The sequence below is a fragment of the Equus asinus genome, chromosome 7 (genome assembly GCF_041296235.1).
Source record: "Equus asinus isolate D_3611 breed Donkey chromosome 7, EquAss-T2T_v2, whole genome shotgun sequence".
Lineage (NCBI taxonomy): Eukaryota > Metazoa > Chordata > Mammalia > Perissodactyla > Equidae > Equus > Equus asinus.
In genome coordinates, this window is record NC_091796.1 from 17,915,629 (window position 1) to 18,190,920 (window position 275,292).

At 44.1% G+C, this 275,292-nt stretch overlaps 2 protein-coding genes, 1 long non-coding RNA gene and 1 pseudogene across 17 annotated transcripts; 2 read left to right on the top strand and 2 right to left on the bottom strand.

Moving 5' to 3' along the window:
• Nucleotides 1-11,783: 11,783 nt before the first annotated feature.
• On the bottom strand, nucleotides 11,784-76,558 carry LOC106842482 (O-acyltransferase like protein-like). Of its 2 annotated transcripts, XM_070512936.1 has the most exons (16): nucleotides 76,344-76,470; nucleotides 72,333-72,475; nucleotides 59,879-60,018; nucleotides 58,445-58,523; nucleotides 50,376-50,517; nucleotides 49,150-49,376; nucleotides 44,497-44,676; nucleotides 43,375-43,477; nucleotides 37,018-37,119; nucleotides 31,596-31,761; nucleotides 29,878-29,957; nucleotides 23,609-23,722; nucleotides 21,955-22,087; nucleotides 18,976-19,162; nucleotides 15,892-16,034; nucleotides 11,784-15,575 (listed from the first exon to the last, which is right to left on the bottom strand). In XM_070512936.1, the coding sequence occupies exons 2-16, from the start codon at nucleotides 72,349-72,351 to the stop codon at nucleotides 15,450-15,452; spliced, it is 1,941 nt and encodes a 646-aa protein (XP_070369037.1). In that variant the 5' UTR covers nucleotides 72,352-72,475; nucleotides 76,344-76,470; the 3' UTR covers nucleotides 11,784-15,449. The 2 variants fall into 2 exon arrangements, with proteins under 2 accessions (XP_070369037.1, XP_014714514.2); XM_014859028.3 differs by lacking the exon at nucleotides 72,333-72,475 and having other exon boundaries at nucleotides 76,344-76,558.
• An 8,976-nt stretch (nucleotides 76,559-85,534) lies between these two features.
• Nucleotides 85,535-193,535, bottom strand: ZNF532 (zinc finger protein 532). 14 transcript variants are annotated; one of them, XR_011504386.1, is made up of 13 exons: nucleotides 192,579-192,717; nucleotides 190,969-191,050; nucleotides 190,775-190,884; nucleotides 143,854-146,216; nucleotides 132,670-132,851; nucleotides 128,349-128,525; nucleotides 122,298-122,460; nucleotides 118,288-118,569; nucleotides 115,926-116,076; nucleotides 95,169-95,258; nucleotides 91,426-91,538; nucleotides 89,232-89,379; nucleotides 85,535-87,353 (listed from the first exon to the last, which is right to left on the bottom strand). XR_011504386.1 is itself a non-coding variant. In XM_044774801.2 (12 exons), the coding sequence occupies exons 4-12, from the start codon at nucleotides 146,197-146,199 to the stop codon at nucleotides 86,859-86,861; spliced, it is 3,996 nt and encodes a 1,331-aa protein (XP_044630736.1). In that variant the 5' UTR covers nucleotides 146,200-146,216; nucleotides 190,775-190,884; nucleotides 190,969-191,050; nucleotides 192,643-192,780; the 3' UTR covers nucleotides 85,535-86,858. The 14 variants fall into 14 exon arrangements, 12 of the variants coding, with proteins under 12 accessions (XP_044630736.1, XP_070369042.1, XP_044630735.1 ...); XM_044774801.2 differs by lacking the exon at nucleotides 115,926-116,076 and having other exon boundaries at nucleotides 192,643-192,780; XM_070512941.1 differs by lacking the exon at nucleotides 115,926-116,076 and having other exon boundaries at nucleotides 89,232-89,378; nucleotides 91,443-91,538.
• A 34,606-nt stretch (nucleotides 193,536-228,141) lies between these two features.
• LOC123286961 (uncharacterized) lies at nucleotides 228,142-246,579 on the top strand. Its single transcript, XR_011504847.1, has 3 exons — nucleotides 228,142-228,228; nucleotides 245,510-245,755; nucleotides 246,491-246,579. It is a non-coding gene; the product is annotated as an uncharacterized lncRNA (long non-coding RNA).
• An 18,284-nt stretch (nucleotides 246,580-264,863) lies between these two features.
• Nucleotides 264,864-271,369, top strand: LOC106842480 (inositol hexakisphosphate kinase 2 pseudogene; annotated as a pseudogene).
• The last annotated feature ends 3,923 nt before the right edge of the window (nucleotides 271,370-275,292 follow it).

The window sequence follows — 275,292 nt, forward strand, 5'->3', positions numbered from 1 at the left end:
CCTAACTACGGAACTCAATGTGAAGAGAAAGCAGAACAGGGAACCTAAGAAGCAGCAAAAGCAGAACGGGGAACCTAAGAAGAAGCAAGGGGTCCCTTGATTTGTAGCAGACTGAACTGATAAAACTGTTACACTCCCACCCTCCAATCAGATTCCACCAAGTTAGCATTTTGTATAACCACGCCCACTCCCAACTTGTTAAGTCTGTCCCCACTTCAACTTGAGAGACAGATTTGAGCTTTGCCTCCTTTCTCCTTGCTGGTCAGCCATGTAATAAAGCTGTTTCTTCTCTCATAAGCCAGTGCCATAATTTTGGCTTCTATGCATATCAGGCAGCAAGCCCTTCCTCTATAAAATAAGCACTTTACAGATGGGGAAACTGAGGCTCCACTCAAGTGGCTTGCTTAAAGATTTAAAATCAGGTCTTCTGACATCCAATTCTACTGCACCTCAAGGCATAGATTTTGTGGGGCTCAAACAAGACAGGCAAGTGGCTTGCTGGGTGAATTGAAAATTAATTTAAGATTATGAAACAGCACAAAACATGTGTATTAGAGAAGGAAATTCAAGGAGTGGAGAGAGCTGTAACACAGAAAAGAGCCAGGAGGGTAATGAGAGAAGAGAAAGGAGTAGAGATGGACAGAAGGGGCATAATGGTCACCAGAAGTGGCCCTGAAGTTCTCATTTTCCAGAAAAGGAAACTGAGGCATAAGAAAGTCACATGCACCTCCAGCAGCTGGAGCTGCAGAAATCTGGAAGGAATCACTTCATGCTGGAGAACTTTCTCCTTCTGGGGAGAGCTGCTGATCAACTACCTGCAATAGCTTCAGCCTCCCCAGCTCACCGTGGTGTTTTCGAGGCGGCCTTTGGAATCTTCCCACTGGTGCCCACAACGGCAGTCGGACAAGCAGGAGCAGTCGAGGGAGGAAAGCACACATCACACATCACAATATGTTCTCCTCTCTTTTGTTTTATTTTAATCCCTCTAGGAACTGAAGACAGATAACCTTTCATTAATCCAAAATCCCAATAAAAAGAAACTGTCTCTGAAAAGTACACAGTGTTTGGGAAGGCTTTAGTATTTAGCAGACTTTAAAGATTTTCATCAGCCCTCCAATTTCTCTGTGTGCTTTGGAGGCAGTGAGGGGAGTTATATTGGCTGCATGAAAGGTCACTACCATAGGGGTTGTTTTTAGCCAAATAAATTTGACACAGCAGGGTCGAAAGCTGTAGATAGACATTAAGTTGCTGATAACACCCTGCAGCACGTACAAGTATCATTTCTCACACACCCAGGGCAGGGTAGGTGAAGCTCTTTCACGCTACTTTTGCTTGAAATCTTTTTCTTTTCTGTTTAACCCTTTTCTATATTCTTGCTCTCATTTCCTCTATAACTTCCTCCAAGCTTCACCTGGCTATGCAACCACGAACATTTCCACAGAAATACTGCCTTCTTGTTCTCAAACCTGAGTATGTATCAGACTTTTCTGAAGGGCCTGTTGAAACACTGATTGCTGGGCCCCACCCCCAGTTTCTGACACAGGAATTCTGCAGTGGAAACTGAGAATTTGCATTTCTAACAAGTTCCCAGGTGACACTGCTGCTGGTGGTCTAGGGACCACACTGGAGAGAAGGACTTGCTTGGACAAACCTCCCTGGGCTCTGCCTTAGCCGGTACCCCCAGACCACTCTGTACTTTGTCTCACTGTGGTTCCAAGGAGACCTTCATCGTCCACGTAGCACTCCGTTCAAGACCAAGATGCACCAATGGAGCTTCAAGGAGGGACTGGGGAAGCCAGCTTTAGAGCCCGGCAATGTCTTGAGCATCTAGTCCCAGAAGGCACTCGGAGCTTTCCTCACTTCCAAAGGGGATGCGGGTTCCGTGGGTGTCCTTAGGTTTGTGATATTTCTGGGCTGGCTCCCATGGTCGGCTTTGATCAGTGGTCCTCAACCCCCAGAGCAGCCTGGAGCTGAGCAGTCTCCCAGCCATCATCCCACCCAGGAATGCCAGCACCCTCCAAAGGGATCTCCATCACCAAGGAGCCAGGATGGTCCCTTAGCTTGGTGGGTGGAGGGCAAGGGCACATCCAGGCATTGGTCTGATGGATTGGTATTAAAGATCTAGGAACTTCTGAGGTCTGTTGTAAAAGGCAGGCCTCAGCTTAACAGTTGAAAAATAAATGAATCATAAGGTTCATTTCAAGTTTTTCAGAAAGAAGGCAATGGAAATCACAGAAAAGATATAAGTTGTTTTCAGTTAAAAATAACAGGTATATTAGAAAGAACAGATGTATTTCCAAAAGGATTAAGTGGAAACCTTATTCGGGCAGTCCTCATGACATTCTAAATTTCCTAGTAGGCTGGCCATTTAAGAGGAAAGTATGAACACTCTGACTTTTCTCATTCACAGTTCAACAAGTCTACAGTTTTCCTAGGAAGCTTCCAGTGTGTTTCAACAAGGCAATGGGGCTCTGCCCTGGTCTTTCAGATGCTGCCCTCTTGTGGCCACCTGACCACATGCAGCTAAAGCTTTCTTGAGGATTCTGCACACCTATTTCTTCAAATCAAAGAGAGCAGAGCTGAGGAACTGACTTCTCTCACCCAAGGGGGATTGGTGATGGAAGTCGACCACAACACATATGTTTCCACAGGGCTGAAACTGTTGCTATGGTTCTTGCTTCATCAATGTTCTGCAAGCAGATGAGGTGAGAGAAATCATCAAGGCGGGTAATATTGATTTTTCTAGACTTCGTTAAGAAGAAATTTGGAAAGTAAGAAAGAAAACAGGTTTATGTATATGAATATGTATTTACATTATATGTATACATATACATATATGTGCTGTATGTGTGTAAGTACACGTATGGAGAGGGAGAGAGAGAGAGGGTTTATTTTGCTCCTCTGTTCTGTCCACATGATCAAGCAGGCCCTGGCTCCATGATGGCTGGGCTGTGAATTTGGATAGGTCACAAGCTTTCAGGGGCTCAGCTGCCCCACTGTAAAATGATGTCATTGAATAGACAATCTCTAAAGTCCCTTCCCATTATAAATTCTGATTCCACTTAAAACCGAACAAAATAGCGGAGAAACCCTTTCCATTGCTCATTCCACATGCCTGAGCTGGTACACAATGCCACGCCTTTCGTTCCTTCCTTCTTGCTTCTCTTTCCATGTTTTCTAACAAAGAATTCCGTATGTTGGCATTTTGGCTTATTTACGTGCTACCCTCTTTTTGCAATATTATATTATCAATATATTTTCAATGTTTTACTGTGAAAGTTTCATTTTTCTTTTTGAATCTTAGCAAAGGGTATTCCAGTTGTCTCGTCTCTGGTTTTTTTCCTTATTTTCATGCTCCCTTAGCACTTTCCCGTGTATCTCACCGTGCCCTTCGTGGTTGTAAGTGGTGAGCTCCTGCTCAGAAGCTATTGGTGTTGGGCTTCAGCACAGAGCTCCTCTCTTAGGAAGGATGTAAACCAGAGTCATTCGTGACTAATTTGCATAGCGACTCAGAGCAGTGATTTTCCAAAGCATGATCTGGGTGCCCCCCACCCCCCACAGAGTCCCTGAAAACCTTCCAGGGGACCCACAAGGTCAAAACTGTTTTCACAATAATTCTAAGACGTTAAATCCTTTTTTATCTTTTCATTCCCTCATGAGTCCAGAATCTACGTTGTGATGTGTGATATTGCAACAGCCTGAAAGGAGCAGCAGATCTCAGAAGCAGACAGCTTCTGCTAAGGCGAACGTTAAAGAGATTTGCAAAACTGTAACAACATTCTTTTCACTAATATTTTTGGTTTTGTAAAATATAGGTCTTTTTCATAAAAATATGTTATGTTAGCATGTAATAGATTTATCGTTGTTACGTTTCAGTGAATTAACAAATATTTTAATTTTTCAGTTTTAGTTTCTAACACAGTAAATATCAATGGCAGTAACCCACATAATAAACAGAGGCTCTATGGGATCCTAAATGATTTTGAAGGGGTCAAGAAGTCCTGAGATCAAAAGTTTGCGAACCTCTGACATGGAGGAACCGTGGGACTCTGGTTCCTGCAGCTGACTTGGCACATGTATCCTGGGCCCTGATTTACCGTGTGAGGGGAGATTTGGGGCAGTTATCAATCCACTGACCCAATTTAGAGAGTGGAGGCAGGAAGGTTAGGTTCAACTGCGCGAGCCAGGAGGATATTCTTAGGTTGCGGTAAAATTTCCGTGATCCCAGGAAAAATGAGGCTCCTTTGCATTGCATCTCTGCTGAGCCCAAAGAAGCTGAGGCCCCAGCGGAATGCGTGCCGCTGAGTGATGCTAAACAAGCTTGTTTCCTAGTGCGGCTGCAGAGATCAATGGTTGAAGGACACTAACCGAGCTGGTCCTTGCAGCAGCTGCGGGTTAGACACAGGGTATTGGCCTGAAACATCCCTCCCAGCGTCTCACTGCCCTACTGGAGAGTCTAGAAAGCCGAGTGTTCCATTTCTTAGACTTAGTTGCAGCTGGGATACTGTTATGGACTGAATAATGTTCCTGAAAGTTCATATGTTGAAGCCCCAAACCCCAATGTGATTATACTTAGAAATAGGGCCTTTAGGGGCCAGCCAGGTGGCTCAGCGGTTAAGTGCGCACCTTCTCCTTTGGCGGCCCAGGGTCCGCCAGTTCGGATCCTGGGTGCAGACATGGCACTGCTCATCCAGCCATGCGGTGGCAGGCGTCCACATATAAAGTAGGGGAAGATGGGCATGGATGTTAGCTCAGGGCTAGTCTTCCTCAGCAAAAAAAAAAAAAAGAGGAGGATTGGCAGATGTTAGCTCAGGGCTGATCTTCCTAAAAAAAAAGAAAGAAAGAAACAGGGCCTTTAGAGAGGTAGTTAAAGTTACATGAGGTCATAAGGGTGGGGCCCTAATCCAACAGGATTAACATCCTTATAAATAGAGGAAGAAAGACCCCAGATGTGTGTGCACAGAGAAGAGACCATGCCAGGACACAGAGAGAAGGCAGCCACCTGCAAGCCCAAAAGAGAGGCCTCAGGAAAAACCACACCTGCTTGAATTTCTAGCCTCCAGAGCTGTGAGAAAATAAATCTCTGTTACTGCATTGCATATTTGAAATTTGCTAAGAGAGCAGATCTTGAAAGTTCTCATCACAAGAAAAAGAAATTTTTGTAACTGTGTATGGTGATGGATGTTAACTAGACTTCCTGTGGTGATCATTTCACAATATATACAAATATCAAATCATTATATTGTACACCTAAAATGACGATGATGTTATATGTCAATTATATCTCAGTTTTGTCAAATAAATAAATAAATAGCGCCTGTGGTTTCAGGCCCCCGTCTGTGGTATTTGGTTACGGCAGCCCCAGCAGACTAACACAGGTAGTGACTGTGGTTTAGATTCTATCAAATAGGCGTATGTGTGGGATTTGGAAGGTGGAAGTGAGATAAACACAAATCCTCTGCTGCTTCTGTAGAATCTGCTGGAAAACATCTTGGATGTGTCTTGTTCTCCATGGCAGCTTGCTGGCTGTGCCTGTGTCTGATTGTATTGGCTTCCTGAGCATGGCAGATTCCTGATATACTGGCTTTCCCAACATGGTGACAGAAGCCTGGCTCTGGGGTTAGCAGCTGCGATGCTGACTTCCCATCTTGACAGGTAGCTTCCTGGTCACAGAAGAGACAGTAGCTCCCATGGTACTGAAGTGTGGCTTTCAGAACTGTTCCTGAAAGTTCTAGGCAAGAGAAGGCTCTCCAGGGATCTAGCTTTACCATTTGGCCCCTATCACCTAGTTGACCCAATGGTTCTCCAAGTGTCTGTGGCAGCTCAGGATGCTCTGTGGAGACCATGACAAGCCCTAAAAGGTCCCTGGGGTCATGGGTCAGAGCCAAGTTCTCTTTAGCTGTTAATCTTCTTCTTTTGTAAAATAGCCTCTGACTTACTACTGGACCCTGGTAAGACCGGATACCTGGCCATGGGACATTAGTGGCCCTGTGACTTAAGCTGTCCATCATGAATCATCTATTACCTAATCTAGCAAGCCATGAGGTTGGACGCATGTGGCCGTACTCCGTCATCAAGTGGAACTGGAATATATGAGCAGGTCCTGAAGTACAATTAAATTGCTGGAGCAGATGCTGCACTCTCTCAGTGCACCGCTTTCTGCCACATCACCACCTGCCCTCAGCCCTCAGCCACCACCTTATGGGTGGTTCCCTAGGACTAGCTGACCAAGAAGAAGTTGAATCTGGTTTACAGAAAGTTTCACACAATAATCTGAAACAAGGCAGAAGACTGATACAGCATTACAGCCCCACTCAGGGGCTACTCGGGGTAGTCCTGTAGGACAGAGAAATCCATGCAATGAGCAGAACTTTAAATTCCAGAAAGGAGAGAGGGTCAAAGATATGGATCTTCATTAATTCCTGAGCAGCAACTAACCATTTGGCTGGATGATTAGAAGCTTGGAAGGAGCGAGACTAGAGGAATTATTGACATGGTCTGGGGGAAAGTTATATAAAAAATCCTCTCCGAAGGAGCCCCAAGTGTGACAATAACTGTATCCCATGTTACTGTCACCAAAGATCCCATGACTGTCACCACTGCATGAGGCTCTTAATAATCAGGTGAGCAAGACGGCCCGTTCTTTGGATGTGAGCCATCTCTCCCTATGCAGCCAGCTTTTGCTGCTCCTGTTGCCCTGGGAGCAGACACGGTCGGTGGAGGTATCCGACGTGGCAGCCTCCTGATCCTAGTGGCTCCCTTCCCCTCTTCCCTCTCCATGTGTTGGGCACTGCTTTAATATCCTATACCCCAAGGAGCTTATTTTGGGACATCCAGCACTTAATGTCAATATCAATGTTTCTTAAAGTGTGGTCATCAGAATCACCTGCGTCTTCTTGCTAATAAGTAGGAATCGGGAAACTGATTTTTACTGAAATCTCCAGATAATTCTTACCTTCATTAAGTGTTTGGCAGTGTAGTCTTGAACAAAAGGAAAGTGCTTGAGGTTTCTCTCAACTAGAGTCTGCCCTCTTAGTTCAGTTTCCCAATCTTAGGACTTCCTCTTCCCTAGTACCTGGCCCCAGGATTAATCTCTTCTTAGGGGCAGTAGCCCCCCCTCCCCCCCCCACCCCCCCCCCGCCCCGCAAGGTGAAGCCTTAAATTTCAAGAGAACCACAGGCCAGGTGAGCATAGTCTCGATGCTCCTGTGAGAAATATTCACATCCAAGAACAGAGTGGGTCGTGCCCTGACAGCACGCTCTTTACCATCCCAGAATTCCTCATCACGGTGGAGAAGGCAGGCTGCCTGGAAAAAGAAGGCTGGAGATCATGTGCTTATCAGCCACTCCTCTCTGAAGAGGGGTTGAGATTTATGAGATCTTCAAAGGGGACCAACTCCTAGACTCCCAGCCAGAAGGCACAGCCTGGGAACAGAGAAGCTCTCCATGCAAATGCATTCGAAAGTCAAGAAAGCGTTCTCCTGTCCCCTCCAGTCTCAGCCAGCCATACGGCTCTTGGCAGCCACTCAAGCAGACGCTGCTGCTGGCATGCCAATCTGGTCCCTCTTGTCACCACCTTCCCACCTACTCCTCAATGAAGTCCTGCTGATGTTTGCTTAAACCTACACACACTCAATCTCTTTATCCTCTTCACTGTGGTCGTTACAACCTGCTTAATTCCTTTGTGCCAAATAGTAACTGACAAATCAGATTTCTGGAGCTGGGAATGGTTACTCCACCAACCGAATGTTTACATGTCAGGCCATGATGGAATATAATATTTTCAATCTTTAAAATTTAATTAATGACTAGCTAGTGTTTCTCCCACATTCCCAACAGCAGTCACTGAAACGTAGAATATCTAGGCCCTTCTCAGACTCCTACCCTTATACGTCCATTGTAGGGGTTTATAAAGTGAGATCGTGGGTTATGGTTGTCCTTCCAGCACAGAGATAGTAGGAGGGGATCTATTTAGAGTAAAAGAAGCTCCCTCATGGGACTTGGTTCTGTTGCCCATGTGGGATGCTCGTTTGCTCTGTGACTTGAAGCACATTTGTGTCGGGTTCATTCTCTGTAAAATAAGACATTTCCTAAGAAGGGGCTTCTCCCTCTCTCAGAGGGCTGGATGAGGCCGTGAGCCGCATTTGATGCCAGAGGAAAAGTGATCAGCTCTCTCTTCACAAGCCCATTCCTATTCCCAAGCATGGATCTGGAAACCACAGGGGGCCAACCTCTTCAAGAGTCGGCTATGGTTTCTGGCCCAGACCCATGAAGACCCTGAGCATGTTTGCAGAACCTGGAGGGAGTGCAGAGGGGCATCCTGCGGGATATGGGGAGACGGAGTGATGCCATGGAGAAAGCAGCACATTGAGAGGAGCTCTGGGTCCCCAGGTCTGGTTGTGAGACCCTTCCTTAAGCTTCCCAGGTCTTCATTTTCCTTCAAGTGTTGAAGAAACACAGAATTCCTCTCCGAATCCTCAAGGAGTGCAAACGTGCTAAGTCTTTCGCATCTTCAAAGCCCACATCACACTCCAGCCCCCAGCTCACTCTCCTCCCCCTCACAGCCAAACTTCTAGAAAAAGTTTTTCATAATATCCCTGCCTGATTAACCCAACTCATTCTGAAAGTTGCCAGAACATGGTGGCTAAAAGTGTGAGCTCTGGACTCAAATTGCTTGGGTTTATATCTTGGTGCCCCCACCTGGTTGTGGCCTTGGGCAAATGACTTCTCTCTGCGCCTCAGTTTCTTGATGTGAAAATGAAGATGAGAATAGTATTGACGTCAGAGTGATGTATTAGGTTTAAATGCCTTGGTTTCTGTAAAGTGCTTAGAACAGTAGATGGTATGTAATGAGCCCTCAATAAATATAGTTATTATTCTGTTTAAATCTCAATCTAAGGTTAGTTTCTCAGAAATTCCATCTCTGGCTTCCCACTTTGGGTCAGGCTTTCATAGTTTTCCCTTAAGTTGTAATTTGAGTTTTTTTGGTGTGGTTTATTATTACCCTCACCCAGGACACTGTAAGATCAAAGAGAGCAGGAATTGCATCTTGTTTGTCAACACTGTATTCCCAGTGCTTAGCACAGGCCTGGCACAGAGCAGGGGCAAGTCAACATGTGTTGAACATACAAAGGAATGAGCGAGTGGGTGTGTGAGTGCCCACCTGTGCCCGTGAATGATGGATGCTGCCTGCAAAGAGCCAGCCCCAGATCCCTGATGAACTCACTGTGGGAGAGATCTTTGACCAAAGGATACCTGGTGCCTTGAAAAACTGACTGTGGCTCTTAAAGGGAGCCCATTAGGGACCCCCTTCAGGCAGAAGAAAGCTCACTTTGAGCCAAGACTGTGCACGTCTTGGATAAGTTGCTATTTGCACATGAATGTCGTAAATTCAGACTCTGAGCTGTAGAACAAATCCTATCGTTCAGTGAGTCCAGTGGTTCAAAAACACAGTCACCATCAGAAACCTTAGGGAAGTTGTGAGAAAAGCACAGATTACTGAGTCCCGCCCAACCTGCAAATCCCCAGGAGTTTATGCTAGGAACTTGAATTTTTTAACAGCTCCTCATGTCATTTTGCTGCAAGCAACCTGCACGGACCAGCATTTGAGACCCTCTACTCTTGTCAAATTCTCTCATTTTATAGAGAAAGAAACAGAGGCATACTGGCACCATATCAGTAATGGTAGCATGATTGTTTTCATGAACAATGAAGTTAACCAGTAATTTGCTTGGGACCAGAAAATATGGTGTGCCTTTTGAAACAACACAAAATACAAATAATACATATTAGGGTTCACCAGCATGGAAGTGGGGCCTGGCAGCGCCTCCTCCCCTTCCTATTGTGGTTAGAGCAAATATTAGATTGTGTGACTGACTCAGTCATGCTTCTTCCGGTAGCTTGGCTGGAGCACATTTGCCGAGTTCAACATGGAATGAGCCGGTATAACCTGTGTAGGCGCCGACAGCCCCAGACACAAGGCTCAGTCCCTCCCACGCAAGTGCTTTGCACCTGAGTGTTCCAGGTTTGTGAGAACACAGCAATTATCACCATTGTTCTCTAACTCAGAGTGTCGCAACCTGGGCACTACTGACACTATGGGGACTTTCGACTTTTACTAGATAATTCTTTGATGGGCAGGGGGTAGCTATCCTGTGCACTGTAGGACGTTTAATAGCATCCATGGCTTCTACCCACTAAAGGACAACAAAAACATCTGCAGCCATTGCCAAATCTCCCCAGCAAGGGTAAAGTCACCACCCCACGCCCCAGCCCCGGCCCCCAATGAGCACTGCTCTAACCTTGCGAACCCACCTCACAAGGAACTTGGAGAACTTATAGCACGAGATCAGGAATTTTCACTGGGGCCTGCTTCCCCCACGGAGAAAATATAGAAGAATATTTCTCTGGATTTCATCAACAAGACCCAAAAAGCACAAACCAAAAGGAAAGGATTGATAATTTTGCCTACATTAAAATGTAAAACATTCGTATGGAAAACATCATACGCGAAGCTACCGCAGACTGGGAGAAAGTATTTGTAAGACAAATATTCCACAAAGGGTTAGTCTTCAGAATACACAAGGGACATCTCAGAATCAATAATAAAAAGACAAAGACTTCATAGAAGAATGGGCAGAGGATATGGTTGGCAGTCTATAAAGAGGAGACTCTAAGTGGCCAATACACATGTGAAAAAACCCCATCAGTAGACAAGGAGATGTAAATGGAAGTGATCAGATACTACCTTGCGCTCGCTCGTCGGGGATTTAACCATAAATTAACAGGTTGACAGTGCCAAGTGGTGGAGAGGGTCTTGAGTATAGTATCTACTCCCATACACCTCTAGTGGAGGTGTAAATTTGGAAAATCACGTTAGAAATTGTGGCGTTATCAGGTAAGGTTGAATACACATACACCATATCATCCTGCAGTTACTCTCCTGATCATATTCCCTGGAAACTAACTCCTCTCCATGAGGAAACACATACAGGGAGTGTGTTACAACCACGTCTGCAATCATGAAAAACTGGACACAAACCTAATGTCTACCCACCAACTGGCGAATGGATGAACGTTTAAGGCACACGTGCACTTCATAGAACACCGTTAGTATTAAAAATGAATGGGCTGGCTCGGCGGACTATTTAACGGGGAAAATCATATTTTGAAAGGATATTGCAGTATGGATCCAATTACATAGTGCTTAAAAACAAAGAAAGTACTATACACTATTTATAGACATATGCATGTTATTAGCAAAAATATAAAAACATGGATGAAACTAGGATAAGAGAAAAGAAGCAAAGGGGATTCAGGGAGGTCTACAATTGTGTTTACAATGGTTTATTTTTTTAAACAAACCAAAAAAAAGAATACATCCAAAGGAAAAATGTCAACCTATGTTTATTAAGGCTGATGGCTATGTGGGGTACCAATTGTTTCATTTTTTAGACTTGTTTGAATATTTGAAATATTTTATATTTTTAAACCTTAAACATTTAAAAATAAACACATCTGGAAAAGACAAAACTATAGGGATGGGAAACAGATGGTTGCTAAGGACTCAGGTGGGAATAGAGGTTGACTATAACGGAGCCCCAGAAATTTTGCGGGGTGATGGAATTCTTCTGTATGTTGCCTTGGGTGGTGGTTACACAACTATATGCATTTGTCAAAACCCACAGAAGTGTAAATTTTTAATAAAGTGAATTTTTTGTATGTAAATTATGCCTTAATAAAAAAAAAAGAAGAAAAAAAATCATCCAATAATGGTAGGACAACTCCAAATAACATCGTACTCTCACAAGACTGAAGGAGGTGAGGACAAGAAGGACTTTCTCATTGACGCCCACTGCTCCCTCCTTCGGTGAAGACAGTCTTTCCCAGAAGTCCCCAGAACACTTCTCCTTAGGTCTCATTGGTCGGAGCTGGGTCACATAACCACACTTGGACCAATCATTGGCAAAAGCACAGAGGATGCCAAAATTGGCTTACACCAAAAATGAGTCTTTCCCTCTGTCTAGGCATATTGATACTGGAACAACATTAGAATTTGTTTAGCAAGACAGGAGGGGACAGTAATGTGGGTAGGCCACCAAAAGCGGCTGCCTCTCAGCCAGTATAAGCCCATCACTGATTTAAATCCCACTTAGGGACTAAGAGCTAAAGTTCTAAACACTTCTCACCCTTCAAGTGCCCTGGGGCTTCACAACCTCAAGCTTCACCGGAAAGGTGCCTGGTTGGGCAGTTTGGGTGATAGATTCTTATAAAAATTGAGCATATCTGAGACCTCGTTGAGAGGGGCCTGCCCATCTGTATGAGCAGCTTCCTGAAACAGAACTCTTCTAAAGGAAGAAAGGGTTGATTCCATCACTATGTCAGCTGAAATTTATTTAACACCTACATGTGTCAGTCATGGTGGTAAGGGCTGGAGACATAGAGAACAGGACAAATGTAGAGGAGAAGCAATTGTCACTCAGGTCACCCTCCATGCCAGCACCCACAGACACAGTGCATCCAAGGGAGATGGACCTGTATTAGGATGAGGAAAATCTGCAAGAGCAGTTTCTATAAAAACACAATGAGCACCCAGCAGCACTGCATCAGAGCCTGGATGAGAAAGCACGGATGACACGAGTGGGGGCAGAGGGGATTTATCTCCGCGTGGCATTTGTAGAGACCATTTGTGCTCTGAATGGACACAGTGGCCCAAGTACCAAGCCAGCCCAGCCCACATCCTGCTCAAAGAAGTCACAGGAGGAGGAGGCACGCTCTGGAGGTGGAGTGGGCACGTGAGTGGGTGTAGGAGGCACTGAGCCCTGCCAGCAGCTCTCAGTAGCTCTGATGGCAGGGCAGAGGTGGGGCAGCTCCATAAAAAAGGAAATAGCAGAGTCCAGCCTTTCACAAAACAAGCAAGATATCCCTGGACTCTCCCAAGACCAGGCAGGAGGAATTTAAGGAGAGCTGGAGTTCCTTTAGATCCTCTGGGGATGATGCTCTACTGTTGATGTGACCTATTTTTATCCACAGGTTGGTACATGGGGATGAAACATGGACTTCAGGACTTAGGAACAATCAGAGGAGGCACCCATCAGTTGACGATTACTCTACTGTGATCCTGATGCCTTGACAAATTCATTTGACTTTATTATTATAGAAACTTCAAGCATATACAAAAATGAAGAACACAGTATAATGAGGCTTCGTGTACCATCACCCAAGCTTCAAAAATTATCACTACATGGCCAATCTTGTTTCATCTCTCCCACTTCCTCCTCATACTATTTTGAGGTAAATACCTGATTTTATATCATTTTTGTCCATAAATATTTCCGGATGCATCTAACAGATAAGGACTCTTAAAAAAAAAAGAAACATAACACACAATACCATTATCACTTAAAAAAATTAGTAAGTCCTTAATATCATCAAACCCAGGCAGTACTCAAATTTCCAATTGTCTCATAAATGTCATATACTTTTTTTTTTACACTTTGTTTCAGGATCCAAATACTGTCCACGCATTCTATAAATCTTAAACTTCTGGGAATTATGGTTGAAACAAAAGCCAGAACAAAATTGGACTTCTCTATCCCTATCTTATGTTTTATGAAATTGCAAAACTGGGGAGAGTATTTTTTTCCTTATTAAAAAAGTTTCAAAGGTTATGTTAGTAATTGGCAAGCTATTTCCAAGGCCCTCAGGTTTCTAGCCTCATAACCAGAAGCACTAGGCAATTTGACTGCCCAACAATGTTGGCAGGTGAGTTATTTCCCAGCGGGGTCCATCCGGATTGCAGTGTTCCTCCTGTAAGAGGCACCTGCCCTCGGGATCTCCTCTGAGGCCTAATTAAGTCAGAGTTCAGGTGCTGAATCAGCCACCAGGGGGCTCCCGAGGAACTCGAATTTCGGAGTTACCCAAAAAGCCAACTTGGTGCGTTTTATTATATACAGACTAATCACATTAGGTTGCATTCTGCCAGCAGAAGAGAACAGACCTCAGGCAATTGTGGCTTGTTGCCCAAGATTGGCAGGAAAAGGACACAGTGAGCTGTCAGTTGCCCTGTCAAAGGATTTTATATTTGCAGCTCCCCCCCCAACCCCTCAGTGGTCTTCCTTGCAGATCCACTTGAAGGCAAAGAGAGCATACTCACATGGGGAGAACTCCATGCTAAGATCTTTGGAACCCCCTGATTGTCAATAAACCCTTCAATTATTAAGTTCATAGAGCGTCATTAGAAGCATGTTAGACATATGCTTACGTCTAGGTGGGGATGGTTAACACGAAATTACACTCCCAGGAAGGAACACAAGCCTGAGAACCTGGACATCCAGATTCTCCATTTGGCCTTGCAAATCTCTCCCCATCGCTAGGCCTCACTGCTGGAAACTGAAGGAGTCGGGAGTGAAGCCACTCGCTAGGGTCTCTTCCTTCTCTGTTGGGAGTTTTGGTTGAGGGACTATTTTAGTTTGCCGGGGCTGCAGTAACAAAGAACCACAACTGGCTGGCTCGAAACAAGAGAAGCGTGTCACCTCACTGCTCTGGAGGCTAGAAGTCCTAAATCAAGCTGTCAGCAGGGCCGTGCTCTCTCTGAGGCTCTTGGGGAGAATCCTTCCTTGCTTCCTCTAGCTTCTGCTGTTTACCGGCAATCCTTGGTATTCTTTGGCTTGTAGATGGCCGTCTTCTCCCTGCGTGTCTTCCCTCTGTGCATATCTGTCTCTGTGGCCAGATTTCCCCTTTTTATAAGGACACAGTCATATTGGATTAGGGCCACACACAAACCCCCAACATTTTAACTTGATTACCTCTGTAAAGACCCTATCACCAAATAAGGTCACATCCCAAGATACTAGTGGGATTAGGACTTCATATCTTTTGGTGGGCTACAATTCAAACTATAACAGGGACCACGTCGTCGAAAAGATGATGTTTAGAAGGCTTGTAATGACAAACCCACGAAGTGTGCTCCCTAGCGGGTCCTACCACCCTGAGGGTCCAAGACACAATTACCAATCTACAAAGGTATCATAATAACACAGAAACAATTATGATATGGAAAACTACATACTGTGATTTTAACGAGGAAAATGAACATTGTAACCCAAATTACATTAAATTCACTACATTTGATGTTTTCCTATGATCATTAATATAGAATATAAATACAGGATAAGACCGAAAATATCCAGATTTTTTTTTCTAAAAAGGTACATCAGAGGGTCATTATTATGCTACTAAAAAGATTATCACAGAACTCTTTTTTATAGTAAACACTCAGAACTCTTTTATATACTAAACACGGAGAACTTGTCCATCTTAAACATTCACAGAATCAGATTCACCCCTTTTGAGGAACACAAGTGTTTGTTACCTACACGAGGCCACCCCAGCTTTGGCTCATCACCACCAACAAGGGGCCATCCATTCTTCCGGGCTTTACCTGACCATTCATGGCCCCACAGGCGTCGATCCCAGAAGGCACCCCTTCAGTTCCTGACATGGTTTCTCAATGAACAGCGTCAGGGCCAGCCCAGCGATGAAGGTCAGCAAACAGTGTCCAGAGAAAAGATAGAACTGGAGAGAAAGAGGGGCAGAGTGGACAGAATCTTACTACAAGACTCCTATTGTGTTTAGATCTTAAAATGTACCATCCTGGCTTTACGAAATGGATCTGTAAGATAAACATTAAACTAACATTAAACTAAACATTAAAAATAAAATAAAGATATCATCCTTTGCTGAAGCCCTCCCTCAAATAAAAGAAAGAATAGGCTCTTAATTTTCCAAAACAAAACCCAGGCTTCTAACAAAGCCAGTAGGTTGCTTCATTGTTCCAGAAAAGAACAAAGTGTGGGGCGACCCCAGAGTGGAGAGCTGGGGGCTGACTCACCATGTTGGTGTCGGTGTAGTGAATAAGCGTTTCCTGAAGTCCGTTGTAGAGGATGATGATGATGGGGTGCACCAGGTAGCAAGCGTAACTGATGCCAGCCAGGAAACTCCAGACATTGCAAGAAAGCAGCTGGTTTACCAGACCTGGAGGGAACAGGCACTGATTCATGGAGCCCCAAGCCCCTCTCTGAGGGTGTGAAGACATCGTGTCATCACCGATTCCTCTGTATGCTCTACCTAAGTCTGTGAACTTCTTTTAAGAAGGTCTTCATTCATTATAATTTTTGAGAGACTGTGCCCAAAAACACCATTATAGATGAAAAACTAAGAGGCGTGCAGCTGGAACCTCAGAATGTGGAATAATTATTTGGAATAAAAGTCTTTGCAGATGTAATTAAGGGAAAGAACTCAAGATGAGGTCATCCTGGATTAGGGTGGGCCATAAATCCAAAGACAAGTGTCCTTATAAGAGATAGACAAGAAGATAGAGACACAGAGGAGAGGGCCATGTGAAGATGGAGGCAGAAACTGGAGTGATGCACCTACCTACCAAGGGACGTCAAGGCTTCCAGAAGCCTCCGGGAGCTAGGAAAGAGGACAGAACAGATTCCCCGTCAGAGCTTCTAGAAGGACCTTGCCAACACCTTGATTTTGGATTTCTAGCCTCCAGAAATGACAGAATCAATTTCTATTGTTTTAAACCACAAAAAAAAAAAAAAGAAAAAATTTCTGTTTCTCCATCGCCCAGCCTCATCTCAAGTAGTGTATCATCTCAGTAGTGTATCATTGTTCGCTCAGTTGCTCAGGACAAAATCTTTGGCACCGTCCCATACTCCTTTCTTTTTCTCCCACCCCACAGAGTCCTGTCAATCTATCTTAAAAACGTATCTCAAATCAGATCATTCCTCACCACCTCCTTGGCTAACACCTTATCAAATCCTCCATCTCCTCCGTGGACCTCGATGGCATCTTCCAAAGGGATCTCTTGGTTTCTCTGCACTCACTCTTGCTGCCCTACGGTCCCCATGCAATATCCAGAGTAATCTTGTAAAGTCAAAATCAGATTATGTTACACAGCATTTAGAATAAAATCAAATTCTTCCCCATGCCCTTGATTCCTATCTCTCTTCCCCCTTGATCCTTGATTCCTCTCTCACTGGTCTTCTTGCTACTCCTCCCACCCACTAAGCTCATTCCAGTCTAGAGACCTTAGCCTTCCCTCTGCCTGGAATGCTTTTGTACCCCCTATTTGCAAATTCACACCTACTCCAGTTACCCTCGGATCACTGCTTTATTTTTATTCACTGTATTTATCTGCATCTGATATTATATTATAAATGTACTTACTTAACATGGCTCTGGATTCCTTTCCTATGGCTGCTCTAACAAGTTGCACCCACATGGTGCTTGAAACAAAAGAAGTTGATTCTCTCATCATTCTGGAGACCAGAAGTCCAAAATCAGAATCAGTGGCTGAAATAAAGGTGTTGGCACAATCACATTCTCTCTCGTGGCTCTAGGGGAAAACCCATTCCTTGTTAGCTTCTGGTAGCTTTCAGCATCCCTTGGTTTGTGGCCACATCACTCCAATCAACGCCAGCATTTTTAAATCTCTCTCTGCTCTGTCTTCATACCGCTGTCTCCTCTGTGTGGAGTCAAATCTCCCTCCGCCCCTCTCTTATAAGGATACATGTGATTGCATTTAAGGCCCCCCAACCTAGACAACCTCAAATAACCAGGTGGCAGGTATTAGGCAGGAATACCATGATGTTTGCCACCGCATCATAGGCGGCCTGTGCCAGGCGCGGGGAATAGTCGTTTATGTTCTGAGGCTCTGTCAACAGCTCAGGATCATTGTCACCAGGTGGGAGCGAGGTTAGGGTGTGGTCATGTGATCTAGCTGCCTATACATCCACGTATATCAGTCAGAGAGAATGCAGCCCATTTTCTCTTTAACATCATTTCTCCATATAACGGAATGCTTTTAAAATTAAAATATTAAAGGACAAATCCCTCATCATTATAGACCATACAATTCCAGAACAATTTGAATAATCAAACATCTGGGAGGTTCTATTGCACAGAAGCGAGGAGCGCAGGCTTTCAGCTTTGAACCTGGTCCTGGGTTCACCTTCTTGCCCCATCACTACCCAGCTGAGACCTTCACACGTTACTTTATCTCCAGCCACCGTTTTTCTCTTTGAGAAACAGAGCTAATTATCACTCTGCCTACAGGGGTGTGGCCAGGTTACCTGGGGTCAGACGAGTGAAATTCTCCACGGGGCCTGGCATGAGCATGTGCTCAGTCAGCACAAGTTGTGATGATCACTTTGTTATTTTCCTCCTTAAACGGTGACTTCCAACCCCCTTTGCTTTGGGTTCACAGGCCAGAGTTTAAGCTCATCCTCATTGCTTCCCTAGGATGTAAAATGGTCAGGCCCCCACTTGGCTGGTTTCATCACTTCAGGGCCTCTGGGCAGTGTGGGCCAGAACCTTTCTGGATGATTCCTGCCAGCTTTTCTCCTGTCATTTGTTGACACCTCAAGCACCCAGTTCTTACCTCATACCAAATATAGAGAAGAAAGGAAAAAAGTCAGGTGACTTGGATAGATGTTTCTAATATGGAGAAGACCACTTTCTTTCCATTTAAGACCATTTTCTGCTTGACTCCCCGCACATTGAAGTCGGGGTGCAACAGAAGTTTTCTAAGGGGATTTGGCAACTACTCAACCTCCACCCTCAGATGAAGAAACCGAGGCCCAGGGTGGGGGTGCCCAGAACTCTTGTCCCCGCCACTGGGACTTTTTTCTCACTACACGAGAATCCTGCCTGAGTTCTCTTCCAACTTCCAAACTAGCTTCATTGGAGAGGCTGTGTATCTTTCTTTCGGAACGTGCATTTATACAGAAGCCAGTGTAAAAATCGAAAACAGAATATGTGGGTGTTTCCCCCAAGAACGTAGACAAATTGATGTTTTTGAGTCAATATCAGTCATTCATCAGAAAATAAAAGCCCCTCTGTGTACACTGTGTTTTCCCATTTGTCGCCTTTAACGGACCAGTGGGTGAGCGCTCGAGCATCGTACCTCCATAGCCTTCCTGACAAGCAAATACGACCCAGCCCACAGCTGCCGCCCACAGGGTCCGGTGGAGTGCCTGGTAGGCAGCAGTGGCAGCTGAAGAGGTGGCCGAGGTGTCGTCCACTGTGTACGCCAGAGCAACCACTGCGAACAGGGTTGACAGGGAGCAAATCCACCCCAGCAGAGCCTGCACCTATGGGAAAAGGAAAGAAGAGGTCAAGGCTGTTTTGGCCAATGGTATTTACTCCCTTTTACACTGACTTACTTGTATGTTATTACTGTCCCTTTAGGTGTCTATTTGTAAACCTGAATGGGAGCCCAAATTTGACTAAAATGGAAAGTTCAGATTAGTGGTTATGAGGGATTAGAGTTGTGTGGGATGGGGGAGATAGGGTGTGTGACCGTAAAGATGTGGCACAGGGGAATCTTTGTAGTGACGGGGGAGTTCTGTACCTTGATTGTGATGGTGGTTACACAAATCTACACACAAAACTATATACACACACAAATGAGCGCACATAAAACTGTGGACCTAAGGTCTATGGATTGTGCCAATGTCAGTTTCTTGGTTGTGATAATGTACCATAATGACGTAATATGTTACCAGTGGGGGAACCTGGGTCAAGGGTACACAAGACCTCCTCTACTATTTTTGTCACTTGTGATGAATCTCGAATCAGTTTTAAATGAAAGTTAAAAGAAAAGGTAATGCCCTAACCCACTCCCACTACTCCTAACCTCCCATTCTGTTCCTTATCCAAATGAGGCTCCTTGACTGGTTCTGCCCCCCTCCCCCCAATAAATATGAGGGCTCCTGGTCCATAGCACCTACCTGGGCTGTACGTAGTCACCAGGGACATAAAATGGCGGCAGGAATGGGAGAATGGAGACGTTTCCAGCTCAAAGAACAGCCTCATGAGTTAAATTCTATTACTGGGCTCAGTTCAAGATTTTAGATCTTATGTCACCTTACTTGACCTTTTGAGACCCAGACCTATCTTCCAAGGATCTCTCTTGCTTCTCCGTTCCAGTTCTCAAGATGTTATCATGACACCTATGTTGAACCGAACTAGCATCTTATCATTCCACCATCTTGTCTCTAAAGAGAAGCTCTCCCCTCCTTGAGTCTGAGGTTTCTGCTCTAGGTTCTGGTTACAGGGGAGAAAAGGTATTTCCTGAGGGGTTCTCCTTGAGCCCCCTCTTTTAGCCTAGGATGTCCTTTACTCCTTTACTCATACTGCACACTGCCTATCTCATTCCTAACACGTGGCATTTGCCCCGGCTGCCTCCAGCTTAGACTCTTCCTTATTTTCTGGCTTCTAAAGGTTTGCATTTGGTCTGCCCACCCTTTCTTTATCGTTTCTCCAGCTCAGCTTGACTTGTGTTCCAGCTCCTTGCTCCCTGGTCCTGACCCAGCCCTCAGGGTGATTCCCAAATGCTCCATCTTCATCTTAAGTTTTCCCCTTTGCTGGCATCCATCTTCTCCCTGGGCACCCACGCAACCCGGACTACACTGAAGCACCTCTATAAGGCACTCTGTTGCCACTAAATCTACAACTGAGCTGTGCGTTTTCAGGGGACCTTCATAACGCCAACCTACAGAAAAAGTCACATAGCTCCTGCACATCCATTCCTTCCAAGTAAGCCCTAGCTCCTATTCCTGCCATGAGCAACACAAGATTCTCCAGGGACCAAGGCCTCTTCTCTGGAACGTCTAGGTGAGGTACCCACAAGACCTAGGCAAACCAAGGTAGGGCCTTAGCGCAAGGAAATTCCTGGCCCTTCTTCCATTGAGAAGAAAATTATCCTTCATTCATTCATTTATGGAGTGCCTTCAGTGAGTCAGGATTTCAGAACTGGGTGCTGGGGGTTCAGAGGTGAGGAAGACAGGTTCTGCCCTCAAAGTCTTGCGGGTAAATGGAAGCTACATGAAAAGGTTTTGCACAGTTCAAGGCCAAGGTAACGTATTCAATAGATTGCCCCGAGGGTGGATTTGAGCTCAACAAGACTGGAGGCCAGGAGCAAAGAAGTCCCCATGAGAGATGAGAAGAGCTACAACAAGGTCAGTTGGAGAAGCTAAGTAAGAAGATGGTAGGAGAAACAATCAACAGGGCTTGGTGGCTGATTGGATGGGGAGAACAGGTCAGTGAGGAGGAGGCACCCGAGATGAACTCAGGTTTCCTGCTTAAGTAATCAGGTTGGATGGTGAACCAGAATGATTGCCCACAAAGGAGCCAGGGAAAGAGCTGTGTGCTGTAGGCCTACTCGGAAGGCAAAGTAACAGCTTCTCTCCCTCTAGACACCACATGTTCTGATTCCCAGATGGAACCATCATATCTGACCAAGAATCTTGTCTATAGAAACCAAAGAGCTTATGCTGTTTAAAATCCAACCCAAGGGGCTGGCCCATTGGCCGAGTGGTTAAGTTCGCACGCTCCGCTGCAGGCGGCCCAGTGTTTCGTTGGTTCGAATCCTGGGCGTGGACATGGCACTGCTCATCAAACTACGCTGAGGCAGCGTCCCACATGCCACAACTAGAAGAATCCACAACGAAGAATATACAACTATGTACCGGGGAGCGTTAGGGAGAAAAAGGAAATAATAAAATCTTTAAAAAAAAAAATCCAACCCAAGTAACTAAGCCCTTCCAGAAGAGAGTCTTGCCATTGTAATCTCACTGGATGTGTTTTCCCACATCAGTGGTTTCCCTGGGTCTGTACCGAGGTTCCAGTGAGTGGGACCCCACTGGGTTCCAGGTCTGGAGCTTTCTTAGGGGAGCTCAGTGAGGAAAGCAGAGAATCAAGCTCTGGCAAGAAGTTAAGGGCCCTCTTACTCTTCAGTACCAACAGATATCGCTAACACACCACAGCACAATAAGGTACGCAGCAGTCTGACTCCTCTGTAGCTTCGGAAGAGCCTGGCCAGGTGGGCCACCCCAGTACTAAGCAGTCCCAGCCCTCACCGTGAGCAACAGGGAAAACTTACCTTGGTCTTGAGAATGTTTGCCTGGTGATTTTGGTGCATGAAAATGCTCAGAAAGAGGCCCACGAGGAATGGCCCACATCGGCAGTAGGGCTTAGAGTAGTACTCCAAGAAATATAACACAGCCACATTTTCACTGAAAAACACAAAGAAATAAGACAAAAGATTATGTTTGATCTGGACATGGAAAAGAGAATCTCTCAGATGTCCATTGGGGCAATCAGCAAATCCAAAGGAAAATTTGGGGTACATTTGTTCACTTCCTTAGTGAAGATCCATAGACAGTGACTGCACCGTCCTGCCTTAGGCCGCAGCTGTCTTGTTACAGTTCCAGATCCCCTTGGGTCCCTCCATCCTGGATCCCAAGGAAATTTGATGACTGTGTTCATTTTCAATAGCTGTTTCTGGCGGCTGGTATGTCAGGATCACTCTAAAACTGTGGTTCTCAGAAGCAAACCTTTTCTGAAAGAAGTGAACCTCTTCATAGAAGCTCTTATGAAATTTGGTTCCTTGGGCCACACCCCCAGGGATTCTGATTCAGTTGGTCCAAGACGTTGCTTGCTGGACCATCAGTGGGATGTCAAGCCTCCCCAGGTGGCTCTCATGTGCATCCAGAGTTAAGCACCACTGGGCTCGACAGGAGTGAGCTTCTCCTCGGTTACCTGGCCTTACCCTCAGCGGCCAATGACACGATGGGAAGGCATGATGCTCTCCTGGTCAAAAGGCCTGGGGTGTAGTCATTCATTCATTCATTTCATCCACTCACAGATACATATTGAGCACATGCACAAGGCATAGTTCTGGGCTATTTTATATCAGGAGGTCAGCAAAGGCTGCTCTGAGAAAGCGATGTTTGCACAGACATCTGAAGAAAGTGAAGGAGCAAGCCCTGCAAGCTCTAGACTCTAAAGGACAAGCATTCTAGACTAAGGGAACAGCAAGTGCAGAGGCCCTGAGGAGGGAGTGTGCTTGGTGTGCGGGGGTAAGGAGGCCAGTGTGGCTGGTCCAGAGTCAGCAAGCAGGGTAGTGATAGATGAGGTCAGACAGGGTTTCCACTGTGGGAGCAATGGGCAGAATTTGAGCAGATGATTGACCTGATCTGATTTTCATTGGCATCACTCTGACTGCTGTATTGAGAATAGATTGGCAGGTAGTCATGTCAGTTTTTCCTGTGTAGTACACAGGGTGGTTACAAGAAAGAATCGTTACCCATACTTCACTGGGGAGGCAAAACAGCACAGCGGTAAGGTCCTAGGTTCAACTCACACCATGCCACTTACCGGCTGTGTGACCTTGAAGCGGTAACCCCACCTTCCTCCCATTTCCAGGGTCTCTGTCCAAGGTTCCCAGCAGCAGTTTGCCACTGGAGGAGAAATACAATACAGCCACGTGGGGGCACCCCTTTCCTCTGAGAAGCATTTCAGCAGCGAGAAGACTCCCCCAGTGCAAGTTGAAAGGTTCAGAAGTTTAGAAACCAGAGTGCCAAGCCCAATCAACTTTCCCATCCAGGCAGGAGCACTTCCTACCCAGTTGTTCCACGAGCCGGTGCACACAGTGCAAACAGCCTGGTATTCATTCAGCTGCCCTCCCTGGGAGGTCCTGGCCATCCGGAGGGCAGGCGAGGGGCAGAACCAGGCAGGCTGGGAACCGCGGTTACCTTGCTTCTGACGGAGCTGCCACCGGAAGGTCATAAGCCAGTGTGAGCAGAGCAGTGGCGGTGAAGGACGCCAAGAACAGCACGGCCCCGAGGAGGACGAGGACATGTTTACTTCTGCAAAGAACAGAGGGCATTGACAGGGGCGCTCTTCAGTTTCCTGCACAGCAAAGTTGGTGGACACGAAAGGCTTGAAACCTTGGCAATCAGAGGTGCTTCCTGCGAGGCCCACCTTTGAGAGAGGCTGAGGTGGGGGCCGCTGTGGCCGAGTCGGGTGAGAGCTGGGCTGGGTTAGAGCTTGGTTAGCCTTGACACTTGACCATTTACTAGCTGTGTGACCCTGAGCAGGACCTGAGCAGAGATAGTAATGGCATCCTTGCCTCACCCTGAAGTTTACTGTGCAGCTCAAAATGAGACCATGCTTGGGAACGTCCCTTGTCACCTACAAAGCACTATGCAGACATGTGTCGTTGATTTAGGAGAGACATGCTTGTCAGGCAGGAGGGGACACAGGGTGGACACAGGCACCCATTCCAGGCACAGAGGAGAGGGTAGGGTAAGAGGAAAATCCAGGGGTCCCTCCCCCACCTAGATGCAGAGTCTGAGACAAATATCTGGGTGTGGATAGCTCATGTGGGGACAGGAATGAGGGATGGGGTGGTGGAACAGAGAAGCAGGGAAAGCCAATACAAGGATGCGCTATCAAGGTGGCCAGTGCTCAATTCTTCTAGAATGCTCTGTGGAGCCTTATGAAGTGCACCTGAAAACTGTCCTGGGGGATAAAAGAGGGAAGCATCTTCCTACTGTCTTCTATGCCCCATGGGTCAACTGCCACCCCACACAAATTGATTCCTCCATACTTTGGGACCATGCATGTCTAAGGACAGGAAGGTTCTTGAAGGGGTCCAAACTACAGTAGGTAGGACATCCTGGTGCAGGAAGTGAGATTTATGGACACAGAATCAGAGTGAGGCACTGTCTGGTTGTACCTACTTGGAATTGTGAGGGTTGGGACCGAGAGATCTGCGGTGGTATAGAAGAAATGTCAAACTCAGGCACAACCCTAAGCAGATAAGGCCTTTGACAATCCTATTCCACTGCTTGAAGTTGCTGTGTTTCTTCATGAGGATGCAGTACCACTCGGTTATCACTACAGTGATACAGGGAGCAAATGATTTTCATCCAGAGTGCCAATTCTAGTTTAGCATTAATGCTTGGAATGGAGGAGGAGTCTTAGCTCAGTGGTGCTGTGATTGATTAGTAATGTCTACCAGGAGTGGGACAGGGATGGTACGGTAATAATGCTGTGTATTTACCATACCGTTTGCCAAACCCACTAGCTCTGTCCTCGTTGAATACTGGCGTTCTACACAAGTGTGTTCTCTGAAGGAAAAAAGCCCTTCCTTCTATGCCTGCCTCCATTTGGAAGCTAAATGTAGTTGCATAGTCACGAGCTTGGGCAGTGCTGGCTTTTAGCTGAGGGCTTGAAACCAACTCGCATGACAGCCTCTAAGAAAGATGCTGACATTGGGGCCAAGGCTCCTCAGTCACAAGGACACTCAAGTCGGTTCCCAGCCAGGTCTAGAGAGGGGGAGCTACTAAGAACTCGTTGTCCTAGGTAGGTGGTAAACCATCCAGTCAGGCCATCCAATAAAAACCCACATCCACTCAAGTAAATATTTGTTTAACTACCTGGGGGACAAGAGCTAATCTGTGGCACCTCCCTTCAGGAGTCAGACAAGTCTCCACTAGCTAACCACTGCTACGACAAAACTCCTAAAGCTTCCCGACATAGACTGTTGTGGGCTCAATTGTGTCTCCCCAGATTCTAACCCCCAGAACATCAGAATGGGACTATTTGGAGACAGGGTCCTTAAAGAGAAAATGAGGGTGAAATGAAGTCCTTGTGGTGGGCCCTAATGAAATATGACTGATGTCCTTATAAGAAGAGAAGATTAGGACACAGACAGACACAGAGGGAAGACCCTGTGGGGACACAGGAAGAAGACGGCCATCTACAAGCCAGGGAGAGAGGCCTCAGGAGAAACCAACCCTGCCAACACCTTGATCTCAGACCTCCAGCCTCCAGAACTGTGAGGAAATAAGTTTCTGTTGTTTTAGCCCCCCAGTCTGTAGTACCTTGTTATGAGCAAACTGATACACAGAGGTAGCAAAACAACCAGACGGGGAGATAGTGAGCCACGCCCCTGCTTCCCTTCTGTTAGCCCTTTGTCCTCCTGAGCCCCCGAGCAGCTAGTCAGGACAAATGCCCTTGTGCTAAGGTGTTCCCTCAGCCCGCCCAGGTTGGCGGTTGTATTTCCTGGTTCTTTGAGGGAACTGCTCCCAGAACAATGGGATTGAGGAAAGGCCCAGAGCTTCAAGCATTGACCTCCACCCCTGTTCCCTCAAGAGTGATGGTTGCTCAGAAAGGCCCATTCGGGGATATAGCCCAAGAGGAGGAAGGAATAGCAAGTGTCTCCCTCTGGTCTGAAAAGACCGCAGCTGCCTCAAAGGCCTCTGTCAGCCCCCAGCGTCCTGACGGGGACTCCCCCCCACGATTTCTCTTGCCCTTTCTTCATTAAATACCTAGGCCTGCTGCAAATGCCACCTCGGAGGAAGCCTGCAGAGGCTGCCCTTCCTCCTCTCCTAGGGCTGCCTGGCCTGCTGAGGCTGCGCACCTCCCCCTCCTGTACCAGCAGGCACTTGCCGTGGCCTCCAGGGCCCTTTGAGTGGCCATAGCCCATCCCAGAGCCGAGGCCTCGTCCCCCGGAGAACTGGCCAGCCCGGCTCTGCTGGGCCCAGCTGCTCCCCGCCCCTGAGGGAGCTCTTAAGGTTCGACTGCCTTATGGGGAGGAAGAGTCCACCCCACTGGAGCCCCCAGGGGCCTGTGCGTGTCTCAGCTCCTGCTCAGCTCCAGCAGCAGGAGGGATGAGGGACCCAGGAGTGCTCCGGGTAATCAGCTCACTCCGTCTAAGAGGCTTGTGTGGGGTGGAAGGCTTGCAGAGCAACCCAAAGTCACCTTTATCTACTCTCAAGCTTCCTTGCCTGATTCCGTGTTAGAGGAGGGGAGGAGATCACACTAATTCCTGATTCCCACCACTCTCAGTGGCTTCATCCTGGGGCGATGTGAGTATAAATAAAGCAGACATAGAGGGTAGATCTTTCGATGAGAGGATGTTCAGAGCTTTTTTAAAATCTTGATTCCCCAAACAAATAACAATGTGATTCTCAGATCTTACCATTTCCATAGTCGATCTCATGTGTTTTTATCAGCTCTATTATGCTATCAAAAATCAGGGGCCGGCCCAATGGTACAGCAGTTAAGTTTGCACGTTCTGCTTTTTGGCGGCCCAGGGTTCGCCAGTTAGGATCCTGGGTGTGGACATGGCACCGCTTGGCAAGCCATGCTGTGGTAGGCATCCCACATATAAAGTAGAGGAAGATGGGCACGGATGTTAGCTCAGGGCCAGGCTTCCTCAGCAAAAAAAAGAGGACTGGCAGTAGTTAGCTCAGGGCTAATCTTCCTCAAAAAAAAAAAAAAAAACAGAGAGAGGAAAAAAATTCACACACACACATCCCCCACTCTGAGAAAAGAAGATATTAGATGAGGATGTCTTTGTTTCAGGAGAATGGGTAGAGGTGAACCTGGGCCTCACCCCTCCCGCCTTCCACAGTGTGCGTCTGTGTACAGTCACCCCTCACCCTCCCCCACAAGACTGGGCACTTGCTCATGGTCTGCACATCCCCCCAGCCTCTTCAGAGGAGATGGAATTGAGAAGTGTAAAGCAAGAAGTGTGTGGCCGAGGCTGAGCAAGAGGAATGCAAAACCTCCAATCTGGAAGCCTTCATTAAAATCTGCTCCACACCAATACCTTCTAGAAAGAGTGTTCAGAGAGGAAATCAAGGAAGGGGCCTAGTTGCAGAGACAAGGGGACCCTTTGTGGAACAGGGACAGTGCAGAGATGGTGAGAGGGCCACCCCCATGGGTCTAGCTGAGCAGAAGCTCACAATGGGTTCTCCAGCCGCCCCTCCCCTAATCTCTGCAGAGACTGGGAGGGGCTAGGGGCTGCCATGGCTGGGGGACAATGGCAATTACATGAAATCTCAAAGGACAGGTGACTGAGTTGCACGTGGTCACACATCACTGATGAGCAAGCACTGTGCTAGGTCCCATGTGTATGACCTCACTCCAGCCTCCAGCCCTGATGTGAAGTGTTATCATCTCCACTTTATAGACAACAAAAATGAGGATGAGAGTCCAGCAACTTAGCCTGGGTGCCGTAGCTAGTAATATACCAGTCAGGACTTGAACCCACGTCTTGAGTCAAATTCACTACACCAGCAAACCACCTCTTAGTGGTTAGCTGTGAAACAAATTTTTTATGGTTAGTCAGAAAATCTTTTACATTTGAATTTAGAAAGCTTTGTGTGTTTAAGATATGAATGTAAAAAAGCAGATGTGCCTCTTTTTAAATTGTTCAATTTTTTAGATTGTTAAAATTAGGATGCATTTCCCCTGACTAGGATTCTTGAATGTTTGCATGTGGCTAGAATGGGCAACATCACGGGCCAGCCTGAGATTTAAATGCCTGCCTTGCAAAGGGCATGAATAGGTACCAGGAAACAGCTGGGCAACATGCATTTGGAACTCAGCTCTGCTTCCTAGTAATCAAAGACTTACAAGTTAGATGCGGAAAATGAATGGTTTTTACATAACCAAACAACAAGGTTTGTGTTTTGTTTTGTTTTATTATTAATATTCCATATTGGCAATGGTGTAATTAGACAGCCAGAGGACTGAATATTGATACAATCTTTTTTTTTTTTTTGAGGAAGATTAGCCCTGAACTAACATCTGCCACCAATCCTTCTCTTCTTTTGCTGAGGAAGCTTGGCCCTGAGTTAACATCCGTGCCCATCTTCCTCTACTTTATATGTGGGACGTCTGCCACCGCATGGCTTGATAAGCAGTGTGTAGGTCCACACCCAGGATCCGAACTGGCGAACCCTGGGCCACCAAAGTGGAGCATGCAAACTTAACTGCTGCACCACTGGGCCGGCCCCTGGATACAATTTTTAAGGAAAGCAATTTGTCATTATGCTTCAAGAACCCAAAAGACATTCATGCCCTTTGACCCAGTAATTCCTCTTAAGGGTATGCATTCTAAAGAAATATCAGAGGTGGAGGCAAGTGATTATCACGAAAATGTTTATCAGGCTCTTATTTATAAAAACAAAAACTGGAAATAATCCAAGTATTTAACAGTAGGGGAAGTTTACTGTAAGTAAACTATAGTTCATTTAAGGAATGAAATGTTAAAATTATGTTTACTTTAAAAAAATAAAATAATGTTTACTTTAAAAAAATAAAATAATATAGGAAAATGCTTATGTCATAAAACTATTAAAAGAAAGATATTAAAGTGGACACGCAGAATCCTTTCGTGTATAAAAAGCTGTGCAGAAAAAGGATAAACACCAGATGTTAACAGCAAATTCACCTCTCCTTGAGTGATTCCCTTCTCTTCATCCTAATATTGTCCAATGTTTCTTAAATTGAACATGTATTTTAACAAAAAAAGAATAACAAATCTTTTAAAATATGGCGTGAATAATCCACAAACTATAAGTCTCTCTGTGAATTATTGAGGCCTTAAAGCTTTTCTAAAACTAACAAAAATTAAGGTGATGAATATCCAACTCAGGGAAGCAGCTACACTGATGTATTGCGCGGGGCGCTGTAAATCACTTCACTCTTTCCAGAAAGTAGCCCCACAATATGGGACAGGCACCACAAAACTGTTCCTACCCTTTGACCTAGTAATTCCACTTGGAAATATGTCTCCAAGGAAATAACTAAAAGGAAAAGTCATGTGTTCAAAGACATTCATTGTGGTGCCATTTGTAATCATAAAAAATTGGAAACAATCTAGACCAGCCATAAAAACAGCATATAAATTCTAAAGCTGACAAGTATGCAGGTCACGTCACTATGTGGAAGCGTTTATGAGAACATTTAAGTGGAAAAAGCTGAACACTACACATTACATACACGCTGATTATCACTCTGCCGAAACACATAGTGATTTGCGTCGGACGTAGATTGGAGGAGAATGGAGAAGAAGGTAAACATGGAAGACCCAGCGTCTGAACTCTTCTGAAAAGCACATTTCCTAAGTTTTGAAATCTGCTCTGTGCATAACTGGAGCAGTTTCTAAAAGTTTCGTGAAAGAGGCCACGTGGGGAGAAATATTTGTCCCAATCAGACTCACTTTCCGTAGATGAAGATGATCGCTGGTGTCGTGAGATGGAACTGAAAGTCACTGGCGAGGTACCACGTCCAGCCGTTGCACTGAAACGAGAGGAGCAAAGGTTACTTCTTTCCTTCCCTTACGGGGTCTGCTCCACATGGTCTCGCCTTCTGGGACCAGGAGGGAGAATTGAGTAGGCGGGTGGGGGGCATTTCCATGGGAAGAGAAAGGAGTTTTGAGTCACAGTTATTTCGGATACCTTCTCTCATCTAATGCTTGTAATGAGCCTGGATGGTAGGTATTATTACTGCCATTTTACAAACTGGAGATTCAAACAAGTTTTCTCTTTTTTTTTAAAAAAAAGACAATAATAGCTCATCTCCTTGGACAGTTGTGGGAACTAAACTCTCTCATGTTACACGAATAGAAGGAATAATTAATGTTACATGAGGTTGGAGCCACAAGAGTCGATGTTGTTCTCTCCTCCTCGCCTTGCCTCCCCCGTCAACTCCAGGAGGAGAGAATGTGTTCATTTAGAAGGGAGGCCTGGTGCCAGACAAGATTTTGATGGAAACCCCAGAGTTCCCACTCATGATTGACATGAGATCGTCTGGCCAAAGCCACACTGTCCCACAGTCTGTCCATGTTTGTGCGAAATGAGGCGGCTACCTGTATTTCTCCTTTAATGTGAGGAAATTCCTGGGGGCAACTCTCTCCAGTGCTTCAGAGGGAAAAGGTGCCTTGGTCTCCTCCCCAAACCCCATGGTCCAAGGGAGACCAGACTGACCCAACAGAAGCGACAGCTTTCCTCGTCCCAGTTACAGAGAAGTTCTCATGTTGGGGAAATTTGTGAGTACTCAAGGCTTGAGGGCCCTCACACCTCTGCTTTCAAGGATCTAAGCTGGGCTTTACCTCATAGAGACGAATGGCTGGTCTCCATATGGCTCAAGCCAGTCTGCATCCAGAAAACAGCCCAGACTATCCTCTGTGGGCCGCTGTCACAGACATGAGCCCACCTGAAGGCAGTTAGCCGGTGATGTACACCCTGTCAAAGCTGCCGGGCACCTGCGAAGGGAAGGTGGCTGCCTATTTGGTAAGTGGTTATGTGCAGGAATTAGGCACACTTTAGAGATTCTCTTTTCAGCTGCACTTCTGAGGCATACGCAAAATCAGCGATGTGATTTAATCACGTCTATTTCACTTTTATTCGCTCCAAGTTCATTGTGAGGACGTTAGGGCTTGAGGGAAGCCATGACAGACATAGAGCTTGTTGCTCCCAACCAACTCTGTCAGGTCTGGCTTGAAATTGCGCAGAATTCATTATGGTGAGCGGGTGGTGCAACGTTCCCTCCCATGACAGGCTCTCTGCGTGGAGGAGAAAGTGTCCTTTCCCCTGGGGGCGATATGGACTGGAATGGGCAGGAACTGTGATGGAGCAGGGTCAGCTGTGTCCAAGATGTGCACCTAGATGGTTGACCCCTCAGTGCCCACCACCCTGCTTCCTCCTTCTGCTTTTCCAAGCAACTGCTCCTGCCAAGACTAGTACGCACTCCATCACAAGAGGCTAGACTCCAGGCCCACAGCCCACCTTCCTACAGCATCACTATGACTCCAGAGAATAGACCCAAAGAAAGGGGTTCAGACTCAGGTTGGTCCCTGGAAAGTTCTCCAAACCACATGAAGTGGGACTCTGCCTCTGCACCCATCTGCCCTTTCACAGCCAACAACTTGGGACTCACCGCATTCTGAACCGACAGGAAATTATTTAGCAGCAGCAAATTTGTCCACCACGCTTGCCGGCAGTTATCCAGGTGGAACTTGGGCACTTCCCAGACGGGTCCCCAAGGAACAAGGGAGAACAATCCAACCAAGAGGCACACGGAATACAAGTGAAGAGGCTGCAACCTGGTGGGAAAGAGCCGGGTGAGAGAAGGTGACTCCACGGGGGTTCTGTTCAGACCCCTGGGTGGGCACACAGAGACGGGGGCTAAGATGCTCTAAAACAGATTGCACTGGGTGGGCAACCACCTCCCCACCCACACCTCAAACAGTCACACATCCGTGGGTTCAAAATCTTTTCTTGAGCACCTATCATGTGCTGACTACGATGCTGCTGATGCAAAACTACTGCTTTTCACTGAGGAAGTCATACAATTCGGCCACTGTACTGGGAGCTTTTTAGATATTTCTAAACCTCATAACACTCCTGTCGGGTAACTATTACCTCTGTTTTACTGATGAGGAAATTATAGCTCAGAGAATCTCAGGTGACTTGCCCAAGGTGGCCCAACCATATGGCAGAACAGAGATCGGACACCAGTTTGTTCTTTCCACATGGCCTCCCTAGATGAAAATATCTTTCCTCCCTTCCTCTTTCCATCTTTTCCTCTCTCCCTTCCTTGCTTTATTTTTTCCTTCCTTCCTTCATACCCTACCTCCTTCCAAGCAGGATCTGAAGCAGCTACAAAGATGATGCACAAGGCACAAGGTGTCTAGACCAGCGCTGTTCAAGAGAAATATAATTCGAGCCACATCTGCCATCTAGTTTACATTTTCTGGTAGCCATATTTTTAAAAGTCAAAAGAAATAAATACGAGTAATTTTAATAATATATTTTATCTAGCCCAATATAGCCAAAATATTATTTCAACAAGTAACCAACATAAAAAAAACATTAAGCTATTTTACATTGTTTTTTCTTTTACTAAGTCTTAGGTGTGTATTTTACACTTACAGCACATCTCAATGAGCCATGTGTGTCTGGTGGCTACCTATTGGACGTCGCTGGTCTAAAGTTTAGAAGTAAGGTTGTGGCAGGGAGGCGCACACACAGGAGTCTGGCATGGATTCTGGGTGAGCTGCAATCACAGCATTCTTTTAAAAGAGCAAATTTAAAAATTCAGGGTAGTGCAACCAGAGCAGAGCACGTGACCCAGCAGCACCTCCGAATATCTCAGTGGAGGTGTCAGGACCCAGTTGGTGGTGTGGCAGATGGGAAGGGCAGGTCTGTTAGAGGTGCCCTCTCCTAGCAGAGTCGTGGGTCAGCACCCAGCCTCTGGTCTGCACCCAGGACCCAGACCTGTTGGCCTCCTGTCATCCCCACAATAATAACATCAGTGGGCATGCAGGGAGCAGAGTTGGAATTGGTGATTAAAGTCAGAGAGAAAGGGCAGGGCTGACCATGCCAAGATGCAACTTCCCAGACCAGCTCAGGCAACAGCCACAGAGCCCTCTCTTGGTCCTGGTTCCTGCCAGATTCGCCGTCAGAACGAGCTGCCTACCAGCTGCTCCCACCAGCCTTAGGCTCCCACCTCCCTGGCCTCCCTTCCCACCATCTGTTGCCTCCCCCTCCCCAGAGAGAGGAAGTCATCCCCCTGCCCCCTTCAGAAGCAGAGCTCAGGTTAGACGCCCTCAGGAGAGAGTATGCGACAGGCAGCGTCCCCCACCTGTTATCCACAGGAGGCAGAGGCTGCTGTGTGGACCACACCCTGAGTAGCAAGGCTACATGGGAAAGAACAAGACACGTGAGTTCTAGTTTTGTCTACATTTTTCACGCTGAGAAAATCATACAACTTCTCTCTCCCCCCTGCTATGGAAAAGGGGGCCGATGATTGCTTAGGTTTTTCCAAGGAGGAGGATTCCTGCCTCTGAAGATTTTTTGAGAATGAGATCAATAAGAAAACAGTTTGAAACATTGAAAACATCATATAAATGTGCATGTGCTCCATTTTGTCCAAACCTCCAGTAGATTTAAAGTCAAAGTGGGTTTTCAAAGATTAGGAAGTACGATACTAGTCAGTGTCACAGAGGTGTGAGAAGCAGTGTTCTCACACTTGGTAGGTGGGAAGGGACATTGGAAAATGGCCATCAAAACATCAGATGCACTGAACCACCAATTCCACTTGTAGGAATTTACTCCACAAACATGCTCATACAGTTGCACAAAAATATACAGGTTAATATGTGATGGTCCACTCCCACACAGCACCACCCCAGGCAAGTTTAAAATCAGTGAGGTGGGTTCCTGCATGCTAATAGAGAAACACGCCAGCACTGAATCAGTAGGTGAAAGAAGCTACGTGCAAAATTGTACAGTATGTAGGATAATCCTATCCACGGGAAAAAAAGTGCTTATAAATACATGGAAAGTTTCTGCAAGAATTCACAAGAAACCGTTAGCAAAGATGCCCTTTGGGAAGTAAGACTGGAAGGGGGACCCTTAGTTTTAATATATAACTTTCTTTTACAGTTAGACATTTTTATCACAAGCTATAAAAAAATCTAATGTTTAAAATGTGGCTCCTAGTTGGACTAATCACAGCTTTAAGGGTCTGGAGCAACTACTCGCTCTGTTTTCCCCGGGATAATTTCTGTTCTGACTTACCTCTACAAGTCAGGTTTTTGCATTTTCTTATAACTTGCAATGGCTCCCAACTGCTCTTTGATCTCCTGCCCTGGCCCTCCTGCTCTTATGCTCTCTTCTCTGCCCTGCAGCCAGAGTGATTCTTGCAAAATGTAAATCAGACCACACCCCCTACTGGAACCTTCCAAAGGCTTCTTTCTTGTCTCAGGATGAAACGGAAAGTCCTCAAGGTAGCCCACAGGCCCTACACACCTGGGCCCTCGGTGCCCCCATCCCCACCTCTATGACCTCATTTCCTCTGCTCCCTGCATCCCTTGCTCCAGCCCTGCACCTTTGGGCTCTTTGAGGTTCTTCAAACACACCAACCATACTCCCTCCTCAGGACCTTTGCACGTGCTTCCCCCTGAGCAGACCCTCTTCCCCCACAGCATTTTCCTTGCTTAGAATATTCCTGTACTTCCTTCAAGGTTCTTGGTAAACATCACCATCCCTGACTACCATTCTAGAGGAAGACCCAGTCTTGCTTCCTTCTCCAAATTATCTCTTTGTGGCACTTATGGTTACTGACCTAATAGAAATTTATTTGCATATTTATTTGTTTCTTTCCACTTGGATGTAACCCTCCCATGCCCGAAGGCATGTGCATGGCTGATTAACAGCTGAATCCTCAGAGCTGAGGACAGTGCCTGGCACACAGTGGTCCCTTGACAAATACAGAAAGAGTGAGTGAACAAGTGGCCTTATTTCCAGTCCTCTTGGAGGTAAATAGGCAAGTAATAAGTCGTAACTGAGCCATAACAGTGAGTTTTGCTGGCATGAATGAGAATATCGAAATGACCAGGAGCATGGGTGCTTCTTCACTGGGTTTACCTTAAGGAGGGTGAGTTCAAACTATGGGTTGGTGATGCTTCCCGCCATTTTCAACATAGCTTTTGTCCCAGGTTGGACTCACTGTCTTCCAGGCTCCAGTGTGGCCTCTCCCAGAGCTCCCTATCTCAAGAATGTCACCACCATCTGCCACATCACTCAGGCTGGAAAATTCTATTTGCTCTGTCTCCATTCCCACCACCAATTGCCAGTCCAAATCCTGCTCTCCTGCCCAGATATTGCAATAATTTACTCACTGGGGTCCTCGCCTCCATCTCACCCTGTAAGGCCCCCCACCACCACCCCCAATGCACTTGCTGCTCTCACTCCTGCTTTATCTGCCTGGTCCTCAGTCCCCAGCTCCAGGATTTTTCCTGTGAAGCAAGTTTCCCAGGCGGAATTTGCCATGTCATTGGATCCCCCACCCCAAGCTCTAACTAACCCATCTTAGCGTTTATTACTAAGAACCCCTGGCCTGAATACCAGTCCGTTTCCTCCAGTAGACTTCAGAGCAGGACAGGCTACTTAACCCAGTGCCACCTACCCAAAAGCTATTGAAAGAATAGGCATTCTGTCCTTCCCAGGATGAGGGCTAGATTTAATAGAGCTTGCAAGAAACCACAAAGGCCGACGGTGAAAGGAAGTCAATAAAGGTCTATTCCATAGCTCACGGTCATTCTTAACCTATTTATAGGAAAAGTTAAAGGGTGCACGTAACAACAATAGTAACAATGATAACTTACACTTACTGAGAGCTTACTAGGTGTTAACGCATTTTTCTAAGTTCTTTACATACGTTATTTCATTTAATCTTCACAAGAGTCCAATGAAGTGAGTGCCGTTATTCTCCCCATTTTTGAGAAGAGAAAACTCAAGCACAGAAAGATTGAGACATTTATTCAAGGTCTCACAGCCGGTAAGTGATGAAGTCAGAATGCAAGCCCAGCAGACAAACTACAGAGTCAAATCTTACCCACTCCATTTTACTAGCCCAGAAGATTATTTCAACATTCTCTTTCCTCGTCATGACAGTGTCATGTAACAGGAGGGACATGGACCATGAGTAATGAAACCCGGGCTCCAGTCCAGCAATGAACCATGATTTAGAAAATGTGTGAATGGAAGCATCAGGTTGCGTGAGTTGAAGTTTCCTTTTCTCCCCCAACGTTGACTGTCTTATTACATCACTGCCACTCTGTTATCCCACTGATTCCATGTTCTTTCCCACTATTTCAGCCCTTCTGCTCCAACCAACCACACATTCACAAGAAGACGATCATACATCCTGCCTCCCTCTCAGCAGAACGACCATTGTCTCAAGCTTCAACTAGCCCCTCTCCTGGTTGTATCTTATTTTATTTTTATCATTACCATTAGTGCTTTTATTTATGGATCAATTAATACCCAATTACAGGAGCCATACAAAGTCTCCTCTTGACTATAGATTCCACGGGAATCCGTCAGTATGTTTATTGAAATCTGCTGCCCCTCTGATGAGGAATAAGGATATTTTTGGCAGTAAAAGAAACCAGTTTTCATGGTATTTGTCCTAAAAGAATTTGAACTACAGTCAAATTCTATAGTCAAAAAACTATATGTCGCTTAACGACAGGAATACATTCTGAGAAATGTGCCATTAGGCGACTTTGTCTTTGCACAAACATCACAGATGGGATAGCCTACTGTACCACCTTGGCTACATGGTACTAATCTCATGGGACCACCATCATATATGTGGTTCGTTACTGACCAAAACATTGTTATGCAGCACAAGACTTATATTAAACCAGCAAAAACCAACCGTATTTAAGGAAAACTTTTCTCTCAGTTTATTTTTCTTTGAAAATTCTTTCAAAAGAGGGTTAAAGACTGAAAACTAACAAATTATTACACAGCAGTAATGAATTGAGAAATTATATAAATAAACCTACCTTGTAAGGCGATTGAAATAGTATCTGAGTATGACATTAGCAGTTATTCCCTTGTCTGAATTCTGCTGCATCTTTAAAAATGACCTCGCACTTAACCAGCCGCTGAGGGAAAGAAAAGCATAGTCATAGGAATTACTTGTCGATGAGACAGTTCATTGGTTTGATTAATTCGGTTGTCTCTATCAAGATAGAATAAGTTACTTTACAGGAACAAAACGCCTCCAAGTCTTAAAACAACAATAGTGTTCTTCTGGCTCATGTTACTTGTTCACAGCCAGTCACCTTGGGGTCAACATTTTCCTCACTATGGGACCCAGGCTGATGGGGCAGCCACCATCTGAAAGTTCACCAGTGACCATGGCAGAGGACAAGACAGTTCTGGAGGGGCTCAAACCAGCAATTAAATGCTCTAGTCCAAAAGTGACACATGTAAAACTTTTAGCCTAAGAGTTTAAGGCTCTTGGCATAATGACAATACCAGGTACCACTCATTGGTCAGACCTAGTGATGTGGCCCACCCAACCACAGTGGGGCCAGGAAGCAGAATGTCACCAAGTGCCTGGAGGGAGGAGATCCAGAAATATTTGGTGAACAACACTAATAACTACCACATTAGTCTCTTGCAATAATAACATCAAGGCCTCCCATTTCGGTACTACCACTCATTTTCAAAGTACTTTCACTGATCCGATTGCTTTTGCTTCTCCAGCCATACCAAACAACTTTGCTATAAATATTCATTGAGTGAGTGATCAAATAGAGGAATAAACAACCCTACTAGGCAAAAGGGAAGATATTACCTAATAGGGGAACAAAGACTGTTATGTGGGTTGCCCAAGATCCCAGTTGGAATTCTTAACCAACATATCCTGATGACAAAGTCATTACCCAGAATGTTCAGCTAAAGAAACCGAGGATATGCCTTTGAGTTATAACTTGAGGGTAAGCGAATTTGTGAGTGTTTCCCAACCTTCTGACATTTATACCAATGACCCTTGTGGGTGTTTCCCTAAGGAACAAATGTATTTGCTATTGCAAAAGAAGGTTGTGCATGACGGGTGGGACTTGGAAGGGATCCAGGCCTGGGGGGGTAATGTCTTTATTCTCTGCCAGCTAGATTTTCTTTTAAAATGCAACAAGCTGGATTCACTATAATAGGAACAAAATTTATAGAGACGTGTGAAAGAGAGCCCTGAGATGTACAAGTAGGACAGCCAATACTGATCCCAGCCTCCTCTTAATTTCAGGAAAGAATGAAAGAGGGGACTGAGCAATCCTTTCTTTTCAGAGTGACTGGCTCCTCCTCTGCCAGCATGGTTGCTAAGCAAGGCCTGGGTCTCACTGTGTGTGGGCATGCACTGCCCAGCCTTTAAGTTCATAAAGACAGGACAAAGAGAAAGGCTGGCAGGAAGACAGGCCCAGAGCAATAGAACTAGTTCTAGGAGAGTAAGGAGATCCAGAGACCTGAGCAGACTGGGACAGAGTAAAATCCTGCAATAGAGAGGTATGAAGTTGCCCTGAGGGGAGGAAAAAGAATCCAGAACTGTCACCAGTGATAATCAGAGTCTTCAGTCTTACCCTGTAAGCATATTAGTGATGTAGGGGGGGAAGACATTTCCTCTACCCACTCTAGGTCCTTCTGGCTGGGCTATGAAGTATGAGACAGAATAACAGGAGAAAATTAAACAAAGCTTTATAACATGTATATATGGGAGAGACTCATGAAAAGTGAGCAACTCGCCAAAATGGTGGAGGTTCTCATTTTGAATACCATCTTCAGCTACAAAGGAGGATGTTGGGGGTGGGGGAGTTAGTTATGGGAGATTACCAGAAAAGCACAGTAAACAAGAGTAAGGTTATCATGCAGATTTAAGGCCTTGCCTTCTGCACTGATAAGAGTTTCTAGAGATAAGGTTATCCCCTGTTCTTCCTGGTACAGAGAGGGAGACACATTTACAGATGGAGATTTCCCTTACAAATGTAAATGTCTCAGGCTGCCCCGTGGCCCAGTGGTTAAGTTCTCGTGCTCTGCTTCAGCAGCCCAGGGTTTCACCAGTTGGGATCCTGGGCGTGGACATGGCACTGATCATCAGGCCATGCTGAGGCGGCATCCCACATGCCACAGCTAGAGGGACCCACAACTAAAAAATACACAACTATGTATCAGGGGGCTTTGGGGAGAAAAAGGAAAAATAAAATCTTTTAAAAAAATGCAAATGTCTCTTACAAAGGGTACCTTCTGCTTTTCAGAGGTTCTCTCATGTCTGCGGTTTTTAAAAGTAACCAGCCCAAAATAATCCTCATACCAAAGAGACATATCTTGGGGTGGCCAATTCCAATCCCTCACAGTGACACAGTGGTTAAGACATGGTTTCAGCATGAAACAAACATTATATTTAACTTCTGGCCATACTCTGAGCACCACTGATAAAAGACACAGTACTCCTCAGGCCCCAGATGGAGCCAGGTGTCAGGTATATGGTCTTGAGGATAAGGAGGGTGGCAAGGGGTGGGGGAGGGAGCGTGGCATTTGTCGTTTTCTTGGATGTCTGGAATTTCAACAGCCTTGGCCTGTTTTGTATGTCTCAGGGCCAACCCAACGGCTTCTCTGTTGTCTCAGATTCCCACTGATGGCCCAGGGATGGCCAGTGACCTTTCATGCCCTTCATTCTTCCCTCCAAGTGGCAATTCTCCAGCTTGCGTCTTGGCGTTGGTTCCAGCCAACCTGATCTGCCCTGGCTGGCCTCCCTCCAGGGCTTAGAGCTCTGCCAGTCAGTCCCATCCAGCATATGGTGCCTTTTTTGCCTTGTTCTTCCCAGTCCCCTTGCAGGGAACAGAGTTCTGGTCTTTGCTGTCCCATGGATGCACCTCCCCACTGTCCAGGGGGCCTCCCTGGACTTCACCTGCCTGGTTAGACCCCGCTATGCTCTCCTGGAAAGCCTGGTGCCCAGTGATTCCCAAATCACTTCTGGGTTTGCTGCCCATGATGGACGCTGCACCGTGCCTTCTGGGATACTCTCTGTTGTCACCTTGGCCACCTCCGAGGTAGCATGAGCTGCCACCCTAGTGGACAGGTCTCAGATCATTCTGTGCCCTACTTTTTCTGCATTACCCCAAGAAACTATGATGTCAGAATCATGCCAGAGTCTTGAGCTAGAACAATTAAAATAATTCTGACAGCTATTTATAGAGCAGTACTATATGCCAAGCATGGTTTTAAGCACTGGTGACAGCAAAACACACAACAGAAAAAGTCCTGCCTTACATTCCAGTGGAGACAGACAATAAATACATAAATAAAATGGCATCTATGGTACGTTGATAAAGAGGAAAAATAAATCAGGAAAAATGAAGTAGAGAGTGCTAGGTGGGTCCATTTTAAACAGGGAGGACAAGAAAGGCCTTGCTGTGAAGGTGACATTTGAGTGAAAACCTGAAGGAAAGGGAGCAAGCCACTGGGACATCAGGGAAGTAGGTGTTTCAGAAAATGGATGGTTCTTAGCATTCCCTTACTATTGCTCTGCCCAGCTTGGGAGCTGGTTCTCTCCTAATCCAGTGGTTCATACACTTTTGAATGGCATGGACTTGTAAAACTAAAAAAAAAATTGGGGCACTTATCAGCAGATTGCTCTGTCATTGTTTGCTGATGACAACCTCTCCAGCATCCATCAATTTGTTCCCTTCTCTTCAGTCGTTCCCAACATACTGTAAATATGTTCTTGACTCTCCTCTCTTTAAATGACCTCTCTCTAAGCCCCATAAACCATACAGCAACACTCCATTTCTTTTCTCCCTCAAACAGCAAAACATCTTAACAGAGCTGTCCACGGTCAGTGTCTACACCCTCCCACCTTTGCCCCACTCCAGTCAGGCTTCCATTTCTACTCCTCATGGCCGCTCTCATGACAGGGTCACCAGGATGCCTCCAGTTGCATATTCAACTCCCACAGCATTGAGCGTTGACAATGTTCTTCCTTCTTGAATTGCTTTCTTCTCTTAGCTCGCTGGTCCCCATGGTGTCTTGCTTATCCTCCCCCTTCACTGGTCACTCATTCTCAGACTCCTTTGCAAGCTCCTCCCCTTCTTCCCAGCCTCTAAAGGTTGGGACACCAGAGGTCCTAGGAGTCACTGCAGATCTGTCATTCCATTCTCCTCCCAGAGTGATCTGATTCAGCACTATGGCTTTAAATGCCGCCTGTATCCTAAGGACTCCAAAACTGGTGTCTCCAGCCTTGATATTTCTACTGAGCTCCAGGCTTACATAGCAAACTGCTTACCTAACATCTTTATGCGGATGTCTGAAAAGTTCCTTACTCTTAAATTGCCCCAAACAGAAAGCTCAGTTTTCCCCTCCAAATCCTGCTTCTTCTCTAATCTTTTCCATCTCAATGAATGCCATCACCATCCACTCAGTTATCAGAGTCAACCCCTAGAAGTCGTCCGTCCTCGACTCCTCTGTTTTTCTCACACTTCAATCCAACCCATCGACACGTCCTAACAAGTCCACCTCTGAAACATATCTTGAACATGTCCTTTTCTTTCTATCCCAGCCACCTCAGTCCAAGCCTTATCATTTCTCGTCTGAAATACGACAAAGTTCACCTGATTGATCTCCCTGCTTCTGTTTCTGTTCTTCTTAGATCTCTTATTAACATAGAGCCAGAGTGATCGTTTGAAAATGTTAGGTCATATCACTCTCCAAATTAAAGCAATCCAACAACTTCCCATCCGAGCAAGATTCATGGCCAGACTCTTCAGTATGGCCACAAGGCGCTACATGGTCCAGCCCTGCCTGTCTCTCTTGTCTCCATCTTCCCCGCTCTCCCCACCCTGCACTAGACTTCGGCCTTCTTCTGCTCCTTTAACAAGGCTCCCTTGCTCTTGCCTTAGCACTTTCGGGCTACTTCCTCCCTCTTTCTTGACCTGGGTTTTCCCATGGCTGGCTCCTTCTTGCCATTAAGGTCTCAGATCAAATAGCCCCTCATTCAGACAAGGCTCCTCTGACCTCATCGAAACAGCTTCTGGATCGCTCTCACAGCCTCTTGTTTAATTTCTTTCCTGATATTTATTACTATCAGATAATTTCTTGTTTATTCACTTATTGCTGGAAACACACACACACACACACACACACACACACACACAGACTCTAATAGAAGCACCATGAGAAATCCTTGTTTGTTTTACCCACTGCTGTATCCTTGGGGTCTAGAACAATGCCTGGCAAATAGACATTCAATGAATCATGATTGGATGGATGAATGCTTAGCATTTGATAAAAACATCACAATCACCATCTCCCTATAACAGAAGGGATATTTAGCCCAAAGAGGTAGAGGCAAGGCAGCCCAGTGGCTGGGAACATGGACCCTGGAGTCAGATTGCAGGGGTTTGGATTGTGGGCCCACAGGACTATCCCCTCAGTCTCCATTTCCTTATCTTTAAGATTGAGATTTAGCAGTCTATCCCTACAATGGAATATTACTCAGCCATAAAAAGGAATGAGCACCGATATGTGCTACAACATAGATGAACTTCAAAAATATCATGCTAAGTGGAAGAAGCCAGGCACAAAAAAACACGTGTTGTGTGATCCTTTTATGTGAAATATCTAGAACAGGTAAATCCACAGATACAGAAAGCAGATTTCCAGGAACTCGAGGGAGCGGGCACTGGGAAATACTGCTTAATGGGGATGAAGTTCCCCTTGGGGATGATGACAATGTTTCGGACTAGACAGAAGTGGTGGTTGCACAACATTGTGAAGGTACGAAATGCCACTGAATTGTTCACTTTAAGTGGTTAATTTTATTTCATGTGAATTTCACCTCAACAAAAAAGAAGAAAGAAAAAAATGGGAATTTGAACAAGAGCCCCTACTGTGTAGGGACATCGTGAGGATTAAGTGGGGTAATGCTGCAAAGTGTCTGACATTTATCACACAGTTAAGGAAGTTGATCTCTTAGTAGTTAATTTAAACAAACAGAGCTTTAGGAGACATCACATCATTTTCTCAATTTTTCACCTTTCCCTGGAGTGAGCGCTGGCAACTTTATCATGGATTTGCATCAGTCCATGAACCAGAATTTGAGAACCACTGAAACAAACAACTTTAATAAATAAAATCACCTTTCGTAAAGACCCATTTTAGAGAGCCATCCTAACTCATTTAATAAATTGGAGATAGAAAAGAGAGGAGCTGGTCACAGCAGCACTGTCCAGAGATGGACAGAAACAACATCCAGGGAAGAAAATGTATGCTGTTCAGTTTTTCTCACTAAAGTGAGAATGGCCACACACACACATCTCCCCAAACAAACAGCAACAAGCACAAGAGCAGAGAAGACACCTTATTACCTGATCAGGAAAAATGTGTCAACCCCCAGATAGAAAGGGCCACTCCGGGAATAAAGGTACAGTGGGTTTTTGAGCACTCTGGTTTTCCATTCAAGCACATTATCTGTAACAAACGTAAAAAGCAGCGTCTTTTTGTTTAATAGAAAAAAACCATGTCATTTAGCCTTTTAGAGAAAGCAAGGGGAATACCTTCAAGCTTCAGATGTCTTGGGAAGGTTTTACGAGTCTTGTAATTAACTTAAGAGGAGAAATTGGGTCGGGAATAAAAGATGGTGACCAAGGGGGCTTGCCTGGTGGCGCAGTGGTTAAGTGCACACATTCTGCCTTGGCGGCCCAGGGTTCGCCAGTTCGGATCCTGGGTGCAGACATGGCACTGCTTGGCAAGCCATGCTGTGGTAGGCGTCCCACATATAAAGTAGAGGAAGATGGGCACGGATGTTAGCTAAGGGCCAGTCTTCCTCAGCAAAAAGAGGGAGATTGTCAGCAGTTAGCTCAGGGCTAATCTTCCTCAAAAAATAAAAATAAAAAAGAGATGGTCACCAAGGTACTAAATCGTAACTAAGGCTTCGAGCTCCCTGTGCTCACAGTGGCCGCACCCCTCTTAGGGCTACAGCAGCATCACAAGTTCAGGGTCTAGTGACAATCTCCTGGGAAGTTCTTCAAACTGCCCTGGGCTGGCCCCCTGCCCCCAATTCTGATATGTATGTTTGGCCCCCGCTTAGAGAGTACCCCTGCTACCAATGAGAGTGCTCCAGGCATGTGGAACACTGATATAATACTAATGCAGAATGTTTATTTATGGTTGCCTGTTTATCCACGAGAAAAAAAAATGTTAGTTTCTGGCTTCATTAATTATGACGAGATTTTGACAATGATAATACTCAGGTACCACTATTCACCTGGTAACCAGGTGCCTGATGTATACCTAGGAGGAGGTAAAGCAGCCACTGGAGACTGGCCTGGAAAACTCACTCACGGGAGGTCATGGCTATGTCTCTAATGCAGAAGGAAGGCTGCTCGTGGGGATGCTGCAGCCTCCCGTCCTAGGGCCCGACACGATTCCCTCCCACGGAAGAGTCTCTCTTCCTTGACTGCTCGTAAAGGCTCATCGGTTCTCCGCACCCAGAGACAGCCACGCGGTCATCTGACTCGTGTGCCCCGACATGATCCAGAGGAGACTCAAGACTCGGATGCCATTCAGTGCCGAGCATGTGCCTCCTGGCATCCTTGTAGTCCAGATGGCCGGCACGTTCTTCTGCCAAGAAAAGCATCTCAGAGCACGGTCCACGGCTCCTAGAAATCCTGGGCAAGAGCAAAGGTGTTACTGTCCACCCTGAAAGCCACACCGATCCACATGCTGCCCCACAAACAGGAGCCAAAACACGCACACTGATGACCTTGGCTGTCACCGGACGCTCCCTCGCTGTGACCCTGGACTACTCAGCTCAGTTCTCATGGTCCCCTCCTCATCTTTGGACCTTTGGACTTGACCCCCTTCCCCTGTGAAGCTTGACTTTCCTTATCAGACTTGACCCGGGGTTGGTGCCTACACTGCCTTGCACAGAATACGCTGCCCAAGATCAGGCCCCCGCGATGTCAACCCCTACCCCCCGCCCTGTTTCTCCAAGGGTTGGGGGGAAGGGGAGCTTAGACATCTTTAAGAATCACATGCTCCATAAAGCCAGCATTTCACTTGAAATGGCATCCCTGCTGCTCTCCCAGGAAAGAACCACTTGCAAACAGCATCCCTATTGGCCAAGGCACAGGTGTGGAAACAGAGGGGCATGTGGCACAGCAGCCAAGGGTGCAGGCCTCAAAGTTAGATGCTCCTGGCTCTGAGTCTAGCTGTCATTATTAGCTCTGTGACCTCTGGCAAGTGAATTAACTTCTCTGTCCTAAATTTCCACATCTGCAAAATGGGAATCAAAGTAGATCTTATAATCTTGGGATTATTGTGAAGACCAAATGAGATAATGTCACAGCTACCACCATCACGATTTTAAGCCTTGTTGCTTTAGAAATAGTTAATCCCTTCTACTTAATTTATTCCCCTTAATTTTTTTAAATTTAACTCATCCTAGGAGCCAACTAAGTGCTGGAATTGTGACACGGGTGCCTCCCAAGCTCAAGCTGGCTCCAAGAGACTCATTATTTTCTCCTGAATGTAGCTTGGTGCCTTAAACATTGTGGGCACCAGAAGTGCTTGCAGAATTAAAACTTCTTTACAAGTGAGATCTGGCTTATAACCAAGCTCTGGAAATCCAAATCAATTTCTTAAATGGAAGAATGTAATGACCTCATATTTTGAGGTTGCAGCTGTAAATATGAGTTTTTCCATTGGAGTCGCTCTTGAATGGTCCTGCCTGAAGGCGAGAGGCTCACCCTTCCACTTAGAGGAATTCACTCCCCAGGAACTGGCTCTGCGATGGCACCATCAGCAGTGCTGGAACCACCAGGTGACCTGTGTCCTGGCTCCCCTCAGCATCCTGAGAAGCCAGGTAATGCCAGGGAGCGACCCAGGACCTGGGCTCTGCTGAGTTCCGCCAATTCCTTAACCTCTCAGAACTGTTTTCCTCCCTTCTAAACTGAGCGCAGTTTTTGGTGGGGTTCTTGTGAAGAGTGGAGAACAACGTTTGTCAACCATCAGGCCCCACGCCTAACTTGATGAGCAAGCACTGAATACATTTTGCTATCAGTATTATTTTTTTCCCATCTAAATTCTATTTGTGGATTAGCTTAACTCAGCTTATAAAATTGCCTGAAAACAACCGGTCTACAGAGAAGACAGCCTCTCTGAGTCCCGTTTCGCTCACTTGTAATTGGAAAGTATTATAAAGCACAGGGGCACAGGAGGATGGATGAAACAATGCATGTGGTCAGTGGTTCTCCTAGTGGGGGTTCAGAACCAGCAGCTTCAGCATCACCTGGGCACAGTCCAGGCCCCATCACAGACCTGCTGAATCAGAATCTGCGCTGTGACAAGCCCTCCAGGTGACTCCGACACTCACCAAAGTTTGAGAACCACTGGGTCTGACGGTGCCTTAAGCCACCTTGCAGCCCCTTTGGGTTCTCTCTGTTATGATTACTGTAAGCCCACCTTAAGCAACGGACCACCAAGAGCCCTGACCTCTGGGGCCTGAAATCCATAGCTACTAACTTCATGAAAATGTCCTCAAACATTAGCTCATATTTTCCCATCTAAAAGCAGAGGACGGCTCATGTTATGGGAAATCACTCTAAGCGAATGCAATGATTATTTGGAGGATAAAGAACCAGGAATTCAAAATATCCAACCTGGCTCTAAATTCTAGAAGACTCAGCGGTCTTGGGTTGGTTTGACTCACTGGGGAGTGTAAAAATGGAGAGGAAAAAATGCTGATTCTTGGGGTCTCTCCACCTGGATTTTTATGTCCAAACATTCAGGAACGTGATGTTTTACTCTGATTGGAATGAATACAAAGAAACTGCTACCGCAACAGAACATGGAAACCCCGATTTTGAGGCCACAGTTAAATGTGGCTGCTAAAAAGCTAACACACACACAGTGTTCGATCATAGAGTCTCATTTTGGGGGAAGAACCTAAAGTTTCGGTGACCAATTCCTGACACCATACCGGCTGTGCCTGCCCTAAATCCTGTGATCTGACCTCAAAGGGCAGGCCTCTGTGGGTTAGCCCTCTACCCGATGAAGCGGTGGTGAATCTGGGGGACCATATGCTCGCCCTCACCCTCAATCTGACAGGTAGAAGCTCGTAGCAGGTCCCTGGAATCCAGTTGACCTCAGCGAGGTCAGTGTAGCCCAAGCAAGTGGTCTTGGCTAATTAAAACCCCGACACTTTCCTCCCTCTCCTGGCTTAAGTGAAGAGAATGAGGAAAAGAGCAACAAATTAGGAGGAGGTAAATACATATTATCTCATTTAATTCCTTCAACAAATCCCATTCTATGTCCCCATTCTACGTATGTGGAAACTGAGATTTCTAGAAGTCAAACAGTATGACCAAGGGTAGAGATGGAAACCAAGGCAGGTTTGACTGGGGACCGCTAAGCATGTGCCATGCCCACTGTGGAACATTCTACACGGCCAGGGAGCAGAGAGAGTTCCTGAACCAAACCACATCATGTGAAAAATAATTGAGGGTTTCTGAGACAGGGGAGACCAGCAAAACTGTCCTCAGTATCTAATGAGCTGTAACAGAAACAAGAGAGTAGATTTACTTTTTGAGGACCCAGGGGGCAAAATCAGGGCCCATGGGTAGAAATTATCGGGCAGCAGGAACTGACTACAATCAGGCATCACTTAACAATGGGGATACCTTCTGAGAAATTCATCCTTAGGCGATTTCATCACTGTGCGAGCATCATAGAGTGTACAAACCTAGACGGTATAGCCTATGACATACCTAGGCTGTATGGTACTAATCTTATGGGACCACCATCGTATATGTGGTCCATCATTGACTGAACCATCGTTATGCGGCGCATGACTATCTTGTGTAGAAGCCTAACGATGAACACTTCCCATCACGATGGGCTCAAAGGGAGCCGCCAGGCTGGTAGATAGCTTCTGATTCGGGGAAGGGGGCTGCACAGAGACCTAAGCCTTCTCAGCTCTTGTATCATCTTTATACAAATATGTTTTTTGTTGTTTTTCTTGTTCTTGGGGCTTTTTGTTGGCATTGCTACTGTTTTTGTTTTTGCCTGAAGACTAAGACAGGATTTGATAAAATCATCACTATACTTTCCATTTTGGGTGTATTCCCTGAAGCTACTTTATCACATATCCATATTCTTCTGGTCCACTCATTGAAATTTTATTTTTATCCCTCTCACTGGAATAAGGGAAGGACAATTGTGTAGACCTAAAGAGCCTCTGCCAAAAATTATTCCACATTTTTTTTTTTTTTGAGGAAGATCAGCCGTGAGCTAACTGCTGCCAATCCTCCTCTTTTTTTGCTGAGGAAGACTGGCCCTGAGCTAACATCCGTGCCCATCTTCCTCTACTTTATATGTGGGATGCCTACCACAGCATGGCTTGCCAAGCAGTGCCATGTCCGCACCAGGGATTGGAACCCCGGCCGCCGAAGCAGAACGTGTGCACTTAACCACTGTGCCACCAGTCCAGCCCCTTCACATGTTTAAAGGTATTGGCATGACAAGACTATTCTTGTTTTAGAATACACATGTGTGTATATGTGTGTGTGTGTTCTCTTTGCCTTGCCGTATGGACAGGTGGAAATGAAGGTAATGCTCTTGATTTTTAACTAAAACACAACACAGTTTGACTCATTGCTATCCAGCCTCTCACTACACTATGCTGGGGTTCCGCCTCTTTCTGTGTGGTGTTTTAATCAACTTGTGTTGCACGCTGGCTCCCCTGGCTTCGATTTACATGTAAATCATTCTCCTCCGTGATGCCAGGAAGGTTCTCTGAGTCATCTGTGTAGCTGTGACACTGAAAATAGACATTGTGGTTATGGAATTGTTCCTTAGAGGATTACTATAGCGAAACCCAAGCTGTGTTCTGACCTCGTCTTTGAGTAGCACAAAAACACACTGGATAATTGTGCCCAAGAAATAAAGCAGCATTTTTCCTGACCTCGACTTAACACACTGATGGTAAACAAAGACTGGATTGTGACGAGCGGGGACGGGCCCTCCACGCTGGCCTTTAGAAGCTCTTGGACATTCACCACACTCCGGCACCGTAGGGATTATTTTCCAATTGTGTACTCATCTAAATCTCATGAGTTGCCCTAGTTTATTAAAACGCCTACTTTTTCCTCTGCTCGGGGCTCCTGACAGTGAGAGATGGGCCGGGCAGTCTGTCCACTGGATTCCATCTCCTTGTTCGCTCCTCTTCGTCTCTCTCAAAGGCATACTCCCATAACTGGCCGAATGTGCCCCAGGTGCGGGTGATGCTCTGGGGTCTGACCCCCACCCTCTGGCTGCCACGTAGACAGTTCCAGCCAGAGGAAGGGCAAGGCCCAGCAAGGTGAGGAACCTGCAGGGAGAAGACGCACACCTGTGACCAGGTCTTACCTCCCACCGACACCACAGTGAGATGCAGAGAAAACAGCCCAGCAGAAACAAAATCACTCAAGACCCCTACTAGAATACAGGTAAATCTTCAACACTTTTAAGGGTTGGAAGTAGTTTTCTAAGAATAAATAAATGAAAGAAATTACAAAGTAAAAGCTTAATGGAGTTCACTAAACTCTTTACGAAAATTATTTTAAAAATTCATAAACAAACAAAAAGCAACCAAGACACTGAGGAAGACACCTGGAGCTGATATGACTAAGGATTCATATCCTTCCTCTATGTAATGAACTTTAAAAATCCAAAAATCCAACTAACGCACACATGGAAAAGGGAGTGAAGAGTATGAAGAACAGATAAACTTAGGAAAAAAACCCTCATTACTGATTTTTTAAAACGTAAATTAAATCAATGTATTTATGTATCAGATTGGTACTAGTTTTTATAAAGGTAGTTTTGGCTGCTGGTGACAGGGTGATGAAACAGACGTGGACATCTCCTCCCGGGGGCAAAATAAATGAGGTTTTTTCCAGGAAAGCTCCTCATCAAGTGACTCGAGTTCCAGGCCAGCAATTTTGTTTCTATTGGTTTGTCCTGAGGACAACGAGAGATGCAAAGAAGTAATGGGCCAGATGCTGAAGTGTTTGTGGGAGAAGCAACGACTCAAATAAAAGAAATTAATCTGCACTGGTCACATGACAGGAACAGGAATATTTGGGGACAGGATATATTTCTCAGTGACTCTGAAATCCAATCACATTTGGGCACGGCCAGCCTTTCTCTTGAACACTTGCATTTTCTCGTTTAATGTAAATGGTGATCTCTCTGTGCACAGGCAGCATTGGCCAGACATCATGCAATGAATGAAAATTAAACGGCTAAGTGCAGTGGGTGAGTGGAAGTTGATAAAACAGCCCCAACATACACATCCCAACCAGGTACCTCAGATGCTCGTACTCACAGACACACGGCAACAAACGTGTCGAGGGGAAACATTCCAGCAGCACATCTGGCTATAACCCCACTAGACGAGGAGGAAGAATTTATAGTAAAGAGAGAGAGAGAAGGGGCCAAAAACGAAGCATTTCTGAATCTTAAAACATCTACCAAGAGAAAAAACAGATTGCATTAATTATATTCTATTTTGCAATAAATACCTTACACTTTTTCAAGAGCTTTCATATCTGTTATTTCAAAACAAAACTTTGACATTAAAAAGGGTGGCTGGCTTTTAATATATCCGATTTACAGATGGGGAAAATAGGGCACAAAGATGCTGAAACTCACAGAACTAGGTACTCTTCGCCCAGCTGGAGGTGGGCCACGGTCTCCCAATCCTCAGCCCACCCAGACTCTCGCAACCTTTCTGAGTGCACAGCCCTGGGAATGACACACCTACAAAGGCGCCACTGTCAGTTCAAGTCCCTTTGTGAACAGGTCCCCACCAGAGAGATAAATGCAATATGAGATGCAAAAATATGATGGAAGCCCACAAGCTGGGGAAAGGTGCCGTCTGAAATTGAAGCTAGAAGCACCACCTTGGGACACAGCTCATTAGTCACCACAATATAGTTTGTAAAGGTTTTAGTGGTAAGACGAGGGCAGTGGTCTCACACTTTAGCGTGCCTCAGAATCCATTACCTGGAGGGCTTGGTAAACAGGTTGCTCCCCACCTCCCCTCCCTGCGAGCTTCTGATCCAGCAGGTCTAGGGTGCAACCTGAGAATCTGCATTTCTGACAAGTTCCCAGGAGCTGACGCTGCTAATCAGGGTGCACACTCTGAGAACCCCAGGACCAGGGGACTTAGCAAAAGATGGGGACACAGCATGGTTTAATAAGACAGTAACCCCAATTATAAATAAAAAACGCTTCTGTTTATTAAGTGCCACTACATATGAGACATGTTTTGGTCATTATTTCTACTCTGTCGACAACCCTACAAGGAGCTATTATTTACCTGATTTTTCTTTTAAAGAAAATTGGCCTCAGAGAAGTTTATGAACTTGAGCACAGTGGTTAAGAAATAGGTTCTGCAGTTTGGAAGCCTGCATCCACTCCTTACTATATGACTATGGGCAAGTTATTTATTTACTCCACGCCTCAGGTTCCCCCTTGGTAAAATGAGGATAATAGTACCTACCTCCTAGGGTTTTTGTGAAAACTCAATGTAGCAATAACTACAAAGTGCTTACAAAGTGCCTGGCATACAGTAAGAGCTCAATAAATGTTGATTGTCTTTATTATAATTGCTGCTAAGTGGCAGGGCCAGAACTCACTCCAGGTCTGTATGAACTTGAAGGATGTGCTCTTTTTAGTTTCTCATGCTACCTCATCTTACCACACTACAGTGGCTAGACTTGCATTCAGGAGCCTTGAGTCTGAGCCAGCTTGCTGTGTGACCTTGGGCAAGTCACTCCACCTCTCTGGGTCTCATTTCCTCATCTGCATAAGCAGGAAGGGTGAGTTGGACACAATGTATCCTAATGTCCCTTCTACCGCCAACACCCACTGTTCCCACGAGTCTATGACCAGAGGGTTTCTGAAATGTCCAAATAGGCCACTAAAAGATTGAATAATATATGATTAATTGTGATTCTCAATTAAGGGTGGAGACAAGAAGGAGCTGTACATGTGTGCTCAACACTGACCAAGAGAGTACTCGATGGAGTACATGCCCACAGTGGACACGCAAGCAGAATGCCTCATTGTCCAATTCCATTTGTTTTCAAGTGATGCCCCTGAGCTACCCCCTGCTCCAAAAGTACTTCCTACTTTGGAATTTCAAAAAAAACCTCTTCTACTGAAAAAGAAGTGTACTGAACAGCTGACATGTCTATTCCCCTTGGAAGCTCTATTTCTAATTTTAAAGGAATCAACAAGCACTTTATTTTGTCGATCCACCACCCCTGAGCCTCTGGGCAGTGTGAACCAAGCCCCGGAGACTGAGACTGACGACCCTGGATGAGCTGAGAACACCCGGGCCTGCAAAGGAAAGCCCGGCTCCATTCCTTAGGGCTCTACATGCGACAAAAAGTACAAGACAACAGAACTAAGAATAAAATGATAAAGTTCACCTCTGGGCTTTCCGATTAAATTTCCTTCACCCTCCATTGTTTTTACAAGCATACTTTTTTGTTAGACCTGAATCCTCCCTTCCCAGGAAGCACAGGCTAAGCGCAGCTGGAGAATGTCCCCCAGTCTCTCTGACGATGGCCTCTGCATCTCAATCACAGAGGAGCTGCCTCCCAGGCCAGAAGGCAATTGAAGGAAGTCACTACAGACTTCACCTCAGCAGGGCCGGCCCGGGGACTCCCTTCCCATCAGCTGTTGACTCGTGGATGAAACCTGAAGCTTTGAGCAACAGTGTCCGGACCCTGAAGGACACAGGAGACCTGGGTCCTCCCTGCTGAGTGGGCAAACCTGGAAGTCGATAACAATTGTGTCCCCGAGGTTAACACCGCCCCCTGAACCCCAAAGCCATTCCAGGCTGGTTACTTACGAAACGACCCTCCTGGCTCTGCCCAGCTCCATCATCATATCCACTTTGTAGTTGGGCAGTGACTTTTAATCCTCTAAATAGCTCTGGCCCAGCCATGAAGCCAGAACAACACTGGACGTGTGCGTGCGTGCGTGCGTGTGTGTGTGTGTGTGTGCACGCGTGTTGGGGAGGTAACAGAAAGGGTTAGACTTGGTTACACTGGAGGCATCACCAGTTTTGGCCTCCAGACACTCAGGCCCCTCCCTCCGCAGGATCCTGCCACCCCTCCAGCTCCTGGCCCGTCCCTTTTCTCTTCCCATGCTCTGTTCCTTACAGGCAGGAGTGTGGACCACCAAGGCTCCACCCTTCTAACCCCACCCCCACTGCAGTCACTCCTTGGAGGGTGCTGAGAGCCAGCTGGGCAGGGAATTCTGGGGTCCTAGACACTCAGGACATGGACTGGAAGAGAAGGGGCAGGCTCCAGGTCGGCATGTCCTCTTGGCCCTAGAGACATCTCATCCCATGGGGAGGACACAGCCAGAGGAAGGCCAGAGGCGGGGACCCTAAAGTATGGGGCCCAGGACAGGGCCCTCCCTGCCCAGGTCTGAGGGCTGCACTGCAGACACCCCCACCACCCTCCCAGAGCACCCGCCCTCCTCTCATGTTCATCACAGACTCGGGGGAGGAAGAGAATGAATAGAACAGCACTAAGCCCTAGAGGTCCCCAAATCAGGTTCAAAGGGACTTTGAAAGGGGACTGTTATGGACTGAATTATGTCCCCCCCAAATTGCTATGTTGAAGCCCTAACCCAAGGACCTCAGAATATGACTGTATTTGGAAGCAGGGCCTTTAGAGAGGTGATTAAGGTAAAATGAGGCCATGGAAGTGAGCCCTAATCTAGTCTAACTGCTGTCCTTATAAGAGGAAATTTGGACACAGACGTGTGGGCACACGGCCAGAAGGTGGCCATTGGCAAGCCAAGGAGAGATACTCAGGAGAGACCCACCCTGCTGACACCTTGATCTTGGACTTCCAGCCTCCCAGAACTGTGAGAAAATACATTTCTGTTGCAGAGGCCCCCCTAGTCTGCAGTATTTTGTTAAGACTGCCCGAGCTGACTAAGGCACAGATGCACCAAAGCCTGTGCGCAATGGGGCAGCCCTCGGGCTGGGAGTCAGGCCAAGGCTGTCCATGGTGGGGGCTGCCTGTGGATGGCTGGCTTTCCTGGGCTTGTCCCATCTCACCCAGTGACCCTAGCCAGTGTCCTCAGGTCCCAGCAGCACTGAGGAGAAGCACCCACAGGCTGATCTAAATTCTGCCGTAGAAATAAAGCAATTGGCAGCCCATGCCCATTCGGTCAACCTTAAGTGTCTACACTGTGCCAGAGTCTAGGTCTACACAGGGGAATAGGAAACCTTTATTTGATCTCTTTCCCAGCAACATCTCACCATGCCCGCCTTCACTAACACAGGCCAGCTCAAGCCATTGCTACTAAATTCCGCTTCTACCTAAACCATGTGGCTCTCTTCCCCTGGCGCCTCACAGCTCCTTGACACGTCTGCCTGTCCCCTCACTCAAGGTGAGACTGAGCGTTTATTTCCTGACAGTGTTTCTGATAGCTTCAGGCACACATACTTTCCTTTTGTAGTTTTCCCCAAATGAGTAACTCCCAATTCTTTTGATTCTCCCCCAACACACACATGTGATGTCTCACACAAAGGCAGATATAAAAGTGCTCAATAAATATTTTTGGAATTAAACTGAGAACAGAAAGTGGTATTCTGTGAAATGTTTTGGATTCCTTTTGAGCCCTTAGTCAGAAAGGCACTTCTGTGGGTAATTCACGAAGTTATTATTAAAATAGCTCCATTTTCTCAATCAGGGAATCCCTGAGAGATAGTAGTGGTGGGGGAAAGTCAACCCTTGCATTCTAGCACCATTGTTCTACAATAGAGGCACATAATTCTAATTATAATAGGCAAAGCAAGATGAAATTAGCCTAATAGTGCGTTGACAGCTTATGGGAAGGAACTATTAAACATTGATTGTAAGCAACTCAGTACTCATTGCTTTGGGCCACTGCAAACTGAGACAGGGTGATCATCATATAATGTTATAAAATTTCCAACAGCACAGGAGACAGACTGAGAATGAGTCTGTAAGAATGAAATATGTAGCCCTTTGAAGTTGAATCTGGATAAAATTTGCTAACTCAGTGTTAACAGACCCTTAAACCAAGCCCCTTCTTTTTCAGCTCAAGGCTGTCCCTGTGACCAGGTAAGGTCATTCGCCTCACAATTAAATTTCAGTGGGGGGCTGGCCCCGTGGCCAAGTGGTTAAGTTGCCGTGCTCCACTTCAGCAGCCCAGGGTTTCACTGGTTCGGATCCTGGGCGTGGACATGGCGCCACTCATCCGGCCATGTTGGGGTGGCATCCCACATGCCACAACTAGAAGGACCCACAACTAAAAATATACAACTATGTACTGGGGGGCTTTGGGGAGAAAAAAGAAAAATAAAATCTTTAAACTTCAGTGGGATTTGTCTAACTTTTATCAGGCACATTCTCAATGCAGGACCCTGGGCCAAGTCCTGACTCCCTGTTGTGTTTAAGGACCTCCGAGTATTTAGCCAAACTAGACACTAGGAATTAGGTAGTGTTCTGGGTTGAAGTGTGTCCCCCCAAAAAATGTTCAAGCCCTAACCCTTGGGAAGTGTGAATGTAACCTTATTTGGAAATAGGGTCTTGCAGATGTATTCAACTTTAGATGAGGTCATACTAGGTTAGGCAGGCCTCAAATCCAGTATGACTGGTGTCCTTACACAAAGAGGGAAGTTTGAACATAGAGAAGAACGTCATGTGATGACAGAGGTAGACTGGAGTGACGCATCTTAAGCCACCCAGTTTGTGGTACTTGTTACAGGATCCCTAGGAAATGGAACACAGTAAGGAACACCGAAACACTCAGGTGTGAATCGTTAGGAAACTAGCCTATACTGGGTTTGTGAGCATCACCCCCCAATTTTATCTAGACTCTCAACACTCTGGTGTTACATATTTTCATTCTCCCGAACTCACGCAAAGTCTGTTGGTTAAAATTTTGTACATCCCATGGCAACCACACTGTGTAGTTTTTTGCCTAAAAGCCACACATTCTGACCTGCCCAGAATCTTTTTCTCTCTCCCTGCAATACTGGACTCATTTCTTCTCGGCTTGTCTGCTACCATCTCCACGTGGTAGCTCCCTGCCCTCCTGCCCTAGATGAATAAAGTCTGCAGAACAGATTCCTCCTGTTATTGCTGAGCTGGTTGCCCCCACATCTGTAGGGGAAATATTGGCAACTCCATCAAAAAGCTTTAAGGAATAGCTGACAAATCCTTTCCAGATGGGGGCCTTTTCCCCCGGGCAAACATGTTCCCATTTCTGCCTCTGCACAGAAGCTGGAGAAATGCCTTGGCAGTCAAGACTAAATTCCACTAACATATCTGCCCCCAGTCAGCTCTGCTCACCCTAATCAGGCCCTTCCTTTTTCCAGTCCCTCCAGGAGAATCATCAAAATATCTTTGTATTGATAATAGCTTCTAACCTTCCATTCTATTCTACTGTCAACTCTGGCTAAGAAGCTTATCATTAGGAAGAAAAACTAGGCCAACCACTTAAACAATACTGAACTTTAACTCATTAGACTCAGGGAGTCATTTATTCACTTGAAATGCTAATTTAATAAGAACTCTGCAAATTTATCTTTGTTTCTAGGATATTTATGGCCTTGTCCAACAGGAATTGAAATTTAAATTTGATTGTAACAATTGCTGCTCTGTTAGCACGTAAAATATTTGGCTAGATAGGTAGATAATGTACCCGAAGCTGTAGGGATAATCATAAATTCAGAGGACAATTTAAGGTTACTGAAAACTAATTGCAATATCAACACTTAAAAGAAGACTTTTAATAATGTGCATGATATTGTGATATAATAAGAAATATATATTTGGTCTTCATCTCTGGTTCCTGGCACAGAGCTCCTAAAGCCCTTGGAATTTCCTGAGAGAGAGAGGTAAGAGGAGCGTCTGCTGTTATTTGTACTAAGCCCCTTTCAACCATACTTGAGTTTATGCCAATAAGGTGACCCTTGGAGGATGGGAGCTGCTTGCCAGAGGAACAAACCTCATGATTAGAGGATTGGAACTTTCAGCCCCTTCTCCAACCTCTGGAGAGGAGAGAGGGGCTGGGAATTGAGTTAATCACCAATGGCCAGTGATTTAATCAATCATGCCTATGTAATGGAACCTCCATAAAAACCCTAAACAAAGAGGTTCAGAGAGCTTGTAGGTGGTTGGTGAACACATTGAGGTGCTGGGAGGGTGGTACATCCAAGAGGGCATGGAAGCTCTGTGCCCCTTCCCACATACCTTGCCCTACGCATCTCTTCCATTTGGCTATTCCTGAGTTTTGATCTTTAGAATAAGCCAGTAAAGTATTTCCCTGAGTTCTGTGGGCCGTTATAACAAATTATTAAAGCTGAGGAGAGGATCATGGGAAAAAGTGAGAATTATGTGAACCCCTGATTTCTAGCCAAGTTGGACAGAGTGTAGGTAACCTCGGGACCCACTACTTACTATCGGCATCTGAAGTCGGGGGCAGCCTTGTGGGACTGAGCCCTTAACCTGTGGGGTCAGCACCACCTCCAGGTAGTTAGTATCAGAATTACATCATGTGACAGGAAAACCCACACCTAGGGTGTCAGAAATGTTCTGCGAGTAGAGAAACAGAGTTTTCCTTTTAATATGTCACATTCATTCTCATTTGGATAACCAGAATAAGTACAGAAGATACTAGTGGTAAAAATTTTAGGCTTTCAAGCTCTTCCTTGAAAAATTTTGAAAGACTTAGAAGAAGTCAAACCAGTTTCCCCGTGGACTAAGATTCATTCATTCATTCTGCGTGGCTAAAGTCAGCAGCGCTGGTAAGGCCACAGGGAGTCAGAGCCAGACTGACCTTCCTTGTCCACCCTCTCCGTAGAGAGGAAGAGACTGGAGCACGGGGAGATTAAGTGATTTGCCCAGGATCACACAGCTGGGAGGTGACAACCAAGACCAAATGCTGGGCTTCTAATGCTAATCCATTACAACACATGGCTTCACACAATCCTGGTGTGGAAGGGCCTTCTGGATTTGGCAGCTGACAGATTTCCACACACCGGCCACAGCAGAGAACGCTCACAGTATGGAAAGCAGACACCACTCACCTTTCTTCAAGCCTCACCAGGCAGCTGAGGGTGAGGGAAGACTGCTTAAATTTTTATTGCATAAAGATTCAGCTCTTACCTTCTCTTTACTGTCTTTCTCCTCCTTCCCTCCTACTCCCTTCTTATTCTACCCTCTCCACTCGAAAATCCCCCAGAACTCCGTTAGTCTCAGGTTAGTGGATTTGTCAGGATGAAAGCTTGGTTCATTCCTGAAAGAATGGCCTTTCTTGGCTCCAGGGAGTTGGGGAGTTTCAAACTTTATGCTGAGACAAGAGTTGCCCTGGGTTTTCTTTTGGACCTACCCAGCCGAGACAGCGCAGTCACATCCTCTTCGGCACAAGAATCAGGGACACACACGCCCACACTGTAGTCGGCTCCATCCTGGGAAACAATGCCACAACGCTCTTTAATATGAGTGTTTATAGAACACATGCACGATCGTTTCTAAGGCTGCTGCTGCACCGCCCGTGGATTTTGAGCAGATTGGGAGCGGGAAGAGAAAGACATTGAAAGAAGAAAAGTTCGCTGACTTCTTTGGAGATGGCTTTTCCATTACAGAGTAGTTCAAGCGAATTTATAGAACATCAGATGCACCAACATTTAAATAAAACTATACTCCAAGGCTTAATGTAGCTGCTTATTTAAAAAGCAGCCGCCAGTGTGGGATAATCTACCATGGTGCCTCTCTCGCCCGTATTACAGGTCATTCAAAGTTCACACTCTTACAACTTCCAACAAAATTACCAAGTTGCCACTTCTTTGTAGCAGGACACAATGTATCAAGTAAAGATTGTATTAATAAATCAAGCGAATAATTAGAATGCCCCAATAAAGCAAGACAAATTACCAATAAAAATTTCTGGGATGCTTCTTCTAAACATATTAACTTACATGATTATGTAGGTCTGACCTTTTGCTCTGATATCAAAATCATTAATCTGCTTTGAAAACGGGATAGGACATTTGTACACAGTGATGAAATCCTCAAGCAATCACCATCATAACTCTCTGCAGGACAAGTGGAGCTGAGTAATAATCTCCCTGTGTCCAACAATTAGCCATTGTGAGACCGTTTTACAGCATTAATATCAGAGAGCTTGGATTTCTTATTGTTATTTTCTACAATCGTTATCAGTCAACCAGTAATGCATTTTCTTTTAGTGTTGTATGACACGCATAAAGTCTATCTCTGTATTTAATAGGAGGCTGTGCTGTTCCTAGGCTTTTTTCTCAGCACTAAAAGAATTAACACGCTTTAGACAGGGAGCCCTGGGGCCTCGGTCACCTGATTTAGTGATGTATCCTTAAAAGTTCCAGCCCATCTGCTAGGATAACCTCCAATTCGCGTGTCGGATTCCGTTTCCTGTTGAGGATTATGGGTAATGGGAAGTCCATCCTCCCTTTGGTATTCCAAAAACTAACAGTGAGTCTGGAGATAATGCCCAGGAACATTGGCCGGGATTTGACCTTGAATTCTCCACAAAGGTCATCCAGACGTCTGACCCCACGCAATGTGGAAGGAAGAACATCTAAAGGCCCACATGATTTGCGAACGACTGTCTCCTGTAATGTCCCACACTCAGACCATGCAAGTATGTTTCTGCCAGCTGTTTAAAATTTAGTTCGAACTTTTTGAAAAACATCTTAATTGTTTTTTTGTTTTAAATTAAAAAGGGCTATCGGTGGAGTCGTTCATTTGTCCTTCAGGAGCATGCACACCGGTCCCCCAGGCTCACCTGCAGGACGTGAAGCTTGCAGTACTGCCCCTGAAAGCTCCCTGAGGGCGGGTGGGTGGAGAGGCACTCACTGTAAGATCCCAGCCTGTCCACGTTTCCATTAAGAATGTTGCTCCCAAGCTTCCCGACGGAGTCATACACTGAATTTCAAAGCAAAAGTGGGCAAAGTTAGCTTCCTGGTGTCACTTTCAAATGAATTTATAGGCACTCGGCTCCACCTTCAAATTTAAGCGACCAATAAAAGGGGGAGACAGATATATTCTGATACCACTTTCAGAGCCTGCATTTTGCATCCGCAGCCCCTCTCTTCATCAAGAGAGAACAGTGACGTATGTTCTCATGTTGGTCACATGGTTTGTTGCTGAAAAAGATGAAGAGTTTGAATTCTTTTAAAAAATAAATGCTTTGAGGGGCTGGCCCCGTGGCCCAGTGGTTAAGTTCACGCGCTCTGCTGCAGGCGGCCCAGTGTTTCGTTGGTTCGAATCCTGGGCGCGGACATGGCACTGCTCATCAAACCACGCTGAGGCAGCGTCCCACATGCCACAACTAGAAGAACCCACAACGAAGAATATACAACTATGTACCGGGGAGCTTTGGGGAGAAAAAGGGAAAAAAAAATAAAATCTTTAAAAAAAAAATAAATAAATAAATGCTTTGAGGGAGTAAAAAGATGTAACTAAAATTTAGTGGCTTTTCTTTCTCCCCCCATAGAGCCAGGAAAAAACTCATGTCTTTAACATTTTTTACCCAATTTTGGGGGACCTTATTTTGGAGTTATTTTTTTTTTAACCTTTAGGAGCAGAAGGGTGCAGTAATCAAATCCCACATTTCACAGCACTCTTAGCCCTGGTCCTGCAAATCTCTTCCTGTGTTTGTTTGTGCTTATGTATGTCCTTCTTGCGTTCATTTTAAATAATTCACTTCCTTCTGTCTTTCTTCATCTCTTCCTTCCCCCAGTTCCCCCCTCCTCCGTATGTTTGATGTGTGTCCTCTCACTTGTAGGTGTTCTTGTGTTGTGTAAATGTGTTTGTAATTTATGCAAATAACCATGCTTCAGATCTCCTGCTTCTGCATGGTTCACTCGGTGCTACATTTGTACTGTGTGTGGTGTGACTGTGGTCCTCTAATCTAACTGCTGTATGATAATTCATCGCCATCTTAGACTTAGCTATTCCCCAAATTATGGACACATAGATTGCTTAACCCATGAAAACACTTGGAGATGAACTCTTCATAGTGTTGGGTACAGACCCAAGTGAGGGTTCCACTCAGAAGAATCCACCTGTGAGTGGGATTGTTAGATCATAAGGCGCACAAGTCCTGCATAAATCCCACAGACTGCTCCGGAGCGACTGCCCCAATCTATACTCCCAGGAATGCTGATTCCAGGCTCTTCTTTGCATTGTCCAGATTTCTCATTTTTGACAGTGAATGGATATAAAACGATATCCAATTGTTGTCAATTTTCATTTCTCTAATTACAAATAAATCAAGATATTTTTGTTTGTCCATCAGCCATTTAAGTTTTCTCTTCTGTAAAGTACCTGTTTGTATCCTTTACCCATTTTCTTTCATTCTTCTCCCCAAAGCCCCCCAGTACCTAGTTGCATATTTTTTCATTGTGGGTCCTTCTGGTTGTGCTGTGTGAGACACAACCTCAGCATGGCTTGACGAGAGGTGCTAGGTCTGTGCCCAGGATCCGAACCTGCAAAACCCTGGGCCACCGAAGCAGAGTGCACCAACTTAACCACTCGGCCATGGGGCTGGCCCTTGTTTTTAATGTTTTTAATTTTAGCTGTGTCCTGACATATACTCAGATGTAAAATTTCTTTATCAATTTGATTTAGCATTCCGTAACCATTTCAATCTGACATCTTTGATCCTCCTTTAACTCTGAATATTGCTATTATTTGTTAAATACTTCCTTCTTTCTATTTGTTTTATTTCTCCTTCTGATTCCTGTTATCCAACTGTTGGCATTTCTAGCCTCAAAATCTCTTAGTTTTTCTTATTTCTTTTCCATCTCTTTATCCTTTCCTGCTATATTTTGATATCTCTCTCAAACTGATCATCCAGCTCACTCATCACTCTTGGCCTCTATCCATCTTGCTACCTATCCTGTCTATGGTGTTTTTATTTCAACTGTACTATCTTTACTATCTAATAGCTCTTCTTGAAATTTTTTTTATGATTTCTTGCTCATACTTTGTATTACTAATATTCTCCTTTATCTATTTGATTATACTTATTTTCATTCCTTGATGACTATCTGTTCCAATAATTCAGCTTCATGTAGTAAACATATTTGTTCAATTCACTGACATTCTTTTATGTGTTTACTCCTCCCCAGGGATTTAGGTATTTTGGCCTGCGCATCTCGTCCCTTTCATCACGTATTGTGCATTGGGGGGAGCGTAGGGGCCTAGACCCCAATTCTGTGCCTCCTCAGGAATTAAAGAAGTGTGGAGAGGAGCGTACCACAGAACCACTGGCAATCCCATTTGCTGCTCTACCCAGCAACTCCTTCGGTCTGGGATTTCCCCTCCGATTATTTGAAAGCAGCAGCACTGAGAAGACACGTTCTCCTGAGCCGTTAATCCGCCAGCCTTGAGGGCAGAGGGCAGAGGAAGCAGTGCTCAGGAACACTGATCAGCCCTCAGTGCCTGGGAGGTGAGGCGCAGGGGAGGGCTGGCCTAACATCAGTGTCTCCAATTAAGGCTGCCATGGCTTTCTTAGTGGCAATGGTGGCCTGCGGTTGTCAAAGGTTAGCTTGCCTCGGAATCATCTGGAGGGCTTGTTAAAACACAGATCTGCGGCCTCCACCAGCAGAAGTTCTGATTCAGTCAGTCTGGGGTGGGCCTGAGAAGTTGCATTTTATCAAGTTCTCAGGTGATAGTAACACTGCTGGTCAGGGACCACACTTTGAGAACCACTGTGTCGGCCGTCGCATACACACACACACCAGGTGACCACCTTCAGGATCCCAGAGGCTTCTCACAGTTTTTACATCAGTTTCTCAATCGATGCTTCTCTCTGCTTTATGTCTCCAGGATTATTTTAAAAGGGAGCCAGTAGCTCTTACTAATTCACCGCCTTATCGGCAATTCCCATTTTGTGGGATCCAATTTGCCATTTTCTCAACATGTGTCATCCAAACCTAAATGTCTTTAAAATTGTGGAGAATTAGCTTCAAGAACCTAGTAAATATAGCACAGTTGGAGTTTCTTTTAAGCTTGATTTATACGGTCTGGTTGATCGCTTTCTCTTAAAATTTTGTAGCAAGACCTATGCTGCCAGAGCTCAGCCAGATCCACACATCACGACAACAACAACTAACATATGGAACCTGCTTTGTGCCAAGAATGGTTTGAGAGCTTGCTATCCATTGTCTCATTTAACCTTCACACAACCTATCAGATTATGAGTAACCATTACAATTCCCATTTTACAGATTCGTAAACTGAGGCACAGGGAGGTCAAGTCACTGGCCCAGAGTCACGTCATTAATAGGTGGTAGGACAAGTGAGAAAACTGAAGCACAGAGATGATAAGTAATATACACAACAATATAAATCTACCTCTTTTTAATTGCTGACAAGAATCAGAGCAGGGTATTCAAACTAGCTGGTAAGGATCAAGCTGTGTCTTCAAACCCATTTTAATCTGAACCCATAAACCCTCTAAAATATACAAAAAGACCCTTTTTTATTGGTCAGTTTGGTATATAGGTTCTTATATGTAACTAAAGATAATGATATTCCTTAGAGTGAGTGAAGGGAAGACCCCAAATACTGCTTGGCAGATTAGATGGCTCCTCTTGCATTTCTGTCTTTGTTTTGTTTTGTTTTGTTGAAGAAGATTGGCTCTGAGCTAACATCTGTTGTCAATCTTCCTCTTTTTTTTTTTTTTCTCCCCAAAGCCCCAGTACATAGTTGTATATCCTAGTTGTAAGTCCTTCTGGTTCTTGTCTGTGGGATGCTGCCACAGCATGGCTTAATGAGCCGTGTGTAGGTCCACGCCCAGGATCCGAACTGGTGAACCCCGGGCTGCCGAAGTGGAGCACATGAACTTAACCACTATCCCACTGGCCCAGCCTTCTGTCTCTGTTTTCACTAATGGTTGGGTTCTTGAGATTGAATCTGGAAGCCAGGTTGAAGGGCCTGCATTTTGTTTATGTGTGCTTTTCTTAATATATAATACGTTATTTTGAAAATCTCCTGGCCATAATTGGGCAAACGGTCCTTGCTGAGCTCCTTGGGGTAACCTGACTTTCAACATGAGCCGTTGCCTCTTCTGGTCAGTTCTGCTGCTTGGGCTCAGCCCATGGGTGTTGGTTATCACTGGCCCCTTTTAAATGGTTCTCAGCATCCCGGGTTGTTGCTGTAATGAGAATCACTGGCCCTGCCGTGGGTGGGACTCTCCTCTGACCACACTCAGAGCTGGCATCCACTCCACCGCTTGTAGCCGGCAACCATCTTTTAAGCTAAACTGTCTGAATCACGAGACTGACCACATCCCTCCCCTCCTTAAAGCTCTTCCAAGGCACCATGAACAAAGCTACCAGGTAATTCCAAAGGGAGAGGACTTATTTACCATATTGATAACTTGGATGAAGAATTATATTCGGATCATATAAAGAACTCTTATAAATCAATAATTTTTTTAAAAACCAAAGAAATTGATTTAAAATCTGCAAAGGACATGAACAGGCAACTCTTGGAGAAGGAAATCCAAGTGATCAATTAATATGAGAAATTGTGAAGTTTCACCAGTAAACCACAACTAGACACCACTTTTTTCTACCCATCTGATGGGTAAAAATTTAGAAGGTTGATACAATTAAGTGTTGCTAAGACTATGAAGAAATAGTTCTATCAGTTTTGCCTCCTGGAAGCTATCCTCCTTCCTAATAGCAACTGGATTTCCTTTTGGAGAATTATCACTCCCCAGTTGCGTGCAGTCTTGACAAAAATCAAGGTGCTCTGTCCTCTCATTACAGAAGCTGACGGGGTCCCTGGAGGCTGCTCCCACTCTATTCTTCAGCTCCCTGTGACATGAGGTCAACCCTCTCCCAGGACAAGCGCGGAGCGAGTCAAGGCCCAGAGCAAAGCTCAGGCTTCATTCATTCCCTGTTAGTCCCCTGAGAGGCTGTAGAATGGGCACCACCGTGGAGACCGTCTGCACCTGACGTGTCCAGAAACCAGTTCTGAGCCGAGCAGGTCCTTGGCCTTCCTCTCCATCCTGTGAGCTGCCCCATCGTCTGCCAATAACCTTTTTACTGAAGCCTGCCAGAGTTGGTGTCTGTGGTTTAACCAAAGACTCCTTCCTAACTGATATCCCCAGGGACCCTGCAATTCAGCATCTCAGAATCTGCCCCAGGGAAGCACATATGAGCACACGTTGCAAGATGCTTGGGGCAAAAATGCTTGTAAAGGCAAAAAACTGGACACAAACAATTAGGTTGAACCACGTGAAAATTCTATCTTATGGGACAAAAAAAGCTTAATGTCAGCAATTTCAAATAGTTCAGCCTCTGTCAGGAAAAGGTTAAATGAGTTATGGTACTTCCATATTTTATAATGCTATGAAAGAACTAAAAAGATAGATCTGTATTTGCTGCTGTGGAAAATGCTCCAAGATATATTATTATGTGGAAAAAAACCCCAAGTTTAAGAGCAATAAATACATTTTTCAATTTTACAAAACAAAACAATATCTGTCTAGTAAACATATATGCACAAAAATGCAAGGAGAAAGTTCTAGAAGGATACACACCCATTGATAACAGCTCTTATGCAGGAAGGGAACTGAGATTGAATGAACAAAAAATACTTGAGCTTTGTCTGTACTGTTTTGATTCCTTTACAATGAGAATAGATTCATAAATTATTTAATAAATATTATAAACAATAAAATATAAACAAAATTTTAAAATCGGTATACTTTTTAAATTCTTCAATGGCATTCCATATTCTAGAGTAGGAGTTGACAAACCACGGCCCTGCCTGTTTTTGTAAGTAAAGTTTTATTGGGATACAGCCGTCTCATTCGTTTACATATTGTCGGTGCTGCTGAGCCCATACAGGCAGGGTTGAGTAACTGCAACAGAGGTTGTACAACCCACAAAACCGAAAATATTTACTATCTGGCCCATTAGAGGAAAACTCTGCAGACCTCTTATGTAGAGCTGTGGTTCCCAACTGTGGACAGACATTAGAATCACCCGGGGCATTTAAAAAATACTAATGCCCAGGCGGCACGCTCACAGAGAATGACTTAATGGATCAGGAGTGGGCTTGGGCATTAATTGCTTTTCAAATTTTCCCAGGTGATTCTAATGTGCAACCAGCCTTGACTGCTCTGATCCTTCGGATAATTCCAGACTCCTGAGCACGGTTTACAAAGGCCCTTCGTGACTAGGCCTGCCTGTCCAGCCTCATCCTCCCACACCCAAAGCCATTTCCTCTGCTCCATTATACAGATGCACCCAGGCCCGCACTTGTCTGACTTTCCGCCTGGAACACCCCTCCTTCCTGTCGGCCTGGCAAATGCTGAATCATCCTTTGAGCCCCAGCTGAAGGATGGTCTCCCCCAGGAAACATTCCAGACCCTTGCTTAGTGTACCGCACTAAAAGGCACGTCATTGTTCACCTGTCTGTCTCTCGTGTGAGGGAGGGACTATGTCTTCATTAACAGATCTCTCAGCAGAGGAGCTCAATAAACATTTGCTGAACTGAATTAAACTTTGAAAAAATTACGTTCAGATGCCCCAAATCCAGCTCCATGAATGTATTTTGAGGTCCTCCTAGTGTCAAGAAAAACAACAACTACAAAAACTGGATGTATTTATTATAAATTGGTGAAATAATTTCTAAATTCCCTCCTCCACCACTAATTGAGTATCCCAAACTCTGCAGCTGGAAGTTTAAGGATGTGGAACTACCAGAATTGAAAGAGATAAAAACAAGAGAGGCATCAACACTGAGCATGTCTTCACCCTTAGGTAAACCCCTGAAGGACAAACTTAGAAGGTTGCCCAATTCTTCTTCACTTGAGAAGATTAAATTCTAGTTTTCTTTCCAATTGGTGTTTTGCTTTCTAAACTGATTGGATTTATGGTTTCTAGCTGAAGTTGTGTGCTATGCTAATTTGCAAATTACATTTGCTTCCTTTCTGATTATGAACTCAAATGGACAAGTTGCCCTCTTCCTGTCTCATCCTTAATTGGTTTCTGTCAAGACCCTGAGATGCCAGGCCATGCCACATCCAAATCAAAATATATTGGGCTTGCCTGGGAGGGAGAGAGAGCATAAACTAACGATTAATCCCACCTGCCACTTCAAAAGCTCATAGCAGTTGTCCCAAGTTTTCATTTCCAAAAGATTAAAAAGAGCTCATTTCAGTTCTGCTAGGCTAATTGGCAGACAAATTTTCTTTCTCATATGGTGGCCATGATATGTGGAGATGAAGACGCAGAGTTGATTAATTTCCGGGTTTGAATGGAAGAAAGAAAGACCTTGGTCTATGGTCTTAAATTTTTAAATATGGATGCACTTATACCATGAGGTTGAAGGTAGCAGAAGCTTCTGGAATGCTAAGCCGCAAACGAATCCTGAAAGTAATGATCACCTTCAGCATTAACAGAAAATATTTATTAAGCATCTACCAGTTTGCTGTGTTACATTGGAGATTTTTTAAAACAAGAATTGAATAGTCCTTGCCCTGTAGTTGGTGACAGAGGGCATGCATGTCAAAGGCTAACCACCGGTTGCCGGAGATCTCCTTGTAGTAAGAAAGAAATCTGAATGTGCCATCAACGTGACATGCAGTTTGAAGTAGGCTCCTTGCCAACCCCTCCTGGCAATGCCTCTTGTGTCTGGTTGACTATTAATCTTGGACTTGGAGAATAAGAATAGCACGTGTACTCGTTTCCTGTGACCGCTATAATAAATTTCCACACACTTGGTGGCTTAAACAACAGAAATATATCCTCTCACAGTTCAGGGCCAGAAGTCCAAAATCAGTCTCACTGGGCTGAAATCAAGGCATCCCCAGGGCTGCATTTCTTCTGGAGTCTCCAGGGGAGAATCCATTCTTCGCCTCTTCCAGCTTCTGGTGGCTGTCGGCATCCCTCGGCTTGTGGCTACATCACTCAGATCTCTGCCTTTGTGATCACATCACCTTCTCATCTGTGTGTGTGTCAAATCTCCCTCTGCCTCCTTTTTCTAAGGATACATGTGACTGCATTTAAGGCCCACCCAGATAATCCAGGCTAACCTCCCCATCTCAAGATCTTTAATTTAATCTATCTGCAAAGATCTTGTTTCCATACAAGGCAACATTCACAGATCCCAGGAATTAGAATGTGGATATCTTTTGGGGATTGGGGGCCACGTTTCAACCTACCAGAGCATGGCTATCTGAAATCCAGTTAACCTGGAAATTTCAGTGGAACCCACCGTGTCACCCTTTCTCTATTACGAGATTTTCTTGGTTTCAGCATCTTTTCTGTCCCTAGCTCCAGCACCAGCAGAGAGGCTGGCCTTGAGTAAACCACCCTCCAGACTGACAGCTGGATGGGAAAAGAGGCAACCTTCAGAAAATGCAAAGCAAGTAGATGGTCAGTCCTCCACTGATGACTGGAGAACAAAGGCTTGGCTGGGGCCAGTGACTGGCCAACCAGTGAGTGTCTACCTACGATTGCCTCCTATTACCGAGGTATAAACCCTGGGCCTTGGCTTCCAGGAGAGAAGATGAGACACAGAGAAGAGACATCAAATAATCATTCGAAGAGATAAATGGTAGGGCCAGCCCAGTGGCGCAGTGGTTAAGTTTGCACGTTCTGCTTCTAAGGTCCAGGGTTTGCCAGTTTGGATCCCGGGTGCGGACATGGCACCACTTGGCAAGCCATGCTGTGGTAGGTGTCCCATATATAAAGTAGACAAAGATGGGCATGGATGTTAGCTCAGGGCCAGTCTTCCTCAGCAAAAAGAGGAGGATTGGTGGCAGATGTTAGCTCAGGGCTAATCTTCCTCAAAAAAAAAAAAAAAAGAGGAAAGAAGAGAGACTAAAAGTTGTAGAGCTAAGAAAAAAAAAAAAAAAGAGATGAACGATGAAGCCAAAGGGGGTAAGTCATCAGAGGAGGAAGCTTAGCAACCTTAGCATCAGGGTGGGCTGAGGGACTTGCTGTAGCGACCAGGGAGATGGGACTTGAAGGGTTAAGAAAGTTTTATAACAAAAGTAGCTGCTTGGGGAAGATTTCAAGGATGTTATGAGATTCGGGAAAACAGGAAATGAAAAGGCCTGCCGGCTGCTTGGGAACCAGAGGCCTCCCACCCCTCCCCTCGTTCTGTCCCAGAGGAATAAAGTGCAGGAAAATGCAGAAATCATGTGAAACTATAGGGACCTCAATATGCTGACACAGTCTTAATTCCACATAAATCGCTTCCCCTGTAAATCCTCTGCTGCAGACAGTGTTACAGATGGGTCTGGTTGGCCTTTGAAATGGCCGCAGGCGGGTCTGGTACAGCTCACAAAAAATGAGTTCCAGGATCTACCTGAGACTGCTTGGGTTTTTCTGGGTCTGTTGGTTTGGTTTTTTGCATCTCAAACAATGAATGCATGCTTTCTATTCCAGGGGGTGTGTTTGAGAGGCCATAGGTGCCTGTATTTGTTTCCTAGTGCTGTCTTAAATTTCCACACACAGGGGGCTTAAAACAACAGGAATTCATTGTCCCATAGTTCTGGAGACTAGGCATCCTAAATCAAGTCTTGGTTCCTTCTGGAGGCCGTCAGGGTGAAGCTGTTCCATGCCTCTCTCCTAACCTCTGGTGGTGGGTGGTAATCCCTGGCTTTCCTTGGCTGGTAGACGCATCATTCCAATTTCTGCCTCTGTCATTATATGGCATCCTCCCTGTGTGTCTCTACCTGTGTCTAAATTTCCCTCTTATAAGGACACCAGTCATTAGATTAGGGTCCTCCCTAATCCAGTACGACCTCATCTTAATTTGACTACATCTATCAGGACTCTATTTCCAAATAAGGTCACATCCACAGCTTCCAGGGGTTAGGATTTCAACATACCATCTTTTTGGAGGACACAATTCAACCTACAACCCTCTCCAAGTGGTTACTCTCATCTGAGCCACAGATGCTACTAATTAGCTTGTGAGACATCGTTGAGGAAGGTGTGGATCTGGAGAGAAGCATCCATGTGCTCAGGGAAGGTATGAGAATGTAGGAGAGATGGGACCCCAGAATGGCTGAAGTAAGAGAACACAGTGGGTCAAGGCAAAAGACCTGCAGAAATAATCAATCAGGTGCCTAAGAGGACCAAAGAAACATAATATGGCTTCAGTGTCTCCTTCTAACAGAGTTTCTATTGTATGTCCTGGTCATCTACTCTTTAAATTCTGTGCATATATACCAAGGGTCTACAGAAAGGGCATAAACCACAAGTTTTAGCTTCCAGGAGCCCTTCTCCAGGAAAAAGATGGGATGACAAGGTATTCAGACAAGAGACATAAAATCATTATTCTAGAACATATACGATACGGCCAAAAGGAGTAAGTCCCCAGAACAGAGCAACTGAAAAGGCTATATGGATATACAGATATATCTCTATCTCCACACATAAATTGAGAAGGATCACATATTCACTAACTAAATTCACCACTCTATGTTGTGATCCAATATTAAAAACACCGCAGGGAAACTGCTAGGTTTAGTAACTAGGTTTAGTGGGGGTGTAGATCCCAAAGTGTTGATAGAGCAAAAGGGCAGGAAAGACAGCGAGAAATGTGGTCACCGAGCTGTGTGGCCAAACCAAGAAAATGAGCTTCCTGCAAATCTGTATGAGTTTCCTATGGCTGCTGTAAGAAATTACCAAAACTTTGTGGCTTAAAGCAACATAAATTTATTATCTTATAGTCCTGGAGATTAAAAGCCCAAAATGGGGTTCACAGGGTGTTATGGGCTGTACTGCATCCCCCTCAAAATTCGTATCTTGAAGCCCTAAACCCCAGTACCTCAGAAGGTGACTGTATTTGGAGATCGGGCCTCTAAAAGAGGTGATTAAATTAAAACAAGGCTGTTAGGGTGGGTCCTAACCCAAGCTGACTGAATTAAATAAACATAAAGGGAGATCTGGACACCCAGAGAGACGCCAGGAGAAGGTGGTCATCAGCCATCTGCAGGTCAGGGAGAGAGGCCTCAGAGGAAACCAACCCCACCAGCACTTTGATCTTGGACCTCCAGCCTCCAGAACACCGAGGAAATTAATTTCTGTGCTCTAAGCCCCCCTATCTGTGGTACTTTCTTACAGCAGCCCTAGAAAACTAATACAGTGGGTATGGGTTTTGTGTCTACTTTTGGTAACTTGTCCAACTCATGTTTTACTAGCAATTACCTGTGAAGTTGACATACCTATTTTCAGCTAACCACCGGTTATCAGAATCATGCAGGAAGCTTCCTTAAAATTCAGATTCTTAGGGCTGGCTCCTAGAGGCTCTGTTAGCAGTGGGGTGGGGCTCAGGCAGTGGTGGTAAATGCTTAATAACCTGCTCTCCCCCCAAATACGAGAATGTATATATATGCATATATATATGTGTATCTGCACACACATGCATAGCACACTGTATTAGTCTGCTGTGGCTGCCATGACGAAGTACCACAGGCTGGGATGGCTTAAACAACAGAAATGTATTTCCTCACCGTCCAGGAGGTTATACGTTCAAGTTCAAGGTGTCGGCAGGCTTGGTTTCTTCTGAGGTCTCTCTCGTTAGTTGTAGTTGGCCGTCCTGTCTCTGCATCTTCACATTGTCTTCCCTCTATGAGTGTGTGTGTCCTCATCTCCCCTTCTTATAAGGACACCAGACATATTGGATTAGGGCCCACCACGTGTCCTCGTTTTACCTTTGTCACCTCTTTAAAGGCCCTGTCTCCAAATACAGTCACATTCTGAGGTACTGAGGTTAGAACTTTAATGTATGAATTTGAGGGGAATACAATTCAGCCCATAACACACAAATTACAACTAAGAATGAAATCCATAACACTCCTTACTGTAAATTCCATAGATAGCCAATTGATTCACTGCTTTCAGTGATTTTTGCCAAACTCATACCTGTAGCCAACCTATGGTTTCAGTTGACCAATGAGTGTAGTCCCAACATGAATGATGGATGATATTTTTATCCACCTTAACGAGCATACAGATGTGAAGCGAGAAAGACGTGTGTCGGGACTTCACTCATTCGTCCGTGACGTGAGCAACATTTCTGCTAAATCAGATAGTTTTCGAGTACTGAAGAATATTTCCCTCAACTTTTTGTGCTATTTATAATGTGATGGCTATAGACATAATACACTTTTAAGTTTAACACGCGTTTGTAACATTTTCTCCTTCAATTTCTTAAGTCTAGACAATCAACAAAAGAATAAATCAAGCCGCGACCTGTAGCGATTGCTGACATCTGTGGTGAATATGCTTCCGCCACAGCTGACTTCAAGCTCCCGACGAGATGTTCCTGAACCTGAGGGTGGCCGGTGATGTGCGGCACTCCATTCCCAGCATGCAGACACAGCAGACGTAAGCAACTTCAAGAGTACAGATAAGAGTAAAGTGTACTGAAATAATTAGGAAGTGGTAACTTTTTGAGTATTAATTACAATTGTTCTTAACATAATTTATTTAATTGTCAATTTATGTAATTTAACCCTTAAATGTTACCATGTTTGACAACCAGCTTGAAAATTTAACGATTGGCCCTTGCAAGCCAGGGCAGGCTGGCCGTGGCAGAATGCTATGCGAAGGAGTCGGAATTTTTTAAAGGCTGCTACACATTTTCAGAGTTTGAGAAACACAGCCTCTCCATTTCACAGGTGAGGAAACTTGTCTAGCCAAATGACGTGGTTTGGGTGAGGCCAGCCACACTGCTGGCCATTGACCAAGCCAGGATGAGAGCTGAGGCCTCCGGAGGGCTGGCCTAGCACAGTTTCTATGGCTCAACACCCTGTCTCTAAAAGGTGAGTAGTTTATAAGAAAAGCAGATGAGGAAAAGAAGAAATGCCTGGGGCAAGGTGCAGGGGGTCAGGTAGAGGGAGAAAGGGGAGGAGAATGAAGACAGATCCCCATCAGGGAAGGACGTCTTGGACAGGGGACCCACCGTCCCTGAATTAGAAATAGATGAGTTTTAAGGATTCATTGTAGTCAAGGAGAAAGAAAACTGAGAAGAAAAAGATTAATCAGGAGGAAGGATGCTAGAGATGTTTTAGGGCGCAATTTTCATACCTGATAAGAGATTGAATGCAGATTTCTGTGGACTACGGAGTTTAAAAACAAAACAACAAAACCAAACCGGAAGCAGACGGACAGAACACTGACCCAGGACTCCAGCAATGAAAAGGGGGATAAAATCAGACCGTGGCCCGAGAGGGTGGCAAAATCAAAGCGCACAAAAGTGTTTGGTGGATTTTGTTTGCTTTAATATAGTGGACGTGGGTCTGTTAGAAAGCAAATGGAGAAGGATGACAGGAAGGGAGAAATGGAAGCTCGTTCTGCACTTATGGTATCACACTCTTCTTTCCTATAACGTCCACAGCTGCAATCCATCCTTCCCACCGCCCCACTGGGTCTCTGTATCCGTCCCTAATAGCAGGCTCTCTCCTGCTCCAGCACGGTGATGATTTCAGTTCCCTTCTGTAGGACCAAACATCCCTGCCTAAACTTCAAGGACCCTCTCTCTCCACTTTATTCCTCAGACCCCCACCCATTCTCAGAAATCCTGCCTATCATCATCTCTGTGTTTTGGATGGGGGATGGAGTTTTAAAACATTCTTATGCAGCGTTTAATATATTTTTTAAAAGGCATAAAGAAGAAAATAATAAACACTGATATTCCCAACATCCAGCTTAAAAAATAAAACTTGACCCATCATTTGAAATGTGATGTGTCCCCAATTGTGTCCCCAGCCTACCCACTTCCCACTCCAAGGCAACCCCTGACTCCGGAGGCTATCATTTTCCTGCATGCCTTTCCATTCGTACTACAGACATATGTCCCTTAAGCAATAGAGCACCTTAATTTGCATTTTAAAAATGCTTTATATACTGTATATATTCTTTTACAACTTTTTTTCTTGATCTTATTTCTGTATATTCCCTCCATATTGATACACTCTGTTTCATTTCTTTTCTTTTTTTTAAAGATTGGCACCTGAGCTGACATCTGTTGCCAATCTTTTTTTTTCTTCTTCTCCCCAAAGCCCCCCAGTACATGGTTATATATTCTAGTTGTGGGTCCTTCTAGTTGTGCTACGTGGGATGCTGCCTTAGCATGGCCTGATGAGCAGTGCCATGTCCATGCCCAGAATCCAAACCGGTGAAACCCTGGGCTGCCTGAAGCAGAGGACACAAAGTTAACCACTGGGCCACGAGGCTGGCCCCCCAGGCTGGTCCCCCCTCCCCCTTTTTTTTGTGAGGAAGATTGGCCCAGAGCTAACATCTGGGCCAATCTTCCTCTTTTTGCTTGAGGAAGATTGTTGCTGAGCTAACGTCTGTGCCAATCTTTCTCTATTTTCTATGTGGGACACTGCCACAGTGTAGCTTGATGAACAGTACGTAGGTCCATGCCCAGGATCTGAACCCATGAACCCCGGGCCGCTGAAACAGAGGGCGCAAACTTAACCACTATGCCACCAGGCCAGCCCCTTGCTTCATTCCTTTTTTGCTGCGGATTTCTTTTTCCCTTGTTTCTCTTGTTGCTTATTTTAGGCAATGATTCAAAGTACAGGCTCGGTAAACATGATCTGGGCTCAAATCCTGTCTCTACCACTTATTTCAGGCAAGATGCTTTACATCTCTGTGTCTGTTTTCTCATTTACCGAATAAAGATGATAATAACACCCTCCCCGCAGGAGGGCTAAATGAGACCACTCCTGCACAGGGCTGGGGGCGGGCCTGCCATGTAAAGTACTCTCTAAATGCTGACTCTTACTATTTTTCCACCCACACGACTGTCAGGAAAACCATGGTGAGAATGGAGGTCAGAACCACGTGCTGTGCTAAAAATCTCAGGCAAAATGTCAAAGCAACGACATCCAGTGTTTTTGGTACATTAGAATGAAAATCAGTTAAAACAACTACAGATGGCAGCATTCATCTATTAAATTAAGTAACGGTCATCTATCCCATTTATGTAAATCATTCAATTCTTTCTTGGACCATTCACCTTGGGGAAAATTTTTTAACTGAAAAAAGAAAATTTCAGTTTTCAGGCCCCTACAGATGGACCATCATTGGTGCATGACTAGGGGACATTTTAGGGCAAATAAAGAACTAACAAGGCTATGACTAACAATGGCAATATGTGCCACCTCCTCATCACCAGAAATCTAAACCAGTCATTGCACCTTCTGGATTTTTCTTGGCCAGCTTATTTGGCTGGGGTTTGCCAGAATGTTCCCTGTCAATATCACCAAGTGTTGTAGCAAAACATAATCAATTCCAAAATGGGACTTGAAGATGGCTATTGAATTAGGTGGATTTATATTTTCCTACCGTTTCATTAAATATTAGGAGAATTAATCCAGTGTAGAAAGGCAAATGCTTCAAATCGTGTACTATTTTGAACTACCCAATATTAGATCAAAACTTGTCTATATTTATGACATATATTTTTGCTGTTTCCCAAGACAAAATATTAGTCATGTGTTCAAAATGTAAGTGGAAATTGCCATGATCGTTTTTCTGGCTTTGGAAAGAGTGAGTTTTTACATTTTCCTTGGTGGTGGTGTCCATCAGCATCATCAACAAATCATTCTCCCTGAGAGATTACCCCTCTGAAAGCAAATCTGATTTCCTGCCTCTTTCTGGCAGGAAATTTTGTGTCCCTTTAATTGTGAGAATAATTTTGGGAAACTGACAAAAAAAAAAATTCTGGCAGCCTAAAGTCCTTCCAGATCATATGCAAAGAAAAAGTTTTGGCTACAGTGGAACATCTTCCAGCTTGAGCCGGGACATTCACCAACACACTCCTAGAATTTACTAGCAAACACATAACGGGCAAGACTCGTTCCCTGAATAATGAAGCAATTCATTATCAAAAGCAGACTAAATGTCTAGAAGATGAAATAAAGTAAGCAATCTCATACGACAGTGAAATACTATCAACTTCAACAATAGTAAACAGCATCACACAATTTATAAACAATTCTTGTCTTATTAAGAGGTTGGCCCTCACGAGATTCCTTCTGGCTAGAATTCATACCACTTCCTCTGTTGCCTTCTGCAATAAAAATTCCTCCTCCCTCCTTGATTCCTGGTGCAATTTGTAAATTAAGGTTCATTTGTCTTCCCCGTTTGGTTCTGTGTTTTTAACTCTCAAGAGTTTTTCTAGAATGCTCCAGCACGAACCTCAGACTGCCCTGTGTTCACCTACCCCAAGGGCCAGGAAAACCTACTTACTTCTTAGAGCGTATTCTTTGGGCTTCACTGAATTCAGATCAGAAAGGAATTCATCAGTGTCTTGCATGCACTTGAGAGAAATGTTTCTGGCGGAAGAAACAAAAGGTAACTGAAATTGAAAAGACAGCAGACTAAACAGTAAAGTCAGGACCATCATCGTCCCTTAACCTGTCAGGATAAAACTCCCCTCTCAGACAAAGAGCCCTATATTTATGAAACGCTAGTTGATAACGTGTTGAGGGAAAATGTGACATCGCTTGCTCCTTAACATGCAGAAACAAGCTGTGTCTCCTCAGCCACCTGCAGAGCAGCCAAGAGGAACAAACCATGGAAACCGATTGACATACAACTTGTTATTATTGAGTAAAACCGGCTACGGATGTGGGGGCCGCTGGCCACCTGGCTTCCTTTAGTTATGCAGATTAACATTTCCAGCTAACACGGAGAAGGCTAGATTTTTTCCAGTTAGACGGGCTTGTGTATATCTCTGGGTTTAAAAAGTATGCAGAGGAGGCTAAGTGGCAATATTTGTTTTTTGCCCAAGAATGATTACGAATCCAACCTATAAAACATTCGAATAAATGATAAGCAAAGTAAGGCTTCTCCATGATCATCTGGATATTTTCTGCATCTGTTAATGTGTTTGCTGGGCTTTGAATGTGACATAGGTGTGGGAGTGGTGAACTCCCTCATGGAAAGCCACAGTATTGCTGTGTTACATATAAGCACACGCATCCTCACATGGAGGCTTAGAACACGCATCCTGGAAAGGAAATGATGCTGACAAAAAAAGACCAGCGTAACGGTGTTCATCTACTTTAAGAAAATGTAAAATGTGTGGCTCTGGATTTCTCCCGGTGTAAATATTTTCTTTCCAGAAACGCTTTCTTTAAATAGTCACCTCCCTAACTATATTTAAAATATGATGCAAATCTTGTTTACACTGCCAGAACACGTCCACACCTGTGGCTGGCCGTGACTCAGTTGTACTTCCTGCTGCTCATTGGCTTCCCAGCAGCCTCTAGCATCCCAGACCGATACCCTTTGTCTGAGTCCGTAGGGGCTGCAATAGCAAAAGACCACAGACTGGGTGGCTTACAAACAACAGAAATTTACTCGTCACAGTTCTGGAGGCTGGAAGTCTGTGATCAAGGTGCTGGCACGGTCCTGTTCCGGTGAAGGCCGTCTTCCAGGGTCATAGCTGGCACCTTCTCTCTGTGTCCTCACCGGCTGGAAGGGGTGAAGGATCTCTGTAGGGTCTCCTTTATAACAAAATGAATCCCACTCATGAGGGCTCCACCCTCAGGGCCTGATCTCCTCCCAAAGTCCCCATCTCCCAGTATGTCATCTCTGGGGGTTAGGATTTCAACATATGGATTTGGGAGGACACATTCAGACAAGAGCACCCTTCCTTGCACGCTGTCACCTCTGTCCCCAGTGTCCTTCCCCAAGCCTGCCTCTTCCTGGGCATTACTTACCTACTCTACTTACTCTTCTAAGTAGGTGTTGACTCTTCCAGGAAGCTCCCCTGGGCTTCCCCTTGGGTGAGGATAAGTGTCAATTCTCCATGCTCCCTAATCGCCTCGCATCCTCTCTTCACCTCCTTACACTGCGTTCCTCCCTCCTTACAGCCTGGAAGCATCATGAGGGCAGGCGCTGTGCTCTTTTCATCTACCTGGGCTTTCCTGGAGGTGGTCTATGTAACGGCCAAAAGCCAAAGCTGACACTAAATAACTACCCTGTGAGCTGGGGCAGTCTCGCGACCTCAATGACTTCATCTGGAAAATTAGGATAACAATAGTCTCTACCTTTTGGAATCGTTTTAAGATTTAAATAATATATTTAAAATACTATTTAAAATAATGTATTTCAAATACTAATATATTTAAAATACTTATATTTAAAATGGCCCATCATAAAAACTCAAACATACTAGCTATTATTATCTTTATATTCTAAACAGTTACTACACCTGGCAGATGATAATATATATACCAGACACCCAGATAATGTATATACAAGGAGGCCTTGCAGTGTCTGACCTGTAGTAAACCCTTAATAAACAGAAGCTATTGTGGTAATTTATTATTACTCTCTGTCATTGTTATTGGCCTAAAGAAAAAAGATTCAGGCACACAGCTGAAATAGTTAAAGTGCTACTGGGCAAATAGGTCCTTGAAAAAAAAAGGCCATTAGATCCAAGTTACAAAGGGGCAGTTTTAAAACAATAATAAAGAACTTTCTAATAGTCAAAAGTACCCAAAGATGACCTGGGCTCTTGCAAATAGTATAGAGGTCTCGAAGTTTGGAGGTGTTCAAATAGTGGTTGAACGTTGCATGTGGGTGTTACAAGATTTAGCATCAGATGGTCCTGATACAAACGACTTTTAAGGTCTTCTCTACCCCTCCAACCTCTGAGTTTACCTTCAAAATTATTTTCTGCCATTAACGCCTTGGTTGTTATGATGCACCTCGGAGGATATTCTTAAATTGAAGGAGAAATTGAAAGTTCAATGCAAAAAATGAAAGAGAACATCCAACCTGGAATTATATAGAGAAAGCAATAACTTGCACTAAAAAAGGAACTTAATTTGGCACCAGAAACCAGGCTTCAAGTCCTGGCTCTGTCAGAAGCTGGTTCAATTTCCCCGTCTGTAAAATCATAAAATTGTAAGATCAGCCTACCTCGCACAGTTGTTTCCCAGTATTACATTAGAGCTCTTGAGTCACAAAAAATATTCGTTAGCATTAGAGCTCGCAATTCCAAATGCGCCCTGTGCTTGACTCTATGTTAAAAAAAGCTGGGGGAGGGGGAGGATTGAAAACACAGGAAGTTTAGGTAATTTGAATATTTAGGAGTGATTAAACAGAAAAACCTCTGAAATCTGGATTTATTTCCTAGACAGTTGTTGATGGTGTATAGTTATCAAAAATAAGAATAATATTGCTTTATAATTCAGTGTTAAATACATCTTTTCTCAACTAGAAAAAAAATAATGAGAATATATATCCACGTGTTAATCATTAGTGGGGCTGGCCCTGTGGCTGAGTGCTTAATTCCGTGTGCTCAGCTTAAGTGGCCTGGGGTTCTCCAGTTCAGATCCTGGGTGCAGACCTACACACCGCTCATCCAGCCATGCTGTGGCAGCGCCCCACTTGGAAGAACTAGAAGGAATTACAACTAGGATATACAACTGTGTACTGGGGCTTTGGGGAGAAAAAAAAAATTGAAAAGTGACTGATTCTGGCTTTAAAAAAAAAATCATTAGTAATAAAACCGACCTACAATGATTTTCAAATATTATCTAAACAAAAAGGAAAAAAGAGAATCTTACTTTTGTGTAATTAATAGCTCAAGATCCCACTAATTTGTCCCAACTCCTGAGAAATAAAATTATGACTAGTCAAGGTTCAGGGAGACTCAGGTGATTTATGAAGACATTGTAGGCACCTGTTTTATGCAGGGCATGTGCCGGGTGTAAAAATAGGACACGAAAATAAATAACACCTTCCTTCGCTGAAAGCAGGTTTTCATCATTCCTGAGGCAGCAGCAACCAGCTAGCTGACGCTATTATTAATGCCGCAGGCATTTTATTCACGTAACTAGCTCTATGGGGAAGGAAAGAGCATTAGGCCTCTCATCGTTTGGCAATGGGTTTGAGAAAACAAGGATTTGTCTTTGTTGACAAGAATAAGGATCAAGCTGATGGGGAAAATGTAACTAATATCTGCTGCTCTCAGGCTGCAAAATGAAAACGCCTCTTGCAATGAGAGGAAATGGCAGATCAGAAAGCAGGCAGTGTTCCTGGAACAGCTCAGGACATTTATCCAGAGGATGGCAGTCAGTTAACAAATAAGCATATAACGTCAGGAGTGATAAGTCCTAGGAAGAGAAATAATGCAGAGTAAAGAAATGGAGAGCAGTGAAGCAGGTGTGAGCCATTGGTGGGTTCGGGCACATCTTAGTCAGGTGACCTGCAAGGGCTCTCTGAGCCAACTGGAAAGAAGAAAAAAAGCCCACATGGGAATAACTACAGAGGGAAGAACATTCTAGGCAGAGGGAACAGCAAGTGCCAGGTCCCATGAAGGGAATGTGACTAGCGTATTAAAGGAACAATAGGAGGGAGTGAGGTGGAGGTGGGAAGAAGTGGTAGGAGATGAGGTTGGTGAAGTGACCGGATGTTGGGGATGGAAGGTCTGCTGGGGTCTCACGGCTATTGAAAGGCACACACTTCTGCTTATCTTGGTAAGTCTCATCTAAAATAACTGATAGTATCATGTTGTTTGGCTGGTGTCTTATTCAGAGGGAAGCAAGAGGCTGAGCTTTGGAATGTCCCACCATGCTGTCAGCACTCCCTAGGTTCAAGATGGTTCGGTGGTTCCTTGAAGGCAGACTGATTCCACAGTGAGCAGAGATGCGGAGGAATGTCCACATTCTTTCCTCCCAGATCTTGGTCCTTCCCTTTCCCTGACCAACCAGTGCAATTCACAAGGTCACTCTCCATCTACAATCACTATGACTATTGCCACCACGCCACTAGAATGAATGAATTAAACTGTCCCTGCTTCTTTGTATCACCTACTAGAGAGTCAAAGCAAGAGCATCATTTTGGCCACGTATTGGTCATCCCATGCCTGACATTAGGCGGCTAGGGGTCATGAAGAGTGACCTTTTGGTTTCTGGAGTAGGAAGCAAGATCCCTCTCCTCCTGAGATTCATACAACGGCAGATTCCCCAATCCTGGAAGGGGATCAGATGCTGAAGTGACAAAATCAAGATAAAGGTCCACTACTCCTGCTTGGAGAAATATCTTCTACCCTTCCCAAATAGAGTCGTTCCCTTTGGCCCTTGCACTCTGCTTTCTCCCGACTCTTGTCAACATCGCACCATCCTCTCCAATCAGATCTATGCCTTCCTTGTTCTTTTTCATCAACTAAATGTTTATTATCCAGAAATAACCAATCCAATTAAATTTGACTTAACCTGAAGGTCAGAAAATTACTCTTGGGCTAAACCCACACTTTCTGGAACTGAGTTGGAGGTGTGAATGGCAGACTATAATTATAGCTCTCCCTTAGATAAAAATATAGTCTTGCAAAGGATTGTGTTGAGAAACAGACCTGCCATGGTAGTGTAATTTACAATTGTAACTGTAGAAAAGCTCAAGGATAAGCAGCTTGCAATAAAATAGCAAAGCAAATTGAATAATCAGTTCCTTTAAATACTATGAAACATTATAAATAGTGCTGCTTTATGAGTCAGAACTAACCTCATAAATTGAATTTGGAAACTAGCAAAGAATATTTTCTGGGAAATGCTATTCTGTTTCCTTAAGTAAAAATAACCACTAGGGAAAGGGTATAATTCCAGGATAAACCTGGTAAGGTAATTAGAAAGAAAAGGTAAATGTGGATTCTAGAGTACACTTTTCCAGCTAACAGCCTGCCTATCAGGGGTAAAATGCACATCGACAATATTACCAGTATAGAGCACATACTTCCAAAAGTGCGTGCTGGGTGTCTGTGAGCATCATGTCTCCCACCCGGTACCCGAGATCATCATTCACCCTGTGCTGTGCCCAGCTCATGGACATTACAGACTATTACTGGGGCTTCCTTGTCCTCTAGGTTTTATTTGGCTTTGGCCAGTGGGAGGTGTGGGCAGGAAACCTTCAAGTGTGAGGAAACAGCTTCTTTGTCATTTCCCTCCCACACCCTCTTGGCTTCACTGTGTCTCTGGCTCTGGCTCTCATCTAGAGGTCCCTGTTCCAGGCTCCAACTCCACCCCTCTCGGCAGACCTGAGGGTAGTAACAGCTCCCCACCATGCTAGTCCCTGGGTGCCTCAACATCCCTTGTTCCAGCCCACAGCTCCATATATAGGCCCTTAATTTCTTTAAACATTTTCTAGTGTGCTATCGTGTCCTGCTAGAACCCTAATTCACACAGGATCTAATGCTGGGCTCCCTCACATCTGCCTTCCCAACAAAGGCAGCAAATGCGAGTGAGCAAAATCCCAGAAATATATAGGCTAAGATGATGAAAGTTTTACCATCAAATGTACTGAGTCCTTACTAAAATGTTCACCAAAATCAGGACAGCAGGGAGGGGAAAATGGATGTGAAAAGAGAATGCTCTCTTTTACAGGGAAGACTGACAGTAGCCAAGTCTCAAATTCAGCCTCACACCCAAATCATGTGGACCAAGGCTGGGCTATTCAAAATAAATGGTTTGGGGGTGACGGTGACTACAGAAGTACAACTGGCTAGTACAGAAGCTTCTAATAATCAGAAGAGAGGCTCTTTGCAGAGATTAAGTTCACATTGTCATATAGCAAAGGTTTACGATTAACTCTGTAGGGATGTGAGGCCCCTAATTGCAAAAAGAAACTCCAAGTAAACAAGAAGGTTGAAGGATCCATTTAAGCAAAGGACGACTTATGCCTAAGCGGGAGCCATGTTTTTAAGGTAACTAAGTCTAGGTTCCTTATTTAGAAGATGCATGCTTAACACTAAGAGCTACACTCTGGGATCCTTAGAGCATCTGATTTGCAAAGTGTGTGTGTGTTTGCGTGTAACTAAATGGCATAAATAGCATCCCACACTCAGCACACCCCTCTCTATTTTCAGACCATTCTTTGGGATAGATGAATGGTTCCTTTAAGTCATATTTTATGAAGTTCTTCAAACACATTTTCCTTTTATCCCCTTCCAAGTAGGCATTAAAAAACAGTGCTCACAGCATGATGAATATTTTAACATGAAATAATACACTAATCTTGGCCCAAGTTTCCAACAGGAAATCTCCCTGTTGGTCAAAGATCCTGGGATGGAACTCACCAGCCCACTGACCCTGGAGAGAAGCACCCACCAGGGCTTTAGGGTGGAACAGCTGTTCTTCAGAATACTTACTCGAGTAGGAGTCAGGAATTTGCTGAAAATGTGTTTGGGAGGAAGAAGTGATTTATGCCATGGAGTCTAAGCCCACATTTTCCTTTTTCTCATGTTATAAGTTCTTATCACCTTGCTGGCATCCTTCTTTATGCATCACTGTTACTCAGTTATTGATAAAATAACATCATCCAACCAGACGCGTTCAAACAAGAACGTATCTCGTATGTATATCTAAAGCACAAGCTTCCCCGTAACTAGCTCTTTCATATTTCTATGTAAGTAATCTAAACCTTGAAAAAAAATCTATTTCAGAAATCACCTAGGTTTGAACTTTCCAATCAGACTTATCCTCTTTCTCTGTATCCCACCACACAAAATCCTCACAATACTACTTCTGAAATGCCACCCACAACTGCAGCCTCTCTCCAAGCCTCCTCTCCTCGGTCGAGTCTGCACGCCCACATGCACTACTGCATTAGCACCACAGCCACACCGACTTACACCTTATTCCTGTGATGGTCATTTATGCTGTTCAAGTATTTTCAGCCTTCTGGGCACATGGTAGAATCACTCTTCCTGGCCTCCTTGTGATTACATAGGAACATGTAACTGGTTTTGGCCAATGAGCTGTGAGAAGTGACCCCTTGTCACTTCTGGGCCAGAGCATTTAATGGCACTTGTCGCAGTCAACCCTCAATGGATATCAAATGTAAACAAGAACTCAGTCTTGTCATAAGTCATTAAGATATAGGGTTGTAACTATAGCATAACTTACGCTGATTGATACACTCTCCCACCACCCATTCTAAACACTGTCACCAATTCATATGGTTATGTCACTCCCCTGTCCAAATAACTCATCTCTATCAGAGTACAAACCCCTTAGTCTGTCCTTCAAGGCTTTTTACAACTTGGCACAAGCTTACACTGTCAGCCTCAGCTCGTACCTCCCCACTAAACAGAGGAAATCGGCTTCCTAAGAACTCACTGAGCAGGCCCGTTTTCTGCCTTTAATCTGATTAGGTCCCGTTTCTCAAATGCCCACATCTACAACCACAAAGCATCTACAGCTAATGAAGACCGCGTAGAATTCACAAGTCCTAGTGTGGATTTTTGTTCTGCATTCACCAAGTTAACCCAAATATTCATGTCTTTCATTAACGGCTAAGAATCTTCCATGCTAGCCCTTCCTAAATTCTATTCCCGCTTTCTGGAACTCATATAAAACTTGTTAGATCTTCACATTTCGTCCTTTTTGACTTCTAACCTCTTTCATATATTTCATCTCTTTATCTCTGTGCTGTATTCCAGGTAATTTCTTCACGATCTATCTTCCAGTACACCGATTCTCTCTTCAGTTGAACCATCCGAATTTCCTCCCAGGGCTACAGCATGGTATGCTGCTTTTCTACCCTGTATTTCAGTTTCTTCTTCATCTTGGACCTGTGGGCATTTTTAAAAAACTTTCTTGGATGCTCAACTAGGCATTTAATAGATGCTAATTTCATATTACCAAGCATTTTTGGGTGTTTTAGACAGACTTTCCGGTTATCTCATAAAAGACATTAGTGCCACAAACAAAAATTCTAGTATCGTGTTTTGCACATACATTTTATTTGTTGAATAAGTGAGTATTTGTCAATATGTACATGAACACACAGGCGAGCACTAGGTTTAGAGCAAGAATATCTGGGTTCTAAGATGCAAAGCCACTTCCCAGCTATGAGGGCTTAGGCAAAGAACTTATCTGAGCTCAGCTTCCTCAACTGTAGAACTAGGCTATTAAGACCTGTGCAGCCCACCGCACAGGTTTATTGCAAGGTTCAAAAGCAGAAACATAGGAAAGTGCTATGAATACAACTTAGGGAAATACAAGTATAAATACAACAAGTAACAGAAACTGAATTTCAAGTTGAGGAACACTTAATCACGCCCTCGGATTATACCGATGGACTGATAGGAGTCAACAAGAATGTGACAAAACCGCCAATTGCTAATGAGAACGAATATGCCCTTCTTCTGAGTGGGAAGAATTTTGCAATATCCTGTAGCCTGTCCCTGTGATTAATCACTTCCTAAACTTCATGAAAACGTCAGAGACCCACCATCAATAACTCTCTCACAGAAGCACAAGGGCCAAATGTCCCACGTTTATTTACATATGAAATGTGTTTAATACAGTTATGATGGATGTAGTGCACCACACCTGACAGCAGCAAGACCTTTTGAGGAACCGAACGTTGACTACAGTATATCATGCAAGTATCTATATATACACAGAAGAATTTCTTTTCTTTAAAAAAAAAAAAAGTACAAAACATGTTCAGGGATAAATACAAGATATAAAATGCAAAAGAAAACACAAAACGAAACCCAAAAAATATAACTCTCCCAGAGAACTATAAACGGAAGGGACAGAAGAGTACCTCTGCTGCACTTCAATAAAGCAGAACTACCGATATGAAAGATACTTATTGAAATGACCGAACTAAACCCAGGTGGCTCAGTGCTTAATTGAACGGCCAATCGCGATGCGCAGGCGGCTGCATCGATAAGTCGGTGGTTGAAGTTGTGCATCCCAACTCTAAGTACCAGAACGTTTGGCAGTAGCACCCAGAAAAGGAAACGCCAACTCTTTAGACAGCAAAGGGTTAAGTCAACTGTGATTTTTTTTTTCCTGTCAAGAGCCAGAGAAATACTTGATATCTTTAGTTGTGTCTTTGTAATAGTTAATAAATTACATGACAAAAACTTGACTATATAAACCTATTGATCTAACTATATATTTGTAACTTTTACAGTAGTCCAGCCCTTTCGTAACTTTATCTCCTTGTGCTCTATAAGCCAGCCTTGCAAATTTGCTCAGAAAACCGCCAGCCCCCATTTTTTCCCTTTAGAATAATACCCTTCCTCCCGTTCGAAGATGGAATTAAGGAAATCCACATTCCTTGCTGGATTTCTGGCCTAAGTTTTTATCCACCACTGGGAAAGAAGCTACCTGCAAGGCTGCTTTAAACACTGTTTGGCGTGGCCTGGAAAAAATGCCACACGCAGAGTGCGGTCACGTCAGAAACGCGCACTCCCAGACTTAGAGCAGGCACGTTGAGGATGGTGCTAAGACACTTAAAAGTCCCTAGTGTTTTGAGACCCACAATCACCTACAATTTATGTAGTGAATTCTAAAAATTAAAAACACTAAAAAAGGCATTATCTTAGCCTGTAATTAGTTAACCCATTCAAATCTGTAACATACAAAATGGTTTATTTGAATTCAGGAACTGCCCCTGTTACTAAGAACTCTGTTTTAAAGAAACAGTACAAAAAGAAAAATTCTAACCTGGAAAGAAAAAAAAAAAAAAAACATTTTCCACTAAATACTGATACAAACATGTAACAAAGAGTATAAAAAGTTATTCATTTAAATATATACAAACTCTTTTAAACTCAAATACTGTTTTAATACTTATCGAGGATATACACGACGAGGTGAAGGTACACTGAAGGAGAGTATATTGCAACAGCCTAGACAGGACTGTTAACTCGATTATTCTGCAGACTTTTTGTAACAAAAATGTCCTTTTTATTCCAATGTGGACAGGGGTTCTCCGTGGGGAGGTCCGTGGCTATTTCTCAGCTGAGCTCACTCTTTTGGATTTGATGAAGGCCATGCCGTGTGTCCGCATGTGAGCATTTAAGGCAGCTTCCGTTTCGAACGTTTTGGCGCACACTTTGCACTTTCTGTCTGACGCTGCGCCGTCGGCCGCGTCGTCCTCGTGGCTGGGCTTGTTCTCCTGCTGACTGTCCTCTCCGGCCCCGTTCTGCTTGGACACCGGCTGCGGCTCCTTCAGCTTGTGCACGATGAAGAGGTGCCTGGACAGGGAGACGTGCGACGTGTAGCAGAGGCCGCACTCGCGGCACTGGTGGGAGGAGCCGTCCGACTTGTGCTGAGGGATGTGTTCGTGGAACTGCAGCAGATTTTCAGTGGTGAAGCCACACACAGCACACTTGTGAACCTTGAAAACGTTTATCTTTAGCTTTTTCAGTGGCTGAGTAATTGCTCCTCTGGGAGGTCTGAACTCCAAAACTGGTTCTTCCAACTTCCGCTTGGGACTGGGAACCTTTGAGAAGAAGAAAAACAACAGATGACACAACTGAAACCCGTCTGCTGTGTGGGTGATAAAACGATCAGCTCTCTCGGACTCCAGAGCCGCTGGGAAGACGTGTTCTGGGAGCTGCGGGATCTGGGTTTTCTTACAGCTGTGCGTCTGCCACTGCACCCCATGCTCACACCTTTCATCCACCCCGCAAAAGTGAGCGGAGTTCCCGTGTGACCAGGCATCGCTCCGGCCAGTGGGCAAGCATGACCAAACGAGCCCCAGCCTTCAGGGGAGGGAGGCTCCAGTGGAGCAGGATGAAAACAAAGGAGTCAATCTACAGTGTGTCAGACACACGGGAACAAACCAGGACACAGGAGAGGGGATGGCTGTTAGGTCACGTGGCTCGGTCAGGGACGGCCTTGGTGATAGTTGACATCGGAACAGAGGTCTGTCGCAGCCATGGTGCGAGCCATGTGCCCCCACGTCAGGGGAAGGGTCCAGACATGCAGAGCTGTGCGTGCAAAGGCCGAGGTGGGAGCTGGCCTGTGTGCTCAGGGGACAGCAGGGAGGCCAGTGGGGCTGGAGCAGGTGACCAGCTGTGTGCGGACACGAGGCCAGGGAGAGGCAGGGGGCGGACGGACTGAAAAGCACCTTGTGTGAGAGAAAATGTCAGGGACTTGTGCTTTTTCTTTGACTAAGATGGAGAGCCAGTGGGGACTCACCTGGAGGGACTGCCCTTTCCTGCCCCCGCGCCATCAGCAGACCCCTTCCCCCGCTGGCCATGCCTTCCTCTTTCCTTTCCAGCTTTCCAGGTCCGACCCACATCAAATCCCCTCACTTCTAGCTCTCCAAAAACCCAAGCCAAAAGAACACTCACTCCCCCCTACTCCCTTTCGGGCCTGTTCACAGGGCACCACTCACACGCGGCCTGGACCAGAAGCTGCCTCTGCGCCTACACTGTTTATTCCACCTGCCACCCCGCCCCCCGCCATTGCTCGAGGGAAGGGAGTACAGCTCAATGCCACACTAGTCTGACTTGTATCCGAACGAGGCTCTGCTCGGTGGTTAACTCCTTGAAGCACACAGCCGCTTTTACCAGGTACATTCCAGATGCAGCACAGTGCCAACGAAAGACGTCTCTACAACGTCTGCTCAACTGTTGCTTTAACTCTAAAAGCACCTGCACACACACCTCTTTACACAGGTCATCACGTATCCTGTTGTCTGATTCAAGTTCACTATCCACTGGTGTAAGAACGAGGCACGAATTTGTCATGTTATCTTTTATCGTTACAAAGAGAAGCTGAAAGGAATCAATTTTTATTAGGTACCTCTCACAACCGATATGTTGCCAATGAAAAAGAATCTAGCTTTATACACTCCTTCTGGCTAAGAGACAATTTCCATGAGTCAACATAAAATTTTAAAATCTATAAATGTAAAGAGATCCCTACAGCTGTTTTTGGAAGGATATAGAAGAAACCTAATAGGAGCAAGATGAAAGGTCAGAATGGGTGTAGAGGGAGATTACCCATTATTTTATACCTTTATGCATAGTCTGAATTTTTTTTTTTTTAAGATTTTTCATTTTTTTCCTTTTTCTCCCCAAAGTCCCCCGGTACATAGTTGTACATTCTTCGTGTGGGTCCTTCTAGTTGGGGCATGTGGAACACTGCCTCAGCGTGGCTTGATGAGCAGTGCCATGTCCGCGCCCAGGATTCAAACCGACAAAACACTGGGCTGCCTGCAGCGGAGCACGCGAACTTAACCACTCAGCCACAGGGCCAGCCCCTGAATTTTTAAAATTGTGTAACTGTAGGAAAATTTAAATGGAAAGAACACATGGGAAAAGCAAGTTGACACACTTTTACTACAAAGAGATCAAGTGCAGTGTTTGACCTTGGTATCTTCTTTTATTTCGGTCTCCTCCTCGTTGGCGGCTTCTGCCATTTCTTTCAAGTCCGGGTCCTTAATACCGTGCATGAGTTGGATATGCTTCTCCAGCATCAACCGTTTCGTAAAGGTACGCCGGGAGTCGGGGCAGTGCCTGTGGAGCCAAGACAGGGAGATAACCTACTTGCCGAAAAGTAACTCATGCCGAAGAAGGTACTTGTCGCTGAAAGACCTTCACCACCGACGGTACACTCTGAAGGGTCAAGATGACCTGTATGAAGACCAAAGGTCCAAAGCGAAATAGCCATCTTGCTATAAATCATAGTTTCCAATTGGTGAAAAACAATTTCGCAGCTTTTGTAAAGAGTTTTCTGTCAATTTTTGTGTCCTTACAGGACCAGCCTAATTTGGTTCAGATGGAATATTTATTTTCTAGGTTTGGTTAAAGTATTCATAATTAATTCATAATTCCAGATGGCTTTAATTTTAAAAAGGAGAATATTAAATTTCAAAAGTTTTCTTTACAATGACTCAGAGTGTTCCTTCAGAATTTGCATCATGAGAGGCACTTAATACGAAGAAGGTCCCTCCCTCACCCTTCCTGCCGATGGTAACCATCCTGGGCCACTCTGCCATCAGGAAGAGAAGACGGGGCTCCAGCCCTGTCAAATTCCGCATCAAAACACAAACACAGTATGCGTGATTATAACCACAGCACTCAAACACGTGTTCATTCAGTAGATTAAAACACAGAAAATGGTGAACAGATATCCAAAGCAGGTCAATTATTTAAGTTTCCATTTCATCTTGTGCAAAAATCCCCTGTAGATTATGAATACAATTTTTTTAGAAGATATGAATTTACCATTTTCTTAATAAAATGGGCCCAAAACAGGTAAACAAAAAGTTAATGACCCTGGTGATTACAGACACTATAAGGCAGACACCAAGAAGATCACAGTGAAGGAGGATGACAAGTCCCTCACGGTCTGACACGGAACCACATTTGCTGCCTTTGAAAAGGCTTCTGAGGATGTTATAATGATTGGTCCCAAACCCTGATGATTTCAGGTTAGAGATCCTCTCCAGGGGCTGTGACAGGAGCCGGCACCGACACCGAAGAACAAACGAAAGGAGCCGGACAATCCCATTTTACTGCTTGATACTGACTTCACCAGGAAATAGACAAAACCCATCAGATGAGGGGTTAGGCCTCGCCAGACTTCCTTCTCATCTGCTAGGTCCTGGGCTTTCTTCTAAATTCTCTGATGCTTTCAGTGTGGTCTCAACATACAGACTTTATTTACGGAATGTTCTCATCTCATCGGAATCACTCCCAGCTTCAATGTCATTGAAGGAGAGTCTACATCCCTATTTTCCTACCCAAGAAATTTTCCCTAACCAACCAAGACACAGTAAAGCCCCACTGATCTAACAGCCAAGCTTCACCGCCTCCTGACCACATGGTACACGGAGCCCTGCTTTCATCATGGTCACACGCTACACACTGACCACGTGGCTTCTGGGTCTTTTAGTCCTCTCTCTTTTATGAGAAGCGCCTTAAAGTAAGTGACCTTGTTATATCAACTCACTTTCGGCATGTTCTAGTTGAATGGGTGATAAAGTTTTTTCACTAACCATAATATAACAAGTTCTAATCTTCAAATACACAAAGAAGTCACTCACGACCATGCACTGAGTGCTATGACGGTCCAACAGTGTGTGCTGAGAAAAGGCTGCTCTGCATTAGGTGGTGGGCTGCAGCCAAGGGGCAAATGGTCTAGCCTAGGACTGACTCCATGACCGGGCTCTGTCAGGGCCTGCTCCAAACCACGGAGTAAATCAACCAGCCAAATCAGCCCGCCAATGCTGGCAACTCACTGTGTGTATAGAGACCAAAAAGCACCTGGAAATCAATCACTTCTCCAAAATTCTCAGTAATAAAATACATACGCCTGGATAACAGATAAGAACATAGGAATGTACACAGGGTATGCAAGAAACTGCTCCGTTTTACTTTAGTATTTTTAAGCATTACAACCAAGAAACTGTATGTCAAAACAGAATATATTTAAGAAACGAAATCTATAAACTGGAGCAGAGGATGTGGAGCAGAAAGTAATGGCAAAATACGAAAAACCTTGGAGAAGTTCCAGCTTACTCCTTTCACTGTGCTTCCACATTAGAAACTACGACTTACGAGCAGGTATAAACTTTCCTGATGCCTTTGTGCTTGATCCGGTTGTGACGGCACAGGCTGTGAGAGGAGCTGAAGGATTTGTCACACTGGCGGCAAGGGTGCTTCTTCATTTGCTTTATCAGGAGAAAGGAGAGAGAAAGTCACTGAGAGAACAAAACCAGAAACGCTTTAAAAACTAAGAAGTCTTTCATGATAGCTTAAGTTAATCATGCTTATTTAACAACACAGTAACCAAACTAGAAGGTTCTTTTTAAAATGTAACAAAAAGGGAGGGTAGGGCTGGGGTAATCGTGAAGGGGCTACTTTCTAGAGAACCGGGTAAACTTTATCAGAAGAGTAAAAAATTATGTATTTTTTTTCTCAAAAACACTTACATTTTTGATTCAACACAAACAACCAGATATTTGAAGAGAAAACATTACCTAAATTTTCTTTGCAAGAGATAGAAATGTTATTTTTAAAAAAGCAGATAACATACGAAAACATAATTCTTCAGTAAACACCCAATGAGTTAGTGTTATATCTAGAAAGCATATGTAAGCTTGCCAATGTGCCATTTTAAATTAAATCTCTGGCTAATTTTAAACATTTTAACTTTTCCCCCTAATGATTAAGTAATTATTCCTTCTATGAGGAAAGAGTTTGCCAGAAGGTCTTTTGTTTTAAATAACATCATTTGGTTATCTCAAGAACAAAAAAGTTTGAAACCACTTTATGGAGGTTGCCTGGTGGTGTATGTTGGGTGTGTGAGCACATTTGTATACGGGGTAGGGGGGAACTCAGCGAGAGAGTGCGAGAGAAAGCTATCGAGAGATATAAAATCAAAGTTAAAAGTTTCCCTCTTTAGCTATTGCTAAGACATAATTATGTTAATTCAACAGATTCCCATGTAGAACCTTTGAAGTAAAATTAGTGGGTTAACTTTAAAACAAATTCTTTGGTGATGATGTGCACTGCAGTCTGGAATTAAAGAATGTCACATCACAAGGAAATTCAATCAAGAAAGAACTGTCAGCCTCATGAATGGAACAAAATTTGGATCAACCCTCATGAAAAACAAGGCTGAAGTAGAAGTAAGTTCTCATGTGAAATAGCATTCCTATTTTTGGCAATAAGAAGAGACAAGCAACTGTGAGCTAAGTGATAAAGAAATGATAAAGATTTTTATAATTATTTTTACACTGATCACCTGACAAACGCGTCCTTCTAGGAAAATCTGTTTAAGTGGTTGAGAGTTTGGCTCTGGAGTCCCAGAGACGGGCTGGGACTTGTCTCCTTGCCTCCACTGCTCACAGATCGTGTGACAGGGGAAAGCTTCCCAACCTCCACAGACACCCAGCCCCCAGACTGTAGGGTGGGCGTCACCACAGCGCCTTCCTCAGAGGGTGCTGGGGGACGGGGGTACGAAAGGGTGCCTGGGACACAGAGACATCCTCAATAAAAGTTCTTTTATTAATAATAGTAAAGTTACATAACCAAGTTTCAACTAAAAGAGTGGAAAGTACTGTCTTTTATGAAGCAAATCAGTCTAGCAGGCGTTCAAAGGGTCTTGAATCTAGACAAGGGCAAAGGAGTGTGCTGCTTCTCCAAGTTAAAGATCAAAGTCATACGGTTGCTTTTATTGTTTTCCTAAGCACATCGCCTCTGGGATCCATGCACAGATACCCCAGATTATAAGAATCGTCTCTGGGAAAAAAGAGGGAGAACAAAGCCAATAACCAGGTAGTGCCTCTGAGACACAGTGCCCCTTCTCCCAAAGGTACTCCCTCAGAAAACTGTTGATTGCATAAAACAGACCATCCCCAGTCTCCCAGATTAGCACTTACGTAGCCAGAGAATGAATAAGAGGTCTCTTGAGAATAAAGCTTTAAGAAAATAATAGTCAGCCATGAATATTTCTGCTATGCTTCAATAAAGGTATTTAAATATCTATTAATTCTAATTCCCGTGGAATTTTGTGCATAAAAGATGGACAAGGTTAAGATCACCTGGAAGAGTCCACGCACAAGACATCTTTCTAAAAGCAAGAGAGTTGTAGCAAATAATCATAAAGGACGTAGAGAACAGAAATTTATCTTTCCAGCCACATAATAGGGCAAGAGGCCTCAGAGAAATGTGAAGTGGATTTTCTAAGATGAAGGATTTAATATTCTATTTCTTGTTATGCTGTAGCTATATTAATATAAAATCAAAGTTTTAAGAGAAATATCAATAAAGAAATCCTCAGTAGATAATAAATTAAATGAAGAGCAGTTTAGCTGAATCAATAATTACTATTTTCAAAAAGAGTCGACAATGTGTAAGATATTCCTTCTTTTTCAACATCTTTATAAAAAAATGCAGAAATGAACTGTGCAATCCCAAAACAATGGAGCAGAGTTTCAAAATCACTGACGGCAAGAAAATTACAGGTTTAAACACCAGTTTCCATTTCAAACCTGCCATGTTCACATTGGCTAACAAAACAAGTGACTTTCTTCTTTGTTAAATTTTAAATACTAACTTATTTAAACGTGCTTTACTGATTTTTATAACTTATATTTTCAATATTATGATAGTTGATACTGCTACTTTATGACACAGAAGGCAATTTTTATAAATCACATGAAAATGGAAAAAACAGCATTAAGAAAATGTAAAGCCTATCATCAATGTTTTCAAGGCTTTCAAGGTCATTTATTTCCTTCTGGTGTTAATGCAGTGTAAGCTGATCTCGAGGGAATCAGCGCCTTGAGTAGACTTCATATTTAACTAAAATCAGAAAAGAAACATATTTTTCTATTCTGTTATGAATTATTGTTTGCTTTCAAATAGCACTCTTTACTAAAGAAAGAGTGAACTATTAAGCTGGCAGGGTCTGAAAAGTTTTGTAAAACTTTAGATAAAATATCAAATAAAACAAACACTTGGGAACACTTCCTAAACTTTCTCCCTAATCTCCAATTTTTGACTCCTTGATCTTCACATCCTCTAAGAAAGCAAGCACTGGCTCCTCTTACCAAATTCCTCTGCTCTGAATGCCCTAGCCATGGGCTCTGGGCTGAGCTGCATGATCTAAAATGCCTCGGAAAGCACTTGGATGGCACTTGGTGAATGTGTCTTGGAATGCATGGGCTCTCTCACAATCAGACATTTCCCATTCTGACAACCAGTCCCTTCTTGTCTCTTGGCTTGAAAGGCTCTTTCTGTGTCAGGGGATTTCGAAGAAGTCAGAGGGAGAATCGTCACAACTTCATACATCGTCTCCAGCTTCTCCTGAGATCCCCGCCTCCAGGAGGTATCTGCCTTGCACCAACATGCAAAGGGCCTCCTTAATGGGCATCACACATCCAGAAACACCCACAAGTCTAAGATTAAAGGGAGTGGAATTATTCCCAAACCATGCTGACACACACTCTTCAGCTCTATCATAACGTTCTTTATACAAAAGAAAAAACCAAACCAACTATATCATAGCAGCAATCCCCAGAATTTAACTCCTCAAACTCTGGACCCTTCCACTTGGGAATCTATTCTACAGATATACCCACATATGGCACAGTCCTGCTATAACACAACATATATATAACGTGTTTATGTACCACTGCATGATGCAAAATCAGGCAATAAAAACCACAGGGCTTCCAGCAAAAATGAAGTCAGGGGCCTAACACTCAACAAGTCCGTCAGTGACACATTTAATAAAAACAGTAGCATGGTTTTACGCATGTTAAATGGTTAAGAAATACATAGATAAAGTTTACCTTGAAAAAGACCTGCAGTTTGCCTGTGGAACTGGGCATCAGAGGGTTGTGGCTTGTTGAGTTTTTGTGAAGTGGTGGCAGGAGGGTTATCTGAAATTGGAGGGTAGGAGGGAAGTTGTAACACCAGGTGTGGACCGGTGTGACGTTACTCAACCCATGGGGAGATGAGGTCGCTGGTGGAAGTGTGAGGTGTGTGTATGAGTGTGTTTTGTGTAGGTTCCTACACAACTCCATCCACAGTCTTCTGTGCTAACCTAGTGTTTCTGAGGGATGAAATCATATGTGAGCAAACTTGGGCTTCAAGTCATGCTCCAATTGTTTCCTGATACATCTACTGCATTGGAACAAATTTGTGTTTTCAACACAGTGTTATAGCAAAACTGACTGTACAAGGTTATTCACTGCAGCACTGTGCATAACGGGAAAAGATGGGAAAAAATCTGGGTCCGTCACATAAGAATTGGTTAAATAAAGCATATGCCCTCACATACAACAATATTCTTGTCACGCAGCTGTAGAAAAGAATGGAAGATCTCAATGCACTGATGTGAAAAGAACTATAATACATATGGTATGCAGAAAGAACGGGTGCAGAAAATAATATTAATAAGCTGCGTTAGAAAGATGTAAAAATGAGAACCATCTATGACGATACCTGCACAGAGAAACTTCAAGATACATAAGAAACTTAGTGATTATGGGGCCCAAGGGTAGCAACGTGGCTTTTCATTGTATTGCTTCATAATGTTGGGATTTCTGAACCGTGTGAATATAGTACACATCAAAAAAATTTTTTTCTGTTGCCTCAAAAAAATTCTAAGTCAGCTTTACTGAGGTATAATTTACAAAACGTAAGATTTGCTCTTTTTAATGTATAGTTCTATGAGCTTTGACAAATGCTTACAGTTGACTAACTGCCACTACAATCAAGACACAGAACGGTTCCATCACGCCCTAAAATCCCCACGAGCCCCTTTATAATCAAGCCCGCTTCCTAAACCCAGCTCGTGGCAACCTGATCTGTTTTCCACCCTCTAGTTTTGCTCTTTCTAGTTGTCATAGAAAGGGAGCTATATGGCATAGTAGGGAGTTTTCTGAGGCTGGCTCTTTCACTCGGCCTGACAGCCGTGCAGTTCCTCCACGCTGCCCTGTGGCCCGGCAGGCCACCCCTTTCGCTGCCGAGTAGTAGTCTGCGCTATGGATATACTCCAGTTTACCCACTTAGCAGGCGGAGGACATCTAGGTTGTTTCCAGTTTTTGAAAATTATGAATTTTAAAGCCACTATAAACAATCACATATAGGTTTTGGTGTGAAGATACGATCTTATTTCTCTTGAGTAAGTACCCAGGAATGGGATTACTAAGTGATATAGTAAATTAATTAAGAAACTGTCAAACTGTTTTCCAGAACGGCTATACTTTGCATTTTCATCATCAACGGATATGAGTTCTTAATTGCTCTGCAACCTCCCCAGCACATTGTATTACCATTTTATTTTATTTTATTGTAGCCATTCTAAAGGGTGGCTAGTGGTCTTTCACTGTGGTTTTAATTTGCATTTCTCTAATGACTAACGATATTAAGGTAAAAAATTTTCAATTAGCAGATAAAACACCTACTTATACAGTGTACCTCTTCCTCCAAAGAAAAAGTCTGAACTCTAAAAGTTTTTGTTGTTTTTGTTTTGCTGAGGAAGATGAGCCCTGACCTAACATCTGTGCCAATCTTCCTCCACTTTATATGTAGGTTGCTGCCACAGCACAGCTGACGAGTGGTATAGGCTCACACCCGGGATCCAAACCCACAAACCCAGGCCACCGAAGTGGAGCGCACAAACTTAACCATTATGCCACGGGGCTGGCCCCAAGTTTTTGGCATTTTATTTTTATTTCAGGACACATTTCACTTCCCTGTAAGCTCCCCAAAAATAGAAGCTGTGAATCTTTCATCTCTATATTCCTGGCATTCAGCATACAGAAAATACTGAGTAAATATTTATTGTGTGAATGAATAAAGGAAAGAATAACTGAATACACAATGATCTACTGGAAAAATATGAGCAAGTTCTACAAAGTAATCACAGAGTAACAAATTTAGAATAAAGTGCTGGACACAGAGCACGCATTGCTTGTTTTGGAAGAAGGCTGAGACACGAGCCTGTTTAAATACTGATAGGAGCCTGTAAAAATGAACATGCTGAGGACAGAGGCGAGCAATGAGCCAGTGAGCAGGGAGGCACTCTGACGGGAGGAAGAACAAGGCTTCCTGCGGGGTGGAGATAAGGCCCCCTCCAGAGACAGGTGCAATGCTTAGTACGGTCAGCAGCGGGTGGGTGAGGAAGGGACCAGGAAATCGAAGGAATTCCTGCCCGGCAGCTTCCATTTCAAAGTGAAATATATACGGTACATCTAGATGCTACCGCCTTCATTTCTTCTGCAGCCTTTTCTTTCTTTAATTGTTTCCAATTATAAAAGTAACAAATGCTCATTACAAAATAAAAGAGAAATTAAAGACTACTTCTAATCTCACCAATTGAAGTAACCAGAGTCAACTTCCAGCTATACAGCCTTCCCATTTCTTTTTTTTTTTTTTTAAAGATTTTATTTTCTCCTTTTTCTCCCCAAAGTCCCCCGGTACATAGTTGTATATTTCGTTGTGGGTCCTTCTAGTTGTGGCATGTGGGACGCTGCCTCAGCGTGGTCTGATGAGCAGTGCCATGTCTGCGCCCAGGATTCGAACCGACGAAACACTGGGCCGCCTGCAGCGGAGCGCGCGAACTTAACCACTCGGCCACGGGGCCAGCCCCAGCCTTCCCATTTCTTTTCTGAATATACATATTTATGTGTATTTAGAAGAGTGAATCTATATTCTACATATTGATTTCGAACATGATGTACTTTCACTTGTAAAACGCACAGCTACGCGTATCTTGATGGTTCTACATTCTTCTTAATACACCATACTATTCTATTGTATAAGTGGACCGTAATTTAACTATCTTCTATTAATGATTTAGATTGTTTCAACTTTTCAGTAATTACAGACAAAAATTTTTGTAGTCAACCAATTATTTCCTTTGTATAAATTCCTGAAAGTAGTCTTTGTAGTTTAGAAATTGCCAAAAATGTTAAGGTTCTTTGATACTTCTTGCCAAACTGTCCTCACAAAGGACACCACAGATCTAAATGGGTGCTGATTCAAGAGTCTTCAACCCTGGATTATCGCTCTTCAACTTTGCCAACGTGATAGGTAAAATACTACGCTGCACTTCATTTTGTTTTTCCTCAATGCTCAGTGATGTTGGACATCGATCCATACATTCCTGAGCCATTTGTGTTTCCCCAGGGAACTGCCCAATCACATCCCTTCTGCAGTGTTCTACGGATGAGGGCAGGGGAGAATGGTAGGTAAGACCAGAGAGCAGACTAGAGGGTCTTGTAGACCACGGTGAGGGCTCTGGATCGTCCATGAGCACAGCGGCAGGACACTCCAGGGTGTGAGCAGAGGAGTTAAGATGATCGGCATATTTCAGATGGGTCATTCTGGCTGCCAAGTGTGGAAGCAGGGAACCAAGGCAAAGGCTGTCTGTAATGATCCAGGGGACAGATTACATGCCCCGGGCTTGGAAAGTAAAGGTGATGATAAATGGCTAGATTTGGTATATATCTCAAAGGAAGAGAGCCAGCAGGATTTGTGGATGGACTGAATGTGGGTGACAAAGGAGAGAAAAGGAGGGGTTAAGTATCACTCCAAATTCTTTGGACTGGGCACCTGGTAGAATAGTTTCCAGTCACTAACTGGGAAAGTAGGGAAGAAGCAGGTTTAGGAAAGGAGAGGAATCAAGAGTTAGGTTTTGGCTATATTAAATTCGAGAAGCTCACTGGAGATCTAAGTAGAGCTGCTAAATAGCTAGTTAGATTCAAGTCTGGAACTCAGGGGAGAGGGCCAGACCAGATATATAAACCTGCGAGTCATTAGGATCTAGATGGCTTTTAAAGTCATTGGCCTGGATGAGAACCTCCTGAGAATAAATGAACACATCAACATTTACAGGCTAGAAAGATGGGAAAGACAGAAGAGCTATCAGTGAGGCAGGATGAGAACCAAGAGAAAATAGTATCCTGGAAGCCTAGCAAAAGAAAGCACTAAGAAGGACCTAGCAGACAAGTGCTTCAGACAGGTCAAGTAAGACGACAACTGAGAAAGCCAAGACCCCTGGGCTTGATGACATGGAAGTCACCAGGGAGCTCGACAAGAGTGGTTTCAGTGGAGTGGTAAGACAAAAGCCTAAATGGGAGGAGAAAAGCGGGGGGTACAAGGCTGGAAAATGGTTTCAGGGAGATTTGTTGTAAAGGGAGGCAGAGAAAAAAGGTAGTAGAGGAAGCAGGGTTAGGCAGGTTGTTTTGTTACCCTAAGAGGTACTGTGGCAGCTTTATGATTTTGAGAACGATCTGGGAAAAGCTAAGGTGCAGGAGAGAGGGGAGAAGTATTGTTGTGACATCCTCCAGTGGCCAAGAAGGGACTGGACAGAGCTATAAACGGAGGGACAGAGAGTTACCCCTTGTAATGGGAGAGGACAGTGTATATGTGTTCAGAAGCAAAGGGGTTTTCATCTCACCATCTCTCCTTATGTGTAAGGCAAGGTCCAAACTTCTTGGCTTTTGAGACTGCCCACAATCTAATCCTCAACCCATCATTTTGACTCTCTCTCCAAGGACTTTATAAACTTTCCATTCAAAGCAACTCAAACTCAAATCTTCTGAAGACAACGATACCTTCCACCCTTGTTCTGAGACAGCCTTGCCTCTCCTTGAGGCCCAATCCACCCCTCTGGGCTGCTTACCTCTCAGTTCCCTGGTGGGCCTTCCTGACCTCTCCAGCCGCCAGCCTCTCCTTTTCCACCCATATCCCACAGCTACCAGAGCAAAACATGAGAAACCCACATGTCAGTCTGTCACTCTTCTGCCTAAAACCCATCTGGTGTTCTCAGTAGCTTCAGAGAGGAGGGCCTTTGGACTTGCCTACCTCACCAATCCCAATCTCCCTTCACACCTTTTCGAGCACATCACACTCCAGAACTACTCGTTGACAGTCACTTAGCTTGTCATGCTGGTTTCTACTGTATCCATGCTCTTCTTTCTGCTCTGTACATAGGGCGAATTCCTCTTGTGCATTCTCCGAATACCTCTGTGGGTAGTATTTCTTCTGTGAAGCCTTTCCTGGCATCTCCCAAACCCTGCCAATACCCCATGAAACAGTGGTGTTCGAATCTCTACTTCCTTGCACCTTAGACATAAATCCAATTCTTCTCTTCCATGCATCACAAGCAATTTTAATTTTTAATTCCATTATATCTTCCTGTGACCTCTTTAAAGGCTGGACTACATTTTATTATTGCTCACTCTATTCACAGGGCCTCAACAAGTACTGAGCTGAAACCTGAATTGAAAGCACCTTTCATTCAATATTTAATTATATACCATCTTGTGATTCCTCTAAGACTCTTGTTTTACACCCAGCTCATACTAGTTTTAGCTTTTAAAATATTTTTGCTTTCTTTTTCTACCCAACTGTAAGCATCTGCAGGGCAAGAATTATACTTTACACTTTATTTGTACTCTCCCATAACAAATACTATGCAATTTGATAAATGTTTATAGAATAAAAGAAAGGTGCATACAGAAGAACAAACATGGTTAAAAGTTCAACATTCCCAAGGTATGAATGGACGACCTCTTCTCAATGGCTTCAGAATTGCACATTATTCCTGTAACACACAAGTACCCAGACAAACCAAAGACTTAAAAAAAAGAAAGAAATAGCACAGATTGATAACCTGAACAGGTTTTAAAAATCTATAGTCTAATATGTCTCCTAGAAAACAAATTAGCTTTTCTGCAGAATAGAAATGTACTAAGACTACCTATAAATTATTACTCAATAAAGTTGACTTAAAAAAAAGAAATTCAGTAAAGAAATATGTAACACCATTAGCACACCTATTAAATAAATAAAAGGTATAATTTCACTCTAAGCATTCTTGAAACTTTTCACCAGGGTAAATAAAACTAACGTTTCCTAGGTATTTAAGTTTCTTCATCTATTTACGTTAGATCCGAATATAGTCAGTATGTATCCACAAAACTGGAAAGCTTTTGCTCCCTTTATATAAATACTACCTACAGTTATAGATGATAAATCATAAGAAATAAACCTGCTTACCCAAACCACCCATGCTCTCTTAGAAACTGGTCTTTTACACCAGCAAGGAGGCTTCCCCTGAAGTTTGGAATACTGTGGGTCATAAATTCTAAAGTCCTTACTGAAAAAATTTACTATCTAGGACACTAGCGAGATTTTCCAGTTCCAGTCTCACCATATCTCAGAACATACAAATAAATGAGCATTCAGAGAGCGCAGTACAGGAAACTCAATCTACATACGTGTGAAAGCACCAAGAAAAATAATTTTTAACTACTAAACCATCCAAGTTTCTACAAATTGGAACTGAGTGGTTGAGGGAAATATTTAAACACAGAGAATAAATTTAGACCGGAGGTTGGCAGACTTTTTCTGTAAAGGGCCAGACTGTAAATATTTTAGGCTTTCCAGGCCATGAAGTCACTGTTGCACCTACTCAGCTCCACCTTGTAGTTCAAAAGCCACCGTGGACAATGACACGTAAACTAAGGGGTATGGCTGTGTTATGAAACAGGTGGCTGGCCTGTGACCCCCAGTTTGCTGACCCTTATTTAGACCACTGCCTCACATGCTACAGAAAAGAGAGCCAAGTCTCAATCACTCAGAACCAAATCTATTTAACAAAGTAGGTCACCCTTCTAGGTAAAAACTAGTCGTAACTATAAAGTAAGGAGAAGGGTTTCTTTCTCATGGGACATGCTCAGCATGTCTTGAGTTCTGCCAATGCCACTGTGCCATGTCTAGATTACTGAGATGACAACTCTGAAATGAACAGTGTCTGCAAAGACAAGTATCTGCTTGTTGCTATGCTTCTTTAAAACAACAATAAATAAAACCAGTCTCCTAACTCTCCAGTTATGAGACCATCTGGTTTGCCAATGACATCGTACAACTGAAAAAATAAGACACAGAACTGAGATAAATGCAGAATAACAAAATGCCAAACCCAGAGCAGACGGGAAAGAAACACGTCCACCCCCTGACTCTGTGCTCAGAGCCATCAGACACTCAGGCAACAGGAAAAGCAAAGTGCTGAAAGAAAGGCCAGAATCACGACGATGAAACTTAGAGATGCCTACCAGGGCGTCACGAGGTTACCACGGGCACTTGCCAGCCTGGGACCTCTGCATCTAGCCCCGCAGACCAGTGGTGACATTCAGCAGAGCTTTGGGGGTCCCGCGACAGACCCTGAACAGACCCCAGGTCTCTTCCCTCCTGCCTGCACTCCAGAAAAGGCCTTCACACAGTAAATCCTGATTCATCACTGTGCTCTCTCCTTCACAATTCACAAGGAGAAAAACACACCTGACAGGTGCTGTGGGCCGTGCGCCACTGTATTTCACTGACTCTACGACATTCAGGAATCAAAGACCACACAAGTATGAAAAAAATCTCTGCTGCCAAATTCTTCTGGGTCTGGTTCAGTTTCATCCCACTTCTTCTACATATGAGGGTTTGTCCTATCTTCTAAGCCCTCTTGGTTCCTAAAATGTATGCCTACAGATGGGCAACACGTTATTTCTCTATTATTTCTGCTCCCAGAGAATCTAGTGCTTAACAAGGGACCACTGGAAGGAATATATAGAATGTTTTCCTTCTAATTTGATTTTTAATACAACTTTTTGCCTTTTTCTTCTTTTTTTTGCCAAGGAAGGTTTGCCCTGTGCTAACATCTGTTGCCAATCTTCCTCTTGTCGTATGTGAACCACCACCACAGCATGGCCACTGACAGAGGAGTGGTGTAGGTCTGTGCCCGGGAACCAAACCCGGGCTGCCAAAGTAGAGCATGCTGAACTTAACCACCAGCTCACCAGGGCTGGCCCTTTGTAATTAAAAAACAATCTAAATAGGACAGGGGTTGTTGTGAAAGATTTTTCCCTACAATCACTATTCTATAAAAGAAAAGGACAAGTATTACTACAGAATAAAAATTAAAATATACTGTCTGAAGACCTAAGTAGAATCTAAGATTATTTCCACAAATCAAAAGAAAAAAAGGAACTAGTTATTCCTTTTAAAGATAATCACTGTTTTTATGTTGTTATCAGATGATCTGTAGGAAATCTGTAGATCACTCTAAGAAGTAATGAGCAAGCACAAATATCAAAAACGCTAACATTAAAATTGACTGATGACGGCTTATTTTCTCCTTCATCCCATGTCATCTATTAGCTTTCCCAGCTGCCTCAATAAACCATGTTAACAAGGGACTGCTGGTGGGCATAAGCAACCGTCAGATCTGGGGGTGGGGCACATGGGACACGGGGCTGAGTTCCCGGGAAGCCGGTCTACACCCTGTGTGAGAACAAACGTCAGACAGCTCCTGAAAGGCTCTTCTGTGTTTCTTGTCTTGTTGGTGTTGGTTCCAGTTTTGCACTTACTTGGCTGAGTGAAGACGAAGAAAAGCTATGACTCGCGGATTCCCTCCTTCTCCCTTGAACAACCCTTCCAACTCTTTTCATTTGCAGCTCTGTGTGTAGCACATACTGGGCATTGACGTGGACTTGCTGAATTAACAAATTAAACAGAATCCTCCTCCTCACTCCAGTCTCTCCCTGGGCTCTGGCTCTTCTCCAGCCAAACAAGAGTTTGTTCTCACTCTTAACTTGGGGTGACTGCTTAAAAACCCACACCCCAACCTTGAGGCCGAGAGAAGGACTCCTGCGTTCAAAGGCGGCCTTTGGTACAGGGTTCAATTCTGAAAAATGCCCTGCAATCCTGATGTCGGGGGACATCAGTCTGGGGCAGTGGAAGCGAGAGAAGGAAAACTGCCCATCTGGGACAGAGTGCGAAGTAAGTCCCTGGCTGCAGGCAATGTTTTTAATAAGAAATGTTCTTAAGCTAGCAAGTCCCGGTACAGTCACCCAAAACAGATGGAGACGGCCCAAGTCTCGTATTTCTCCTGTCTGGCAACAGCGCCAGCCCAGCGTCAAGGGAACCTCTACCTCCCAAGCCTCGAGAGATAAACAGGAAAAGACCAGGGAGGAAGTGACTCCAAACTAACAGCAGCCCTGGTGGGCAATGCACTGCAGATGCCGGAGTGTCTGTAAACATCTTAGTCACGGGTGGTGCTAAGCACCCAGCTCTAACCAGGCGCTGTGTGCACACCTCGCAGGCAACTGACTTCTCAGAGAAGAGGACCAGACGAGCCGCACTTCAAGTGCAAGGATACAACCTGGTCTCTGGAGCGTCATGATTTTTTAGGTGATTTTCTAACACTTGTTTAAATGAGCCCACACTGATTCGCTCCCTTTTGGCCAGTAATTCTGGCCAAAGGTTTGCATCTGCCAAGTGGCCAGGTAAAACTCCAGGTGCGCTCTATGGTTACAAAAAGGAGTGAGAGTGACCGGGCACAATGAGGGTCCAGACGCCTAACTGACCGCACACCACGGAAGGCCACAGCACAGTGAAGAATTCTTTCCCCAGCACTGACTGAGCACCTGCGTTTACTCACCTGGATCTCCCTGCCCTTGAGATTACAATCTGTTGAAGAAGACAGAAAAAATAGAGAGGACGCCCGCAAGATGGGCGTTAGGATAACGGTGGTCAGAGGCGTGTAGAAGAATACAGAGGGGGTGCAGTGGGGACAGGGGCACTCCTGCTGACCAAGACTAGCTGAATCCAAATGGGAGTTAACCAGGCAAGGAGGCAAGGAAATGGACTTCCAGGCAAAGGGAGCTGAAGTGGCAAAGACAAGGAGGAATATGGTGTGTGTGAAGGGACTACAACAGCTCCATATTGCAGGAACCACAAGAAAAGGCATGGTGGAGTGGGTGTGGAGAAGGTGGGGGGAGATGGCCATGGTTTCAGGACTCCTCCTTAAACACCAGGGAGGGGCCACCCACGACAGACAGACTTGTATTGCCAAGAGAGGCACTGGCAGCTGTTTGGGGATCTACCACAAAGCTCTACTGTCTGCTGGTGGGTCTAATCTCTCGGCTTCTCATCACATGGCAACTGATTCTGTCGGGGACCCTCCACTGGGACCGCTAGCAGCCCAGCTCTAGCCCCACCAGTCCCTAAATCCTAACAGACTTTCGGAAACAGGCCTACTGACCTGATTACTTGGACTTAACAAATTTGCCTACTACTTCATGTTATTAATTTTATTGCACGTCCCTCAATTTTGGGTTATGGAATGTGCAATAACATGTCCTGTCATACAGTATAATCAGAAAATGTGCACGCCATGACAATAAATGGAGTTAATAGAGAAAGTAAGGACCTTTTCTTTAGACCAGATAACTGGGTATATATAAATATATATTTCAAATCCTTCAACCTTGTTTGTAAAAAAAAACCTCTGGTGAGTTTTCAGAAAAATGTCTCCTAAAATGGCTGCAATAGACATTGGACTAGATATAAACGTTTCACACCTAAGAGCAAATCTTCATAAGAACCTGAAAAAGATCTCTTTGGTTAAAACCAAAATTTGGACTATTTTATAGTCTTATTTGAGTCACATTTTCAAAATAACTTATTAGTCTCTCTTGAAAGGTTTTATTTTTCTTTATTTTCTGCCCCTCATGGAACAGTCACAGTAAATTTCAGAGGCGGAAATTGGTCACTCACTTCTTTGAACCTAGAGTGCCAAATCTCACAGCTCCTTATCTACATCTTTAACTTTATTTCAGTGCGCAGAACTGGGAAGGCCGGGGCTTCCCAAGTTCTTCAGGAGTCAAATATAAAACCGGCCTGCTAAAATAGTTTAACTGAAATAAATTATAAACTATTATCAAGGAAGCAATTTTTAAAGTAAATTTTTTAAATGGAAGGAAATGCCGAAGATAAAAACTTGCTGTTTTCTACCTATTTAAAAAAATATATTAACTCCTAAATTGACGTTATTCTCCACTCTCATCTTCCCGTTAGGCAGCTTTTATAAACTCTCAGCATTAAGAGCTGAATACCCTAAAAAGCTTATCCCTCAGCTGTCAACTAAATTAATTCCTTCAGAGCAGAACTTCAAGGGGCAAAGAAAGGGGAGGAACGTAGGAGGAGTGTGAGTGAGTGTGAAGGTATCATTACCTTGGGGAATCTGCCTGCCCAGGTCCCACCCGCTTCTCCACACCTCAACCGCCCACAACCAGACCATCAGACAAAACTCTGATTCTGATTATACTCTCTCCCTCGAGACCCTCGGATTTAAGATAATGCCTGGAGTCAGGCAGGGGCCTCTCTCTTGTGCATTTCTCCAGATTTCTGAAACCCTCTTTCTGCAGGAAGACCCTCTGTCTCCCAGGAAGCCCACTCTTGGCTACAATCCCCTCAGCCCCCAAACACATCCCAGGCAGTCTAAGAAATACAGGCCCCTCAAAGCACCCCACGACCCCACCGGAAGATCTACGTGTTAATGACACTGCAGCGCTAATAACCAGAACTGACTCACTCCAGTAAAACATTAGTTCCCAGCTGAGGAATAAAACCGATACACTCAACATTCTTCCAAAACTACAAACACATGTTCATGCAAGGATGGTACCAACTTTAACCAAGACTGAACGCCTAAAGGAAAGTGACGATGGATGGAAAGTCATATATTCACGAACTGTTCCATATCTCCACTGAAAAATTCAACGAGGCTAAAATTAAGCAATTTTTCTAATACCAAGCTTTTCTACTCTCCAAAGAGTAGCCCTTCAGCACAGTGCTTGAGGAGTCATGGCTGGAATCTCACTTCTGCCACCTACAAGCTTAGAACCTGCAGTAATAAATTACTTAACCTTTCCCCCAAGCCTCCTTTCCGTCTGTAAAATGGGATTAGTAACAGCGTCTACCTCATGAGCCTGTTTCAGGGATAAACGAGATAATAAGTAGTGCATGCCATATGGCAACCCCTTGATCCCTGTCCTCATCATTGCCATTCCACCTTCCAATTTAGCAGAATTTACTAAAATCATCAATAGATATGTATTTTAATATGCTTCGAACTAAGTTTACAACATTTTTACAAAAAAAGTTTTTCATTAAATCACATAGAAAACTTATAAAACTATATATAGTAAACTATACTAATAAAATATCTAATAGAATAAAATATACTAAAGTATAATTATAAATTTTAATTACAAATATATGAAATATAAATATATTAAAACATTATAAAATTTAACACAGGAAATTATAATAAAATACAAATTATAATAATAGATTGAAGTATACTAATGAAATATCAATTTCAGTGGCCAAAATTAAAAATAAGTGTCATAAAACTAGCAATGAAGTACATTTCTAGCACAAAGCATTAATGCACAAACTCTAACTTATGTGCCTTTTAACTCTTGGATTCACATCTGATGCCAAACATAGAACCAAGTGAGAAGCCATCCTTCTCTTACAACTGGCCAGGAGTAGGGCAGAATGTGCAACCGATTTAAATACATTTCTCATAAAACCTTGAGAAATCACAAAAAGTTCTAAGTCAGAAAGATGAGAAACTGATTTTTCTTCACCTGTTGCTAGGGTAATATGATTTTGGCAGAGTTAATATCACCATAGCTAAAAGATAAGTTTTAGAAGGATAAAAATCTATTCTCTTCCTACATTGAGATTAAATAAAACACCTTTCCATATTCCCAAACGATACAGGCTTAATGAAAACAGAATGAGCTCTAACTAATGCTAAAAGAATGAAAATGAAGCCATCTGGCAAATTCACTGTGCGATCTGAACAATACTTTCATACCCCTAACTAATGGTCATCACCACGGTAAAGTAGGAAGACAAACAAAAAGGAGATGTAATATTTTATTTCACAATTTTCTCTAAAGAAGTGCCAGATTAAGGGGAAAAAATATGCCCTACCATAAATTTTATACGCATGACTAGGATCCAAGTTGGGTGGGTGCTTTAAAAAAAAAAAACACACACACACACAGGGAGAGAGAGAGAGAATATATATATAACATAAGAAACACACCGTCAAAAAGGCATGTGACAGCAGACTCACATCAAATAGCTCTGCTAATCTCTCAGACTCATCATTTCATTCTCCCATTTTCCTTTTCTGCCACTGCCCTTTCTTTTACCTACATCTCTGAGTATGTATGCTGAAGTATATTTCAGAACAGAAAACACTAAATATTAGCAAGTATTCCAAGTCTCCTGTACCCAGTACGGCAAAAGCAGGAGATAAGCTCTGTGGACTTATCTTAAAGGGTTTACAAACTTGTTGAAAACAAACATTGAGACACTCTAAAACAATTTATAATTAGGCATTAAATTATATCAGAGACTCTGGGCCCAACTGCTCCTCTCTCACTAACGCTGGACTTTCCATGAGTTGTGTCACATGTATTCCTCCCCAACAGCAATCATCAGGTGGCGATCATTAGGCGGTGTCTCGTAAACAAATGCACTTGGGGTCATCCTTTGCTGCACCGCAGACCAGGAAAGTGTGTGCTTCAGATGAGTGAGGGCCACAGCAAGGAGGAAAGGTCCACGGCAGATCCCTGGTGACAACCAGTGTTCTCGACCCTGGCTACACACCAGAACCACCTGGGAGCTTAAAAATGCTGATGCCAGCTCCCAGTGCCAGCGGTGCCAATGAAATTGGCCTCGGGAGCACGTGTGTGCTGGGATGGTAGCTCTCTAGGTGATTCTAATTTGCAGTCACTGTGTTGGACTCACTGCTCCACTGGTAGCCATGTGACTTCTTTCTGCATGTTCTGCTTCAATCTACAAATTACATCAACTGTGAAAAGATAATGCTTTCTCTAGAGTGATGGCTGGTTTTAGGAGTGACTTCAGACCGTGACTGGATGTAAATGCCCACCTCCTGGTTGCTATGGCACCACTGCATGTATTACTACAGGTGCTTTCATTTAATTCCAGTACGAGTTGAATGGCAGCCTTTCTATTCCATCCCTTACAGGGGGACATCTGGCCACTGCCTGAATAATCCCAACGACAGGTAGGCAGGTATTTCATCTACACACTGCTCCAGCTCCCCTAGAATTAACATGCACTCGTCCTTACATGGAGGAGACAGGTATCTGAAGACAGCTCTCAAAGCTCCCGTGGACCCCAGACCCTCAGCATGCTGCTTATCCTCCTCTGAGTGCTAGGATGTCAATATCCATCTTAAATCGGTGCAATAAGAACCTGAGCACATCATTTCAGATTCAGGAGCCACTGTTCTGTGTGTGATAAACATTACTTGTCATCCCACCTCTTTGGGGCACACTGAAGAAAACACTTCAATTGTGTTTGGTCACATGACTTGTTGTGGCCGATGACATACATGGAAGGACACCAGCGGAAGGACAGCTGCCCCAGGGAACTGCTCAAACCCGTAACAAACTCTGCACATGCAAGAAATACACTTTTACTGTATAAATAAATGGGCTTTAGGGGATTTCACTGCCACAAAGGGTAAACCAGTAATGCTCAAAGTGTAGACTTGTAAGAAATGCAAGTTATCAGGTTGATCCTAGAGCCACTGAATGAGAAACTGTGGGTGGGGCCCAGCATGAGTATTTTAACAAGCCCCCAGGAGGTTCTGATGCACACCACACTCAAGTTTTGAGAACCACTAACTAGATACGGTTCCCAATCAAAGGGCCTTAGCTTCCTTGATGTGAGTGCTATCTTGGGAGCCGTAAAGAAGGATGGGTTGTATTAAGATAGTCAATACAGCCGGCCTGTGTTCCACATAAGGAAGCTACAGCCTACCTGCCCCACATACGTGTGCACTTGATTTTTTAAAACCTAAATGAAAAGCTCTGCACTTACTAAGATTTACCTTGTAAAATCCCTCCCAGCTTCTTTCCCTATAATCAAGTCATTGATATAGAAATGTTGGGTAAAATCTGATCCAAAATGGAAGCTTTCTCTCCGACACAGCAATGAGCCCCAAGTCAGCTATAAAATCAGTATTTCACCCAGGACCTTTTGTGCTATCCTGTACAAAACAGTATTAGCAGAGAGAGTCTGTCAAAAGTCATGCTGAAACCCAGTCACTCTATCTGTGGTGTTATTCTACCCACCGCCAAGTACCCTGCGAACAAAAGAAAATCAGACTTACGTGGAATCCGCTGTTCTTAGCTTTCACTAAGTTCTTCTTCCTATTGCTCAGAACCAAGTTACTCAACAATCTGTTCTCTGAAATAGGCCTAAGAAGGTCAGAATAACATTACCTGACTGAAATTTTCACAGTCTACCCAACTTTCTCCTTTTAGACAAGTAGAATATTGGGTCGCACCTCATTTTCCAGGATTAATATACCTGCAAGCTCCTTTAGCCCCATGTAAAGACGGAAAGGGAACTTATTTACACGAGCTAGACCCTTTCTTAGGGACTTGCCCTCTTTCTTGGGCATCCATTCCCCCTTAGTGATGTTGGTTTCACTTTCCTTGGAGAAGTAAAATAGGAGCTGAGTATTTTCGCTTTCTCTTGGTCAACTGTAAACATTACGCAGTACATAATTTTCCTGAAAACACCTGCCTGTGCGTATCCTTTTCCTTCATATTTTGGAAAACATCTCCTGAATATTCCCTGCAAAAACTGGATAGATTTCACAAGCTTTGGCTTATTCTAATCCCAAAAGCATGTAATAAAAAATATATTAATTGCCAAATACATCATTACCTCACACTAGATAACTGAGAAGCCACTTTGAGCCTTGTTGCTTTTTTCCACCCACATTCTATTTTCCCAATTAAAGTTTCCCATGCTAAGTCATAATCAAAATACATATACAGAGAGTCTCTTAAAAATATACGTTTTCTATCATTCTCAATAAAAGGAATCAGACACCTTGGAGAAACGGCTAATTGCAGGTCTGGGGGCAGGGAAAATACAAGATGACCCAGGAGCAAAGTGTGACACCAGAAAGCAAGGAAGTGCTCAAAAATGGGGTATGTTGAAAGGAAACAAGCATCCACTTAAAGGGGCTCCCAAAGGCCAAATCTAGGACAAATTGAGCAAAAAAATGAATAACAATAGTCATGGGTTCTAACTCACTGGATAAATATTCATAAGTCCATTTAACTCTAAATAAAAAACTGAGCTCATCCTTACAATGAGTTCCAATTAATAAATGTAAAAGAAGTAAGGGAAGCAGAAAGTCACCATTAAGCAAATACTACAGTAATAACTGCTGCAGGCAAGAGTAAAGAACGGATGTTCAAATTGGTGGGTAAAATTGTGATGAGAAGTAGGATCATTTGCAGTCTCAAAGCATCTCCCCACAAGACACAGTTACAAAGGGAAAATAGCAATCCACAGTGGAGAAACCTGGCAGATGCCACCTCAACCAAGTATTCCAGATTAACATCACCAAGAAGGAGTCACGTTAACATCATGTACCTCCTGATATGATGCACTGGGAAGGGCATAACATCTCTTCTGTGATATCCCTACCAAAAATGAATAACCTGAATCGAATCATGAGGAAACCTCAGACAAATCCTAACTGCAGGACATTCTACCAAATAACCAATAATCTTCAAAAGCGTTAACATCACGAAAGACAAAGACTGGGAAACTGTCATACAGATTGGAGGAGACTAAGAAGGCATGACAAGTGAATGCAAAGTGGGATCCTAGATTGAGTGTGAGACTAGAAAAGGGACATTAGTGGGACAACCGGTTAAATTATTCTAAAGGCCGAAGATCTGTTAATAGTACTGTATCACTGTTAATGCCCCAGTTTTGACCACGCCCCATGGTTATGTAAGATGTCCACATTACGAAGTAGGGTGGAGGGTATATATAACTCCACACTATTTCTCCAATTTTTCTGTAAGTCTAAAATCACTTCAAAATGAAAATGAAAAATACATATTCATATGTTGTGACTTATAATGTCTATATAACAAGAACCTTTTATTTTGGTGAGCTTTTTTAAAGCAAAATTTAATTTTTAAAACTCTAGGACACAGAGGGGAAACAGAGACCAATGTCTGCTATGTACTGTGCTATATACATAGCCTCTTATTTAATGTTCAAAAGAACCCAACTGGTGAACATTATTATTATTTCCATTCTAAACCTAAGTAAAATAAAGCTGGAAGGTTATTCCTCACAAAGCCACACTGCTAGTAGGTGATGGTACCAAAATTCAAACCCAGGTCTGCCAGGCTCCAAAACCCCAGGCTTCTCCCAACTTGTAGACAGGAACTGGACCACATCTATACCCAGGAAGAATCTCAAAAGGTCTTGTAGGGTTCGTCTGGATGGCATTTGAGCTCCATAATTAAGTAAAATCTTCTCTGCTTTATGATCTTTCTGTATAAAAAGTTCAGTAATGATTTCTTGATGTGTAGGAATATCAGGCAGCAAACGAGCAAATGACTACAAACAATTATCATAGATCACCTTGTAGTTCTCAAGATTTGAACAAGTACAGGCAACTTTTACTTTTTTATTTACCATCAGATCACATAACTGCAGAACGTCTGATCTGTAAGAATGACCTCAGGTATTATCTTGCCGAGGGGATCCTAATTTGAGGTTCATGGATAACCCCTAGAGCAACCAAGGAAGAACATCAGGAGGTGGGTGACTCCTAAAATCGTATATAAAAGTCTGTGTATTTGTCTGTCTGTCTAGGGAAGGGCTCATAGCTCGCAGGAGATCATCAGGTTAACGATACTGACAAGCTCATCTTCCTGACTTCACGGTTGAGAACATGGAGACTGGGAAGGTAAAAGGATTCCTGTGGTCAGAAAACTATTTAACGCCCGAACCTAGACTTCAGCCCCTATGTATTCAGGACTCACAAGGGCCCTTTCCGTAAGTGCAAGTGACGATCTGAGGAGACCTGCTCCAATCGGTGACTCCAAAGACACCGTGCAGGGCACAGTGCTACACACCACGGGAGATAAAATAACCCACAGACACAGAACCTATCCTCGAAGAGTGTGTGATTTCAAAGGACAGCCAGAACCTGCTCATAACAGAGCAGTGACACCAACTTCAGGAAGTGATCAATTTTTTACCGGTTTCTTTGTATAGAATATCTATAACAACCACTTTTTAAAATATGGCTGCTTTAACTATTTTTTTTTAAATGGCTAAAGTAACGTTCAGCAGATTGTAGGGTTTTGAATAATTATATTTTTAATAAACTTTTACTGAATATTTGTCAAAATTTTGTAAATTATTTGACTTAATATCAGATTATAACAAATTATTGAAAAAATTAAAAACCACTGAAAATGGATACTGGATTAGTATTAGTAAAAAACATATATATGCATTAAAGAGATAAAGCAGCTGGCTACTGAATAACTAGCATGGCTGGAACTAGGTTTTTGAATCTTGAAAACAAAACTACTGAATATCTTCAACATGGAACTCCATACAAAATACTTCTCTTAGTAACGATTTTTTAGATGAGAACTGAGGACAGGAAGAAAGGTCAGAAACAATTATTGAAGCCAAAAAAGGCCATCTAAAAAAAGTAGCAGTGAACGAGCTTGACATAAATTTTAATTTATGCCAGTTGGATTTACTCCTAAAATATTTTCTCCAAACTCTGCCAAAATAATAATTGTACTGGTTATAAATAACACTAAGGTAACTGCTGTCCTGTGGTTGGCAGAATGCGTTTATTCCCTCACTTATTCTATACACATATATATTTGTTTTTAAGGCATGATTACAGTATTGAAATGAAGTATAGCTTCACAGTTCACTGGTTCACAACATTTACTGTCATAATGTCACACTGCACAGCAGCATTTCACCGGGTAATCCACCAAAATCAGACTTTTCCAATCACTTCTGGCCTGGTGGAAGTAAGCAATTATTCTCTCCTGAGGCATTCAGCCAAATACAATTTCAAATCCCTTACAATTTCATATTTCTGTCTCATCTCAAGCCCACAGGGCTTGGAGGCTGCACGTCACCTCACATACAGTTCCCTGTAGGTACCAACAACACAGGACACTGTGTGGTCACTAGAGCACGTATTACTCCCATTTTACAGAAGAGGAAGTTAAGGTTACAAGTGGTTAGGTCCTCCAAATCAGCACATATTCATGATTCATTCCTTCAACAAATATTTATCGGCTTACCAGGAGCTGGGGAAACAAGCCCCCAGACACTCTCTGGATGAGAGCTGAAGGGAGGAAGAAAAGCATAAAATGTCTGATGAGAGAGACTGGAGGCATCCTTCACACAGCGCCAAGGGTCAGGATAAAGGCAGTACATGCTGCTGTGGAAGAGGACTGATTCCGTCCAAGGGGACCAAGAAAAGCTTTCCAGATGAGGTCACATCCAAGCTGAGACCCAAAGAACTAAGAGAAGGCAGTCACCAAAAAGGTGCCGCCTTTCAAGCTAATGGGACATCACCTGAAAAGCCCCAGGGGTGAAAGAGCAAAGCACGGGTAAGGCACTTAACGTAGCTGAGTTTGTCTGGTTGCACCATGAGAGAGCCGGCGAGAGAAACGGGGAGGTGAAAGGAGACCCATACGCCACCGGACCCCTGAGGGCAACGGAGACACAACACTCTGCACAATCAGAGCTGCACTTGAGAAAACCCTCTCTGGCTACACAGAGAACAATATTCCAGGCAATAACTGATAGTTGCCTGAACAAAGGTAAATAAATGGGTGGACTAAAGGGTATTAAATGGATAGATGGAGGAGAGGGTTGGGCAGAAGTAAGAATCACCAAGTCGAGCTGGACACCAAGCTTCTGATGCAGGAGCCTGGGGGGAGGGGCGTTGGACAGGCTTGCGGCTTCTGGCAATTATCCAAGAAGCTGAAACACTTGATAGGTGGTTGGACTTCAGGGACTGGAACGCAGGCAAGAAACCACAGTAGGAGGCTGAGATTTGAAAGTAATTTGCACACATATATGAGAAGTGAAGCTATGAGAGTAATTGAAATTTCCCAGAGAGAGTGTTAAATGTTTCCAGGACAGAAACCTGATGGATGTTCTGGCAACCAGGAGAAAACACAGGAGAGCGCGGCGTTCAACACTTAGGGTAGAAAATGCTTTTAGGAAGAACTGCCAATCATGTGAAATACTGCAGTGGGGTCAATCAAGGTAAAGATGGAAAAAAGTCTAATGGACTCAACAACGAGGTCACAAGTGAAGTGGGTGTGGTTACAAGGTGAGGCTGAATATCAAGGGCGGTCAGTTGAGGAGGAAATGCGAGTGGAAAAGTGGAGACGGTGGGGTGCTTGCTTGGTTGCCTGAACGGAAGAAGAAAGATGGAGGGTAGGAGATTTGAAGTTTGGGGTTTAAACGGAAGAGAGGGGACGGGAGCATTCTGACAGGAGAGAGGAATGGAGTAGATGCACCTACGTCTGCAGGCGGGACGTCTGGAAGTGCAGGGTCCTGCCTGATTCGGCACGGGAGAACTCACACGTTGGTTTCTGACTCGAGTTCAACATTCTTTTCATTTCACCAGCTTATAAAGACATTTCTTTCCCTCCCTCCCCCACCTCCTTTTAGCCCTTTCAGGAGGCTGAGCGAACAGAATTGAAATTGTAACCTAATCCGATGTGCCTCATTCCAAAAGGCAGTCTCAACTTCTTCAAAGCTAATCCTAAAATCCTACTAAGCCAAACGTTTCCTCCGTGATGAACGACTGCTCTAACCTAAGTATACACGCTGCACAGCACGCCTGCACACGCCTCCAGTCCGGAGCAGGCTCCCCGATACTGTCCTGAAGCAAACAGTCTAGGTGTTAAATTTCATCCCGTCACCTCTCCTGGAGCTGTCTCCTCATCGTATATTCCAGATCCAATCCTTGTCAGATAGGCAAGAGAAAAATAGTTAAAAAAAAAAAATGAAAAGAAAGAATTCTGAAATGTTCCAAGACTATTACAGAAATCTCAAATGTACAAGAAATGAAAGGACTGGAATGCTAGATAATTACTAAGATCTGCTCCGTTTTAACATTTGTGAAATCCAGTTTGGGTGCCAAGAAAAGGCTTTTCCTAGAATCACATCAGGCTCTGAGAGAACTATTGTAGTATGTTTACACAATAAATTTATCAAGTGTTGCCCCTTAAGAACTACGCAGCATTTACAGTAAATATTCTAAGTTGCCATGGCCTATTAAGGGGATGCTGCAGTTGAGATAATTAAATCAGCAACGGGCTGCTAAACCCATATATATATATATATACTCTATAAATAACTAATTTTTACATGAAGAGACACTGAATTAAGTATAGTTAGACCAAATATAATAAAAACATCTTTCCGCAGTTTGTAACCATTGTGATTGATGCTCAAAGACAAGTTTATATTATTTGGATGGTAGCAAGGCAAAACATGTTAGCTTCACGAGTAGCTCAAATAAACAGCATAAATAAATGAGATTACAAAGTAATGCTTAAAACACTGAATGTAACAAACTTTCCAAGGATCTAGTACATTCTAATTGCAAACCAATTTCTATGCAATCTTTACACTGGTTCCGCAAGGATAACTATTCGGCTTTATTGGCTTAAGTTAAAGCAATAAGACGGTTTCTTTTTTCTGAAAGATTGGCACCTGAGCTAATAACTGTTGCCAATCTTCTCTTTTTTTAATTCTCCTCCCCAAAGCCCCCCAGTACAGTTGTAGATTCCAGCTGTGAGTGTCTCTGGTTGTGCTATGTGGGACGCCGCCCCAGCATGGCCTGATGAGCAATGCCACGTCCATGCCCAGGATCGGAACTGGTGAAGCACTAGGCCACCGAAGTGGAGCGTGTGAACTTAACCACTCAGCCATGGGGCCGGCCCCTAAGATGGTTTCTTTAAAAGTATAGTGTCTCTGAAGCCACTAATCAATCTTACTCTCACTAAAAGTGGGAAAAACCGGTATTAAGTGCCTCGGGGTGTGATACAAAAAGAATATAGCACCTATGACGTATTCTTATCTAAAAAAAATTCAATCTGAATCTAATCAAATTTCTAGGAATTATGGGATAAAGAGAAACAAACAATGTCAAAAGGAAGCAATTACACAAATTCAGAAGTTCACGGGACAATCTACAGGATATATAACCCCATTTTTTCAACACATCAATAGCACATTAAAAATAAAATAAAATGAAGGGAAGGCTGATATAGAATAAGAGAGACTTAAGTTATACAACACCCAAATGCAATGAAGACTCTCTCTGGATGCTGACCGGAACAAACCAACTTTGAGAAAGTCAGAATAATATGAAAAATAACCTTGCTAGTTTTATTAAGTCTAATGAGCATTTTGAAAAACTCATCAGTTGGAGATGTGTGCTTATTACGACAACGCAGATTTCTCAGTGATTTTGAGTTACAGAGCTTCTTCCAGGTGTTTTAAGGATAAGGACCCCTCTTCCCACTACCAAACTCAAGGAAGAATCACCTAAGCCATAGACATGCCACTAGCAGTTTTCAAAACATCCACTTTCTTTCTCTCCTGCATTCTGCCTTATTTGTCATAAGGCTAAGAAGTAAATTCAAACTTTTTTATTTTTTTTAAGTGAGGAAGATTGGCCCTCTTCCAACATTTGTGCCCATCTTCCTCTATTTTGTATGTGGAGCGCTGCCACAGCATGGCTTAATGAGTGGTGTGTAGGTCCACGCCTGGGATCCAAACCAGTGAACCCAGGGCCGCCAAAGTGGACTGCACAAACTCAACCACTACGTCACCGGACCAGACTCATGAAACGTTTCTAACTTGGGTTTACCGTTGTTCTTGGTTTCCTCAGCTGTAAACAGGACTGTGGTGGCTGACTCACTGCAGGCTTTGGGATGAAGGCTATTATTAGCAAAGTGAAGGCAATTACTAGCAGCATCACAGAACAAGACTGAAGGACTTGGAAACATCCATTTTATAGACAAAGAAACTGAGGCTCAGAGACACTGAGTGATTTTCGAGGTCACTCTACTAATGACTGACAGAGCCGAGCCAAGTACCCACATCTTGGAGGCCCGTCAGTCCAGGGCTCCTCCTTAACGCCAAGCGGGTGGTTTCCACTCTTACCTTTCCGTGCTCCTTCCTCACGTGGGAAATGTAAACATCTCTCTGTGTGAAGAGGCGGTCACACTCCCAACACGTCCACCCAGGGCTGGCCACTTTCTTGGGTTCCAGTGATTTTTTCACAGGAGACGGAGACTTCTTTTCCAATTTCTCTTTCCCGTTCATGGATCTGGTGTCCTCTTTGTTCTGATTTGCTGAATTTTGAGTTGTGGGCTTAATGCTCAAAGGCAAGTTTATACCCAAGTTTGGAGGCCCTTCAATACTCTTCAATGTTCCATGCATAGACTATGTTACAAAAAGAAACGAAATATCTATCACAAGTCACACCACTAAAAGAAAGCACATGCGGACTATCTTAATACGTTATCGACACTTCAATACAATTTTGTATTCATTCAGAAATATTTTTTAATATATTAAGAAGAAAACCTACATAAAATATACACTTAAAAAGGGATAGAGGAGTATTAACTTTTACGATTGCTATTAGATATGTTTCTAGTTCCAAATAATTTTTAAAAACTTGCTTGTGCCATTTTAAAATTCTTTAAAGAAAAACTTCTGTATTGAATCCAAATTATTCCTGGCACTCTGTCCTCCCCAGTGTACCACAGCGAGTCCTCTCTGTAACAGACCATCTCTGGGGAAGAGTGTTTCACGTTCCCATCTACCTGGAAACGTCTCAACAGGCTAACATACTGCAAGGTGCTCAAGACCCTCAGCCAACCAACTTTAACAACCGCCTGAGACCACCGTGTTATCAGCAAACCTTCTTCCTCCCTTTCATGCCTCTCACCTTCCTGGAATACTTCTAACAGTCTGGGGTTTTGCTGGGTTGGGGGGGGCGGTTTGTAGTTTGTAATTTTAATCTCCCTACACCCCATCCCAAACCATCCCTTCTTACTGGCACCCAGATTTGTGAACCATAACAGTTAGACACTCAAAAAGCCTTTTTAAATTGCTCAGCTGTTTATTATCATTAACATAATAGTTTCAACAAGCTATCTTCAACTTAAACTCACAGGATTTCAAAATTCTACTGGGGTAAAATTAGAGTAATTTGATTCTAAAGACCAGCTCATATTGGTTTTTGTTTTGTTTGTGTTTTAGAAGCATGGAATCCAAAAACCAAAAATAAAAAGGAAGCAAATAAGTCTCTGGAGCCTTAATGTACGATTTGTCTTTGAATGGGGCCTTCTCTTCTCGGTATTCAGGCTTGCAGCTAGCCTCCGAGTTCTTGAAGCCAAAGAAAGACACAGCATGGCATGTGTTTCCTAACGTGCTTTGGCACAACTAGGTCTCCTGGGTCACAGACACTCACACTGTGAAGATCTCAGCTCACACTGAGTGTGCAAGAAGCTGTTCCTTCAGCATCCTCCCAACACACTTTCTCAAGGGAAGGTCTTCTCTGAACAGTACCACGAATTGGCCAACCTTCTTCAATACTGTCTTACCCCAGAGGCAAAAAAAGGGTTCTATAATCTTCTCATGAGCAGAGGTTGCAAGGTCCACCCAGACAATCAATCGTTAAACTGGTCTGTAAAAAGGGCCTGAGCGGAATGTCTAATGTTCTATTGCAAAGAGAAAATCTAGGGCGAGATGTGATCTCTGATAGCCAAAAACTGGGTACTGGCTGCTTCTCCACCATGCAGGACAGAGGCTTCTGTGTTTAAATGGCCTTTTTCAAAAAAGAAGCCAAGTTTTTACATTTGTAACATTTAAAACCCAAAGGAAAAAACCCCCAAAATCTTCCAATAAACTTTTCCTAAGTTTCTAGGCAAATACATTTTTACTAATAAAAAAGTTGAAGAGAGGATAAAGCATTAAGGTATTCTTCTATAAGACAACCTTTCATGCTATAGAGATTACAGAAAAGTGGCAAAAAATTCTGCCATGATGAAAGAGAGAAATGGAATGTGTGCTAAAATGAGAATTTCTAATTTATTCATTTTATTTTCACACTGTAAGTAAAAGTAGGATTATTTGTTAAAAACAAAAGCATTTTTTAAATAAAAGAAATACAACTTAATTCTTTTAGAAGTGATTTTTCCTTAGGTCCTGTAACAATAAATAACTTGATCAACTAACTTGGAAGTTTATTTTAAATGTAAATACCAACATGGAGCACAGGGGTCCTACATAGTGAATAAATGTATATTTTGGCAGAACAAAGAAACGATACAGATTGGATTAAACTGGGCAAATAAAGATCTACCTTTAGATGAATATGTATGTGGAAAAACACTGTCCCCGTTCTACTTTCCTTTAATTCCTTCCTCATGAAAAACTGAACAGCATAGATATTTGTTTACATTGCCTAATGTAAATAAATTCACAAGAGAGAGGTACAAACCTTAAAAATAAAAAAACAAAACAGGGTGCCCGTGAAACTTTATCTTTACTCTTACCCATCTCCAACACATAAATGCAGGATAATATTTAAAAGGTACAGAATATAATTGAAATAAGAACATAACTGTTTTCATACAATGTAGTCTTGTCAAGGTTCGGATGAATAAAAACAATTCTTTCCTCCTTGTGGCCACAGGATTTACCAGTCCTCTTCAGTCTCTCTTTCTTGGAACCTTGTTATTTCTCCAAATTCACTATTAACACAAGGAAGACCCTAACCAAAGTCGAGGAGCCCACTTACAGATGCAAAGATGAGTTCCAGAAAGCAAATACCTTAAAAGCCTCTTAAGGAGCAACTTTTCTTTCAACCCCCCATATACAGTATGTTAAAATATTTGGGTCTGATTCCAATTCCCTATGTTTTTATTCACAGTTTTTAGTTTGTTCTGATCACTCATTAAATAAATACTTATTGTCAAAGTAACTTTGTAATTTTAGTGAAAGCCTTTAAAATATCTTAAGAGGATTTTGTTGTACTGTACAAAGTGAGAATGATGAAACAGATCTCCCATGCACTTTATTCACCCTGGTAATGCCACACCGCAGCTGCCTTCACCTGGCCTGGAACGAGCAGACCCGCTGGGACGTTAAGCCCTTTGCAATAGGCAGTTACACTAAGTGATCTCACACACATTCAACATAGGACATTTCAAGGATTAATAATCCATTCATTTAACTAACATGAGACCAGAATAATTTAGAGACTTGATTTTCTCTTTCAACAAACCTTTTCTGTGTAATCCACTTAAAAAGAGAAAAACTAAGAGAAACAGAGATCAATTTCATGATAATATTGTGACCGTTGTTTCTCTTTTTAAAAAATGTCACTTTAATCTCTGAGAGCTGATGGATATTATCTCCTAATGACACAGGAATAAAATTGCTTAACCTATCACAGTGGACAGTTAGGAGACTAGGACTCAGCTCCGTCCTCAGTAAGTTTGAAAGGCTGCAAAGAGATTTAGGTGCTCCTTCTGGGGGCTGGAGAGTGGGTTGTCTAAATTGGACATTTATTCATTTCAATAACTGAACACCCAACAGGGGCCAGAAGCTGTGCTGTATCCTGGACATTTCATTGTCAATTTACATGCAACCCTCACAGGAAAAAAAGAGTAAGAGATCCAGGGGCATCAGTTATAATGCAAACTTAACTGCTTAAATAATTTCAAGGGGGAAACTTTCATTTTTCTAAATATACCAATATTTATATGAACTAACATAATTCATCAGAGTCCCTGTCTATTTCTAAATCCTATACAACACCAAGTTCTCAAAAAATAAACTGCACGGGCATTATTTTCATGTGTAGGAAAAAAAGAGCCCTAATACTTTATTATTCTTTTGAAATGAGGGCACGCATTTGCTACTTTGCACCGACTGATCTCTCACGATATGCAGATCAGGACTCAGGAATGAAAAGCCTCTCTCAGTCAAGTGAACGTACGATGACAGGACGTTGTAAATTGCTCCTTAACAACAACCAGCATCCCTCCCTCCCTCGACAGCACAGGCGCTTTATCGTAATCTGCAGCTCATCCTTGATATACGACCAATGAATGGATCTGCAATTCATTTAAAGGACAGAATAGATGCATACACACCTTGATATGGTCCATCATGAGTTGCTTCTGTGCATATAAAAGAGAACAGTCTGGACACTTGAAAACAGACACCTTCTGGTTTTCGATGTGTTGGTCAAAGTGGCGATACAGCAGGGTTTGCAGAGTAAATACAGTGTCGCACATGGAACACTTATATATTATTCTAAAACAGAAGTGCAGGGAAACGTCAGTCAGCCCTCATCTCTCAAGCCAAAGGAACCGCTGCTTCACATCTCAAGATTCAGCAAGCAGAAGCAGTGAGAACACACAAACATCATAGTTTTCAAACAAACTATTGAAGGCAGCTGGCATCACTCAAGTGCAGATCCATCTTAACAGTTTGGGTAGAGATGCATTCAACTATATTCGCTTATAAGTCTAAATTAATGACCATTTTCCTACTCACAGGTCTACAGCTATATAAGTTTTTACAAGGTCTTTACTCGACAGTGATTTTAACATAGAGCAAAAGCATCTTTGATTTTTTTTTTGGAGGTATTTTTAAGATCAGACAAGGAACACAGCTCAATAGTGGTACCCTAACTTGAAAAAGAATTTGACCAATGAACTAAGCAGGCCCAACTCAACTCCAATGCCCGAACAAGCTGTTACTTGTTTCAAGTTTTTAGAGTTTGTAGCAACCTCCCACTTGAATGTCAACGTTCCTGGACCTACTTTTCACATAGAAAGCCCTACTACACCAGTCAACAATTATACACGGAAATAAAGAAACCGAAAGGAAAATCAACACCACTGTCGCGTCAACACCTGAATGTCTACTGTGCTTCGTATGGCTTAAAATATTCACTGTCCACTACAGACCACTTCTGTTCCCACTATGTTACTACAAGCGGCCTCCCTAAGTTAATTCAGAGGATCTGAGTCTTCTACCCATCAACACCTTCCACCGAAGCTCAGGCAAGAGTGGGCTGGAGGACGAAAGCAGCACACTCCCCTGGCACTGACCGTCGCCTCCAGTGGGTCTGCTGGGTCCTTGTGAGCACATCTACCCACAGCAGGTCACCCTTTCCTCAACTGCTGAGGTCATCCTGGTCTTAGAGGAGGCCCTGTGGACGCCTGCGTCTCCTCTGAACTACTGGGAGAACAGGCACAAAGACTCCTAGTGAACAGCTGAGGAGAATGGCAGGGAAACACTGACTGCAGGTGAAAGTCAGAGATGGAAAAGGGAAAGATGAGGTGTCACTGGTATTTCCACACCGCAGCTAAGGACAGACTGCCTCTCGAAACCAACTGTCATCTCAGGGTCTTCTTGAGGGAGCACTCCACGTAACCGGCAAACTTCACTTCGTATTTCTCAGTCAAAAATCACAGATTTAACTTTTTTTCCTCTTTCTACATAGGATTTATAAATTTAATTGGAGTGAGTGACACGTGTTTGTACAAGGTCTTGACATGTTAGTTACTTTGGCACAGAGTGCAAGCACCCTTGACAGGAGGTAATTTTTTAAGACCAGACAAGGCTTTACAGGACTTCATCATCAGCTCAAAGTGGTACCCTAATGAGGCATCATCATCAACTTTACCCGGTGCGACAAAGATGTTCATTTCCTCACTGTCTGAAACAGCTTAGAGTTGGAAATAGCCCAAATGCCCAGTGATGTACATAGTTAAGAACAACTATGTAAAAAAATGTTTAAGTTATGTTGCAGATATATACCAATGACATGGAAAGATTTTCATGAAAATTAAAACAACAGGTAATGAGAGAGCACGTATGACATGATCACATTTTTCAAAGGGCGTCGAAAAGAAACAGAGGCATGTAACTGTCATCATCTCTGCTGGATGATAACACACGGATCCTTTATTGCTTTGCTTGTCTACGTTTTCTGGTTTTTCTATAATTAGCATATAGCAATAAGAAAAAGAATAGCCTCGAGAAAAGAACTAAGAATACCAGCCAGGCTAAGAATTGTCTCAGGATTCTATTCTTACATTTTCAGAAATAATTATTTCACGAAAAACAGCATGGCTCATTTTATTCAGGCTACATTCCTTTAGGGAGGGGTTCTGTTTGTTTTGATCTTTTGTCTTCGACTTAATAGCAAAGAAAGCATAAAACAGGAGATAATCTATTTACTCAGGCATTTTTCTGAGGAACAGTTGGTGTGATATCAGAACACCGCCCCACAAGCTGCTCACAAATATAAAGGGGGAAACGGTGACTTTACAGTGGAGAAATCCGGCAGACACCAACCTGACCAGGTGATGGAGGCTAACATCACCACCAGTAGGACAGGTAGGCATTGCATGCCCCTGACGTGACAAGATGAGAAGATTCCTGCCAAGAGCACGAGTCCCGAGTTCAGCTATGAGAAAGCAGTGACGGATGGGGGAGGGGCAGCCTCAGAATGAAATGCTTGTAACCTTTAGTGGACAGCCAAAGACAGGAGAGGGAGAAAGACTGAGCAATGGTTCCAGGCATAAAAACACTGATGCGACAGAACAATTAAACGCAAAATGTGCTCCCACATAGGATTTTGGACTAGAAAGAAAGAAAGAAAAAAAAAGACATTGGGTCTCAACAATTCAAGAAATTTTAATGGGGTTTATGAATTGGACAGATATGTAATCAACACTCATTTCTTGATTGAGAGGCTAAATGATGGTAATATACATGACTGTCCTTTTTGGGAGGAGGGGCAGAACACACTCAAATACTTACGTCGCAATGCCCCATTATTCCTAAATACAAGACAGAGAGAACGTGCACACACACACGAGTGAAATGATGGAGCAAAAGTAGTAAATGCTAATAACTGGGGAATCTGGGTGAAGGGGATTCAAGAGTTCTTGAGAGTATTCTCCCAACCTTTCTGTAGAATAGAAACTATTAAAAATAAAAAAACTGGCACTAACGTTAAAAAAAAAACAAGTCCAAATAAAGGTGCCATGAACCTCACAGACAGGGATAGGACATGAAGATGGAGCAAACTCTCCAACGACAACAGAAATAAACCACAGGGAGAAAGCCACGCAGAGACGAGGGAAGGCACTGACGACGGTGAGACCAGTTTGCACAACAGCAGAGTCCACACGGCAGAGCACGGGGAGGGAAGAGGGAGACAGTCGGTGTGGCTGGATTCCCAGGGGTCTGGGAATGGCAGGGGGAGGGGTGGTAGTTGTGAAGGGCTTTGAAAGTCAAACGTAAAAGTGTGACTTAATCCTGTATGTAAGACTGAGTGAACAGCGGGGCCATTAGACTGTAACAAAGCAGGACAAAGGATCTGGAGAGAAGGGGTGGGGAGGAAGAAAAGAAGAAATAGAAAGCTAAAACCAAATACCCACACTATGTCCAAATTACAGCAACCAAAACTCTCCAGAACAGACTGCTACACTTGAAACAAATGTAAAAACAAACGAATCAAGGCATCTAAGTTCTGAAATTGCTGCCACAAACCTCCTCCATTACCACTGACTGAATCAACTCGTCCTGGATATCATCCGACCCCACACCTCCCTGAGGTGAATTTACACTACTGCCACTTCACAGATGGGACACTGAGACTCAGAGACTTCAGAGAACTCGCTTGATGTTGTGGAAATCCCAGGGCCATGGTTCAAATTCAGCTTCATCTGCACATGTTTCGCATGTTTTATTTCTTAGGAACCTCTCCAAAAACTCTCTTATACAATTCTTAACTTTGGAGTTCTCATTTCCCCACTTAGTACATTCAAAGTGGCAAATAAAAGGAAGCCGAAGGCAGCAAAAGAAACTGCTGCTAATCAGATGTCAAGGAAAAGATAAAAATAGACATAAAACTGCATTACCATAAAATCCAGTAACGAACATTCCAAATGATCTCGAATTACCCAGAAAAGATTCAAGTGTGTCCCAAGCTTCCTTTTAGACAGCAGGGAAACACGTGTGACCACACGCTGGAAAGCGAGAAACAAAGCCCCAGAAGAGTACCTGGTACCTAATAAACACCACACAACAGTCTGTAAGACAAGAAACCTCCTGCACTTCCCGAACTGAGGTGCTGCGACCGCAGGACTTCACAGATTTATTTTCAGAGAATCTTATGTTTGCTAAGGAAGATGGGGGGATTACTTTTATACTGATCTTTAAAAATTAATGCAAATCACTTACATAATTACGTGTTAACCAAATACTACTAGGAGATTTCAGTGCCTGAGGTTCCAAGGTAGAGGGCACTACTTATTTATTTTGGGAAGAAAGGAGATGGATTTCACGTCAAAAGAAAGCTTTTGGGTCAAATGTTGGCCAAACGCCTTCCAGCCCCGGACAGGAAGGAAGGATTTACAGGAGAGAAAGGCGGCAAGGGAAGGTGCTCTCAAGGTGCACTCTAATGAGCACAGGTGAGACCCACAACAGAGCCCAGGGCAGCACCTGCTGCCACGGCCTGGCTGCACACGACTCGATTCAGCCAAGCACCGTCATCACCCTGAACCAATGCTGTTAACAAAGCTCGAGGTTTGTGAGTTTTGTTGCATTTCATTTCAAAATTGGTTATAGTTTTATAGTTTAAAATACAGTAGTTGGTGCCTATCTTTAGGCTTGGCACTTGTTAGGGAACCACTGTACTAAAAAAATTTTAAGAAAATACTGGAACGATTTTTCCTTATATGTTAGTCAAATTTGAAGAATATTGTTTTAGCTTATTTTAATCATTTGCTGCCCTATCTTCCCAGATAACAACTACTGTTCCAGATTTCATACACACTTCAGTCTATAAAGTTTTATTTATTTGAATAAAGAACCAAATCAAAAACTATATACACTGGGGGGAAAGACTGTGTTAGTGTCCAGAAGCCTTACTACCACAGATGTTGAAGACTGTTTAAAATCCACTAACATCCGTCTTCAGAGTCAAGACACCAAGTTGTGTATGGAGCCCTGATCGTACTGTTTCATTTTGAGTATCTACAAAGATCAGAGTGAAGGTCCTATTAGAAGGAAATTCCATTTTATCAGTTTTTAGTAAGCAGGGTCATTTCTACACTGTTCAGACAATAACATTTCCCCAAAACTAAATGCTACAATAAAAGCCAGATATACATAATATGGCATATCTGCATATCTTCCCCCGACACTTCCTTGACGATGGAGTTATGGGCAAAAACACACCAACAGATTTAAGGCAGCAAATCTGGCCTGACATAATTATCAAATTCCACATTCCCATAAATAATACAGGAATAAAATGAACAGCCCATGAGCACCTAACCCAGTGCTGTGTACACGTACACAAGGACAGGAGGGAACGTGTAAGGAACGAAGGCTACAGAACCCTCCCAACTCCAGAATAGAGACTGCGTGCTACGCACTTGAAACATGTCGTCTCCCTTATCCTCACAAAAGCCTAGGACGTAAGCATTACCCTCACTGTACAGGGGAGAAAACAGAGGTTGAGACAGGGCAGGTGCTGGTCCAAGTTCACACAGCGGGTGGCGGGCGCCAGGACTCTGACTCCAGCGCCCACACTCCCTCCTCTTGGCTAACCTGCCTCTGTTGCGGGCAGGCAGCCCATTAAGCGTCTGCTGGAGTTCCACTTCATTAGGAAAGACTCAACAATGCAAAACTTGACACATTTAAGAGCAAGATTAAGACAAAAATGAAATTTACCTTTATTAATCAAGGCCTTATATTGGCTACAAAGTTAAATTCAGTTAGCAGTGTTTTAAGTTGACTTCATTTTATGAATGTTACTGTGGAAGGTGTATCCTATAAGATAGAAACTACGGAAAAACTGAAAGATGACAGTTTTTTACAGTTTTCCTAGAGCTTGTTAAAATCATCTTAAGAAAAAAACAGAATTGGTAAATATTCGCTTGTTTAGTAAAACTGATAACCAAAGCATAAAGAAGAAGTGACATTTTTGGGACAACGACTTCACTCGGAAAGAACTGAAAGCTTTAGGTAGCTACGAGCTGTACTTCAAAGAGCATCAAAATCTGCACAGCAGCTTAGTTTTCCCTATCTTAAAGTTTATTCCACAGAGCTACTACCTCGTCTAAATTCCTAAAACAGTGGTGGAGTCCAGGTCAGAAGGCAGTAGGACTTACTTTGGTTCTCCTATCTTGATGCCAGGATGCTGTGTGTAGGCATGGGAATGTGTGCTTGGGGCAGACTTAAACGCCATTGGACAAATAGGACACTTGTAGAAGACTTCACAGTGAGAGCCTTGAATGTGAGACTTCAGCGCGGCCACGTCAGAGTACACAACGTTGCAATGGACGCATCTGTTAGAAAAACAAACACACAGTCGTTAGCGCCAGACCATTCAACATGCAGCTTAACTGTGTAAAACTTGAGTCAAGTGAACGCATATTAACAGCCTTTTTGGGTTTCTAGTGGCTTTTCAGAAGTATGTTTTTGTCTTCTATTTATAACAGATTAGATTATTTTTATATATTTAAGAAGGAAGATCATGAGGAAGAAAAATAACTCAAATGGTCTGTTTTTTGAGCATCTTTAAAGTTTCTAGGAATGAATGTCCAGATGCCAGACCGTGGAGAGACAAGTGGATCATGGGGGCCACATCAAGACTGGGAACACAGCAAGACCCGATGACTCCTGGCTTTGGAGAAGATGACTGCATGCTGGATTCTGAGGTTCCAACCCATCCCCGATACCCAATGGCATTTCCAGTAGAAGAAATCTTCGCTATCTAATCCTACATGTCATCAACAGAGGGGCGGAGAGGAACAACTGAGTACTAGCTCCAAAGTCATGACCACTGTTTCCTGGTATACACTGAGGCAGTTAATGTATCTGGAAGTTATGGGGGCCCATAGGGAAGAGAAGGTCAACCACCTAGAGTATGCATCTCCTGGAAAATAAATTAAGTATACTTATATTTACTTAAGAAATGACATGAATTATAAGCTTCTGAAAAATCAACATCTCTAAATCAACTGCCTCTCTAGCTAACCTCTTTACTTCTTGAATTTCTAAGAATTTGATCGTTAGCTCATTCCTTGCTCAAATCTAGTCCTACAGAAACAAACTTTAAAACTCAAGATGCATTTCTCCCCAACCTCATCTTTCTCATGCGAGGACTCCCAACAACACTTATAACCCATCCATTTGATGACCTAGTTGTCCTTTGTCACACCTGAAAACTCTTTGTGAGTCGTCTCTCCATAGACTCTAGAGATGCACTTTTCAAACAGCTGACAGATGTGTTCCTGGATGTGAATGTGAGATTTGCCCTGGGGAGGAAGACTACACACAGGGACCACCTTCCAGGAGGCGGTGTTCAAGGACTTCTGTGTTAATCTAGGGTACTTCTATTCTTAGAGCCTCTCTTCCAACATGCAGATGCTTTCAAAGTCACGCGGGAGCGGCATGCTCTGAATTATACGTTCTATAAAGCATGCCACATTAAGCTTTGGAAGCTTTTATAAAAATCATAATTAATGCATTAGCATTTTAAATGACTTAAAGCATAATGTTCAGCAGCATGTACTTTAAAAACACTAAATAACAATCGGAGAATAAATAAGGAAAGCTCCTCTATCCTATCTACCTGAACTCTTATTTTAGGCAATAAAGCCCCCCAAGCACACTGAACAGGTTTACTGATCCTCTCTGGTCTGATTTCTCATTTGTAAAATGAGAAGAATTGGACAAGATCTTAGCCCTTCCCAATTCTAGAAGCGTATGATCCCTATGAAAGAGGAAGATTACATAAAACAAAAATAGATGAGCTACTAACCAAACAGAAGGACCTTCTCTATCACAAATTATAAACAAAAGACTTTCCCCACCAAGGGTCAAAGGGCAAAAGACCAAGAAGGGCAAAAAGAAACAAAGAGCTACTTGTCTGAAGTTGCCTGCAGTGTGAGGAAGATGCAATCCTAAAGAAAATAAACAGGAAGTCAAAGCATCTACAGTTGATGAAGGAGGGGGCTACTGGGTGCAAAGCGCATCACAGAGGCCAAGGGAAAACCCTCCTGAAGGTGATGAAAGAAAGCAGAGAGTCTGAAAAGAACTTAAGAGAAAGTTGTAAAAGATCTGCCTACAAGTGGAAAAAAAAGTTCAGGAGCAACAGAAGTCCACAGAGAATGCAAATAAGACAGACAATTAGAAGGCAGAATTTGAAGGGTTCACACAGCATCCTAATGCTACTAAAACCCCAGTCTATTAATAAGTATTTAATATACCTGAAGTCTTTTGTGTTATGGGTACCGATCAAGAGTTTTTTTTAATTTTTAAAAACATGTTCGCGGTATACCAGCCATCCTATAATCCTTTCTAGATGCAGATAAAATGGGATTGCGAAGCAGGAAACTTCAGAGAAATATTTGACTTTCACCAAATTAACCAGAAGCTAGAAGTGATCCCTCAATATCTGGGAGATGCAATATGATCACGAAGAGAAAGAGGTACACTGACTAAGGAAGAGACAGAGTAAGACATGGGGGCAATGCTAGAGGGACACTCCGGCTCAAAAAAAAAGAAAAAAAAAGAAAAAGAAAAAATTGAAAAAACTAAAGCCCCCGAAAGGAAGGGAAGACCTACAAGGCCAACAGGCTGCTAGGGCCCAGTTAAAAATTAGACTGGACCATTATTTGAAACAGTAGGAAAAAACATTATGGCCAAATTTTTTTCTATCATGTAAAAAGGTAAACACGAACTAAACTTCAAAATACACAAACACATTATTTTTATAGCTCTTTTAAGTCTCAAGCCCACAGGAAAAAAAATCTATTCTAAACACAAAAATTTCAGTAAAAATTCAAAGCACCAAATTTAGGCAAGTCCGTGAATGGAGCCAAAAAAAAAAAAAAGCAAGCAAGGGATGGGCTTTTCCAAGTGAGCTGATTACTTTAGCTGGCCTGCAGAGTTTCAGTTTTAATTTAGAAAAGACCGTGAACAGCTAGAATTGCAGAAGTCTTAATTCCTTTATTCATTCCAACCTAAGTTTACTTTCATTATATCAGAAAAATAAAGTAAACATTTGAGGAAAGTTTGGCATCAGTTAAAAGAACTGCACTCAGAAAATGCTGTAGAACTGCTTTCTATTATAAACAAAGAATCCAGTAATAACAGTTTCAAAATATGGGCTAAGAACCAAAGCATCATTGTGTATGTATTTTATGAAATCAAAGGCACCTTCAATGTGTGTAAGTTTCCTCCTAAGCACTAGGAGCATGCATTCTGATTATCCTGTTTTACTCCGTACCATCCCAGTGGAGAAGGAAATAGGCATCACACTCTTTTATAGACAAGGCACCATGGCACAGAGAACACATGAAATACCATCCAATTAACAGCAGAACTGGTACAAAAAACTGGTTTCTTAATTTCCAAACCAAAAGTTTTCTACTAGGGGAGATCCCAATCCGTTAAGCATTTGTGCATCACAGATTTGGACGCATGAGATAAAGATGTGAAATAAATCTTTCTTAGTGTTACAAAAAGGGACAGAGCCACCTTGGAATTGGTGATGCCATAATCTAAATTTAAATGACATAAAACCATCAAATCATACCAACTGGACCTCATTTTTACAAAACATCATAACTGTGTTCCAGCTAAAAAAAAAATTACTGTGTATTAATAGTCTAACATTAAAGTTACCAAGCAACCAAACACTTATTTTAAGATAAATACACAATACAGTAATACCTCTATTAACAAAGACACTACGTACCAATGACATGTTTTCTTGGTGGACTGTCATTGGGTCAAAATATAAAAGGCATAAGAATGCATTTCAAATGGTCACAAAGTGGAGGATAAAGTTCAAGAACGTCATCGCTCAGTTCTAGCTAAACAAACATTAGATTTCCCAGATAGTGGAAAAGACACATCTGAGACTCTTAGAGAGTAGTAAAAGGGGTCATACTTAAGACGTGTAGAGACGAGGGAGAAGCCTGGACACAGGTGATGGAGAAGGAATAAGGGCAGGTTATTTGGGGAGGAAGACTCTTGCACAAAGAGCGAAGTTAGATAAGGACACACACTTGATGCTTCAACATGACAAAAAAAAGCAAGCATCGAACCCTTTCTGTTTGATTACAGAAGTATTAAGAGGTACAGAAATGCATGGTATCCTTACAAGGGTTAAAATTCAGAGAGCATGACAACAGAAGATTGCTAGAAAGGGGGCAGAAAGAAAAAGCTCTAACAGTTCATCAAAGCCAAACATTGCCATGTGCACAGTTTTGCCTAGAAAGATGGGCTCCATTTGCCCTCAGCTTTGTGTGGACCACAGGTATATAAACAGACCAACGCTGCTAGACGACCTATGTTCCCAGAGATCTGTTAATCGAGGTATCACTGTATTACCCTTAAGACTGTGCACAGACCATTCAAAACAACGTGTGGTTCTAAGTGAACAAGTTTTACTTGCACGTAGGGGAAGGATATACTGACCGAAACCCAACTCTCCTCGTGTAGTGCAGACAGTTCTTGGTGACGTGGGTCTGGAAGTGCACCGACCTGCAGATGGCCCCGCACTCAGGGCAGGTGTAGGGAGATTTGTGCTGATGGATTCTCTGGTGGGATGCGTAACTGCACTGGTTGGGAAGCAGCATCTGGCAGATGGTGCAAGTCTTCTAAATAAACCAAAGCGGGAAACAGGGTTGGTCCTACGAAGTTGTTTTCTAATACGCAAAGACTCTTCGTTAAGAAACCTCAAAATAACCATACATTGTGACTTCAAATACTACTATAATGGATTCTAATCCTAAGGAAAAAGCAAACTTGAAAGTTAAATGTTCCATGTGACACTCCTTACCCTGTGAAATAAAAATAACATGAACTATATACTCAGGCTCATCCTCAAGGATTAGGTAAAGAGAATGTCAGCTTCAGGTAGAGTTCCAATTTTGCTACCTTTTGCATTTCGTTTAATCAAAAAGAGGTATCAGAAGAGGAATTCCTGCAAATTACATTAGCAAGTCAATTTTAATGTATAATTACAAGTTTATGGGCATCTACCTTGACAGCAGTCACAGTTCCCAGAACTCAGAAAAAACTTTCTTCAAAATACTAAAAATTAATTAGAGGCGAATCTAGTTTCCTTTTCCAGTCACTTCAGTCATCCGAAATCTGAAATACTGGAATGCAAAAGAATGGCCACAGCAATTAGTTGTTCTTTTTTGCACTTAAATTAGTCTTTAAATGGATGAAATGGCCATTATATGATTTATAATTAAAACCAATGAACTCCAGTTCAGATACATAAATTTAGATATTAAATTGAAACTTTATAGAGCTTAAAATCTAATCACATATAAAATAAAATTAAGACTGAAATCCTCTTTGGCAAAGGCTCTCCATCGTTAACTCACCAGCAAAAACTGAAACACACTATTTTTCAGCCTCTAACATGAAAGCACTGAACATGGCATATTTTTAACACACAAAAACAAAACACTTAAAGTAAATATAAACTGAGGACTTATTACTTCCATTCCAAAACTAAACCTAACACAGCACAAGATAAAATGTGTTTGAATACTCTGTGGACTTTCATGCAACAAGTACCTACTAGCTTCTAAAATGTATGATTCGTATTAAAGTCAGTTAAAGAAAGCCTCAAAATATAGACTCTAGATAAGATTTAAAATGATCTTTTATATTGACAACAAAACCACAAAATTTTAAAAAGTCTTCTTATTCTTTTAGCTTCTGAATAAAGCCCAAAAATTAAGGTTTAAATTTCTGAGCAACTTAGACTAAAAAAAAATCTGAAACTCACTTGAAAATTCTTCCTTGGTTTTCTCCTGAAAGGACTAAAATACAAATTTTATCCCATAAAATGTTTATTACAATCACAAAATAAGAACATTACAGGCAGCTTTGATGAGGTTAGCATCATTAAAAAATAGCATTCCTTTTCTAATAACACATATTCCAGAGGTTAAAGCAAGCCACAGCAAGGAAAACCAATCAACAGATTCATTAATTATAAGATCCTGTTGACATCTACATTATCACAGGTAATCGTCTGTTTCTTTGAACTCAAGTTCTCTGTTTACTTTCACCACATAGTCATTAAGTCCAGGCAGTGAATTATATCTGAATTTTCACAGGCATCTTAAAATATCTTGCACTTACTTAGGAATAAAACCAGTATTTTCCATACTACTAAAGTCAAAAACATTTTATTTATAGTGTATATATATCTATGTATTGGCACTGCTCCACCAGGAGCCAAGTGCTGAACTACTTACTTTTAATAAACGAATAAATTTCAGTAGATCATCTCACTTAATTCTCACAATAATCTATTAAGTAGGTAGTATTATCTCCATTTTACAGATGAGGAAATGAGGTTTTAGAGAAGTTAAGAAACTTGCCAAGGCCTCACAGTGATGAAGTGGAAGAACCAGCATTGGAGCTGGGCTCTGTGATGGAGCGGCCGAGAGAGGAGCGGGGTGGGGGTTGTAAGGATGAACAAACACACTTACACAGGGGAGGACCAGCAGCAAACACACCCGAAGGCCAGTGATGACCACTCTGTTCAGATTATAGGTGACGATTTCCCCTCCCTCTACAGCTTCTCTTTTATCTAATGTGGTTATACCACTTTTATAATAAGGAAAAACAGCAACAAAAATTAAAAAGAAAATCGAAAAAGGAGACAAAGTACGTGTTCCCTAAAAGCTGAAAAAATTTTCACCTTATCTCTCAACAAGCTATGTTAACAAATATCCTTCACGATACATATAAAATTCACAATGAATTACTTATATATTCTTCCTTCCTTCCTGTCTGTTATGTTTTAACTATATAAAGAATTACGGACATGTTGGTGGGTGAAGGGGCTTTGTTACTACGAGGTTAACTCAAATAAGTATCAAAATTATTCAATTAAGAAGAGATTTTATCAGGTATTCTTTACGAAAGAAATCTCTCATTGCAAAGACTATGAAAAATGTCTTAGAGTAACAGGGTCACCTAAACACCAACATTTCATTACCAACCTCTCTCATGCCAGTTCTTGGAGAGGAGAAGAGTTCTGTGTGGCAGGGCGGTCCTCTATGGCCCCATGGGGCTCTGGAGCCTTTCCCCTCCCCGCCCCACCCACCCCCAACCACTGACCAGCTATACAATTTCACACTCAGCCATTTCCATTGGCTGAGGCATCTCACCCACCCAGAAAGCGGGAGTCAGTTTCGGCTATAGCCCCAAACCAACAACCTTCCATATTTTGCAATTACTGAAATGAGAGAATTCAGTCATTGGGGAATCACGTTGGATAAAGATCTTATCTTTAGTTTAATATAGATGCATATATATTCATGCGCATAGACTGTATTTACTCCCACATTTCTCTCTTTGAATGAGAGGATAATAATATTCCAGCTAATAATATTTCGGGTGGGTGAGAGAAGTGAGGTGGGCTCCATGGTTTCCAGAAGAAGCTGCTTGAGCAGTGTATGGCTAGAGCTGAAAGCTGGCTGGGGCCGCTCAAAATAACTTAATATACTTGGTATGTTGTGTTAACGATGCCCAGAAAGTTCCTAAAATTAAACTGAATCAGCAATCCCTAAAGGTGAGGAGCCCTGCAGGTTAGCCACCTTATCTGCACTGCTGCAGCTGAGCTGGCTGCAACTCTGGGGTCCATTCTCACACGAGTCTGAGCTCCCTGCAACTGCAAAATCCTATGCATCTGTATCTTAGGATATCAGCTGACAAACGGGAAAGAATAATGAACCAGAAAAGAAACCCTGCCTTGAGTCCTGAGTCTGCCTCTAATTGTTTCTTCAGTTGTAAAATAAAGGGGTTGACCAAAGATCTGTAACATTCTCTGAATCTATATGGCTGACGGAGATTCTACAGGAAGAAGACTGATTTTACCAATTAAGAGGTTACAGTGTGCACTTCCAAACTGAATTGGCTAAATTTAGTCATGGTTTTACTGAGAGGTGAAGCAATGACATTCCGATACATTTAAATATCAATTATTAAATACTTCATGGAGAGGAGGAAAGCTTCTCCAGCCCCTCCATCTACTCCTTTTCTCAATGTGCCCCAAAGCAGGGATTATGAAGCAGAGAGGTTGGAATACAAACCCCCAGCCAGGGCAGATTTACTGGCGTGAAAAGTCCCACGTGCTGCATTTTTATTGCACTGCTTGGCCCTGTGTGGCTGGGAAGGTGAATGACCCATTAAAGATGCTCTGCCATCCACCCTCTCCCTGAGCTGCTCATTCCTCTGCGGGGTGGGCAGATCAGGCAGGGCAGTCTGACCTGAGCCTAAGCAGGCCCAGGGTCCTCTCCCATATCACGCAGCAGAGCGTGACAGAACTCCATGACTCGGATTCAGGCTTGGGGAGAGCAGGATGAAGAGAGCCTTAAGCCCATGTATTCCAAGCTCCTTCCAGAGACCTGCACTGGGGAGACTGCTGAGCACGGGGCCAGTTAACAAGGAAGTGGCACTTTGACTCTCTGTGACAATTGTCACTTTTGTATAGACTGTCCACAGAACATTTCTAACAGGAGGAATAACTGGCAAGGTAGACTTCAGCAAAAGCCACCAAAACCTTACTTTATCCCATCACATACTGGCAAAGTCTCAAGAAGCTAAACACGCATTTATGGGGAGATGGAAAGAGATGCAGCGGCACAGCCACGGACGGTCTTAACAGAAAAAGAGATCCTTTGCTGGGTTCAAACAAGCAGCCTTGGAAAACTTAGAAATGCATCCATTCGAACCATAAACAGGAGTCAAGATATAAATGGGGAGAAAATGAAAAACAAAAGGAGAAGGAAGATGGTGACTGGCCTAAACCAAGAAAAGGTTGCTCTCAAGAGAAAGGCTGAGGCCTTAGGAGGCTGGACTCAACTGACGTGAAAGGGAAAAGAAGAGACTCACCCCATTCCTAACAGCTTTTACAGGCGGGGCTAAGAAAAAGGACATTTGCACTGGGCGGGAAAGGAGACGAGGAGAGGACTCGGGCAGCCACAGGAACGCTGTGCTCCCAGGAAGCCTAGTTCCAGAAACAACTGAGACGCACAGGCTGGAAGCCTCAGGAAGAGGCTGGCAGTATAATCAGGGAATCTCTCCTTGAAGAAAGAACAGCTACACTCAGGTGTGTAAACAAGCAGCGTGAAGCTTTTACTTCCAGGAAAATGGAAAAGAAGTACCTTTCCCTATTCCTCCCACGAGGTACAACTAAAAATCCTGAGTGCTATATATAAAACAAACATAAAAAGGGCCTGAAAGGTAGAGAGAGGAGGGCAGACTGCCTAGGGACCTCAGGAACGACACAGCAATGAGTTCTCTGGATCTCTTTTTGCCTCATACAGCCCAAATTTGGAGCTGAAGAAACTGGCAACCCAGAAACACCCATGGGTAGACAAGCTTCCCCAACAGAAGCCCGCTATCTCCAGCCAAAGGACCAGGAAAGGGGGAGGCCAGCAAAAGAGAAAACTCGTAGACAATTACTGCTCTACTCGAGCAAAACAAACACCATAGGAAACGCTGGCCCCACGCCAACCATGCCAAGTCTGAGTGGAGCCCAGATCTCTACCCCCTACAGGCTGTAATAACGTGTCCCAACACCCCTGCCCAACCGGTGTCAGAGGCCAGCAGAGAAGTGGGACTTTCACCTCTACCAAATGATGAGTCCCTCCACCAGCCTAGCGGGTGTTTAAAGAAATCGCCAGCCCAGATGGTTTCACTGGAGAATGCTACCAAACACTTAAAGATACACTAACACCAATTACACAGTCTCTTCCAGCAAATAGAAAAGGAAGGAACACTTCTCATTCATTATAGAAAGCTACCATTAATCTACCCAAAACCAAAGACCGTACAAAAAAAAGAAACCTATATGAATATAGATACTAAACTCCTTAATAAAATATGAGCAAATATAATTCACAATGTATAAAAAGATTACACAGGGACCAGCCTGTGGCAAAGTGGTTAAATTCACACACTCTGCTTCAGCGGCCCGGGTTTGTGGGTTCAGATCACAGTTATGGACCTATACCACTTGATGGCCATGCTATGGTGGCAACCCACATATAAAGTAGGGGAGGACTGGCACACATGTTACCTCAAGGCCAATCTTCCTCAAGCAAAAAAAAGAGGAAGATTGGCAACAGATGTTAGCTCAGCATGAATCTTCCTTAGGAAAAAAAAAAAAAAATTATACAGTCGGATAAAGTAGGATTCATTCCAGAGATGCAAGGCTGGTTCAACATCTGAAAAAATCAACATAATCCACCAACCAAAAAACCCTAAATCCAATAAATGAGTTTAATAAAGTCAAGGGATACATGATAAATACACAAAAATTAACTGTATTGCTATATATGAGGAATGAACATGTGAAGACTGAAAAATACAATATCATCTACAACTGCTAGAAAGGAAAAAAAGGAAGGGAGGAGAGGGGAGAGTTAGCTAACAAAATATATACCAAACTTCTATGGTGAAAACTACAAAATGAGAAAAGAAGATCTAAATAAACAGACATTCTGTGTTAATGAAATAAACACTCAACATAGTAAAGATATCAATTCTCCCCCAAATTAATACAAAGTTTAATGTAATCCCTATCAAAATCCTAGTAAGACTTTTAGTAGATACAGACAAATCTATTCTAAAATTTATATAGAAAGGAATTAGAATAGCTAAAAACAATTTTGAGAAAAAAGAATAAAGTTGGGGGCCGGCGCCGTGGCCGAGTGGTTAAGTTTGCCCACTCCACTGAGGCGGCCCAGGGTTCAGATCCTGGGCGTGGACATGGCACCGCTCATCAGGCCACGTTGAGGTGGCATCCCACATCCCACAACTAGAAGGACTGGCAACTGAGATATACAACTATGTACAGGGGGGGTTTGGGGAGATAAAGCAGAAAAAAAATTGGCAACAGTTGTTAGCCCAGGTGCCAATCTTAAAAAAAAAAAAAAAAAAAGAATACAAGCTTTCTTAATCAAACTGGCAAATGTTGACATTCCATCTTGCTTCTTCAAATACCCAAAATAACACTCTTGAAGTGAAGGAAAGCATATCATGTGGGAAAGAAAAAAAAAAAAAGAATAAAGTTGGAGGAATTCGTCTACCAGATTTCAAGACATTCCAGAGTTACAGTAATCAAGATGTGTGGTACTTGAGCAGGTGGACATGCAGATCAATGGAACAGAACAGAGAACCCAGAAATAGCCCCACACAAATACGCCCACCTGATATTTGACAAAGGCAACTCAATGGAGGAAAGACAGCCTTTTGGACAAACGGTGTTGGAGGAAGTGGACGTGCACGGCAAAAAAAAATAATAATAAACTTCAACCCAAGTCTCACACCTTATACAAAAATTAACCCAAAATGTAAACCATAAGACTATAAACCTTTTAGAAAAAACATAGGAAAACGTTTTCAGGATCTAGAGGAAAGAGCTCTTAGACATGACACCAAAAGCACAAGATATAACAGGGTAAACTGATAAACTGGACTTCACCAAGATTAAACTTTTGCTCTGCCAAAGACCTGTTAAGAGATGAAAAGACAAGCCACAGACTGGGAGAAAAAGACTTGCAACCACATATCCAACAAAGGACTAGTATCTAGAATATATCAAGAACACTTAAAACTCAACAGTAAAAAAAAAAAAAAAATCGAATTAGGAAATGGGCAGGAGACATAAAGCAATGTTTCACCAAAAAGGATGTAAAGGTGGCAAATGAACATGTGAAAAGACGTCCAACATCATCAGCTGTTGGGGAAACACAAACTAAAACCACAAGGTATCACCACACACCTGAGAATGGCTAAAACAAAAAATGACACCACCACCAAACGCTGGCGAGAACGCAGAGAAGCTGGATCACTCATATATTACTAGTGGAATGGAAAACTGCAGAGCCACTCTGGAAAGGAGTTTAAGAATATAAGTATGCAACTACCATATGAGCCAGCAATTGCACACCTGGGCATTTATCCCTGAGAAATAAAAACACGTTCACACAAAAACCTGTACACAAATGTTTATAACAGCGTGATGCATGATAGTCCCAAACTGAAGACAATGCAGACATCCTTCAACGACTGAATGGTTAAACAGCCTGTAGTACAACCATACAATGGAATACTACTCAGCAATAAAAAGGAACAAACCACTGATATACGCAAGGACCTGGATGAATCTCAGGCAGTTACATGCTGAGTGAAAAAAGCCAATCTCAAAGGTTATACATGGTATGATTCCATTTATATAACATTCCTGAAATGACAAGTTATAGGAATGGAGAACAGATTAGTGGTTGCCAGGGGTGGGGTGAGAAGGAGGTGGAGGTGGTTCTAAGAAGGCACTATGAGCGACGCTTGTGGTGATGGAAATGTTCTATATATTGACTGCATCAATGTCAACATCCTGGTTATGACACTGTTCCAGTTTTGCAAGATGTTACATTGAGGAAACTGGGTAAAGGGTGCACAGGATTTCTATGTATTATTTCCTACACGAATCTAAAATTATCTCCAAATAAAAAGTTTAATTTTAAAAGTTGAATGATTTGAGAAGGAAGACCCAGAACATCAGCACGGGACTCTTCCAGCGTTATCAGGTCAATTTAAAATTATCATGGTAACTGTAAGTAGCAGGTGGGCAGGAGGAAGGAAGGGGAGAGCAGTCCTGCCGCAGTGCAGTAATACGCCTTCCTCTGGGCCTTGTAAACTCAAAAGCTGAAAGGCAATGAGCAAGCGGTGGTGGACCGGTCAGTCTTGCTAAGGTCCTGAGGTCACACCCTTTAACCTTCAGTATTGACCTTCAGCAGCAAGGTCAACTCAGGAATCCGCTGTGGATGCTTCTCCAAGACTGTGCAGACTAGTGACCCTGCCCCGGGCAGACCTCAGAAAAGCCACACAGGGCTTCAACGGCCCTGTGTTCCCACTCTAGAAAGAACAGCCAGAGCCGGATGTTACAAATGCAAGGTGGTCTACTTTTTCTCAGTTCGCCAGGGAATTAGCAAAAATGTGGAAGACAAAAGAGAACTGTAAAGTAGAAGTTTTAAATACATGGAATGCAGGGGACTACAGAGGAAAGAAGGGGCTACGGAAAGAATCTGGTACCTGAGGTGGCATTAGTTCAACTTCTAAATCTTATAAACTTATAAATTTTATAAATGCCATTCTCAGAGAGGAAATAGTTTATAAAGGTGGGTTTTTTCCTCAATCAAATTTAAGTTCACAAATTGTAAACTGGCCAACGGTCGTGTGAAGGGCAAACTCGAGAAGATGAAGAATTTTTCCTCTTCTCTTCTGTCCCTCCTGTCTTCAGCCCCACCTCCCACTCCCACCACTACCTGATGCCACGCCAGGTGAGGACCGTCAGGGAGGACCACTCTGGCTTCCACTACATATGAGGCTAGCACAGCGATAGCCATAAGGATCCTAATGGCCTCTGGGACGGTGGAAGAGCCTTGCGGGGGGTTAACTAAACTGAGAGAGCTGAAGAAGTGGCAGCCTCTCCTCTGACCACGTGCAGCCTGGGCTGCTGAGCCAGAGGCCAGCCTGCCCACCTGGGTCTGCACCAGAACCCTCTGGGTCAGTGCGAGAGGAATGGGAAATTGCGGAGGGGGGTGTTCTGGGCAAGGATTTCAATAAGAGAAGGGGAAATGAGGAACAGGAAGGGCGTACCATGGGGCCTGTTTCTGTTGCCAGCCTGGTGGTGTCTGGCTATGCGGGCAGCCGAAGCTCCATGAATATACTCTTCTCAGCGAGCTGAGTGGACACTCAGCTAGGAAATAAAATAGAGGGTGAATGTGCGGCTTAGTGTCTATTTGGCCCCAAAGTTAAGGTACATTCTTTCAGAGGAAAAAGGTGAGTCTCGCTATATACTTGTCCCAGCAAAATACAAAAGATCAAGGCAAAGCAAGTGCACACACAACAAGAGATGCTAATCGGCCTCCCTGCGGGGAAGAGCTTCGCCCTTGGTGGACCCAAGTTTGGCTGCTGAGCCTAAAAGGTTAACAGAAAACAAAAACCAGAATACAGGGAAGAAAGAAAATTCCTACCTTTCCGCCCACGTCCTTCTTCCTTCCTAGAGAAGAAGGGATTTCAAAGAGCACAGACGTATCTGACGGCAGCCAGATGCCAGATACCGACCAGCACACGTGAGCCAGGAGCGGGTGGTGAGAACACCAAAGCCAGGACACAGTCTACCACCACCACCCCCCGCCCCAAAATACCAGCAGGTATAGAAACAAGCCCAGAGAACAAACAGAAGGGAAGAAATGGCTTTTTTTCCAACTGCATCCTTTTAAGAGGGAATGAAATACTATCCTTTTGATGGAGGGGTGACAAGATAAGAAGGGACCCAGACAGAACCCACACACTATCGCTAGCAGACGCTGGAAGAGCTATGCCAATCACTGGCTTCTTGAACCAGCCAGCCGCTTCTCTCTCCTTGAGTGTTCTACTGTCCGAGCCAACAGAACATCTCACATCCAGTGAGGCAAGAATGCTCCCAAAACTCTTTATCATTTGCATTTCCACTAAACTGAAAACCCAGAGAAAAACAATAGTGAGGTATTCTTGATCTTTTATTCCCCAAACTCAAAATCTTCAAAGAACATAATTCAGTAGTCGCCCTTGGGGAACTAACTGATCACGGTGACAGTTCTAGACGTCTGAAGCAGAGCATAAACCTCCTACTTAACAAGATACTGGAGGCAAATAAAGGAAAGATCAGTTTACCCCTGGGGCTTCATAAAACAGAAGTTTGAGCCAGAGTATATTAGCTCAAAGTAGTGCCCCTTTCTAATTTCACACGTTTTCTGGTCTGGACGATAAATCATGTGGTCTCTCTAGCCTGAATTAGTTTCATTCAACATGTCCAGTTACTTCCAAATGATAGGCATCCTATATTAGTAGAACACATTTACTCCCTGGCCAAAAGCTGCCTTGTGGAGAGAAGCAGATGACAGAAATAGAAGCGCTTACTGATGCCCACTGTGAAATGTATTTCCCCAACATCAACCTACACTTCACCCCAAAAAACAAAAATTCTCTTTAAATGGAGATGGGTTTTCCAATTGTAGCTTAAATTCATCACAGTAAAGAATATTACTGAAAATACTCCTGGACCGACATCTTAAGCAAGCACGCAAGTCATAAAAGTGGGTACCAATTAGGTGTGTTTAACTATAAAGAACAGTAATTATCAATAACAACGGGAATTTTCAAAATCCCAAAATTGTCGCTAATAACTCAAGAACGTTGGTGATGCAGCCTGACTTGAACACTTAATGCAACGAGATGATGCTGTAATTAGCTAGATCTCAGACTTCTGACATATATTCCAATGATCCGGCAATTAAGAACTCTACTTACCCTAAATCTAAGGTGCCATAACTCACAGTTTCTTTCTGTCTAAAAGAATCACCTTCTCCAAAAGTTGTTTTTTAAGTAAGACTCATGTTTCAACATTGTTCTATTCTATGAAAACAATCATTGCTCTCTCATATGTGAGAGAGACACACACACACACATCCCCCCATTTAACTGAGCTCCCACTGCTAAAATCAAGGGCATCAAAGAGAGCACGCATGTCTACAGATTCACCACCAAAACACCGAAACGTAAGTGATACTCTACTTGTCCACTCGTGTCTGCAGCCTGCTGGAAATGAGTAGCCAGTGACGTCTCATCCTGGAAAACTTCATTACACTCCAAACATTTCAGACTATGCCTGCAGAGCTTGGATGGGTCTTCATCTAGAGGCATAGCTGGAATGATGGGTGTGCTGGAAGGAGCCGATATGACTGTCCCCGTTATGCCAGACTGAATTTTTGTGACAGTGTGTGTGCTGGCTCCCACAGAGCTCGGAAGAGCGGAAGATGAAGCCGAAGTATTGCTTGACGGAGAAACAATCATTTGATCTGCTGGGACTGGCTTTAAAATCAAGTGGGAGCACTGCATCACGACTCCCTTTTCCTTGTGCCCACGGGCGTGGGAAAGGAGACTGCATTTGTTGTAAAAAACGAGGTTCTTGGTACAGTGGTTGCACGTTACTTCAATGCGCACGCTGCGTCTGTCGTAGTGTTGAGTCAGGCTCTTCTCCAGAGCGAAGGAGTCGCCGCACTCCAAGCACTTGTACCCGCGGGTCGGTAACGTGATGCCCGCGTTGGCAGGGGGACTGAGGTTGGGGATGTAAACTGGGACTGGGTTGACGCTACTCAGCACCTTGTTGAAAGCTTCCACCACAGAACTCTGCAAGGAGGACACCACCTGGACTCGAGACACCTTTTTGGGTGGTTGTGAGGCTGCTGCATTGATTATTGCCTGCTTTATTTGCTGCTGAGGTTTGGTTAGCACTTGGCGGAGCTCAGAGGTGGCCTGGGCGCCCTGAGGCAGAAGGTTAAGGTTGGCGAGGTGCACAGTCTTTGGCACGAGTTTGGCATTGGCCAGGCTGGATGCCGGCACCACGACAGTTTGCTGCTGGATGGCGTTGGCAGCTTTAATGATGGCACTGCTGGCACTCTGCACAGAGGCAGCAGATATGACCGTGGCTTTGACCGTCGTGTTGTTAGCGAGCTTCAAATTAATGACTTGAGATCCCGCCGTCTTCACGGCCGACACTGGGAGGAAGGCAGTTGCCACAGGCTTGATGGTCACCTGTTTGGGGGTCAGCTCTGCAGGGGCAACTGCGTTGGTGACGACCGCCGACTGGAGGGGCGCTCTAGGTGGGGAGGAAAGGACGGCAGCCGACGTTGGAGACGACAGAAGTGACGTCACAGACGCCATCATGGACCCCGTCTGCTCAGAAGGCTTTTTCCCAGAGTCAAGATCAACTTCTGGCAATACCCTTGTCACGGTTCTCTTTATTTCCCCAGAAGACGTCTTAATGGTTTTTATGCGGACTTTGGGAATTGCTGGTGTTGATCCTGCGGGAGAGGACGGCGATCCCTTGCTACTGTTTTCACTTGAAATGCTCCTGGGACTATCTGGCTGCTTCAGGGATGCTTTTTTCGTCCCATCGATGAGACTCTGGGATTCAGGAGACTTCTCAATGGCTCTAGGACTATCATTTACTTCTTTTGGTAACGGAGAGGATTCCCGTGAATTGGTCACCGGGTCTTTACAGGAGTCTGAAGCAGCCTTTTTAGCACTCAGTGCTGCAATGGCAGCTATACATGAGGAAAGCTTGGAGGATGGCTTTGTCCTTGATGGCGCGACCCCACCAAGGGTGGTGTCATTCTTCTCGGAGCTCAGCTTCCCCTCGTGGACCCTGTTTTCAAGCACCTTTTCAGAGTTTTCCTTCAATTTATCCTCCACTTTTCTGACTTTAAAAGGTTCATAAACACTCAGATTTATAGAATTTGTTTCTGTTTCTCTCTTCACAACTTTGCTTTTATCTATATTGCCTGAAGTAGAGATTCCAGTTTTGCTTAAATTTTCCCCTCCAAGTGCTTTTAGTTTCTCATAGTCCTGTTGGGGCACTGACCCTGTCAACACATTTGATCTAAAACTTGAACGCAAGTCCTCTTTATCAGGGGGGTCATCTACCTCTATCTTCTCATCGTCATCAAACTCCTCAGCACTTGAAATGGGGCTAAACTGGCTGAAAGTTGAGTCTTTTAAAGTCACCTCTGAGGTAGGCACATCTCCTTTCAAGGACTTCGATCCATCTTTACTATAACTGTCAAGAGAAGACGCTGTGAGAAACCCATTATGTAAGCCATTGCCTGTGGGATTGTGGCCATCTTTCTCCGTGCCCTCGGAGGAATCAATGTTCCGAACATTCTTCACAATAACACTGACGCCAACGTCAGAAGAGGATGGTGTGTGGGAGTCGTCATCTCCATGAGCGTTCTGCTTGATGTGGCTTTCCTGGTCATCGTGTCCAGACTCAATAGCTGCTTTGGGATCGACCATATCTGGGATGTCAAATGCTGCCAGGAGGTCATCAAAGTCCGGGGTCTTCATATCCCCCATGGTCATGAATTTGATCAGATGTTCTGTTAAACAAACAGAAAATAATTCCATCAGCAATTAACATTTTGTAATGATGAGACAAATATCCCTCTAGGATTTACATGAACATAGTGATGATCACCAAGAAAGAAGTCAATAACTGCACTTATTATAACCACAGAACTCTGAGTCAAAGTGAAGACAGATAAAGCCTTGATAATTATAGCTTCAAGGTAATTCCTTCAAAACGCTGTGCAGCATTACCCGCGTGGCACCTCTCTAACACAAATGGAGTTGCTCAAAACTGTTACAGTATGAAAAGCAGGTTTTGGTGTAACAACTAGAAAATATGTCATTTATCACTGGGTTCATGATACTGTCTTCACAAAAAGCTACTTCCAAACATATTTTGATCTTGACAGCATTTAATTCTACTGGCAAAATTATCACTATTATACTCAACATCAGATTTGGGGTATCACATTAAAAGAAATATATTACAATCAAAAAACCAACTACAGATTTCATTTCAACATAGAAAAAATGAGCATTCCAATCCACCAAAGGATATCTACAGCTAATAAAGATCTACCTAAGATTTAAAAAAACCCCTAAGTAGCTGATTCCATCAGCTGATTCCATCAGTTTTTATCTAATCCTAATTTTATTATGTTAGGTTAAAAAATACTCTCCCGGCAGAAAAGTACAGCATCCCCTCCGTCTTCCTCCTGGTTCAGTGGTTTAGTGGTTAAGGTAACACACAGCTGTTTCCTAACTACCACTCATCCAACAGAGCTGTGCATGTAGCTGCGGCAGCTGAGACAGGCCCTTCCGTGGAATCACTCCTCACGTGTGACAACATGGACCCAAGGACGTGACAGAGCCCGCGAGAAAGAAGGTCCTCTCTCTTACACCTGGGCTGGATCACGGTGGATAACACTTGACGAAGAAGTGCTCCCATTAATGTCCACAAAACCCCGGATGGTAGGAAGATGGAGGGTTTTAGGAAAATGGACGGTCACAGCCATTACTAAAGATGAACGACGTAGAAACACATGAAAGGCTTGGGGTCTTTAAAAAGGGCCCTTCATCCCACCTGCAGAGGACAAGCGATTGTCAGGATCAGATAAAACCTCCACTGTGAGAGAGATCTTTCTCCTCCCTGGACCCCCAGAGCACTCCACCTTATGATTTTCTTATTTTCTAGTATGAGCTACCATGTGTGTGTACTTGTCTCTTCTTCCCTACTAGCCTGTCAGCTGCCTGAAGACGGGCAATGTCTCACCCTCCTCTACACCATAAATGCCAAATAACTAACACACCACAAGTCAGGGACCAGAACACTGGCTTTATAACAGAAGGAGGGGCCTAGACCCAGCTCTGGCACTCGCTAGCTCTGAGACCCTCAGGAAGTGAGGGAATCCCTGTTCCTTCCTTCTGCGGCAGACGGAGGCCAGCAGCCAGGAAGAGAAGGAGAGAAGGAAGGGAAAAGGGAGAATGAAAAATAGGGAAGTAAGGAGATTAGGAAGCAACAATCAGTGTCAGAAGGGACGAGGTTTCAGCGGATTTGGGCAACTTTCAATGGAAGAATTAGCCTAAGTGATCTGTAGATACATATTCCTAGACTCTGCTCTTCAACATTTACCATGTCCTTCCTCCTTTAAACCTGCTTTAAATCACTGAGAAGTTGTCTTCCACATTTTATTGAAGTATTTAATGACTTTTTTCCTGGTACAATCTGCAAAAGATCAGGCATTCCTAGTAAAAGAAACTATACGAGGGTCAAGGTAGAATTTTTACTCAGGCAACAATAGCCATACCTGTGAAAACTCACAGAAACTACAAATCCATCAGCAGCTGCTAAGACACTCTCAACATATTCACTCCCTCTGGGATATGTCCAAACTCTTCTAAGAATTTGGTGGGAAAAACTATTGTTGAAGATGAAATAAACACTATGGTTCAATGGGAGCTGAAGAATAAATCGCCTTCCATTCACATATGTCTCAGTTAATACAAGTCTAAAGAAGTCCCGCATACTTTTCTCTAGATGGTTTGCTGAGCTTACAGAAAAGACTCCGTGGTCCACTGTTCTCTCAGACGGATGCCTGCAGGACATGACAGGAACAGTGTACCCCCAACACCAAACTACAGCCAAGACAAAAAAAGCAGACAAAACAAAAATCAACACTTCTAAGCTGACGTCGATGTGAAAATATCTACGAGAAGTCATACCTAGTGCAAAAGTTTGTGATTATGATTTTCTTTTTAAAATGAAATTGAGGGGCCAGCCCTGTGGCTGAGTGGTTAAGTTCACGTGCTCTACTTCGGCAGCCCAGGGTTTTACCGGTTTGGATCCTGGGCATGGACATGGCACCACTCATCAGGCCATGCTGAGGCGGCGTCCCACACAGCACAACCAGAGGAACTCCCAACTAGAATATACAACTATGTACTGGGGGGCAAGATATACAACTATGTACTGGGAGAAGAAGAAGAAAGAAAAGAAGATTGGCAACAGATGTTAGCTTAGGTGTCAATCTTAAAAAAAAAGAAAAAGAAAAAAATCTGCCCCCACCCCCGGCCAAGAAATGAAATTGAACATTTAAACTGTAAAATATGGAGAATGAAAAATCCATCTGTCAGATAATATATCCACTTTAGAGTCCACCCACTTAGGAATAATCCCTGAATGTCACCACTTTTATTTTCAAGTATCATGTTGCAGTTACAAAAGAACACTCAATAAAACCACCATTAGCAAAGCATTCAACCCTATGATCTATCTTTACCAACCACGTTGATCCAAGTTTGTAGACAGATCACCGTTTTTAGAGAACTCAAGACATGGAACCATGAACTACCCCCCAATCTCCCCCACCAGAGTAGAAAGGGCTTGGAAGTTTTTTTTTTCTTCTTAAGGAAGATTAGCCCTGAGCTAACTGCTGCCAATCCTCCTCCTTTTGCTAAGGAAGACTGGCCCTGAGCTAACATCCGTGCCCATCTTCCTTCACTTTATATGTGGGACGCCTACCACAGCATGGCTTGCCAAGCGGTGCCATGTTTCAACCCAGGATCTGAATCGGTGAACCCCGGGCTGCCGAAGTGGAACGTGTGAACTTAACTGCTGTGCCACCGGGCCAGCCCCTGAAAGGTGGTTTTTTTAATGCCACCACTTATCCAAAGTTTAGACCCAGGCTCTGGAAGTCCCCAGTGGTAACTGGGCTCCGCCTAAGTCCCTCCATCCCTTCTTCACAGCTACATGGGACTTACGTCATCTGCCCTCTCCTTATAATGGAGACGAGCAAAAGACATCATCCGGTTTCACATCGTTCATCCCAGAGGGCAGCTGGTTCAGAGAGAAAAGGAACATAAGATGATTCAAATACAGGTGGTAGGCCCAGGACACAAGCACAAGAAATGACAAAAGACCACCACACAAAACAAAACTTGTTGAGTGACTGGCAGTTCAGACCAGCAGCGCAACTGGCAGGTGTTACGAGTACGTGGAAGATCAACAGAGAATTTTTACTGTCTTCTCCTGTTTACACGTAGCCGGGAGCTGCCTGACTTATCAACGCACAGGTGCTCACATACAGCAGCAGCATTAAATCATTTAGTCAATAGTGGAGACCGCCCGTATCTTCTCCTATCCACACTACTAAAGCAGAGTTAAGGCTTGGAAAACCCCAGAGAGGAACCTCCAAGAGTTGAGAAGACATTCCCGATGCAGGAGCAACTCTTCTCTGCAGAAATCTAGCCACACACCCTGCTCTCCCACTTCTCTGCATCACCTAAGATTTATACTTTCTCTTGAGGGTGAACCCAGGGCTGAAATAACTGGACATTTCGAAGAGGTAAGAGTGAATTAGCAGTGTTTTAGAAAACTATGAGTCAGCCCTCCCGGTTCAGCGGAAACGATCCTGACCGTAAGTTGAAAATGCACAGTGGCGCAACAGCCGTGAAAGCACAGTGCGCTGTCGGAAAGCCGAGACCACCGAGCGGCTGGTGGGGGGGGGAATCCTCCTCCCCGGGCTTGTATAATTAATGTAATAAATACCGCTCTCTGTAACGCCACACTTCTTTTTTGGTTTATGGAAATGTTTTCATACCCACAATCACACTGTCCTATTACCCTCTCCCTTCCCACATTCTGGAAGGCAAGAGCAAATTTTCCACTTGGGGGGAAAAACTGTCTAACTCCCACTTCATTTCTCATCTATATCAAGTACAAAGAGAAATGTTTATATTTGACAGTTTCCTTCATTTTTCACCCCAATTCCTAAGTACTACTGTTTTAAAAATAGATTCTTTTGCCTAAAAATATTACAAAAATAAATCTGTCTTCTCTTTTAAAAGATAATATAAAAAGATCTCATTTTAGCTTCCTTTTCCCTCAACAGCTTGATTTTCAAACAGAATTAGCTTTCGTTATGGTAAGAACGTCTTCCATTTCATTTATTCCATAAAACACACCTTACTTCAAAGGCATTAACAGTCTTCTAACTTAAACTAAACTCCATATAAATAACCTGAAATTCACTAATGGCATTTGTGCTTAACGTAGAATGTTCTTTCACCCAAAGACACTGAAAATATCTGGGGGAAAATGCCAGGCCTGTTTACAAAAAAGGAAACTAAAAGAACTCAAGTTTGTCACGTTATCATTTTATTCCCTCCAATGACACAGATAAAACACTTCCTTTCCTACCAAAGCCGCTTAAAATTATAGAGAGCTATTTCATCTCTGCTGGCAAAAGTCAAAAGTTACCAAGTCAAAAGAAAAACTTAAGAAAAAACTATTCACCCCTTAATCATACTTCTTAGACCCTGTAATCAAAACAGCCGTTCCTCACGGAGCCGTCTCCCCATTTCCAGCTGGAGAGTGACAGCATAAAAGGCTCAGACGTCACTAAACCATTGAACGCCAATCTCAAACAACCCCCAAGTGAGAGAGACATGCCCAAACCCAGCCACGGTTCTGCCTCCAAACCCAACACGCAAAGGTCAGTCTGAGCGGGGAAAACACATCAGGTTCCCCATGTAAATGGAGAAACTAACATTTTCTTAAATGAAAATCAATAAACTCTAAATCTTAATAATCCTAAAGAAAAACAAATCAAAAGCTATTGACCACCTTGATGGTATTCTACAAACGTTCCATAAAACTTCTGTAATAATACAAGGTCTGTTACTCTCTTTTGAGACTATATTTTATCATTATTTTCTAGCACTATCTGGCCATTGAAGCTCTTTTTAAAGAAATGATTCAACAGATTAACGAATCTAATTCACATTTCTATCCTTATCTTTCTTTCAAATATAAAATGTTCTTATAACATACATTTATACTATACAATGTTTCACATTTAATTTGTTTCTCATAGAAAATGAACCAGCATCCCCAATTTCTATATGTCTTTAAGGAAAGACAGAAGGATTGGTTTCTTTTGGCCTTGTACTTTTCTTTTTTTTTTTCTTTTTTGAGGAAGATTAGCCCTGAGCTAACATCCACTGCCAATCCTCCACTTTTTGCTGAGGAAGATTGGCCCTGAGCGAATCTTTCTCTATTTTATGTGTAGGACGCCTGCCATAGCATGGCTTGATAAGCAGTGCCAGCTCTGCACCTGGGACTTGAACCAGCGATCCCCAGGCCGCCGAAGCAGAGCATACGAACTTAACTCCTACGCCACCGGGCCAGCCCGGCCTTCTACGTTCAAACGCTTTTCCCATTCTACCATTACACAAACTTTTGGCTCTTCCTCCATCACAATCCCTTTTTCATCTTTAGGATTTTTCAGGGCTCTCCTATCGTTACATCTCTTCAATCAAAAAGAAAAGAAAAGAAATCATATCTTTTTCCCCCACACGGGGAAACTGGCTTCTTCAGTTTTCCGAAACCAGCTGGGAACAGATGTCAGTTTCGTGGAGTTCAAAAAAAAATCCGATCAGCTGCATCTCTGGAGCAGTTGTTAAGAACTCTGCCCCGAGCTTCTCTCTAGGAAAGGGGGAAGCAGGAGACCCGGCTCCAAAAGTGGCAGCACTTAGGTTTAAAAAAATACCACCACCACACACACACACACACATATATATGTGAACGTCTACGTGTGTTTGACCATGAGGAAAAATAACAATCAATGCTGCTACGGAAGGAACCTCTTAAGAATCACATGCCATCTGAAGGCCCCACGCGAGTGACAAAATGCCAAAGAAAACTGCTCATTTTATCTTCATCTTCCACACTAATCAGACCCTGAGTGAATCCTGACAACAGGCCAGTGCACCTTGTACGTCTAAAGGTTCCTTTCCAGCCACAGGGAGAAGTGTGACACGCAGCATCACTAAGCTGCCCAGCGGCCGGGCCCTCCCACCTTTCAGCACTGGTCACTGGGGGGCCCTGACGATGCTGCCCGCTGAGCGCAGAGGAACTTCCTTCACTAAACAGCCCACACCAGGGTAACACGCAGTGTGTGAAAGGACAGTTCATACGTAGGGTGGAAAGAGCAGAATACATGTTTTGTTAATCCTGAATGAGTTACCAAGAAATTAGTAAATACAGTTGCTCTTATCCCGTCTAGATATTTACTTGTTTCACTAAATCCTAATGGCATCAATTATCGATTTACAGACGCCTTGGCCAAGGCAGTGTTTCTTCTTCAGTTAATACCTAATATTCCTGATCTGAAATACAGTCATGCACCGCCTAAGGATATTTCAGTCAACGATGGACCGCACATATGATGGTGCTCCTGTGACTACCACACAGCCTAGGTGTGCAGCAGGCTAGGCCACCTAGATTTGTGTACGCACACTCTAAGATGTTCACACAGTGACGAAGTCCCCTGACAGACGCACTTTTCAGAAGTATCCAGTCCTCAAGCAACGCATGACTGTGTATGTAACAGATGTGAAAGTTCAAGCTGCTTCTGGAAACATAAACACAAAGTCATGTAAGCAGGACATAACCTTGGAAACAAGAATAAAACCGGCCAGCCCTTCCCTGGGCTTATTCTCCACTTTTCCCTTGAGGCTGTACAAACAGGCACCTCCCCAGCCTCCCTCCCCCCACCCACTCTCCCCCTCCCCTTCAGGAGAAGCCAAGGGAGCGTGCCCTCCACATAAGCAAACGGTCCTACAAACCTCAGCCTTTCCAGAAGCTCAACTTGCAATTCTTGGCCTACTTCTCACGTCACCCCCTCTCTAAGGAAGGTCATCCCCCTAGCTCCAAGCACTCAGAGGTCAAAGGAAAGCTCAGCCATAAAGAGCTCCTCTACTTTCCCACTCAGGGTCTGCAGCTGCCGAGAGATCCTCGGGAGAAGACTGCAGCAAACCCGGCTCTCCAGCCCCCACGACCCCCATATCACTTAGCTCCACAATCCTCTTTCCCTGATTAACTCCCACCCTGCCAGGGGACAGAGGCTGTTTCTAACCTTCCCTCTCCCCTCCGCCACGCCTTTTGCTCTCTGCAGTCAACCTCAAAGATAACAGGCATCAGCCCAGACCTCTCCCCACGCCCTTCCTGCCTTCAGATCTTGCCTTTCCAAGCCAAATCTCCACTGTGAGCTGGAGGCCCCTCTCCTGTGCTTTGGTCACTCCCATCACCTCTAGATGCCGGCATAAAGAGACCTCCCCAACGGTAATCTAGCGACTCTACCCTTGGTGCTCTCTCTCCTCAGCATGCTGCCTTCACAGTAGAGTTCTCCATCACTGGGACAAATCCTGCAACTTCCCGCTCCCCCTGCCGTGCAATCCATGCTCCTGAAGCCTCTGCTCAAATCCAGGCTGTGGGAAGGGATTCAGGGGCTGATGGAACCGTTCTGTATCAAAATTGTGGGGGGCAGATACACACTTCTATGCAGTTGTCAAAACCCAGGGAATTTTACTGCACATAATTTAAAAAAAAAAAAAAAAGCAACCAGAAATGAAGGGAGACCCAAAATGAAAGACCAATTCTAAGAAAGAACCTAACTGTGTTACAGGAGAATAACATGACCATGCTGAAGAGGGCAGGGAGGAAAGGCACTAACAAAGGAACTTCGGAAGACACAGCGTTGACTGTAAAGTCTGTAATCTGGTAAGTAGTACTACACCAATGATAATTTCTGAGTTTTGATAAGTGTGCTATAATTCTGCAAGGTGGTTAGGGAAAGTTGGGTAAAGGGTACATGGAAACTCTCTGTATTGGTTTTGCAACTTTTCTATAAATTAAAATTATTTCAAAATAAAAAGGTAAATGAAGATGCATGCTGTCATCACAAAGTCAAAGACAGCAAGCGCCTCCTGGCTAGAAGGCTCCCTGAGAGGTCCAGAACTGTTCTCCGTGCCTGGTCCTTTCCCGCTGGCCTGTCAGCAGAGCTGCATTTTCCAGCCGCCCTGCCTCTCTCGTGGACCCTGCAGCACCACCCGGAGCCCACCGCTCCTGCCAACTCCCTGCTCTTCCCCTCCTCCCCTCGGGGGTCCCTTCAGACTCTCTCATCCAGCTGTGTTCAAAGGCAACTCAGCAACTCCTGTGACCACGACAATTGCTTATATTCACAGAACTCACACATGTCTACACTCAGCCCTAAGAGCCACTTTTCCAACTGCCGGTTTTATATTTTATTTGGCTCTCCCAGCTGTACGTCAAACTTAAACTAAAGCCCTCGTGTTCCTTCCCAACGTGTTTCTCCCCCACGTCCTGTCTGTGTTATGTCACTGACATCCTCCTTCTCTAGGCAAACACTAAAACCCTCAGGCAGCATTTTACAGAGACACTACGAAACACACACACTAGTTCTGTAGGGTCTATTAGGCTTTCCACAAACACAAGACTGAAATACATCAGTAAATGCTGGATTTTTCTACCTTGAACAGATTTCTTTTGGGAGGACAGGACAGCCTCTATTATGCTGATGAATATTATAAATCTCCAAAAAGAGGGATGCAATAGTTTCCAAATTTTGACCTAACCACAACTCATTTTTTCTGATCCATGAATACAAACGCCAAAACGATTTCCCAAAAGGCTGCACCAATTTCTGTGGCTGACATTATGCACTAGAGTTCCTTTAAAGCGTATCCTAGCACTCAACTTTTAAATATTAATTAGCTAACATCTAAGGTGACAAAAAGATGGCTTACTATATACCAATTTCTATGTTATTATTAAAAAGCTTAAACTTTTTCCCATATGGTTTGCTTACTAGTTGTAAAAGAAATATCTGTCCACTGCATGATGAATGAACGCATGGAGGGGGACGGTGAACTTCCTATTTAGCACTTTCTGCAGTTTTATGAAATAACTTACCGAGCGACACTCTTGTCACTTAACTAATAAGCAAGAACACACAAAACCCATCCACACAGCTCCCTAAAGTAAACTAGTTTCTATAGACAAACCATAGTGAAGAGAATGAGCTTTTAATGTCCCAGCTACACGACACGCAAACAACAGGTGGGAGGGCACAACACCCGTTCCGGCGCTGTTCCACACCAGCACCCACGCTCCCTTTGCTTTCTAGCTTCTCTGTGTCAGAAAAACTTCCACCTAAAAAATGAGGCTAACAGCATACACCCAACCCCAGGGATATGAGACGGGAGGAGTGATCTTTAGAGGGAACACTGTCATAATCAAACGCATCGCACAGAAAGCGTAAAATTCAAACGAGGAATGGCCAGCGGTCAGAGAATTTCAAGGAATGTTCCTACTGTTTTCATCCCACTGCCAGGCAGGAGGCCTACCTGGCCCAACAGTCAAGACCACACTGCAGAGAACGGTCTGTGATCCCTGACCTTCCCCATCACAGAGGACCCGGATTTGAGCAAGAGAAGGCAGGAAGCCTGGTGGGCAGCACTCTCAGGAGGGAGGGCTGGTGCTGAGGGGCCGGGGCGGGAGGTCCAACCCAAAACCCATACAGGCTGAGCTGTGAGCCTCGGTCAGGATCAGAGTTAGAGGCTGAGGCACAAATGACCCACCAGGTCAGAACCACGGAGAACATGGAAGACGCCCAGACCAGAGGCGCAGCGGCAACATCCCCACCTGAGCCCACCTGATTTCTGCAGCCCCCAAATCACAACCAAATTACAAATTTGCATGTACACAGCTCTCTGCAATGTGCAAACTTCCCACAAGCAGCAGCAGCAGCAACCGCGGCCGTCCTATCTGAAAGGACTCCAGCTCCTCTGTGCCCTGCAGAAGCCGGGCTCCCTCCTCGTAGATGGGCAGAAGGTCAGAGAAGGTGAGACCTGGGGCTGGCCTGGTGGCACAGCAGTTAAGTTCGCACATTCTACTTCGTTGGCCCGGGGTTCGCAGATTCGGATCCCGGATGGGGAGATGGCACCGCTTGGCAAAAGCCATGCTGTGGTTAGGTGTCCCATGTATAAAGTAGGAAGATGGGCACGGATCTTAGCTCAGGGCCAGTCTTTCTTAGCAAAAAGAGGAGGATTGGCAACAGATGTTAGCTCAGGGCTAATCTCAACCCCCGGCCCTCGCCAAAAAAAAAAGAGAAGGTGAGACCTGAGAGCCGTGCTTCTCCAAACCCTCAGAACCCTTGCAGGTAAGTTTTCCCCAGGGGAGCTCTGAGAATTATATAAAACTCTAAGTTTTGAGTCTTAGTTAATTAAAAAAACCAATCAATAATTAATGTGATGTGGAGAACAGAAAAAAAAATAACGTCTACCTCTACCTGTGTTGAGACAAGAAGTATATTCGTTTCAGCCTACAGTTTACCCACACTTAAAGGCAAGAAAGTGGTTCTGATTTAGGGTTTCCCATAAAGGACAAATATAGGGAAGAAATTATATCCTGAAGATGTGAATTTTATATTGCTCCAGCTGCCTACACTTCAATTAATCTCTTTCATTTTACTATCTCACTACCTGTGGCGTTCTCTACGATCTAAGCTGCTCCTTAAAGTAGGAATAATAAATGCAAATCTCTAGTTCCTGAGTCCATTTTGTTTCATCTGTTTATTTTGCCTTGATGAAACCAAATGCTCAAAATTTAATTTTAATAAGTTTTTAAGTATCTCCCTAAGGTTCGTAAATCTGTAAAATTCTTGGAAATTGTAATAAAAGATAAGAATCACAGACCAAAAATACTATTGACCCAAATTCAATCTATAGCCAGATTCCTACGCAGTGTCAATACTGGAATTCAGACTGCGTAACAAAGCAGCTTAATTTCCCATCTAAGGAACAATAATTTTTTATTGATCTAGTCTTCTAAAAATCTGACAGCTATAAAAACCAAATCTAGGCAATCTTGCGGAAAGACTCACCAGGAAAAAGAAGAAAAGTGAGTCTGTGAGATGATGAACCCAGAACTGGTGCGATGCCTGGCAAAGACCAAACGTAAGGACACCCAGCACTAGCTAACACCATCCTCCTCTAAGAGGAAGCACGGCTCCTTGGAGAAATGGCCGATTCTAGGACTGGGCAGAAAATGCACAAAATGAGCCTAAAGCATCTTGGAGCACCAGAAAGCAAGAAAGTGCTCCAAACAAAACAAACGACATTGATGGGGCATGCCAAAGGGACAGAGAGGGCAGCTGAAAAGAGCTCCCAATAGCCCAGCTGGCACAACTGAGCAACAAATAAAACTACTGGATTATAACCCAAAGTATAAGATAAATATCCATGAGTACGTACTGACACAAATAACTGAAATGACTGAATAAATAAATGAGGAAAAGCAGACAAATCTGCTGTGCAGAAGAATTCCAAATAACTTATGGAGATGCCCTGCCCCTATGGAGGTGAAGAACTCTCCACTTGTTAAGTGACTTTCTTCCAAAGAAGAGAGTGTGGAAAGGGGAGAGAAAAGAGTAACTTTCCAGTGGAAAAGCTTGACAAACATGCTCTGAGCCAGGTGACCAAGGTCAACATCAACAGTAGTAGGTCATATGGATAGGACGTCCCCCTGATGTGATGAGAACGGCACATTATCCCAGAAACCCATTAACTACCCCAGCCTAACCACGAGGAAAACATCAGACGAGGCCCAATGGCGGGACATTCTACAGTGTCTGACCAGTACTCCTCAAAACTGTCAACGCCATGAAAGACAAGGGAAGTCTGACAAAGGGTCACAGCCAAGAGGAGCCCGAGGAGACTTGATGACTGCATGTAAGGTGACAGCCTGGATGGGACCCTGGGACAGAAAAAAAACATTCGGTAAAAACTGAGGAAATCTAAATAAAGCACGGACTCTAGTTTTTTTTTTTAAGTGAGTAAGACAGAGATAATGACTAGTTCAGAGAGTGGAGGAGTAGTAACATGCAAAGAGGGGAGCTGGGATGAGCAGAAGATGGGTACGACAATCCTTTTACTTCCAAAAATGTTGGCGCATGGTGTTATAAACAGAAATAATTCCTAAAATGTTTCAGTAACAATCTCTACTCTGTATACGTGGAGATTAATTTTCCATTTGAACCTCTTACCAATAAGCTCACTCAAGGTCAGTCACAGACTAATCAAAATGACTTAGCAACTTTTAAACCAAAGTTTATTAGAAATAGAATTTCCAAAAGTTTGCATTCTCCATGCTTTCTGCCCACAAAATGATTGAGATGATCTTCCACTACTACAGTCAGCCCCAATCCGCGGCCAGAGATGATAAATGATTTATTTGGTTTCTCTTTCTGCCCAGTGGTGGGCAACATGACAACTGGAACACTGATAGTTTAATATATGAGACAACATCCTATAAAAAGCAGGTCCCTCTTAAAGATTTGGTTGTACAGTACCACAGAAAGAAATGAATCATTTACTCCTCTTGCCATCCTTCAAGTATCTTCTAACAAGGCCAGTCTTTCCTTCCATAATACAATAGCAATATGGGTTTTGCCATTCCCAAAATTAACAACCATAAATGGGAACTACTGTTTCCCTTTAAATAAATTATATGCAGTATAATTTCCCAATCATACACTAAAATCCACATATATCAAAAAGCCAATGTAATTAATGACCCACACACGGGAAAACAGAGCAAGGTAATATGTTTTTTAAAATTGTGATAAAATACATATATACAATCTATCATCTTAGCTATACACATTTAATTTTTCTATGAAGAGTATGTAAAAAAATAAAAGCAAAAATGCTACCTGCTATTACTAAGTGAAGATACACAGAGGAATAAAAAGTAATTAGTTGAACTGTCCCCAAACGTAACTTGATTTTTGTTTTTCATGAGATATCTAGTAAAAGTCCTGGGGGATATTTACAATCAGATATCCCATAATCACTTCAAATATCTTCAACTGAATTTGCCATCACTCCTCAAAATCAGACTTCCTCTTTGTACTGTTATTCTCTCAAGCACCCAAACTAAGAATTTCACCTCTAATTCTTCTCTCTCACCAAGTCCTGTCCATTTTCCTTGGCAATGTTACATCCATCTTCTTTATAATCCCTGTCACTCTAGTTTTGGACCATTTCATCTTCCATCTAGCCAGCCCTGGTGGTCTGGTGGTTAAGATTTGGCTCTCTCACTGCCACAACCCAGGTTCATTTTCCAGTGAGGGAACCACAATACTCATCTGTTGGTAGTCATACTGTGGCAGCTACGTGTTGCTGTGATGCTGAAAGCTATGCCCCCAGCATTTCAAATAACAGCAGGGTCCCCCATGGTGGAGAGGTTTCAGCAGAGTTTCCAGACTAAGAAGGAGGACATGGATACCCACCTCTGAAAAAAGTGGCCATGAAAACCCTGTGAATAGCAGGAAAGCAGTGTCTGATACAGCGCCAGAGGGTGAGAGGATGATGCAAAAACGAGTGGGCAGGGTTCCGCTCTGCTGTCCACAGGGTTGCTAGGAGTTGGAATCAACTCAACAGCACTATCCTCTATCTAGACAAATACAACACCCCATTCTCCGTTTCTCCATCCTCTCATTCATTCAGAACTGACAGATTTATCTTTTTAAAACACCATTTTATTCATATGTCACTCCCGTCTATTAAAAATCCTCAAATCACCTTGCAAATTAAGTCCAAACTCCTTGGCCTGACACCAAAGACCCTTCCAATCAGAGCCCAACCTGCTCTGCTGCAGTCCTGCAAGTATCTTGTGCAGATGCACCTTTCCTTCTTGGGCCATGGTATTCCTGGACCTAGCATGCCTGCCACACACACACACACACACACCCTCCATCAGCCAGCTCCATTAGCCAAGTATAAAGAACCTCTTCCTCGGGTCTTTCTGAAGGAAGAGCCTCAATTTCCTCATCCTTAAAATGGGAACTGATAATAACAGTCATATTATAGGGTTGTTATATAAATGAAAACAAATTACAGGGAAAGCACCAAACACATAGGCATTAAAATACTATTTCTTCCACTCTTTGATTTGTTAGAATAAAAAAACAAAATAGTAAAAAAAGGAGAACTGAATAAATATTTTTGAGATGAGAAAGTAAAGTAGTCTTAAGGTGAAGATGGTTTGATTGGAGGAAAAGGACAAAGAGGGGCATTCTTGGGCACTTCATACAGTGATTGCTCTGGTTCCTTACATCTCCTATCATTTCAAAATGTATGACCTTTTTCCGAAGGTGAATGTGCCTCCAGTCCTACTCTAGGTATCAGCCATTGGGTAGGGTCACCTGGAGTTTATACATGGGAAAGAATGCAGTTCTCTCTTCAAGGGCAGCAAAATTTCAACTCACAAAGCAAAATACCTCAATATGTCTCTCTGACTGTCCCAGGACGCTTCCTCTTACTTTCGAAACTCTGTCTTCCCAGTCAAGCATAACCAAGGCCTGGCTGCGATCTCTACTGCTCAGTGCCTAACCCTGGCCCAACCCACACCTCTAGACCATGTTCACACACTGACTGACAGCTGCACAGGGCCCCGGCTCACAGACTGGGCCCCACAGAGGGCTGAGTGCCACATGAGCAGCCACAATATGACATGGGTGGATGAAAGCCACGCGAGCAGCCCTCAACATAATCCTCCTAGCCATTGAGCCCCCATCCAGAGGAGCAGTACCCAAGTCCTAAACCAACACTCTAAGAGAAGCGAGAGGAAAAACAGGAAGGGAGAGACCAGGCTTAAAGACAAGTCAAAGCAAAAGTGGACCAAGAAGTCCTCATCATGTGCAGAGCTGGCTACCCAGAGCCACCTAGTTCTCTGGAAAGTTGAGTGGGTGCCCCTTCTTCAGGGAAAGACGAATGGAGGCAACCTTGGCGGTAGGAAAGGAGAGTACCACAGCCTGGCAGGCTGTCAAAGCCAGGGGTGAGGTGCAGAGCCAACACAGGAATCCTGGAGGTTCATAAGAGATGGGGACAGGACTCCCCGGCAGCATCTACAAGAAGAGATTAGTGGGCTGGTCCCATGGCTGAGTGGCTAAGTTCACGCGCTCCGCTGCAGGCGGCCCAGTGTTTCGTTGGTTCGAATCCTGGGAACGGACATAGCATTGCTCATCAAACCATGCTGAGGCAGCGTCCCACATGCTACAACTAGAAGGACCCAGAACCAAGAATATACAACTATGTACTGGGGGGGGGGGCTTTGGGGAGATAAAGGGGGAAAAAATAAAATCTTCAAAAAATAAATAAATCAATAAAAGAAGAGATTAGTGTCCACTCAGGACATCCCTAAGGCCATGCTAACTTGGGACTCCACTCCTACAGGTGTACTCATCATCATCTGTAACAGATGCTGCTGTCTGTGTGTTCGTCTTTTCTCTCTACCTGGTTCAGTCAGAGCCCAAAAGTCCATTTTCTAAAACTGTCCAGAGCGACGCTCTCTCAAGGCAGGTATTGACCAAACAGTACATGCATGAGAGGAAGATCCATTAAGTGACTCAAGTTCTATCTACTCTCACAAACACACAGCCCCCACTTCCTCAACCAACAGGACACTTGGGGGCTTGGATTCAAAGGTGGCTTCCAGCTCCCAAGTCAGCTACCCTTGTACAATCACTCTTCAGACACCTGAAAATTGCTAGAAGCCAAGAGGACATCAAGGCCACCGATCTCAGCTTGGCAATTCCAAGCTCAAAAATATCAGAAGTTCAGGTCAACGAAGACATTAAACAAGGGAATAAAAAAGCAAAAAGAGGGAGAGAAAATACGGAGTAAAATTCCCATGTCTGTCAAAGGGTACTTAATCCTCGGAATGCAAAAATAGACAAACAGGCAGAATGTTTTTTGGATTTTAATATTTTATACAGGGCAAGAACTTCCCACAAAAGAATGCTGACTGAATTCAGGAGTTTTTCCCTTCCCTCCTGAAATCCTACAAATAGGACAGTAACATTATTTTTAAAAAGACAAAAATAGGCAAAAAGCGAGACAGAAAGCAGATTCGTGGTTGCTTAGGGCTGGGGGGTTGGGAGAAGTGGGGAGTGATAGCTGAAAGGACGGGGTTGCTTTTGGAGGTGAGGAAAGGTCCTAAATTGACTGTGCATGTGGTTACACAACTCTGTGAACAGACTAAACACCACTGCGCTATACAAGGGTGAACTGCCCCTCAACAAAGCTGCTACCAAAAATATGCATATATATTATATGCCCACAAGGATGGGGCAGTGAGAACGAAGTCAAAGCCAATGTAAGACACCAATAAAGTTTTGGGAAAAGGAAGAGGACGGTGGAGCGGCAGCTGGCTCAGCAGGTGGAGAAGTTACGTCCCAGGAGCTTGCAGGAGGCGAGGCTGCCGTGCAGAGGGAGGACGGTTAGTCCTAGGAACTTGAAGGGAGCTCAGGCCTTGGCATCAGCAAAGGAGACACCAAAGATGGAAGGAGGAGTGGGGAGGGGCTGAGGACGGGGACGGAGGGCAGTCAGTACATAGGGACAGCTCAGCAAGGGCAAGAAGGAAATTCTCTGGGGCACCCAAGCCAGCGAGGCCCGCGCTCCGAGCCCCCATGGTGAGGTACGAGCGGAAAGCCTGGCCTTCCGTTTCCTCCACTCCTGAGGCTACAAGCCAAGTTTATTCCCCAGGCAGGAGATTAAGCGAGTCTCCTAAGAAACGAAAGCTCCAGTGGAAAGACTCCAGATGCTGGTTTGCAGAATCCTTCAACGGAGAGTGCGGCGCCACAAATAACCACAGAAAAGCCCCCCAAAGACGGGTCTCACCTGTGCAAGCAGAGCTTCTGACCAGCTTTTCACAGCCTCATCCTCAAATAGGATTGCCAGACCTGCGGAAAGCTTCCAGCATGAAATAGAACAAAATAAACAAAAGAGTAAAATAAAGAGAAGAGGACAGAAACGCTGCCAAGAGTGGAAGAATATATATAAATATACAGAAATAGTATCTTCAGAGAAAAAAGAACAGGAAGTTATGGAGAAGCACTCAAAGAACAAGGAGGAGCTTTTAGAAATAACAAATACTAACAGCTGAAATAAATGAGAAAACAGGTGAAAAAAAATAGTCAAGGAAATCAGGATATCTCCCAGAAAATAGAACTAGAAAAGAGATCCGGACAATGGGAGAGAAAAGGCACAAAAATAAAAAGTTCAATCCAGTTGGTCCAACATCCGACTAAGAAGAGTGTTCAGAAAACACAGAAAGGACATTATCAAAGAAAAAATACAGGAATATCTCCCAAGACTAAAGGAGCCAAGTCTGGGATTGAAAGGGCCTTCACAGGGCTGCCAGAGAAAATACAGGACGCCCAGTTAAATCTGAATTTCAGATAAACAACGATTAATCTTTTCGTAGAAGTATGTTCCACTGTTTATCTGGGCATCTTGTATTTTTTTGTTTGCTAAATCTGGCAACCCTCTACCTCTGACAGCCTAACACATCAAATGAAAAAAGTCCACACACAGCAAAACTGCAGAACTCCAAGAATGTGAGATGCACCACAAACAGCGTGTGGCTCCCTGCGCCGTGGGCCCTGTTCTGAGTTTCACATGTTGCGTGAGACCCCAGACAGCCAGTGGGCACTCGGGCCCTGTGCCTCCAGACCAAAGGAGCCTCGGCCCTGGGTCTGTGTTTAGACAACTTTATCTTTATGTAAAGTACTAAATCTTTATCTAAAGTACTAAAACACAGAGAATGTTTTTTTAAATGTTCAATCTCATAGAAAAGTTCTGTTTGGGGATTTTTTCTTAATTTTGGAAACTGGTTGAGTGAATGGGAATTATGGGAAGGAGACAGGTGACATGGGAGGTGGCATAAGGGGATCACAGCCTGCACCCTGACTGCCCCTTGCATGGAAGGTACGGGTTTAGGGAGGTGCTTACAACTGCCTGGAAATCTCCAGTCAGACAAGTTAGGCGTGGGGAAGTTCAAGAAAACTATCCTGGATGGAGACTGCACCCATGCAGGCTCCCTGGGAAGCTTGAGCTGCTGGGTCTGTGGCTGGGTTCAGTGGGTCCAGGCCCAGCTTCCAGCAAGCCTGCCCAAGCAGACTCCTGCTGTCACTCAGCTCACAGGGCGGGTCCAAGGCTGAGGACCTCTTCAGATGTGGGTCTTGAGGGAGACCCCTTAAGAGGAGGCTTCAAGGCCCTGGGTGGGAACAGGGGCCGAGCGATAGATACAGCTTGATTTAAACCTTTTAAATATTTAGGCATATGGTATATACCTTCTAAATATTTAAATATATCTTTTAAATATTTTATTATAGCTTTTAAATATTTAGCCATCTGGTCTCCATTTGTACTCTCGCCCCAGGCCCTGCAACATTAAGAGCAGGCCTGGGAGCCATTATTATTATTATTAGTCCTGTTTTACATATATTAGGCAGAGAAAGTTTAAACGTTTTGCTCAAGGACATATGGCCAGTAAATGGCAGAGGACAGACAAGAACTTAGACCTTCTGCCTCCACAGCCAGGCTCGGTTACCTCTATCAGAAAAGACAGGCAGGAGGTAATATCCAAAATGAAGAAGCCCCAATTCAGCAGCGTAAGTCTGCTGGTTAGAAATAAGAAGTCAATAATGGAAAAACAGATCAGAGAGTTGAAATTAAGTGCTTACAGGGATGCGGACTGGAAAATACTGTCTGCTTTTTTTAAATCTATGTACATGTATTACTTTGACAAAAAATTAAAATTGTTAAAAAGAGTTAAGTAATAATCTTAACTTCACATCTCTTTCCTCAATGTAAACAACTCAAAATTAACTCTGTTCCTCAAGCCTCATTTCTCCAAAAATGCATAAAACATACTCATGGCTTTTCCTAATGCAAATGCAAATCTGTCACAGTAAGAAAACCATTCACTAATTGTAACCTTTAGGGTGTTACTGCATTTCGTGTAGTTTCAAAATTGTTTACAGTGAAATACAGCAAATTCCATTATTTGTCAGAAAATGTTACATAACTGAAAACTCAGAAATAGTCATTTATTATTGCAAAATTAGGTTTCATGAATACTCCGAATTTTTAAACGTATTTTTCTTTTTTAGCTCTCTTTTTCCCAACCTCAATGCACTCAGCAGACCCTGTCGCTCAGTAATATCTAAAATAAAGGGAAGAAAAAAGCGGGGATGAGAAAGAAAAGCTTTCAGCATTCAACTACTTTTAGATTATCTATATTCCAGAAAACTACAGAGCCTGTAAAATTATTTAATTCAAAAACAGCTGAACCGTTCCATCACACTTACCAAATCTAAGAGCAGCACTATGAAATGTTAATAACAATTCTCCCTTAGACCAGGACCAGTAACAAAGAGAAATTCCAACCCAAAGAATTTTTTGTGTTTCTGTTCAAGCCCTGGGGGGGAGAAATAAAACGAAAAAAGAAAAAGGCTTACGACTTAAGACTTGATCCCAGAACAAAACCAGGGCCCTTTGAAGAATGTAGCCCGTGTGGCCTTTTATGTCCACAGCTATGCACACTGCCCATTTTAAAATGCGCAACGCGAGGTCACAGGGGGCTGGGATCCTGTCCCCCAGTGTGCGACGTGCTCTTCTGCTGTCTGTCTTCACGCGCTCTATTCCTCAGCCTAGTCCATCTGCTTCCTGTTCAAAGGCTCCTAAAGACACGTCTCTCTGATTAATCCCAACCTGCTTCAATCCACCCAATTTACCAGTCTTTTCAATATTTATGTACATCATGTGTTGTTGTTTTATTTATGTAATATCTCTATGGAAGGATTTAAGGCAGTTTATAGGAAAAAGATACGTGAATAAGGACCAAAAACTGTGCAGAGGGAAGGAATACAAAGGTATCCACTTAGATGCATCTGACTGGGGATGTCCCAGGCGTGGGCTGCAACCCTCTGCCCCCAGCTTCCCACCCCACACGCCAGGGATCCACGGGGTCACAGCAGCCACGCCACAGAAAACTGCCCTGCTTTACACTTCCCTGAGGTGCCTAGAAGAGGCGAATTCACAGAGAAGGAAAGCAGAATAGAGGTTACCAGGGGCTGGGGGAGGTGGGTAGGGGGAGTTATTGGTTCACAGATTTTGCTGAGGGTGACAAAAAAGTTTTGTTGAAGGTGATGTATTTAATGTCGCTGAATTGTATACTCAGAAACGGTTAAAACGAAAACTATCATTATGTATGTTTTACCACAATTTTTAAAAAACCTGCTGCACTCAACAGGGAGGACAGGGCCTTGCCCAGTGGCACAGTGGTTAAGTTCACATGTTCTGCTTTGGTGGCCTGGGGTTCGCTGGTTCAAATCCCAGGTGTGGACCTATCCACTGCTTGGCAAGCCATGCTGCGGCAGGCGTCCCACAAAACAGAGGAAGATGGGCACAGATGTTAGCTCAGAGGCAGTCTTCCTCAGCAAAAAAGAGGAGGATTGGCAGTAGATGTTAGCTCAGGGCAAATCTTCCTCAAGGAAAAAAAAAACCAGGGAGGACAAGTTACAATGAATCAAAAATTAAAGATTTCAGAAATGTATTCTAGGGGCCGGCCCCATGGCCGAGTGGTTAAGTTCACGCACTCCAGCAGTCCAGGATTTCACTGGTTCAAATCCTGGGCGCAGACACAGCACCGCTCATCAAGCCGTGCTGAGGCGGCATCTCAAATGCCACAACTGGAAGGACCCACAACTAAAAATACACAACTATGTACTGGGGGGCTTTGGGGAGAAAAAGGAAAAATAAAATCTTTAGAAACGTATTCTAATATCCGGTATCCTTTTGCAGCATCTTTAAGGAAATGGGCTGATCAATATCAGCCTTTAAAGAGCAACCTTTAACAACCAGCAGTCAGAGGGATGGGGAGCCCTATTTTCAGCATTTACCTATTTCCATGATTTAAATATTCCCACCATGATACATTTCAGGCAACTAATATGACGTCACTGGTGGGGCTGAGAAGAGGCACATGCAACAGACTGCTGAGCTGGCGAGAGGGAGCGCCAACACACCAAGTCATCTCCACATCACTGTTTCCCAAAACGTGTTCTGTTTACAGATATTAGGAGGGAAGGAAGATACCAGGGTCAAATGGCTAAACAAAGTTTAAACTTGTTCCTTTACCACAAGACTTCCCCAAATCTTTATCCCCACTCCCTTTTGAGATCTATAATATAGTAATGTGCATTCTGAATCACAAATCATGAAATGTTTACCAACTCTATTTGACCTCTGGACCCTTTTTCTCTTCTAAGAGCATCTCAGAGGTATTCTGTGCCTTTTGGGAAATGCTGCCTTCAGGAAGTGAGTCTCAGGGCCAGCCCTGTGGCCTAGTGGTTAAGTTCAGCAAGCTCCACATCAGCGGCCCAGATTCAGTTCCCGGGTGCGGACATACATCACTCATAGGCAGCCATGCTGTGGCAGCAACCCACATACAAAATAGAGGAAGACTGGCACAGATGTTAGCTCAGGGCGAATCTTCCTCAGCAAAAAAAGAAAAAAAGAAGTAAGTCTCTTCATTTGCAGACACCCCCACAGAAAGCAGAAAAGATGTCTACTCCTGTGTAGGCCGCCACCAATACTGGCTATGAGGGGCACCCTGTTAAACAATCCAAGTGGGGCAAGCCAATTTGTGTCAAACTTCAGTGACAATTTACACAGCAAAGCCCAATTAGAGCCTCTGCTCATTGGCCCTGGGACACAGGGATGTGGGGGAAGAGGAGGAACATGTGGGCACAATTTCTTTTGGCCTTTTCTGTGGGATAGTCACTGTTCTCCAAGTCCCACAGTGCATCTCTTACTATTCCAATAGCCCTCCAAACCTTAACTTGTAGGATATTCCAGGTCAGGCACAATATTAACCTAGATAGAACTGCCAGGATATCTAGAAAAAATTGATAGGCTAGTTCTGTTCCTAAAATGCCAAGGAGCATCTGAAAAATGAAGAATACTTTAAGTTCCATAGAAATGAAGTGGTAAAAGGAGGATCAAACTGAAGAAAAGGCAAATGATGAATTAATTCCTGAGGAAGAATAAGGAGGTGAATACTCCTAAAGCCTCAGAAATTAACACCCAGAATGACCACGGTTTACGGGATTTGACTAGTAAGAATATTATCCTCATGTACTTTATGATTTAAACCCTTCCTAAACAGAGGAACAGCTTTCTATGATGGAAATCACATAGTTATGCTTCTTTGCAAAAGTGCTGAGAATGATAAAACAAACGATGGACTGTAAGAACAAGAAGACAACAGCAATCTACTAAGAAAGTACCGGCAAGACAGAGATGGGTAATGGAGCATCTCTTTTTTTTCTCTAAGTGGTTTGAGTTTGGGATCAGAGGAAATGGTTCTTCTATCTCACTAACAAAGACAGTAAACACAGGACGAGGAAAGAGCCACAATAGACCTGGTGAAGATTTTAAGGGTTTTCCTGAAAGATCAGGATATTCTGGAGGCACCCAGCTGATCCACGGTTCAGTAAAAACGTGCCACCATTCTACCCCACACAGTCATTGCTCTCTCTGGCTTATAGACATGAGAAGCAAAAGGCAAACCCTTTAAAGATAAACAGAATACTGAAGCCAGCCATTTCACAGGTAAGCCAGCTCTTGAAGCAGTTCTAATATATTAAATAATCAGCACTTACGTCCAAAAATGTGTACAGCTTCCCAATTATCTCATTTCTGAAAGCTAACCATTAACTTACTCCATAATAGGAAAAGATTCATAAATGTCTAAAGTAACTCACAGAAACTCCTAATTATTCTTTCTTTCTCTGAAGTACAAATCAGAAGTCGCCGATCTGATAACCTGGAATGACCACCTCGCTCTCAGTTTACTGACAAGCATTCCTTAAGACTTTCTGTGTACTGAGCACTGCAGAAACGACAGGGCAGGAATGCCACCACTCCGTCCACCAGGAACAGAACCTTGAGTTCTCCTGGATGAGTTTTGCTGCAGGAACGGCTTCCCACCTCCTCTGTCTCTTTCACACACCCAAGGGACCTTCTAGCCAATATAATCCCTTAGATTCAAAATCTCCATGTGAACATTCCATTAAGATCACTCTTAACTTGAATGCCCAGGAAGCATCTTCAAAAAGAGCTTTATTTAGCCAACAAGCTACCATTTATTCAAACTCACTCTCCTTCATTCCTGGATTTTTAAAACACTTTCATTTTAAGAATAGTATATGCTCTTTGCCAACGCTCTAAAACCCAGAATATAAGTAACAGAAAGCAAAAGTCTCCAGGAGGCCCACTCGTCAGAGATGAGCTCTGACATCATCTGGGCTACAGACTTCTGAATGCATGCATAAGCATAAATACATATGCACATGCATAATTTTAACATAAAAGGCTTTTTTACATTCAACATATCACAGACATCTTTCCATGTCTATGCATGTTTCCATCATGTCACAGACATGCGTCCATGTTAATTCAACACATACATTTGTTCAAGAGTCTCCTTTTTAGATTTTGATATTTTCCAAAGAGATTTTGCCAAAGCAAGGAACCACAAGATAGACTTTTCTTCAAGAATTCTTGCAACACTAAGAACACTTCAAAAAATAACCTTTAAGACATACAGTGTTGAGTTTCACCCATTTGCTTTAAAATTCTGAAGATATATTTTTAACTCATGATGAAATGAACGACGAGGGAAACAGAGACATTAAAATCATTTACTCATGCTCTTAAATCATAACCACCACATTTAACATGTCTCAAAGTACAACTCCTGTCATTCCATCAACAGACTACATACTCTTGATTTCACAGTAAACTACACTTGCCTATGGATAACATTGATCTATATTTATCCACATGCCTGATGTTTCACTAGTCTTTTACTTTCATTTTCCTAAGAGATCTTAGCCTGAAGGAAATCTTACCTAAACAATAAACTACTTTCCCCAACTCAAGGAAAGCGTGAACCCAGAAGTTCATCAAGCTTCAGGAGAGAGGCAAACTGGTTTAGGCTCGCACTTAATATCATATCATGCTGGCATGAGAAGGAAAATGGTATGGTCAACAATAAACAAAGGTTTGGTCAGGGGCCAGCCCGGTGGCTCAGTGGTTAAGTGCGCACATTCCACTTTGGTGGCCCAGGGTTCGTGGGTTCGGATCCCAGGTTAGCACCTATACACTGCTTATCAAGCCATGCTGTGGTAGGCGTCCTACATATAAAGTAGAAGACGACAGGCACGGATGTTAGCTCAGGGCCAGTCTTCCTCAGCAAAAAGAGGAGGACTGGCAGCAGATGTTAGCTCAGGGCTAATCTTCCTCAGGAAAAAAAAAAAGGCTTGGTCAGAAAGACAAATCAGGTAGCAAGTCAACCTTCTAAGGTACCTTGAGTTAAACATGTTACAAATAAATTCTTATTTTAAGTAAAAAGTCTTAAAACACATGCAAAAACACAGACAAAAACCAAGTATAAGAGAACTTTTAACCCCATTTATAAAGCATAATGTTTTATCTGGTGATTTTTAAATGTTCATAAGTACAAAGGTGCCAGGTCCCTCTAGAAAGAAAGGAAGGAGCCATTTACCCACTAGGAGGGAGAGGTCTGAGGAAAGAGAAAGAGGCAGAGGAGGGAAGGAGGAGAAAAGAAGGGCGGAACAGAGAGAAGGAGAGGCAGACAGAACATGCATAGGAAGAGACATTCACAGTTAAAACAGTGGCTGGTGAGAATACAGGTCATACAGCCAACCCTCTCTCGGTATCCAGTGTCCAAGTGGGATTGGTTCCAGGACTCCCCCGGATACCAAAATCCGAGGATGCTCAAGTCCCTTATATAAAATGGCATAGTATTTGCATATAACTTTGCACATCCTCCTGTACACTTTAAATCATCTCTAGATTATTTATAATACCTCATACAATGTCAATCCTATGTAAATAGTCATTATGCTGTATTGTTTAGGTGATAACAAGAAAAAAAGCCTGTACATGTTCAGTACAGACGCAAGAATTGTAGGCCTTTCTACCCATGGCTGGTTGAATCAGAGCGTGCAGAACACGCAGATATGGAGAGCCAACTGCATTTGCTATGTAACTCATGTTATGCTTTTCATAAATTTCTCAAAAAAGAGAGGAAGGGAAGGAGAAAAGAATTCCTTTAACAGAGAAATTCAGAGCCACGGGGATTTTAGCAACCAGATACCAGGTAGAGTTAAAGATCAAAAAAATAACTAGAAGTCGTTGAAGAATAATAACCACCCTTCCAGTGAAAAAGAGCAGAGAAGAAACGAGCCCTGGACACAGTAACTGCCCTCTGGCTGGAAGGAAGGCAAATGTTTGGACAAGCCCAGGTTGTAACAGTTAGGTACTGACAAGAGCACTTAATTTTACTTAGGAGTTTATATTTCTTAAGCACCTGCTTCACTTCTGGAAAAATGTCCTTTTAAGTAGAATGTACAAGTTAATGTGAGCGCTGTTTTCTCAACAACTGTATTTTACAGAAAAAGTAAAAGATATATGTGAAGAGGCAAGTAAAAGTAATATGAAGAAAAAGTGAAAGATACAACACAGATACATGCTATATAGCTCAAGAAAGACACTCCCTTGGGGCCAGCCCGGTGGCGCAGTGGTTAAGTGTGCACGTTCTGCTTCGGTGGCCCGGGGTTCGCCGGTTCAGATCCCTGGTGTGGACATGGCAGCACTTGGCAAGCCATGCTTTGGTAGGCATCCCACATATAAAGTAGAGGAAGATGGGCACGGCCAGTCTTCCTCAGCAAAAAGAGGAGGATTGGCAGCAGACGTTAGCTTAGGGCTAATCTTCCAAAAAAAAAAAAAAAAAGACACTCCAGTGGACGTAAGGTATGCCCTGAACAAGCACCCCTCTTTATGTGCGGCAGCTATCTGCAAACAGGGAGCCTAGGAAGAGTTTATTCACTTCTACCAGCTAAGCTCAGGGCTTTTACTCTTATGCGTTACCTAAATTCTTGGGAAGAAGGAAAGGAAAATCGAGGAAAGAGAAAATATGGTCCACAATATGCTGAAGATGGGGGAAAAGAGAAAGAAAATTCTGAATCATATACATTCTCATTTTTAAAAAGAAAACAAAATGAAACTATTTGATTTCATATGTACAAAAGCAGAAAATACGTGATATTGACCCGTGATAGGGTACATTCGAAGTGAACACATTCACATGGTGTTAACTGGTTTATATTTGATTTTCATTTGTAGTTTGCTAAAATCACGTGCAAGTTCCAAAATGCCCAATTTCCCACATTTTCCTCTATTAATGAACTACCTAGGAGTTTTATCCTGAGCTGCTTGTATAAAATTAAATATCCCATGAAGATTGTGCTTTCTTATACAAGTGGCTAAATTCCTTTATTGTTTTCACAACTTATATCAGAGCATAATCCCAGAAAAAACCCTGTATAGAAAGACATCAAGTTCTGCTCTTTCAATGTTCTGATTTCCCAGAGTAGAGGCCAACCACAGTAGGACAACTAGAACAGTGGAGCGGGAAGAAAGAATTTTTGAAAGCATAGCAGTAATCTAACAAAAAGATCACTCGTGAAGGGCTCCTTTAATTTCAAAGGGCTGCTCAAAGGAAAATCAATTTGCATGGGATTCTACTCCTCTGGCCCCTGTGGGACTCCTGGGTAAGGCAGCTTTCACAAAGCTGGCCGCCTCACTCACTTCCTCAGGAAGTGGGACTGACCACAGCTCGGCCCCCAGCTCGGCGTGGTCTCCAGCATTCACAGAGGGACCAGGATTGGGAAGAGGACACTTTCACCACAACAAGCTATGCTGGCTGGTCCCGAATGACACAGACACTCCTGCGCACTCAAGCCTGGGGGCTCGGCCTTGCTCTGTGGGTTTTTGCTGAGGTCCAGGTGGAAAGTGACAGGTCCCCCCCATTGCTGCAGCAGACCACAGTTTCTTTATCTTCCTCTTCTCCCACCAGATCATCTCGGCCGACCCAAGGCACAAGACCCAAGGCAGAAGAGACGCAGGGTGCTGGATCACCCTGCGACTAAGCCTGCATCAAACACACCCAAATTAAGCAACTCCAGTCGAGCCACATAACCAAGGTTTTCTTTTTCTTGCTCTAGAATCAATAAAAGAATTGTGCTGACTTTCCATGAATGCTAAGGTTCTTGAACAGTGGAATATCTACTTACTGAATATACAAAGCTTCCAAAAATACCTGTCCCATATTTTTCTTTAGAAAGCAGAACGTAATTTAAAGGGCAGGACAGCCCTCAGGCTAGCATTCCAAAATGATGGCTCTGCTAGAAGAACTCAAACACAGAAGTAAGAGTTTACCAAACACCAAACTATGCACACATACTCGAACAGCTCGGCTCTGCCCAGGGCCTCTTCAGCCTCCCCTCCCCGACCCCCACCAGCTGTGTTAAGGAATAAGCCGCCTAACCCAGCCATCAGAACCCGGTTATCTGGTTGTGTGTTCTCCCTGGAGGTGTCCTTCATTTCACCTCCAAGAATTCACCTTTGGGAACCAGGTAATCTACCCAGGCTGACCATCTCTGCTGATATCTGGTATGTGACAGTAAAAAGGTGCTCAGGGCAAGGGCTTGTCCCGACACCCACTGAGTTTACAGTTAATGAAAGGAAACCTTCAGCTAAGGAGATTACTATGGATTCACTCTCCAACAGCACTCCCGCAACCAACAAATTCTTAAAGCCCAGAAAGAAAAAAACCTGCTCTTTCCTTAGTCACTCCCAAAGAAAAAAAGGGCAAGGATCCTATTTGTTGTTTCTGGACAATATGCCATTGATCTTAGGGCACAGTATTTTAAACCAAAGAAATAAAATCTTCCAAAGTGAGGTGTATCTGTATAAAAATGTCTGCTGCACAGTTATTTGTGATAAAGACATGCATCCCATAACAACGTTTCGGTCAACAACAGACTGTACATACGATGGTGGTCCCCTAAGATTAGTACCATACAGCCTAGGTGTGTAGCAGGCTACGCCATCTAGTTTTGGGTAAGTGCACTCTATGACATTCACACAACAACAAAATCACCTAACAACACATTTCTCAGAAGTATCCCCATTGTTAGGCAACGCATGACCATACTGAAAAAAATGTAAATATCCATCAATAGGGAAATGATTAAATCAATTATGGTACATCCTTTTTTTTCAATTGTGGTAAAAGATACATAAAATTTACCATCTTAACCATGTTTAAGTATACAGTTCAATAGTGTTAAATACATTCACACTGTTTATGGTACATCCTTTTGATGGAGTATTACAGTCATTGAAAGTGGGGTAGAGCTGTTATAGATACTGATATGGAACAATCAAGATACACTATTCCGTGAAAAAATCACGTTATAAAACAATACATAAACTAAATTAAAATTAAAAAGAAAAAATAAGCACATCACATTTTTCCATTTACTTATATAATATGTAAAATTTCTAGATATTTAAGATTCATAGAAAGGCTTAGAAGGATGCACACCAAACATTTTGACGCTTGAATCTAGAAAGGTCAGGGGATGGAGGACAGGGGGAAAATGTTTTTCAAAGTTCAGCCACCTAAGTGTAGGTCTGCATTTTCAAAATTTCATATTTACAGGTAAGCAGACGGAAGTTTAAATTTCCTATGAACTTAAGGATAATCAAAAATCATAAATCTTGGCAATTCTGTCAAAGGTACTTTTGTAAAAGCTCTATTTCCTACTAGATATACATTCTCTTAAATAAAAGGCCCTTGTGCTAGCAACTTACTAATTCATCCATGAGTTGATAGAAATACTGAAAGGGTCTGGGCTAAACTTGTCACCATTAATAAACTTCAGGAAAATTCATTACAGCTTCTGCCTGAAGTGGGTTATTTAAATAGTTTTATGATGGGAAGCAAGAAAAAAACTTCTAAATTTCTCCACTATTAGTTAGATATAAACTGCTTTTTTTTTTTTAAATGAATCATGTTTGGTGAATTCCAGTATTTCAAAACTAAGAAATCACTTACTTACCCATCTAAGTATTAAAAACAAAGGCTTCCTGGTTTCGGAGTAAACCTCATAAATGCTTTAGAAGCATTCCTTTAGCATTTTACGAATACCACGCTTTTTAGTAGCATCTCTACAATTCTAGCTTAAAGCAAAGTACAGATTTTCTAAATTAGGAGTCATATTTTGAGTATAGAAAGGAGAACTTCAAAGTAATTTTCCTTTGTCATCTGAATAAGCCTTCTAAATTTCTGCACATAAATCCTAAATCCTGCACAGAAGCTTTTGTCCCTGAAACACTCCAATGAAACCAGCAGCTCTATTTGCTGTTTCTTCTCATTCATTTTACCAGCAATTTGTTCTTATTTGAAATACTAAATAAAACATTTGCAAACATTTTTGAGACATCCAGCATTAGAAAACATGGAAGAGAAAACTCGTAGCTGAAGGCATCTTGCACTTCTCTGGTTTTCACAGCTCAAGGACGCTCGCTTGCTTGCTTCCCTCCGAGGTCTTTCTTTTGGAATTTTTACTACCCAAAGTTTGGAAGTATCATCCTTGCTACAAGGCTTTAAGTCAGTGATTCCCAAGTGGGGCAATTTTGCCCCTCCTCCTCCACCACCACCGATATTTAGCAATGTCTAGAGACATTTTTCGCTGTTACAACTTGGTTGGGGTGAGGGGCACTACTGGCATCCAGTGGGTTAGTGAGTAGAGGCCAGGGATGCTGCTAAACATCCTACAATGCACAGGACAGCCCCCACAACGAAGAATTACGTAGCCCCACAGGTCAGTAGTGCTGAGGCTGAAAAGTCCTGCTCTAAGTGAACAGAGGCTTTCCGCTTATCACCCTGTCCTCCTCCCAATCCTCCTAAAATCACGATAAACCTGCTCCCCTCAGTCATCCACACCAGAGCCTTCTCCTAGCATGGAGATGGTGGCAGTCACTGCTCCAGCTCACCCCTGCCCCTTCTCCCACCAAGGAGGAAGGGTGTGGACATCAGGGCTCGCTGCATGGTCATCACAACTGTTCTTATATTCCAAAAGGATGCCATTGCCTAATCACTAAACAATTCTCACAGATACCAATCTCACTTCAAATACTTTTGGAATTATGAACTGTAGGACTACCTTCCCTCATGAAATATGATGGAGAGCATCTCCCAAGGTTATCATTTCACAGCAAGCCTACTGGCTGTTGACTTTTAAAACAAACTCATTTAACAGTTCTCTTCCTGGAGTAGATAGAAATACACAGAGAAAGAGAATGAATTACATCATTTCATCAATCACTACTTTATATTAAAAGGAGAATGGAGGAAGCTTTCTTTATATTCCTCACAAGGCCCTCTCTCATTTTTCATTAGTAATTTCATCAGAGACAACCAACAGCTTGGAACGATGTTCACCCAGGAATGCTCCTCCTTTTACCAAACTTTCCACCAAAAAGGGGGAAGAAGGGATTCTACAGTCTAGGAATTTGGGAAATGCTGGGTTAAATACACACACACACACACACACACACACATGCACACAGAGCTTTCCTCGCTCAAGGCTTCTCTGAACTTTCAAGAGCGAATGTGAACTTCCAGTGTGAATCTTCACTATGGGGACCCAGGGTTGGGAGCGCAACCCAAGCTCATTTGATGCTGGAGGCTTTCGGAGCAAGACATCTCTGGGCCATACTTGAAACGAGGCTTAAGTAATTATTCTCCTTGAGAGGCAGTATCAGGAAACAGGAGTGCATTCTAGAGTAGAGTGTGAGGCAGATGCTTCCTGCCCATTTTTCTGAACAACTCTTAACTCCATGATTTTCTTGGTAGTTCCTCTCCAGGGGCACGTTCGCATCAACCAAAGATGACTTAAGGAAAGAACGAGTGAACGAATCTCCAAATATGGAGGAAAAATAATAAATAGGTCTTTCTAAAGGGGCTCCGCCTTAACTTCAGTGCCACAGAAATGGTTATAAACACGTTGTCCGGCTGGTTCTACATGTGTTGCCGAAAGGAGGCTATTCGTGGTGTAAAATGCACAGGCACACAAGTAGGCACACACATGTACTGTAAAGGAAGAAAAATCAGGAAAGGGAGCAAGGTAACTCTTACAGTTTACCTGTTTTCAGTAGCCACAGTCACATCCATGTCATTGGGCAAGCAAGAAACATCTCATGGATCCTGACAATAGGAGAAATATTGGTTGACCCAGAAACAGTGGCTTTGAACCACAAAGATATTTGAGCCTGCCACCAGCCAGCTGTAGAAAGGACACCTACCTATAAACCACAGTACGCTGTAGTGGTTAAAAGCATGAGCTTTGGAGTAAGACAAATGGGAGTGAGTCCTGACTCTTCCCTTTGAAAGTTACAAGTTTCTGAACAAGTTACTCAACTTCTTTAAGCTCCTGTTTTCTTTACTGTAAAATGGAGATGATAAGATCTACCTCATGAAGCTATTGTGAGGATTAAATAAAACAATCCAGGGAGGTGCTTACTACAATATCTGGAATATGAGAAGTACTTATTAACGTGAGTTATTATAACATCAAAACAAGACCAGCAATAGGATTCTAGCATAGAGAAAGCCATAGAAGGAATTAAGCCATAACTGATGCTCCCCAAAAGGTGATGATAAGAAAGACGCCGTCAGAAGTCCCAACAAGTACATGGGATATAATAAAGAGCATCCTTAACCTACGTGCCTCTTGCAGAAAGGCAGTCCAGCAAGGTCTTCCAAGAAGCAGAGCAGATTCAGACTCTAAGGACAAATTTTTTGAGCACCACATAACCAAAGAAGTTACAGCTAAATTTGAAAGTCCACCAGGAGTCAACAATATCCTAATGCTCAAAATTAGAGGAACAAAAAAATTTTCTTTTTTCTTTTTTCTTTTTTTTGAGGAAGATGAGCCCTGAGCTAACTACTGCCAGTCCTCCTCCTTTCTGCTGAGGAAGCCTGGCCCTGAGCCAACATCCATGCCCATCTTCCTCTACTCTACATGTGGGACGCCTACCACAGCATGGCGTGCCAAGCAGTGCCTTGGTCCACACCCGGGACCCAAACCGGCAAACCCCGGGACTCGAGAAGCGGAAGGTGCAAACCCAACCGCTGCGCCACCAAGCCGGCCCCAAAATTTTAAAATTCTATTGAGTCATCTAAATCAAAACCATTAAAGCCTAATTATTACTCAAGTGCTAAACTATGTGTTTAATCTTTCCCAAATTAACATAGGCCAGATAAACCAGACTTGCATTCTGCCAAAGAGATATAGGCCTATGAGGGGCCCCAAACATACATCCATACACACATATACCTACCCACCTGTGAGAAGCCTCAAATACACATCTGTGTACCTATGAGACCTAAACATTAGGCTTGAACAATTCCTCCAGCCACTTGGCCAACTTTCCTCCCTCCAGTGTCCCAGTCCAAAGCATTACTCAGACACTCAGCAGTTGCTATGCATTTATGGAGCAAATACTGAAAGCTAACCATTGTTTTTGTGATTTTGAGTAAATAGAAAATAGAGAAAAGATTTCATTTCTACACTCAAAAGAGCTCAGGCTCCTTGGCTATTATACTGAGGAATGGTAAAGGATGTAGACTTCAGGTCAGAAAGACCCAGGTATGAATGCCAGCTCCAACACTGACTGGCAACTTATTTGTTCCTAAGTTCACAAGCCTGGGCCTATCCGTTCATCTCTCGGAGCCTCAAGGTCCACAGGCATCAAACGGGTTCAGGCCACCCACTTGTCAGGGTTGCTATGTGGCCTAACCACTCAGAAATCAAAAGTGGCTTCAAATAGACACAGTTTCCTTAGCCGCACTTTCCCACAGTGACCAAGTCAACCTTCAGCTAATCCTCCTTGGAACTCTTTTTTTCATCATTTCCTGGCTCAAAATCTCTGTCCTAGCCAGAAAGCTATGCTCAGCATCCTCTGAACACGTTTTCTTCTTGTGCCAAGTGTTAAGCTTCCCCATTATTTCCCTCCTCAGAACAAGTTTCCCATTTTGTCAAACTCCATCCCTCTCCTTTTTCACAATTCCCCCCAAAATTTATCTTTATCAGAACCTCTACTTAGATCCAATCTTTCCTTTTTTGTATTCTTCCTCCCACTTCTACCCTTAGAATCCAAATGAGCATGTCAGAAAATAGTGCTAAAAATTAAGGACACAAATTCAATTTACCTATGGGTAAGTTATTTTCTGACAATAATAAATTAAGGCAAAGCTAGAGACTGCACTCCCAAAACACTGTAATCATACAGCAACTCTGTGCTCCAGGCTGTAAGAAGAACAGGCGAAAGATGGGATGAAAATCCATCCCTACCAGTGAAAAACACCAACAGTTGATCAACAACGTCATTTTCATATATGAAGAAGAGCACATGCTATAAAAAGGCAGCCCTCCTGTCATTGCCTCCTTTTTGCCTACACCGTGTTAAACTTAGCTAGTAAACACGCACAGCTCATTTCTCATGGCCTTTACCCATTCACTCAATGGTTGTGCCGATGTCTGAACAAAGGCAGCCACCAGGTTTTGCTCTTACAATGACATTGTCTAAAAGGCACCACGTTGTAACATGAGGAATGCCTTGACTGGACACCAGAGATAGCTGAGGCTGTATGGCATTTGCCTTTATGACCTATTGCAGTAGAGCCCTAGGGCAGTGTTTCACAAGCCCACTGACAACTCCTGTCACCCACTGAGGGTCAGCAGTAACCCTGCCCTCCAAGCCACAGCTGACAAGACCAGGACAAGTTAGATTTTTGGTCTTGAGACCTGGATATGGGACTGAGAAATACAGACGATGTCCACCAGTAGTATAAATGAGGACGTGGAAATACAGGGGCTGGGGGACAGTCGTATTCACCACGGGCACAGGAAAGAGAATTTAGTTCTACCAACGGAGAGGAACGAAGAAACCACCGAGGACGTGGACGTGAACAGAGTACAGAGTAAGCTCAGTGCAAGATGACGTCTGAGTTCCTGGTTTCCAGTCCTCCTAGCAGCAGCTATGGCCTTATAATCAGCTCCCTTTCTTTCGGTGTTAGTTGGAACAACTGTGTCTTGCTCATGTGTTCTGTAAACCCCACACACACCAAATAATCCAGTGTTTTAACACCTTCCCATGTGAATCTTGCCTACAAGGAGCTACTGCTTCTCCCAATCCATACTCCTCTCAGCCACCTGAGCAACAGGTGTCCTCAGTCACCATCCTCCATGAAGGCTGCCAGTAAGGCTGGTTCTGGTTCAGGTCTCCAGTGATCACTGGCACTGGTGTCTCATACTGTCCTCACTCACTCACTCCATAACCCTTCCCTAGGCCTCTCCTGGGAGCACAGAGACTGTTCATGATGCCCGATTCCTGCTGTGCTGCACTCCCACACACCCATTTGTTCCACCTCCTTGTGCTCTCCTGCTTCTTGCTAGTTCACTAGACTTGTGACCATCGGCCTTTGCTTTGCCTTCTCCGCATGCCTATCAGCCTAGTCTCTGACTCCTCACTTACCCTGACTCTGGGCATGCTCCAGTAAAGCTTCTGACTCACTACTCCACTACATTATGAATTAACCTTCAACTCAGATTAACGTCCACAGTTCCAACCCCGTTCTCCAGGGCTGGCCCCACGGCCTTGCACGTCCTAAAGGCCCAGCCTTGTCCCTATTCCCCCAGCCCCACCCCACCCTGGTTCCAGCAATCTGACTCCACAACAGCCACAATCACAGGCACAGGGCAGATACTCCCACCACGCCAGGCACAGGAAGCTGCACAAAACAGGGAGCTGACAGATTCAGCTGACAATAAATAATATCCAACGTGCCAGATTCATTTTTACACAACTCTCAGCGTCCAATGTCCAATAAGATGTAAAATTCAACTAAGATTTCTATAAAATGGGGCTTTCTTGTGGAAAGATGGGGATGGTAAACTGTCACATGTAACAGATATCATTTTATCCTTCCAGCTTATTTAATCAACGTGCATTCCCAAATTTAAAAACACACTAAAGTTTTGCCCAGTCTCTTACGGTTCAAACACATAATACACCAAACTCCTTCCTGAAAGTCAATTTCTTGTTTGGCCCAGGCCCCAGGGTGACCTTCCCCAGACATCTGGATCCAGGGACTGCACGTGGCTGTCTTCATTCTGTGCTGAGGAAGCATGTGATGTTGATTAGCCATTCTTCAACTCTGCTCTGTGACGGGGTTCATTAGAACTCCCATTCTAAGGAAAAGTCACAAGTCACCCCAATTCCTGGTCAGGTGTGGAGGCAGAAATAGTAGCAGGCCAAAGCTCAGGGCCCTCATCTCTCCTTAGATGCTGAATCCCTGAACCAAACAGGCAGACACTCTTAAGTGTTGATTTAAGGCCTGCGAGTCTTCATGATAATGACTTATAATGGGTACCTCTGCCAAGTACCTCCCAGATCTAATCTCAATATCAAAATTATCTTGTCCTAGACTATAGGTGTTAAGGGGTCAAGATAATAAAGCTGAAGTAATACAGGAAGAGGAATAAACTGAGGAGCCCCGTGAACCCAGAAACCAGTGTTCATGCCAGAACTGGGCATCTATGACCAAGGCCCAGTTCTGACCCCATCTGAACTCACTGGCATTACATAAAGCCAGAGGGTGAGGCCCTGTAGAGTCGGACAAGGCTTGGACAATCAGATAGCTCAGGAAGTACAGGCAGCGGGTCCAAAACCAAGGGCAACAGCAGAGACCCTTGCTACCCAAAGTGTGGTCCATGGACCAGCAGGCACATCACCATCACCTGGGAGCTTGTTAGAAATGCAGAATCTTGGAGGCAGCCCTACTAAATCATTGTCTGCATTTTAATAAGATCTCCCAGGCAATGTGTATGCGAATTGAAGTATGAGAGTGCCTTCTTGACAAGAGGGGCACCCAGAATCAGTTGTAGGACTCTGGGCAACAGGTACAGGGCACCAGCAGCAAGCAGGAGCCCTTATTTGGGAAAAGCGTAGGGAGCAGCAGAACCACGGAACAACTTCAAAGCCAGAGAGACCCTGGTCCAAATCTAGGCTCATTCACTCACGAGTGGTGCAATCCTCAGCCAGTCACTTCACCTCTCTCACTGGGAGTGTGAGTTACACCTCACAAAGGACAGTAAGTGCAAAGCATCTAGCATACAATAAACTTGCAATAAATACTGGTTCCCTTTCCATTCTGCAGCAGACACCAATCTGGCATGGCTGTCTAGACCCTGTAATCCAGAGATGAATTAGGAACACCTGGGAGAGAAAAAGGTCCCAACTAGGGGATAATGAGCTTCTCTAACAAGGAGACCCTAACTCAGTTCTCTGAATACTGGAGGGCACCAGAGAAACTTCACTGCTAAATCTATTTAGATGTCCATGCAACATTCCAGACCAGCACTCTCCAATAGAAATAGAATGAAAACCACATACAGAGTTTTAGATTCCTTTGTAGTCGTATTTAAAAAGGCAAAAAAAGGGGGAGGGTGAAATATATTTTACTAAATGGTATTTAACCAAAATATCCAAAATAGCATCATTTCAACATGTAATCGATATAAAAAACCATTAATGAGATATTTTACATCCTTTTTTGTGTGTGTGTGTGTGTGTGTGTGTGTAAATCTTCAAAACCCGGTGTGTACTTTCTGCTTACAGCTCATCTCAGGACTAGCCACATGGTCAGCGCTCAATAGCAGAGTATGGCTGGTGCCTACCACACTGGACAGAGCAGTTATAGACAGAGAGATCCCTGGATCCCTTCCCCACTCAACAGTGTACCGTCACCAAATCCCAGTGTGCAAGGTATGAATACCCGGTCACAGTCACGCAAGCGTGGGAAGCAGCGGCCAGGGGACAGCGACAGAGCAGAGGCTTTAGCTAACTGGCCATATTTCACAATCAAGTTATTTGTTTTTAAAACTCTGGTCACCATAAATTACACCAATAGACAGACAATCTAGACTACAGCCACTTGCTGATTGGGCTAAATTTTTCTAGGAGCCAAGACAGTTGAAGCACAAGATTATAACTACAAATTCATCCAAGATTTTCCAACTAGAAATGGAAGTACAGCCAAGTAGGAACAAGCACACTCCGCTTGCCCACATTTCACCCACTTTTAACCAGATACGGGGCAGCTGTAACGGAAAACCTACAGACAAGGCAGGAGACATTCACTGTGTATGTTTTCACGGCCAAAAAAAAATCTCCTTACAAACGAGGTAAAAGGTAGGACAGAAGAAACAACACGCTCCAAGACAGAAAAAAGAATGTCAGGGCTAAGACCCTTCTCTTGAAGCAGGAAGGCTAAGGAACAGAGTAGCTAAGACTTCAGGGAGCACTTACCACGTACCAGACACTCTGCTAAGCACTTTCCGTGCATTTAATCTTCATAACAACCCTCAAGCAAGTATGGCTTAGAATTTCAGTAACTTGTTCAAGGGCCCACAGCTAGTCTGTGGCAGGACACTGAGAGCTACGCAAAGGCAAGTAACAATCTCCACGGCCTAAGCACCCAGATTTAACTAGAACACTAGGCACAGCCAGCAGTCAAGCCAGAGACCTCAAACTACCTCTCCCACTCTTACTACATTAAACCATCACAACTGCTAAGGACCAGCTTATCAGTGAGGACTGTGTGAGGCTGAACTGCAATAACTCATGTTTTCAGGTTCACATAGTATAAGGACTATAAATATGAGCTGGCTTATACAGCATCAAAACACACACGACAAATTTTGAAAGGCAGAGAGAACGCAATGATGGACACAGCCATAGACCAGGAGTCCGAGTGCTGGGTTCTAGTTCCAAACCTATTAAATACTTGCTGACCCCTCTCTCCCATTTTGGCTCACTGTAGAAAATGAGGAGATAACCATAAATAGTTGAAGTATTTCCAGCTAGGTGATCTTTTTGGAAAAAACAAACAAAAAACAGTAGGCTTTGAATTTTCTAATCTGATAAGTTTTTCAACAATTCTTATTCTTCAGATCCCTAGAAAGAATTTGTTCCTCACAGAAGAAAATTATCAAAATCAATACCCAGTAGCGGACCCATGAGTCAGCCTTTGGAAAGCAGGAGTATGTGTCCCCAAAAGAAAAGGCTGAGTTGAGGAAGCATTCAAGAACTACCACCTTCATTTTATCCTTTGGTCCCTGTGAATCCTTCAGGACGCCCGGAATCTCTAATTATGTAAAGCTGTAATAATATCTGACCGAAAACAAAACGGTACAAAACCTGCATTTTCAGACCCCAACGACCATCGACCAGAGGATACTTAATAGGGAATCCTTGGGACAGCTAAAAAGGCCACTCAGAGTTTGTCTAAAAATTCCTCCAGTCTCCAGATTTAGACTACGCAGAATCTGCTCTCCGTCCTCATCGTAAAGCGGGCAGAATTCAGAACTTCCCGTCCGCAGAAGGGGACTCAAAGAATTCTTTCAACTGTATTTATCGTTGGAACAAAAAATGTTTCTCAGCACCACTTTCAATTTACTTTGATTTTCTCATCCTTTTTAAAGGATAAATAAAACAAAGACATCTCTTTGTTCCTGCTCCTTTCCAATTTGTGTCCTCACCCCAGTGCCCAGTAAAAATGTTTAAGTCTTTGCGACACGCTATTTCTAGCGCCATCGCTGGCGCAGATACAGACTCTCCTCCCTCCATGATGACTGAAATCAGGACAAGCTGGCTAATTACAAGGGCCCTTGACTGTCTCAAACGTCTCCATTACATATTCTCACCTGGGCCGTCTTCAACTGCCACTTCTAATCTGAGTATCATCAGGGCCTTGCTGTCTAGCACCTACTTGTGGCTTCTCTCAGGCTCCTCCACACCCTTAAACACCTTCCACGGTTTCCCCTTGTCCACCACCTGTGCTCCGCCAAGGCAGAGTAGCCCAGTGGTGAGAAGCGGACTTGAAATTCTGCCTCTACTACCATTTATGAGCTGGTAGACCTTGGCCAGGATCTTTATCTCAGTTTCCCCACCTGTACCATGGAGATACTAGGATACAGCTCATCTCACTGTTTCAGTATTAAATATATGGAAATACCCGCCACGATGGAGTGCAGTGTCTGCAGGTGTTAGCTCCTACCATCACCTCCTACCTTTCTGGAAATGTTTTGCCATCTGACTTTCTAAAGCATGTATTTTAAGTTCTTCAGCATCCCTCTTTCATTTATAGTTTTTACTATATAAACCATTATCTTAGGGGATCCCAAATTCAGTTCTTTTTTACAATTTTCTTCTACCATCTCTGTTTTATGCTAACGCCTCCCAATCTAAGCCTCCCACCCAAAAAGATGCAGGAGGCGAAGGACACCTCCCTGGACAGCTCAACCCAAACTCACCTCACTGTTATCAAGCCCCTCCACCTCCACCTGCCAAATCTATTCTGCCTTCTGAATTCAGTATCACAGACAGAAACCACCAGCAGCCAAGAAACCTCAGTGAGCAACCTTGGAGGCATTCTCTGCTCCTCCCTCTCCACCATTCGCCACAGCTAATAAGGTACGACCACACACACCCACCCCTTAAGCAGAAGCCGCCCATCACTCCATCCCCACTGCAATGCCTTGGATCAAGCCCTCCACTTCTCTACTGGTTTGCTGCAGCGGTCCCCTCATTTGAACTCCCTGCCTCCAGCCCAAACAGCCTCCATTCCATCCTCACGGTAGCGCCCCAGGATCTCTGTCATTAAAAGTCAGTCTTTCTGCCTATGCTGCCCACACTCAAACTACATAGAAAGATCTTCAGAAGTCTGCCCTTGACAGCCTCCTAGCTTCATCTTCTATTCTCCCACACCCCACTCTCGCACCCCTACTTGCAACAGCAAGCTCTCTCAGTGCCTTTCCATACGCTGCTCCATCAACTCTGGGTTCTTTCCCCATGTCTTTGCCCGCCTTCCATATTCTTACTGGTTTTTCACACTTCAGCTCAGAAGCCACCTCCTCAAGGGCTCCTCCCTCGACACTTGGCATTAGGTGGCCTAGTCCCATCCCTATCATAGCATCTGTAGGCTCCTTCCCACTAGATTTTCTTCTCTGGATTCCTTTTCCCTCCGTACCCCCAGTGCCCAGGCACAAGGTCTGGTGCTTAGTAAACTTACTCAGTAAGTGTCTGTTAAGTGGACAGAATAATCCCCAAATTAACATCACTCCCCACTTCCCAGGCTCTCCTCCCTCTACATCACCATAACCTTAGTCTATTTGTTCTTCCCAATCCTGAATGCTATTTTATTACTTTATCCTCTAAAAAAGAAAAACCTGGGGGCCGGCCCCGTGGCCAAGTGGTTAAGTTTGTGCGCTCCGCTGCGGCGGCCCAGTGTTTCGTTGGCTCGAATCCCGGGCGCAGACATGGCACTGCTCATCAAGCCACACTGAGGCAGCATCCCACATGCCACAACTAGAAGGACCCACAACTAAGAATATACAACTATGTACCGGGGTGCTTTGGGGAGAAAAAGGAAAAAAAATAAAATCTTTAAAAAAAAAAAAAAGAAAGAAAGAAAAACCTGCTTCCAAAATCTCCCTACTTCATTGCTTTGACATTGCTGAAATGTTTTCATACCCTCAGAAGACATAAAACCTGAATAATAACTTCACCAATATTTTGGTAGCCAATAAATCAGACAAATTATAATAATAAGTTGATTATGCAGCTAAGATAAACAAAGACCTTTGGTGCCACTTTCCAAAATTTTGATTCTATTATCGTTCAGTGTTTTACTGAACCTGAAGATAACTGAAAAATTAAACTGCCAACTGTTCCTGAAGAGATGAAAAATAATTGCTGTAAGAAATAAAGGATATTTTACCACTTGCAGTTTCCTGTTTCCACTTTTCGCTAATTCCGATTAGTTATGGGTTACAAAGCATGTCATCCCATTACTGAGTGGTCTATTATCACGATCGTCTCTCACGTGTCTTCAGACAATGTTCACTACAATCTCTCCCTTGGAAAGTCCAACTGCAGCTGACAAGGCTAGATCTTCTTTTGTGAGCTATGACGAGCTGAATTTATTTTCATTCACACTTCTAATTCTTACATACTTACCAAATGACCCAGCCATCCCACTCCTAAGTATTTACCAAAGAGACATAAAAACTTACGTTCAGACAAAAACCTGTACGCAAATGTTTATAGCAGCTTTTATTAACAATCACCAAAACCTGGAAACAACCCTAACGTCCTTCAGCCAGTGAATGGAGAAACTGTGGTACATCCATATAGTGGCCTTCAACTGGGCCGTAAAAAAGAAACACAAGTATGGATACACACGACAATATGGATGAATCTCAAATGCACTTTGCTAAGTGAAAGAAGCCATTTGTATGACGTTCTGGAAAAAAACAAATATAGGGATAGAACAAATCAGTGGCTGCCAGGGGGGGCTGGGGTGGGGAGAAAAGGCTGACCACAAGGGACAGCAGGAGGAAAGTTCGTGAGGTGATGGAACCATTCCCTGTCGATAGTGGTGGTGGATACACTGGGCTATGCACTTGTCAAAACCCAGAGAAATACAGCGCAGAATAAATTTCACTGTCTGTAAATTTAAAAATTTTTAAAAAAGTGAATTATTTAATCATGACTTGGTTAAAGATCATCCCCTAAATGTAATTAACACAAAGGTGTGGATTTCCTTAACGTTTACTGTCGCTGTTACTGTTTTGTTGTTATGTATTCTAACGATCAGGAAGAGAGGGGGCACCCCAAATCTTTTCCAGATACTTCCAGTTTCCCCTGTATTGGCAACCTTTGTGAGGATCCACATCAGGGCAACCTCTGCTCCAGCTGTGAACAGCTAGATGGAATTCTACCAAGGATATGGGAAAGGTTATTCAAAAACCACCGGAAGACACACTGCACTCCACAGCCAAGCCCAAGAAAGCATTTCAAGGGAAGAAATAGAGGCGGATGGAAGACTACAAATCCTAAAATTCTAACTCATCCTAATCACAGGTGTAAGGAGAAAATTCCATTTACAGGTTAGCTCCCTCCTTCCTAGATCCTCCTTTAAACAGGAGTCAAGGTGGCTGGGAGCAAGCAATCTCTTTGTAAGAAAAGGGGGGCAGGGAGAAAGCAAAAGTGCTCCTGAACCAGGAGGCAGAGTTCTAACAGCCCTGGATCCAATGCTCTTTTAACATGGAAAAAATGAGTCTAAGTACACAAATGATAAAAACAAGCAAAGGTTCAACAGCCGGTGACACTTTCTTTCCAGTGCCCCCTCATCAGCCAAACCCACACAAGGCCCCTCCAGAACGGATGGCCTGCCTGGCCTCCTTGAAGACTGCCGCAGGCAATCCCGACCAGGCACTGGGCTCCAGGCTCCAGGCGTGGCTGTCCGCACAGCACAGCAGCAGTGGCAACAGCAACACACAGGGCCTGGCCCCAAGTGTGGGTGCCACCCTGTGTTCCCTCCTGGCTCTTCCAGGAGAGAGAACACTGTTGCTTATTCTCCACACTCTCATTCCCAAGCCCAGAAAACTGTCTGTTGCTCTCCGGGAGACCTGGGCCTGCTACATTGTTATACCTCGGCAGGAGATTGCTACCTGAGACAAACCTCAATCCAAGATGAGCCCCGGGTTGCCGCCCTAGAGAACCAGCTCTCCAACCTCAAACAGCATTTGCAGCTGGAAATACTGGCCTAAATGCAAACCAAATGCTATTTCCAGGAGCCTCCCTGGGGGAGGGGAAGTAACAAAGCTAAAAACCACAAGAGAGTAGACCAGAACATTCTGTGACATGCAATGCCTTACCCAAAGGGCTTTAAACATATCAAGAAATATTCATTGCAAGGAATTGGCTGTCAAAGTTAAATAAAAATCACTGACTTTCTAAAGACAGGAGTGAAGGACTAAATTATAAAACAGCTTACTGTCTTAAGCTAATTAAGGTTTATCACATTAGCCATCGGAGTTTTAGTTGGCACCAGAAAAGCAGGAGCAGCATATCATGCAACATGGATTGGGATCTGCTTTGCAAGCAGATTTCTGCCACACTCAGACACAGAACCTCTGGCAGTCAAAAATGATGTCGAATTGAAAAACAATTTTAGCACAGTGATTTGTAAAGAATTTTGTTCCATCATGTAAGCTATTTACTGGTCTATCAGCCCACAATTACATTTATCTCTATTAAATACTGCACAGAGCATTCTGAGCTAACCATGCACTCTTCTTCCCCTTTTGCCAGTTTTATCAAACAGTGGACACTCTGCAATCACATGAAAATATTTCTAACAATAAAAACCCTTGCATACTTGACACCCTTCACTCAGTTACTCTGCCCACCAACTGCCAGCACACAACTTAACCGATTCTAAGATACATGGCATTTCTGAGAAGACCATTCTGCTGAACGCAAAAAGAAAACCCCCCCTTCAAAGCAGGGGAGACATTTCTTTTCAATCATGTCTTCTATGAGCTCCTCTTGACTGTACTTTTACCAAACCAGGAGACAGAACTCGTTCCATGAGTTGTTGAGATCATCCTGGAGATGATTCTGGAGCGGCTGGTTTCCTGTTTAGGGAAGTTGCTGGTTTTTTTCACAAGGAACCCCAAGGCAAAATGTTTAGTGTTCCCCTGTCAGCTCCCACTACCTTTGTTCTTCACTTTCCTAAACTCATTACTGCTTTCTTCTCTCTGTTCAGCTAAAGCCTCTGGTTTTGGAGGGTGCATAAAAATGCCAGCTCACATCTAACTACAATCTTTTAAGGCGTTCGACACTTTTCTATCATCCCCTCTGTAAAGCTTTGAGTTAACTGGCATCTATTCACAGATGAAGCCAGACGACCCGGTTTCCTCCTGGTATTGCATTAGTATTCCACATTAAAATGTATGCCACAAATAATCCAATGGCAAACTCACCGTCAACAGCCCCCAAAATCAATAAAAGCCATTCCACCACTTGACTCGGAGTGAAAAACCTTTCAGGTCAACACAGAGAGCAAGGCAAAAGAAAGGTGGTGAATGCACAAAAGGGAAATCTACCTGCAGACTCCTCAAATCCTAAAAAGGTGACTACGCTGTCTCGATTCGGTGAAGTCCTTCCTTTTCTTGTAATCATCAGGGGGAAAAGCTACATGTGTACTGCTTTAATCTTATGCAAAACACTGCATTCTCCACAAGGCCCTGACGCCTACCATTCTTTAAACTTGCTTCTTTCCAGGCCTGACTCTTCCAAATGACTTGACATATGCGATTTAATGAAGTCATTCTGATTTCGCCTTGACAGCAATACCATCATAAAGTCACTCTAATCCCATTAAACTTGGATAACATTGAGAGTATTTCTTCTCCATCCTGAACCCAATATTACCTCCAGGGTACCAATCCACTGTCAGTCTGTACCTGAATGGAGCTTCAAATAAATACTTAAATTCATGCTCAAAATATCATTCTCTCACCTTGTGAACCTTGACCTTTTGGAAAGACTTTGGACCAATGTTCAGTTACTGTCACACGGTTGCATTCTCTGCAAATATGAAAGGGTTAAGAGCAGCCCCAGTCAACAGGCCTACAAGGAAAAAAAAGACAGCATGTATGCCTTACAGCATCACTGGAATGCATTTATGCTCATTTCCTAGAACAATATTGTTACCTTTTGGCCTTCATAATAGTCAGAAGTATCCCCAACACCCTTTAGTAGCTTCTAAAAGGAAAAGCACAAAACAGAACATACCCTGAAAGAGAAAAAAAGCATGCAAAGTAGCATTCTCCAGCAACAAACAAACTACCATCACAAAGCCATCAGTTCATTTTGGTTTTGTTTTCTTAAAAACAGAGAGAGAGAGAAAGAGAGACTGCATAAACGAAGTGTCCCCACCCTAGCAAGGCACATTGTTTTCTTTAATAAGGGTCATAAATCTCAGCTCCTTGTCCATCCTTTAAGCAAAAGAAAAAGGCAGGAAAAGCCCAAGTAATCTCAGACCTTGCAAACCTGCACATTTCTTTCCATCTTCTCTACACAGAATCTTTTAGGGCTCCATTAGTCACGTACCAGTGCTGTGTGGTGTCTAAGTGTGCGTTCACATACTGTGTTGGGATGGTACCTTCCTGCAAGCTCCTCTGCTTTTGGCTGCCATGAAGGGAGGAAGCTGCTATCCCACTGTAGTAGCTCAGTGACTGCATTGTGTTCAGGAGCTGATCTGCCTCAAACCAGTTTCAGCCGGTTCTGGTCACCCTACATAAAAAAGCTATGGCAACCCTCGCTGAGTTGCCAACAAGTCCCTGAAAATCATCAGCACAGGGGGGATCTCGCTGGGGGTGGCTTTTCCCTGTTAGGTCTTCGTGCGCAGGGGAAGGTCATCGTGTGTCGCCCCCGACCACACAAGCACACAGTCTTGGAAATGCTCACCTCACAAGCACCCAGAGCCCCTCAGGGCCCATCCCCCCCTCCCCTCCACCCCAAAGCCCACCGCAGACACTGTTTCCCCCTCCTTCTCCTTCCCCCACTTACCTCCCACAACCCGGCTCAGATCTTTGTGTACGTGTGTGTCAGTGTGTGTTCTCTGTGTTGGTGGCTGACAAAGAGCCCCCAAGAAAGCAATCTATGTGTCTCCACACTGGCTGCGTCGGCTGCAGGAGCCGGCCTCGGCCTCCTAGCAGAGTGCTGCTGGCTTGTTGACCAGGCTCCTCTCTGCCTGTCACCCCCACCCCACCCAGCCCCCTCCTCCCGTCCCTCTCCTCTCTCTCCCAGCCCTGTCACCACCACCACCACCACCACCAGCAGCCCCCCCAGTCTCCTCCTCCTCCGACCTTCTCTTCTTTCAAGCACCTGGGGGGAGCAGTCCAAATCCCTTCCCCTCGGGGCAGAAAGCTGGGAACGCCTGGGGTGGGGTGGGGTGGGGGGGCAAGTCAAGCGGCGGTGGGAAAGAGGGGGACAGAGGCCTTTGAAAAATTCTCTGTGCGCGGCCACGCTGGAGGGGGGAGAGGCGAGCTGCTGCGCTCACGTGGCCCCCCTCTCGGAACCTGCGGGGCCTAGCACACCGGCTGGTCCTCGGCCCCCCACGGAAGCTGGCGGGGCGCGAAGGCCAGCAGTCCCCCGGGCCGGGGTGGGACAGGCCACGGCGGGCAGGCCAAGGGGCCTGAGCCTCCCGCGCTCGCCCCGACCCCGGGTGGGCCCGGGCCGGCGCCCCCGCCTCGCCCTCCCCGCCCGCGCCCCTCGCTCTCGCCGGCGCCCGCGCCCCCCGCCCGGCGGCGCGCACCCACCCCCGGCCCGGGGTTGGCCTTCGCAGCGGTCAAGCCCGGGCGTCTGGGCCGCAGCTCGGATGACCTTTGTTCAGCGCGGCGCCGCCGGCTGCGGCTGCTCTGGCTGCTGCTGCTGTCGTCGGAGCGGCGGCGGCGGCGGCGGCGGCTTCCATGTTACGGGCGTGTCAGCTGCATTCCCGCGGCCGGGGTCTGTGTGTGCGTGTGCGGTGGAGCGGCCTCGCCGCCGCCGCCGCCGCCCGGCCCCCGCTCCCGGGCCGCCCCGCCGCCGCCGCGGCCTCGCCGTGCGCCCGGCCCGGCCCCGCGCCTCCCCGGGCGCCGCGCTCTAGGCCGCGCGGCGGCGGCGGCGGTGGCCCGCCACGCCGGGGCCTACGGCTGCGGGTGCGGGCCCGGGCGGCGGCGGCGCGGCCCGAGCGGCGAGCGAACAAAAGGGAGCGCGGGCGAGGGGGAGGGGGCGGCCGGTGGGGGAAGGGAGGCTCCGGGGAGCGGGGAGGCGAGAGCGCGAAGCCCCGCGGCCGGCGGGCGCGGACGGGCGGCCGGAGCCGCCTCTGCGGAGGGAAGAGGCGCCCCGCAGCCCTGCCAAGTCTCGCCCATATGGGGCTGCTGGAGTGCAACTTCGCCCCGGAGAGCGGGGTGGTGGTGGTGAGGGGATGGAGGGAGGGCTGCTTTTTTTCCAACGACATTTCAGGCTCTCACCCAGTCCTTGCCATGGCCCCAAGCCGCAACTTACTCGAGTGGAAGGAAGCAAGGCCTCGTCAAAGATGGTTGAAAAAGCCCGTGAGCCTCTACCCAGGATCTTGAAGCCAAGGTGGTGTTTTGTTATCCTCGTAATGGTGGCAAATAAGTAAGAGGAGAGCACGCTATCTTCAGAGAAATTAATCTGAAATTCTCCCTGGAGGTGGAAGAAGGGGCTCTCTTCTGTGCAGTTAGTGGTTTGGAGCCCTTTTCGCCTTAAACTGAGCCACAAAAGAATGGAAGACACCCCCTGGGGTGGGGAGAAAGCCCTGGTGTAAAAGACACACGTTTTGCTTTCAGAGAAAAAGCCACTGGGGCCAGATTGGAACATGGCATGTTCAGTTCATGTAGTTTTTTTTTTTTTTAAATGGAGGAATGATATTGAGTAAACAAGATGTAATAGCTAGGTCTTTAAATTCAAGAAGGGAGATGGTGTACAAAATGTAACAAGCACCTATTGTACATACAGCAGGTGGTCATAGCCTACAGAACGCAGAAAGATACATCTATAAACCCGGTAAAGACCACGAAGGTGCGTAATCGTTAACACATCCGAGAGCGAGACAACACATTAGAACCACATCAGGCATGCTATTTATCCAGTCCTGTGTCCTGGTTCCTACATGATTCAGACATGCGCTCCATTGAAAGGTTTTTTAAAGCGAGAGAGAAACCCCATGTCAAGCTAATTGTGCTTACCCTGGAAATAGGACAAAATGGAAGGATCTGCAAAAATGTCACCATAACCTCTTAAAAAGGCTCACTCCTGTTTGAATGGACTCTGAAGATTCTAGTATTACTGGAGTAGCAGTGAAAACTCCCAGCCTAGGAAGCGTTTCTGAGTATTTTATTTTAAATTAGATTAATTGGTTAATATTTGCAAAGTTTACTGAAGAGTTTTTTTTTAAATCTCAGTGTGCCTCTTCTTTGCATTAACTTCCATTGAGGAAGCCATTGTTCTCTGTTATGGGGACACTGTATGATGTAAATTGGAAGTAGAATTTTTTGCTATTTAAGACTTTTCATGTAAATGAACCGAGTGATTGTCTCACAGAAGAGTTGTTGGTCTTTAATTTCAAACAGCAAATTGGTTGGAGGGGCGCATAAATTGGGACATCTATTTAAATGTGTTTAGAAAGACCTATGTAATCTGCAAATTTTGCCAACCACGGCATCACATTTATCAGTGTTACAAGATAATGAAATTGAAACTCTCATCCTTTAGCCTGAAAACAGTGCCGGTACTCTGGGTTGAGTTTCAGCTGTACCTGGGCTTGATTTCATTTGAAAGGAGGCCTTTTCTTCTCCCAAAGGTGGGCCTTTATTAATATGCATATAAAAACACTACATGCTTTGAACGGTATACAAGGACCCGCTTATCTGAAATCTTGATAAGCTACACACATTACAATATACGGAATTTCATACTGTACATACTGTAGTAAATCCTAGGTTTCCTAGATTCGGAATCTTTGTTTACTTAAAATACTCTCTTGCCCCTCCCCCATTCCCTTCTCTTAAGCGTTGAAAGCACAGGGCAGCAGTGTTTGAATGGTCACAAGAATTGTACTACCAAAACTCAAGTCTGGATTGCTTCTCATAAAGAGTCTTCGGTGGTGGAACTGCCTCATGGCTTCATAATGCCAAATACTTTTTGAGCAGAGCTTCGTATAAAGCTCAGTGTTCTGGTCAAGGTTTGGCTGGAAGAAATTAGTTTGAAAGCACAATTCATCATTTGTACAAATGGCAACAGATAACATTGCATCTGCTTTTAAAAACCACAAACAACCAGAAAAGTAAAAGATAATAATTTCTTGCAAATTATCTCAGTTCTATTTTTATAAAGATTTCGGAGAAACCCCTTTGCCAGATAGACCAATAGTTACAAGTACAGCCCCCATTTTAATCCATTCTGCGAAATCACTGAATTTCACAGCAGAAAAAAAAGTTTTTAGTGTAAGTTTTTTAAAAAAAATGACACTGCCCCTCTTACAAAAAATCAATACAAAAGTTTAGTCTATTATTCCACCTATGTAAGGCTATCTTGGGCCCCACTCTGCTTTGGGCAACAATAGAAGTAACTCAACTGCAAGAATGAAATAAACTATTATTTGAGTGCTGTAGATAAGAGACTGCAGAACAAAGAAATCATATTATTCTTATGCCAAATAGAAACTAAAGGAATTCCAAATCCTTTGGGATTTTGTTGTTGCTGTTTTTATTGCTAACTCTCGATGTCTTACATTATCCTCCAATCAGTGTATTGCAATATCCCAGCTTTTTTTTTTTTTTTTTTTAATCCTTTTGTGGTTTGAAGCCGCTTTGCAGGCACATATTGCTATCAGTCTACACATCATACTTTCCCTCCAAATTCCACAATGAAACTGGGAAATTCCTTTGTTAGGCAGAGCACACAAAAGGTGTGCTCCTTGAGGGAAAGGAGAAGGAAAACAAAAAGAAAAGTCTTTTCTTTATCTCACTATCAAAAGGCCTTGCAAACCACTCTTAAACTGAGGGCCCCATGACTTGAGCTACACATTTTTTAGCTGAAAACTAAGCGAGGCCTAGGCCTTTATGGAGTTTAATATGTTAAATTTGTTGGCTTGTTTTTAAAGGAAGTTTTACGCTGTTCGACACTAGCAGTGTAATTTAAAGATCTGTAGCTGAGTGGCCAGCACAGAAAAGGAAAAAAATCTTTTATTTTTAACATCAAAATATTGATAGAATGAGATGGTTTTTTTTGTATTTTTCTGACAACATGAAAAAAATGCTGAAAGAAATCATAACCAGATTTAAATTATTATTAGCCTGCCAGAAATAGACTGTGGGGAGGTCTAGGGAACAATTCCCCTTATCCTTTGTCAGTGATTTCATCACAGATTTTCTGTAGCAAAGCCTCCTCCCCTTTTCCAATCCTCAGTTTGGAAATGTCTGCAAAGGTCCTTTACTCAGAGACCTGAAGGGGTGGGGGTTGTGTTCTGTTAAAAGATAAACTGAGGCGTATTAAAAGTTTTAAGAGTTTATTTGAGCAAACTGGGATGGAATAGGGCAGCGCCAAACCGGAAGCGGTTGGGAGCGCTCCCCCTACCGGAGCCAGGGGGAAAGACAGAGAAGGCGCAAGCAAAGAAAGGAAATGATTTGATTGGCTATCGATTAAAGCCCAATTGGCTGTTTGTGATTGGTTGTCCATAGCGTTTCAAATTCGTAACCTTGAGGTATTTACGGGCTTAGATTATGGTTTGCTTATGTAGGCCACCACCTCATTACAGCCACCTCAATCTAATGGCCTCCTTGTTTAATTGATTTAACTGTTCGAAGTTGGGTATTATTCCAGAGGCCCCTAGATATCTGAGTGAGCTCCGAAGTCCTGGTTACTGGATGGATCCACTTATTTTATCTCTCACTGTCTCTTGAGGTCTAAATGCTAGAAAGGCAGCCTTGCCCGAGGAAAGAGAAGGGTAGGGACTGAAGAAAGTGTTTCATGGACTCAAGAGAATCAAAGAAGAGCCAGAAGTATGGGGTAGGGCTACCAGCAAAGAATCATCTTCAGGGCCAAAGGACAAGGTCTGTTAAGAACTCTAAGATTTTTCTAACTCTTTCTAAATTTTACATTACGTCTGGGCTTCTTTGAAAGGAACTGGTATTTGGACTTGTTTCCTACTCTCTAAATCCAAGAGGAAGGGAAGAGAAAGAAGAGAAAGCTAAAAAGTTATCTGAGAAAAGGAAAAGCAATCAGGCTTAATCCTTTAAGGGGAAGGGAATACGCAGGAAATGGAGACTTAGTTCCGCCTAAGAAGGGAGTTTATTGGTCCCCTGCAGTACAGAGGCTCCCTGGGCACTATGGATGTGAATCTTCCTCTTTGCATCTGCCGCCCCCCCCAGCACCCCCACCATCCACACCAGTTAGCACAATGCCTTGTGTATCCCATAGTTGAAATGAACTAGTTCCTTGTGAACTAAGAAATGGATAATAAACCCACAGGCACCTAAAAGTAAGCATGTCTCAAAGTAAACATAGATCTCTTGCCACCATAGGGGATACTATAGAGCTTTGTCTAGAACCTCTCTTCAAGGTGTACCCCTATCCCATGGCTGCTGAGATTATTGGCTGCTCACCACTCACAGCTGAGTCCCTCCATGCAAATGAGGTTGGCTGCTGTCTTGTGCCAGTTCCTGGGAACTGTCTCATCCAAGTTTATACTCCCTCCCAGGGAGCAGCCGATGTCTGCTGATGTAGAGATACAAAGCTTGGCCTTCTTGCCTTAATTTGAGCCAATTCTGAAGGGCCATCCCAGCTCCAGAGCTCCCTGTGGGTTGGCTGAGGCCTTAGTCAACATAGCATTGTGGGTCAGCCTCTTCTTCTGCCTAATCCTGCCCTCCTCACTCCCTCACAGGTGTATCTGCAGAGTGTCCAGAGCCTGTTTCCAGGAAACAGCGCCAGACACCCACCAAACCAGATCCATCTCCCTTGACTCCATTCTCTCATCTACTCCATTGCCACCTGCTGTGGATTCTATCTCCCATCTGTTGATACCAATCCCTTCTCTCCATATCCATCACCCCGAGTCAACCTTTGGCACATCACCTCAGTTTAGAAGTGGTCACTAACCAGTCTCCATTTCTCCAAACTGGACAATTTTCAATACGTTCTCCGCACTGAAAACTCTAGAAACTTTTCTAAAGGTATCATCCTGTCACCTGTCTCCTCAAACCTTTCCACATCTCTCCATTGGCCTTAGAATGAGGTCCAGACTCGGTAAAAGTGACTTAGAAGGCCCTCCCATGATTCAGCCATTTGCCTGTCCACATCCCTTGCCCTTCCCTCCCCACATTCCAACATCCAGTCTTGTTGAACTTTTTCTTCTTCAAGTGAGACCTGATTGTTCTCACTCAGGTTTTCAAAACACTGCTGTTCCCTCTTTCTGGAAGACTCTCCTCACCCTTCCCTGCACTTCTTCCTCTAACTAACTCTTCATGTATCTTTAGGTCTAAATTTATGTCACGCATTTGGACAAGCCTTCCCTGACCTCCCCCCATATATACAAGCTGAGTACCGGTGGCCCTGACATGTGTCCCTAAGTTGTCTTTTTCACATGGTATTTGAAGTGTATTTGGCTCTCTCCCCATGAGACAAGAAACTTGTGAGGTCAGGGACAATAATACTTTGGTTCACTGAGGTCTCCCCAGTGCCATCACATACAGAAAGGCACCTAAAAATTAGGTGTTCAGGGGGCCGGCCCCAGCGCCAAGTGGTTAAGTTCAGACGCCCTGCTTCGGTGGCCCAGGGTCTCGCCAGTTCAGATCCTGGGCACGGATGTGGCACCGCTCATCGGGCCAGACTGAGGCGGTGTTCCACACAGCACAACCAGAGGGACCTACAACTAGAATATACAACTATGTACTGGGGGGCTTTGGGGAGAAGGAGAAAAACAAAATTAGGTGTTCAGAACATCAAGATTGATTGCATGCCTATAGGGGTTTTCTTTTTCAATGACATTTAGAGATAAGAGATGGTCAAATACAAATAATTTAATGATAAATTTATTTAAGACCCAAAGCCACGTATCACTGGGGAAACCTTAGTTATTTCTGGAAAGGTAGAAAACACAAATATAAATTAAAAAATGTTAAAATATGAAAATAATAACCACAAAATAGACTGCAAAATAAAATACATTCATTTGTCAGCAAACAGTTGGAAGATGCTTAGAAAATATTGCTGTAGATTTGAAGAAACACGTATTAGAATAAATTACACGATGTGGGAGGATTGCTCTACTGTTGAAAGAAAAGAACAGCTATTTCTAACATGCCGCCGCCTAGGGTAGATGCTTGATCCTGTTCCAATGATGACATATCTGAAAAAACTGATTTTTTTATGAAGAACTAAATAAAAAATTTTGCAGAGGGGCTGGCCTGGTGGCATAGTGGTTAAGTTCACGCACTCTGCTTCCGCGGCCCAGGGTTCACAAGTTCGGGTTCCAGGCACAGACCTACACACCGCTTGTCAAGCAAGCCACGCTGTGGTAGCATCCCACTATAAAATAGAGGAAGATTGGCACAGATGTTAGCTCAGCGACAATCTTCCTCAAGCAAAAAGAGGAAGCTTGGCAACAGATGTCAATATATAATTGTTTTTAACTATGTAGCAATAACAACTAAAGAAGTGGCCTCTATACAGGAACTTAAAATTCCAGGATTAAATTACAAAAGTTCCTACACACAAAATTCATCACTGAATCATTCACAGATAAGTTACTGCAGCCAAGAAATGGAAGCCAGAAGTTCACAGATCGCTACAGGATATCACCAGTGAGGTTAATTTTATTTTCATAGGGGAGGGGGTGTAAGAAGGACTGTACAACGGTCCCTTTAAAGAGGGACTGTTTACCGTACTTTGAAGGATGAGACATGACTATTGAAATCTTGTGTATCACACCGTGGTTGCTGGCTATGTTATGGCAAAAATTTAAAGATAAGTTATGCATTGTCTTTTAAAAAGAGTGGTTTCAAATTTGCCCACCTTTTTTTTGGTAAATGCTATCCATAATATGCTGACAGATATTTTGTTAGAACAAAAACCTGTTTAATCTGTCCCTTTGAGGTAAAGATAATATTTTAACCACAAAAAGGAAGTGATTGCTTTTAGAAAGAAACTCATGCTATGGAGAGAGCATTTTAGCAACTGATGTTTAGAAATCACTCGTGATTTGGTACTTAAAATTATGTATGAATATCACTTTTGACAACTATCAGATATGTTCACTTAAAATATAAACAGTATTTTCAAAACTGTCAAAAAAACCCAGATAGTTTCAGTGTGTTCGAACCTATCTGTTTAAAATATAGAAATGCAAAGGCAACTTCTTCTAGTTTACATTCAGAAACAATTGACCAATGATGGGAAACAGATTCATCACCCAAATTTCAACTAAGCCTTTTGCATAGTTGGTAGGTGAGATTGAAAAATAAGCATTGTCATTAAGTGGTAAAAATAACCCACCTCTTCCAATGGCACATAACTTTGTGAAGCATCTCTTCCCACTATGACAGCGTTGAAAACAACCAACATTGAAGTAAACTGAACTTAGAACAAGATCTTCAAATTGCTTTATCAGAATGTGTTAGATCAAGACTTCCCAAAAAGCGGCATATTCAACATTTAGAATTTTAATGAGAGCAAAACACTTTATACCACTAATAAAGAAAATTAAATTGTAACCACATTGTTTAATCCATCATAATTTCAGCCTTCTTTGCCTCCCATTTTTGTGTATAATTTGTAATGTACATGACATACTAGGATAGTACTCCCTGTATTTAATTTAGAGGTAAATATATAGGTGATCCATCGAGACTATAAAGGCCACTGGGTTCGAAACATTTCCTTGAGTGGACAAGCTCAACTTTTGCTGGACACAGTGAAAACCTGTATTCCTTAGTTTCACTGCACTGACAGTCTAGATTTGGGGAAATAAAATGCATGTGGTGCTGAATAAACTCATTCCAAGTATCAGGTAAATAATCATGACCACACTTTTTTTGCTTCCACCTCAGCCTCTCGCCAAACGTAAAAGTGCAATGTAGACTGCACCACTACAGAGAGCTCCTGGGTCCTCCTTCCAGACGGGGCCTCTGCTCTGACCTTTCTCCCATCTTAGACATCCCAGTCCATCACTTACAGTGTTCAAGCAACTCTACTGTAGCACGTGGAAAATTCAGAGCAGAAACCACAACCAGTTAAGCTGCCTCGGGCACTAGACACACTAGACACCATGCCCCACGCACACTACTCAGTAGCTTTGCAAAGGAAGCCCTACAGGTGCTGCCTGTCTGTCTAGATTGTTTTAACTAATCCATCCTCCTCTTACCCTTTAAGCACAAATTAAGCCAACGAGAATAAAGACCCTTCCTCTAGAGGCATAAAGTAAACCCTTGGGCCCCTTTTTGGCTGCCTCCCTTAAACTGTAGTCTGAAGGATTTTCCCTACTTTGAGAATTCTGCATGGGGCCCCTGACACCAGCCCCTTCTTGAAATTCTCTCTTCCCTCAACTTCCGCTGCACATTTCTCCCTTCCATACAGATCATTCCTTCTCAATCTTTCTTCTTTGCCGATTTTCCTACATTCCTCTGCAACATATGGATTTTCTCAAAGTTCTATCTTTGGCCCTCTTTTTTCCTAAATCTGTGCTTCTTGGGGAAACAATCCCTCTCAGGGCTTCAAGTATCTCTTTCTTCTGGATTCCCAAATCTGTGTTTCTGGCCCTAATATCTCCTCTAACTCCACAATGAATTGCCAAGTAAATTCGAGAAATGACTGACAACCACTTACAACTCGGGAGGTCCAAAACTATACCTCCTCCTCTTCCGTCCTCCACCACCCGCATGTCACTCAATGGCCCCACACTCCTTTCTCCATCCCTCGATCATCTTCCACTCCCTCCTCCAAATCCAGGAGGAGAATGCAGCCAGTTCTTTCTGCACCCTTCTCAACATGCTCGCCCCCAGTTCCTGCCCAGGTTGCTGCCTTGGATTAAGCAACTCTCTCTCACACAGACTTCTTAACTAATCACAAACCTCTTTTCAATGAATTTCTTCCCACCAAACAGCCCTTAAACAACCAGTTTATCATATTAAATGCGTGTTTATTTAGGAATAAACCATGTTATTCCTTTCCTCTAAAAAAAAAAGTGTCCCCTTGTCAAAAGTTGGATCCCCAAACATGACCATCACAACCTATTGATAAGGCAAAGCTGAGTTCAAGGGTGACCATGGTACATAAGGGAGAACGCCACCTCAGAAAACTTGGGCAGGGTCTCTGAGGGAGGTGGGTAAGGCGCGAATTTATTGAGAATTGGACACTTGGTTTAAGGTGGGTCTATCGGTGTGGGAACTTGGCTAGGAAGGAGAAGAATCCAGGACTGGTGGAAACAGCAAGGTGAGGACTTCAAGGTAAGGGATTTAAAGAATCTTAGAGCACAAACTATTGTGTCCTTTTCCATTGAAGAGCTGATAGGTCTTTGGAGAAGTTCCTCTAAGAAACAATCAAACCATTTTCTTGGGCAGGAAAGTTCTGGCAGAATAGAAAAAATGCTAATTAAGACAATGGAATAGCTAAGTCATGTTAACACAGATTCTAGGTGTAGTTTAGGTTCTCAACATCCAGGCTGGGGTTGGGGGTAGCCAGTTTTGGCTCTTGCTGATTTTGCCCCTTCAAGGCTTTCCTAATTTGACTCCAGCCTCATCGTCCATCTCATCCATCCAGTCTGAGGTCATAGTGCCAGGTGACCAGAGAGGAAAGAGAGATCATGCACAGAAGTATCCCAAAGCCTTTCTCTCTGGAACCTACTAAATAATAAAACATTTGGATAAATAATAAAAATTTCAATGAAAAGGTCTGAGCCCTTTATCCTTAGCAAATCCAGAGCATCTTGCCATAAGAAAGGGGGAAAAGTGGGGGCTGGCCCCGTGGCCGAGTGGTTAAGTTCGCGCGCTCCGCTGCAGGCGGCCCAGTGTTTCGTTGGTTCGAATCCTGGGCGCGGACATGGCCCTGCTCATCAAGGCACGCTGGGGCGGCGTCCCGCATTCCACAGCTGGAGGGACCCACAACGAAGAATATACAACTATGTACTGGGGGGCTTTGGGGAGAAAAAGGAAAAAATAAAAAAAATCTTTAAAAAAAAAAAGAAAGGGGGAAAAGTCTTGCCATCTGGAAAACCAAGACCATTGTAGGATTCCCGCCTGATCAGGTGGGTAGGATCTGAGGCACGCACAGGGCAGATCTGGGAAAAAAGCTGTGTTTCCATTTTCCTTCTCTTAGCCTATATTATTTTGTGTTAAAATATTTATATTGTTTCTGCTAGGAAGCTTGTCACAGAAGAAACAACTTTCCTTTTTTATTACTGTCCTAGATAAGATGTGAATAAGCACTTAGAATTAAATAGCAAAAGCCCATGAGCAAATATAAACCCAGGGAAGGCCTCTCTCTGTCTTAGAGCTGTGGATCTCTAGGTAGCACTTGGAAAACTGTTCTTTATCTGTTATCCGGGGCACCTTCAGCGGCCCAGGGTTTTGCCGGTTCGGATCCTGGGCGTGGACATGGCACCGCTCATCATGCCATGCTGAGGCGGCGTCCCGCATGCCACAGCTAGAAGGACCCACAACTAAAAAATATACAATTGTGTACTGGGGGGCTTTGGGGAGAAAAAGGAAAAATAAAATCTTAAAATATATATATATATGAATGGCTAATACAACTGTGGACTGATGTAGAGTTAGACCAACCCATTTCAGTTATTAAATGCTTGCTAGTGCGGAGCCCAATTCTTGACATGGGAATTGGACCTCGGGGCCTCTGCAGTGCTATTCCTGCTCTCTTTGATGCTCTTTCCACAGTTATCTACCTGCCTGGCTCCCTCCCTCCCTTCAGTAATGTCTCCGTTCAATTGTCACCTTGTCAGAGGGAGTTCCCTCACACCCTAACTAAAATCGCACCATTTCCTCCCTAGCTAGCCCTTGACTCTGCTTTCTTGTCCCACAGCTCTTACCCTACTCAGCTTTATATTTAAGGTTGCCAGATAAAACACATGCCATCTTTGGAGTCTACTTGTACTAAAAAATGCTTCATTGTTCATCTGAAATTCAAATTTAACTGAGTGTCTTGTATTTTTATTTGCTAAATCTGTCAACTCTAATTATATTGCATCTTTAATTCCTTTCCCTCTCATTCGAATGCAAACTCCATGAGGCAAAGATGAGGTCAGTTGGATTCACTGCTCTAAATTCCCAGCATCTAGTGTTCTGGGGCCTTGTCAAGCTTGGCATACATTAGGCACTCATAAGTGTTCAGGAATGAAGGAAGAAAGCGCAAAGCAACAGAACGCCAACTGAGGACTTAGTGCGAACGGGGCCATGCATGCCTCACTCCCATCTGGCCTCTGCCGTCTCCTTGGAAAATTTTCAATTGTAACGGGGATTCCAAGGATGAAAACATTTGCTTTCTGGTCCAGATACTGGATTAAGACCACCAGTACATACCAAACTGCCAAACCCCGGGCAAAGGACAGCTTACAAATCCTACTGATATAAATCAGAATTGAGCCATAAATTTGGCAGTAAAAACACAATCCTTTGTTTTTTTTTAAATACCCCTTATCCATTCCTCATCTTGCCAAGCATCTCTGATCTACAATCACTGGATTTCCCTCCCCAAGTGCATACACTCTATTATTCCTCCATTGAGCTCTCGTTCTCATAAGCTAGAAAACAAAACTACATCCATCAAACATTGTCTTCAACAGCTAGTCTTTAAAATACTTGGACACATCTAGGGTGATAGTTTGGGCAGCTTCATTTGATGTTCTGACAACTGAGTATTGTTAGTTTTGACTCGGTTACTTAGAGAAGACTTTGTAATTCTCCCCTAATCACTCATGTGTATTTATTCAGCCAAATAACTCTTGTGACCCGTGGCATTCCTCTTATGGGTCTTTTCCAGAGACAGGAAGCCAAAAGGCGGTGGAAGCTCAGAAAGCACACCTTTTCCACCCAGCAGCAGAAAGGAAGGGCTTCTTGCCATGGTTTCAACTTTGAGTTTTCACCCACAAGGAAGCCAGGTCTTCTGTTTCTTCTGCTTATCCCACACCCCACCCACCTGGAGGGGAAAAAAAAAATCCTACTAGAAAACATCGACCTTTATACAAATAAATTGCCAAGTATTTTTTTTCTTGCTAAATCCTTTAAGCTTTGCTGTGCCTTAACCATAGAGCATAATTATGAGCAATGTATATCTCAGTACATCTTGAAGTAAATGACCGAAGACTGACAATACACTGGTGGGATACAGGAAGAAAGTGACAAGGAACAGATTGCTACTGAAAACCTGCCAAGAAAATTTCAAACATCTAAGAAGCAACCCCAAAAGAGAAAGTGGGAACAGGTGCAAGACCTGGACAGCCAGGCAGGTTGAAGCTGAGGTGTGGAACAGAGATACGGCATGCTGTGCTGTCTACATTGGATCTCTTGGACATCTACTATGTTCTATTCAACATAACATTATTTCCAAAGTTCAAAAAACATCCTCCTGCCTTTATAGGCAAGCCGCATTCTGAAAGAGCCTTTTTGCTCTCAATAGTTGTACTAGAAAACGGTGAAGCCTTTAGTGTGCTTCGGGTGCATGGGACTCTCACCCTCTGCCCTAAATGACCACAGTCAGCCAGTTTGCTATACTTCCGTGGTTCTTGCATCTATTTCTCCTAGTACTTCGACTTTCCTTGAGCTGCCAGGAGTTGCTTCTGCCTTTCCTAGGGGACCTGCTCCCGGCAGCTCCTCCTTTTCTAATCAGCTACTGAAACCAAGTAACCAAGTTGGTAAGAACCATGACTAAACCAGGAGGAGGAGCGCCAAGCTCCTGGAGTTTCCATCTTCTGGCGGTTTGCGAGCATCCCCCTCCCCCTACATTCCTCAGATGCTTTAGAGAGCTGGCTTTGCAGGATCCGTGACTCCTTGGTGTGTGAGTTGTGGGAGCCAGGATAATACTCAACACTTATGGAGCCCTTACTTTCTGCGGGGTAATGCTCTAAGAATTTTGCTCTGGACGTATACCTCATTTAACCCACCTTCTCTCACACAAACCTATGAGTTGAGTCCTGTGATTATCTCAGTTTACAAATGAGAAGACTAAGTAACTTTCTTAAGCACACAGCCTTGAAGGATGGAGCCAGCATTCAATCCCAGGCAGTCTGGCGCCATGTTCTGTTGACCACTGCTCCATATGGAAGCCAAGCTTGAAAGCCCTGAGTCATCCACAGCCCTCCTGTAGCCTTTCCTCCCTGCTCTAATTTTTATCGAGCTTGTGGACCTCTGTCTCCCAAACACCCCATGGCTCTTGGGATAAAATCCAGCCCCCTTATGTGGTTTACTCAGCCCTCCAAAATCCAACTCTTGCTTACCTCCTCAGCCAAGAGTCAGGCCCAAGGCCCCTGGCGAAGTCCACCCCCAGATTCTTCAGGGTCTCATTGTTGGAAGAAAATCTTTCTTGCCTTGAGAGCTCTGCACGGGGCACTCAATCCTCCGCCTCTGCCTGGCTAGCCCTTACTCACCATTCATGCCATAGCTTGAAGCCCACTTCCTCTGGGGAGCCTCGGAGGACTCCGGTCCTGCAGCTGGGAGCTCCAATAATACCCTGTATTTCCCCAATTTGTTGCATTTATTCCACAGCACGGGGGTTGCTGGTCTCTTATCTCTCGTGGACTATAAGCTCGAAGAGGGGAGGACCCCATGTCTGGTTTACCATTATATCCCCAAAGAGTAGCAAAGTGCCTGGCACATGGCAAGAGTAGCAATAATCATAAGTAATTTTTTGCATTCACTCATTCAACAAATTGATGGTGTGCCTACTAGACATCATACACTATGGTACTCAAGATTTTCTCCTTTAATCCTTCTGCAAGATGACTTCATTTATTCTTCATAACAACTCACTCAACAACCCAGTTTATAGATTAGGAAAGTGAGACGTAGTTTCTTCTGCTAGAAAAACAAAATTGCCCAAGATCCCAGTAGAGACTCAAATATATCTTTGTTGAATGGATACGCGCGGATGCATGGACCCTGGTCGGGCGATGGAGGTTTCCAGACTGATACCCCTGAAGGAAGTCAGAAATAAGGTTAAAAGTTTACCTCCTTAGAGGTGAACTATTAAAAAATCTAATATAAAAGGCCTAAGACAGGCAAAGCCCCCTTAAGAGACAAAGCTTGCCAAGGCAAGACTAGACTGTAATCTAATTGAAGGAATTAGCATATCTAAAGAAAGAATGTGTCAATCAGAAGAGGGGGGTTGGTCAACTTAGAACCTTGGGAAAATAAACTCCAGTCGAACGCAGCTTTGACAGCGCCCGGCCGAGAACCTTTCCCGGGGGAGATGCCTGCTAACGTGGCAGGTGTAGCCCGGCGCGCAAAGAATGCCGCCGACAGCCGAATCCCCCGCTTACCTCCCCCGCACCGGTCCCCCGCCAGCCCACGACCCGACTGTGATTCCGCTTCCGCCCGCAGGGAGAGCCTAATAATAGCTCCCAGGTACTGATCTGCGTCCTGGGGCGGGCACCTTTCGGACTCTCCTTGTTGCATTTCAGCCTCACACAGCCCAACTTCCTGCCGAGGAACCCAGGCCTCGGGGAACAAGAGGGTTTGCCCAAGGTCAAACTGCAGATGAGGACAAACAGTGGAGGTTGGGACCCAGGCTCGCCCAGCTCCAGGGCGCAAGATTATCTCTCCTCTCCCTTGCACGCACCCCTCAACATGAGCATACCTGGACCGAGAAGAGCTCTTCTCCTCCTTGTAGAAAATAACTGAGTCGACATTCTGGTTTGTGCCCTTGCCTCATGCGGGGCTGGTTTCATGCATGTCTTCCCCGAGAAGTGAGTCCACCTCAGTTTGTTAAGGTCGAACCTTCTACACTTCAGAGTCCTCCTCCATCGCCCTCGCTCCTCCCTGCCCATCGAACAACTCACAAGAACATGGAAATGCTCCCTTCTCTATGCCGTTCCTACCTCCCGCCACCTGCCCTCCTGCCATCTCTCCCTTAGAAACAATCGCCATCATTTATGGGCACCTGGCATCCTGCTGGGGACTGAAGATAAAAGGAAGAAATGTGTACTCTCCTTAAACCGTTTAACATCCCAACTGTTACACTTTTGTGAATGAAAGGGACAATCCATTAGTAATTAAGCAGCACAATAGGCATAACCCAGAACCACCAGGCGAAGGGGACGTGTGTATTCACCCCATGCACTTGGAAGTCCGGGAGATGAATCAGCCAGTATATAGCTGTGTGATCTTGGAAAAGTCACTTAAACTTCCTAAAATTCAGGCTCACAATCTGCATAAGGACAAAGCATTTCCCCCTCTTTCAGGATTCCCCCCTCTTCAAGTGTGGGGTAGATTTAGAAGAAACAGCAAACCATTTTAGCCTATGCACTGACAGGCACCCCGTGCATGATTTTAGACATTTTCCCCCCAGATCTATATAGACAGGACTGCAAGGATAAGAGAACAGCACAGTGAGAAATATGTGCATAAACCTTATGACCTGTATTATTCATCCCCTTCTCTCTGCTCCCACTCTCCTGTCCCTGGCTCTTCAAACATGCGCCAATGCCTCATTAAAGACTCAAAACTATCCCATTAGGTCCAAATGTATGGAAACATATTCATGATTATTCAAATGATCCCCCCGTAATATAATCAGCACCGCCTTCATAAATATTCATTTTCGCTGTGCTAATCACTGTGTAATCTTACAAGAGGGAGTGCCTCTGTAATCCTCTTCCCTTTTGGCCTCCCCTCCCTCCTCCCTTTGTCTGATACTCTTTTCTCTACTCCTAAGCCTTCCTAGGTCTTCACGATCTCTTTCAGGGTAAAGATATTTCTGGTTCTGATCTAAAGCATTCTTTATTTATCTCTATCTGAAGATTATTCTACGAGAAGGTTATCCTCTTCTGAAAGGAGGGCTGACGAAGGCCCAACAGCTCGTGATTCTCAGGCATCAGTACATCCTTGATATTCTCTGTAATGGACAAGAGAGGTTCTCTGCACGTTTATAAATGGGCATCCCAGGCAGATCCTGCACTGGAGGACCACCCAGAAGAATAGCCCCTTACAGGTTATGTTCTGGGATACAGACAAAGCAAACAAGGCTCTGGAATAGGGCACGGAATGAAATAGGCACAATAGAAGGCGAGGCAAAAGCTAGCAGTGGGGGAACACTGGGGGCAGGAGGAACCAGGGGGAGGCAGGAGATGAGAGAGGGAGTAACTCAGGGCTGAGTGTGGCATTTGGAATCTCTGTTGCAGCTATGTACCTGGATAGTTAGGCTGACGATCCTTTATCCTTATCCTGCTGTCTGCCTCTTGCCTAACTTGACCATCTGTCATTGACTGCAGCAACCATGTGTAAAATCAGGAAATAAACATGAATTCGAGCAAGGTGGAGCATGAAGAAGATTCCTATAAGAACGATGAGTCAGTGGAAGTTAATCCTTTAAATGAAGCCCCCCAAGGAGCTTGTTTCCTGTCACTAGGACTTGGCACAGTGGCAAGGAAGAGCCCTAGTTCTCGTGAAGAAGTGCATATGCATGCATAAGCCCACAGAGAGCAGAACACAGGTGGGTCGCAGTGGGTCGCATGATCATCCTTTCTCAGTAGCCAGAATAGTTCCCACGATAGTCTATGTGTGCATTTGCTGGCAAGAAACTGTCTATACCATTTATATCCTTTGACGGAAAAACATACAAGAGAAGAGGAACGTTTTTATGGTAAAGGACTTTGGAAATTCTAGAATGGGGACAAAAATAACACAATTAAAGGAAAAAAGATAATAGCAGTTAACATAACCTCTAGGCCCAGATAAAAAGTGTAAGTATTCAATATTGTATGCTGCTCTCTAAGATACAGGGAAATCTCACCGTTGTCTTTAATTTTATATGAGAACCGTTTTACTGTTCAAGCTTTTTTAGGGTATAAGGAAAACCCACTGCTGCTTACAGTTTGAATAAGAATCATTTTTCTTTTCAAATGAGAAGCAAATTGCTCCTAAGTACCAAATATGTATAGGATGAAAATGAATGGAAAACAGCCTCTAAAGCAATACTTTCAGTAATTTCATTTGTCTTCTTAAAGGCATGAAAATAAGATGGCTTGTCAAAGAAAGCCTTCTGTTTCCCGAAAGGGAAACAGAGAACTCTACCACGATAGAAAGAGGATGCTGGTGACAAAAACCATTATCAATTTTTCACGGTTGATTTGTTAGTGGTTTCAGAGAGATAAATAATATTACTTTCTAATCCAAAGAGGTCTCATACCTGAGATTTGCAACATTATTTCTTAAATCAACATAGTTTTCTCTTCCTAGGAATCCTCAGAAAACCTGGAGTCCCTGATTGGGTTTAATGAGATTTACACAAAGGGAGTTGTCAGTAACCACAGAAACAGGGCAGGGGTTTCATAATGATTGTGCTTGAATTGTATTCCAGTCTGAAAAGAGCCTTTTTAATTATAGGGTTTTGAGGCTGGGGGGAAGGGGGTTGTGGGGGGGGGGTGGGGGGGGTGGGAGGGGAGGTGGGGGTGGATGTAGTTTTTCATGGTAAGAGACTGAAAAGTCTTTTATCTATTTAAAAGGATGGCAGGTGGGCTCCACTAGCAAGTCTTAACCCCAGGACTCAGCTTAACCCTGGAGAAAATGTTTTTCCTTTTCAGCCCTCTGTATCTGCTGGTTCTTCACTTCTTTAAATCGCTAGCTCTTCAGATGGAGTTTAGCAGGCCTGGGGGTGGAGGAAGGTTCGGCTGAGGACAGCTCCAAGGGTTTGAAATCCCTCTGCAGAGCAGAGTTCCTGGAGATGCTACTGTAGTTCTGCGGGCGGCTTGGGCCCGGAATCAGCCGCTCCCAGGCAACGAGACCTGACCTGCTTTGAAGCTGATGACACTCAAGCCTGAGACCCCGTTTCCAGCTTAGCTGTGCAGGACTGGGGTTTTTGATGGTGTTATGTAATTTCAGCCCGTTTGAGTTTCCCTAGTTGATTTCTCACCTTAAACCTGAAGACATCAGTGGAACTCATTGTAGCAAGAAGCACAATCAGTTAATATGGCAGATGTGAGGTCTGGAACTAAATCTCAACACAAAAGGTCAGGGCCCAGAGGCCGTCTTCACAGGGGAGCCATGCTTGGAGGGCCAGCTTAGCATCCCTTTGGGTTCCTGTCTTCTCAGGATCTACCTCTCCTCCACCATTCTTTTTATTTTTTATTTATTTATTTTTTGAGGAAGATTAGCCCTGAGCTAACATCCACCGCCAATGTTATTTTAATGTTCTTACATTATTGAGAAAATGAATCATGTACCTAATCTGTGACCCAGCGATTCTGCTCCTGGTTATCCACCCAAGGAGAAGGAAAACATATCTACAAACACTTGCACAATAGCCTTCTTCTTTTTTATTCGGTGAGGAAGATTGGCCCTGAGCTAACATCTGTGCCAATCTTCCTCTATTTTCTATGTGGGATGCCGCCACAGCGTGGCTCGATGAGCAGTGTGTAAGTTCACGCCAGGGATCCAAACCGGTAAACCCCAGACCACTGAAGCAGAGCGCATGAACTTAACCACTATGCCACGGGGCCGGCCCCACAATAACTTTCTTAACAGCTTTCTTTATAAGAATCAAAATGTAGACATAGCCCAAATGTCCATCACCAGTAGAATGGATAAACTATGTTGTATTTGTAAAATGGAATATTACTCAGCAACGAAAAGGAACAGACTATAGGGACACTCAACAATATGGTGGAATCTCAAAAACATTTTTACTGAGTGAAATAAACCTTACACAAAAGAGTACTCCCAGTTTGATTCTATTTATATGAAGTTTTAGAACAAGCAAAGCTAACTATGATGGAAAAACATCAAAACAGTGATTTTTCCCTGAGCGGGTGGAATTGACCGGAAAGTGACAGAAGGGAACTTTCTAGGAGAATGGTAATATTGTATATCTTGGTGGAGACTTGGGTTACATGGGTGTGTAGATTTATCAAAAATCATCAAATGATACCCTTAAGATTTGTGCACTTCACTTTGCAACAACATGGATGGACCTTGAGGGTATTATGCTAAACAAAATGTCAGACAAAGGGGCCAGTCCGATGGCACAGCAGTTAAGTGTGGACATTCTGCTTCGGTGGCCCAGGGTTCGCCAGTTCGGGTCCTGGGTGCGGACATGGCACCCCTTGGCAAGCCATGTGGTGGTAGGCGTCCCACATATAAAGCAGAGGAATATGGGCATGGAGGTTAGCTCAGGGCCAGTCTTCCTCAGCAAAAAGAGGAGGATTGGCAGCAGATGTTAGCTCAGGGCTAATCTTCCTCAAAAAAAAAAAAAAAAGACAAACACAAATATTGTATGACTTCACTCATATGTGGAAGATAAATAAACACACAGATATGGAGAACAGATTGGTGGTTACCAGAGGGGTAGGGGATGGGGGGCAGGGCAAAAGGGGTAAAGGGTCACATATGTATGGCGACGGATGAAGACCAGATTTTGTTGGCAAACGTGATGCAGTCTATACAGAAATCAAAATGTAATGATGCACACCTGAAACTTATATAATGTTATAAACCAAAGTGACCTCAATTGAAAAAAGAAAAAAACCACACGTATACCAAGTGGTCAAAAAAAGATAAAAAAGATTTCTGCACTTCATTGCATGTAATTTTTAAGGTAAGGTAAATTACATACAAAAGCTTTTCAGTATCTTGACTGTGGTGTGGATACATGAACCTGCACAGGTATACAATTGCATAAAACTTAATGAACAGACACACTCACACAAATGAGTACAAGTTAAACTGAGGAAACCTGAGTAAGGTCAGTGGGTTGCATCAATGCCACTATCCTAATTGTGATCTTACACAACAGTGTTGCAAAATGTTATCATTAGGGGGAACTGGACAATGTGTGCAAAGATCTCTCGACATTATTTCTTACAACCGTGTATGAATCTATAATTATCTCAACAAAATTTTCAACTAAAAAAGATAATACACAAATAGTCTACTGAACCACATGCATACTGAAATGTCTAGCGGTGAACTGTTCTCAGAAATACATCAAAAAAAGACGGATTGGGCCGGCCCAGTGGCGCAGTGGTTAAGTTCACACGTTCTGCTTCTCAGCCGCCCGGGGTTCACTGGCTCGGATCCCGGGTGTGGACATGGCACCGCTTGGCAAAAGCCATGCTGTGGTAGGCGTCCCACATGTAAAGTAGAGGAAGATGGGCACAGATGTTAGCTCAGGGCCAGTCTTCCTCAGCAAAAAGAGGAGGATTGGCAGTAGTTAGCTCAGGGCTAATCTTCCTCAAAAGAAAAAAAAAAAGACGGATTGAGGGATGATTGGAGAAATGTTTAGATGGACAGATGTGATAAAGCAAATACAAAATGAAGACAGGTGGTGGGTGTCCACTGTACAATTCTTTCAACTTGTCTGTATGTTTAAAAATTTTTGTAATAAAATCTTGGGAGGAAAAAGTAGACAGTAGCTGGCTGTGGTACCGCTGCTCATCAATGCCAACAGGGACCCAGATGCTTTCTATTTTTGGCTCCTTCAATCCTAGCGAGTTGGCTTGTGCTCTCAAACTTTTCCGTCTCATGGTTGCAAGGTAGCTGCTGCTGCTGCAGACATCAGATCCCCGTTAGAGGGAGGGGAAAGGCAAAGGTGCCTCTGTCCCCCTCATCAGGAAAGGAAAAGCTTTCCCGGACAACTCCCAGCAGATTTCTCCTTACCTGTCGCTGCCCTGAACTGTGTAACGTGGCCAACCGTACCTGCAAGACAGGAGGGAAAGTGATGAATTAGCTGGGCACCTTGTCAACCCCCCGCAAACACACACACAAATTTGGTTTGTTAGCAAAGAGGGTGGGATGGACACTGAGCAGATCACACCTATTATTGGCCACACTGCCTGGTGTCAGATGCTGCTGGCATTGTCAGAGGTATGCCCATTTCTGTGATTCTGGCATGAGCTGCTTCCTCTGAACTTCCATGTTAGCTGGGCAGTATAAAGACACTCCAAAACATATGTGATTCCAAAAGTGCGTGGCTGAAGAACTTACGTAGCTGTTTCACCCAATGTATCATATAATTTGGGGATCCCACTGGTGCCACGAGCCATATAGCTGAAAATGGAATTTAACTGGGCAAGAAATTCACTAATACCCCAGAAACGAGATGCCTTGAATTTCTTCTATTTTGAGATGACGTTTATACAGCACATTAAAAAACAATCAGGTCTAAATGTGCATTCTTTGTGTATGCAAATCTGAAATAATCTGAAAACTTCAAAGGTATTACTCGGTAGGCTCAACACATCTGTGTGTGTCACCGGGTACAAACCCATAGGAATGACCTCGGGCCTGAGAGGCAGCAGCCACTTCCAGGTCTGTGAGCTCAGGACCCGCAGGTGTTCTATTAACTTGGAGTAACACCCACCGCAAGGCTTGACGCTCCTCTGCCACAGCTCATCTGTGATTGGATGACATCCTTACATTTTTAGATCCAAAGTAAAACACACACCTTATAACAAGACAAAATCTTCATTCAATTTTTAACTATCACTAATGGGCACTCCCAAGAATTGTTTCTTAACGTCCTAAGGAAAGGAAATTACTACTTGACCGGCCCACTTGGACAGTCTCTTTCCTCACCCTCTATGACGTCACAGAGTCCTGGCCTTTTCTGTGGTGGGAGGGTCTCTTTCTCCTCCTTCCCTCATCCTGCCTTCTCCAGGCTCAAAACTCAAATTCAGTTTCCATCAAAGTCACTTATTGGTGACCTTGGGCAAGTATTTAACTTCTCTGGGCCTCAAATTCTGTATCTATGAGAAAGAAACAAGTGATGTCTGTACAGGATTCATGTGAAAAGTCAATGAGGGGCTGGCCTGGTGGCATAGTGGTTAAGTTCGCACACTATATTTTGTCTGCCTGGGGTTTGCAGGTTCGGATCCTGGGCGCCAACCTGCATGCCACTCATCGAGCCATGCTGTGGTGGCATCCCACATACAAAATAGAGGAAAGTGGGGGACCAGCCCCATGGCTGACTGGTTAAGTCCGTGTGCCCCGCTTCATTGGCCGAGGGTTATACTGGTTTGGATCCTGGGCGTGGACATGGCACTGCTCATTAGGCCATGCTGAGGCAGCGTCCCACATGCCACAACTAGAAGGACCCACAGTTAAAATATACAACAATGTACTGGGGGGATTTGGGGAAAAAAAACAGAAAAAAATTAAAAAATAAATGAAAAATAGAGGAAGATGGGCAGTGACAGTCTTCCTCAAGCGAAAAGAGGAAGATTGGCAACAGATGCTAGCTCAGGGCCAATATTCCTCACCAAAAAAAAAAAAAAAGTCAATGAAATGAAGTTTTGGAAAGCAGCATGGCACAGAGCCTGGTATAGTCGTGCTTAATAAACATTAGCCTCTTCCCTCTATTACAATAGATGGCACTGTTCTTGCCATTTAAAATTAAAAAAAAAAAAATCAGTGTTGCCCATTGTTTTAAAATAGAGCACATTAATAGAAAATTTGAGGTTTAGTAAGGCCAACAGATGAGGGCTGGTCAGGAGGCGGGAGGTGAGGGGTTGGGATGGGATGGACAGATGGACTGTGGGTAAGAGCCTCGATGGTGGTTTCTGTGGGAAGGAACCAGGCAAGGCAGGGTCAGCCAACTTGGAGTTAGCTAGTTTGCATAATGTCAGTGGGTTCAGGGGCGGAGTGGGTGTTCTTGGTTGTCTGCTACTTGCCCTGCGGTGACCAGGGCAGGTAGATAGTGACCCAGAGTGTGAGAGCCCAAGAAAGAAGGGGTAGGGAGCCTCTGGCATAGTTGGAGCGCATTTGAAAAGTGCACTCACTGGTGAGTTGTCCACTCTCGCTAGGCATTGGCTAACCCTGGGAGGGACAGTCCCTCCAGGGTCAGCAAGGCTCCACATGTCAAAGCATCTGAATGCAGAAAATAAAAGACATGGCTAGTACACCAATGTTTAGAAATTGAGATATTTCATGGAAGAATTTGGACTTGTGACTTCTCTGTATGAAGTAGGAGGATCTTACAAAGCTGAGCCTGTGTCTGGGCATGGCCACAGCAGATGAGACCTGAGCTGCTGACTCCCTAGGTGAAGCCTGAGAGCTCCACAATCCTCACCACTCCCTGCTGCCTCAGCCTGCTTCACTCCTTTACATGCCTGGCTCCATAAGCTGTTTCTTTTCTTTTCTTTTCATTTTTTTTTTTGGTGAGGAAGATTGTCCCTGAGCTAACATCTGTGCCCATCTCCTCTATTTTGTATGTGGGACACCTGCCACAGCATGGCTTGATGAGTGGTGTATAGGTCTGTGCCAGGGATTCGAACCTGCAAACCTGGGGCTGCCCAAGCAGATCATGTGAACTTAACCACTACATCCCTGGCCCAGCCCGGGCCGACCCCTATTTTTATTTTTTGATTATAGTCATCCTCACGTGCATGAGGAGGTATCTCACTGTGGTTTTAATTTGCATTTCCCTAATGTAGAAATATGCATATTACTTCTTAAAACAACTGCATGAGGGGCTGGCCCAGTGGTGTAGCAGTTAAATTGACGTGCTCTGCTTTGGCAGCCCAGAGTTTGCCAGTTTGGATCCCGGGTGCGGACCTACGCACCGCTCATCAAGCCCTGTTCTGGCAGGTGTCTCACATATAAAGTAGAGGAAGATGAGCACAGATGTTAGCTCAGGGCCAGTCTTCCTCAGCAAAAAGAGGAAGATTGGTGGCAGATGTTAGCTCAGGGCTAATCTTTCTTAAAAAAAACCAATTCCATGAGATAGACGCTATTCCTGTTTTATAGGCAAAGAAGTGTAGGTTTACAGAGATCACGCTGCTCTTAAGTGGGGGTGTCTGATGTAATCCAAGGTGTGTTGGTCTAATTTCATCTCCGCTATGCTGATTCCCGTATGCTTTGTTAAGTAATAGGTACTTTGACTTTCACTAAACATTAATTAAAATTAAATATTGAAACTTGTAATGTGCCTGGAGTTCAGAGAAGTAATGCCTGCACTTAATCTATTGGGAACATTTTATAACCCAAAGCAGGTTCACTGTGTCATTCTTGCCTTCTGTGAAATTCAGAGTATTCCAGCCACAGGCCGTGCTTTAGTGAATGAATCTAGGAAAAGTGACTGCCAATTTTCCTTTTAATGAAAGGAAATGGAATAGTGTAATGTCCCAGAAGTCTTCAACAAGACAAAGGACTTTGAAACACTGGTGTTTCCTCCGTTTTGGTGGGTACACAGCTAATAGCTTTATAGCTGGATCCTGTGGGGGTTTTTGACGAGTGACGACATTTCCTTGGGGTAAACACAGCAGGCCTTTGTTCTAGGCGGAGGAGTAGTCTCCATTCAAAAAAAATCTCCACTATGGATGCCCAAAATGCCACCTCACCAGCAGTAAGCAAATTAGTATAAAAGTCAAATGTGCAAATATTACAGAAGGGCACAAATGTCCTATGTCATTATGCCGAGGCTGTGGAGCATCCACAGGATGAATATAGCATCGCTTAGTCATTCCCATTTTTATAGAATTTTAGGTTATTTTTAGCTTTTTCAATTACAAACAATACATACCCTTAAAGACAGGTCTGCTTACTTGTGCTAATATATTTCTATGCTTGTCATAAATATTTTGTTAAGCTTTGCCTCCCTGTACATTCCTTTTAAACATGCTTTAGCCCGTATATCTTCAAATTCATTCCACAAGTATTTGCTGAGTACCTACTGTACAGCAGGTAGGCCCTGAGCTCAGGGTGGGGAATAATGGTGAGAAAATAAAAATAAAAAGGACTTTACGCCAGCAGGAGGAAATAATTAATTGCAAAATAAATGTGATGTTATGATTGTGATAAGTATTGTGATAATAGGCGCTTTGACTTTCAGTAAACATGGATTAAATTAAATATTGACTATAGCAATATGACTGGGGTTCAGAAAAGGTCAGACTGCTTCTAATAAGCAGAGCCTCCTGTGCTGTGAAACATATGACAGGGGAGCTGACCTAGCCAGAGCTGAGGGAAAACTTCCCTGAAGAAGTTATGACTGAGCTGAGACACTCTGTGAATTGAATAAGTGAGAAAGCTGGGGGTCTATGGAAAGCTTTCCAGGCAGAGGGAAGAGTTTGTGCAAAGGCCCTGTGGCAGAAGAAAACACAGCATATTAAAGGAACAGAAAGCAACATGGCTGAGTATAGGAAGCTTTTATCCTCATGTTTGATAAAGCTGGAGGGGAGGTCAAGGCCAAACCTTGCAGGGTCTTCCAGGTAACATTAAGGATTTTGGTCTTTATCCTAGGAGCAATAAGAAGACCCTAGAATTTGAAGCAAGAGGGTGGATTAGATTTGAATTTGGAATTGATTTCTTTGGATGTGGGCAAAGAACAGATTGGCAAGAGAGAAATGTGGATGATGGGGGACTAACCAATGGAGAAGAAAGATGGTGGCTTGGTCCAGGGTGGTGGCAGTGGAAAGAAATGGACTGATTCCAGTGACAACTTCGCAGGGGTCTTGGGGAGGGAAGGAATTTAGCTGTCCCACAATCTCCATCCATCCTGCTATAGGAGATGCTATTGATGTCACACCCATAACCCTTCAGCCCACCCTGGAGATCACCCACTCCTTCGAGAGAGTGTTGCCCTACACACTGATGGCTTCTTGCCTCAGGCACCTGTGCCTTCCTGCCTGAGGACTTTCCTTGGCAGCAGGTTGTACTTGGCCAGCATGCACACACTTGGAAATGCTGGGGAGTTACAGCCCCCAGGAGCAACCTTGAGTCAATACCTACAGGAGTTGGTGGATATATACCCCAGCTTCTTCTCCTTTCAGTGGGAGAGTTCTAAGGAGTGTCCTATACCTTGTCTCAGAGGATACGCAACAAGATCACACTCCAGTAGCCTAAAGGGAGGACCCACTATTAACACAGGCTGTGTGCTTCTTTGCCTTCCCTGTTTCACTTCCCCGTTAACTCACAGCGCTTCCTGGAATCACCTCCCAAATGGACCACTAGTACCTGGGAGAATTCGAAACTAAGACACCTCCCTATAAGCCACTCAAATAAATATAAACCTAAGCAAATATAATGCTTGTTATGCAAAGATGGCTCAAAACTAGCTTTCCCTTTGCTTTTTATCCTATCCAGAATTTCTGGAGTTGCCAATGTTAGGATCTGCTGATAGCTCGCATGGGGGGCGGGATGGGAGGTTGAGGGAGAGGGAGGAAGCAAAGACGATTATCTAGTATTTAGACTTGCAAACTGGAAAAATAGTGGTGTGGTGCCATCCACGGAGTTAGGGAAGGCTGAAGGAGGATCTGGTTTAGGGTCAAGATCATGAGTGTGCTTTATTCCTTGTAGAACCCAGCAGTGCGCCTCTCTCCCATCACAGAGTGTTGATTGCTTGGTTAAGCTATAACCATGACCGGCTACATAATTTGTGGGGCCCAGTGCCAAATGAAAATGCAGGACCCTTGTTCAAAAATGATTAGTTTCAAGATGGCAGCCACAGAGCATTAAACCAAGCACGAGACACTTCCGAGCTCCGGGGCCCCGTGCAACTGCACAGGTCACACACCCGTGAAACCAGCCCTGCCTCTGGCTCTGGGAGGACAACAAGGAAGAGGATAAACTCTGGTTCTCACAGACTCATAAGCCGTAGGGGTCAGAGAGACGTGAACAGATAGTTATAAAAATCATCCTTATCTTTAAGAGATACATGCTAACATATTTGCAGACGAAATGATGTGATATCTGAGCTTTGCTTTAAAATAATTCAGGGGGAAGGGGCATGTAGGTGGAGGGTGTATTTAAAACACCATTGCCATGAGTTAAGTGTTGAAGCTAATGATGGGCACAAGGGGATTCAATACAATATTCTTTGTACTTTTGTATATGTTTGATATTTTCTATAATTAACAAATTTTTTTTTTAAAGATTGGTACCTGAGCTAACAACTGTTGCCAATCTTCTCTTTTTTTTTTCCTGCTTTTTCTCCCCAAATCCCCCCAGTACATAGTTGTATATTTCAGTTGTGGGTCCTTCTAGTTGTGGCACATGGGACGCTGCCTCAGCGTGGTCTGACGAGTGGTGCCATGTCCGCGCCCAGGATCCGAACCAGCGAAACCATGGGCCGCCAAAACGGAGTGGGTGGACTTCGCCACTCAGCCACAGGGCTGGCCCCAACAAATTTTTTTAAAGAAAAACCAAGCAGTAACAATATTATATGAAAAATGCTATTACAGATGCTGGAATTTGGAGATTATTTATACTCCATATCCAGTCCAGACCTCTTCCAGATTGAGAGCATTTTTTGAATTACATATTCCAATTTGGCGTTTGTATATTTACATGTACAGTCTCAAAAAAGAGCAGAATGAGTTTTTTCCAGCTTTAATGGGATATAATTGACATGTAACATTGTGTAAGTTAAAGGTTGTACACTGTGAAGATTTGACACGTGTATATTGAGGAACGATTACCACAATAAGGATAGGTAACAACTCCGTCACCTCACATAATTACCATTTTGTTGTGGGGGTGGTGACGGTGAGAACATTTGAGATCTACTCTCTCAGCAACTTTCAAATATACAATGCAGTGTTGTTAACTAGTCACCACACTGTACTTTAGATCCCGGGACTTACCCATCTTATCACTGGAGGTTTGTACCCTTTGACCTACGTCTTCTCATCTCCCCTCTCTTCTCCCCCTCACCCCTGCTCCTGGTAATCACCAATCCACTCCCTGTTTCTATAAGTTCAGCTTATTTGTTTATTTATTACTTATTTATTTTTTAAAGCATGCAATTATTCAATATATCACTCTCCAGGGAACTCTTTCTTTCTTTCTTTTTTTTGAGGCAGATTAGCCCTGAACTAACACCATGCCCATCTTCCTCTGTTTTATATGTAGGACGCCTACCACAGCATGGCTTGCCAAGTGGTGCCATGTCCGCACCCGGGATCCGAACCAGTGAACCCTAGGTGCTGAAGAGGAACGTGCGAACTTAACCACTGCGCCACCGGGCGGGCCCCCAAGTTCAGCTTTTCTAGATTCCACATGTGAGATCCAGAATGAGTTTTTAGAAGAGACATTTTATTTCAGTTATCTGTTGCTGCGAAACAACCCCCAAACTTAGTGGCTTAAAACAACAATGATGGGGGCTGGCCTGGTGGCGCAGTGGTTAAATGCACACATTCCGCTTCGGTGGCCTGGGGTTCGCTGGTTCAGATCCCAGGTGTGGACATGGTACCGCATGGCAAGCCATCCTATGGCGGGCATCCCACATATAGGGTAGAGGAAGATGGGCACAGATGTTGGTTCAGGGCCAGTCTTCCTCAGCAAGGAGAGGAGGATTGACAGCAGATGTTAGCTCAGAGCTAATCTTCCTCAAAAATAACCGAACAATGATGTATTACATCTCCTGATTCCGTGGGTTGACTGGGCAGTTCTGTGGGTCTTGCCTGGATAACTCACATGGCTGGAGCAGCAGGGGCTGGACCATCTAAGATGACCCCTGGGCTGGGCCGGCGGAATGGCTGAGGAGGGGCTGGGCCTTTCTTTCCGTGTGGTCATTCCTCTCAGCCTTCCACAGCATGGCAGTCTCAGGGCTGTAAGAGGGCAGGAGCCAGAGCTGCCAGGCTCAGAGGTCACACAGCATCACCTCCAGTGCGCTCTACTGGTTAAAGCAAGCCATAGGCCTCCACTCCTCATAGGCAGGACGGCACAGGACTTGTGGCAGTGTTTAATCTATGTGTTTTGATAATGACAGTGACATTCTAAAACACCAGCTGCCTGCCCGAGCCTAAAATTACTGAGAGGCCTCACACTTCGTACCTGATCAGTGAGGCTGTGAGGAAGTCTCCATGGCCCAGATGGGGCTGCTCTGACATCACTGACCTGCCGTTTGCAGCCCAGAAGGGCATTCCAGAAAGACCCATGATGGATGCATTTGGGTTTTTTCCCTCAATGATGATTGCTGTGGACTAAATGTTTGTGCCCCTCCAAAATACACATGTTGAAGCTAAACCCCTAGTGTGATGGTTTTTGGAGGTAGAGCCTGTGGGAGGTGGTGAGGTCATGAGAGTGGGGCCCTCGTGAATGGGATTAGTGCCCTTATAAGAAGACACACGAGAGAGACGATCACTCTCTCTCAGCCACGTAAGGACACAGAGAGAAGGCAGCTGTCTGCAAGCCAGGTGGGGGGCCCTCACCAGACTCTGAGTGTGCTGGCACCTTGGTGTTGGAGTTCTAGCCTCCAGAACTGGGAGAAATAAATGTTTGTTGTTTAAGCCACCCAGTATTCGTTATAGCAGCCCAGGCTGACTAAGACAATGATCATTTTAAATGACTCCTTTTTTTTTCTTTTGAAATATCTTTTTTTTTTTTTTTTTGGTGAGGAAGAGTGGCCCTGAGCTAACATCTGTTGCTAATCTTCTTCTTTTTTTTCCCCCCCCAAAGCCCCAGTATGTAGTTGTATATCCTAGTTGTAGGTCATTCTGGGTCTTCTATTTAGGATGCCACCACAGCATGACTTGATGAATGGCGGCGTAGGTCCACACCCAAGATCCGAACTGGTGAAGCTCGGGCCACCTACGCAGAGTGCACGAACCCAACCACTCAGCCATGGGGCTGGCCTCTTAAATGACTTTTTAGAAGAAGTCTATTGTTTGAATGCATCTGTGTTTAGACTCTTAGGTAAAGAACGTCTGCTGTGGTTGGTGTGGCTGGAGCATAGGAACTCTATGAGGAACGAGCCTGGAAGAAGATCACAATGTTGTCTGAACCGCACCTCATTTTGTTGGGGAACTCCCTCCCCTTGCCCCACGTGGTTCCAATGGGGACTGCTCATTGACGTCTCCTGAATGCCCGGCCCACCTGGATTTCTCCAGTGAGTGCTAAGGGGACAGAGACCCTTTTGGGGTAGAAGTGGCAGCAGTGAAGGAGGAGCAATTGCTGGCTGGGAAATGGGAGACCCAGAGCTTTGGTACCCAAGGCTGAGCCTTCTGCTTCTCCAGACACGTAGACATTCAGCTCTGAATCAGTTTACATTAACAGCTCACACACGTCCGCATTTAAGGGCTCAGAAAAAGGGTCCTCTAAACAGAAGAAATCAGAGTCCAGCCCACAGGATTCGTTAGCACACTATTTAAATGCAGAGGTAATATCTTTATATCTTGTATTATCCCTGAACTCTGCTCTCTCTTTGTCTCTTGCTGGGAAGAATTGCTGTTGGGGAGGCCTGTGTCCTGTGGAGCCGTCCAACGCTATTGGCTGGTTTGCCAGGAAGAGCTCTCTTTGCAGCGTCCTCACCCACACTGGGCAGAGACAACAAAGCCAGCCCTGAGTGCTGTGCCAGCCGTGGCAATCGCCTGGGAGAGAAGAAGCTTTTAGAAGTTAACTCCGTCAGGGCCACCCCAGCTACAGGGAGCTGTGCCCCAAGATGCCTGCTTGCTGCCAAACCTGAGGGTCCTCCTAAGACTATGAGTCGTATAGAAATCGAGTTAACCTTCTAGAATCAGAGTCTGTTGGAGCAGATGTAAACAGCCTGCGTTAGGAAGGAAGGCATGGTTCTGTTCTGGTTTGCATGGAGCATCTGAGAGACCCGGCATGGGCTGTGGAGTCATTAAGACTTGGCTTTGAATTCTAGCCTGTTTCTTCCTTCATCCGTGAAATGTGCTTGATAATATCTATCTCACAGACTGTCCTGAGCATCAAATGTAATCGTGTATATAAAAGTACTTTGTAAATAGCACTAAATTACTTGCCATTTATTTACCCCCAAGAAATTGGGGCCACCCGGAGGGCAAGCTCTAGGTCTCATTTTTTTTTTATTGTAACAAAAAACACGTAGCATAAAATTTACCATTTTAGCTATTTTTAAATGTAAAGTTCGGTAGTGTTAAGTATATTCACATTGTCGTGAAACAGATCTCTGGAACTTTTTCATCTTGCAATACTGAAACTCTGTCTCCCTTAAACAACCACCACCCCTTCCCCCTACTCCCAGCCCCTGGTAACCCCCATTCTACTTTCTGGCTCTGTGATACCTCATATATGTGAAGTCATACAGCATGGTCATTCAATTTTGAAGGATCTGTGCTTAGCAGGGCCCCTGGCCCCTTAAAGGACTGTCAGTAATCTCCGCTGGAGCGAACACGGGTTACAATCCTCTCTACTCTCTAGGTGTTCAGACTTCTCTCACATTAATGAGGGGGAACACCCTGCGGTGGTTTGCCTGGGACTTCCCCTGTTTTAGCACTGAGAACTCTGCATCCTGGGTAACTCCTCAGTCCCTGGCAAACAGGGACGGTTGGTCGCCCTGCCCTAGATAACCGGCTATGCCAAAGACACGCTAGATCTGAAGATCCAGGGACGAGCCAGAACCAGGAGGCTTTCTGCCGAGCTAAGTCAATGCTTTCCTGGGAAAAGAATCTTTCTGCAGGACTTGGGTTTGCTTTCAGAACGTTATAGCCACGAGGTAGGTCAGTCTTTTTGCTCAAAGTTGGGTTCCCCTCCTCCCTGAGCGCTTCAAAGAGATCTGCCTGGGCAGCAGGTAAAACTGACTTGTCTCCCTCAGCTGTTCCCAGAGTTCAGATGAATGACATGCTTCCCTGGGGCAGAGCCAGGTTTTGTGGGCCTGGAGCTTAAACAATTCAGGGGACTTCTTGAAGAATAATAGAGGGGATGGCCCGGTGGCACAGCAGTTAAGTGCGCATGTTCCCCTTTGGCAGCCCAGGGTTCGCCGTTTGCATCCCGGGTGCGGACATGACACCGCTTGGCAAGCCATGCTGTGGTAGACGTCCCACGTATAAAGTAGAGGAAGAGGGGCATGGATGTTAGCTCAGGGCCAGTCTTCCTCAGCAAAAAAGAGGAGGATTGGCAGCAGATGTTAGCTCAGGGCTAATCTTCCTCAAAAAAAAAAAAACAAACAATAATAGATATAGCCATGGCAACACATTACCCAAGTACCTCTCAGGGCCCTGGAAGGGTCCAGACAATCAAAGGCCCTGAAGACTAAGCTTCATTAGCTTCATAGTAAATCTGCTCTCTTCTTCCTCTTGCTTGTTTTTTACTTCAGTATTTTTTTAAATTTAGGTAAAATTTATATAATATAAGATTAACCACTTTAAAGTGTACAATTCAGTGATATTTAGTACATTTACAATGTTGTGCAACCACCATCTTTATCAAGCTCCAAAACATTTTTATCACACCAAAAGAAAACTTTGTACCCATTAAGCAGTTCCTCCTCGTTCCCCACTCCCTCTAGCCCCTGGCAATCACCAATCTGCTTTCTGTCTCTATGAATTAATCTATTGTGGACATTACATATAAGTGAAATGATGCACTGTGTGAACTTTTGTGTCTGGCTTTTTTCGCTTACTATATGTTTTCAAGTTTCATCCATATTGTAACATGTGTCAGTACTCCACTCCTTTTTATGGGTAAGTAATATTCCATTGTACGGATATACCACAATTTGTTTATCCAGTCAAGAGCTGATGGACATTTGGATGGATTCCACATTTTGGCTATTGCAAATAATGCCTCTGTGAACATTCATATTTGTTCAAGTCCCTGTTTTCAATTCTTTTGGGTATATACCTAAAGGTGGAACTGCTGGGCCATATGGTAATTCTATGTTTAGCTTTTTGAGAAACTGCCATAGTGTTTTCTGCAATGGCTGCACCGTTTTACATTCCCACCAGAAATGTGTGAAGGTTACAATTTCTTTACCAATACTTATTATTTTCCATTAAAAAAATTATACCCATCCTAGTGGGGATGAAGTGATATTTCCTTGTGTTTTCCTCCATGCTCTTTCGTGCTTTCCAGTCAGTTTGACATTTTCTGATTTTCAAAAACATCTTGAATATAATCATTTGTGGAAAAAAAATTTTTCTGATGAAGAATAGTCGACAATAAGGCATATACTTATGTCCATGCCTCCTCACAGTGGTCCTTTCAGCCCCCAGGCGTCTAAATTACAGGATATGAATTTGGGCTGGTGGAAGGTGTGTCTTCCCAGGGGTAAACTAGGATCTGGGAGTTGCAGACACTTTGAGGAAGCAGACCGGACTGCTGGAAAGATCCTGGATTGGAAATTGACCTGCTTGGTCCTCCATCTTGTCTCTCACACTGAGAGAATTATTTAGTCCCTGCATTAGTTTGCTAAGGTTGACAAACTACCACAGTCTGGGTGGCTTTATTTACAACAGGAATGTATTTTCTCGCAGTTCTGGAGGCTGCAAGTTCAAGTTCAAGGTGTTGGCAGGTTTGGTCTCTCCTGAGGCCACTCTACTCGGCCTGCAGATGGTCGCCTTCTCACTGTGTCTTCACACGGCCCTTCCTCTGTGCACAACCATCCTTAGGGTCTCCTCCTCTTCTTATAAGGACACCACTCGCATTGGATCAGGGGCCCCAGGAGTATGACCTCAGTTAAATTTAATTACCTCTTTAAAGGCCCTTTGTCCAAATACAGTCACACTGAGCATTAGGGTTTCAACATGAATTGAAATCAACTTGAAAAGTTTACAAGAAACTAAAAAGTAAAATCGCAGCCCTCCACCATGCCATTAATTGGATCAGTGAGTCAGACCAGATGGTGAGATACGGCAGAAAAAGCTGTGCCTTCAGGGCCAGGAGAGGATAGCTGTCAGCCGAGAGGCCACCATCAAAGTCCTTTTATTTCTCTAGGGTAGAAGTTTATTATGAGGATCAAAAGAGAAAATACATTTGGAAATGCTTTGAAATTATAAAGCACTATAAAAACCAAGCCACTATCATTACCACTTTTCTTGTTCATAGGATGCAATCTCAGCTAAGCTATGTAGTTATCAATTTTGTCACTAAATGCCACCTGCTTGAGTTCTCCACTTATACCATTTGCCACTGAATTAGTAACGATTTGGCTTGGCTGTGAGTGACAGAAAACCCGAAATAACAGTTGCTTAACAAGACAGACAAATTGAAGAAGGAAGCAATCTGCTTCCAGAAGTCTTCAAGGACAAGTCCTTATGGTCCAGCATGGCAGCGTCAGTATTCCAAACATCAGGATGCAAGAAGGGATGATGAAGAAGAGAGGAGAAGGGTTGTGAGCCACACCATCCCACTGGACAGAATTTAGTCACATGGCCACAACTGGCTGCTAGGGAGGTCAGCAAATGTAATATTTATTCTGGGTGGCCATGTCCTCTGATAAAATTTTATCACTAGGAAAGATAAGAAAAACAAATATTGCAGGAAACAGGAGTCCGTCTTATAATGTGCTCCTCCAATTCTCTGGACTTCAGCAGTGACACAAATCAATCAAGGAGAAGCCATTGAACAAGCCAAGAAATAGAGTAGGAACTACTTTGATAGGTACAGTTTTGTGTTCAAAAACTGATTCTAATACCTTGCCTCACAGTCCACAGGCTCTGAGGTGAGCTGAAACAGATAAATAAGCATATAACTATGAAAATATTGCTATGACACAATCGAGAAGGAGTTTTGGAAGGCATTGATTCAATTCTGCAGGAAGCCTCTTAAATCAGTTCCTCCCTGAATCAAGGCAGGGTACCAGTGTTTTAAAATTTGTACCTGCAGAATTTTAATTTATGGAGGTGACTGAGCGGCGACAGGGAGAGGTCAATGCCATTGAAAGAAGATTTTTATTACTTACATTTCTCAAGAGAGGAGAGCATACCATGCCACACAGGGCCACAGGGAAAGCGCTGGATTTTGGTCAGATGGAAGAAGGGGAAAGCCAAGGCCAGCACCTTTACTGTGTTTTCCGAGGATAAGGCAAGGCAGGGCAGAGTAAACTGCTTAGGATTGGCTAGTTTGAATAGTTTCAGCCAGCTTTGGGCTACAGGGGTGGTCTTTAGTTGGCTGGTACCTGGCCCTGGGATGGCTTAGGGCAGGGGAAAATATTGGACTTGGCATGTGAGAGCTAGATAAGGAGGTCACTGGGGTTATCCACTTGAGATTGGTTGTTTGCATAGGAAAGGTGTGCTCCTAAGCAAGTTTTTATTATCTTTAGGAATTAACTAACCCTGGGAGGGGCATTCTCTCCCTCAGTCAGTAAGGTCCCCCAAGATGTCAGAACATCATAAGATACAAAAAATTAAAAACAAGATTAATACAGTCAGAGCTAGAACAAATGGAATTTCTATCACCAGGAATAGTGCTTACTCGCCAACCAAGAGGATTAGAGGCTGCTCTGTGAAGGGCATTGCTGTCCAGATTCTCTTCTAGGCAGGCAGACAGCATCATACAGCTTTAAAGGAACAGGACTGGAACCAGGCCTGAGCTTCGCTCTACTTGCAGCCATGTGAGTTGGAAAAAATTAAATGCTATCTCTAAGGCTCCATTTCTTTCTGTACAGATGGGCAGAATAAAAATATCTACGCAGAACTCTTGTGAGAATCAAAAGAGAGAATATGTGTAAAGCCTTAGTATCTGATTGCTAATAAGTGAGCAATGTTCATTAGTTGTGTTAAAAAATAAACCGAAGCATATTAAAAATTTTAAGAGCTTATTTGAGCAAAAATCGATTCGGATCAGGCAATGCCAAACCGGAAAGCGGTTAGGAGCGCTCTACCAACAGGCGCTCGGGGAGATTTTTATAGAGAAAAGGCAGAAGCAAAGTAAGGAAATGATTGACTGGCTACAGCCTGAAGCTTGGTCGGCTGTTTGTGATGGGTTGTCCTTAGGTTTCAATTTTGTAACCTTGAGGCGTTTCTACGCTTAGATTTTGGTTTGCTTCCACAGGCAGCCAGGATCTTAGAGCCGCCTCAGTGTAATGGCCTCTTTGTTTAATTAATTTAACAGTTGTTCTTGATATTATTATTAGCAACAGTTTGTTTACGAAATAATCTAGGAGTACATGAAACATGGGTCATTCATTTACTCAGCGCCTACCCTGTGGTGGCCACTGTTCTGGGCCCCAGAAATATCAAAGTGACCAGATTCTTGCGGGTCTGGAGTTCACGTTCTGGAGGGAGAACAGACGATAAACACATGGATGAATAAAATGCAAGGAGGACACAGGAGAACAGGTCGTGACAACAGCTCTTGTTTTCACTCTGTGTGACAGGCACTGTGCTACGGGTTTCCATACATTATCCTATTTAATCCTCATTTAATCCTCAGAACAACCCGATAAACCAGGTTATTGTTATCCCCGTTTTACAGATGAGGAAACCGAGACTCAGAGAAATTATAGCGTTAGCAAAGGGCAAAAACAAGACTCTAACTTCTTAGTGGCTATGTTATGCTGCCTGCCTTTTTTTTCCCTGCCATTTTTAATACAGCCTTCAGCTGATGAGAGTAAAGTTGTATAAATCAAGGAATCTTTAAAATGCAACTCTTTGTAGTAATTTATTGTGCTCATGCTGTTAAACAAAGAATGTTCCCGAAAGTAGACTTTATCTAAATTAAGCTTATTCCTGGGAAAACCGCTTACGCAGCTCCTGTGTCCCGGCAGTCAAAAGCTGTGAATCAGCCCACCCTAACGGCTGGGCCAAGCACCAGTATGTTGAGTTTATTTTTCTCCTGAACTGAGGCTATTTGGCAGAGGACTTGGGAAATCTCATACCTCTCAGGTTGGGAACGTCCAAGCTAGGAGCTAGAAAATCTAAAGAAGAACAAGTGAGCACTGAGAGTCGAGAAGAATACATCCAGAGACCTTCGTTATGCTACCGATGTGCACACCTCTGCTCCAGGAAAGCCTTTCGCCATAAAATGTAGTTACGCCTTGAATGGTACACTTGCTGAACTATTGTCATCTAAACAATATGGTGGACGAGGCCATATCGCATCTAACCTGATCCTCCACTGAACTTTTCTTTTCTCTTTTTTTTTTTTTCACTAAGAATCGTTACTTTCTTAAATATCCCCAATTTCTCTTCACTTCCAGGACAAGCACTTGGCTTTTTTTGTCAGGGCTATGAGTGTTTAACTCTTTACATGAGCAAGGGGACATTCAATTACAAGTAGGAACGATCAAGACTGACTGAGATGCACATGCTGGAAGGCTCCTTCACCAGCCCTGGAATGAAGCACACACACCCTCAGCAAGGTTCAAATTCCTGGCTCAGTGAAGCTAGGAAGAACTACATGACATTTACTTTTGAGCTACTGATGAAAAGTTGAAACTATTAATGCCACAGTGCTGAGAACATAGTTAGTATATTAATTATCTATTGCTGAATGAGAAATGACTCCAAAACATAGTAGCTTCAAACAAAACAAAACGAAAATTATTTATTATATCTCTTAGTTTCTGTGGATTAGGACTTCAGACAGGACATAGCAGGAATAATCGACCTGCACTCCATGCTGTCTGAGGCTCAGCTGCAGGATTTGAAAGGCTGTGGGCTGAAATCATCTGATGGCTCGTTCACTCCCATGTCTGGGGGTTCGCTCCCATGAGGCTGGCTTTTGGCTGGGGGCCGAGGGATGTTAGTCAGCACATCCACACATAGTCACTCCATGTAGTCTGGGTTTCCTCACAAAATGGTGGTTGGGTTCAAAGAGAAAGCATCTTGAGAGCGAGAGGGAGACAGACAGCCAGGTAGGTGGTGTAACTTTCTACTACCAACCTCAGAAGTCACATAGCATCACTTCTGCTGTGCTCCGTCCGTCAGAGCAGCCACCACCCAGATGCAAGGGCTGGAGGAAGCCTTGCTCCCTCTCAGTGGAAGGAGAGTCAGTCCCATTGTAGGAAGACCGTGTGAGACAGGACAAACATGTAGGTGTGGCTATCTTTGGAAAATATAATCTGCCGCAGATGGAACTCATCAAATACTTATTGAGTGAATCTGCGAGTGCTGAGTATCTGCTCTCAGAGAAGTTGCAATCCAGCTGATTGACTAGACACAGAATCATTGAACTCTTTTGCTTCATGGCACCTAGGATCAACTAGTTCTACGCTTCTTAGCTGTTGTTTGTGTATCCCCAGTAGCATCCAGAGGTAGTCTGGATAGGTCATAGGACTCTCTTGACAGTTAATAAGCATTTGTAGCCCCCGGATCCCATGTGCACACACAGGGGAGATATGTCCTCTGCCAACTCCACCTGCTGAGGACCATCCACCTGTGGCCCCTCATCTGCATTTAGAGAAGTGCTGTGCTGGGGCCAAGCAGACTCGGTTTCAAGCCCCAGCTCAGCGCCTCACAGTTGTGCGCTCTTGGATGAGTTAGCTGACCTCTCCAAACTTCTGTTTCCTCCTATAGAATGGAGTGACCTGGCCGAGACAAATTACCCAAAAACTTTGATATTGGGTAAAAGGATGACTTCACGTCCTTTCAATATCGTATGGGAATATTGTCTAGCCCAAGGCACTCCCAATTTTTTTCTTTTAGTTTCCTGTAAATCTTTTTTTTCCAGTTTTATTGAGAAATAATTGACATATATCATTGTATAAGTTTAAGGTGTACAGCATGATGGTTTGATTTACATATATTGTGAAATGATTACCACAATAGGTGCAGCTAACATCCTCCAAATTTATTTAATTCTCCAGGAGATGTATGTTTGTTTGTCTTGCTGTTTACTAATGACTAAGGCCCAGATTCTCTGAAGTTACATGTTAGTTTGTAGATTTCCAAGACTAGTGAAGATAACTCCAAAGGTTATGGTTTCATTGCCCCGTAGGACATTAACCAGTTTTCTCTGTAACTTAGAAAACTTATTTTAGGGTGTCTTTTCTGACTGACTACACAGACCTCTGTTCATCAAATTCTCATTTGAACCTGCTTTACCACCCTCCTGGCACCCATTGTAAATTAGTTACATAAATAATTGCTGTGTTCATTCCATATTTGTCTGAGAGTCAGTTTTGGTTTTTTGGGGTTTTTTTTGAGGAAGATTACCCCTGAGCTAACTGCTGCCAATCCTCCGTTTTTGCTGAGGAAGACTGGCCCTGAGCTAACATCCGTGCCCATCTTCCTCTATTTTATACGTGGGACGCCTACCACAGCATGACCTGCCAAGCGGTGCTGTGTCCACACCCAGGATCCGAACCGGCGAACCCCGGGCTGCTGAAGCAGAACATGCACACTTAACCACTGCACCACTGGTCTGGCCCCAAGAGAGTCAGGTTTTCAACTTTTGAAAGTTATACTTTGATAGTCCAAAGTCCTATACACCATGAAAAAAAAGAGTAATTAGTGTCATAGCAATTCACTGGACAAAGAGATCTGAAAAGGTCAGGAAGACTCTAGAAGAAAGACTTTTTATAGAAAGACTTTCAAGAAACGATCTTGGGGCCAGCCCAGTGGCCAGAGGTTAAGTTTGCACGTTCCACTTTGGTGGTCTGGAGTTTGCCGGTTCAGATCCTGGGGGCAGACAAGGTACCGCCTGGCAAGCCATGCTGTGGCAGGCATCCCACATATAAAGTAGAGGAAGATGGGCATGGATGTTAGCTCAGGGCCAGTCTTCCTCAGCAAAAAGAGGAGGATTGGCAACAGATGTTAGCTCAGGGCTAATCTTCCTCAAAAAAAAAAAAAAGAAAAGATATTGATAGATGTGGATAGTTTCAGGATGGAGGAGAGCATTTGAGGGCTGGAAGGGCCTCTGTGCAGAGGAAAGGCCAAATAAGTGGGGAAGTCAATTGAACAAACCAGAAAGCCATGGTCTGGAGAGGGTAATAAATAACATTTTGAAAGTAACCACATGAAAGACTATTGATAACCTCACCACTTCACCAGTTGTAAATTATTAAGATGAAAACCAGCAAATTTAAATTGTATCACCTCTAAATTGTATTCTCTTTTGTTTTGCTTTTTCAACACAGAGGAAGCAGAAAGATGGTTGCTTCAGTTTATAGCTATGTCTTGCTCGTGTCTGCACGAGCCTGCATGGGTGGCCTTTCATGGGGTTAGTTTGGAGAGGAAATGAAATAGTGCTCTTGGTCATAAAGTTTTAATTTTTTTTCCTGGGCTCTGCAGAGCAACCCAGAGAGAGAAGCCCGTGTCAATGCAGGCGGCTCAGATTACCAGCTCGACTAGTAACATGTATAGAAAAGAAGTCATTTTCTGCCTTTGAAATATTTCTTTAGAACTCATGAATTTTTTATTCTGTAAATTAAAGAATGATCAAGCACAACCAACCTATGGAACCAACCAAGCCAACCTATTGCGAGAAAGCCATGAGAAAGGGGGCCTCGTTTGGAAATAAAGTGTTGAATTTCACCTTCCTTGCTTTTGCTGGGGCATCTCTACTATCAGACACTGCTATTTTTCATCTTCAAATTGCAGCAAACTATACGTAACATAAAATTCACTATTTTGACCACTTTTAATTGTCCAGTGCTGTGGCATTAAGTACATTCACATTGTTGTACAACCATCACCACCACGCATCTCCAGAAGTTCCTTCATCTTGCACAACTGACACTCTGTACCCCTTAGACAACTTCCCAACCTCCCTCCTCCCAGCCCCTGGCGAGCACCATTCTACTTTCTGTCTCTATGAATCTGACTATTTTAGCTACTTCATGTAAGTGGAATTGTACACTGTCCTTTTGTGACTGGCTCATTTCACTTAGCATAATATCCCCAAGCTTCATTCATGTTGTAGCACATGTGAGAATTTCCTTCTTTTTTAAGGCTGAATCATATTCCATCGTGTGTACAGACCACATTTTGTTTATCCATTCATCTGTTGATGGACATTTGAGTTGCCTCCTCCTTTTAGTTATTGTGCATAATGCTGCTGTGAACATGAGTGTACACATATTGGCACACTGCTTTCTAAATGCCCACTTTTTACTTATTTATTATGTTTAAAATTTTTATTTACTTAATTTTTTTGAGGAAGATTAGACTTGAGCTAACATCTTCTGCCAATCCTCCTCTTTTTGCTGAGGAAGACTGGCCCTGAGCTAACATCTGTGCCCATCTTCCTCTACTTTATATGTGGGATGCCCACCACAGCATGGCTTGCCAAATGGCGCCATGTCCACACCGGGGATCCGACCCGGTGAACCCCAGGCCGCCAAAGCAGAACGTGTGCACTTAACTGCTGCACCACCAGGCCGATCCTAAATGCCCACTTTTTAAATGCCCCGGACATTGTCCAGGAGACTGAAACATGTTCAATACTCACTCAGTCTCACAAGGGACTTTTGAAAACTTTTTGTACGATCCTAATCCTAATCAGATTTCTACCCATTTTTGTGAAGAGCAAAGCCATGAGCTGTAATAGCATCTCAATATAGAATTTCTGCTTGCCCCAGATCGAATACTCGTGGTTATAAATTACTGGCTGTTTTGGGAGTAGCTATTGCAATCCTCCTGTTATATTTCCCAACTTCCCACACCGCTTTCTGGTATCCGACCCAGCTGTTTCTGACCACAGGAGTGGGCAGGTAGTGAAGCCAAACCAATCAGATTATTTTTCCTGGGAATTTGTAAAAATCACCCAATAGCAAGATCTGCAATAGAAGCTCCTTATGAACCTCGGCCATGTCGGTCCCCAGATCTGTCTTGGTTCCTGCTTTCAATTCTACGAGCTGCCCAGTATCATTCAAATAACCTGCTCCTTTTTGCCTTAAATTCATGAGTCAATTTCTATTGCTTTCTATCAAAAAAAGCCTCCCCTGATAAACTATTTAAAGACTGTTGATTGAGTTTCTTCAAGAAAGATAGGAATACCACAAAACTCATTCAACATGAAAATGATCTATTTTATTATGGGCCATTTCTCTCAGCATGTCCTGATAGCTATTTTAAAAACATGTCATAACTGAAAGAAAATCTGCTCTCTGTTTCCTTCTGTATCTCTATGTGTCTGTCTTTGTGCTTGTCTCTGTCTGTCTGTCTGTCTCAGAGGAAGAGGAGGAGAAAGAAGGATTAAAAAGGAAGCAGAAGAGACAAGTGTTACAGAGCAGAAACTTCAATCATATAAAAATGTGGAAACTTCCAGAAGGGAGTCTGTTTTTCGCTCCTAGGAACACATGCCTTTGTATAAGAGTGTGTTTCTAATTCAGTGCTTGATTTACTGTCTTCAGCTTCTGGCTTATCCTCAAAGTAAAGATTCACTTGGGTTGGAAAGTTATTCCCATCAGAGTGAGAATAATTGGGTCTGCATTTTCCGTTATTTGCTTTTGTGTTTTCGTAAATGAGAGAATTCCTCCAGAGTCAGAAATTCTCCCCGTGTTCTAAAGACTTCTCTCGTTTGAGCCATGGCTCTGTGAGCTCTTTCTTCTAAAGAGCCACTTCTGGATGCTCTTCCACAAAGCATTTTAAAATGTGGTGTTGGTCTCTTTTTTCTGAACCACATCAAAGAGCATATATTGTTTCCTTTCTGAGAACAAAACTCTTTAATGACAAGAAAGAGCAAGAAACTGAGCAGCCAGCCATCCCTGTCAGGAAAGACACCGGTAACTCTGACTATGACAATGGATCCGCTTCTCCGATCTCTAGACACTTTTTGAAATTTAAGCCCCAGTGCAGTAATTACGTCCTAGCACATACTTCTCCAAAATGCAATCACACTTTTCCACTTTAGAAACTGTTTGTGAGCCTGGATTAATAATGAATCCTCACAGGGCAGTTCAGTAACACCTATCAAATATTTAGCATGGACTATTTAGCAAAATCACAAATATTTAGCAAAATTACGAGGTGTTCTTGTTCTTTGACTCAGCAATGTCACTTGTAGGACTTTATCCTACATCCGCGTATATGTAATATGTATTTTATGTATATGCATATGTGCACAATGACAGATGTAAACAGTTATTTGTTGCAGCACGATGTGTAAGAGCAAACTATTGGAACATACCTGATGCTCATAAATGCCCTTCGTATTCCGTCTATCCAACAGAATACTATGCAGCTCTTTTTTAAAAAGGGCATTCTCATGTATTGATATGGAAGGATCTTGAAGACATATTTTTAGGGAAAAAACCCCAGCAGGCTTCAGAACAATGTATGTGTAGTGGTTCTTGACTTTGAGCATTAGAATCACCTGGGGAATTTTTTAAAATACTGATGACTAGGTTCCTCCCCCAGAGATTCTGATTTAAAGTTTCTGGAATGCTCCCCCAAATGATTCTAATGTGCAGCTGAGGTTGAGAAAAGCTGGTATGTGGTATGCTTACATTTGCTTAAAGAAGAAAAAAAACATGAATTTGCTTTTATAAGCTCGGACTGTCTCTGGAAGTACACCCAGAAGGTAATGTCAGTGGCTTCACCAAGGACGGGAACTGGATGTAACTTTCCATTTGTATACCTTTCAGTGATTCAATTTTATATCCAGTGAGCATATTACCTATTCAAAAATATATAAATGAAATCAAATTTTAGCAATACTCTTCAGAAATGCTACTTTGGAAAGATCAGGTGAAAACTATTGAGAAAATGATCTCTCCTTTTTCTTCCACCCTCAAAGGCTAATGTAGTTCAAGAGAAAGATGCATGAGGGAGGCAAATGTGAAAAAAAATCAAAGTATCAGTTTTCAGGCAGGCTCTTTCTTTCTGTTTAGCCTACAAATGGAGCTATGTCATTCTGACTGTGGGGAGGTAGGAAAGGCAATAGTTCATATCAATTGTTGAAAGTAAACTACTTGTCCGTCCATCTGTCCTACCACTCATCTATCCATCCATCCATGCACCCATCCGTGCAATACTTCAATAAAACATAAGTTGAGCACTTAGTAGGTGGCAGACCCAGTGCTCCTGCTCTTGAAGAGCTCAGTCAAGCTGGGGAGAAGGAAATTTTAACCAATAATAATAAAAATCCAAAGCGATGAGGACTACAATAGAGATGTACACAAAATATTTGGCTTTCTTAAATACTTGGGATTCCCTGCACCTTGTGAAGATGTAAAAGTGGAAAAACTGATGGATAGGGAACTTCAAGTTTACTGACACCATGTGTTTTCTGATCTGGGACAGGTACAAAGGGGGTTGTACCTGTGGGAAGGGACAGGCCAACAACAGGCAAAGGGCATGGGTGTTACTTCTGCCTGAAAATACCTCCCCAGCTCATCAATTAGACTTTCGCATGCTGACAGGATGTCTATGTTCATAACTATGAATTAGATTAAGTTTATCATTGGCGCCAATACAATTCCTCTTATTTAACTTTTTTTTCTGGTAATCCCAAATTCATATGCTTAATCTGTAATGCAGTCTCAATCATTTATTTCAATTTAGCAAACAGTAACCGAGCATCTCCCTATTCAAGGCACTGTGCTAGGCACTGGGATACAAAACAAAATAGGACATCGCTTTGTAGCAGGAAAGAGAGTCAGCAGTTAACCAGAATTCAGTGTGCTGAGTCTGACACTCCAAGTGCCGTTCTGCCCACAGTCTCTCTCTGAGCAAGCAGCCGGTTCCTAAAGCAAAGGTCATCTGAGGTAAGAACAAACATGTTGGATGTCCCGAGGAGGGAGTGCTTAATTTAGGGTAGGGAGAATGTTTGGGGTGGAGGTTAGCACAGGATCAAGCAAGGTGATATTAGAATTTGGCCTTGAGGAGTGTGCAATTTCATAAAGACATGTTACAAAGAATGAGAGAAATCTGTGAGAATTTAAAGGTATACCAGTCCACGGAATATTGGAGTCATGAGAATGACTATGAATTTCACAAAAGGGTTTGGAGGTAGGGGGTTGCAGATGAGGTAAGCTGGAAAAATAGGTTGGGGTCAGATTGCCAGGTGAATTTGGACTTAATTCCATTGCAATGGGGAATCGTCAATGCTTTGTAGGCATGAGACTGACATTACAGATATGTTTTAGAAAGAAAAGTCTAGCATCAGTAACAAGGAAGGATTATAGTTTGTAGCTGTGAAGTGCAAGGAGGCAAGATGAAAGGCTGGATAACAAGTTGAGCTATTGCAAGAGTTTCGAAAAGCAGTGATGAGGGCCTGAACCAGAGTTTCAGAAATGGGAAGACATCAAGAAAATTAACTGGACATGGTAGAGCTGTGAGGGAGAGGTGTTCACGTCAGTGTGTGGAGTTGTGATGACCACAAGGACGGCAGAGCTGGGGAACACTGGAGAAGAAGCAAGCAAGAGGGGAAAGTAATTATTTTGGTTTTGATCATGTTGAGTCTGAAATGTTTGTGAATCACCCAGAAGGAGAGGACAGTAAGAAGTTACATATATCCGTATGGACATCAGAGAGAGAACTGGAAACAATGATTTATACATTCTTGGTGAACTAGTGATATTAGTCCCCTGGGGAGCATGAGAATCACCCTGGAAGAGAATGAGAAATGGCAGTTTAAAACTTGTTTCTCAGTCTCAGTGTAATTGAGGGAAAGTACCCATTTCTATCAGAAATGATGACTAACTATGAGTCATTGTGACGAAGAAATTAGCATCATCAATGGGCAACATAATTTGAAATGTGTCTGAAATAATGGTGATGGAGGCCTGCCTCTTCAGGGTGTATGTTCAAAAACCAGCAGTATAGGCTGATTAGAAAAGAACAAACCAAGGAGGGACCCTAGGGGACAATCATGTTTATGTGGAGGCAAAAGAGGACTTAGTAAACAAAATTAAGAGGGTCCATGGGAGAGTGTGGAGGACCTGGAAAGGGTGGTAACACGAAAGCCAGGAGAGGAGACAACAGTCACATGCAGAAACGCCAAGGAGGATGAAGGCCCAAGAGAGACCAGGATGGCAATTAGTTGTCACAGGAAGCTTCTAGAAGCTTAGTAGATTGGTGAGGGTGAAGCCAGACCATGGTTGAGTGGATCATTCAGTGGAAGGTAGGAAAATGGAGGCAGTAGATGCGGATATTTTAAAGAAAATTTTGTTGGTGAAAAGAAAGCAGATGAGGGTGGGTTTGGGAGAAGGTAGGACTGAGGGACACGTGAGTATGTCTCCCGAAAGAGTAGGCACCAGTGGTGAGCATGTGGTTGGAAGTGAGTTAATAAATGAAAATAAAGACTTAGAAAAGATAGAGGTGGATGAGATCAGGATTATGGGAAAGATGGTGTTTCCAAACTTCCTGGGTTATGGGAATTACCTAGAGCACTTGTTAAAAACATGGATTCTCATGCATCTTCCCAGGAAAGCCTGATGCATGAGGTGTGGGTTTAGGGTCCCTGGAATGTGTAATTTTAGTAAGTTCTCCTTGGTGATTAGCAAGTGATTATCATCATCAGAACATTTGGGAAATGCCGATTAGGAAATGCATTAGTAAGAGCCCAGTCAGAAAGCAGTACCCACTTTAGTTGTTTCAAACAGAGGAATTTAATATAGGGAATATATATTATGTATACCTTACCTAGCAAGAAGCAGCCATGACTCCTGGTGGTGTTACCAGAGTCCATAAAGGGCAGAGCGGATGAGAAGATTGTCACATGTTCATACAACGGAGAAACTACCCAGCAATGAAACAGAAGGAACTACTGCTGTATCAATAATGAGGATGAATCTCAGAAACACAATGTTGAGCAAAAGAAGCTTGACGCAGTGTGATTCCACCTGTATAAAGTCCCTAAACAAGCAAGCTAAACTGTATTATTTAGGATGCATGCTTCAGAGGGCAAAGGAAGTGCTTACCATGAAGTTCAAGACAGTGATGAGTTGTGTCAGGGGAGAAAGTGGATTGTAATACACAGGGGTGTGTGTGTGTGTGTGTTGAAGGGGGGTCCTGGTGTGCAGGGACAATCTATTTCCTGCCCTGGGTGATAGTTATATGAGTGTTTCTTTTATAGTTAGTCATTGAATGATGCATTTGTTTGATGGTCTTTTCTTCATATGTGTTGTATTTCACAATAATATATTAAGAAAAAAAGGATATTACGGAACATCATTCCAAGATGCTCCCTAGAGAGTGAGGAAACTAGTTTGGGATAGAAAGCGAAGGCAAGGAGGTGGGCAGAGGGACTACGGGTTTGTGGCCATCACCCTTGCAAGACACAATGGCTGGTATAGAACCCGCAGGGAAGACCCCCACCCCTTTGTGAGGAGCCCGTTAATTCTTATGTTGCATCCCATTTTAATGCATCTGCTTCTTTGCTTTCTCAGCTCACAGTAGGTTTAAGAAATAAAACAGCAAATTTGAAAGGAAATGCTGACCCGCTAAATGTGGGAAACTAGGGAGGAGACAGAGGAAACTGGAAAAAGACAAAGTAACAGCCAGCTGAGCAGTGTGAGTCCGTTTGGTAAATTATCGAACAACATGTGAGCAGTGACCTCAGAGGTCTGGCTGCATTTCAGCCTAGCTGATGATGCTGACCCTCAGGAGACGTTTAGGTTGTGATTGGCGTGCTCTATTTAAGAAAGCAGGGGCATGTGCCATATGTTTGAAAAAATTTCTGTTAAAAACAAATATTTTTAAGGTTTGGCACTGAAAAGGATAGAGCAAAAAATTTTTTAAATTAATTTTGTTATTGTGGTAAAATATACGTAACATAAAATACACCACTTTTACCATTTTAAGTGTACAATTCTGTGGCCTTAAGTACATTCACATTGTTGTGTAACTATCACCACTATCTATTTCCAGAACTTTTTCATCACCTCGAACAAAAACTTTGTACCTATTAAACAATAACTTTCCATTTTTCTCCCTCTCCAGCTCCTGGCAACCACCATTCCACTTTCTGTTTCTGTGAATTTGACTACGCTAGGTACCTCACATAAGTGGAATCATATACTGTCTGTCTTTTTGCAACTGGCTTATTTCAGTTACATAACATCCTCAAGTTTCATTCGTGTTGTAGCATGTGTCAGAATTTCTTTCCTTTTTAAGGCTGAATACTAATCCATTATATATATACCACATTTATCCATTCATCCATCAATGGACACTTGGATTGCTTCTACCTTTTGGCTGTTGTGAATAATGCTGCTAAGAACACAGGTGTCCAAATATCTATTTGACTCCCTGTTTGCAATTCTTTTGGGTATAGACCCAGAAGTGGGATTGCTGGATATATAATGATTCTATTTTTAATTTTTTGAGGAACTACCATACTGTTTAAAGATTTTATTTTTTCCTTTTTCTCCCAAAGCCTCCCCGGTACATAGTTGCATATTTTTAGTTGTGGGTCCTTCTAGTTGTGGCATTTGGGATGCCGCTCCAGCACGGCTTGACGAGCGGTGCCGTGTCTGAGCCCAGGATTTGAACCGGCAAAACCCTGGGCTGCTGAAGTGGAGCACGTGAACCCAACCACTTGGCCACGGGGATGGCCCCATACCATACTGTTTAAAAATAATGTTTTTATTTTTTTCTTTACCCAACTGCTCCCCATCCTTCAAGGTCCTAACCAAGTTCTCCCTATTCCAGGAAGCCCTCGCTGGTTTCCTCCACTCTTTCTACCTGTATGTTTTGTACCATGCAATTTGGCAGTTGACTAAATACTCCCCGTATGTAACACGTGGTCTTGCTCCCCTGTGTCAGTTGTATATCCCAGATTAGATCATAAATTCTCCAGTAGTGGAGAACATCATGCTCAGCACTGTCCTCACTGCTTGTTTGTTTAAAGTACAATCAGAAAGAGGCACAATGCCATAAATCTTCATCTCTCATATTTTAGGAGATCTGGTGAACATCAAAGCTGTTTTGGAATAGAACCCAGGAGAAACTCCCATGCGAGGTGGGAGGTGGAAATGGTAGGAGCTGAGACAAAATAATTGGGGTTGAGTTGGCATTGGCATTGAGTAACAATGAGAAACATAACTGAGTTTTAATCTTGGCCTTATTGCCTACTAGCGTGGGTTTGCGGCCTTGGACAAATTATTTAACTTCTCTTAGGTGCCCATCAGCAAAATGAAGATGACATTCTTTCACTTTACAAGCTCTCGATGAAGCTGACGTGGATAATGCCAGGAAATGTTGGTCGCCTACCCTTCTGCTTCACAGGTTATCCTCTATCTCCCAGTCCTCCATCTGGAATTGGTAGTCACAGGTTTCAGTCTTCCTTCTCTTTTTTTCTTACTTCCTGGAAGTGTGTCTGAGAGCAGAGTTGGTGTCTTTAAAACACAAAATTTGTTATTATTCAGGGCTGATGAGGCCAAAAGATGAGAATGTGACTGAAGAGATTGTTACTCGAAGTTCCCTAGAAGCAGGAGGCACACCACACCGTGCAGGGCCACATGGGGAAGCACCAGGGTTGGTCAGGAAGCAGAAAGGGTGAGAGGAAAGCATGGACCAGAGTCTCTTTTTTTTTTTTTTTTAAGGAAGATCAGCCCTGAGCTAATTACTGCCAATCCTCCTCTTTTTGCTGAGGAAGACTGGCCCTGAGCTAACATCCATACCCATCTTCCTCTACTTTACATGTGGGACGCCTACCACAGCATGGCTTTTGCCAAGTGGTGCCATGTCCGCACCCGGGATCTGAACCAGTGAACCCTGGGCTGCCAAGAAGCAGAACGTGCGCACTTAACCACTGTGCCATCAGGACGGCCCAGGCCAGAGCCTTTATTGTGGGTTTCCAGGAGAGGAATGGTCAAGGCGGGGTTCGCAGGGTAGGCAGGTTTATATTGTCTAATTTGACCAATATCTGTGGGCTCTGGAGCATGGTGACTGTCTCCAGTTGTCTGACTCTGGGGTGATTAGGGCAGAGGAATATTGCCTCCTGGGTGGAAGAGCCATAGAGAGGAGATGCTTTGGAGTATAGGCTCTGGGTGGGTTAGTTTGCATATGAAAGGAACACTCTTAGGTGTGCAATTTGCTCTCTCTAAAAATTGACTAGCCCTGGGAGGGGCAGTCTCTCCTCAGTCAGCCAGGCCCCAGATGCCAGAGCATCAAGAATACAGAAAATCAGGGGCCAGCCCCGTGGCTGAGTGGTTAAGTTCACGTGCTCTGCTTTGGCAGCCCAGGGTTTCACCAGTTCAAATCCTGGGTGCGGACATGGCACCGCTCATCAGGCCAGGCTGAGGTGGCATCCCACATGCCACAACTAGAGGGACCACAACTAAAAATTCACAATGATATACTGGGGGGTTTTGGGAGAAAAAGGAAAAATAAAATCTTAAAAAAAAAAAAGAACACAGAAAATTAGAGAATACAGTGTAATACAGTTGGTGAATGGGGAGTGCAGACTGGCTTTCAGATTCAAATGTTGTGATTCCTACACTCCCAGGATCCTTGGCCCAAAACTGCCCCTACAGCTAAGGAACCACTTTATCTACCAGCCTGAGAATCATAGTCGTTAGGAGAACGGCCTCTTTGCCTGAATTCCCCAAGTATTCTGACTTTCCTAGGCCCTATCAGCTGTCTTCTCTACGCTCTCTTTACACAGAAAGGTTTTAAGCTCCTAAAGATAAATATCTCCAAGAGGTTAAGAAAATGACCTCAGTGGGAAGAAAGTGAAATCCTCACTGGAAAATTTCAACACAGGATGGCTGGCTCACAAAGAGGAAACAAACAAACAAAAAAAGAACACGAATACTACTAATAAACATCTTCATAAAACATTTTCAAATGAGGATTGCAACTCAGCTATAAAACCTCACTGAAGTCTAATCTTGAAAAAAAGACTTTGAAATAATAAACCTTGCTCCAAATTAGGAACGCCTGCAAATGTAGTAATTTCTACCTAAGAGGCTTTGTGTCCAAACATGTCATTTGAGAGCCCGGGCAGACAAAGGAGAATGCCCTTGGAAACAAGGCCGCCATTCAGCCAGGCCGCCTCGAGGCATTGGATTTCCTGGCTGGGCTCAGTAACATTTTCAGCCACATTAGGCACCAGCTTCAAACCTGGTGGGAAGCAAATTTAAGTGTCTCTTTTAGTGAAAAACAATGAGAATGCTGTATTTCACAAAAGAAAGGGATCCTATCCCTCCTGGATTGGCAGACCTGGAGTCTAATGATTAACTTTGACAGTAGCTTGTATTCTTAGATGGTGAATTTTATAGACACCTTTGGGCTGGCAGAGCTTATCCCAAAGGGGAAATGCCCCAGATCCTCTACTGAGCACAAGTTCAACAGCCTAGGAGAAAGTGTTTATCCTATTCATATTTATCTTTGTATTCCCGGGGATAACTGAATGAGTAAATTAATGATCCCATAAGCAGAAAGGCAGCCCGTGGTTCTGATCCTAAAGGACAATAGGAGATTAGAAAAGCATAGATGTTTTAAATTCACCAATTCATTCACTCACTCATTCATTCAATTAACAGATATATACTGATTGCATCTGAGATACAGAGTTAGCAAAATCTATGGTGAGAAATAGAAATAGTGGCATCTGGGGTGAGGAGTGGGAGACTCTCCCATCTGCAGATGAAGGAGAAAAAGACTTTCAGGAGCTGCAGAAGAGAGGAGGAGGGATGGAGCCATGGGCACAGGATAGAGAATGCAACAATGGGTACAAGGATATCAGATCAGCCAGCAGAAAGACTTCTGGTCAAAAAGAAGAAGAAAAGAAAAGAAAAGACTGAGAAACTAAGGGTTGAGAATTGAATGGAGAAGTTTTACTGTCAAGCAAAGAGCCCAATCCAGCCCAGGTCTAGGCTCTAGGGGATGAGGTTGGCGGAGGAGAAATGGGCCTCTTTTAAAGCTGTAAGACCATGAACCATCTCTGGCCCAATTAAGGAGAGCAAAGTCTCCGAGTGTGGCTAATGGGCTTATTGGTTAGTGTAGGGGAGGAAGACATTTCCTCTACCCTCTCTGGGTTCTTCTGGCCAGAGAACAAATTATATTCACATGAGACGGAATAACAGGAGAAAATTAAACACAGCTTTATAACATGTATACATGGGATAGGCTCAGGCAAACTGAGGAACTCACCAAAATGGCTGAAGTCACCACCTTAAATATCATCTTCAGCTAAAGACAAAGGAGGATGGTGGTAGGGGGAGTTAGTTACAGGAGGTTATCAGACAAGTACAGTAAAAAAGATGCAGATTTAAGTCCTTGCCTTTGGCATCGATTAAGAGTTTCTAGAGATAAGGTAATCCCCCCTTCTTCCTGGTACAGAGAGGGAGACACCTTTACAGATGGAGATTTCCTTTACAATGTAAATGTCTCTTAAAGGGTAGGTAAACTCTGCTTTTCAGAGTTGCCTTCCTGTCTGCAGTTTGTTAAAAGTAACCAGCCCCAAATAATCCTCATGCCAAAGAGACATATCTTGGGGTGGCCAATTCCACTCCCCCACATTAGGTAAGCCCTGGACTTGCTAGAATGATCAGCCATGGGTGTTGGGGACATTCAGCTCCCTCTACCATGTGAGGTGCCCAAATTGGGATCATGGTGCCCAGTTAGGTCTATAGAGTTGTCAGCAGATCAGGAGGCCAGGTTAGCATCTGTCAGGTCAAGGAGGGAGGACAGACACTGCATGAGTGGACATCCTCCTACCCCAAAAGTTCTTGTTCTTGTATATATTCTGAGATTCTTGTGGTAGAAAGAATTCTAAAATCCTCCCCCTCCCCAAGATTTCCTGTCCTAATCCCAGGGCCTGGGAAAATGATGAGATACCATGCCTTGATTGTGTCATATTACATGGCAAAAAGGGATTTTGCAAATGTTATTAAGGTGACTCATCAGTTGACTTAGAGTTAATCAAAAGGGAGGTTATCTGAGTGGGCCTAATGGAAACACATGAACCCATTAAAAGCAGAGAGTTTTATCCAGCTGAGAGCAAAGGGACAGTTAGAGAGACTGAAAGCCTAAGAAGGATTTGATGCACTCTTGCAGGCATGAAGATGGAGCAGGTCCCATGCATGGACCAAGGAGCAGCCACTAGGAGCTAAGAGTGACTCCAGCTGACAGCCAATAAGGTGATGAGGACTGTAGTCTTGCGGCTGCCTGGAGCTGAATTTTGCAACAACCTGAATGAACTTGGAAACGGCTTCTTCCTCAGAGTGCAGCCCAGCTGATATCTTGTTTTCAGTCTTGTGATACCCAGAGAAGAGAACCCAGTTGAGCCTAACCTGCAGAATTGTGAGTTAATAAATGGGTGCTGTTCTAAGTGGTTAAATCTGTGGCCTTTGTTACACAGCAATAGAAACTAGTACAACCTTCTGAGTGTCAGACTCTGGGCTGGATACTATGGAGACATAATTGCTGCCTTGAAAATCTTTCATCTTGTGGGGACAACGGATGCAGGCTGTTGCAGAGAAATGCAGGATTAACGCCCAAATGAGTGGGGCAGGGAAAATCACTGAAAAATCACTACCGAGATGTTCTGAGGAGAGAGAGGGTACTCTGGGCTGCAGCGATGAGGCGTCTTGTCAGGGAGGAGCTGGGTGACTCCAATTACAATATTTAGGTGGTCCTGGGGCCCTAAAGATGCTCTATTGAGCGATGGGTATGCACATGGGAGCAATTCTCCCTCTCTTTTTGACATCAAAATCAATGGAAAAAGAATCAAGAAGTGAGAATTTAGTTAAGGAGAGGATGTGGGGCTGAAATGGCTCTGCTTGCTAGAAATGAATGGGCTGTCCCCTATGGTGTTTATCACAGATACTATTAATAGACTGTGTCTATTTTTCTGTAAAAGATGCTGCTACTGCCCAATTATCCAAAATTCTGTTTCTTTTCAACAGTACTTTAGAAAAAGGCAGCATATTAATATAAAAGGAATGTTTAGGAACCCAGGGGAGATTAAGCTGTCAGCCAGCTGAGGCAGGCCCTCTCTTGGGAACAGATTAATTCCTTCTCTTTTTATCTCTGCAGACTCTTCCCCAGGACCCCAGTGGATGAGGATGTCAGTGAGTTAATAAATGGGAAATACACCTACTGCAGACGTCTCCCTTCTCTGAAGGGTGAGAAGTGGGGAGGGTGGGGATGGGTAGGTTGGGCAGTGGGAGATGGGGAGAGGGAGGGAAAGAATGCTTATTTATGGGTGGCCTGAAAGGTCCCCAGAAACACCACCCTCCAAGGGGGTTATTTGCATCCTGCCAATTAGTATTTCCAAAGACCTTGATAAATGGATGGTAAAAACATCCGTTGGCTTTTGCCATTTGGTGTTGCCACATTAACAGTTTGCTTTGCCATGACAGCATGTATCTCCTTCAGATTCTTCGAACCTTTGCCCTCTTCCTGCCCAACCTGAAGTACCGTAGTAAAGGATTGGAGCCCTCAGAACATGAAAAAATAATCCAGTGTCAGAAAATATTTACAACTGCACAAATCAATTTCTTAGCTTCCATTCACTTGAGTATTTCTCTTGAGTACCAAGTATCTTGGGTATCTTGAGTATGGTCTAAATGTTTGTGTCCTCCCAAAATTCATATGTTGAAATCCTAACCCCCAAGGTGATTGTATTAGGAGGTGGGGCCTTTGGGAGGTGACTAGATCATGAGGGCGGAGCCCTCATGAATGGGATTAGTGTCCTTCTAAAGGTGGCCCAAAAGAGCTCCCTAGGCGCTTCTGCCACGTGAGGACACAGTGAAAAGATAGCTGTCTATGAGGAAGCAGGCCCTCGCCAGATACTGAATTTGCCCGTACCTTGATCTTGGACTTTCTAGACTCCAGAACTGTGAGAGACAAATTTCTGTTGTTTATAAGCCACCCAGTTTGTAGTATTTTGCTATAGCAGCCTGAACTGACTAAGACAAGTACCACAGGACCTATTTTTGGGTTTGGACATAGCGAGGAAATTGAGGGTGGACCTGACGTTGATTCAATAATTGGGGTATGACTATCTCCTTGAAGGGGCCCTTGCCTTCCCTTGAAGATATCCTGTGGGTACTTCTGTGTAGGATGTATATACAGCCTTGCTGCAATGGCTCTCTCAGTGGTTGCCTGCTGAGAAGTTTCCACATCATGGCCTGCCATGACTTGTTCCTGATTACCTATCCGGTTTCATATTTGGAATTCTTCCCTACATACTGATAGCTGCAGCCACTCTGGGCAGCTTTCTGCCTCCTAGATACCCTATGCTCTCTCTTCTCTTTTGTTACAACACTTCTCTCTATCTAGAAGCTTCTGGACACCTCCTCTTCTCTCAGGAAACTCCTACTCATTCTTCAAGTCTCAATGCAAACTCCAGCTCTATTGAGCTTCCCATGATTCTCTCAAACACCTGGGGACTGGTTTCTCCATGCTGCCACCAACCTTTGATCAGTACGTTGTATTGTCACCGTTTGCCTGAAAGGTTCTCCATTAGACTCAACTACTTGAGGTACAGTGCCTGTTTTGTTTTGTTTGTTTTCATATTTGTATCACTGACATTATTCTTCCGCAATAAATATTTAATGACTATAAATAAATAAATATAAAAAAATAAATAAATATTGAATAACTATAGAGATTATGGATTGTGTGTAGGTGACATCTGTAAGGTGTCCTGCACAATGTCTAGCTCAGCCACCACAGGTGTTCATTGCATGTTGGGCTTCTTGTGGAAAAGGAGGGATGAAGCTGAGAAAAACGCAGAATCTTTCAGAGTGGAATCACCTAAAATGCTAACATACCTTGGAGAGGATTTCTTTGTGGTGAAGGCAAAACAATAAGACTTTGGAAAGTCCTGGTGAGACATTCCGCTTTTGAGAGTTTTGGTTTGATGATCTATTAGAGAAGAAAAAATAAGTAGATACCAGTTTCCTGTTGGCACCGGTACTTATCCGTTCTCTTTGTGATTTCAAATGCAGTCTACTTTCGGCAGAACAAGCAGTTACATCCTTGTCCCTCCCTTCCCAGCATCTGCACAGAGCCATCATGTACCCCAGAATGTTGGGTCCACTTGTTTACTAAGTCACAGTGCCTATGCTCGTCAGTGACGGGCAAACGCATGGTGTACAAATAAACAATTTTTTTAACTTAACAGTGAAAAGAATAGGAGATTTGGAATCAGAAGACTCCCAAAGTCCCAGCCTTGAGTCTGCGACTCTGCCAGTGTGACCTTAAGCTCTTCGTTCCTCAATGAAGTCATCCTCAAAACGGGGGCATGACGATGACAGCTGTAATGGCCTCACAAGGCTGCAGTGACTGTCAAATGAGATACCTTAGATACTGCTAGAAGATCACTTTTTTAAATGGTCGAATTATGACTTTCACACAACTATGAAATAGATGTGTGTCAAAGATTTTATTTAACTTGTTGCTTAATGCAGGGACCAGCAAAAGGTTAAAACTGGTTCAAATTTGACTTACAAAGATTTTTTATTCCCCACAGGACACAATTGCTTTGCATTGCCATGAACAGGAATCAGTGCGTTCCTATAGATGGGGAAAGTTTGTGTGGTCAGACTTCTACAACTTACCTTCTGTCTCTACAGAGTTATTAAATAGCTTAGTCTGTCAAAAATACTCCAAGATGCAGACCTCCACAGAGCCAGCTAATTCCTGTAAGGTCCACTAGAAACCCCCAGCACTCTACTGCAGGGCCACGAGGATTCTCTTCTGACAATTTTCCCTGATACCCAACAGCTGGACATTCCTGCCCCTGGGAAGTCCTGCCTTGTCCTTGACAATCACATTACACCTCGATCCCACCCCTCCCACTCTACCCTCTTCTCCGCTGGGCCACATCCCAACCCATTTTCACCAGCCTTAGAGAAAACGCTGTCCCTTCGTCTCAAGCACCCTTCTCCTCCAAGACCTCTCCTTAACTTCCCTCTCTTCTGGTTTTTTCAAGTATCCCCCCCTCCTTCTCCATGGCTCCTGCTCTGTGGCTTAGAAACATCTTTAAATCTCTCAACTTAAAAACAAACATACAAAAATATGACATTACTCACCTCTATTTGTGCAATAATGTTGTGTAACAAAAATCCTTGACATTTTGATGGCTTATAGCAGGTATCAACAAACTTTTTCCTTCAAGGTCCAGGTAGTAAATATTTTAGGCTTTGTGGGCCACATATTGTTTCTGTTCTGATTCACTTTGTTTTTCTTTATGACTCCTGAAAGATGTAAAAACCGTTCTTAGCTTGTGGCCAAATTGACCTGCAGACTGTAGTTTGCTGATTGCTGGTTTATAGAAACAAGCATTTATTTTTCACTCAAGTCTCTGAAGCAGACTATAATGTCCACGCCTCCCCCATTGATGTTGGTCATGGCCATGAGCTTGCTTGGCTGGTGGAATGTTAGCAAATGTGACATCAGAAGAACAAGGCTTGTTACCTGTCGGTCCAAAGAGGTTGAAAGACATATAGAGCAGACCTGGACCCAGACCACAGCTTGCAACTGGATCAGCCAAACCTCAGCCAAACCTCAGCCAACCTCCTATGTTGTGCAACGTGGATGGTTGACTACTTAAGCGTGAACTGCCTGAGTGGGGAAATTTGGTAATGACACTTATTTCTGTTCTGCTAATGAAAGTCTGAGACTAGTGTCCTCAAAGTGTGCTCAGGAATCACCTGCAAAGGGTGGTCAGAACCATCTGGGGTACTTGTAAGTATCAGTTTTCTGGGGCCTCACCTTCGAGGGTCTAATTTGGAATATCTGGCGGGAAGACTCAATAATATGCGTTATTCCTGAACTCTCTGGGGAGTTTGAGAACCACTGTCTCAGACTTCTCGTGAGTTCTTTGGTTCAGGTTGGTAATAGCTACTGTTGTTGGGCACCTACTACGAACCAGATGCTTTTCAGATGTACATGATCTTATTGTTAAACCTTGTAACAACTCTGTGAGGTAGGTATGACCGTCCCCATTCTACAGCTGAGGAAACTGAGGCTTGGAGAGGTTAAAGAACTAACCTAGGGTCACACATCTATCAAGGCGCAGGATCAGAATCACCTGCTGCCTAATGCCATACTTAATTTGGTTTACGGTTTTAGTCTTGCTTGACTTATATAGTTCTGCAAATCAACCCATGCAGTCAGTCTTTCAAGCCACAAAAGTGCAGAGAAGCAAAAGAGAGGCTGAAAGCAAGGGGAAGGGAGAGGGCAGCATCCGTCCGGGAAGCTCTGCCTGAGGACTGTTTGTTAAGGGCAAGAGGAGGGGCCAGAGCCTCGCTGGCTGCTCCATCAGGCCGAGAGGCTATTTCCCGTTCCTGAGGACATAAAGGAGGTAGGGAGGCCAGAAGCATCAGCCAGGAAAGCAGGCCCAGGGCTGAGGGGCTGAGTGGTCACACCTAAAATGCCCCACAGTGGAGCCAGAACCTTGGAAGAAGGCAAATATTCACACAGGTGATTACATTCCTTAGAATCACCCAGAGAGGGTGTTTAAAATGCAGTTTCTCAGGCTGCCTCCCAGATTCTGAGTCAATGGCTCTGAGCTACACCTAGGGATCTTCCTTTTCAGCAAGCTTTCGGAGTCTGATATTGGTGTTGATAGATCGCATTTTGAAAAACCCTGAACTAAAGAAATGACTCACAAAGGTTAGGATTTCTCTTTGAAAAAAATTACGTAAGGACTATTTGTGTAGCGTAAATAAATTCTAAAAATGCAGAAAAATAAAAGGAAAAAATCACTTGAAATCCTACCAGTCGGGGATACTTTATCAACATTTTGATGTATCATCTTCCACATTTTTCCCGTGTGTATGTATGTGTGTGGCATGCCAGATAGAGATGGGGCCGTACGCCATACATTACTCTGTAGCTTGCTTTTTGCGTTTAACAACATACCTTAACACACCCTTCCATGTCAATAAATTTATATCATATTTCTGGTAGATTTTCAGGTATTAGTGGAGACCCCTGTTTTGGGGGGATGGTTTGGGGCCTTTTACCTCCTTTTCAACTTGTATTATCTACCAAACACCTACTACCCTTGGGTAGAGCTAGAACTTGGGGTTCATTTCTGAACCCCACTGTCTTGCATTCAGCTACACTTTATGGAGTCCTGCCTGGGCTGGGAAGTGAGGAGCTCTTGTCTGATTCTGGGCAAGGAGCATCCTTTACTGGCATTCTGGGCAATTGCTCTGGGGCTTCTGAAAGCAATCAGGGGAATTTTCAGCCTCTGACGCTAATCCCGAGGGTTTCCAGCTCCAAAGCCACTGTGAATCTGCAAGGCTTGCAGCTTTGGGTTACAGTGAGTGTCCATCCCAAGTCTCACCCCCGCCTCCCACCCACGGAAGCCCCACGGGGATTGGGTTCAGGACTGACTCACGCATTGAAACCTAAGCCAAGTGAAACCCCAGCGGCCGCCTCTGAACTGCAGAGAGGGCCTCCCCCAGGCTCTCTGCTCCCGTGCAGGCCCCAGGTCCCAGCAACAATGCAAAGTTCAAATCTATGGTTACTTGGAAGAGCATTTGGGAACAATCAGGGGGCCCCTGACCTCTGACATGTGACCCCAGGACTGCCCTCCCTGCCACAGAGACTAAGCTTGAGTCCTTGGAACCAAAGAAAAAAATGTGTCATAGAAGGCCCGTTTTTTTTTTGAGAAGAAATGAACTTAAAATACAATCTTCAGTAAACTTTTTTTTTTTAAGTAATTGGGATAATTGCCTTCAGGCTGAGAGATAAACAACAAAGCAAATCCTTTAACCTCCTGTCCGGGGCTGTAAATGGGGCCTACATTTGTATTTTTCTGGGGCATTTATGACCTAAGGGCTGGCCCCTCTGCCTCTGGATTGGGGCCAGCACAAAGCTGGGCTAATCGCAGAGTAGTTCCGGAAATGCAGGTCTAGAATGGAATTTCCTCCCGCGCCCTCCAGTCTGCAGCCTCCGCACTGAGCTTCCCCTTCTGGAAGGCTCTGGGCCCAGCTCTGAGCAGAGCTGGAGAACAAAGGGGCTGTTTCTCTGCATTTTCCCTGGAGTCCAGCGAGCTTCATTTTCTACAAAAATTCAATAAAAGCAACTCCCTTCCTTGTGCTAGGGCCGTCAGAAGAAAAGAAACCAAGAGCTGCATATTTATGAAGCTGATGATGTGTAAATCTCTGTGGAGGAAATACAAAAACGTACATTGGAGCCTTGCCCTCAAAAGGCTTACCGTCATTTGGAATGTCATAACTAATCACAGCGCAGGAAAAAGTCAACTCACAATTCAAGACAGCAATCCAGGCAATCATCTGACAAGTAAAAATTATAGGCCTCAAATGTTCAGTAGATGTGAAATATTTGTTGAGCATCTCCTCTGCTAGAGAAGACAGGGGATCGCAAAAACCTTATAGTGTTAACTTATCTCAAAGATGGCTGCCATCACTTCTTTCCTTCCTCCTACGTATGTTCCCCTCCCTCTGGGTGAGGTGGAGTCTATGTCTTTTCCTCCTTGAATCTGGGCTGGCCTATGACTGCTTTGACCTATAGAATATGGTGAAAGTGAGGCTGTGCTGCTTAGTTCCAGGCCTAGCCTTTAAGAAGACTGGTAGTTCCTGCTTCCTCTCTCTTAGAACCCAGCTGACATGCTGTGAGGAAGTCCAAGAAGCCACATGGAAAGTCCAAATGGAGGGCAGTTCAGGCTCCAGGACCATAGTGCCAGCTGAGCTCCTGCCAATAGCACCAACTTGCCAGCCATGTGAATGAGCTATCTTGGCAACAGGTCCTCCAGCCCCATTGATCCACCTCAGCTGAACACTACTTGGAGCAGATAAGAGCTGCTCGGCCAAGCTCTGCCCCAGCTGCAAAACTGAGAGCAAATCAAGGATAGCTGTTGCATTCATGCATCTTCTTTGTTCTCACAACGATCCTATCGAGAAGATATTATTAGTACTATCCTGCTTTGTAGACAAGGGGCTGAGATTGAAGAGGTTGAGAGAATTATCCAAGATCCCACAGCTAGTAAGTGAAGAAGTCAGGAGAACAGGATGTGTCCTGAGGTTAGTGCATACACCGATTTGTCAGGAGTCAGGGATATTAATCTGGAAGTTGTGTGATATAAAACAGGAAGGTGGATTGGTTGGGATTGAAATAAGGAGAGACCCATGTGCCAGGATAAGAAGTTAGCACTTCATTTAATAATGGCTACTTAAAGGCTTTTGAGCAGAAGTGACAGGAAAAAATAAACAGGTGGTTGAACATAGGATAGTTTGAAGGGACAAGAGGCAGTAAGCAGATGGTCTAGCCAAGAGAGAGCTGTTCAGGAGGGAAGCGATGGGGGTTTGCTGCCTGGGGTGCCAGTAACGGAAACAGAAAGAGACACATGCCAAGACCTTGGAAAAACCCAATGTTAGGATTCAGTGGCCAGTGGTTCCAAAAATTTGAATCTGGATGTCCCAGAGAAGAATGGTTTAGGTGATACTGCTAAAGAAATTGGTAATGCAAGAAAGAGAGCCCATATGGGGAGAGAAGTACATCTTAAATACTTTGAAAGTTGTTTGTAGAACTGGAGTATAATTGAGGAAGATTAGTTTTAGATATGCTGAAACTGACAAAGAATGAAGATGTGGAAATCATGGCCCGTGCCCTCCAACGGTTTATGATCCTGAGTTCTCTCTCTCTCTCTTGCATATATACATAACAATCACACATACACACGCACATGCACCCATAATAGACATTCAAACATACATACACACACCAGAGAGCCAGTAAAAGTAGTGCATAATAAATGGTAATAAAAAGAATAAACTGCCAAAACGGTTTGGTACTGAGAATAAACACTATGAGTGATCTGGAAAGGAAAGATCAGTGGCCTCGGAGCATCTGAAGGGGTTACAGTAAAACCAGAGGAGGATGTTCCTGTAACAGACACTTGAAGACAAATGTCCCGGGGGATGGAGGGACTATGAGAAAGAAAGATTATCATCGCCAGCACACATTCTTTGAAAATGTGATTTTTAGTGACCATGGAGTATTGCATCTCATGAATAACCACAGTGGATTATACTCTATCCCAGTAAGTTATGAGGGATACTCTATCCCTCATAAGGTTGATAATTTTGGCTATTATAAATAACACTAAAATGAAAGTCTCCATAAGGAAATTTTTGGGTGCATCTGATCTTTCTTTGAAGATAGATTCCTAGAAAGGGACTTACTGCGCTGAAGGGTGACAATTTAAAAATATTCTTGATACTCATTGCCAAACAGCCTGCTGAAAAAATTGCTAATTCACACTTCGTCCAGCAGCCTAAGGGGCCTTTCCCACTGGGTAAAACAGGATGAGAAGAGGACATAAAGCTCTATACTCTGTTCTTTTTGCAAATAAGTATGTGAAAATAGATGAAAAGATACCCCAAATGGTAACAGTGCCTACTCTGGGTGTTGGGGTTTATGGGTGATCTAATTTCCTTCTTTATACCTTTCTATATTTTATACATTTCCTAAATAGTATGAGTATTACTTGCAAACAAATTTTTTTAAGCAGAAAAATATGGCAGAAAGAAGACTTTGCTCAAGTCACGAAAACGGTGTTGTTGTCTCAGGTCTCCTGCTGACAGTGTCGACTTGGAAAAGCCACTCAACGCCACTGGGCTGCAGTTCGCTCACCTCTGAAACAGGAGTTCTCAGCCCAGGGATGCATAAAATCACCTGGGCACTGAACATACCTTTCCCTAAGTCACACCCCAGACTAATGGAATCTGACTTCGTAGGGCTGGATGGTGCCTGGGCATGGGTATTTTAAGAAGTGACCCACGTACCCTAATGTGCAGTTTAGGGATGAGCACCCCTGAGCCAACGGCTCTGAGGAAGGCCTTGAATGCCATGTTGAAGACCTCATCCCAGTGGAGCCGCTGTCATCTCCGGAGCCCAGAGAGAGAGGGAACCAGGTGCTGCTATGTCGGAGCACACCTCTATGTGTTTATTTGCAGCGCCCCAGCTGCAGGTAGAAGGTGATCTGATTCATATCCACCAACGTTTTCAGACAATGAGTCAGAACCAAACAAAATCGCATCTCTTGCTAGCGCGGCCAGTTCCTCCTCGATTCCAAGGGCCGGAGAGATCAGAATGATAAAGCCCGCTAGCGGCTGGCTTTGGTCCTCCCTTCCCGTGTTAGGGAAGCAAAACTGGTGGTCTCCCTTTTTGGGGGGTTTGTGGTTGAGGAGAGGGAAGTGGAGGTGGGGCAGAAGGGAGAGGTAGGACTCGGCCTGTGGCCGCCTGCTTTCTCCGGGCCAATGGGGAGCTGCCACCTCATGCTGGCCAGGCTCCCAGCCTCCTCTGAAGCCTGGAGATTAGGGCAATTTAATCCTTTGCTCCTCTCCTCTGGCTATTTCTGTGGGGAAGGGGGCTGGGCTGGCTCTTGTTCCCTCAGCAACAGGGCCTGGCCCGGCTCCATTGCGAGGAGGGCCCCAGCTGGGAAAAGCAGTGGGGGAAGGAAGGGAGGAGCCAGCCTTTCAGAGGTGGTGGGAGCTGGAGCCACCCAAGAGCCCTGGGTTCCAGAAAGGGAGGAGAAGCATTTAGGGTCCTCAGACCCTCGCTGGGAGGAGAAGGCCAGAGGAGGAGCCTGTGGGCATAGAAGGGCTCATTGTTTACTGCTGAAATTGAGGATGCCGCCAGACTTGGGGGAGGAGGTGTTAGAAAGAGGACCAGGGCTATCTCTCCCTTTGATGGAGAGGAGGAGGCCAATCCCAGACAGTCCTGCTTGGCGGCTGGTTCTGGCCTTCAGCCCTGAGTCCTCACACTTGGCATTTTCTGACAAGCCCTGTCAAAACGACTAAGTATTTGCTTAGCATTTCTCTTCTCAGAGCTCTTAAAGGCTTCTCCCTCTAAAGTCCCCTCTGGGGCAGGGATCTCCGACTGCTCCATCTTACATCTCTAATTTGCTGTGGTCCTCTCTCCCTCTCCCCTCCACCTCTTTCATCTCTCCTTCTTCAGGTCCATCTCTCCCTGCCTGCCTTCTTCCCATTTACCTTTTCTTTCTTTCTTTCTTTTTTTTTTTTTGAGGAAGATTAGCCCTGAGCTAAAATCTGCTGCCAATCCTCCTCTTTTTGCTGAGGAAGACTGGCCCTGATCTCACATCCATGTCCATCTTCCTCCACTTTATATGTGGGACGCCTACCACAGCATGGCTTGCCAAGTGGTGCCATGTCCCCACCTGGGATCCGAAACGGTGAACCCCTGGGCTGCTGAAGCAGAATGTGCGCACTTAACCGCTGCGCCACCGGGCTGGCCCCAAACTTTTATTTCTTCCACACACACATCCATTGCAAAAACAAAGGAAAATCTCCCATCCTCTTCCCAGTCTTGGTTTTCTGTCAGAATAATAAAAGTTCTGATGGCCTTGAGCAGGTCAATAAAACCATCCAGTCTTAAAGACATTAGCGAACTTTGTGAACCAGATTTGTGACACTTTAGAAAGGTTCTGTCACTAGAAATTTTTAGATGCCTCGGTTCTTAAAGATGTGAGCCTCCATTTCTAAAAACACAGCCACTTTGAAGCGACCACTTCTGACTATACCCAAGGAGTAAAATTGGTGTACTTTACAAACGTGATTTAATTAAGCCCCTTGAAAATAAAATAAATATCTTCTGGAGGGATATCTTGCTGTTTTTAGTGACTCCCATAACGCTGTTTCCTTAGGGACCGTTGTTTCCACCTGGAAAATGTCATGATATTAAGTGTCACACTGAAGAGAGTCGGTCACCCATTTGATGAGGTTTCTTTTTATTGTTGAATGCATCACCAACACAGAGGAACAATACCCAGGGTCCAGTGGAACAGAGCACGTAAACCCAAATCTGACCCCTCCTAAGACCTACTCGCCTCACCCCCGCACAAATAAAAAGATCCCAGTTCATTTCTCACGGGGAGGATGGGGATCCCTGGACCAGCATCTTTCTTGCAACTACCAGCACAGCTTTCCTTGGACAATTCAGATCACCCACAAAGCACTTAACTTTCTTAGGCTTCACTTTAGACTTCTGCAAAACAGGGTTGTTGTGAGGGTTAAGACAATTCACGGACGTGGAACATTTAACACATGCCCAGGGCCCAGGAAGCAATAGTAATATTGTCTGACCTTTTTGCCTTGGGAATGTGCCTCCATCATCTCCACGGCGCACAATAAGCTAGTGCACAAGGACTGTTAACCTCAATTTACCCACGTAGAGATGGAAGCTCAGGCAGGGGCAATAACTTGCCCAGGGTCACCCAGCCAGTTAGATGGCGTAGTCAGGATTTGAACTCAAAGCACTCAGCAACACAGAAGCCCTTTCCAAAGCATCGCCCGCCTCTCCTGCATCGTGGCAGGAGTATAAATGGCTTGCCTGACCTGAGTCCCTGGAGGTTTGTTCTATGGAGAAAAGCCCATTATGTCAGTGCATTTGAAAACTGCTGGAGGCGGTCCTTTGGTGGATGGCTCGGAATGCCTATGAAGCAGGTGGAGAAAGGACCAGATCAATGAGTGTGATGTTTTTGCAGCTCCCGCTGAGGGCTTGCAGTCCTCACTGTACTGCCCGGGTTCTGGGCCGAGGCTGGAGTGTCGAGGCCTCCGGGGAGGCGGGTTTCCCCACACTGGTGTGATTTCAGGAGAAGCAGAAACGTTCCCTCCGGCCGGGCACCGATCCTCTAGATCCAGACGGTCTGATACGACATGTGCCTGAAGAGCCAGCATCAAGGAATCATTCTTCTGAGGCCTTTACTCTCTAGAGTCTTCTTTTCAAATGAATATGCCCACCAGAAGGAAATCACCAGAACGATGGGGCCATCTTCCCGGAAAGCAATAAAGCACCGTCTCTCTGGGGTTGGGGGGCAATGGAGGGGTGTGTTAGAAAGAACAAGCAAGGGAGAGAATGGGGTAACGAGAGAGGCGCCAGGACCTCACAGGTCTTCCCAAGGCATCTTGGGAAATACCCTTGATTTGATCTTTGTTTTATGATCTCTGTTGGGTTTTCTTGTTCCTTTCTGCTAATTTTTGACCAAGTAGGGGGATGACTGAGAAGGAGAGGATGTGGTGAATGATGGAGGTTAAGGGACAACAGGAGTTGGCTGCCTAGCTGAGTGGGGGTGGGTGGATAAGACAGAAGTTGTCTCTCACCCTCAGCACACGTGTGTGCACACATATGCCACATGCCACCACCCCCCAACCCGCACACCCCTGCTGCGTTTTTAGAGAATAACAGTGCCACCTGGTGGCTATTTACAGGCAAAGACCCCTCTAAACTTTGAAGAATAAATAACACGTTATGTTATTCTGTACTGTACTTATTTACTTTGGTTTCCCACAGCTGAAAGTCCCTTTTCTCCCTCTTGTCTTTTTCCCAGAAAATGAGCCAAACCCTAACTGTGCTTCTGAGAAGTGCTTTACAGCATTCCCGGTGGTACTCGGGGTGGGAGAAACAATACTCAGATAACAGCCTCCGAATGGAAGTCCAAATCCTCAGGGTCTTAATACCCTGGATTGAGCTTATTTGGGGAAGAAGCAGCAGGACTGAGGAGCAGAGGACGGTGAAGAAAAGTCTTGGTTTCAGGAATTGATTCCAGCTGCTGTCCGACACGGTGCAATTTTTTCTCTCTCAATTACCAGAAGAGCAGAGAACACTCATCAATAGCATCCATTTCTGCTTCTCTGAGCCAAGCGTGGTCTCTCCAGTAATGGCTCATCTCACTTTGCTATAAGGAAGAGACATGCCACCCATTTGCATCCCTGATTCCCTCCCTGTGCCAGGCCCCGCACATGGGGGGGTCCTTCCCACTGCTGGTAACATCAGGGTAGATGCAGACCTGGGGCTTTGCTCCCACGAACTGAGGCCGCCCAGGTCACAGGTGATCTTTATCTCCCGCAATCGATGAGACCATGTACGTCAGGAGCGTACCTCACTGCCTGGTATATCATAAGTGTTCTGTAACAGCAGCTGTGAACGCACCTAACACGCATGGAACCATATATACGTATACAACTAGGAGCTTTGCCTAGGAAGCAGCACGAAATGTTAGTGCTTTGGGATTTATAAGGACTCATTACAAGGCATCAGGACTTCCAGCTGTGAGGTTTTTTATTTATGTAGGACTTCAAGGAGTTCTTCCCAAATGCTAAGTTGTGAATCCTCGCAAAATCCCTTAGAAGTGACTGGCCAGAAAAGGGAACGCGGGTGAACCATTAATCTGAGTAATGTGGCAGTAGAGTCAGGACAAGGAACAAGCAGTTCTTCAAACCACCCCCCCACCGCTGCCCCAAAGTCTGCAGCAGTAAAACTCTCTTGTAAACAACCTGGTTTTGTCTGTGAGTTCCAGGTAGACTCCTTATTTGCCCCAAGGCGGGGAAGGAATAAAGTTTTGAAAAATGATTCTGGGTTCATCTGTGAGCAGGACAACTAGGATGAGAGTGAGAGGGCTCACATTTTCCCTTCTGCTCGCCAACATTTGCACACAGGTGAGATCAGGCTAAGATGAGCATCAAGAGAGCCTGCAGGCGCAGGGCTTTGTGGGAAGGATCCGTCTCCCTGCCCTTTTCGGCTTCTGTTGGCCACCTGTGTTCCTTGGCTTGTTGCCCCTTCTTCCATCTTCAAAGAGCATCCCTCCCATCTCTGCTTCTGTCGTCACATCGCCTTCTCCTTTCATCTCTCCCTACATTCCTGTTACAAGGATCTTTGTGATGACATTCGCCCACCAGATAAGACAGGATAATCTCCCCATCTCAAGAGTCTTCATCGCATCAGCAAAACTCCTTTTGCCGTGTAACATTCCCACGTTCTGGGCATTAGGACGTGGACATCTTTGGGGGCCATTGTTCGGCCTCCCAGGCTGGGACATGGGCAGGGAGACTGAATGACATTGTGAGGAGAAACTTCTGTAATAAAATCTTTCCATAATGTCAGTTTCTCTAAGTCCGAGGACTATGGAATATTTCAGCAATGAGTTGCCCATTGGAGTTCTGAAATGTGCGAACAGGAGCTGTGTTTCTTGATATATTCCCCACCTTGAGGGGAAGGGAGGTCATTGCTGTGACTCTTCTGAGCTAGGGGTGGTGAGATCCTGGAGCAGGATAAATTTCCTCCCCCAGAAAGTAGAGAAAGTCCTTGAAAGTCCAGCTACCAACCAGGCAGGCCACACGGGTTGACAGGGAGAGGCCCTTGGCCACGGCAGTCACGGAGAATGGAAAATGGATTTTATAACAAGCAAAGCACAGCGAGTTCTTTTTGACTGTCTCCAATGAGACCGTTTCTGGCTTTCACTTAGTAAGAAGAATCCTGATGGGAGCCACATACACCACATATAAGCATTTCCTTCTGCTTTTCAAGACAACCAGGTTCAGGGTCAGAGTTCTCAGCAGAGAAAGCTGCTCAGAATGCCATCAAGCTTACAGAGTCCCCCATTCAGCACCATTCAAAAGGAGTGCAGCCTCACCTCCCCCAGAGTCAAGACAATGAGGTGGCATCCACACGTCCCAGAACCTCCAAGATGGTCCTGGTCATAAATCTTCTGCCCTGTTGTCAGATCTTGCGGTAGATTCTAGAACCTGGTCTGAGCCTTGAGCACATGGGCGCCTTTGACTCTCCCTGCACCACAGCATAAACTGCTGCCCACACAGGCCCCCAGCACAGCACATTTATTGCTGCCCTTCTCTTCCAGTATTGTGGCTTCAAAGCCCCCAATGGGAGACTGCACAAAACACGGTCCCTTGGGTCGGCATTGAGGTTATGATGACCATCCCTCCCTCAGCCCTGCTGCTCAGTTCCGCAGGAGCCCCGATTTCCCACTATCCTTTCCCTTTGAAGAGTTTAGCTCCATGTACCAAGTTCTGGATAGCTCCAAGCCCCAAGGATAAGCACACTGCCCCTCTTCAAAGTTCTTAATTTTACAGAGCTCTTCCAATCCTTTGATTGTATCAGGGAGAAAAATCTTAATGTGGGGTGTATCGGATAGGAATCTGTTAGGCTGCAAAACACAGAAGACTTGACTAATACTGGGTTAAACGGTCGGGCCAGGTTTCTCAACCTTGGCACTATGGACATTTTGGGCCAGATAATTCTGTTGTAGGGGCTCTCTTGTGTATTGTAGGATGTTTTGTGGCATCTTTGGCTTCTAACCACGAAATCAGTGATTTTCAAGGGGGGGCAATTTTGTCCCCAGAGGACATTTGGCAATATCTGGAGACATTTTTGGTTGTCACAAGTTGGGAAAGAATAGGGTGGTACTACTGGAATCTAGTGAGCCGAGGTCAGGAATGCTGCTAAAATAGCCCACAATTCACAGGACCGCTCCCAACAACAAAGAATTATCTGGCCTCACATTTCAATAATGCCGAGATCGAGAAACCCCGGTTTACAGAAAATAAAATGGGCATTTAAGTTGGTCCAATGAGATGGGAGGAGAAAATCCCAAGAGAATGACATCTTCCCACAATAGAATTTGTATCCTATTCTCTCTGCTGATCAAGCCAGAAACAGTTCCTTTTAACTGATAATTCTGGGATGAGTTACACTCTGGAGGCACTTCCTGGCAAGAGACTCAGAGGGGGCGTGGTGCAGGAGAGAGGGTGCACACTTCATTTTAGAGATGGCTCAGAAGCACGGCAGAGGGTTAACAGATGCGTGCACTACTAATTGGGAAAAGGGGCTGCAAAAATTCTAGAAGCCACCAAATGCAGCTGCATTTAGCAACATGAGCACTGAAGATATGCTGGAAAACAAAACGAAACAAATATTGAAAGGACCAGACGCAGACACGCCCCACTGGAGGGAGACAGCAGGCAGGTCCGTCTCCATCTTCTCAGTCCCTTTTGCTGTTATGGATTTATTTTTTTAGTACCTAATATCTGTTGAAACACTTATAGCTCAAAGTACATTCAAATGTCACCCACGTGTACGTACAAATGAAAGCAGGCCTCCAGTACGAAAAATAATGAGCAGATAACAAAGGGAAAAAAGGAAGAGTGTGTGCATAAATGCCTCAGCTGCAAATCAATCAGGCCCTGGGCATGAAAGCTGTATTTTTTGTTCTATAAGTTTAGCTAGGTGATGAGGAATAAATAGATGTGGGCTGTCACCAATTGGAGCAGCTGCTGGTCCCTCCCCAGTGACAATGCAGTGGGCACAAGTTAAGGGGGAAGGTCAGATAGGGAGCCGGAGAAAGGAGAGGTTGATTAAAAGCACATTGTGCTCAGCTGCCTGGTGTACCTGAAATCATGTTGTTTTCAAACCTCTTTCTTTTCCACCTACCACTGGCTTGAAATATAAGAGCCAATGTGCGTTGTAAAAAACCAGGTACAGGAAAATAGAAAATCATTCCTCAGTTCTTGTTCTACCTTTCTCTCTGTGCTTTCGGATCCGGGGATAACATGACCTCCCTGGCCAGGTGCTCTCAGGTTCAAGTTCCTTAAAGAGCTGGGCAGCAAAGAACGAAGGAGAAGAAGGGACAGGCTGAGGAAGGTCATCCACAGGCAGCACATCCCAAGACGTGTCAGAGTGTTAAAACATTCCGGACTGTCTTAGGTCCTTTGGTGACATTTTTTTTCTTTTTTTGCACAAAGGCCAAAACAGAGGGCATGCAGTGGAAAGAGGTGGATGGTTGGTGAGCACATGTGAATGCCCCTGTGGTTGCACTGATAACTCTTGTTAAAGGTTTTCGGTGGACATTTACCAATCAAAGTGGACAGATTTAGGGCAATTCTAGCTCATCAGGACTGGTGACTCTGACATTGTTCAAAGACGGGGAACTCACCCTTCCACCTGCTTCTGAGCCCCCGGGACAGGAACTCCTCCAGTCGATCTCATCGCTGCACCCCAGCACCCAGCAAAGAGGTGGGTAAAACTGTGGCTGTTAAGCCACATCACGGAAGCCAGTCTGTGGGGTCCGAATCCAGGCTCCACCATTTACTTCCTCTGTGACCTTGAGCAAGTCAGCCAGGCCTTGGGGCTTTAGTTTCTTCCCCTGTAAAATGGGCATAATAAGAGCGCCTCCACCAAACAGGCCTGAGTGAGAGAAGCAGTAAGCACAGCGTCAGGCTCATAGCAGGTGCTGTCTGGCTATGAGCTGTTCTTAGCATAGGGGTTCAAGTTCTGTCTTGCTCAGCCTTCTAGCTCATTGAAGGCCAAATATCTAATGCATTTTACCGGTTAAAATTTTTTTGTCATAATTACTCATTGTTTTTCTTTTATATACTGTACAGATTGTTTTCAAAGTGATATTTCAGAGGACTTTGAATAGCCTTCCGTCCTGTTTCTGAACGTGGGCAGGGCTCCCTTTGGGGTTCTCAATACAATACAGATGAGCTGCAGGTGCTGTCTGGCCGGTGCATGGGGAAGGCGTGGGCGAAGATAGGCCCCAGATGTGCAGGATATAACACCCCCCCCCACCCTCCCCACGCCCCAGGGCAGAAGGGTCCGGGAAAGTTCGTGGCACACGACGGCCTGAAGAACCTCTCATGCCCACCTTGGGATTCCTTCCGCATTCTTCTCAGCGAAATCATCCCCAGGACTCTGCCTTTTCTTGGAGGTTCAGGGTATCTCCCTGTGCCTCAGATTCTGTACATGAGAAATCACAACAAAAATCTAGAGTGGGAACAGTGTGAGCGCACTTAATACCACTGAACTGGACAGTTAAAATGCCGAAGGTGGTCAATTTTATGTTATGTATATTTTACTGCCATTCAAATAATTAAAAAAATATAATTATTAAAAAGAAAGGAGGGACCTAAGACTTTCATTCACGATTGACACCCAATTCCAAGAGGCTCAGTCTGGAGTCACGTCTTCTGGGGAGCCTTCTATACTCCTCCCGTGCGTGTCCTCCTGCTGTGTGGGTGGGTTTAGGAGCTCAGCCGCACCTGTGAGTTCCTTTGCTCCTGTGTCCTGACCCTTCCCAGGAGGGGCCCTTGGGGGGGGGGGCACTGTTGACAGTTCCTCAAAGCAGGAGCCTTCCTCAGAGGGTCCAGTGGCACGTGGCCATGCCCATGCCCGGGAGTGGCACTTCTTACGGATTCTGTGCCTTTTTTTTTTGTTAAATTTTTATTGAGTTAATGATAGTTTACAATCTTGTGAAATTTCAGTTGTACATCATTGTCTGTCAGTCGTGTTGTAGGTGCATCCCTTCACCCTTTGTGCCCACCCCCCACCCCCCCTTTCCCCTGGTAGCCACTAATCTGTTCTCTTTGTCCACATGTTTAAATTCCTCATATGAGTGGAGTCATACAGAGATTGTCCTTCTCTATCTGGCTTATTTCACTTAACATAATTCCCTCAAGGTCCATCCATGCCATTACGAATGGGACGATTTTATTCTTTTTACGGCTGAGTAGTATTCCATTATATATATATACACCATATCTTCTTTATCCAATCATCAGTTGATGGGCATTTAGGTTGCTTCCATGTCTTGGCTATTGTAAATAATGCTGCAATGAACATTGGGGTGCATGGGACTTTTGGAATTGCTGACTTCAAGCTCTTTGGATCAGATTCTGTGCCTTTTGGCACCATGGTCGTGGGAGTGAGAGGACAGGAGAGGAGAGAGCAATGACCACTTGTAATGGCTTGCTCAAGGCTTGGCTGAGCCTGGCTGCCCCCACGCCACTCCTGCTATGCTAGCAGCCTTTCCTTCCACGTTCCCTCGGCTGTCCCTACCTTCCCTATGGCCACCCCTATCTTCTTCCCATCACTGAAGTAAGCCGTGGGCTGGATGCGGTGGCCCTGAGTGTGTGTGGAAGCTCCGGGTGGTAAATGCAGAATTGCCCCCTCAGTGTGTTCTTCCCATGGCAGATGGAGAAGGTGCCAATTGCCTCCCCACGCGGGAGGGCCAAGGGCAAACTCAAGCCTGCACTGCCCTCTGCTGGGAAGCCCAGCTCAAGGCTCCTCAGAACTTCTGGACCAGATGGAAAGCCAAGCCAACGCCCTGCCCAGCGAGCAGGGGCAGACCCGGGAGCACTCTGCAGAGCCGGCCGTCCTGAAAGCCGGGCCTTGAATGCCCACAGGGCCCCCTGTAGCTGCCCAACTGCTTCCCCTGCTCGGGTCCCAGGGCTGCTCAGTGGGGTCTGACCCACCCTGTGCTGGTGCGGGCTGGCAGCATCCATAGCAAGCCCTTTCCAGGGGACCTGGATGAGCTAGCTCCCCTTCAGGCTAGGTGAGCTTCAACTCCCCCCGGAGCAGGGGTGGAGGGGGGTGCGACTCTGGCTTCTAGCCTCTCCGGGGGTGCGGCCTCACCCTGCTTGTCCCTCCAGGGTGTGCCCTGTCATCGGCTTGTCTTTCCACCATTGCCACATGCCCCATTTCTTTTCCAAAATGGAGTTGTAGGTGCCCTGTCCACTCTCAGTGCCGCCTCGTGGCACGAGTCTCTGAAGAGCTCGCCTGCCCCCAGGCCGTTCCCACCTGACCCGGCAGCCAGACTGAATGTCCAGAACGTTAACATGATGCTGCTCCGCCCCTGTCTGACCTCCTTCAAGGTCTGCCAACTGCCAAGACGATGATTACGAAACTTAGCGTGAAATACAAAGCCCTTCGCCGTCTGGTTCCTGCCTTCCTCTCTGTTTGACGTCAACACTACCTCCTCTTGCGTCTGCCATCTTCTTGTCACTCAAACAAGACCAGCATGGTCTCTGTGGCCACACGACTGGAATTCCTATACCAGCTTTACTATTGGCTAGCTGTTTGACCTTGTGGTTACCTCTCGCACCTCAATTTCCTCATCTATAAAATGGGGATGATAATAGAAAGCGCTTCATAGAGTTGTTGGTAACATATACAGGTCTATCTCGTTTTATTGGGCTCTGCTTTATTGTGCTTCACAGAAATTGCATTTTTTACAAGACCCTCCACCAGCAAAAAGATTACGACTCACTGAAGGCTCAGATGACGGTTAGCATTTTTCAGCAATATAGTATTTTTTAATGTTACGTGTATTTTTAAATTTTCATTTATTTTTAAAAAAATTTTATTGAGGTCATATTGGCTTATATAATTGTGTAATTTCAGGTGTACATTATTATGTTTCAGTTTCTATATAGACTTCATTGTGTTCCCCACCAAAAGTCTAGTTTTTATCTGTCACCATACATATGTGCCCCTTTATCCTTTTTGCCAATCCCCAACCCCCTTCCCCTCTGTAACCAGTGATCTGTTCTTCTCATCTGTTTGTCTTCCACATATGAGTGAAATCATACAGTGTTTGTCTTTCTCTGTCCAACTTATTTTGCTTAGCATAATACCTCAAGGTCCATCCATGTTGTCTCAAATGGCATGATTTTGTCTTTTTTATGGCTGAATAATATTGCATTATATATATATATACTGCATCTTCTTTATCCATTCATTGATGGGCACTTGGGTTGCTTCCAGGTCTTGGCTATTGTGAATAATGCTGCAATGAATTTAGGGGTGCATAAATCTCTTTGAATTGTTGACTTCATGTTCTTTGGATAAATATCCAGTAGTGGGCTAGCTGGGTCATATGGTATTTCTATTTTTAATTTTTTGAGAAATCTCCATGCTGTTTTCCATAGTGACTGCACTGTAATAAAGTATTTTTTAATTAAGGTATGTCCATTTTTTTAGGCATGATGCTATGGCACACTTAGTAAACTACAGTATAGTGTAAACCACAACTTTTCTGTGCACTAAGAAACCAAAAAATTTGTGTGACTCACTTTATCGCAATATTCTCTTTATTGCGGTGGTCTGAAGCTGAACTCGCAATATCTCCAAGATGTGTTTGTAAACAACATAATATACGTAAAGCACTGAGAACAGAATCTGGCACATAGTAGGCACGTTGTAAATGTCAGTCATTCTTTGTTGAAAATGTTGGCGAAGGCTTCCCCTTGACTCCATCTTCTATTGTCAATCTGATCACCTGAATATTCAGATGAGCAACTTAGCCGGCAACCTCAGATCAGTTCCTTGATCTCCTGATCTCCTGCACTCCAGTGACTTTCACTTCCAGTTCACCTAAGCCACCCACACTCGTGACACCCCGGAAGTAGTCGGGACTTACAACTCTTCACAACTGTCTCAGAAGCCTTCAACTTTAGGATCTTGCCTTCTGACGGCAGCCACGCATCCTTCCAGCTCTCTCAGCATGCACTGCTTCTAGATCTGCTTGTTTTCTTCCCAAGTTATCCAGTTTTTTGGTTCCTCTTTTTCCCTCAGCCCATCAGATGTTTCTAGCTTTTAGAAATTTGTCTGCTGAGTTTATACATTATTGATCATTTGAACTCTTACTAAGATCTTTAACTCTCTTGTACATTCATTCATTCACTCAGCAAACACCCGGGAGTGCCCTCTGTGGGTCAGGCACCGCCTCAGGCAGTGGGCACACGCGATCCCTGGCCTCAAAGCTTAGGGTCTAGTGGGAAGAGGCAAAAATACATTAGCAATCCTACACTTGCAAACTGAGAACAGAGCTAGGATGGAGAATAAAGAGGAGGCCTTGTTTAGAGGGGGTCTTCAGGGATGACAACAGAAAAGTAGTCATTGAATTTGACCAAATGGAGGCCACTGGTAACTTTGACAAGGACGGTTTCAGGAGAAAAGTGCTGGGATTTGAACATTTTAAGAGTTAATGAGGGGCTGGCCTCCTGGCCGAGTGGTTAAGTTCGCACGCTCTGCTGCAGGCAGCCCAGTGTTTCGTTGGTTCGAATCCTGGGCGCGGACATGGCACTGCTCATCAAGCCACACTGAGGTGGCGTCCCACATGCCACAACTAGAAGGACCCACAACTAAGAATATACAACTAGGTACTGGGGGCTTTGGGGAGAAAAAGCAAAAAAAAAAGAAAAAAAGAGTTAATGAAAGTGAAGCTGTAGAGGTGGTTCACACGGGATATTCCTCTGGTGACTTAGCGGGGGAAGCAGAGAAAATCGGAGATACTACAGCAGGTAGGACTGGCACCTCCTTCAAAAATTATGAAGAATTTGAAGATGGTGGGCCGACCTGGTGGCGCAGCAGTTAAGCAGTTAAGCAGTTAAGTTCGCATGTTCTCGGTGGCCTTGGGTTCGCTGGTTCGGATCCTGGGTGCGGACATGGCACCGCTTGGCAAGCCACGCTGTCACAGGCATCTCACATATAAAGTGGAGGAAGATGGGCACAGATGTCAGCTCAGGGCCAGTCTTCCTCAGCAAAAAGAGGAGGATTGGCAGCAGATGTTAAAAAAAAAAAAGAATTTGAAGATGGTGAGAGTAGAGCATTAAAGCAAGCACTGGGACCTGTGCAACTGAAAGGTCACATGCCCATGAAGCTGGCCCTGACAGTGGGTTTGTATGCCAATGTGAATAAGTCGTTAGAAAGAGAGATATTGATTATGTAAGAAAGAGGAGGATAATGAAAGACGTAAAATTTGGGGAGGAAAATAAGGAGACAGGACCCAGAGTATCTGGGGAGGGATTAGACAGGAGGAGGTTACGTCCTCCACGGTAACAGGAAGAAAGACAAATGTATGGTATGGATGCAGCTGACTCGGTAACACAGCTGTGACGGCTCCATCTTCTCAGTGATGGCTGGGGCAAGGTTTCCAGTCAAAACACAGAGGGGACAAGGAGGAGGAATGAGGGTCTTGGAAGAAAGAAAACGTGTGTGGAAGATGGTTGGGGTTGGAGTCTTGCCAGTTAAAAGAAAATGGAGGGAGGGTGGATCAAGGGAGTTATTGGTGAGAGTGGTAGAAAGATGAACCAAAGACTCCGGGTGAGACAAGAAAACAAGCTGTCAAGAGAGGCTGTGAATGAGCCTCTCTGAGAGGGGTCAGTGAGTTAGCAGCCTTGATCAGGTTGAATGGTTACTGTGGAAGGAACACTTGGGGAAGTGAGCAAAAGCATAGGCGTTTGCGATCAGAGAGGGCAAGGTTTAACTTCTGTGGTGACAAGGGCCAGGGTGGCTCCAGGGGGATGTGTGGTTAAGTTACACGAAATGGTTCCTGTTGATGAGGAAGTCAAGCAAAGGAGAGAAAAGTTGCTGGTCGGTCATCAACACAAAGTTGAATTTACCAAGAAAGATGAGAGGACACAGGGTGGAGCCTGAGACTTCTAGACCAGTGGTAAACTCTTCACTCTGTTTTCTGAGACTGGGGAAAGAACGCACTATTAAATTTTTTTCTTCTTCAAACGTATTTCTTCTTAAGTTTTGAGATTCCCTCCATTCACCCATTTTTGCTGAAATATCAAATAGCTCTGGGGCTGGAGGGGGCACACTTCTTTCTTTGGGCCAGGAGGGGGCGCAAGAGACTGCGACAGAAGTGTTGGAGCTAAAGGCAGGCTTCTGGGCAACAAAGTGGATTGGGCTCAGGATCCGCTCTGCCTCCTCTCCCATAACGTCCTTCCGAAGGCAGGCCGGGTGGGAGCCTGTCTGAGGGTTGGTTCACCTGTGCGCCGCCCTTCTGTATTAGTTTCTTAGGGCTGTCGTAACCAACTGCCACTAGCTTGGTGGCTTAAAATAACACAAATTTATTGTCTCACAGTTCTGGAGGCCAGAAATCCAAAATTAGTATTACTAGGCAGAAATTAAGGTCTTGGCAGGGCCATGCTCCCTTGGAAGGTTCTAGACTAGGAGAACTCTTTCTTGCCCCTTCAGCATGTGGTGGCTCCGGGTATTCCTTGGCACGTGGCTGCATCGCTCCCACCCTTGCCTCCATCTTCACATGTCCTTCTCTGTGTCCACGTCTTCTCCTCTTCCGTCTCTTATAAAGGCCATTGCCACTGGATTCAGGGCCCACCTAATCCGGGATGATTTTAAGTCCAAATCCTTAACTTAATTACATCTGCTAAGACCCTATTTCCAGATAAGGTCACAGTCACAGGTTCCTGGGGTTAGGAGAGAGAGATATATTTTGGGGGGCCACCATTCAACCCACTACACCTTTCTTTTCTCTCTAGTTTAATAACTCAGTGGGTGGTCCTCATTTTATTTTGGTGAAAATGTCAGTACAGTTACTTAGTTTTGACTATAGCCTGCCCGTGCCAAGGTCTTTATGTGTTACCTTATTTAATGCTCACAATACCTCTGTGGGGCAGACAGTACTGTTGACCCATGAGGAAACCGAGACATTCAGAGGTGAGCAAGCTGCAGAGTGGGCTTTGAACCCCAGGCAGCTGCCCTCTTCATCCCATGCTGCCTCTTCTTGGTAGGATCACATTTCTCCCGAGAAGGTTCGCGCAGTTCGAAGAAGTTAGAAGAAGAATTTGAGGGGCTAAAGAAATCTGAAATCTTGTGCTACAGTGTAGAGAAAACGACGAATGTCAGTTCCCAGCTTAAACACTCTGACCCTTGGAGCATGAAGTGTCCCCAGCAACAGTTACAGAGGGTGAAGGAGAATGAAACATCAGAACCAGTACGAATTTCTCTCACTGGAGAACCTGACTTCCCGCCACGGGGTGCCTTGTGCCCTGGACCTCTAGATGGGTACACGCCAGCATGGTGACCATGCATCCGAGGAGAAGGCACCAGCTGGATGCACCAATGCCAGCAGAGCACATTGTGGTCACTGGTGTGCACCTGTGTGTCATGCCGGTGTACCAGGCAGGCAGTGAGCAGCTCACGTTTGTGAACAAGTACCAAGGATGGAGGCTGTCAGTGGAGGGCTTCAAGGAGGCGCTGTTCCAGTTCTTCCACAATGGGCGCACCTGCGCCGTGAGCTCCTGGGCCCCGTGCTTGAGAAGCCGGTGGAGCTCAAGGCAGTGTTGCAGCGACAGGAGTCCTGCTGCTTCTACTCGAGCCCCCTGCTCGTCATCTACCAGCAAGGAGCTGCCTGAGGTGGCCCTGCACTCGGATGCTGAGGACTCGGAGGGCTTGTCAGAGGAGCTGGGTGACAGGTCTGCTGGTGCCTCCGCCTTCAAGAATAGAGGTTCTCTGAAATCCTCTCCTTTCAGGGGCTGTGTCACCAATTCCTGCAGGGGACTCTGCAGACTCCCAAGTCTTCCCACTTAAGAGTCCCAAGAATCTGAGGGTGGGATCAGAGCTTCCTCAGACTCAGGCAGCAGCATTGACTGGGGGAACATTTTGCATGCTCTGGACCAGATGTGAAACTTGGAGGAACAGGTCCTGCAACTGCCCTTTCATCTCTCACAGCCCTTCTGTCCCCACTCAGATTGCATTTTTGGAGATAGGCCCAGGGAGCTTCGGCTCCAGGCTGCCTGGTGACCCCAGACCCTCTGACATCTGGTCAGTGAGCTCCCGCTCAGTGTGGGCCAACCTCAGTAGCCTCCCTTCACAGAGGCCTTTTGAAAGCCAGCTGCCCATGTTGCCCACCGGAAAACAGACATGCCTCCCTCCCACCTCTCGCCAGCAGGGGGCCGGCCGTGCAGCTCAGCTGAGCAGGACCTTGTGAACAGTCTTCCTTACCCTTCCTCACTACGTTATCTGTTGACTTTCTTTTCAGTCTATGGACAAAATCAATGCTATCTAATAACTGTGCGATTTCTGCAGCCCTCCACTCTCTCTGCTGGCTAGCCTCAGCTTGAGCCTTGGTTACCCTTGTTGGTCACATGCTGTCAACAAGAGTCAGGACTTGGAAATGAGGGAAATGGTAGCCCAAGAGTCACACCGTGACCTGGACACAGCGTGGGTCAGACCTGAGATGTGTTAAGTCAGCTGATGTGGTTAAAATGGCTCCCAGACCAGCAAGGCAAGTCTGCAAGCTGGTCAAATGTATACTACTGGGGAAGAAAAACCTCTGCCAGAACGGGCGTTGGCAGCCGATGTCGGCAGTGCCCTCTGGGTGCTGTCCAGGACAGAGCGACTCTTGCCTTGGAAGCGTTCCAGGCTCATTGGCAAGGCTGGCCGATGAGATGGATATTTGCGTCATCTTAGCCTGGCGTCCTTGACCACTACATTCATCCGAGTGCCTCCCCTTGTTCCCATCACACTTACAAAAACGCCTTTGACTGTGAACTGGCCTTCCACACAGGTGTGCTTCCAGGGAGGGCATGCACGCATGTGCTGACCCAGTGTACCACACCCCTGACCTTCTCCAACAAGCACACTTTGCCTTGCTGGGGGGCCTGTCACTGTGTGGCTCAAAACCGTGTGTCTCTCGGGACCACAACTAGGTCAGGTGACACCAAAATGTAAAATCAGGTTTTAAGAAACTTAATACCTTGTTAGCAATAACTGATTCAAATGGGAAGATATCAGATGGTGTCTTGCCTTGTTAATAACTCCTACCAGCAAGTCACATCTTGAATGACAGTTGATTTAAGGGCCAAGTTCTGTGCTCTTTGCCAAAACTGCTGGTCAGTACCCGCTCATATGGCCTTTACTTGTCATCAGCAGCTCAGACTGACTGGCCTCCTGAACTGCCCCCTTTAACGGGGAGGCGAGACGCCCTCACAGCACCATAGTCTTCCCAAGGTCACCCGGCTGGTATGAGGAATGGCTGTGTGTGTGAGGGCAGGATCCCCAAGCAATGGTGGGATCTAGTGAGAGAGGAGCTGAACTGTTGTTTTTGGCTCAGGATTTTTTTACGCAAACCGAAGCACTTGGAAAGGCAGTACGTAAAACAGATAAAAGCAGAGTTGCTCTCGATGAAACAGAGGTGGGGAGCCCCAGTCCCATCCTTCAAGCGAGCAGCTACTCTGAACAGTTTGAAAACCACTGGATTCTGGTGTGAGGCCAACTGTTAGAACAGGAAATTGGGGAGGGAAACAAAGCCACTTACCCAAGCTGGGGCACAGGACAGAGGACACCAAAGCCAGATGACAATGTCAGAACCCAAGTCTGGCGGCCAGGAGGATAGATGTACATACAAGATATATATTTAAAAAATTATCAGGGTTTAGGGAAGGCACTAAATCTTTGTAATGTGGTAATGACCATTCTACACAAAGTTGGAAGTAGTAAAACTTACAAAAATAAAGTGGTCCCCCTTATCCGTGGGGGATACATTCCAAGACCCCCAGTGGATAAGGAAACCTCAGATGGTACCCCACCCTATATATACTGTTTTTTCTATACACACATACCTATGATAAAGTTTGATTTGTGAATTAGGCACAGTAAGAGATTAACAGCAATAACTAATAATAAAATAGAACAATTATAACAATATACTGTAATAAAAGTTACCATAGATCTTAGCAGCCTCAGCATACAATTTTTTTTCTTTCTGTGTTAAGTCGAGAACTTTCACTTTTTCACTTAAAGGAAACACATTATGGCTTCTCTTTGGCACATCTGAATTGCCAGCATCACTACTCTTGGGGTTTGGGGCCATTATGAGGTAAAATAAGGGTTACTTGAACACACGCACTGCAATACCACCATCTGATAACCAAGAGGGGTACTAAGTGACTAATAGGCAGATAGTGGGCAGAGTGTGGAGACCCTGGACAAAGGGAAGATTCATGTCCCAGGAGGGATGAAGCGGGACGAGCGAGATTTCACCACACTACTCAGAATGGCTTGCAATTTAAAACTTATGATTTACTTCTGGAATTTTCCATTTAATATTTTTGGATCTCGTTGATCACAGGTAATCAAAACCTAAGAAAGTGAAACTGCAGATAAGGTGGGGGACTACTGTATTGTAAAAATATATTTTTTTAGCACCTTTCCATGTCAGAACTCTACTAAGCATAATATAGCAACATTATTAACTTTAGGTCGACTCCTTTGGAAATTTTTGGAGCGTGATCTGTGACTTTCACACTTAAAGATAAATTACTTTCTCCTTTAAGAATAATGTTTTAATATTTTAAAATTCTTTTTAGAAGAATGAAATGTTAAGCCACATTATTAACACATTTTAAGTCATCAGAAATCACTGTTGGCTCTTTTTCTGCTGTGTTGGAAAAACACCGAGAGCAAGTTATCAAATTAAAGATGCCATTCCTTCTGTTTTCACAGTAGGATGGTTTCTTGCAAACTTCAATGACTTGTATCTCTTAGATATGATCTTTATTTAATACTCCACCAAATATGAGCATTTAATGTCATATCATTTTTGCATTGATTCAACATTATTCAACAATGATTGCGTGTCTTCATTATTGGCTAATAATCAGTAGCACTGTGGAAAAAATAATGGGCTCTGTTCTGGGTTCGAATCATCGTGCCTCTGCCACCTGCCAGTTGGGTTATCCAGGGTAAATTAATATCTTGGGTTAGCCTAACAATTTGTTCCTTCATCTGTAAATTGCGAGGCTAAGTTCAATGAGATTGTGTGTGCGACGCGTGTACCTACCACAGAGAGAGTGACATGCCCCACCCCAAAGGCTTATTTGCTTTCCTTCCTTTGCATAAACGTTTACAACATCTTAAGTTCCCATGTATTTATGCGGTAATAGTGATGAAGCACTTATTCCACTAAAAGAGTAGAAGCAAGCTCCATTTTAAAAAGTCAGGTTTGGGGTGGAACAGTGAATAGGAAGGGAAATAGTTTGCCCAGAAAGGTGTCAGTTTCTTGCAATATACACAAATTAATCCAAAATTATTTTTGAATACGTGATTAGTTTAAAACATTACTTGCAATTGTACACTTCTAGTCATGATGTAACGATAGGACCGGAATTACTCTCCAACCTCAAACCACCAGAAAGTCACCAAAATATCTGAAACAATAGTTTTTAGATATTGGACAAGGAGCACTGGACAGCCATCCCTGAGGGAAGGGAACACATAAGGTTAGCACCCTGGCTGCTGGTGTGCAGGATACAGTAGGGGAAGGTTCTGGATTCCCAAGTATCATCTTGATAGTTGTACTGTGGTTATGTAGGAGAATGTTCCTGTTTTCAGGTAATATACACAAGTATTTAAGGGCAAAAGGGTAACCTACTTTCGAACAGTTCAGGAAAAAAATGTCATATATATGCATGCAGATACACCTAAAAACACACATACATTTATGAGACAAA

Bases quoted from the DNA above. Each gene is read 5' to 3' on its own strand.
- LOC106842482 (XM_014859028.3), bottom strand. From the start codon at position 76,500: ATGATGGTCCTGACTTTACTGTTTAGTCTGCTGTCTTTTCAATTTCAG. The intron at 49,377-50,375 runs GTGAGTACGAGC...TTCTCCCTGCAG, and splicing joins ACGTTTGTTGCCGTGTGTCT to GTTCCTCACCTTGCTGGGCC. The intron at 44,677-49,149 runs GTAGGCGTTTTA...GCTCTTGCCCAG, and splicing joins AGCCCCGAGCAGAGGAAAAA to GATTTCTAGGAGCCGTGGAC.
- ZNF532 (XM_044774806.2), bottom strand. From the start codon at position 146,199: ATGACCATGGGGGATATGAAGACCCCGGACTTTGATGACCTCCTGGCA. The intron at 122,461-128,348 runs GTAAGTCCTACT...CTTCTGTTTTAG, and splicing joins ATCAAGATAGGAGAACCAAA to AATAATATATAAGTGTTCCA. The intron at 87,354-89,231 runs GTCAAACACTGC...TTCTTCTCAAAG, and splicing joins AAATAAAAGAAGATACCAAG to GTTCCCAGTCCCAAGCGGAA.